This window comes from Schistocerca nitens, chromosome 10, assembly GCF_023898315.1.
Source record: "Schistocerca nitens isolate TAMUIC-IGC-003100 chromosome 10, iqSchNite1.1, whole genome shotgun sequence".
Lineage (NCBI taxonomy): Eukaryota > Metazoa > Arthropoda > Insecta > Orthoptera > Acrididae > Schistocerca > Schistocerca nitens.
Genome location: NC_064623.1, coordinates 125797070 through 126085427, shown reverse-complemented (window position 1 = coordinate 126085427; position 288358 = coordinate 125797070). Strand labels below are relative to the sequence as shown.

General features: G+C 41.7%; 2 protein-coding genes across 6 annotated transcripts; one reads left to right on the top strand and one right to left on the bottom strand.

The window, feature by feature from the left end:
* Window positions 1-107370: 107370 nt before the first annotated feature.
* On the top strand, window positions 107371-157954 carry LOC126210457 (sex-regulated protein janus-A-like). Of its 4 annotated transcripts, none has more exons than XM_049939690.1 (5): window positions 107371-107393; window positions 130758-130893; window positions 147406-147561; window positions 149402-149503; window positions 157772-157954. In XM_049939690.1, the coding sequence occupies exons 2-4, from the start codon at window positions 130765-130767 to the stop codon at window positions 149492-149494; spliced, it is 378 nt and encodes a 125-aa protein (XP_049795647.1). In that variant the 5' UTR covers window positions 107371-107393; window positions 130758-130764; the 3' UTR covers window positions 149495-149503; window positions 157772-157954. The 4 variants fall into 4 exon arrangements, with proteins under 4 accessions (XP_049795647.1, XP_049795646.1, XP_049795648.1 ...); XM_049939689.1 differs by lacking the exon at window positions 107371-107393 and adding an exon at window positions 107603-107713; XM_049939691.1 differs by lacking the exon at window positions 107371-107393 and adding an exon at window positions 107611-107631.
* Window positions 157955-167505: 9551 nt separating this feature from the next.
* LOC126210045 (molybdenum cofactor biosynthesis protein 1) lies at window positions 167506-287903 on the bottom strand. 2 transcript variants are annotated; one of them, XM_049939153.1, is made up of 9 exons: window positions 287378-287903; window positions 286925-287036; window positions 277096-277263; window positions 262422-262648; window positions 248994-249218; window positions 239647-239792; window positions 225242-225327; window positions 203697-203754; window positions 172268-172402 (listed from the first exon to the last, which is right to left on the bottom strand). In XM_049939153.1, exons 1-8 carry the CDS (start codon window positions 287462-287464, stop codon window positions 203699-203701), a joined length of 1107 nt encoding a protein of 368 aa, XP_049795110.1. In that variant the 5' UTR covers window positions 287465-287903; the 3' UTR covers window positions 172268-172402; window positions 203697-203698. The 2 variants fall into 2 exon arrangements, with proteins under 2 accessions (XP_049795109.1, XP_049795110.1); XM_049939152.1 differs by lacking the exon at window positions 203697-203754 and having other exon boundaries at window positions 167506-172402.
* Between the last annotated feature and the right edge of the window lie 455 nt (window positions 287904-288358).

Genomic DNA, 288358 nt, shown 5'->3' with positions numbered 1-288358 from the left:
ATTCTGGGTAAGAGATATGAGTAGAAGACGACAAGTTTCTGAGCTGCAGCCACAATTTCAAGCAATTATTCCTGCAATTATGCAATCTGTCATTCTGAAACACAGCGTTACCCCTGGTAACAAAATGGTAGTGTAGTTATGGAATGCCGGTTTCCAAAACAAATCCTTCATCTGCTACAGACCGGCCAATAAGTGTAGTTATGGAATGTCCGTTTTCAAAATAAATCCTTCATCAGCTACAGACTGGCCAATAAAATTTTCCTTGTAAAATAATGAACCAGCAACTGTAGGACTTTGTAGTCTCTGGGTGACAGTAAATGGGTAACGCAGTTGCCATCTCTGATAAAGTACTACCAAATTTATGTGAGCATTTCTTAACCCTGCAATGTGAGAAATATGTTTGGTAACTCAGGTTCGCTTTTTTGTGCATATGAAGTGGAGGTACAATGGACACAAGCTGACAAATGATTGATCTATCATCCAAATATGTTCCCCTGAAAAACGTAATTTATGGCAGAAGTTGCATTTTTAGAATTCCATGTCACCTCGACTTCCTTGAGCTGCATCTTTTGTATGAATATGTCTCATTGCGAATTAATGCTTATGCAACAAAGTCACAGTCTAAGTAACTGTAAGTTCAGTAACTTACCTCTCACTCCCAGTAAAACTACCCAATGATCCACAAGCGAATCCTATATGCAGATAAGCAATCGGCACTCATGACCTTGTCAGAGGGAAAGAAGAGTCCAAGGATATCACAAAATTGTGAGACCAACAACAGGAGCAGGCAGTAAGAAACCAAACTAAGTTGCACAAAGTTCAACAGCCAACCAGAACAGGACGTACAGTCTCTCCGACTGTCACTGTCACAATGCTTGTCTGAGACAACGGTAGGGCATTTCAGCGGAGCCTCTATCCCCTCCACTTCTCTGATTGGCCGCCACATCGCCATTTCGTAGCCTGGAGAGGGGAGAGTGGGGGGAAGAGCTCTGAGTGGGGGAAGGGGGAGGTGGAATCTAGGGTGGGAGAAGGGGAAGTGTGCTCGATTATTACCACCCTAGAATATTTCAAGACAAAAATTAAGAATGGTGTTTTTCAGTGCAATAAATACTTGTTGTACAATTTTATTGTGTCTTTGCCCAACTGACAGAATTCCTATCGCTAAACCTCTTCTATTGGTAAAATCTTGAGCTTGTTGTTTTGGTTCTATAGTAAGATGATTATTGACTTTGGAAAGATTCTGCTGTTTGGGCTACAAAATAGCCATTAAAAAGTAACATCCTATAACATGTGATATTTGTTTCAAGCTCCCAGTTACACAACCCATTAATTAACTGATTAGAATTTTCTTCATAAGCAACATTTTTAAATCAACTTATATAAATGGTTTTTGTTTTGGAAACAAAAGTTCCACAATTCGACTCTATTTTTATCTGCAAATAAGGAGAAGAACATAAAAAATTATGTAAGTGATACAGCAATAAATTTCAGTTCAGCAGATTGTCCTCTCTGAATTATGTCCAAGTGTGGTCTACTAATATAATGGCGCTGTAGTCTCAATATCCGTGATAAAGACAACCTTAGTTGTGCACTAGGGAGTCTGAAAGCACCTTTGTGGACTTTTTCATTAGACTTAAAACATGTTGAAGAAATCATGGAGGATCATCCTAATTCACAATCAACTTGTCACATATCCCACGTTGTGAGGTCTAGAATATCACAACATTCATATCTGCAAGTTAACACATACACTGACATTCTGCACAAAACTGGACACAGTCACTAAAATCTTTTAATAAGAATAAAATCAATTCTAATATTACACGATTTCCAAAATGCAAATCTACCACAATAAACTAAATTGTCAAGCCTACATAAAACTGTATCAAAAACAATTATTATGGTTGAATTTGGAAATTTATTGATTTTGAGCATTATTACATTTGTTAAGTATTTCAAGAATTGTAACGTAAGTTTAGTGTCAGCAACCTGCATTCTCGACCTGGTCCATGTTCTGTGGTGTGCTCTCATACAAAAATAGTAGCACCACAATATGTAAATAATGTTGAGATAAAGCTATTTATATATTTAAAAAAAAAACAACTAAATTATGTGGGCACTGACTGAAATTAGTTGGTCACACCCAAAGTTGCTGACACAAATAGCACTTACAATATTGAAATACTTCATGTAAGATAGTGAAACTTTAAACTTTTAGTGTCTTAGCAAAGCAAAATCCAAGGAAATGAATGATAGTAATACTTTACTTTCTATCTGTAAAAAAAAAAAAAAAAAAAAAAAAAAAACCAAGGAAATGGATGGTATTGTAAGTCTAAAGACTTTATCTGTCTCCTGTGGTGTGCTCTGAACAAGTAATGGTAGCACCACAGCAGTTACATATTTCTGACATAAAATATTTTTAATAAAATAATATAGCACAAATTATGAAGGTACTGAGTGAAATTATTTGGTTCACAGAATATTGCCACACACAATGTTATCAGCTGCCACACCCAATGTTGCACTGGGGTTACTCTCTATATTTTCTGTAAAATAGCAACGATACTTTCAAGTGTAAAGACAGTGTACTGCTTTTTCAGACACTTACCTCGCTCTGATGTATAATTTCTGAACGAATCGGCGCCAGTCTTTGGTCGTTGGCCTAAAACGTGCACTCACTCCAGTGCCAAGCTAAAAAGAGTGCATGTCGCTCATCATGAATGTCCCATATCCAGATAAACAATTAGCACTCATGACCTTGACAGATGGAAAGAAGAGCCCAAGGATATCACAAAACTGTGAGACTAACAACAGGAGCAGGCAGTAAGAAACCAAACTAAGTTGCACACATTCAACAGCCAACCAGAACAGGACGTACAGTCTCTCCGGCTGTCACTGTCACAATGCTTGTCTGGGACAAAGGTAGGGCATTTCTGTGGAGCCTCTATCCCCTCCACTTCTCTGATTGGCCGCCACATCGCCACTTCGTAGCCTGAATTCTGGAGAGGGGAGAGTGGGGGGAAGAGCTCTGAATGGGGAAATCGACGAAAAATACTACTGTCGGTGACAAATGTCACGAGGAATGGTAGAAAGTCCAATTTTTTCACTTTACTGCACTCCCAAGAACAGGAAAATGCTTTTGCAAAAGTTTGTAGTTAGAGCAAAGTAGAAAGCCGCCCAGAAGTGGTTTCAATCACTTTGCACGATCGCGATGGCTGTAAGGAACGATGGGAGCAGGTTTCTTTAAATCACCTTTCCCTCCATGTTAGCTGACTGTTCGCCACCTCGACCTGCTATTGACTGGTTTCTGGTGACTCAGTCCACCTGTGGAGGAGAGAGGTGGTAACCACCATTCACTGGAATATTTGAGTGACCTATAAGAAGCATTGCATTTACACTGGAACTAACATTCCTTCTAAAGATTATAAGTATCTATGTCTGACCTGTATTGCAAATGGAAAAAGTGTATTCAAGTAAAATTCGTGTTTTTGAATGTTGAAACTATTTAAAAATGTTTTTTGTACTATGAATTACTAGAAACCCATGGAAATATCGGGGTATTACTGAATACTTTTTTCAAAATATGGAGTCTGTGTGAAGTAAGTGGTTGCTAACCACTTACTTGACAACATGAAAAATGTATTACTTTTGCAGAAAAACAACTTGTCAATGTTTCAAGAACAAGTTATTACATAAATACGGAAATCACATGCCGTCACTGCCCCTTTCATTTTTTGAGCACACAGAAAGGTCACTTATTTTTATCTGTACCTGTCCTGTTTTGATTCTGTACATTTGCATTTATACCAATATCAATGTCGCTAAAGGCTGCACTTTTGTCAGAAAGTAAATGTCATCAACATCCAGATATTGTTCAGAGCTGTTTCCTCTCATGAAATTTGTTTTTCTGTTTCGTACCGATATATCTGTTTGTAATTAGGGTTAGTAAAAAGTAGTTGTAGGCATCCAGCACCTAGAGCATATGAAGTACAAAAAGACAGCTTTTTAACAAGCAGAAGAAGTGAGCCTAAAAGTGAAAATTTGGGTTATCGCTCTCTTTAGAAATTGATAGACAAATGGGAAAGAATAATAAAACATGCTATCGAGATTTAGCGCTCATTTTAGGATTTAATTGCTACGGTTGTGCAACCTAACTCACGAGTTTCACTTGGTTGAGGTCTACGTATGCAACCAAAAGCATGTGTTTGATTTGGTTGAGGTTTAGGTACTGATTCCTCCGTTTCTACGCCCTTTATAAATAGGCTCCTCCCAGGATTTCTGTGTCAGCCATTTTGGTTTTGAAAATGAAGGGAGCAGCTTATACATTACAAGATTTAACTAGAGGAAACGCAAGGGTGATCATTCGATGCAAGGTATAGAAAATATACCACAAAATTTTAGGCATCCCTCCCCCCCCCCCTTCCCAACGAAATCAAATAGGTTTACGACTGAAATGTTAACGTGAAAATAGTAAGAACGATTTTAGTCACTTTTAATCACTGCAAAAAAAAGAGTTGAGGAAAACACAAAAAGGTTGACCTAGTAAAAGTTGAGGCAACGACCAAAATTACTTTTCCTGAAGTGTTTTAACGAAACCTACAGGCAATAGGCTGGCCATAGGGCAAAGAAGGTGAATTACGGTTAGCAACTTATACAATGTAGCTGTTACACCTAAATAGCTTCAACTGCACTCATAATCACAAGAAACAACTTGAGTGATCTTCAAAGATGACAGTATAAGGATTACGATGAATCAATTAGATTTTTTGACCACATGCGAGATATACTTCGCCTGTTTTTCTTTTAGCATACATGTTTCAGCATTTTATATGGTATCTTCATCTTTTCTTATTATTCTGCCTCCTATTACGCTATTAATTACTTTGTGCCGACAGTCTCATGTAATATACATGTGATAGTTCTCTTGTCTACCCCCGTAGGCTATACATATATTAAGACACTTATTTTGCTTACTATCTATGTTTTAACCATTGCAACCGCATTTTATTTCAAGCCACGAATTTTCTGCCGTCATCTCATGTATTACTGCAGCTACAATAGCCGGCCGCGGTGGCCGAGCGGTTATAGGCGCTTCAGTCCGGAACCGCGCGACTGCTACTGTCGCAGGTTCGAATCCTGCCTTGGGCATGGATGTGTGTGATGTCCTTAGGTTAGTTAGGTTTAAGTAGTTCTGAGTTCTAGGGGACTGATGACCTCAGATGTTAAGTCCCATAGTGCTCGGAGCCATTTGAATTTGAGCTGCAATAATTCATGTGCTATGTAACATACGGGAAATTACGGCAGAAAGCGTGTTTTCATCGTAAAAGGATTGACGGATCGACTTAAACTGATGGGCGTTAAACAGCACGGCTCTTTCACAAAATCGTGGTACTGGTGAATCACTAGTGCTCTTGTTAAAACGGAATGCAAAAGCTATATAATGGTAGCCACAGGAACAGAAAATGTCACATACAATATGCAGCAGATCTTGTCATACCGTTGTCGCATGTGAAAATACACTGCTGGCCACCGTAAATGCAACACCCTGAAGGAAGCATCCGAATCAAGTGAAATTTACACCATGGGTTTGCAGCGATGAGATATGCAACTGATTAGAATTTCAGCGCAGACGCACATCACGCGCGCCTGTGGCGCCACCTCATGGTGCCATTTAAGGCTTGGCGATTTCGATGAGTGTACGTTCGGCACGTGTGTTTACCTTGTGGTTGTTTCACGTAGACAACAGCGAACATCTTTTGATCAAGTATCCGAGTTCGACAGAGGAAGGATAGTGGCTTACCGAGATTGTGGATTATCATACAGAGAAATCGCTAGTCGTGTTGGACGAAACCAAACAACTGTAATGCGAATATGTGACCGTCGGATGCAGGAGAGTACGACGGACCGACGTGGTCGATCGCATTCACCTCGGTGCACCACTGCACGTGCTGATAGGCTAATTGTGCGCATGGCAGTGACGGATCGCTCAGTGACATCCCGAACCATAGCACAGCACATTGCGTCTGTAACGCATCATCCAGTGTCTGCGCGTACCATTCGACGCCGTTTACAGCAGAGTGGTCTGTCCGCAAGACGTCCATTGCTTCGTCTACCATTGACGCAGAACCACAGACGCCTCCGTCGCCAATGGTGTGATGACAGACGGATGTGGACGGCAGAATGGAATGACGTTGTCTTTACTGACGAGGCACGCTTCTGTCTGCAGTACCACGATGGTCGGATTCGAGTGTGGAGACACCGTGGAGAGAGGATGCTGGACAGCTGCATTATGCACCGCCACACTGGTCTTGCACCGGGTATTATGGTATGGGGCGGTATTGGATATTACTCTCGCACGCCTCTAGTACGCATTGCCGGTACTTTAAATAGCCGGCGCTACATATCCGAGGTGCTGGAGCCAGTTGTCCTTCCTTACCTTCAGGGCTCGGCCACAGCCATATTTCAACAGGATAATGCGCGACCACACGTGGCACGCATTGTCCAAAGGTTCTTCGTCAATAACCAGATTGAATTGCTTCCCTGGCCGGCTCGCTCTCCGGATCTTTCGCCGATAGAAAACATGTGGTCCATGGTTGCTCAACGAGTGACCCAGATTACATCCCCAGCTGCCACACCAGATGATCTTTGGCAACGTGTGGAAGCTGCTTGGGCTGCTGTACCCCAGGAACACATCCAACGTCTCTTTCACTCAATGCCGAGACGTGTGGCAGCGGTGATCTCCAACAATGGCGGCTACTCTGGCTACTGATTCTGGCAGGAACCACATGTCACAGACGTCTGTAAACGTAATCATTTGATACTTGGTCAACATGTTATCTAGAAAATAAATTTTGTTGTGCTACCTCTTGTCTTTCTTGGTGTTGCATTTACGGTGGCCAGCAGTGTAATTGCCGAAACAGTGCAAATCTGTAAAAAGGTCGGTCGATCGCGGAACTAATAATGAGCCAGCTACTAAAAATCACGATGAAAACTACATTCAATTATATTGGGGAAGGGCTCTGACGCCACACGAAATGTGAGCGATTTTCGTGCTCATGTTTCGTCATCGCCTTTAGTGACCAGCATGTTCGTCGGTGGAGTTAAGGTTTCCCTTCTGTCAGGACACAAAATATAGGGCGTTAAAACTTGATGCACCGTGGCTGTGACGCCGCAAACACTGCATTCCGATACGTCTTCGTCGTAAAATAAATTTAATGTTCGAATAGTTAAAACGGCGTTTTGAGAAGACGACAGTATCGAAAACTATGTCAAGTACGAAGTAACTTAACAGCGTTACCTGAGATAGAATAACAAAGGAAGACAACTGAAGGTAGTTCGTAAAGTCCTAAAGCATCTCTTGGTAAAAGAAATAAAAGAAAATTAAAGTAATTATGCCTTGCATGAGGCAGAAAGTCCGAAAATTTAGAAGAGCTACCCTGTCCAAAAAATTATGTTTCAACCCTAAGAAAGAATTACGTTTACAGAACTTAATAATTGTGAGCTACGTCGACAGTACAACTGGGTTCCATTTACTGTCTTCTAAACCCACATCTAAGTCAGTGCGCAGTACTAACTTTTTCTCATTTTCTGTGACGTACTCAGAAAGAATGGTCACGCCACTCACACGTAGTTATAATGGACTCGTAAGAGAACTTCCGAATGAAAAAAAAAGAGAGCAAAAACTGCCGCTGTGCAGAATTATTTGTCTTCCTGAAAAGCGGCCATACTCATAACATCTTAAGCAGACTGGACTTAAAATACTTCAGTTACAGTAATAATGGTGAGCTCATTCAGTGCCGCAAATCACAAATTGTTTAATCACTTACCCGTCTCCTGCGGTAAATCTTCGGGGAAGTCAGTGCTGACTCGTTGGCGGCGACTTAGCAATGGTAGACGTCAGATGCTGAGGCGAAAGAATAAAACTCTCGTACCTTCGAATCATCCGCGCGGTAAAATAACGGAAATGACACCTGCCAGCGGCAGGTGTGGAAAGCTTAGGAACTCACCCCTGCAGCGCAGTAGTGAAGCAAACAACAGAGAAACGCAATCGCGAAAGGAATCCGGACGCGCGTTCGTCCAACAGTAAGCCGGAAGCGGTCGTTCGCTCTCGCAGTATAATCCTGCCAGCGCTCCGATTGGTTGTCGCGAAGTCTGCTGACTGGCCGCTTTCTGAAAACGCTCATCTTCCCTGCAGTTATGATCCTCACCGTTTTGGAGAGGAAGAACGGTTTATCAAGACTCGGTAATGGCTTCACATGGCACACAGAGAGAGTGTAAGACAAATATTTTATAAACGAAATTCCGTTCAACTAAAAACAAGTTATAAAGGCATTAGATATTTTTTGTTTTGTTTTGCGTTATACGGTACCCACGGCTTTCTCGGTCTTCCTTGATGTCTTTTCCCAACTAAGAAAGGGAGCTCACGACGTTCCGATCATGGATTTACTTCAAACTTTGTACACTTTCAATAGTCCATTAGGACAACGTAGTGTGCAAGCAGGAAGACGTACTACTTAGGCGACTGCGAGAAAATCGCAAGGAAATTTTCACGCGGCAGTGATGTACCGGTGCTTTATGACCCCGAGCACGGGACGGTGGCGGTTATGTGGGTTAGCTTTCAAGCTACGTAATTGGTGGATGGAATCCCATTCATGTTTTCTTTTAATTTGTATTTTTTTCAACACTAGGCATATTATGTCGTACATATTACATATGAATGGTGGTATGATGAAAAGACGTGTGTATTTGCATGAACTTTTATTGAACTTCCGACCTTATTTGGTTGTTCGTCAATTTCTAGTACCGCAACAGTTATTATATTTATAACTATCGACAAGTAAATGACAAAACACATAAAGTTTTCCTGAAATTGTATACCCGTCGTGATTTTTGAAATACCTTATCGGATAAAGTGCATTGGTTTGTGGTAGGTCTGAGGTGCCTCAAGGTTCAGTACTCAGACCTTTATTGTTTTTGTTAATGATTAATGACCTCCCTTTATTTATGAATTCTCGCACAATATTGTATGCCAACGACACAAGTTTTCAAAATAAAACTGAAAATACCATTTCTCATTCTTTATTATGGTTTAAAGTGAACGGTTTCCTATTAAATGAAAGTAAAACACAGGTACTCAACTTCAGCCTTAAAGAGATTCCTAGCCATTATGAATTAGAAACTGTTTAATTTTTAGGTGTTCTTATTGACAACAAATTGACCTGAGAACCACATATTAAACACACATCTGCTAGACTTTTAAGAATTATTTATTTAATTAGAAATTTTAAAATATATGCTCCAAATAACTATGTAAGATCAGTATATTCTGCTTTCTTCCAAAGTATCATATCATATGAAATTTTATTGTGGTAGTTGTCATGTAAATGACATTTTACCCTTGCAGTAGAAAGAGATAAGAATAATGACTGATTCCGATAAAACAAAACATTGTAAACCTCTGTTCATTAAACTGGAATGTCTGGCAGTAGTAAACTTATGCATATTTTTATTGTATGTAAGAAACAATGTTTCTAATTTCGAACTGAGAAGTGATGTACATAGTTGTATCACTAGAAATAGAACATTTGTAAACGTGTCATATCAGATTATCTAAATCACATGATTCCTACTTGGTCGTCGGACTAAGGATGTTTAATAGGCTAAGAGTAGTTTTTAAAGAATTGCCTGTAAATATCTTTAAAGCTAAATTGCGTAAGCTACTAGTAAACAATTCTTGTAAGACAGTTGATGGATTTTTCGAAGATGAAAGTACAGCTTTCTAGCATGTAGTTTCTAGTTCCATCAATTTCATGTAAACTAAATTACGTTGATACAGTAGTTAATGTAGAAATATATGCTTTTAGCTTTATCTACTGCTCTAAGATCTGAACGACAGTAAATTTTTATTACTATTATTATTATTATTATTATTATCGAGAACTGCTTTGCTCCTGGACTCTTCGATTTTCAGGCACGGGTTTCAAGGACGAGGGACAGGCTTGGAAATCCCAAGTCTAACATCGATAAATAAAGATTTAAGTAGTTTCAATCAACAACGCAATGAGTTACAGTATGCCAGAATATGAGGGTAATGTATGATTAATCGTCGGATGTGCTTTCGACATTACATGTTGCACGATGATATTCTTCACACAGGCGCGGAAAACATAACTTAAATCGACATCTGCTATATCAAACGAATGCAGTTTTGCCACGTTGAAAAGAAACTTTCAGAGTTTATGAGGAAAAACGAAACTCGCTGACATTTTGAAAAGTTTCTCTTTCTTCCGATAATTTGGATGCAAACCGTACGTAACGCAACAGTTTCGTAAATATCGGTGCCGAAAATTGGTGATTGACGATAGTTTTCACATGCATAGCATCTTCACGATAAGCAATTTCTCGTTCGTTGTCAATGAAATATGACCAAGTTTGAAGCCGCTTCATAAAGTTTTCAACTTGCCTATAGAAACAGGAGTGGTATAATATTTGTTGTAACAATAAAATTTAGTAAACTGCGAGGTAACATCGGAAATTTAATAAAAGTTCATGCAAATACACTTGTTTTTTCATCATATCATCCTTCAGATTTAATGTGTACGAAACCATGTGACTGATGTTGAAGAAAATACGAATTAAAAAAAGGAAAACGAGCGGGATTGAATCCACCGATTACGGAGCTTGATAACTAACCACATGAGCGCCGCTATCTCGTCTTCAGGGTCGCAAGGCACTGGTACATCTCTGACGCGGGAAAATTCTCGTGAGATATTCTCTAAATCGCCGAAGTAGTACGCCCTACTACTTGCATATTATGTTGTCCTAACAGACTACTAGAAGCGTACAAAGTCTGATGTAAATCTGCGAGCCCAAAGCTGTGGCCTCCCGTTGTAAGTTAAATCTCCATTATCTTGAGGGGCAATCTACATTTACGTTTACATGACTACTCTGCAATTCACACTTAAGTTTATCAAAACAAGACATGGTTGTCTCACTGGGAGGTCCGCGATCGTTCATTAAGTAAAATATGGCGTTTCAGTCTTCGATCGCTATTCTTTATTCTCAATAACCGGTTTCGGGCTAGCTGCCCATCTTCAGATCTGTTAGACAATGTTAAAAATGTAATTAATAAGAGAGATACAGTTAGCGATAAAAATATCTTAGTTTACAAAAAGAAATTATGGAACGTATTAAATGCCAACATACCATATGTTGTAGTTACAGAGTAACTTGTCCGTACAGAACACACAGTTCACTGTCATAAGTAAAGTAAATTTCAATCTGTTAAAACATTATATCGCAGTATTTAAGAGTAACCTGATTGGTAACAGTAAAAAGTGCCCTCTACCTATAACAATTGTGCATCTGTCATTATTTCGCCGTATATATTAATGGCGAATATTCTTTTTAATAAAACAATTTTTAAGGTAATAACATATGAATAATCATTCTGAGTGGACCATGAAACGAAAAATTTTTACATTAATTTAAAATTCTTTTTTATAGAGAAAAATAAAATATAATTAAAATGTAGATATTCTTCCGAAAATGTGCGTTTGCTCTTCTTTGTTTTTTCGGAAGAATATCTACATTTTAATTATATTTTATTTTTCTCTATAAAAAAAATTTTAAATTAATGTAAAAATTTTTCGTTTCATGGTCCACTCAGAATGATTATTCATATGTTATTACCTTAAAAATTGTTTTATTAAAAAGAATATTCGCCATTAATATATACGGCGAAATAATGACAGATGCACAATTGTTATAGGTAGAGGGCACTTTTTACTGTTACCAATCAGGTTACTCTTAAATACTGCGATATAATGTTTTAACAGATTGAAATTTACTTTACTTATGACAGTGAACTGTGTGTTCTGTACGGACAAGTTACTCTGTAACTACAACATATGGTATGTTGGCATTTAATACGTTCCATAATTTCTTTTTGTAAACTAAGATATTTTTATCGCTAACTGTATCTCTCTTATTAATTACATTTTTAACATTGTCTAACAGATCTGAAGATGGGCAGCTAGCCCGAAACCGGTTATTGAGAATAAAGAATAGCGATCGAAGACTGAAACGCCATATTTCACACTTAAGTGCATGGCAGAGGGTTCATCGAACCATCTTCGAACTATTTTCCTACCGTTCTACTCTCGAACAGCACTTTGGAAAAATGAACACTAAAATCTTACTGTCTTCACTCTGATTTCTCTTATTGTAATGATCATTTATTGCTCTGTAGGTGATGTTCAATAAAATATTTTCGTGTTCAGAGGAGAGAGCTGAAGAATGAAATTTCGTGCAAAGATCTCGCCGCAACGATAAACACCTTTGTTATAATGACTGCCACCTCAATTCGCTTATCATACTCGTGATACTCTTTCCCCTTTTTCGTTATATTACAAAACGAGCTCCCCTTCTTTGGACTTTTCGATGTACTCCGTCAGTCGTGTCTCCTAAGCATCTCATACCGCGCAGCAATACTCCAGTAGAGGACGGACAAGCGTACTGTAGACAGGCTCTTTACTAGATATGTTGCATCTTCTAAGTGTTCTGCCAATGAAATGCACTCATTGGTTTGCCTTACCCACAAAATTATCTATGTGATCGTATAAATTTAACTTGTTCGTAATTCTAATTCCTAGGTATTTAGTTGAATTGACACCCGTTAGATTTTTGTGATATATCGTGCTACCGAAATCTAACGGAGTCCTTTACGTACCCACGTGGATGACCTCACACTTTCATTAGAATTAATTGCCACTTTTCAAACGACACAGACATTGTGTCTATGTCAAGTCTCTACTCATTCTTTCTAGATGTTCGTTCCTGGCGCATCTATTACCTTGTATTTTATTGGGGATATTAAATAAATTGGATTCCATTCTTCCCTAACTTCTAAATTATGAAATTTTTCACCTTCTCTGATTTTAGAAATTTCATCGCTGTTCCCTGTATGCGACTCTTTCTGGCGTTTATTTATAATCCACGACTAATCTCCGTAAACAAGCATTGGGACTGTCATTGTTTTATAAAACTGCAGTCTGTGTACAGACTTGAAATATAAATACAAATACCTGTAATCCGTCCACTTATAAAATGTTCCGTAGTACAGTACATGTTAAGCGCCCGCCGAATTGAGGCTCAGTATTTACAAAACAATAGTATGTTTAAAAACTTTGCACTTACAAGAAGCTAGATGTTATCTTTGCACTCTGCAGTGTTTACAGAGTGATGTTACATGTGATGTAATGCAATAGAAAAACGTGTCTGTGATTACTGGAGGTATTTTTACTTTATATACACTACTGGTCATTAAAATTGCTACACCGAGAAGAAATGCAGATGATAAACGGGTATTCATTGGACAAATATATTATCCTAGAACTGACATGAGATTACATTTTCACGCAATTTGGGTGCATAGATCCTGAGACATCAGTACCCAGAACAACCACCTCTGGCAGTAATAACGGCCTTGATGCGCCTGGGCGTTGAGTCAAACATAGCTTGGATAGCGTGTACATGTACAGCTGTCCATGCAGCTTCAACACGATACCACAGTTCATCAAGAGTAGTGACTGGCTTATTGTGACGAGTCAGTTGCTCGGCCACCATTGACCAGACGTTTTCAGTTGGTGAGAGATCTGGAGAATGTGCTGGCCAGGGCAGCAGTCGAACATTTTCTGTATCCAGAAACACCCGTACAGGACCTGCAACATGCGGTCGTGCATTATCCTGCTGAAATGTAGGGTTTTGCAGGGACCGAATGAAGGGTAGAGCCACGGGTCGTAACATATCTGAAATGTAATGTCCACTGTTCAAACTACCGTCAATGTAAACAAGAGGTGACCGAGGCGTGTAACTAATGGCACCCCATGCCATCACGCCGGGTGATACGCCAGTATGGCGAAGACGAATACACGCTTCCAATGTGCGTTCACCGCGATGTCGCCAAACACGGATGCGACCATCATGATGCTGTAAACAGAACATGGATTGACGTTTTGCCATTTGTGCACCCAGGTTCGTCGTTGAGTACACCATCGCAGGCGCTCCTGTCTGTGATGCAGCGTCTAGGGTAACCGCAGCCATGGCCTCCGAGCTGATAGTCCATGCTGCTGCAAATATCGTCGAACTGTTCGTGCAGATGGTTTTTGACTTGCAAACGTCCCCATCTGTTGACTCAGGGATCGAGACGTGGCTGCACGATCCGTTACAGCCATGCGGATGCTGTCATCTCGACTGCTAGTGATATGAGGCCGTTGGGATCCAACATGGCGTTCCGTATTATCCTCCTGAACCTACCGATTCCATATTCTGCTAACAGTTATTGGATCTCGACCAACGCGAGCAGCAATGTCGGGATACGATAAACCGCAATCGCGGTAGGCTACAATCCGACCTTTATCAAAGTCGGAACCGTGATGGTACGCATTTCTCCTCCTTACACGAGGCATCACAACAACGTTTCACCAGGCAACGCCGGTCAACTGCTGTTTGTGTATAAGAAGTCGGTTGGAAACTTTCCTCATGTCAACACGTTGTAGGTGTGGCCACCGGCGAAACCCTTATATGAACGCTCTGAAAAGGTAATCATTTGCGTATCACAGCATCTTCTTCCTGTCGGTTGAACTTCGCGTCTGTATCACGTCATCTTCGTGGTGTAGCAATTTTAATGGCCAGTAGTGTATATAGTATTTTACATAAGGCAAAGTTTAAAAAACCCAAACTATATATATATATATATATATATATATATATATATATATATATATATATATATATATGTTAGCCGAGGGCGCTAACACGCTGCTTCCTGGACTCAGGTAGGCCCGCCGGTCCTGGATCGAATCCGCCCAGCGGATTAACGACGAGGACCGGTGTGCCATGACAGCCTGGATACGGTTTTTAGGCGGTTTTCCACATCCCACTAGATGAATATCGGGTGGGTTCCCGTCTCAGTTCCACGACTTGCATACATTTGAAGACGTTCGCACTATTTCGCGGTTTACACTCGACACAGACAACTGGGGTACACAATTCCGTCCCAGGGGGTATGGGATGGCGACATTAAGGGCATCGGGCCACCCTCTAACACTAACATCGCCACAGTCATAGTAACAAGGCCGACCTCACATTGATGTGCGACAGAAGCCACAGCAAATGAATGAATCAGTTTGGGTTTTTAAAGACTTTACCTTGTGTAAAATACTATTTATTTCTTCCTACAGTGCTTTTCATAAGGCTGAGTTCAAAAAGAACCAAATTTTAAATCGCAAAACACGGAAAAAGGTCAAGATCTTCTATCAATATCAGTAAGATAATATATATTTTCGTTCCTCTTTTCACCCACAGATCTCCACAGAACTATGAACCATATACTAAAACTGTTTTGTTTTTGACGTCTTCTGCTGGAGAGTGACGCAGGATACCTCAAAGGTCATAAACACAAAACATATACAGTCCAGTCACATTAACGTGACAGTCTGTCAGAAGCCTGAATATGGTCCCCAAGGATAGATGCATACGTTGTTGTTGTTGTTGTTGTTGTTGTTGTGGTCCTCAGTCCTGAGACTGGTTCGATGCAGCTCTCCATGCTACTCTATCCTGTGCAAGCTTCTTCATCTCCCAGTACCTACTGTAACCTACATCCTTCTGAATCTGCTTAGTGTATTCATCTCTCGGTCTCCCTCTACGATTTTTACCCTCCACGCTGCCCTCTAATACCAAATTGGTGATCCCTTGATGCCTCAACACATATCCTACCAACCGATCCCTTCTTCTAGTCAAGTTGTGCCACAAACTTCTCCCCAATCCTATTCAATACTTCCTCATTAGTTATGTGTTCTACCCATCTAATCTTCAGCATTCTTCGCATACGTATGTTGATCTATTGTGCCTTCCAGGATGAGGAGATTACCCAGGGACTGCCACGAAATTATTTCCCGAACCATAATGCTCCCACCCCTAGCCTGAACCCTTCCGATGATTGTTGCAGGGTGTTTCTATTCATAAGTTTCACACCGACCACACCAACAGTCATCTGTCCGACGGAGCATACAACGTGATTCACCTGAAAAAGGCCACTTGTTACCAGACGGTGGACTTCCGATTACGGTACTGGCGTGCGGACTACACACCTCATCGTCGACGAACAGCAGTCAGTACGGGTGCATGAACTAGGTGCTGAGGAGATCCTGTAGGTAGCCCCTTGGTTCATTTGAGCGATCACTTGCTCAACAGCCTACGCGCCGTACACATTTCTGCAGCCATCATTCACCCGTGTTATCTGTGGCCCGTGGTGCGCCACAGTTGCCTCGGCCCCGGTTTTGGATAGAGCCATGTTTCCATGCCGGTATACAAGGATAAGTCAATTATTATCCGCAATTTAGTTACAAAAATGGTTCAGATGGCTCTGAGCACTATGGGACTTAACATCTATGGTCATCAGTCCCCTAGAACTTAGAACTACTTAAACCTAACTAACCTAAGGACACCCAGTCATCACGAGGCAATCCCTGACCCCGCCGGGAATCGAACCCGGGAACCCGGGCGTGGGAAGCGAGATTTAGTTACATCATCATCATCTTGGACAGTTTCCAGCCACTGGCTGGGTCTGTCGGGAACACAAGCCTCTCCATCGTGTTCTGTCTTTCCACCATTCCCCCTCTTCCACCTTCGTCCAGTTCTCTCCTCTTCTCGTCACACATTCCTTCACTCCCTTCACCCATCTCTCTCTTGGTCTTCCTCTGGGCCTCTTCCCCTCCAGTTGCAGATCAAACATCCTCTTTGGAATTCTTCCATCATCCATTCTCTTCATGTGTCCATACCACTGCAGTCTTGATTTTTCTATCCTGTCCTGTACTGGTTCCTCCTTTAGTCTTTCCCTCACATACACATTTCGCAATCTGTCTCGTCTTGTTACACTCAACCTGCTCCTCTGGAACTTCATTTCACTAGCCTGTATTCTACTTTTGTCGCTTTTGTGCATTACACATGTCTCACTTCCGTATGCCAATATGGGGACAAAGTAGGTTCGGTATATAATTCCCTTGGATTTCTGTGGCACCTCCTTGCTCCAAATAAGCCCCCTAATGCATTTGTAGAACTGCTCTGCTTTTCTGCACCTTTCATTTATTTCCATTGCGTTTCCCCCCTTACTTTCAATCATGCTTCCCAGGTACTTGAAGTTCTCTCCCACTTGTAGTTTTTCCCCTCCACAAGTTATATCCACATTTGGCCTATTCTTCTTCCTTGTTGTGACAATTATTTCACTTTTCTTTGCAGAGAAATGCATTCCATATTGTGCTGCCGTTGCCTCCCATGCATCTAACTGCTCTTGCACCTCCTTCTCGCAATTTCCCCATAACATCAGGTCATCGGCAAAAAGCACTGCTTTCATTTTATGATCTCCAATTGCATCTGATACTTGCTGTAGGATTTCATCCATAACAATAATAAACAATAAAGGCGAAAGTGCACTTCCATGTCGCAGCCCATTTTCCAGCTTGAACCATGCAGTACGTTCCCTCCCCACTTTCACAAAACTCTCACTTCCCTCATACATTTTTCTGACTTTTCGTGTTATCTCTTCATCTATCCCTTTTGCGTTCAGCACATCCCAGAGCTTGACCCTACAGATACTGTCATACGCCTTCTCAATATCTAAAAAGGCCATGATTAAGTCCTTCCCTTTTGTTTATTTTGGTAGTACTTTGCCACCAATTGGATGAAAATCAGTGTGGGTTTAGGCCTCTTAGAGGTTGTCAGGACCAGATCTTTAGCTTACGGCAAATAATGGAGAAGTGTTACGAGTGGAACAGGGAATTGTATCTATGCTTTATAGATCTAGAAAAGGCATATGACCGGGTTCCTAGGAGGAAGTTATTGTCTGTTCTACGAGATTATGCAATAGGAGGCAAACTTTTGCAAGCAATTGAAGGTCTTTACATGGATAGTCAGGCAGCAGTTAGAGTTGACGGTAAATTGAGTTCATGGTTCAGAGTAGTTTCAGGGGTGAGACAAGGCTGCAACTTGTCTCCACTGTTGTTCATATTAATTATGGATCATATGTTGAAAACATTAAGATATGTGCACACAAAATAAGCAGTCTTGCATATGCGGTTGACTTAGTTGTGATTCGATTGAAAGTTTGCAAAGTAATATTTCAGAGCTAGATCAGGAATGTAAGGACTATCGTATGAAGATTAGCATCTCCAAAACGAAAGTAATATCAGTGGGAAAGAGAGATAAACGGATTGAGTCCCAAATAGGAGGAACAAAGTTAGAACAGGTGGACAGTTTCAAGTACTTAGGATGCATATTCTCACAGGATGGCAACATAGTGAAAGAACTGGAAGCGAGGTGTAGCAAAGCTAATGCAGTGAGTGCTCAGCTACGATCTACTCTCTTCTGCTAGAAGGAAGTCAGTACCAAGACTAAGTTATCTGTGCACCGTTCAATCTTTCGACCAACTTTGTTGTATCGGAGCGAAAGCTGGGTGGATTCAGGTTACCTTATCAATAAGGTTGAGGTTACGGATATGAAAGTAGCTAGGATGATTGCAGGTACTAGTAGATGGGAACAATGGCAGGAGGGTGTCCACAATGAGGAAATCAAAGAAAAACTGGGAATGAACTCTATAGATGTAGCAGTCAGGGCGAACAGGCTTAGATGGTGGGGTCATGTTACACGCATGGGAGAAGCAAGGTTACCCAAGAGACTCATGGGTTCAGCAGTAGAGGGTAGGAGGAGTCGGGGCAGACCAAGGAGAAGGTACCTGGATTCGGTTAAGAATGATTTTGAAGTAATAGGTTTAACATCAGAAGAGGCACCAATGTTAGCACTGAATAGGGGATCATGGAGGAATTTTATAAGGGGGACTATGCTCCAGACTGAACGCTGAAAGGCGATTTTTTCCCACCACGCTGCCCTCCAATGTTAAAATTGTGATCCCTTGATGCCTCAGAACATGTCCTACCAACCGGTCCCTTCTTCTAGTCAAGTTGTGCCACAAACTCCTCTTATCCCCAATTCAGTTCAATACCTCCTCATTACTTATGTGATCTACCCATCTAATCTTCAGCATTCTTCTGTACCACCACATTTCGAAAGCTTCTATTTTCTTCTTGTCCTAACTGTTTATCGTCCATGTTTCACTTCCATACGTGGCTACACTCCATACAAATACTTTCAGAAACGACTTCCTGACACTTAAATCTATACTCGATGTTAACAAATCCCTCTTCTTCAGAAACGCTTTCCTTGCCATTGCCAGTCTACATTTTATATCCTCTCTACTTCGACCATCATCAGTTATTTTGCTCCCCAAATAGCAAAACTCCTTTACTACTTTAAGTGTCTCATTTCCTAATCTAATTTGCTCAGCATCACCCGACTTAATTCGACTACATTCCATTATCCTCGTTTTGCTTTTGTTGGTGTTCATCTTATATCCTCCTTTCAAGACACTGTCCATTCCGTTCAACTGCTCTTCCAAGTCTTTTGCTGTCTCTGACAGAATTACAATGTCATCGGCGATCCTCAACATTTTTGTTTCTTCTCCATGGATTTTAATACCTACTCCGAATTTTTCTTTTGTTTCCTTTAGTGCTTGCTCAATATACAGATTGAATAACATCGGGGACAGGCTACAACCTTGTCTCACTCCCTTCCCAACCGCTGCTTCCCTTTCGTGCCCCTCAACTCTTATAACTGTCATCTGGTTTCTGTACAAATTGTAAATAGCCTTTCGCTCCCTGTATTTTACCCCTGCCATCTTTAGAATTTGAAAGAGAGTATTCCAGTCAACATTGTCAAAAGCTTTCTCTAAATCTACAAATGCTAGAAACGTAGGTTTGGCTTTTTCTTAATCTATTTTCTAAGATGTCGTAGGGTCAGTATTGCCTCACGTGTTCCAACATTTCTACGGAATCCAAACTGATCTTCCCCGATGTCGGCTTCTACCAGTTTTTCCATTCGTCTGTAAAGAATTCATGTTAATATTTTGCAGCAGTGACTTATTAAACTAATTGTTCGGTAATTTTCGCATCTGTCAACACCTGATTTCTTTGGGATTGGAATTATTATATTCTTCTTGAAGTCTGAGGGTATTTCGCCTGTCTCATAAGTCTTGCTCACCAGATGGTAGAGTTTTGTCAGGACTGGCTCTCCCAAGGCCGTCAGTAGTTCCAATGGAATGTTGTCTACTCCCGGGGCCTTGTTTCGACTCAGGTCTTACAGTGCTCTGTCAAATTCTTCACGCAGTATCGTATCTCCCATTTCATCTTCATCTTCATCCACATCCTCTTCCATTTCCATAATATTGTCCTCAAGTACATCGCCCTTGTATAGACCCTCTATATACTCCATTCCACACTATGATTCTCTTAAACAGACGATTAACTATTGACGAAGCGGCACATCGTCTGCAAATTAGTCGCCATTCTGCCTACGAAATCATTCACAACAGACTTGGGTTTCATAAAGTTTGTGCAAGATGAGTCCCAAAACAACTCACACGGTTGCATAAACAAACGCGCTTGGACATCTGCCAAAAACATTTGGATCGCTATGGTAACGAAGGGGACAACTTCTTAGACATGATCATTACTGATGACTAACTAAAACCCTCAGCTGCCGACAGGTGTTGTTGATATATCTCGATGTGGACAGCTGAAAATGTGTGCCCCGACCAGCACTCGAACCCGGGACCTCCTGCTTACATGGCAGACGCTCTATCCATCGTTTTTCTTTTTTAAATCTCATTTTGTTCGCTTTTGTTCGTTGCATCTGCTCGGGGCGGACGTCGTAAGACATCCGTTGTTTAGTTCGTTGTTGATCGATTAACTCAGCTTTTTTTATTACAGAGGGCAGCTAAGCCTCTGACCGAACACGCTGAGCTACCGTGCCGGCTGAGCCACCGAGGACACAGATGAATAGCGCGACTGCAGGGACTTATCCCTTGCACGCTTCCCGTGAGACTCACATTCCCAACGGTCAACAATTTTACGTATGTAATATACCTTATAGACATTTGCCCATCCACTCTTTAATCGCGCACGCTTTGGCGATTCGCGTAAGAGTTTGGTCAACCTGTGCGCATTCGCACAGACGAAGGTCAGTGGCTGGGTAGCCTTTTAACTATGAAAACAGTAACTGTTCTCAAAAGAACAGAATACTTTTGATGACCGTGCAGCTTTTCCATCAACAGTATTCTGTTCTTTCGAGAACAGTTACTGTCTTCCAGGGAAAATCTGCAAGGGATAAGTCCCTGCAGTCGCGCTATTCATCTGTGTCCTCGGTGGCTCAGATGGATAGAGCGTCTGCCATGTAAGCAGGAGATCCCGGGTTCGAGTCCCGGTCGGGGCACACATTTTCAGCTGTCCCATCGAGGTATATCAACAACACCTGTCGGCAGCTGACGGTTTCAGTTAGTCATCATTTATTCCAGGGAAAAGCTGCACGGTCATCAACAGTATTCTGTTCTTTCGAGAACAGTTACTGTCTTCATATATGATCATTACTGGTGACGAAACTTGGATCCATCATTACGAGCCGGAGAGTAAACGCCAGAGTACGGAATGGAAACTCCAAATTCGCCGTGCAAGAAAAAGTTCAAGGCCCAAGACCTGATGCTTACTGTTTTTTGGGACGCACAAGGTCCAGTACCGGAACATTATGGGGAAAGGGCACAACAATAAACAGTATATGATACAGTGAGATGGTTAATGCCTGGCTAAACACTGCAATTCGAAGCAAACGCCGAGGATTGCTGTCAAAATGTGTTGTGCTGTTGCACCACAATGCCCGTCCGCATACTGCTGCCCACATTGCTGAAACGCTCCAGAAACTCAGTACTGGATCATCCTCCATATAGTCCCGATCTTGCCCCTTCTGACTATCACTGGTTTGGTCCACTCAAACAGGCATTAAGGGGCTGTCGATATACCTCGGACGAAGCAGTGAAAGAAGCGGTGTATTCCTGGCTCGCAGCTCAACCGAGAACCTTCTTTTATGAGGGCGTCAGGAAGCTTGTACAATGATGGACCAAGTGCGTTGAAACGCAAGGAGACTATGTCGAAAAATGATATTCTTGTAAGTTTCCTATTTGATTACAATGAAATTTTAGAAATTTTATAAATACTTTGCGGATAATAATTGACTTACCCTCGAACATTAACCAAGGAGGCGCAGGAACAGTTTACAGACTTTGCCGCTTCTGAAATGCTTCCAGCCGTGCAGTGTTTTCCGTTTCCCCCTGATATGTTTTACATTCCTTCCTCTGCTAGTGCTACCACTTGCAGTATGTGAGTGGTTATTGCCGTTGATACCAAACATAGGCTGTGGTCAAATTAATGTGTCTGGAGTCTGTATATGTCGTACCAACTCGCATAGCTCCACTATAATTGAGTCTTTCGTCGCCTCTTTGTTGTTGTTATTGTGGTCTTCAGTTCTAGGAGTGGTTTGATGCAGCTCTCCAAGTCGCTCTGGGCTATGCGAGCCTCTTCATCTCTGAATGATGAATGACTACTGTGCCCCCCCCCCCCCCCCTTTAGCCAGTCCATGTGCCCGAGCGGTTCTAGGCGCTTCAGTCTGGAAACTCGCGGCTGCTATGGTCGCAGGTTCGAATTCTGCCTCGGACATGGATGTGTGTGATGTCCTTAGGTTAGTTAGGTTTAAGTAGTTCTAAGTTCTAGGGGACTGATCACCTCAGATGTTAAGTCCCATAGTGCTCAGAGCCATTTGAGCCATTTGTGGCCCCCCGCACTTCCCTCCAATACTAAATTCGTCATCCCTTGATGTTTCAGACTGTGTCCTATCAATCGATCCCTTCTTCTGATCAACTTGCGCCACAAATTTCTTGTCTCCCCAACTCTATCCAGTAATTTCTCATTAGCTTCTATTCTCATTTTGTCTAAACTGTTTGTCGTCCACGCTCAACTTCCATACATGACTACACTCATCTACATATACATCTACATATACATTTATACTCCGTAAGCCTCCCAACGGTGTGAGGCGGAGGGCACTTTACGTGCCACTGTCATGACCTCCCTTTCCTGTTCAAGTCGCGTATGGTTCGCGGGAAGAACGACTGCCGGGAAAGCCTCCGTGTGCGCTCGAATCTCTCTAATTTTACATTCGTGATCTCCTCGGGAGGTATAAGTAGGGGGAAGCAATATATTCGATACCTCATCCAGAGACGCACCCTCTCGAAACCTGGAGAGCAAGCTACACCTCGATGCACAGCGCCTCTTTTGCAGAGTCTGTCACTTGAGTTTGCTAAACATCTCCGTAACGCTATCACGGTTACCAAATAACCCTGTGACGAAACGCGCCGCTCTTCTTCGGATCTTCTCTATCTCCTCCGTCAACCCGACCTGGTACGGATCCCACACTGATGAGCAATACTCAAGTATAGGTCGAATGAGTGTTTTGTAAGTCACCTCCTTTGTTGATGGACTACATTTTCTAAGGACTCTCCCAATGAATATCAACCTGGCACCCGCCGTACCAACAATTAATTTTATATGATCATTCCACTTCAAATCGTTCCGCACGCACACTCCCAGATATTTTACAGAAGTAACTGCTACCAGTGTTTGTTCCGCTATCATATAATCATACAATAAAGGATCCCTCTTTCTATGTATTCGCAATACATAACGTTTGTCTATGTTAAGGGTCAGTTGCCACTCCCTGCACCAAGTGCCTATCCGCTGCAGATCCTCCTGCATTTCGCTGCAATTTTCTAATGCTGCAACTTCTCTGTGTAGTACAGCATCATCCGCGAAAAGCCGCATGGAACTTCCGACACTATCTACTAGGTGTGTGTGATGTCCTTAGATTGGTTAGGTTTAAGTAGTTCTATGTTCTAGGGGGCTGATGACCTCAGATGTTAAGTCCCATAGTGCTCAGAGCCACTCCAGGCAAATACCTTCAGAAAAGACATCCTAACACTTATATCTATATGCGATGCTAACAAATTTCTCTTCTTCAGAAACGCTTTTCTTTACACTGCCAGTCGACATTTTATATCCTCTCTAATTCGGCCATCATTAGTTATTTTGCTACTAAAGTAGCAAAACTCATCTACTACTTCAAGTGACTCTCTTCCTAATCTAATTCCCTTAGCATCACCTGGTTCATTTCGATTACATTCCGTTATCCTTGCTCACCTTATATCTTCCTTTGAAGACACTATCATTCCCTTCAACTGCTCTTCCAAGTCCTTTGCTGTCTCTGACAGAATTACAATGTCACTGGCAAATCTCAAACTTTTTATGTATTTTCCCTGAACTTTAATTCCGACTCCAAATTTTTCTTTGGTTTCCTTTACTGCCTGTTCAATGTACATATTGAATAACATCAGCAGTAGACTAGAACCCCATCTGTCTCCCTTCTCAACCATTGCTTTCCTTTCACGATCCTCGACTCTGTGAGGTAATGGGCGAGTTGTGGCGCCCTGAGAATATTCTAAGTTCGGACTTGGCGTGTCCGCACGGGCCGCTGGGAAAGACGCGGCCCGGCAGCCACCACGTGTTGCCGAAAATTAGCTGGGGTCCAGGGAGAGCGTGGCTGGGAATTCCTTGGTGACGCTGTGTCGATGAAAGAGACTTGTATGCCGAGAGTGCCAAAGATGGCGGACTTTGTGAAACCATCATGGCAGACATTTCACAGTTCTTATAGAAATTAATAGTAGCCAGTTGAATCATACCTCAAAAAGAAACATGCACATTACCATTACTTGCACAACAATTCTGATGGTGTAATCAGATTTTCAATATTTTTATTAGTTTTAAGTTTAGTATCTTACTACATTATTCAAGTAACACCCAGCAACGAAATCCCAAAATCTAAACGGTCCATCCGATTTCGCCAGCCGTTGTGACCGAGCGGTTCTAGGCGCTTCAGTCCGGAACCACGCGGCTATACATTCGCAGGTTCGAATCCTGCCTCGGGCATGGATATGTGCGATGTCCTTAGGTTAGTTAGGTTTACGTATTTCTAAAGCTAGGGGACTGATGACCTCAGATGTTAAGTCCCATAGTGCTTAGAACCATTTGAACCATTTCATCCGATTTCGTCAATCGACGTGTCTTTAGAAAGCTATTAGTGTAAACCTAAATTGGTATGAATTACAGGAATGTAACTTGAATAGTACATGAGTCATTGGAGGACAAAGTGACCAATTACCATAGATCGCGTCAGGCCGTAAGTACTCCACAGTGACGCGAAAAAACGGTAGCAGCATGCTTATAAATACGAGGGCCGTTCAGAAAGTAACCTCCGGTTGATTTAAAAAAATACACCAAGTTAAATAAAAATATTTTAATATATACATCTTAAAACTACATCTTTGCACTATTTTTCTACATAGTCTCCATAGCGATTGAGGCACTTATCGTATCTCTTCACAAGCTTTGAAATTCCTTCTGCATAAAAATCACCCGCTTGTGCCTGGAGCCAGCCTGTGACCGCATCTTTGAGCTCTTCGTCGTCATCAAACCGCTGTGACCCGAGCCATTTCTTCAAATGCATGGTGATAATCACTTGGCGCCAGGTCTGGGCTGTAAGGTGGATGGTTGATAACGTCCCACTTGAAGGACTCAAGAAGGGCCGTTGTTCTGCGAGCAGAGTGAGGACGGGCGTTATCGTGCAAAAAAACGATACCGGAAGTCAGCATACCACGGCGTTTGTTCTGTATAGCCCGTCGTAACTTTTTTATTGTTTCACAGTACACGTTGTAACCTCCCCACAACACATTCTAAAAATATAACTATATTTATTAGTATTGGAGCCACAGCTAAGTGTGAACTCCCACAGAAATTTTAAAAACAATATTTATTAGAAATGGTGCCATAGCTAAGTGTAAGCTTCCCACAAAATATTAATGACAATGACAATTAAATAAAAGCTCGCTATCTGACTCAAGTACAAGTTCCCATTAAATAATGAACGCTAATCCCATGATAATGAAACTGTAATGATAACCTAAACTCAATTCAACCGAAAAGTCGGTGTTTGCCCTGTGCGAAACGAGAATAAATTTCTTACCTTAGTGAAACTGCATGTCAAAATTCTGCTCTTATTGTTCTCTGGCGCTTGCATGAAAAGCATTGGAAGTACCTTTTAAAAATCTTTGTTAAAAGGAAATAGAAGGAAATTTGAATGATTGTCTCTAAAATTGCTTTTAAATCAAAATTATTATTGGGGGCGATTTTTGAAAGTTAAATTACAATGACTGTTCGTTACATTATCTGATGAGCGCAAAGCTGCATGATTATTTATTTAAATAAATTATACCTCGTCCTGAATCTCGACCATTGCGATGCCGACGCCCGCCGACTGCTCTCCGCTACTGCTAGCAACCGACTCCAAGCACTACTGAGGACTGACTACTGCAGACTGACTGCTCGCTACTGCGAGTCGAGCGCAACTGCTCTGGTCAGAGATTCTACAATGTCTCAGCATCGCTGCCGCACAACATACGTGTTTCATAACCCTCCACTGGGGGGGCAAAAATTTGGCAGCGATGGTGAGTCATTTGGACTTGCCATCGTAACAAATTTTTCCTTTAATTAACAAAATATTTAGATGTATCACATGAATTAAATGTTGTGCGCATGCACCGATTACAAAACATTACAGACAAGACAAAATATAAGTACAAAACAAATCAGGAAAGATGTATATACAAATTATTTGACAGATAACAAAGTGTACACACACTAAAAAATTCTTTAGCAGTTTCATAACAGGCAAAAAAAAAAAAATCATGTTGACAAGTGTCATGAGTGCACATGCACTGCAGTGGAGAACATATCAGTAAAAGACGAAATGTATATACAAGAGTAACAATTGACATAAATCATAAAAGGTATACAGAATGAACACAAATCATATCGAAAATTGAGAAGAGTGCACAGGCACTGTAGTTCAGTTGAAAACATATTCACATAAGTGCACATGCACTGAAAACTTTTGAACATTTTTATAACAAATAAACGCAAGAGTAGAAAAAATCATCAAATCGCAAAAAGTATATACAATATAGATGACAAGAGTGCACACATACTGCACTTCAAAACAAATCGAAAATGTCTTTAGTATTTTGACAACAAATGGCAAAATCATGTCGACAAGTGACACAAGTGTACTCGCACTAGAGTTCAACAAATCGAGAAAAAATGTATATGCCATGAACATAAATGGTGTTAGTAAAAAATGATTTTCACTATTAGGATAGGAAAGGAAGGATTGCATCATGGTTGTAGCACTTTAGTTTGCACATAGCTGCACTGAAAGTCCATATCTTTCCACAGAATCACAACTAAGTGATACAATCTGCAGTTCCGTTCCCAGAAGTATTTATCAGCTTATCAAGACAGTGAAACGTCGTAGTAGTATTCCATACTATCATTTGGCAGTATACCAGGTACACCAAACAGTGGGACCAGAATAACGTCTTCATCGGTTACGGTGGTGGACAGCATGTCGTGTCAACACCACGCTCTTAAGAGGCGGCACACAGTGCTCCATAACAAAGTCTTGATTAGTGATTACATAAGTAGTTTCTTCGCCTACAGTGGTGGACAGCATGTCGTGTCAACACCACGCTTTTAAGAGGCGGCACACCAACGTAGAATTAGTGCAAAAACCAAATATAGTGCTCCATGATAATGAGGATGGACAAGACAAATGGATGTTACAATAATTTCAGGTAGTTAGGTCAGAAGGTGAAGGACATTAACTAACACACAAGTCTTGATTAGTGATTACATAAGTAGTTTGCGGTATCCATACTCTAGTCATTGAACATTTCTGTACCATGTATTTTAATATTACAGAACATGTTCATAAAAAGTCTTAATTATAGGCACTCAGTGGCCAGCAAGTATTGAATAGTATAAAACATTAGTCATCATTCAGTATTATTCATATCATTAAGAAATCATCATTAGAAAAATGTTAATTACAATCATAGCATTAATAAGCATGGGCATTATACGTAATTACATTAATTATGGGCACTCAGTGGCCAGCAAGTATTGAATAGTATAAAACATTATTAGCATTAATAAGCATGGGCATTATAAGTTACATTAATTATGGGCACTCAGTGGCCAGCAAGTATTGAATAGTATAAAACATTATTCATCATTCAGTATTCTTCATATCATTAAGAAATCATTATTAAAAATCAGTTAATTACAGTCATAGCCTTAATAATCATGGGCATAATAAGTAATTACATTAATTATGGGCACTCAGTGGCCAGCAAGTATTGAATAGTATAAAACATTATTCATCATTCAGTATTATTCATATCATTAAGAAATCATTATTAAAAATCAGTTAATTACAGTCATAGCCTTAATAATCATGGGCATAATAAGTAATCACATTAATTATGGGCACTCAGTGGCCAGCAAGTATTGAATAGTACAAAACATTAGTAGCATTAATAAGCATGGGCATAATAAGTACTCTCATTACAATAGATAGTGGCAATTATGTTTAGGTATCATTAAGAAGTCATTATTCAAGTGACATACAATTCAGAGCTGATCAGTGTTATTCAGAATTATCATAAACTAGTGACATTATCTGGGACTGTTAATACATTTTGTTTTTTCTGCTAGCAATGCATTGCTTTGGGTAATTATAAGGGAAAGCAAGAAGAAATAAGAGAAAAAATTGCTTCTAGGTTGTTCCTATAAATGAAAAGATTGTGTAACGTCATTCGTCATGAGTCAGCTGTAGCAAGGTTATCACATTTATAAATGATAGACACAAGTGGGTAAGAAAAATGCAAGTACTAGAACAGGTATAATAAGTAACAAGTTTAGTAACTATCATAAAAAGCTTCTCCTGAAAAAAAAATACAAAATGGATTATTGAACTGAAAGAAGAAACGCAGACTATGCTGAAAAGTAGTGAACTTCGAATTAACAGGTAGTGAAATGTGTATAAAAAATGTGTTCCATAGCTGTCCTTTCCAAAACCTTCAGTCATCCTACTACGCAATATAACACCTGCTGTCAAAGTAAACTGCAACAAATACTTAAATAACTACATAGCATAAATACATAACTTCAACATTATCCTCATCTGTAAAGAAAAAACCTCATTATTCATATCATCATAACTCCATCATTATCATCACCTGTAAACAAAAACTTCATTATTCATAGTACCATATTCTTCATCATTGTTCATTATCAGCATTCATTATCATCTGCAAAAATCATTTCATTATTCATCACACAATTATTCCTAATCCCTAGCATATTTCATCACTTAAAACTAAAATGTGTAGTTCTGTCTGACAGCTTGCATCAATCGCTTTGTATTCTGAAAGAAAAAATTAGTTAAGACTGCTATTCTGCGATGTGTATAATATATTCTGGTTAATGCTTGTTAATTCTGATCCATTTACTCGTCCTCATTAGCTTATTGCATCTTCTTTCGTTTATTCCATAGGTGAAATTCCCACTTCTGTTTAATTCATTTCCTGTACGCATCATTTATTTCTGAAATTGATGAACAAAGATTAATGTCTTGCATTTAAATCATATACCCATTAAATAGTGACTGGTTAATGGTGACTCAATTAAGCATACAACATAACATGACAGAAAACGTAATATCTCAAAGCACAGACAGTGTTTAAAGGCAAAAAGTGTACAGAGAATATCGTAATGCAGCAGCAAAAAAGGAAAATGTAAAACAGTCACGATGTTGAGATATCACAAGGCAAAATGTCAAAGTCAAATGGTGTGTGTTATACCTTAACTAGTTCACAGTGCATACAAACAAAACATAAAAACAATCGTACATACATAAGAAAGACAAAATGTGACATTCGTTGTGTTCAGCTTATATGTAGTGTAGTTAATAGATGCGATAATTAAAGACTTCAATAGAGAGAGAATTTGATAAAATTAATGCGTCATTATAGAGAATTGCATAATTATTCATAAAATGCGTAAGTTCATCTGAAAAAATGCACGGTCTAGTGTGTAACGACAAGAAGAGCGACCTGCTAACCTTACCTTGCCGGGCACTTGCCAAGAAAAAATACGATAATCATCAATAGGTAGTCACATAAATGTAATTGCATAAGTGGTCACAAAATGTGTAAGTTCATCTGGAAAATATGCACGGTCTGATGTGTAACGACAAGAAAAGCGACCTGCTAACCTTACCTTGCCGGGCACTTGCCAAGAAAAAATACGATAATCATCAGTAATTAGTAATGTCAATATAATTGCATAAGTGGTCATAAAATGTGTAAACGGCCTCATAGCATGTTACATCGTAAAGTGGTTTCATTCGATGAAGGGTTTAATGTTTGACACATGATGGTTGCCTTTCGATTTTCTAGTTCTCAGAGTTTCGACGTGTACAACATTGGGGTGAGGAATGCTGCGAATCCGATATGGACCTGCGTATAGAAGTTCAAATTTACTGCACTTACCTTTTAATTTGCTGGATAAATAGTGTGTACGTACTAATATCTTCTGTCCAACGTGAAAGTCTCGGTGTCTACAAACCTGTTTTTGCTGTCTTCTCCGGCGCTCTGCGGCACGTTTGATGTTGTTCAGCGCAATGTCAATTATTTCGTGGTGTCGTAATCGACGAGATGTAGGAAATGTTACTAATTCTTTGATTTTGTTTGGTGGTTCAACGTTTTTCAGTATAACAGACGGAGATAGCATAGTGGATTCATTTGGAATGGAATTAATTACATCTTGAAATGAGTGTACGTGTGTGTCCCAATTAACATGTCTTTTGTGGCAGTATATTCTACACAGTTTACCAATTTCTTTCATTAGTCGTTCACAAGGGTTCGAAGAGGCGTGGTACTTGGATATATAAATCGGAGAAATGTTTCTAGCTCGTAACATGCGTGTCCATATGACAGAACGAAATTGTGATCCATTGTCAGAAATTACTTTCATCACATGCCCTACATGAAATAAGAAATGCTTTACAAATGCTTTCGAAACAGTTTTAGCAGTAGCTTTGCGTAACGGAGTGAAAGTAACAAATTTTGAAGTGAGTTCAACAGCGACAAAGATGTAGCAAAAACCTCTGTTAGTTCTCGGAATTGGACCAAAAATGTCTACTGCGGCCATATGTCTTAATTTAACAGGTACAATGGGATATAATGGAGGAATGTGTGAAGTGGTGTCAGACTTAGCTTTCTGGCAAATTTTGCATGACGCTAAAACTCGTCGTATACGTTTTTCCATGTTTGAAAAATAACAGTTCTGTCTCAGTATCAGAAAACATTTTCTTGCTCCATAATGTGCGTAGCTTAAATGAGTGTACCAGATTAATTTGTTAACCAGTTCGTCAGGAATGCATAATAACCAATTGTTACTGTCTGGATGAGAGCGGCGAAACAGAATGTCATTGCGTACAGTGTAGTGGTTTCTAATCGTAACATTATTCTTATCTTGCCAAAGGTGTTTAATTTCTTTCCACACATTGTCTTTACTTTGCTCTCGTGCTATGTCCTGTAATGACGATGAAATAAAATTTTCAAATGCGACTTGCTGAATGTACATGATGCTGAAATTTGCTTTGCAGAAGTTGGTTGCTACGTCTTGCTGATTGTTGCTGAGAGAACGAGAAAGTGCGTCTGCTATAACATTTTGTGTGCCGGGAATGTGAACAATCGTAAAATTAAATTCTTGTAAATACAGTTTCCATCTGCTTAATCTGTCGTGAGTAAATTTAGCTGAAAGTAAAAATTGTATAGCTCTGTGATCTGTGTAAACGGTGGTATGTCTGCCATAAAGAAAGTGCCGAAATCTCGTAAAAGCCCATACAACACATAATGTTTCTAGTTCAGTAACGGAATAATTTCGTTCAGTAGGTGACAAAATGCGGCTTGCAAATGCGATGTTTTTAATTACTATTGAGCCATCTTCTTCAATTTCCTGAAAAATGTGTACGCCTAAAGCTGTGTTGGAACTGTCGGTGGCAATGGAAAAATTTCTGGTAAGATCTGTGTGCGATAAAAGTGGTGTATTCAGCAAAGCATATTTCAAATAACATTCTCGTGAACAAAATTCTGCGTGTCAATAAGTATTGCTTACGTTACTGGAATAGGCTACCTGTACTGTGTCTGGTCGAATTCTGTCATACGTGCTGTTATTTACGGGACGATGCTGTGGTATTTTGACCATTTGAACTGTACTATTATTTCTTCCTGACATCTTACGCTATGGATGACACCTATTGTCTGTTTCATTCGTTATAATATGTTGTTGCTGATGTTCTTGCTGCTGAAAGGATCGACTGTTATTAAATGTACGCTGAAAATTGAACTCATTATTTTTACGTTTGTCATGATAGTCACTTCTATACGGTGCATTTGCGATAGGAATAGAAATAGTGTGTTTCTATACGTAGTTGTTTCTTTGCTGTCGTGCGTTACTATTTGTTGTATCAGGGATTACACGTGCACGCGGCGAAACATTAAAGCCTGGTTGACCTTGTAGACTGCATTGTTGGTTAGGTATGCTAAGCGACTGACTTTCATGCTGTTGTGGTGAAAAACGTCTATTGTTACAAAAAATGCGTTCGCTGTTGCTGCTAATTTTACACATACTGATGATTACAATTTTATCTGATATTAAAATTACGCTGGTAGTTCTGGAGTGCCTAATGAAAATTGTCACATTCGGTAAAATTGTCATATCCGGTGTTCAGTACATATTCTTAATTCTAGGTAGAGCAAAAGTTAAAGAGCTGTTTTGATAGATATAAAGGATAGTAGAAGAGAAGGCAGCAGTGCAGAAAACTAAAGATGAAACAGCACTACTACAGCTCGGGGCCCTATGCTCGCTACGGCACATATTCATTAAAGCGTAATGAATCCCCTGAGGTCTATTACGCACTGCAAATAAATTTTAGCTTTTGCGTTCCAGGCAATGTCGGTAAAATTCCAAACAAAAACTGCTGTATTCTTGCTAATTCCATTTTCTGCATTATAGGCAATACTGATGAAAGTACAATAGCAAATTGTCGTAACAGGTTCAAAGCTCGTTTCTGCATTACAGGTAATAATGGTGAAAGTACAAAAATAAATCGACGTAACCAGTTCAAATCGTGTACCTGTGCTCTGTCATTATTAAATTCCTTAGATTTTCTTACAAATGCAAATTGCTCATAATCTACGTTCTCGTCACTGATTTTAAGAATACGTTCAGGTTTGTGTGAGAATCTGTTTCTCTGTGTCATTTCTGAATCTAAGTCCCGTACTCTCTGTTGATTACACAAATTATACGCGTTACGCGAGTCTGGCAAATGTTCGAAAAGTGGTGTCTGCTGTGCTGTGTTATTAACTGAAGTGTTTTTCATCTCTGTTACTTCTTGCTGTAAACTTGACAGTTTTCGACGCAATGTGTTATTAGACGAATCAATCTCATTAATTGTCTGCTGTAAATTTTGAAATTCCGGTGTTTGATTAAATGCAACCGGTGAAGTATCGTCTGATTTATTGTCATTAGTAGTTTCGATGACGTCAATACGACTGGCCAATTCATCACATTTTTCAGTCAGTATTTTTACCTGATCATCGGTTTTAGTGTCATTGGCATTAATCTGGTTTTGCAATTTACGTGCAGTTTCGTTCAGTTTTTTAACATCAGCTTTCACGACATCGGAATCCTGTGTTAGTTCTAATTGTTCGAGTCTATCGGTCACTGTTTGAAAATCTGTTATGTATGTGTCTGTTTTCGATTTCAGATCAGAAATTTCGTCACGTAATTCTGTGTTTGACTGTTCGATGGTATTAATTTTGTCCGAAACTGTGGCAATATTATTGTCTACATACGTTTTTGCCTTCGCAAACATTTTACGTTTGTCTTCTTGTCTCTGTGCAGTGATTGTTTCCATTACCTGGCGTTTTACTTTATTTTGATCATCAATAAATTTACGAAAACGCGTATTACTGTTTTCTATGTGAAGACTAAGACGTTCGTTAATTTGTGTGTTCTGTTGTTCGAATTTTGCGTCAATCTTTTCATCCATTGTGCGCGAAAGTTCTACCGTCATTGCTTTAAACTCGTCGCGTAATTGTGTAGCTTTTTCAGAGCATTGTTTAGCGACTGTACTGATTTCCGCTCTAAGTGTTTCTGTTGCAGCTGTTTGCAATTCCCTTAATTCCTGAGCAACAGACTTAATTTCTTCGCTACTTTTTCGTGAACAAGCCTCAATTTCCTCGCGTAACTGTTCCTTAGTGTCATGACATTGTGCGGCAACGGCCCTAATTTGTTCACTTAACTGTCTGGAATTGTTATCCAATTTTTCATTAAACTGTTTATTATCTTCGCTCTGTTGTCTGACCTGTTCACTAAGTTGTTTGAGATTTTTGTCATTGTTGTCTAATTTTTCATTCTGTTGTTTAGCCTGTTCACTAAGTTGTTTGAGATTTACATCATTGTTGTCTTGTTTTTCAATAATTTGGTTAATTCGTTGCAGCAATAGTGCCATAATTTGATCTGAGCCAAAATTAACATTTCTATTCTCTGTGCTGATTAATGGTGGATCTGGAATTGTCTCATTTTGTGTGACCATTTGGTCATTCTGTAATTTATGAACAGGTTCATCAGTCGGATGTACATTGTCAGACACTATTTCGGAATTAAATAAATCCGGCGTACTTTCAGTACACTGATCATTTTCATTTGACAAATTTGTCTGTACGTTACTTGAATTTTCCAAACCGGTTGTGTTAGGCTGAGCAGCGCTCATTACAATAGAGCGTCCCGCGTCATTGATTGTCGTCAAATCAACAGAAGACATAACCGAGTTCGTTTGTTCATCATTAAGACAAAAGTCATCATTAGTGGTTGGAACGCATTGACTGTTAGTGAACGCAGCATTGTCATCACTACTCTGCGCGTCACAATTGCTATCGGTCATGTTGTTTAAGTCGGAAATCTCATTCAAAATACCTCGCGATGCACTATTCACAGTCTTTCGCGGCATTTTCACAATAGTCACAATTATTCAAAAAATAAAATAAGCACAATGCAAAATCAACACACAAATACAACAGAGCAACGAATTGCCGATGATCTGAGGAAAGAAAGTCACAAATTAGTAAAAGCGTTGCGCCAAATTACAACTATATTTAAGCAAATAAGAGCAGATATCTGACTGTTTTTCAAAAGATTCACAACGAAATACGATCCTGGACTGGGTGTCGCCAAGTGTAACCTCCCCACAACACATTCTAAAAATATAACTATATTTATTAGTATTGGAGCCACAGCTAAGTGTGAACTCCCACAGAAATTTTAAAAACAATATTTATTAGAAATGGTGCCATAGCTAAGTGTAAGCTTCCCACAAAATATTAATGACAATGACAATTAAATAAAAGCTCGCTATCTGACTCAAGTACAAGTTCCCATTAAATAATGAACGCTAATCCCATGATAATGAAACTGTAATGATAACCTAAACTCAATTCAACCGAAAAGTCGGTGTTTGCCCTGTGCGAAACGAGAATAAATTTCTTACCTTAGTGAAACTGCATGTCAAAATTCTGCTCTTATTGTTCTCTGGCGCTTGCATGAAAAGCATTGGAAGTACCTTTTAAAAATCTTTGTTAAAAGGAAATAGAAGGAAATTTGAATGATTGTCTCTAAAATTGCTTTTAAATCAAAATTATTATTGGGGGCGATTTTTGAAAGTTAAATTACAATGACTGTTCGTTACATTATCTGATGAGCGCAAAGCTGCATGATTATTTATTTAAATAAATTATACCTCGTCCTGAATCTCGACCATTGCGATGCCGACGCCCGCCGACTGCTCTCCGCTACTGCTAGCAACCGACTCCAAGCACTACTGAGGACTGACTACTGCAGACTGACTGCTCGCTACTGCGAGTCGAGCGCAACTGCTCTGGTCAGAGATTCTACAATGTCTCAGCATCGCTGCCGCACAACATACGTGTTTCAACGTCTTGATTAATGGTCGTACCACGCTCCATGAATTCAACCAACAACACCCCTTTGGCATCCCAAAACACCGTTGCCATCAGTTTTCTGGCAGAAAACTCTTGCGAGGCTTTTCTTGGTTTGGTAGGCGAATTTGAATGTGCCCACATCTTTGATTGTTCTTTTGTCTCAGGGTTCACGTACTTAATCCAGGTTTCGTCACCGGTCACGATTCTCTTTAACAATGGTTCTCCTTCGTCCTCATAACGTGACAGAAAGTCTAATGCAGAGGCCATTCTTTGAGTTTTGTGGTGGTCGGTAAGAATTTTGGGCACCCATCGTGCACAGAACTTACGGTAACCCAATCTTGCTGTCACTATCTCGTACAAGAGAGTCTTAGAAATCTGTGGAAAACCAGTAGACAACTCCGACATTGAGAAACGTCGATTTTCACGAACTTTTGCATCAACTGTCTGAACGAGTTCGTCAGTCACCAATGATGGTCTACCACTCCTCTCTTCATCATGAACGTTTTCTCGTCCACTTTTAAATAAACATACCCATTCACGGACAACTCCTTCACTCATAACTCTTGGTCCGTACACGGCACAAAGCTCACGATGAATAGCTGCTGCAGAATATCCTTTGGCTGTAAAAAACCTTATGACAGCACGCACTTCACATTTGGCGGGGTTTTCTATTGCAGCACACATTTCAAACTGCCACAAAAACTAAACTAGCGCAGGTACGACGTTCACTCGACCACGGCTTGATGCCGACTGACCTGTTGAGTGCGTGAACGCACAGATGGCGTCGCTACTCCCCCCACAACCCGCACTGTGACCAATCGGAGGTTAATTTCTGAACCGCCCTCGTATTTTTATTCGTCTATGTCTTTATTTATATCCGATATATACTACTCATGAATAAATTGGTTAAATATTTACTGTTTTAGAAAGTACAGAGACATTAGGCTACTGGTCTATCTTTTGCCCTATTCCTTTGATATGTTGTTGTGTTGTTGGTCTTCAGTCCTGAGACTGGTTTGATGCAGCTCTCCATGCTACTCTATCCTGTGCAAGCTTCTTCATCTCCCAGTACTTACTGCAGCCTACAACCTTCTGAATCTGCTTAGTGTATTCATCTCTCGGTCTCCCTCTACGATTTTTACCCTCCACGCTGCCTCCAATAGTAAATTGGTGATCCCTCGATGCCTCAGAACATGTCCTACCAACCAATCCCTTCTTCTAGTCAAGTTGTGCCAAAAGCTCCCCTTCTCCGCAGTTCTATTCAATACCTCCTCATTAGTTATGTGATCTACCCACCTTATCTTCAGCATTCTTCTGTAGCACCACATTTCGAAAGCTTCTATTCACTTCTTGTCTAAACTACACTCCTGGAAATGGAAAAAAGAACACATTGACACCGGTGTGTCAGACCCACCATACTTGCTCCGGACACTGCGAGAGGGCTGTACAAGCAATGATCACACGCACGGCACAGCGGACACACCAGGAACCGCGGTGTTGGCCGTCGAATGGCGCTAGCTGCGCAGCATTTGTGCACCGCCGCCGTCAGTGTCAGCCAGTTTGCCGTGGCATACGGAGCTCCATCGCTGTCTTTAACACTGGTAGCATGCCGCGACAGCGTGGACGTGAACCGTATGTGCAGTTGACGGACTTTGAGCGAGGGCGTATAGTGGGCATGCGGGAGGCCGGGTGGACGTACCAACGAATTGCTCAACACGTGGGGCGTGAGGTCTCCACAGGACATCGATGTTGTCGCCAGTGGTCGGCGGAAGGTGCACGTGCCCGTCGACCTGGGACCGGACCGCAGCGACGCACGGATGCACGCCAAGACCGTAGGATCCTACGCAGTGCCGTAGGGGACCGCACCGCCACTTCCCAGCAAATTAAGGACACTGTTGCTCCTGGGGTATCGGCGAGGACCATTCGCAACCGTCTCCATGAAGTTGGGCTACGGTCCCGCACACCGTTAGGCCGTCTTCCGCTCACGCCCCAACATCGTGCAGCCCGCCTCCAGTGGTGTCGCGACAGGCGTGAATGGAGGGACGAATGGAGACGTGTCGTCTTCAGCGATGAGAGTCGCTTCTGCCTTGGTGCCAATGGTGGTCGTATGCGTGTTTGGCGCCGTGCAGGTGAGCGCCACAATCAGGACTGCATACGACCGAGGCACACAGGGCCAACACCCGGCATCATGGTGTGGGGAGCGATCTCCTACACTGGCCGTACACCACTGGTGATCGTCGAGGGGACACTGAATAGTGCACGGTACATCCAAACCGTCATCGAACCCATCGTTCTACCATTCCTAGACCGGCAAGGGAACTTGCTGTTCCAAAAGGACAATGCACGTCCGCATGTATCCCGTGCCACCCAACGTGCTCTAGAAGGTGTAAGTCAACTACCCTGGCCAGCAAGATCTCCGGATCTGTCCCCCATAGAGCATGTTTGGGACTGGATGAAGCGTCGTCTCACGCGGTCTGCACGTCCAGCACGAACGCTGGTCCAACTGAGGCGCCAGGTGGGAATGGCATGGCAAGCCGTTCCACAGGACTACATCCAGCATCTCTACGATCGTCTCTATGGGAGAATAGCAGCCTGCATTGCTGCGAAAGGTGGATATACACTGTACTAGTGCCGACATTGTGCGTGCTCTGTTGCCTGTGTCTATGTGCCTGTGGTTCTGTCAGTGTGATCATGTGATGTATCTGACCCCAGGAATGTGTCAATAAAGTTTCCCCTTCCTGGGACAATGAATTCACGGTGTTCTTATTTCAATTTCCAGGAGTGTATTTATAGTCCACGTTTCACTTCCATACATGGCTACACTCCATACAAATACTTTCTGAAACGACTTCCTGACATTTAAATCTATACTCGATGTTAACAAATTTCTCTTCTTCAGAAACGTTTTCCTTGCCATTGCCAGTCTAAATTTTATATCCTCTCTACTTCGACCATCATCAGTTATTTTGCTCCCTGTGGTGCGCGTACTGTAAGACCTTCGGTACACACACCATCAGATAATTTGACTTGTTGCTCTAACGAAGTAGGCGAGTATCAGCAATATGTCTCGTGGTCTTATCGTGGCGTGTTTATCTTCTGCCGTTAGGTCAGACGATAGAAATGCCACTTGCGCGCTTAGAGTAGCAGATTGATGGTGACCAACTTTAAACAGAACTTGATTAATTTTCACACACATTTATTAAAATAATAAAAAGGATAGACATTACGTAACTTGATTCTGGATGCTGTTTATAATTGACAATCTGAAGTTCCTTTGGTCTTGGTACGTTAATCTTATTCTCACATATCTTTGATACTTCCCAAGTTTCTATTCATTTATCTTCATGGCTATGTACAGCAATATGGTAATCTTATTAGGCGCAGACTGAAACTTGGCTATAAACTAATGCAGACTAATGTAGACTGACTAATCGGAGATCTGTACACACGTTATAATACCTCGATTGTTCGTGTATCACTGCGCGAGTGTGATTCGCGTGGGGAAAAGGTTCTACGTTAGCAGCAATCTCATTGGCTGCGTTACATATTAATATGCGGATCGGCGGAAGCAGAATTTCGTCCGTCTTTATGACAGCGCCATCTCGTAGTGCGGAGACGGACGAGCGCTGCGCCTGCGCTGTTGTGCTTAGTGGGGCGCGCTCTATTGGGAAAGTTGTGTACGCACTGACTACGCAGAACTATGTACACAACACTCCCCAAATAGCAAAACTCCTTTACTACTTCAAGTGTCTCATTTCCTAATCTAATTCCCTTAGCATCACCCTGCTTAATTCGACTACATTCCATTATCCTCGTTTTGCTTTTGTTGTTCATCTTATACCCTCCTTTCAAGACACTGTTCATTCCGTTCAACTGCTCTACCAGGTCCTTTGCTGTGTCTGACAGAATTACAATGTCATCGGCGAACCTAAAAGTTTTTATTTCTTCTCCATGGATTTTGATTCCTACTCCAAATTTTTCTTTTGTTTCCTTTACTGCTTGCTCAATATACAGATTGAATAACATCGGGGACAGGCTATAACCCTGTCTCACTCCCTCCCCAACCACTGCTTCCCTTTCATACCCCTCGACTCTTATAACTGCCATCTGCTTTGATATATGTTCATTTAATTTGTTTGCCGGCCGGAGTGGCCGAGCGGTTCTAGGCGCTACAGTCCGGAACCGCGCGACCGCTACGGTCGGAGGTTCGAATCCTGCCTCGGGCATGGATGTGTGTGATGTCCTTAGGTTAGCTAGGTTTAAGTAGTTCTAAGTTCTAGGGGACTGATGACCTTAGAAGTTAAGTCCCATAGTGCTCAGAGCCATTTGAGCCATTTAATTTGTTTATGTATCCAACAATGTGTATTAGAGCGTGTTTATGGTCCAGCCGTATGAATATTTATCTAATTTCAAATTATTTAAATGTAAATGCAGTATTTCGAATGTGATTTGTTTGTGTGAGTGCGTTCGCTTGAAGACATGGCGCGAGCGCTCTAGCCGATCACAGCGCTCATGAATGGGGAAAGTGGATGGATGCGGGAGAAGAGTTCTGGACAGGACGGCGCAGAACACGGCGAGTACGGCACAGGGCACGGGAGGTGCCGAACGGAGAGTCTTGGACAGTACGACGCGACGGACGCACAGTCGCGGAAAGACTTGGACACTGGAGCAGTTTGCGCGTGGGCGTGGGAGATAGAAATATTTCGTAGTACCGACTTGTGAAGTGAGATCTCCGTGGTTTCCGCAGTGAAGACTTAGTATGCGTTTAGAAGTGAATATCTCGCGGGCTATGTTATCGTTCATAGCCTGCCGGGGTGGCCGAGCGGTTCTAGGCGCTACAGTCTGGACCGCTACGGTGGCAGGTTCGAATCCTACCTCGGGCATGGATGTGTGTGATGTCCTTAGGTTAGTTAGGTTTAAGTAGTTCTAAGTTCTAGGGGACTGATGACCTTAGAAGTTAAGTCCCATAGTGCTCAGAGCCATTTGTTGTTGTTGTTGTTGTTGTTGTTGTTGTTGTCGTTCATAACTAATTACGTGCAGTAGGAATATATTGTTTCCCTGTTATTCAACATATATTTTATTTAATTGCTGGACCATCGACACCAATAAGTGTTTGGCAGAAATATACCGCGTTCTCAAAAGTATTTCTGCTATTGTACTCATCATTTAAAGTCGTTAAGATAGAACCTGCAGATTTTATTTAATAGCAATCTTTCGTTTATAAATGTCAATATTACGTACAAAATTCGCAATTGACGACTGATTGGAACCTTCGACCATTAGAATCATGTGTCTATACATATTGTATATTGTAGACTCAGCAGTATTTGGCTTGCAATGCGGCAACTACAGGGTGTTTCAAAAATGACCAGTATATTTGAAACGGCAATAAAAACTAAACGAGCAGCGATAGAAATATACCGTTTGTTGCAATATGCTTGGGACAACAGTACATTTTCAGGCGGACAAACTTTCGAAATTACAGTAGTTACAATTTTCAACAACAGATGGTGCTGCAAGTGATGTGAAAGATAACGCCGTCTGTGGGTGCGCCATTCTGTACGTCGTCTTTCTGCTGTAAGCGTGTGCTGTTCACAACGTGCAAGTGTGCTGTAGACAACATGGTTTATTCCTTAGAACAGAGGATTTTTCTGGTATTGGAATTCCACCGCCTAGAACACAGTGTTGTTGCAACAAGACGAAGTTTTCAACGGAGGTTTAATGTAACCAAAGGACCGAAAAGCGATACAATAAAGGATCTGTTTGAAAAATTTCAACGGACTGGGAACGTGACGGATGAACGTGCTGGAAAGGTACGGCAACCACAGAGGGCAACGCGCAGCAAGTGCAGCAGGTGATCCAACAGCGGCCTCGGGTTTCCGTGCCCCGTGTTGCAGCTGCGGTGCAAATGACGCCAACGTCCACGTATCGTCTCATGCGCCAGAGTTTACACCTCTATCCATACAAAATTCAAACGCGGCAACCCCTCAGCGCCGCTACCATTGCTGCACGAGAGACATTCGCTAACGATATAGTGCACAGGATTGATGACGGCGATATGCATGTGGGCAGCATTTGGTTTACTGACGAAGCTTATTTTTACCTGGACGGCTTCGTCAATAAACAGAACTGGCGCATATGGGGAACCGAAAAGCCCCACGTTGCAGTCCCATCGTCCCTGCATCCTCAAAAAGTACTGGTCTGGGCCGCCATTTCTTCCAAAGGAATCATTGGCCCATTTTTCAGATCCGAAACGTTTACTGCATCACGCTATCTGGACATTCTTCGTGAATTTGTGGCGGTACAAACTGCCTTAGACGACACTGCGAACACCTCGTGGTTTATGCAAGATGGTGCCCGGCCACATCGCACGGTCGACGTCTTTAATTTCCTGAATGAATATTTCGATGATCGTGTGATTGCTTTGGGCTATCCGAAACATACAGGAGGCGGCGTGGATTGGCCTCCCTATTCGCCAGACATGAACCCCTGTGACTTCTTTCTGTGGGGACACTTGAAAGACCAGGTGTACCGCCAGAATCCAGAAACAATTGAACAGCTGAAGCAGTACATCTCATCTGCATGTGAAGCCATTCCGCCAGACACGTTGTCAAAGGTTTCGGGTAATTTCATTCAGAGACTACGCCATATTATTGCTACGCATGGTGGATATGTGGAAAATATCGTACTATAGAGTTCCCCAGACCGCAGCGCCATCTGTTGTTGAAAATTGTAACTACTGTAATTTCGAAAGTTTGTCTGCCTGAAAATGTACTGTTGTCCCAAGCACATTGCAACAAACGGTGTATTTCTATCGCTGCTCGTTTAGTTTTTATTGCCGTTTCAAATATACCGGTCATTTTTGAAACACCCTGTACGTATCCCAGCCCCTAGACAACGAAACCAGCCAAAATTTTTAATATTTCAACTCTGAGTCGGAGTGTACATAGTTGAGGGCCACACCACACCGTTTCACTATACAGGGTGTTACAAAAAGATACGGCCAAACTTTCAGGAAACATTCCTCACACACAAAGAAAGAAAATATGTTATGTGGACATGTGTCCGGAAACGCTTACATTCCATGTTAGAGCTCATTTTATTACTTCTCTTCAAATCACATTAATCATGGAATGGAAACACACAGCAACAGAACTTACCAGCTTGACTTCAAACACTTTGTTACAGGAAATGTTCAAAATGTCCTCCGTTAGCGAGGATACATGCATCCACCCTCCGTCGCATGGAATCCCTGATGCGCTGATGCATCCCTGGAGAATGGCGTATTGTATCACAGCCGTCCACAATACGAGCACGAAGAGTTTCTACATTTGGTACCGGGGTTGCGTAGACAAGAGCTTTCAAATGCCCCCATAAATGAAAGTCAAGAGGGTTGAGGTCAGGAGAGCGTGGAGGCCATGGAATTGGTCCGCCTCTACCAATCCGTCGGTCACCGAATTTGTTGTTGAGAAGCGTACGAACACTTCGACTGAAATGTGCAGGAGCTCCATCGTGCATGAACCACATGTTGTGTCGTACTTGTAAAGGCACATGTTCTAGCGGCACAGGTAGAGTATCCCGTATGAAATCATGAAACGTGCTCCATTGAGCGTAGGTGGAAGAACATGGGGCCCAATCATGACATCACCAACAATGCCTGCCCAAACGTTCACAGAAAATCTGTGTTGATGACGTGATTGCACAATTGCGTGCGGATTCTCGTCAGTCCACACATGTTGATTGTGAAAATTTACAATTTGATCACGTTGGAATGAAGCCTCATTCGTAAAGAGAACATTTGCACTGAAATGAGGATTGACACATTGTTGGATGAACCATTCGAAGAAGTGTACCCGTGGAGGCCAATCAGCTGCTGATAGTGCCGGCACACGCTGTACATGGTTGGGAAACAACTGGTTCTCTCGTAGCACTCTCCATACAGTGACGTGGTCAACGTTACCTTGTAAAGGCAACTTCTCTGACGCTGATATTAGGGTTATCGTCAACTGCACGAAGAATTGCCTCGTCCATTGCAGGTGTCCTCGTCGTTCTAGGTCTTCCCCAGTCGCGAGTCATAGGCTGGAATGTTCCGTGCTTCCTAAGACGCCGATCAATTGCTTCGAACGTCTTCCTGTAGGGACACCTTCGTTCTGGAAATCTGTCTCGATACAAACGTACCGCGCCACGGCTATTGCCCAGTGCTAATCCATACATCAAATGGGCATCTGCCAACTCCGCATTTGTAAACATTGCACTGACTGCAAAACCACGTTAGTGATGAACACTAACCTGTTGATGCTACGTACTGATGTGCTTGATGCTAGTACTGTAGAGCAATGAGTCGCATGTCAACACAAGCACCGAAGTCAACATTACCTTCCTTCAATTGGGCCAACTGGCGGTGAATCGAGGAAGTACAGTACATACTGACGAAACTAAAATGAGCTCTAACATGGAAATTAAGTGTTTCCGGACACATGTCCACATAACATCTTTTCTTTAGTTGTGTGTGAGGAATGTTTCCTGAAAGTTTGACCGTACCTTTTTGTAACACCCTGTATAATTTGAAAGCCCGCAACTCTTATAACTGCCGTCTGCTTTCTGTATAAGTTGTAAATAGCCTTTCCCTCCCTGTATTTTACCCCTGCTACCTTCAGAATTTCAAAGAGAGTATTCTAGTCAACATTGTCATAAACTTTCCTTAAGTCTACAAATGCTATAAAGTAGATCTGTCTTTCCTTAACCTATCTTCTAAGATAAGTCGTAGCGTCAGTATTGCCTCGCGTGTTCCTACGTTTCTCCGGAGTCTAAACTGATCTTCCCCGAGGTCGGCTTCCATCAGTTTTTCCATTCTTCTTTAAAGAATTCGTGTTACTGTTTTGCAGTCATTACTTATTAAACTGATATTACGGTAATTTTCACACCTGTCAGCAACTACTTTCTTTGGAGATGGAATTACTAAATTCTTCTTTAAGGATATTTTGCCTGTCTCATACGTCTTGCTCACCAGATGGAAGACTTTTGTCATGGCTGGTTTTCCCAATGCTACCAGGAATATCGCCTGCCCCCGCGGCATAGTTTCGGCTTAGATCTTTCAGAGTTCTGTCAGATTCTTCTCCCAGTATCAGATCTCTCATCTCCTTTGTATAGACTCTCTACACACTCCTTCCAACTCTCAGCTTTCCCTTCTTTCTTTAGGACTGGTTTTTCATCTGAGCTCTTGATACTCATATAGCTGCTTCTATTTTCCTCAAAGGCCTCTTTAATTTTCCTGTAGGTATATGTCTTTCCCCTAGCGAAATAGCCGGCCGGTGTGGCCAAGCGGTTAAAGGCGCTTCAGTCTGGAACCGCGCGACCGCTACGGTCGCAGGTTCGAATCCTGCCTCGGGCATGGATGTGTGTGATGTCCTTAGGTTAGTTAGGTTTAAGTAGTTCTAAGTTCTAGGGGACTGATGACCTCAGATGTTAAGTCCCATAGTGCTCAGAGCCATTTGAACCATTTGAACCTAGCGAAATATGCTTCTAATTCCTTACATTTGCCTTCTAGCCATTCCTGCTAGTCAATTTTGCGCTTCCTGTCAATCTCGTTTTTTAAACGTTTGTGTTCCCTTTCGCTTGGTTCATTTGCGACATTTTTTAATTTTTTACTTTAATCAAGTATATATTCAAGATCTCCTTTGCTATCCAAAGGTTTTTTCTAGGCCTTGTCTTTTTACCTATTTTATTCTCTGCCACCTTCACTATTTCATCTGTTAAAGCTACCCATTCATTGTCTACTGTACTCCTTTCCCCTATCCTAGTCAACTTTGACTAATGCTGCCTCTGAAACTCTCAGCAACCTCTGGTTCTTTCAGCGTATCCAAGTGCCAGCTCTTCAGTTTCCTACCTTTTCTCAATTAGATTTTCAATCTACAGTTCATAACCAAGAGACTGTTGTCAGAGTCCACATCTACACATGGAAATGCCTTACAATTTAAAATCTGGTTCCTAAATTTCTATCTTAACCCAATATAATTAATCTGCAACCTTCGAGTGTGTCCAGGCCTCTTCTACATCTACATCTACATCTATACTCCGCGAGCCACCTTACGGTGTGTGGCGGAGGGTACTTATTGTACCACTATCTGATCCCCCCTTCCCTGTTCCATTCACGAATTGTGCGTGGGAAGAACGACTGCTTGTAAGTCTCCGTATTTGCTCTAATTTCTCGGATCTTTTCGTTGTGATCATTACGCGAGATATATGTGGGCGGTAGTAATATGTTGCCCATCTCTTCCCGGAATGTGCTCTCTCGTAATTTCGATAATAAACCTCTCCGTATTGCGTAACGCCTTTCTTGAAGTGTCCGCCATTGGAGCTTGTTCAGCATCTCCGTAACGCTCTCGCGCTGACTAAATGTCCCCATGACGAATCGCGCTGCTTTTCGCTGGATCATGTCTATCTCTTCTATTAATCCAACCTGGTAAGGGTCCCATACTGATGAGCAATACTCAAGAATCGGACGAACAAGCGTTTTGTAAGCTACTTCTTTCGTCGATGAGTCACATTTTCTTAGAATTCTTCCTATGAATCTCAACCTGGCGCCTGCTTTTCCCACTATTTGTTTTATGTGATCATTCCACTTCAGATCGCTCCGGATAGTAACTCCTAAGTATTTTACGGTCGTTACCGCTTCCAATGATTTACCACCTATGGCATAATCGTACTGGAATGGATTTCTGCCCCTATGTATGCGCATTATATTACATTTATCTACGTTTAGGGAAAGCTGCCAGCTGTCGCACCATGCATTAATCCTCTGCAGGTCCTCCTGGAGTACGTATGAGTCTTCTGATGTTGCTACTTTCTTGTAGACAACCGTGTCATCTGCAAATAGCCTCACGGAGCTACCGATGTTGTCAACTAAGTCATTTATGTAAATTGTAAACAATAAAGGTCCTATCACGCTTCCCTGCGGTACTCCCGAAATTACCTCTACATCTGCAGATTTTGAACCGTTAAGAATGACATGTTGTGTTCTTTCTTCTAGGAAATCCTGAATCCAATCACAAACCTGGTCCGATATTCCGTAAGCTCGTATTTTTTTCACTAAACGTAAGTGCGGAACCGTATCAAATGCCTTCCTGAAGTCCAGGAATACGGCATCAATCTGCTCGCCAGTGTCTACGGCACTGTGAATTTCTTGGGCAAATAGGGCGAGCTGAGTTTCACATGATCTCTGTTTGCGGAATCCATGTTGGTTATGATGAAGGAGATTTGTATTATCTAAGAACGTCATAATACGAGAACACAAAACATGTTCCATTATTCTACAACAGATTGACGTAAGCGAAATAGGCCTATAATTATTCGCATCTGATTTATGACCCCTCTTGAAAATGGGAACGACCTGCGCTTTCTTCCAGTCGCTAGGTACTTTACGTTCTTCCAGCGATCTACGATAAATTGCTGATAGAAAGGGGGCAAGTTCTTTAGCATAATCACTGTAGAATCTTAAGGGTATCTCGTCTGGTCCGGATGCTTTTCCGCTACTAAGTGATAGCAGTTGTTTTTCAATTCCGATATCGTTTATTTCAATATTTTCCATTTTGGCGTCCGTGCGACGGCTGAAGTCAGGGACCGTGTTACGATTTTCCGCAGTGAAACAGTTTCGGAACACTGAATTCAGTATTTCTGCCTTTCTTCGGTCGTCCTCTGTTTCGGTGCCATCGTGGTCAACGAGTGACTGAATAGGGGATTTAGATCCGCTTACCGATTTTACATATGACCAAAACTTTTTAGGGTTCTTGTTTAGATTGTTTGCCAATGTTTTATGTTCGAATTCGTTGAATGCTTCTCTCATTGCTCTCTTTACGCTCTTTTTCGCTTCGTTCAGCTTTTCCTTATCAGCTATGATTCGACTACTCTTAAACCTATGATGAAGCTTTCTTTGTTTCCGTAGTACCTTTCGTACATGATTGTTATACCACGGTGGATCTTTCCCCTCGCTTAGGACCTTAGTCGGTACGAACTTATCTAAGGCGTACTGGACGATGTTTCTGAATTTTTTCCATTTTTGTTCCACATCCTCTTCCTCAGAAATGAACGTTTGATGGTGGTCACTCAGATATTCTGCGATTTGTGCCCTATCACTCTTGTTAAGCAAATATATTTTCCTTCCTTTCTTGGCATTTCTTATTACACTTGTAGTCATTGATGCAACCACTGACTTATGATCACTGATACCCTCTTCTACATTCACGGAGTCGAAAAGTTCCGGTCTATTTGTTGCTATGAGGTCTAAAACGTTAGCTTCACGAGTTGGTTCTCTAACTATCTGCTCGAAGTAATTCTCGGACAAGGCAGTCAGGATAATGTCACAAGAGTCTCTGTCCCTGGCTCCAGTTCTGATTGTGTGACTATCCCATTCTATACCTGGTAGATTGAAGTCTCCCCCTATTACAATAGTATGATCACGAAACTTCTTCACGACGTTCTGCAGGTTCTCTCTGAGGCGCTCAACTACTACGGTTGCTGATGCAGGTGGTCTATAGAAGCATCCGACTATCATATCTGACCCACCTTTGATACTTAACTTAACCCAGATTATTTCACATGCGCATTCACTAATAACTTCACTGGATATTATTGAATTCTTTACTGCTATAAATACTCCTCCACCATTGGCGTTTATCCTATCCTTGCGGTATATATTCCATTCTGTGTCTAGGATTTCGTTACTGTTCACTTCCGGTTTTAACCAACTTTCCGTTCCTAATACTATATGCGCACTATTTCCTTCAATAAGAGATACTAATTCAGGAACCTTGCCCTGGATACTCCTGCAGTTTACCAATATTACGTTGACTTTTCCTGTTTTTGGTCTCTGAGGACGGACGTTCTTTATCAACGATGATGATGTCCTCTCTGGTAAGCCGTCAGGTATTTTATCGTTTCGCCCAAGGGGGGGTCCCTCTAACCTAAAAAACCCCCGTGTGCACGCCACACGTACTCTGCTACCCTAGTAGCTGCTTCCGGTGTGTAGTGCACGCCTGACCTGTCTAGGGGGGCCCTACAGTTCTCCACCCAATAACGGAGGTCGATGAATTTGCAACCATTATAGTCGCAGAGTCGTCTGAGCCTCTGGTTTAGACCCTCCACACGGCTCCAAACCAGAGGACCGCGATCGACTCTGGGCACTATGCTGCAGATATTAAGCTCAGCTTGCACTCCGCGTGCGATGCTGGTTGTCTTCACCAAATCAGCCAGTCGCCGGAAGGAACCAAGGATGGCCTCAGAACCCAAGCGGCAGGCGTCATTCGTTCCGACATGTGCTACTATCTGCAGCCGGTCACACCCAGTGCGTTCAATAGCTGCCGGAAGGGCCTCCTCCACATTACGGACGAGACCCCCCGGCAAGCACACCGAGTGCACACTGGCATTCTTCCCCGACCTACCCGCTATTTTCCTAAGGGGCTCCATAACCCGCCTAACGTTGGAGCTCCCTATAACTAATAGGCCCGCCCTCTGTGACTGTCGGGACCTTGCCGGAGAATCGGCCACTGGCCCAACAGGCGAGGCATCCTGTGGTGGCTCGGAAACGATGTCATCACCACTAGGAAGTACCCCGTACCTGTTGGAAAGGGGTAAGGCAGCTGCCACGCGGCCAGATCCCACCTTCGCCTTTCGGCCAGGCACGCGCGAGCCCACCACTGTCCGCCATTCACCCTGGAGTGATGGCTGACCGGTAAGATGCTCACTGCCGGAAGACGCAGCGACATCAGGGGTTCCATGCGATTCCAAGGCCACCGAAGTAGGCATAGGTCTCACCACAGTTGCCCCAACGCCACTACGAGCCGACGCCTGCGCCTCGAGCTCGATGAGCCTAACAGACAAAGCCTCCACCTGCCCCCGAAGAGTGGCCAATTCTCCTTGCGTCCGCTCACAACAACCACAGTCCCTACACATGACTATGTTTACCCTACAAGCGAACGGTGTACTCGCCTTATTAGCAGCAGGAAATCGAAGTGCTCTCTCACTGACGGTCTAACCGACACTGAGCTGTTCTAACCAAACAAACAAAAGCCTGTACGATACGAGGGTCGATAGCAACGGCGATACTGTACACTACACTGTTATTAAAATAAAAGGTTGTGTCTAGTAGGCACTCAAACACGCAAGAAATTACAAAAATAAAATAGTAACTACCCAGATAACTGAAATAAGTTGTACCTGTTTGAAGCTCGTAAAAATGTGTAACAAGCGAACGGTGTACTCGCCTTATTAGCAGCAGGAAATCGAAGTGCTCTCTCACTGACGGTCTAACCGTATACAACTTTCTTTTATGATTCTTAAACCAAGTGTTAGCAATGATTAAATTATGCTCTGTGCAAAATTCTACCCGGCGGCTTCCTCTTTCATTCCTTTCCCCCAGTCTGCATTAATTTACTATTTTTCCTTCTTTTCCTTTTCCTGCTACCGGATTCCAGTCCCCCATCACAATTAAATTTTCGTCTCCTTTAACTATATGAGTAATTTCTTTTATCCCATTATATATTTCTTCAATCATCTGCGGAGCTGATTGGCATATAAACCTGTACTACTGTGGTAGGCATGGACTTTGTGTCTACCTTCGCTACCATAGTGCGTTCAATATGCTTCTTATAGTAGCTTACCCATGTTCCTATTTTCTTATTCATTATTAAATGCACTCCTGCATTACCCTGTTTGGCTTTGTATTTATAACCCCGTATTCATCTGACCAGGAGCCCCTTTCTCCTGCAATCTAACTTCGCCAATTCTTACTATATCTAACTTCAAACAATCCATTTCTCTTTTTTAAATTTTCTGACCTACCTGCCCGATCAAGGGATCTAACATTCCACGCTCCAATCTGTAGAACACCAGATTTGTTTCTCCTGATGACGACATCCTTCTGAGTAGTCCCTGCTCGGAGACCCAAATGGGGGATTATTTTACTTCTGTAATATTTTATCCAAGAGGACACCATAACCGTTTAACCATACAGTAGAGCCGCATGCCCTGTCGTTTCCCTTGCTTTCAGCCGTTCGCAGTACACACTTGGTAGAAGAACTTAATAGTTCTAAATGCAAAAGCACAGTAGTGTGTATTTTCTTCAGTAATAATAATTTCATTAGTCGGTTTTCGGTTTTCAAGGCCTTAATTATATTTTAACTGTTTTTGACGATGATAGTCATTACAAGCTGAAAACCGGTTAAGGAAATAAATTAATGCCGTTGAACATCTACAATGTAGTGCTTTTTGTTTACAATCACATAAAGAAAGCAGATGCGTAGGTTGAAACCTCTGAAACACATAGCGGAAGCAAAATAAATTGTGACTGGTAACAGCAAACTTGTTTCAATGAAAGTAATGGTAACCACCTACTACCATACTCTGAAACTGAGAGCATCATTTCACTGTGGCTACTTCCAGTTGCACCAGTTATTAGGATTCCTTCCTGTTCATTCACCTATGAATTACGGGAACAATAGCTGCTTAAACGCCTTAGTACACAGCCTAATCTTGTCCAGGCGATCCACACGGGACTGGTACGTAGGATGTTGTAGTATATTGCTACACTAGCGGCGAAACCCGACGCTGACCAGGTATTTATGGTCTCCTTCGAAATGCACTCCTCCACAACTCAACCGCTCCCAACGCTGTTACCACTTACGGAAGCAGTCTTGGTACGCCTCTTACTGGATCGCGCGAAGCGCTGCCAGCGAATTTTCTTTTATCTCGTCGATCGTTGCAAGTCTTCGTCTTTCAAAGGGATTTTCAGATTTGGAAATACAGAAAGTCCGCAGGGGCCAGGTCTGTAAAGTACGGAGGATGAAGCAGCATAGTTATTTGTTTTTTGTGCAATAGTCACGCACCAAGATGGATGAATGTGAGGATGCGCTATTCTAGACGCTACAGTTTGGAACCGCGCGACTGCTACGGTCGCAGGTTCGAATCCTGCCTCGGGCACGGATGTGTGTGATGCCCTTAGGTTAGTTAGGTTTACGTAGTTCAAAGTATAGGGGACTGATGACCTCAGATGTTAAGTCCCATAGTGCTCAGAGCCATTTGAACCATTTGCGTTATTCTGATGCAAGTCCATGAATTGTCTCGCCACATTTCAGGTCGCTACCTTCTCACATTTTCTAGCAGGCGCCGCAATACGTCCCGATAGTACCATCGATTAACAGTTTGTCCCTGTGGCACGAATTCAAGGTGAAAAAAAAATCAGCATTGCTTTGACATTTCACCTGAGCTGGCGTTCTTTTTTTGGTCTCGGAGAATCTTTCCCGACCCATTGTGAAGTCTGAACCTTGCTCTCAACTTCATAACCGTAGACCCATGTCCTAAGACCAGTTAGGATTCTCTTAAGGAATATCTCGATGTCATTTGCGCGATCCAAAAGCTGTTTACAGATTGCGAGGCGAAGGTCTTCCTGGTCTTGACTCATGAGCCGTGGGACGAACTTGGCGGCAATATGATTCACTCCAAGATGCTATGTCAAAATTGCGTGACATGATTCAACAGAAATGTTACATTCTCCTGCAATCTCTCGGACAGTCAGTCTTTCATTGGCACGCACAATTTGGTTGACGTTCCTGACATGAGTGTCGTAGGTAGACGCCAAAGGGCGTCCTAAACGAGAGTGACCTTTAACCTCCGTTCATCCATTTTTAAACGGTGTGAACTATTTGTAACCCTGAATACGGCTTAAGCAATCTGTGGTGTGCGTACTGTAAGACCTTCGGTACACACACCATCAGATTATTTGACTTGTCGCTCTAACGAAGTAGGCAAGTGTCAGCAATATGTCTCGTGGTCTTATCGTGGCGTGTTTATCTTCTGCCGTTAGGTCAGACGATAGAAATTCCACTTGCACGCTTAGAGTAGCAGATTGACGGTGACCAACTTTAAACAGAACTTGATTAATTTTCACACACATTTATTAAAATAGTAACAAGCATAAACCTTACGTAACTTGATTCTGGATGCAATTTACAATTGACAATCTGAAGTTCCTTTGGTCTTGGTACGTTAATCTTATTCTCACATATCTCTGATACTTGACAAAGTGTCTATACATTTATCTTCATGGCTATGTACAGGAATATGATAATCTTATTAGGCGCAGACTGAAACTTGACTATAGACTGGTACAGAATAATGTAGACTGGTACAGACAAATGCAGACTAACTAATCGAAGGTCTGTATACTCGTTGTAATACCTCGTGCATTCAGGTATCACTGCGCGAGTGTGACCCGTGAGGAGAAAAGGTTTTACATTAGCAGCAATCTCATTGGCTGCGTTACATATTAATATGCAGATCAGCGGAAGCAGAATTTGGTCCGTCTCTAAGGCAGCGCCATCTCTTAGTGCGGAGATGGACGAGCGCCGCGCCTGCGCTGTTGTGCTTCACGTGGCGCGCTCTAGTGGGAAAGTTGTGTACGTGCTGACTACGCATAACTATGTACACAACACAATCATCACCGTAGGCTTCCTGCATCATTTGGTGTGTCTCTGTAAAGGTTTTCTTGTGTATCACGCAAAATTTAATGGAGACGCGTTGCTCCCCTAACGCTGCCGTCTTAAAATTCGCAAACTGTGCGACACAACACTCTCCTCAATACAGCACTGAACAATAATTAACAGACATACAATGACGAAACTCCCGGCAGTCACACATTAAACACAGGCATGTGCAGGGATGCCAACAGCATTGCATTCCAACACACCACTGATGCGAAATTACGAATGTTGCAGATTTTTTGAATAGACCTTCTGTAGCTGTGCATCCACAGACGTATGATCCAGTGTCTTGCCTTGTGCTTAACTACGTGTCGTACAATAAACTGCATAGCGAATACTGTCTGCAAAGTGCGTTCCGAATGGATTTTGTAGCAATGAAGTAATGAATTTAAACGTCATGCACAATGCAGCAATTTTTCAAGCATCTCACAGTTTATTACGTCACACTTCCTAAACTATGTGTCGTTCAGTGATATAATGTTTTAGGTACATCAGCAGCATAAGTGGATACTGTCAGCGAAATTTATTGTGAGTAGAGTTAGTAGCAAAGTAATAAATTTAAATGTCACGCATGATGCAGCAGTTTTTCAGGCATATCATTTCTGATGACGTCATTATGTCCTGAAATACGTGTCGTAAGCCGATATGATTTTGTAGTTACATTCACTGGTATATGTGCATACTGGCTGTGAAATACGTTGCGAATACAGTTAGCAGCAAAGAAGTAATAAATAATAATGTTACGCCTCATGTGGTACTTTTACTGGATGAACAGTGGGAAAGTAGTACGCGATAAACATTTTTCCTTTCATGATTTTATAGTGGTTGTCAGCGAGAACAAGATTCTTCAAGCTTTGATATTACACGCATAAAAAACAGTTTTGCATCACCCCGATTCCCAGAACTCCTGAAGACAGACGTTGACTGTGGATATTGTATCACACACACAGGCCCTTTGACTGTTCAGAGATGTCACTAAACAGGTCCAAAGATGTAAACAACCACCATGAGCAGCGCCTATTAGTCGCAGGGGGACCGACAGCCGATCAGTTCCAGTCATTCCACCAGGATGAAGGTACACGGCTCGTGTTGTCTGTAGTTCAACCATGCCTAGACGGTCAATACCGCGGTTCGATCGCGTCCGCATTGTTACTTTGTGCCAGGAGGGGCTCTCAACAAGGGAAGTGTCCAGCCGTCTCGGAGTGAACCAAAGCAATGTTGTTCGGACATGGAGGAGATACAGAGAGACAGGAACTGTCGATGACATGCCTCACTCAGGCCGCCCAAGAGCTACTACTGCAATGAATGACGGCTACCTACGGATTATGGCTCGGAGGAACCCTGACAGCAACGCCACCATTTTGAATAATGCTTCTCGTGCAGCCACAGAACGTCGTGTTACGACTCAAACTGTGCGCAATAGGCTGCATGATGCGCAACTTCACTCCCGACGTCCATGGGGAGGTCCATCATTGCAACCGTGACACCATGCAGCACGGTGCAGGTGGGCCGAACAACATGCCAGGTGGGCCGCTCAGGATTGGCATCACGTTCTCTTCACCGATGGGTGTCCCATATGCCTTCAACCAGACAATCTTTAGAGACGTGTTTGGGGACAACCCGTTCAGGCTGAACGCCTTAGACATACTGTCCAGTGACTGCAGCAAGGCGGAGGTTCCCTGCTGTTTTGGGGTGGCATTATGTGGGGTCGACGTACATCGCTGGTGGTCATGGAAGGCGCCGTAACGGCTGTAAGATACGTGAATGCCATCCTGCGACCGTTAGTGCAACCATATCGGCCGTATATTGGCGAGGCATTCGTCTTCATGGACGACAATTCGCGCCGCCATCGTACACATCTTGTGAATGACTTCCTTCAGGTTAACGACATCGGTCGAATAGAGTGGCCAGCATGTTCTCCAGACATAAATCCTATCGAACATGCCTGGGATAGATTAAAAAGGGCTGTTTATGGACGATGTGACCCACTAACGACTTTGAGGGATCTACGCCGAATCGCTGTTGCGGAGTGGAACAATCTGGTGCCTTGATGGACTTGTGGATAGTACGCTACGACGAATACAGGCATGCATGAATGCAAGAGGACGTGCTACTGGGTAGTAGAGGTACCAGTGTGTACAGGAATCTAGACCACTACCTCTGCAGGTCTCACTGTATGGTGGTACAACATGCAATGTGTGGTTTTGATGAGCAATAAGGAGGGCGGAAATGATGTTTATGTTGATCTCTATTCCAATTATCTGTACAGGGCCGGAACTCTCGGAACCGAGGTGATGCAATTTTTTTTTATGTGTGAATGTGTAAAGTCTGTTGCAAGTCGCTAATGCTCTCATTCACAACTACAGGAGGGATAAAGGCTGGGAATTCACGAGTCGCAGGCTACACTTATTTTTCAGCCCCACCCTAACTCCTATCATAAGGAGGTAGTTTTTACTCCATAGAGATTGTCGCCTGTCAGTAGGTTATATCTGTACCGAGTTTGGATATGGAACACACACACACACACACACACATACATACACCTCGTACATACATACATATATACATTTTTACAATATCTATAGATTGCCCACTTAATGCTGGATCTTGAAACTTTATTAGAAGGCTTTCACTAGACATTTTGCATCTATCCTCAACCGTCCACGCGGGATACGGTGGCTGATGCGCAGTGGCCAATTTTCGTCCAAGGCACTGGGCGAGTTCATTCGTTTGTTTGGAAGGGGAGGCCATCAGTGTTTGCCACTGGTCGGCGATAGCAGAATCGAGACACACGCCCTGCAGTCTTTCTCAAACTACAGAAACTGTTCAGTAAAACAAATTCATTTCCGACTTGCTTAAGCTTTACACACTGAAACGCCAAAGAAACTATTACAGACATGCGTATTCAAAAACAGAGATATGTAAACTGGCAGTAAATGGCACTGCTGTCTGCAACGACTATAGAAGAGACCAAGTGCCTGGCGCAGTTGATAGATAGGTTACTGCTCCTATAATAGTATGTTATCAAGATGTAAGTGAGTTTGAACGTGGTGTTATAGTCGGTGCACAAGTGATAGGACACTGAACCTCCGAAGCACCGGTATGGATTTTCCCATATGACCATTTCACGAGTGAATCTCAGGAATCCGGTAAAACATCATCTTCGACTTCGTTGCGGCCAGACAGACATGCTCCAAGAACGGGACCAACGACGACTGAAGAGAATCGTTCAACGTGACAGAAGTGCACCCCTTCCGCAAACTGCTCCAGATTTCAAAGCTGGGCCGTCAACAAGTGTCAGCGTGCGAACCATTCAACGAAATGTCACCAATATGGGCTTTCGAAGCCGAAGGCCAACTCGTGTACCCTTGATGACTGCACGACACAAAGCTTTACGTCTTCCCTGGGCCCGTCAACACTGATATTGGGCTGTAGATGACTGGAAATACGTTGCCTGGTGGGACGACTCTCGTTTCAAATTGTATCAAGCAGATGGACGTGTACGGGTGTGGAAATAACCTCATGAATCCGTGGACCCTGCATATCAGCAAGGGAGTGTTCAAGCTGGTGGAAGCTCTGTAATTGTAAGTAGTGTGTACAGTTTTTAGTGATACGGGATCCCTGATACAGCTAGATACGACTGTGACAGGTGAAGTGTATGTAAGCATCCTGTCTGATCACCTGCATCCAGTCATGTCCATTGTGCATTCAACGGACTTGGGCAATTCCAGCAGGGCAATGGGACATCCCACACATCCAAAATTGCTGCAGAGTGGCTCCAGGAATACTCTTCTGAGTTTAAACACTTTTGTTGGCCACCAAACTCCCCAGTCATGAATATTATTGAGCATATTTGGGATGCCTTGCAACGTGCTGTTCTCAACAAATCCCCCCCCCCCCTCTCTTACTCTTACTGATTTATGAAGAGCCGTGCAGGATTCAAGTGACAATTCCCTCCAGTACTACTTCAGATATTAGTCATGCCACATTGTGTTGTGGCACCTCTGCGTGCTCATGGGGGCCCCATACGATATTGGGGAAGTGTACCAGTTTATTTGGCTCCAGTGCATATTGTCGGGTATGAAATTTAGGTAACATACTGAATTTTTCTTTGCCCTTGGTTGGAGGTCTCTATCTGTCACCAATCTCGAGAAAATTGGCCTGACGTGTAGAACACTGATTTGCCATTACACTGCGCCAGCGATAAAGCCAAACTGTAACATTCACAGCATTCCTAATATTTCGTAAACAGTTTGAGATATCGAAAGATTTTGAGAAATGAAAGCACGCAAAGAGGAGAATATTTTGCCATATTGTTATTATGTAAAACTGGATTATCTACCCCACGAACTACTGACTTTTTCGATGAAAGAATGTAATTTTTAACAGCCGCTGATAGCTGGCGAAACGAGAAATGCTATGGATTTTGGAACAACGTAAGTGATTAGTGAAGATCTACATGTTTATTTTGTGCTGAGGGTGTGATTTTACCTATGCTACTGACCTTACTTTTCCTCAGTTCCTCATTTAAAAATAAACTTAGTAAACCACTGGTTCTGCACAACATGTTAGTGAGGTGAGACTGTGTAAACTCCGCTGTGTTTTGGCAAAAGAAGCAAATTTTAACATGGCAACAAGAGAAGATTGTAGGTTCCACTCGAAATTCGCCACTCATGATGCTTTCTGCAAGTTACAAACGGTTAACAAGCCAGGCGAAAATAAATCGCTGCATTTTCAGCGGAATCCTTCTTGGATACTAACCAAAACAGAGCTGACAGAACTTTTTGAATGGTCACCATGCAAGTGTGGGCGTGGAGGGGCTCCACTTAACGTTCAGAAAAAATGTGTGTGCAGGTTTCAGTTTAAAACGACTCTTCCCCTCCAGCGCTCAGCGTTTCCCCTACAGTGCCTGCCGGTAACCCCCACCACTACCGCTCTCGCCACGTGTGCACCGACGACTGTGCATCTACGGGCCATGGTATTCTGCAAGGATTCTGCCTCAGTTTTTTCAGCATCTTCGTGACACTCTCCCATGACTCAGATAAACCTGTGACCATTCCTGTTGTCAGTTTTTAAGTATTGTCAGTGTCCCACATTACTCTTATTTGGCACGGGTAACGTTTGAGTAATATTCTGTGATGGGTCGCACGAGTGTTTTGTAAGCAGTCTCTGTTTATTGACGGATTGAAATGAAGTCTGCTATCAGCTTTACCTGCAGCTGCACTAAGTGATCGTTCAGTTTCATATCCCCTCACATTGTCACACTCATTTACAAAATATGAATTTTTAAACTTCTGGTTGCATCATTACTAGCTATGGCATAACCCCTATGGCAAGCTAACATACACCAACAAGCGACAAGCGTCGGCAAGCCTCTGCATATCGCCGATGTTGACTGGATATACCAGCTGCTATTAAAGCTGACCATCAGGCTACAGCAGAGAAACCGACGAGCTCGCCCACTGATGCACAAACAAATCGCCAACATCACCCTACACTGTGCATCTGATATATGACCTATCACACACAAAACAATGATGTACCAAACTGTTACAGGTATGCTGATGCTGACCGAGAGGTCAACACCGCCACCCAGTGGCAGCTGCCGCGTAACCGCACCGCACAACGTCAAAGGTATCAATATGTATCATACCCACTACTAACGAAGCCTACCCCTGCATGACCTATCGCAGGCAGCAAGACATCCACTACTGCTCTTACTACCGGACCTAACTATCGCAGAGGTTTTTTATCCCTTGGCTCTTGCCTTGGCACTTTTTTCCCCTGCCCTTCAAACCGCTACCCTTCGTTCGACTTTCGATCCAATCTATCTCCGAATGAGTGCGTATTAATAGTTAACCTTAACCAGACGTACACAAACATCGCAGTACCCACATCCTGTGACACCTCACTTTAGTGGAAACTAACCCTTATGCAGAGATGGCAGTAGACCTTTTGAGTTGACCATCATGCCGGTGTGGGCTCCACTTCTTTAAAAAAAATAATAATTCTGAAGATGAACCTGAAAAGGGTCATTTTAGGAGATAAATCAATATTTCATAAGCTCTTGGACACAATTACCAGTATTTACATTTCATTTTATATGCAGTCATATAGATCTACTCCACTCACAACGGAAAAGCTTAAAATACAACCAGTCGATGGACTTCTACACATAAAATACAATGAACCATTTGTTTGCAGCGGAGCAAATATTCGTTATCAGTATTATGAGGGGAGCTCAATTAGGAGGGCAACACTTTTATGAAAGCAGGCTAGCTTTATTCAGGATCCCAGTGTACCAGCCCCCACTCCTTTGGCTGCAAACCCCTATTTTCAATATTATCTCCGTGCAGTACGCCACCTTACTGGGATGACGTGTATGCTCTACTAGTCGATATCGCAGTCAACCTCTTGCTGCATCAATAACCTCCCCATCGTACACGTACTGCTTCACGGGGAGTGCATCCTACTTTGCACCATGCAGATGGAAGTCAGAAGATGAGATTTCTGTGTTGTAGGGTGGATGAGGAGGAACAATCCAATGAAGTTATGTGGTCCCTACTGGGATGTGCATACTTGTGTGAATCCTTCCATTATCATGGAGAAGAAAAAGTTCGTTTGCATTTTTGTTGGGACGAACATGCTGAAGTCGTTTCTTCAGTTTCCTGAGACTAGCACAACACACTTCGGAGTTGATCGTTGCGTCATCAGGGAGGATATCAAACAGAATAACCTCTTCAGAATCCGAGGAGACCGTCGCCATGACTCTGAAGGTGCGGATTTGAATTTTTTCTTCCGTGGTGGCGTGATGTGGAACTACTCCACGCACTGCTGTTTCGTTTCCGGTTCGAAGTGGCGAGCCCATGGTTCGTCGCCTGTGACCATGTTAGACAAAAAATGTTCACGATCAGCCTTCTAACGCGCAAGCAACTCCGCGCAAATTGTCCTTCGTCGGCCTTAATGGTTACTGGCGAGGAATGCAGTGGCACACACCTTTGAATACGAGGTGTGGCTAGAAAAAAACCGGACTAGTACTGGTGAAACAATAAAACGAATGCAATAAGGCTGAAAGTCGCGTGGCCTGTCACGTGACTCTCGCTCCGCCAACTGCTCGAGTTTCATCTGCCTCCTGCACTCAATCTGCCCGTGGCGTCTGTTTTAAGTAGTTGAAGTTTTGTCTGTGCGTCGGAAAATGTTGAGTGTACAGAAAGAACAGCGTGTTAACATCAAATTTTGTTTCAAACTAGGAAAATCTGCAAGTGAAACGTTTGTAATGTTACAACAAGTGAGCGGCGATGATTGTTTATCGCGAACACAAGTGTTTGAGTGGTTTAAACGATTTAAAGATGGCCGCGAAGACACCAGTGATGACACTCGCACTGGCAGACCACTGTCAGCAAAAACTGATGCAAACATTGAAAAAATCGGTAAACTTGTTCGACAAGATCGCCGTTTAACAATCAGAGCAGTGTCTGAGTTAACAGGAGTTGACAAGGAAAGTGTTAGGCAGATTCTTCATGAAAGTTTCAACATGAACAAAGTGGGTTCAAAAATGGTTCCAAAGTGTCTCACAATTGAACAGAAGGAACGCCGAAGAATGATTTGTTCTGACATCCTGGAAAACATTGAAAGTGATCCCACCTTCTTACAAAATGTTATTACTTGCGATGAATCGTGGTTTTTTACTTACGATCCCGAAACTAAACGCCAATCGATGCATTGGAAAACTCCTGGTTCTCCACGACAAAAAAAAGCACGAATGTCAAAATCGAAATTCAAGGCAATGATGATTGTTTTTTTTTTGACATCACAGGGATTGTGCACATTGATTGGGTACCAGAGGGACAAACAGTGAATCAGCATTACTACATTAGCGTCCTGGCTACCCTACGTGAGCGAGTACGGGGAAAACGGAACGATTTGTGGAGAAAAAAGTCACGGATCCTTCACCAAGACAATGCCCCAGCTCACAGTGCGTTGTCAGTGAAGACGTTTTTGGCAAAACACAACATTCCCATCTTAGATCATCCACCCTACTCACCTGATTTGGCCCCCTGTGACTTTTTTCTTTTCCCTAAAGTCAAGTCAGCTTTGAAAGGAACTAGATTTGAGACTGTTGAAGCAGTAAAATAAAAAGCGACGGAAGTAATGTATGGACTTACCGAAAATGATCTGCAGCATTGCTATGAACAGTGGAAAATTCGTATGGAGCGGTGTAGAGACCGAGGAGGAGAGTACATTGAAGGAGATAACATGAAATTGTAAATAATTGTAAATAAATGTTTTTTCCAGCATCAGTCCGGTTTTTTTCTAGCCGCACCTCGTAGTCCTACTCCAGCTCGTGGACAGGTGTGCCAGCTTTACCAACAGAGGCATCCAATTGGGCAGAGTGTCCGCACGTTCAAAAAATGCACGAATCACAGGTTTGCGTAATCTTGTCTCCCCCAATAGCTGAACGGTCAGCGCGTTGGAATGCCACGCACGGGGGCCCGGTTTCGATTCCCGGCTGAGGTAGGAGATTTTCTCCCCTCAGGAACTGGGTGTTTTGCTGACCTCATCATCACTTCATCCCCATTGTCGACGCGCAAGTCGCCCAATGTGGCGTCGCACTCAATACGCCCAATGTGGCGTCGCACTCAATACTCACCGTGTTTTTGGTCACTGCCGTTACAGACGTACCTCCGTAGACATTCTAGAAGCGTCTATGAATATCTGTGATGCTCTGTTTTCCACCGAAAGAAACTCAATGACAGCGCTCTGCTTGGAACGTATCTCAGTAACAGACGCCATAGCCGGCCGCAGTGGTCTCGCGGTTCTAGGCGCGCAGTCCGGAACCGCGCGACTGCTACGGTCGCAGGTTCGAATCCTGCCTCGGGCATGGATGTGTGTGATGTCCATAGGTTAGTTAGGTTTAACTAGTTCTAAGTTCTAGGGGACTGATGACCTAAGATGTTAAGTCCCATAGTGCTCACAAGGGAACCTCCCCATCGCACCCCCCCCCCCCTCTCAGATTTAGATATAGGTTGACACAGTGGATAGGCCTTGAAAAACCGAACACAGATCAATCGAGAAAACAGGAAGAAGTTGTGTGGAACTATAAAAAATTAAGCAAAATATACAAACTGAAGGCAACATCATGGACATTCCGAGATAAGGAGCGCCGTGGTCCCGTGGTTAGCGTGAGCAGCTGCGGAACGAGAGGACCTTGGTACAAGTCTCCCCTAAAGCAAAAAAATTTTATTTATTTTAGCAAAGTTATGATCTATCCATTCGTTCATTGACGTCTCTGTTCACTGTAATAAGTTTAGTGTCTGTGTTTTACGGCCGCACCGCAAAACCGTGCGATTAGTAGACGAAAGGACGTGCCTCTCCAATGGGAACCGAAAACTTTTGATCGCAAGGTCATAGGTTAACCGATTCCTCCACAGGAAAACACGTCTGATATATTCTATAAGACACTGGTGACGGCATGTGCGTCACATGACAGGAATATGTTGTCGACCCACCTAACTTGTACACTTGGCGAATGGGTAAAAAGATTCTTCTACGTTGCCCGATTTACGTTTTCTTGTGGATGTGATAATTACTCCCAAAAAAGTGATGAAAATATAAGAGTTTGTCACATAAACTGCAACAAATGAATCCAAAAGTCTCACACTCGCACACTTTTCCCTGTGCTCTGTCAAAACATATGTTTTTTACGTTTTCAAATTTTTCCGTGTGTAGACCGTCAAATCCTGCATATGTCCAAGCAAATCTGAACATGTCCTGGAATTTTGGAGAGCGAAGTTGATTATGTGTGAGTGCCTGAACTTTGATAATTGTCTGAAAATAAAAAATTAAACTTCTTGCTCGAAGGAAGATTTGAACTGTGGACCTCTCGTTCCGCAGCTGCTCACGTTAACCACGGGACCACGGCGCTGCTGTGTTCTGCCGGTCCTTGATGTTGCCAATCTTGCGCATGGACTACTCAGTTCGTGTATTTTGCTTATTTTTTCATAGTTCCACACAACTTCTTCCTGTTTTCTCGATTGATCTGTGTTCAGTTTTTCAAAGTCAATCCACTGTGGCAACTTATAACTAAATCTGAGGGGGGTGCGATGGGGAGGTTCCCTTGTCAGAGCCATTTGAACAGACGCCATTTTGAAGGCTACGTATACGTAGCGCTATAGCGCCACCATCTATCGGAACTTCTTGAAACTTTAGGGGCTGAAGCGAGAATATTCCACGATGTACCACAACAAATTCTGCATTTTTTCAACCGAAATTGATCCAGGAAAAAAAGTGTTGCTTTACTTATTGAACGCCCGTCGTGCAAAACCTCTACAAGTGGAGGGAAAAAAATATACAGCTTTTTTCATCTCCAGTTTAACCTGACTGATAAAACCGCTCAGAATAACTGGTTTCTAAAAGAACTGATATTCGGTTTTCTGTTGTTAGTGTTCATACTACGTCAATGAAATTATAAATGTGACAAATTAAACTGAGAAGCCGCGGAAGGGCCACTGGGAAGAACATTGCTTCCAAAGCGGCCTTCACACAACCCCACGTGTTAGCGACGCTGGCTGGCAAGCGGCGGGTAACACCACTTGTTGAACAGTTGCCTCTTGATGGAAATGGAAATGTCGTGTGGCTAGGGCCTCCCGTCGGGTAGACCGTTCGCCTGGTGCAGGTCTTTCGATTTGACGCCACTTCGGCGACCTGCGCGTCGATGGGGATGAAATGATGATGATTAGGACAACACAACACCCAGTCCCTGAGCGGAGAAAATCACCGACTCAGCCGGGAATCGAACCCGGGCCCTTAGGATTGACAGTCTGTCACGCTGACCACTCAGCTACCGGGCTGGACTGCCTCTTGATGTACGTACATGTATCGCTGCTCGCTGTTACGAGGGTAATCCTAAAAGTAAGGTCTCCATTTTTAATAAGTACATAGACCTGTTTATTTCTACAATGGTTTACATCGGTTTACATCTTGAACATGTAGCTATTTTTCGATACAATCACAATTTCTGTCGATGCATTTTTTGTAGACGTTGTGGCAGTTTTTGTATGCCCATGTCATACCAGCTCGCCGCCATGCTGTTCAGAAAGTTATGAACCTCTTCTTTCACCTCGTCGTCGGAGCTGAATCGTTTTCCGGCCAAATGTTCTTTTAACCTAGGGAACAGGGCGCCAAGTCAGGACTATAGGGTGGGTGGGTTCCACTGAAACTATTGCAGGACAGCAACGGTTTGCCGAACGATGTGTGGGCGAGCGTTGTCATGGAGAATGTGTACGCTCTTGCTCAATATTTCTCTTCTCCGGTTCTGAATTGCCAGTTTGAGTTTTTTCAGAGTCTCACAGTACCTGTCAGCGTTAATTGTGGTCCCAGCGAGTTGGCTCCGACGACGAGGTGAAAGAAGAGGTTCATAACTTCCTGAACAGCATGGCGACGAGCTGGTATGACATGGGCATACAAAAACTGCCATAGCGTCTACAAAAATGCATCGCCAGAAATGGTGATTATGTCGAAAAAAGCTAAATGTTCAAGCTGTAAACCGATGTAAACCATTGTAGACATAAACAGGCCTATGTACGTACAAAAAAATCGGAGACTTTACTTTTGGGATTACCCTCGTTTTTGGTACTGCTGTCGTGTAGGCCATACTGTTGGCTAAAGAGCAAAGTCAGATTCCATTTGTGACGCTGAAAAACATCCATCGATATGCAACACGGAGTGTGAGGAATATTCAGGTAAGCCGCAGGAAATTAAAGTTTTCACCTTGAGTTCTTCGGAGAAGACGACTATTGGTGAGCGTCACTCGCATTTCTTCCCGCTTGTGTTGGATATGCTGACGTGCCGTGTAAGACGTAAGTATTCAAAGTGTCTTCAAGCCTGTCTCGATAACGAGCTAAACTGTGCAATACACAGCAAGTTTTTATAACATTTTCAGCAAATTCTGGAGACAGCGTTTTTTACGAAGAGCATAGGGACTATATGACGCACATTAATTTTAAGCATTGTTTTTAAATAACATTTTCACCATTTTTTTAATTAGACTGCAAAGCCAAAATATTCTTAGTTTATAAACCCGAACTGACCCATAAAATCCCTGAAATTCGTCATCTTCTAGTTTTGGCCATATTGCATTCAGAACTGTTTGCATATTTAGTATTTCTCATGTTTTTTCTTTCTTCTTTATTAGCTCGCGAATCGTGAATGGCTTTTTCTGTTGGTGGAGGGCCGAAATGCCGCGTTCTTCTGTATATACTATTCAAATGGCTCTGGGCACTATGGGACTTAACTTCTGAGGTCATCAGTCCCCTAGAACTTAGAACTACTTAAACCTAACTAACCTAAGGACATCACACACATCCATGCCCGAGGCAGGATTCGAACCTGCGACCGTAGCAGTCTCGCGGTTCCAGACTGCAGCGCCCAGAACCGCACGGCCACTCCGCCCGGCTGAAATATTACACATCTGAGCGTTATAAGTGATGATTTTTCTGGTGCCAACAACATTGGTGTCTGGAAAACTCTGAAAACAGGTGTCGTTTACAACCCTGGCACGTGATAACTGCTGATTGAGTATTCTCTGTTAACTGGGGTTGGGTTGTTTGGGGAAGGAGACCAGACAGCGAGTTCATCGGTCTCATCGGATTAGGGAAGGATCGCGGAGGAAGTCGACAACGAGGTCATTAGAGACGGAGCGCAAGCTCGGGTTAGGGAAGGATTGGGAAGGAAATCGGCCGTGCCCTTTCAAAGGAACCATCCCGGCATTTGCCTGAAACGATTTAGGGAAATCACGGAAAACCTAAATCAGGATGGCCGGAGACGGGATTGAACCGTCGTCCTCCCGAATGCGAGTCCAGTGTGCTAACCACTGCGCCACCTCGCTCGGTTCTCTGTTAACTACCGCTGTGTGGTAATCCAGTATAAGACTTAATAATTCTGTCTGATAAAGCAGAGCCGGTATCTGCTACAAAAAGTGTAGGTAAATGGCAGATTGAACCAGGAAGAGAAGTTGGTTGGGGAAAAGTATTACTGTCTTGAAGTTTGTGGTAAAGCAAGCTATCATGAAAAATTCCACCATAGCTCATCCAGCCAGGCCTAGTAGTATTATACGGAAACTACTTTTATTATTAAAACAACTGCCCAATCTTACAAACTGTCCTCTATTGATAGGAGCCTGTATTTTGACATGTTTGCCATCCAAAGCCCCCAGACAGTGTGGGAACTGCCAAGTGTTCCCAAATCTTTGTGGTACAAGAAGTCCTTCTTCACTACTTGCAGGAAACTGAAACAGAAGTAAACAAAAACAAATTAGTACTTTCACTATATTATTAAGCCGGCCGAGGTGGCCGTGCGGTTCTAGGCGCTACAGTCTGCAACTGCGTGACCGCTACGGTCGCTGGTTCGAATCCTGCCTCGGGCATGGATGTGTGTGATGTCCTTAGGTTAGTTAGGTTTATATAGTTCTAAGTTCTAGGGGACTGATGACCTTCGAAGTTAAGTCCCATAGTGCTCAGAGCCATTTGAACTACTATATTATTAGGTCTACAACTTTGCTTCCGCCGTTTTGCAATAGACGGCAGTAGCGGCAAATGGGGTTCGGGTGGTTGATCAAAGGTGTAATACAATAACCTTAGGCATCTGTAAACATAAAGCCATAAAAATATTAGTCGATTTGTGATTGCATCATAAGGTTATTCTCGATTAAGTACGTCAGCTTACGTACCTATTTCTCGCCATTTGCGGGAAGTTTTAATTTTCTGCTTTAACATGAAGAACCCTGAGGCTGTGGCTCTTAAAATGCTGGGTAACACCAATGGTGAGGGAACTATTGGTGCAAGAACGTGCAGAGAATGTTTTCAACGCCTTTGATTTTGATGTCGAAGACCGGCATGGCTGTGGAAGAGAGAACGTTTTCGTAGCTACTGAAACAGACGCTGACAGTCACAGGACATCATCATCGAAAGCAATTGATGCGTTCGTGCCTAGCACTATAACACAGACGGCTGCAATACAGCGATAGACACGTAAAAGTAATTTTGCAGCAGGTCAGTGCTCGACCCCCTGTCGCAAAACCCGCCAAAATATATATGGAAACGTTGAAATGAGAAGTCCAATCTGTTGTTGTTGTGATCTTCAGTCCTGAGACTGGTTTGATGCAGCTCTCCATGCTACTCTTTTCAGTGCAAGCCTCTTCATCTCCCAGTACCTACTGCAGCCTACATCCTTCTGAATCTGCTTAGTGTATTCCTCTACGATTTTTACCCTCCACGCTGCCCTCCAATACGAAATTGGTGATCCCTCGATGCCTCAGAACATGTCAACACCTCCTCATTAGTTATGTGATCTACCCATCTAATCTTCAGCATTCTTCTGTAGCACCACATTTCGAAAGCTTCTATTCTCTTCTTGTCTAAACTATTTATCGTCCATGTTTCACTTCCATACATGGCTACACTCCATACAAATACTTTCAGAAACGACTTCCTGAATCTTAAATCAATACTGGATGTTACCAAATTTCTCTTCTTCAGAAACGCTTTTCTTGCCATTGCCAGTCTACATTTTATATCCTCTCTACTTCGACCATCATCAGTTATTTTTCTCCCCAAATAGCAAAACTCCTTTACTACTTTAAGTGTCTCATTTCCTAATCTAATTCCCGCAGCATCACCCGACTTAATTCGAATTCATTCCATTATCCTCGTTTTGCTTTTGTTGATGTTCATCTTATACCCTCCTTTCAAGACACTGTCCATTCCGTTCTACTGCTCTTCCAATTCCTTTGCTGTCTCTGACAGAATTACAATGTCATCGGCGAACCTCAAAGTTTTTACTTCTTCTCCATGAATTTTAATACCTACTCCGAACTTTTCTTTCGTTTCCTTTACTGCTTGCTCAATATACAGATTGAATAGCAATGGGGAGAGGCTGCAACCCTGTCTCACTCCCTTCCCAACCGCTGCTTCCCTTTCATGTCCCTCTACTCTTATAACTGCCATCTGGTTTCTGTACAAATTATAAATAGCCTTTCGCTCTCTGTATTTTACCCCTGCCACCTTTAGAATTTGAAAGAGAGTATTCCAGTCAACATTGTCAAGCTTCTTCTAAGATAAGTCGTAGGATCAGTATTGCCTCACGTGTTCCAACATTTCTACGGAATTCAATCTGATCTTCCCCGAGGTCGGCTTCTACCAGTTTTTCCATTCGTCTGTAAAGAATTCGTGTTAGTATTTTGCAGCTGTGACTTATGAAACTGATAGTTCGGTAATTTTCACATCTGTCAATTCCTGCTTTCTTTGGGATTGGAGTTATTATATTCTTCTCGAAGTCTGAGGGAATTTCGCCTGTCTCATACATCTTGCTCACCAAATGGTAGAGTTTTGTCATGACTGGCTCTCCCAAGGTTGTCAGTAGTTCTAATGGAATGTTGTCTACTCCCGGGGCCTTGTTTCGGCTTAGGTCTTTCAGTGCTCTGTCAAACTCTTCAGGCAGTATCATATCTCCCATTTCATCTTCATCTACCTCCTCTTCCATTTCCATAACATTATCCTCAAGGACATCGCCCCTGTACAGACCCTCTATATACTCCTTCCACCTTTCTGCTTTCTGCTTTCCTATCTCTCCCGTCGTATTCTCGACACGTTGTTCTCTCTGACTACCACCTTTTTCGATCAGTGGCATACAGTCTGGCTCACCAGCACTTCCGATCATATGAACAAGTGCAAAATTCAATCGATTCATGGATGCCCACAAAAGACGCCCAGTTCTTCCGCCACGGGAATCGTATGCTATCCGAAAGATGGGAGAATGTAGTGGCCAGCGACGGGCAATACTATGAATCATAATATTTTGTAAGTTTTCACAATAAAGCCCCGATCATCGAAAAAAAACGGCGGAATCAAAGTTGTAGACCTAGTAGTATAAAATAATTGTGCTTCACATTATTAATTATAGCATAAGTTTTCCAATAACCAACACTGTCTTTCGGACTTTTTCCAAAGAAACGGATTTTGAAAGAGAAGAGACAAATTCAGTGGCAAAAGAGTCAACAGAAAAATCCGTCACTACCAAATGCCGTAGAATCCAGAAATAGAACATGCCAAGAAGCAAATGGATCAGCTGTCTCAATTTAGAAAACATTATCGGAAAGAAAAGAACAAGATGTCGATGAGATAGATTTATATTGCCAACTGCTGGCAAAGAAATATCGACTATTAGACAATGTGTCTAATAGAGTATTTTAATATGACAGTATGCCGTCTTAGGCAATTTACAACGCATAAAACACTTGATAATGGCACTTTGAAGCCGAAATCATGATTGTGTGTAAATGTACCACTGTAAATAAACAACACTCTAATGGCGGTACTGACTTCAAAGAAATATGTAGCGGGACTTTGAATTTCGCCGCGCTACACTCGTTCCCTCAGATATAAATTATACCGTCACAGCTGTATGAGCGCTCGACGGCAGAGAAAATATATAAGAAAATGAAGGTACAAAAATTGTAACCCTTTTTGTTTTCTACCCGCTCTTGTCTCTGGAGAGCGGAAGCTTAATTCAGACGTAAAAACTTATTAGCTGGTCTAGGTCGGATTAAGACGAAAAAGCTTATTGATGTGCAGACGTATTGTGGAAGTTTATACGAAATTTGGAGGATGGAAGCAGCAACGTAAAATACATTGCATTTTAATATCAAGACGGTTTTAATTTGTATACATTATTAATTCCTGGACAATGAAATTTATTGCAATATTTCGGAGCAGCTACGACTTTCCACGCAGAAAGAAGCAGGAGATTTTTGGAGAACAAGACCTGGACGCCGCACGAGAGAAGACATGTTAACATGGTAAAGAATGAACTCTTATCTACGCCATTTCCCCCTGTTAATCACATTTTGTTATTCTCTGTTCTCTTTCAAATAATTTTTGTAGTGGAAATTGGTTTGACTTTTGCTCAGAAACGCCACAAGGACCACCCCAACCATAGCTTTTCCGAATCACGAAGTCCGATAACTTTTCTGTAAAACGAAGTCCGATTTGCATTTCATTCTTTCCCTTTTTCACGGTCATTAACGATTTTAAAACCCCCTTTTTATTCACCATTTCTTCCCACATTTTCAACCTTTTCTTTTCATCTTTTTTATCTTTTTTATTAACCACTACAAATATATTATGACTGCATTATGGAAAAAAGTTATCATGTTCTTTTACAGTACGGGCAACCGCAGCCAAACTTCCTCATTTTGAAAGAAAGAATCCGTACTGGCTGTAGACTACTTTTTATTATGGTCACTACCAGTTTCGCGCCACTAGAGGACGCGTCCTCAGGTGATAAAGATTTTTTTCTAATAGGTCATCGTCGAAAGGTAACGGCCTTAGATCCACTCCCCATCATTCGCGTCATGTCGCAAACAAATAGCGCTAAAAGCAGCAGTCCTTATTCAAAACGAACTAGTCGGGAGAACCGCGCCACAAGCGGGTAGGTGGTTGAAAATGCAGATTGTTTCAAAACGTTGACGTCGGCCCTGTACGAATTCAACTGCATGTTGGCTCCAGAGTGCGAACGCTGTCCCACAAATAGTTCCAAAGTTGGCGCCAGCGTTGGCTCCAGTGTGTGGAAGAGGGGCAGGAGAAGAGAAAGGAAGGCGTCCTGCTCATAAGACTCCACGACGGAACTGAAACATGGCCGACGGTTGCAGAGGCAGATCAAAGGAACCGCTTCTCTTTCCTGCAGCGCCGCGCCCTGTGAAGCTTCCTGTGCGCTGCAGAGAAGCACATCCTGGCGGTCCCTTGTGAAGCGGCCCTGCATGTATTTTTCGCGCTACTATCTGAATGAAAATGTGGTGATGAATCCTACTCTTATGTATTTACGTCACACTAAATTCACAGAAGTACACTGAAGCGCCAAATAAACTGGTATGTGCATGCGCATTCATATCCAGATATACCGGGCGATCAAAAAGTCAGTATAAATTTGAAAACTGAATAAATCACGGAATAATGTAGATAGAGAGGTACAAATTGACAAACATGCTTGGAATGATATGGGATTTTATTAGAACCAAAAAAATACAAAAGTTCAAAAAATGTCCGACAGATAGCGCTTCATCTGATCAGAATAGCAATAATTAGCACAACAAAGTAAGACAAAGGGAAGATGATATTCTTTACAGGAAATACTCAATATGTCCACCATCATTCCTCAACAATAGTTGTAGTCGAGGAATAATGTTGCGAACAGCACTGTAAAGCATGTCCGGAGTTATGGTGAGACATTGGTGTCGGATGTTGTCTTTCAGCATCCCTAGAGATGTCGGTCGGTCAAGATACACTTGCGACTTCAGGTAACCCCAAAGCCAAAGCCAATAATCGCACAGACTGAGGTCTGGGGACCTGGGAGGCCAAGCATGACGATCATCACCAAACGACGCGCGCAAGAGATATTTCACGCGTCTAGCAATATGGGGTGGTTCTAATAAAACCCCATGTCATTCCAAGCACGTGTGTCAATTTTTACCTCTCTATCTACATCAGGGGTCTCCAAACGTTTTAGTCCGTGGGCCACATTGACTCATCCACGAAGTCATAAGGGCCAAGATGTACCTTTTTTTTTTTTTTTGGTCATCAGTCTACTGACTGGTTTGATGCGGCCCACCACGAATTCCTTTCCTGTGCTAACCTCTTCATCTCAGAGTAGCACTTGCAATCTACGTCCTCAATTATTTGCTTGACGTATTCCAATCTCTGTCTTCTACAGTTTTTGCCCTCTACAACTCCCTCTAGTACCATGGATGTCATTCCCTCATGTCTTAGCAGATGTCCTATCATCCTGTCCCTTCCCCTTATCAGTGTTTTCCACATATTCCTTTCCTCTCCGATTCTGCATAGAACCTCCTCATTCCTTACCTTATCAGTCCACCTAATTTTCAACATTCGTCTATAGCACCACATCTCAAATGCTTCGATTCTCTTCTGTTCCGGTTTTCCCACAGTCCATGTTTCACTACCATACAATGTTGTACTCCAGACGTACATCCTCAGAAATTTCTTCCTCAAATTAAGGCCGGTATTTGATGTTAGTAGACTTCTCTTGACCAGAAATGCCTTTTTTGCCATAGCGAGTCTGCTTTTGATGTACTCCTTGCTCCGTCCGTCATTGGTTATTTTACTGCTTAGGTAGCAGAATTCCGTAACTTCATTGACTTCGTGACCATCAATCATGATGTTAAGTTTCTCGCTGTTCTCATTTCTACTACTTCTCATTACCTTCGTCTTTCTCCGATTTACTCTCAAACCATACTGTGTACTCATTTGACTGTTCATTCCGTTCAGCAGATCATTTAATTCTTCTTCACTTTCACTCAGGATAGCAATGTCATCAGCGAATCGTATCATTGATATCCTTTCACCTTGTATTTTAATTCCACTCCTGAACCTTTCTTTTATTTCCATCATTGCTTCCTCGATGTACAGATTGAAGAGTAGGGGCGAAAGGCTACAGCCTTGTCTTACACCCTTCTTAATACGAGCACTTCGTTCTTTATCGTCCACTCTTATAATTCCCTCTTGGTTGTTGTACATATTGTATATGACCCGTCTCCCCCTGTAGCTTACCCCTACTTTTTTCAGAATCTCGAACAGCTTGCACCATTTTATATTGTCGAACGCTTTTTTCAGGTCGACAAATCCTATGAAAGTGTCTTGATTTTTCTTTAGCCTTGCTTCCACTATTAGCCGTAACGTCAGAATTGCCTCTCTTGTCCCTTTACTTTTCCTAAAGCCAACCTGATCGTCACCTAGCGCATTCTCAATTTTCTTTTCCATTCTTTTGTATATTATTCTTGTAAGCAGCTTCGATGCATGAGCTGTTAAGCTGATTGTGCGATAATTCTCGCACTTGTCAGCTCTTGCCGTCTTCGGAATTGTGTGGATGATGCTTTCCCGAAAGTCAGATGGTATGTCGCCAGACTCATATATTCTACACACCAACGTGAATAGTCGTTTTGTTGCCACTTCCCCCAGTGATTTTAGAAATTCTGATGGAATGTTATCTATCCCTTCTGCCTTATTTGCTCTTTTAAATTCCGATTCTAATACTGGATCCCCTATCTCTTCTAAATCGACTCCTGTTTCTTCTTCTATCACATCAGACAAATCTTCACCCTCATAGAGGCTTTCAATGTATTCTTTCCACCTATCTGCTCTCTCCTCTGCATTTAACAGTGGAATTCCCGTTGCACTCTTAATGTTACCACCGTTGCTTTTAATGTCACCAAAGGTTGTTTTGACTTTCCTGTATGCTGAGTCTGTCCTTCCGACAATCATATCTTTTTCGATGTCTTCACATTTTTCCTGCAGCCATTTCGTCTTAGCTTCCCTGCACTTCCTATTTATTTCATTCCTCAGCGACTTGTATTTCTGTATTCCTGATTTTCCCGGAACACGTTTGTACTTCCTCCTTTCATCAATCAACTGAAGTATTTCTTCTGTTACCCATGGTTTCTTCGCAGCTATCTTCTTTGTACCTATGTTTTCCTTCTCAACTTCTGTGATGGCCCTTTTTAGAGATGTCCATTCCTCTTCAACTGTACTGCCTACTGCGCTATTCCTTATTGCTGTATCTATAGCGTTAGAGAACTTCAAACGTATCTCGTCATTCCTTAGTACTTCCGTATCCCACTTCTTCCTGATTAATGTCTTGAACTTCAGCCTACTCTTCATCACTACTATATTGTGATCTGAGTTTATATCTGCTCCTGGGTACGCCTTACAGTCCAGTATCTGATTTCGGAATCTCTGTCTGACCACGATGTAATCTAATTGAAATCTTCCCGTATCTCCTGGCCTTTTCCGAGTATACCTCCTGCTCTTGTGATTCTTGAACACGGTATTCGCTATTACTAGCTGAAACTTGTTACAGAACTCAATTAGTCTTTCTCCTCTTTCATTCCTTGTCCCAAGGCCATATTCTCCTGTAACCTTTTCTTCTACTCCTTCCCCTACAACTGCATTCCAGTCGCCCATGACTATTAGATTTTCGTCCCCCTTTACATACTGCATTACCCTTTCAATATCCTCATACACTTTCTCTATCTGTTCATCTTCAGCTTGCGACGTCGGCAAGTATACCTAGCGGGATTAAAGCAGCGTAGCAATCCATGATCACCGTAATGTAAGGCTAAAGGAAAGATGAAATCGCAAAAATCTAAGGTTGTGGGAATAGCTAGCACTGAAACGAACTACGATTTTTATTTAATTACATAATTTTTATTGGTGGACGTACCTGACCGAAATTCTGGCGTATTTTATTCTGGCGAATTTCACCGACAAAAAAGTATGTCACTGCACATTCTTCACGAAAGCGTCCTGCAAAGTTAACGAAATCTCAAAATCATTGTTAGCAACACTATTACTGCAAGACGTAACAGAGGTAGAGTATGTCAACGCATTGTTATTTCAAGCGGTGCAACAATAAGTTTAGCTATGTAGTCTTTTAGCGAGTAGCAGAGCCAATGTCGCGTGTATTGGTCGCGATAGGCCTCGAAACTCAATTGTTGGCAGTATAGGTACCACCTCAAATATTTGGCAGGCCGGATACCGGGAAGTCCGGCCAGCTAACGCGGGCCGGTTTGCCGGCCCTCGCGGGCCGGTTTCGGGCCGTAGGTTCGAGACCCCTGATCTAGATTATTCCGTGGTTTATTACGTTTTCAAATGTATACTGGCTTTTTGATCACCCGGTATGTAAACAGGCAGAATGTGGCGCTGTGGTCGTCAACGTCACGTGTCTGGCGTAGTTAGGTCTGCTACTGCTGCTACAATGGCAGGTTATCAACATTTAAGTAAGGTTAAACGTGGTGTCATAGTCGGTGCATGGGCGATGGGACACAGCGTCTCCGAAGTAGCGATGAAGTGGGGATTTTCCTATGTGACCATTTCACGAGTATACCGTGAATATCATGAATCGGGTAAAAAATCAAATCTCCGATTTCACTGCGACCGGAAAAAGATCTTGTAAGAACAGGACCAACGATGACTGAAGAGAATCGTGCGACGTGACAGAAGTGCACCCCTTCCGCAACTTGGTGCAGATTTCAATACTGGGCCATCAACAAGTGTCAGCGTGTGAACCATTCAACGAAACATCACCAATACGGGCTTTCGGAGCCGAAGGTCCACTCGTGTACCCTTGATGACCGCACGACACAAAGCTTTACGCCTCGCTAACCTGATGGGACCGATGACCTCGCTGTTTGGTTGCCTCCTCCAAATCAACCAGCCAGCCAACCAACCAAATGTCTTCGAGTGTGTCGATGAATGAAAACTGACTGAAGTTCAGGCTTTGTCAAACGTACTGAAACAGAAATTTCCTTCAGTACTTTTACTTAATTTTGTGCTACAGACGTTAATGTGCACATCTGTGCTATTCTCAATTGCCTTTTTTTTATTTTTTTTGAGCAAATAATGGAGATGCTGCGCTTTGAAATTAGTACGTAATCAAAAACCTGCGTTTTTAATCAGTTCAGTGTTTCGTTTTACATTGAAGAACGCAGAGGAAAGAGCAGACAGGGGGAAAGGAAAAGATTATGTTCAAAGCCTTACAAGGTGTAAGACCTGTCCGATGACGTGATAGAAGAAGAAACAGAAGTCGACATATACTGAAGAGCCAAAGAACTGGTATACCTGTCTAATATCGTGCAAGGCCCCCACGAGCACGCAACACGACGTGGCATGGACTCGACTAATGTATGAAGTAGTGCTGGAGGCAATTTTTAAAACTCTAATTCCTCTTTCTCAGACCTCTCCCTATAGGGGGAGGGGGTTAGTTTTAGTTTTAGCGAAACAAAATTTACGAAGTAAATAAGTATTTTCTCTTTATCCATAACCATTTTCCACGCAAAAATGAGAACATGGGTTTTCTTGAATTACAGCGCCAACTACCAAGAATCAAAACAAATATCTAAGACAAAATGTACGTAGTTTTTTTTATGTAGAATCTGATTCTGCAATAAAAAATGGGGGTTCCCATTTGAAATTTTAAAGTTTCCTCCCGCCTCACCCCCAGTGGGCTGGGGTGGCGGGCTAATTTTAGCACCAGCAGATGTCCCCCTCGAAAATAATCAATGTTTGATTATACACAATTTTTCGTGTGAAGCTTATTTTTCGAGTTATTCTGGTTCGTCAACTTAAAATTTACACCCTGTATGTGACACTCTCTCGTGGGTCAAACAAACCTGCAGCCACTCGTGCCGCCCTTCTCTGTACACGTTCAATACTCTCTGTTATAGTCTGGGAGACGAGTCTTTGGTATTGACAGCTCGGTAGCGTCTTTCCGTTGCCTAGCGACCGCAGGCAGGCAGCCAATGACGGCCTGACTTTGAGCGGGTAGCAAGGGCCACGTTGCCGCTCTGAAACCCGGTCGCGCGCGCTTATGAAACTTACCAGTGTCTCGCGTGCAGGCGGTGCGGTCGTTCGTCGTTTGTCTAAAGTTGAATTCGCAGTTTATTTCGTTATTGTTGTTTTTAGTGTTTCTTTATGTTTCGTTGTAAACAACGTCTAGTGCGGCGGGTAGTACCAGCCCAACACAAGAAGTGAAACGGAGGAAGAAAAGTGTGCTACACACCCAGGCCCGTGAATTCGTGTGCTCTGTGAGGCATTACTTTGAGAAAGCAAAGGACAAAGGTGGGCCCTTAATTCCTGTTGTTCAGGTTGTGAAGAGAACTGCAGCAGCATTGAAAATAAGTAAGAACACTGTTGTAAAGATAGGGAAAGAACAGTATAGTGTAGATTGTGACGAGAGTGGCGCAACAAAGCTGCACACACCAGGAAAGAAGCGACTGAGAAATAAGCAGGTGACAGCTTTGGACGATTTTCAGAAAGACGCTATTCGTCGTCATATATACAGCTATTATAAGGGAAGGGGAACGTCCCACTCTATCTAAATTACAGGTGTCGCTTCAGAAAGACGATCTTTTTAAAGGGAGCAAATTTTCATTGCGTACAGTGTTGAAAGACATAGGCTTCAGCTATTCACTGTTTAACGGACGCAAAATATTAATGGAAAGGACAGATGTAGTTGCATGGCGGTGCAGATTTCTGCGCAGGATCATGGGTGTGGAATTCGAAAGTATAGTGTGGTTTGATGAAACTTGGGTCAATGCCAGCCATTCTTTACGTAGAGGCTGGAATGACAAGTCCATCAGTGATTGTTGTGGACAATGCGCCTTATCATTCCGTTGTTCACGATAAGGCACCAACCTTGGCAACAAAAAAAGACGATATCATTCAGTGGTTGAAAAGGCGAAAAGTAGATTTCAGAGAAGATTTAAGGAAGGCGGAACTGCTCGAAATAGTGGCACAAAAGAAACCCCAATTTCCAACATATGTAATTGACGAGATTGCTAAAAGGCACGGGCATGAAATCGTTCGGCTTCCTCCATACCACTGTCACTTCAATGCAATTGAAGGAGTGTGGGCGCAGATAAAAAATTACATTGCTGCAAACAATAAAAAATTCACGATCTCTGAAGTGGAAACTCTCCTTCCAGCAGCTATCAATAAAGTGACAAGCGAGACGTGGGCTAAAATTGTAAACAGCACTGCAAGTGCCATCAAAGAGGCGGCCAAAACCGAAGGGGTTGTGGAAGAATGCATCGAAAATTTAATTATACATCTGGGAGAGAGCAGTGATAGTTCGAGTAGTGCTGAGGAAGACAATGTCAAATCAGATTCTGACAGTGATGTGAGTGGTGTTTTTCCATTACCGTAACTACAACGTATTCAGGAATGTAAGGAGGGAGTTTGCTATCGATCTACAACCAGATCATCATATTGTGAGTACTTTCTTCAGATTATAACTCTTAATACACTGACCAGTTATTTTGTAGCTTGTAGTAGAACAAATTAATAATGCTAATACTTAACAATGGAAACCAAAACTGCTAATGTTCAGCAACTTGCGAAAATAGTTTTCATTTCAGTTGTGAAGCTTAACAAATAACTTTATTATGTTTCAGCATCGTAGATACTTGTACTAAATAGCTCTTATCAGTTTTCGAGTTAATATATTTCAAGCATCAACTTTAAATAAATTCACGCGTACCAATACGACTTGTATTTTGTCTCGCTTTTATTTCTGCTGCTAGAGAATGCGTGTAGCAGACAGGGCGCCGCGTGCTGTGAGCCACGTTCGGCAACAGCGCCGTCTGCCCGCCGGAACTGTCAGTACCAATAGCTCGTCTCACGGACTATAGTCCTATATGGTATGAATCCCAAACACTTGAGCAGAGATTGTAAGCAATTGCATTTCCCCAGTGTTCTGCCAGTGAATCGAAGTCAGCCACCTGCTTTATCTACAACTGAGCCTATGTGATCATTCCATCACAAAGTGTTATCAGTTATCTGTAAGAGTTGGTCGATTCCAACTGTGACTCATTGACATTTGCAACATCCACACAATAACACTATCCTCAGGTGTGCTATCCATAGTAATAATTCTGTAAATAATAAAAATATAAAGTGTCTAAAATCATTGGCTTTGTAAAGAAAGCAGTCTGGTGGCGGCTTGTCACACTACAAACTTAACTAACCAAACAAAGAGACACTCACAATAACGACCATTCACTACTAAGGCTTTTAACAAACTGAGCGAAAGGGACTGGGAAGCAGAAGTACGGAGAATGGAAAGTTCTGTCGTTATGTGCGTTGGAACATTGGGTGATGTATTTTGATGCCTTACAACACCGACTGGGGATTGATATACTTTAATCTTGACATTATAGTTAGAATCATTTTTTAAAAGTATAAGAAAGCTAAAAATGAGTACAACGGGATACTTAAGTTTACACTTCCTTTTGGGCCAGGTCTGGCCCACGGTTGAGGAATGTGGTGCATGCGTAATGTAACACCAGCACAATTTGTTGCTGATGCAAGACGCCATCTAAAGCGAAAATATCGTCCAGGATGAATGGGTTAAGCAAAGTCCAAGAAGGAAAAATAAACTTTTTGAGGTTTTCAAATGACATTGTACTTCTGTCAGACACGGCAAATGGCTTGCAAAAGCAGTTGAACGGAATTGATAGCGTCTTGAAAAGGGGTTATAAGATTAACATCAATAAAAGTAAAACAGTGGTGATGGAATGTAGTTGTATCAAATCGGGTGGTGCCGAAGGAATTAGGTAGCAATCGACACACTAAATGTAGTAGACAAGTTTAGCTATTTGGGCAGAAAAATAATTGATGATGACCAAAATAGAGAGGATATAAAATGCTGACTGGCAATAGCGAAAAAACGTTTCTGAATAAGAAATTTTTAACATCTGATATGGATTTAAGAACAATGGAGTGCTTTTCTCTGGAATGTAGCATTTTCCAGAAGTGAAGCATAGACGATAATCAGTTGAGACAAGAAGAGAATAGAACCTTTTGATAAGTGGTGCTACAGAAAAATTCGGAAGATTAGATGGGCGATCGAGTAATTAATGTGGAGGTAGTGATTAGAATTGGGGAAAATAGAAATTTATGACCCCACTTAACTAAAAGAAGGGGTCGGTTGGTAGGACGCATACATAGCCATTAAGGAATTTGGAAAAAAAATTTGGAAATTTGTGTCAAGGTCTTATGGGACCAAACTGCTGAGGTCATCGGTCCCTAAGCTTCTTCTTCTTCAGTAGCGCTACAGCCCTTGGTGAGCCTTGGCTTCTTCAACAATCTTCCTCCACACTTCTCGGTTATTTGCTGCTCTTTTCAACCCCCGGACTCCCATACTGGTGATATCCATTATTACCTCGTCGATCCATCTTCTTCTGGGTCTCCCTCTTCGCCTAACTGAATGGATCATACCTTTCATCATTTTCTTTGGAATTCTATCCTCTGCCATTCTCTTCAAGTGTCCTAGCCATCATATTCGCTGTGATTTCACAAATTTTACTATGTCCCTGCCTTGTATTAACTCTTGTAATTCTTCAACCTTCTTCCTCCCTTATTGGGCCATAGATTTCGCATAGTATTTTCCGCTCTATGGTTCTTAGTACATTTTTATCGTGTTCTGTCAACGTCAGTACCTCTGAGCCGTATGTTAGTTGCTTAGTTTTTCTTGTAACAAGGCTATTTTTGAAAAGTTGCATATTTGCAAAGTAAGCTCTGTTTCCTGCTTGTATTCTTTCCCTTATAGCCTTTCCAATACTGTTATCATTTGTTACTAGGGCTCCCAAGTAGTTAAAAGAGGACACTCCATTGAAGCATTTCCCATTTATGTTTAGGTTTTAGGGGGTTCTTCTGGCCTCAGATTGTAACATTACCATATATTTTGTTTTGTTTTCATTTACTACGAGGCCAATTTTTAAGGCTTCTGTTTCCATTGCCCGGTATGTTTCTAGGAGTGTATTGGTATTTCTTCCTACTATAGCAATGTCATCAGCGTATGCACATATCTGGCTAGTTTTCATAAATATGGTGCCTCTTTTGTTGATTTTATTTTCTACACTATGCAGGGCTATATTGAATAGGACAGTGGAGAGACTATCCCCTTGCTTCACACCTTTATTAAAGTCTAAGCTTTCACTTGTTCTGTTAATGACCTTTACTTCAGCTCTTCCCTCTGTCATTGTCATTCTGATTAGTCTTATTAATTTAGCACATATAGCAGCATCTTTCAGTACTCTGTATAGCTCTTGCCGATTTATGCTGTCAAAGGCTTGTTTGAAGTCGATGAATAGGAAATGCAAATCTATATCATATTCATGGAAGTTTTCCATCATTTGTCTTATCACAAATATTTGATCAGTTGTTCCTCTGTCTGGTCGAAAGCCACACTGATATTCCCCTAGTATGCCTTCTGCACACTTCTGTATCCTTTCGTTTAATATACTTGTGAAGATCTTATAAGCTGTACTTAGGAGTGTTATACCTCTATAGTTTTCACATGCTGTTCCGTCCCCTTTCTTATAAATGGGGATTATTATTCCAATTTTCCAATTATCTGGCATAGTTTCTGTTTCCCGTATATCTGATATTAATGTGTGCAGTTCCTTTATTACAGCCTCACCACCAGTTTTTATTAATTCAGCAATTATGCTGTCTTCCCCAAGGGCTCGATTGTTTTTTGACTTGTGCACAGCCTGGGAGACCTCTTGCAGTGTTGTTCTTGCCTCACTGGTTTCACTGTCTTCCAGCTCCACTCTTCCCTCCTGTGCGGCTGTCTCTTCATCTTCTAGGCTGGTGCTTAGTGTATCTTTGAAATACTCTGTCCATCTTCCCACCATCTGTTCTTCCTCCCTTATCATCTTCCCATCTTTAATGGAACAGGCGATTGTTTTTGGTTGGAATCTATTCTTCATTTTGCCTATGGCATGATAGAACTTTTTTATTTCACTCTGTTCCTTTAGTTCTTCTAATTCTTGAAATTTCTTCTTATTCCACTCTCTTTTCTTTCTCTTGCACAGTCTGTTAGCTCTTCTCCTTAATTGTCTATATTGTTCCACATTATTTCTGGTTTCTCTCTGTAGCACTTTTGTTCTTGCCCTGTCCTTTTCCTCTATTGCTGACCTGCAATCTTCATCACACCATTCCTGGGTTCTTCTGTTCCTTCTTATGCCTATTATTTCCTCTGCAGCATCCTTAATGGCTTTTTCAAACCTGTACCACCTTTCATCTACTCGTACTGTGGTCTCTTCATTGCTCAACTTTCTGCTTAGTGTTACTTGGTACTTTTTTTACTTCATCAGGGATGTTCAGTTTGTCTGTATTCCATATCATCATCTTTCCTATTCTGTTACCATTTGTTAGTGACAGTTTCTCTCTCAAGACTGGTTTTATCACAAAGTGGTCTGAATAACAGTTTGGTCCTTTGCAGCTCCGTACATCCGTAACTGACGTGGAGTGGCGTGCAATCACTAAAATATGGTCAATCTGATTGACTATTCCATTGGCTGCAGACTTCCAAGTACCCAGATGGATCCTTTTGTGTGGAGAGCAGGTACTTTTAATAATCATATTATTCCTTGCTGCGAATCGGCATATTAAGTCTCCGTTCTCGTTGTTTTCTTCATGCAGTGAATATTTTCCAGAAACTCCATACGGATGTTCATTCCTCCCTGTTTTTGCATTAAAATCGCCTATTACTAGCATCAGGTCATATTTAGGTACTGCTCAGCATACTTTTTCCAATCCAATTCTTCGTAGAAATGTTCAATTATATCCTCTTTTCCCTATGTTGGTGCATATGCATTAACTATAGATATATTCTTAAATTTACCTCTTAGTCTGAGTCTGCACAGCCTTTCATTTATGGGTTCAAATTCTAGAAGGCTTTCCCTAACTTCCCTAGTTATTATAAACCCTGTTCCAAGTTAGCATGTTCTTTCTTCTGGTCCACTATATACCAATGAGTACACAAAAGGGAACCTCCCCATCGCACCCCCCTCAGATTTAATTATAAGTTGGCACAGTGGATAGGCCTTGAAAACTGAACACAGATCAATCGAGAAAACTGGAAGAAGTTGTGTGGAAGTATGAAAAAATAAGCAAAATATACAAAATGAGTAGTCCATGCGCAACATATGCAACATCAAGGAGAGGCTGAGCTCATGAGCGCTGTGGTCCCGTGGTTAGCGTGAGCAGATGCGGAACGAGAGGTCCTTGGTTCACGTATTCCCTTGGGTGAAAAGTTTAATTTTTTATTTACAGTTTATGTCTCAAACTCTTATGTTTTCATCACTTTGTTTGGGGATGATTATCACATCCACAAGAAAACCTAAATCGGGCAAGGTAGAAGAATCTTTTAGCCCATTCGCCAAGTGTACAAGTTAGGTGGGTCGACAACATATTCCTGTCATGTGACGCACATGCCGTCACCTGTGTCGTATAGAATATATCAGACGTGTTTTCCTGTGGAGGAATCGGTTGACCTATGACCTCGCGATCAAATGTCTTCGGTTCCCATCGAAGAGGCACGTCCTTTCGCCAACTAATCGCACGGTTTAGCGGTGCGATTGCAAAACACAGACACTAATCTTATTACAGTGAACAGAGACGTCAATGAACGAACGGACAGATCATAACTTTGCGAAAACAAAGAAAGCAAACTTTTCACTCGAGGGAAGACTTAAACCAAGGACCTCTCGTTCAGCAGCCGCTCACGCTAACCACGGGACCACGGCGCTCTTGAGCTCACGGGATCCTGCCGCTCATGCTAACCACTGGACCACGCGCTCTTGAGCTCACGGTATCCTGGATTTTGCCTATATTGCGCATGGACTACTCAGTTTGTATATTTTGCTTATTTTCTCATACTTCCACACAACTTCTTCCTGTTTCCTCGATTGATCTGTGTTCTGTTTTTCAAGGCCTATCCACTGTGCCAACTTATAACTAAATCTGAGGGGGGTGCGATGGGGAGGTTCCCTTGTCAGGTTTATCTATCTGCCCATTCCCCTGCCATCTTATTTCCTGTAGCCCTGCGATATCATATTTGAATTTTAAAATTTCTTTGGCTATTTCTTTGATTTTTCCAGGCTGAAGCATTGCCCTCACATTCCACGATGCTACTGTTAGATCCTTTATCCGTTTCCTTTGCCGGGGTCGTGATATGTGCTTTCCATCCAGTTTCCGAGGCTTCTGTTGAGCCGGCCGCGGTGGTCTAGCGGTTCTGGCGCTGCAGTCCGGAACCGCGGGACTGCTACGGTCGCAGGTTCGAATCCTGCCTCGGGCATGGGTGTGTGTGATGTCCTTAGGTTAGTTAGGTTTAAGTAGTTCTAAGTTCTAGGGGACTTATGACCTAAGATGTTGAGTCCCATAGTGCTCAGAGCCGTTTGAGCTTCTGTTGAATTTCCGTAATATGGGATTATTACCCCCATGCGCAACCCTCAACCTGGAGGACCAGGATTAGTATGAGGTTTACTCCTCTAGGGAAGCTGGCTTCACTACGCCTCTAGAGCCCTCCCTGCCCTATGTTGTGGGACACACTTTGGCTCCTCTGTCGAGACCAATCCGGCTTGGGAGACCCTGCCAGTAGCTATGCTACCGCCGGCATAGCTCTCGACTTCAACGAAGCACGCAAACCCTCCTGCCCGGCACTGAAGGTGCCTACTGTAGTGTTAGCAGTTAGCCAACACTACGCACACTACTTGGTTGAGGAGGCCGAATGCACGCGTTAACTCACGCAGGCTGGCGTGAGGTCTGAAACAGGATACGTAATGAATGCTATAAAGAAAAGTACGTAGCTGCTGGAATACTTAACTTTAATCCATCATTGTTGTACATCGCTCTTGACGATACAAGTGAGACTCTGTAGATACATGCAATGTAATGCTAATGGCGCCTTGCTAGGTCGTAGCCATTGACTTAGCTGAAGGCTATTCTAACTATCGGCTCTGCAAATGAGCGAGGCTTCGTCAGTGTGCATCGCTAGCTAAGTCGTCCGTACAACTGGGGCGAGTGCTAGTCCGTCTCTCGAGACCTGCCGTGTGGTGGCGCTCGGTCTGCGATCACTGACAGTGGCGACACGCGGGTCCGACATGTACTAATGGACCGCGGCCGATTTAAAGCTACCACCTAGCAAGTGTGGTGTCTGGCGGTGACACCACACCTACTATACGGCGGTGTCCCCTAGGAGGGTCCCTAAGCTTACGCACTACTTAATCTAACTAACTTCGCTAAGGACAACACACACACCCATGCCCGAGGGAGGACTCGAACCTCCGACGGGGGGAACCGCGCGAGCCGTGACAAGGCGCCTTGGACCTCGCGGCTACCCCACGCGGCCATGAAGGAATTGTCTCTGGTAATTGAGGAAAGTGCATGTGTGAATGGGGGAGGAGGTAGAGATTAAAAGTTATAAAGGGAAACCGTGGGATGACTACAGTAAGCCGGTTGAAATGGGTGTGGGTGAATACTTCAGAGATGAAGGAACTTGCACATGGTAGATTAGCACGGATAGGTGCATCAAATTAGTCTTTGTACAAAAGACCAGAGCTACAACGTGTCAAGCAGGGCCTTTAGCTTAGCCTCAGTCCTACAGATTTTTCTATCTGGGATCATCTCAGAAGTGATGTGTACAGCACTCTCGTTGATATATTTTTTTTTATTTGCTTATTTATTGATTTATTTAACCTGGCAAGATTAGGGCCATCAGGCCCTCTCTTACATCTAACCAGGCATTCTACTTATTTTACATTCATATGTTTTGGTAGTCATGTTAAACTACATCTAGTACAAAAAGTGAAATACACAATTACAAAGGCACACCTGGAAAAATACATACATATAGAGTTTATATTCGTAGATCATAAGTACTGTTATAATTAGACATTATTGAAGAGACAGATTTTAGATAGGAGTGCTAGCAGCAGGGAGTATGAGGGAGACTGATGGTGAAGGGAGGAGAAGAATAGAGACATGATGAAACATAGTTAAGGAAATACAAAGGAAAAGAAGATTGTGTGGCTAATAGAGATAGATGAAGAGGAAGGCATCTCAGGAGCAAGATAGGAGACGCTAGCTTTGCTATTTGACAGAGGATTGGCCGTGTACATTAATTTTGTGGAGAACGTTATGAGGATGATAGTAGGAAATGCTTCAACTTCTTCTTAAAAGCAGCAGGGGATTGAATTTTGCGCAAGGTAAGGGGCAGTTTGTTCCAGAGGCGGACAGCGGCAACTGAGAAGGAGTTTGCAAAAGTTTTTGTTTTCTGAGTAGGCACAGTTAGGATACCAAATATGGTGTGGGTGGCAGTAGTGAACTATACAGAGTTTTCAAGACTTGTGAGATAATCTGGTTGTGTTTGTGAAAGAACTTGCAACTCAGTGCAGAGACAAGTGCGGTAGTGCATCCAAATGCGGACAAGACACTTTAACAGGTACAAGTTTATAGGGTATTGTGACACGCAACAGAAATAAAGGTAGAGAAGAGCAAACTCTCAACTTTTACATGATTCCCGTTAGGTAGCAGCAGTATGCGCTAGGTAGCAGCAGTTCTTGGCAAGATGGGGGCTGACAGTTTTCTTCCACAGTTAGCGTTTAGCGATGAGGCAACATTCCATTTAAATGGAAAGATGAACCGTCATAATGTGAGAACATGGGGTACGGAACAACCACATGAAAGAGGGACTCTCCAAAATTTAATAGGTTGTGTACAGTTTCACAGTCCATTTTTCTTTGCCGAGAACACTGTTATAGGGAGCACATTTCTCGATATGGTTGAGAATTTTCTTTTCCTGCAGTTGGAGACTTCATTTACCAACAGGATGGGCACCGCCACACTGGCATCTGGAAGGGCAGGAATTTTTAAATCAAAGGATTACTGAACAATAGATTGGTTGCCCTGGACCAAATGATTCAGCCTCACATTAGTGGCCTCCAAGGTCACCGCACCTGACTGTGTGTGATTATTCCTTGTTGTAGTTTATAAACACTCTGTTTCTGTGTTTCCGTTACCAACAACAATGAATGAACTGAGACATCGCAAAACAGCAGGTGTGGAAGCTGTTACTCAAGACATGCTCGCTGCAGTGTGGGAACAATTTGAATACCGCATTGACGTAAGACGTGCATCTAAAGGAGGGTATATTGCACACGTACGAAAAGGTATGAAGAGAAAAAACTTTTTGAGATTCCCGTTCATCAAAAAAACAAAATTCATTGCATATGTTCATTAGTTTCAGAGATACAAACGTGTCAAATCGGGTGATTCTTTTTGATACACCGTGTAGGCTAAAAAAAATGGTTCAAATGGCTCTGAGCACTATGGGACTTCAATTTCTGAGTCATCAGTCCCCTAGAACTTAGAACTACTTAGACCTAACTAACCTAAGGACATCACACACATCCATGCCCGAGGCATGATTCGAACCTGCGACCGTAGCGGTCGCGCGGTTGCAGACTGTAGCGCCTAGAACCGCTCGGCCACTCCGGCCGGCATACACCGTGTAGAATCGAATTTCTTATTAAGATTGTAGTCCTCCTAGTAAAAGTAGGTGATATTCGTGATTTTTTTGCAAGTAAAATAAAACAGAATACTGAATCTGATGATGTAGTTTTATTTCTTACACTCTTGCATTTAAAATATCCCTCTAACCGCTGCACCGGTGGAAGAATTCCTCGAATCCGGAACATTAATCATCAGTAGGAATTCCTGAAGATCTACTGTTGGATGTGTAACAAAATAATGTTGTTGAAACGTGGCAGGCAATTTGGCGTGCGTTGTTTTATTTAATTTGAGATTGGTTGTGTAATTACAGGATGATTGCAGTAGGGAGTGCATTCAGAATGTTTTTATAGAAAATCTTGGACCACAGTGACAGGTAGTATGGTCCTCCATGTAGCTTCATTTCCCTTCCAGAATGAGATTTTCACTCTGCAGCGGAGTGTGGGCTGTTATGAAACTTCCTGGCAGTTTAAAACTGTGTGCCGGACCGAGACTCGAACTCGAGACCTTTGCCTTTCGTGGGCAAGTGCTCTACCAACTGAGCTACCCAATCACGACTCACGCCCCGTCCTCACAGCTTTACTTCTGCCAGTACCTCGTCTCCTACCTTCCAGACTTTACAGAAGCTCTCTCCTGCGAACTTTGCAGAAGTTTCACATCAGCACACACTCCGCCGCAGAGTGAAAATCTCATTCTGGAAACATCCCCCAGGCTGTGGCTAAGCCATGTCTCCGCGGTATCCTTTCTTTCAGGAGTGCTAGTTCTGCAATGTTCGCAGGAGTGCTTCTGTAAAATTTGGCAGGTAGGAGACGAGGTACTGTCAGAAATAAAGCTGTGAGGACGGCGCGTGAGTCGTGCTTGGGTGGTTCAGTTGGTAGAGCATTTGCCCGTGAAAGGCAAAGGTCCCGAGTTCGAGTCTCGGTGCGGCACACAGTTTTAATCTGCCAGGAAGTTTCATTTCCCCTCTTTAACATAGTGGCAGCCTCGCTGGTTTCTGATTGCTCTTTGCGTGCCTGAGAAGACACAGTGCACCGGAGTCGAGACTGGGTGAACAGAGCAGGCAAACGGTACTTTGCTGTGGGTGGAGACCAGAGACTCAGGTACTCTTCACGGAAGCGGTGCCCTCGAGGCGTCCCTGGGGTTACCAAACCATCGTCCAGCTCTGCTACCTGGCCCAGCCTAGTGCCCGGCTGGAGCCAAATACGCGGCACAGGCAGTACGCCGGGATCGCTTCCTCGTGTTTTGCGGACCGCCTTTGTACACAGAAGAGCCAAAGAAACTGGTACAGGCATGTGTATTCAGATACAGAGATATGTAAGCTGGTTAAAATACGGCTCTGCGGTCGCCAACGCCTATACAGGGTGTTACAAAAAGGTACGGCCAAACTTTCAGGAAACATTCCTCACACACAAATAAAGAAAAGATGTTATTTGTACATGTGTCCGGAAACGCTTAATTTCCATGTTAGAGCTCATTTTAGTTTCGTCAGTATGTACTGTACTTCTTCGATTCACCGCCAGTTGGCCCAATTGAAGGAAGGTAATGGTGACTTCGGTGCTTGTGTTGACATGCGACTCATTGCTCTACAGTACTAGCATCAAGCACATCAGTACGTAGCATCAACAGGTTAGTGTTCATCACGAACGTGGTTTTGCAGTCAGTGCAATGTTTACAAATGAGGAGTTGGCAGATGCTCATTTGATGTATGGATTAGCACGGGGCAATAGCCGTGGCGAGGTACGTTTGTATCGAGACAGATTTCCAGAACGAAGGTGTCCCGACAGGAAGACGTTCGAAGAAATTGATCGGCGTCTTAGGGAGCATGGAACATTCTAGCCTATGACTCGCGACTGGGGAAGACCTAGAACGACGAGGACACCTGCAATGGACGAGGCAATTCTTCGTGCAGTTGACGATAACCCTAATGTCAGCGTCAGAGAAGTTGCTGCTGTACAAGGTAATGTTGACCACGTCACTGTATGGAGAGTGCTACGGGAGAACCAGTTGTTTCCGTACCATGTACAGCGTGTGCAGACACTATCAGCAGCTGATTGGCCTTCTGCGAATGGTTCATCCAACTGTGTCAATCCTCATTTCAGTGTAAATGTTCTCTTTACGGATGAGGCTTCATTCCAACGTGATCAAATTGTAAATTTTCACAATCAACATGTGTGGGCTGACGAGAATCTGCACGCAATTGTGCAATCACGTCATCAACACAGATTTTCTGTGAATGTTTGGGCAGACATTGTTGGTGATGTCTTGATTGGGCCCCATGTTCTTCCACCTACACTCAATGGAGCACGTTATCATGATTTCATACGGGATACTCTACCTGTGCTGCTAGAACATGTGCCTTTACAAGTACGACACAACATGTGGTTCATGCACGATGGAGCTCCTGCACATTTCAGTCGAAGTGTTCGTACGCTTCTCAACAACAGATTCGGTGACCGATGGATTGGTAGAGGCGGACCAATTCCATGGCCTCCACGCTCTACTGACCTCAAACCTCTTGACTTTCATTTATGGGGGCATTTGAAAGCTCTTGTCTACGCAACCCCGGTACCAAATGTAGAGACTCTTCGTGCTCGTATTGTGGACGGCTGTGATACAATACGCCATTCTCCAGGGCTGCATCAGCGCATCAGGGATTCCACGCGACGGAGGGTGGATGCATGTATCCTCGCTAACGGAGGACATTTTGAACATTTCCTGTAACAAAGTGTTTGAAGTCACGCCTGTACGTTCTGTTGCTGTGTGTTTCCACTCCATGATTAATGTGATTTGAAGAGAAGTAATAAAATGAGCTCTAACATGGAAAGTAAGCGTTTCCGGACACATGTCCACATAACATATTTTCTTTCTTTGTGCATGAGGAATGTTTCCTGAAAGTTTGGCCGTACCTTTTTGTAACACCCTGTATAAGATCACAAGTGTGGCGCAGTTGTTAGATCGGGTACTGCTGCTACAATGGCAGGTTATGTAGACTTAAGTGAGTTTGAACGTAGTGGTATAGTCGGCGCACGGACGATGGGACACAACAACTCCGAGATAGCGATGAAGCGGTGATTTTCCCGTACGACCATTTCACGAGTGTACCGTGAATATCAGGTAATCCGGTAAAACACCAAATCTCCGACATCGCTGCGGCCAGATAAAGATCCTGCAAGAACAGGATCAACGGTGACGGAAGAGAATCGTTCAACGTGACAGAAGTGCAACCCTTCCGCAAATTGCTGCAGATTTCAATGCTGGGCCGTTAACAAGTGTCAGCGTGCGAACCATTCAACGAAACATCATCGATATGGGTTTCTCGAGCCGAAGGCCTACTCGTGTATCCTTGATGACTGCACGACACAAAGCATTACACCTCTTCTGGGCCTGTCAATACCGCCATTGGACTGTTGATGACTGGAAACAAGTTGCCTGGTCGGATGACTCTCGTTTCAAATTGTAAGAAGCGGATGAACCTGTACAGGCATGGAGACAACCTCGTGAATTCATGGATCCTGCATAAAATATATGTAGCAGTATGCGTAAGGAGCGATTTGAAATGGAACAACCCCCACAAAATTAATCGCGAGTAAGGAGGATGCCAGACTGAGTTTCAATGGAAGACTCCTCACGAAATTCTTCCAATCCGTATGTGGCATACAGAAAACCAGTGCTTAACAGTGTTGGTTAAAGACAGTCTTGGTTGCAATTGTAGTTTTTTATTTTTCAACTACGCGTTTCGCCTTATTCGGGCATCTTCAAGTTATCTCAATTTGGTATTTCTTAGAAGGATCCTTTAGTCAGTGTAGTCAAAGGGAATCGTCGAATATATCCGACCAACATCGCCTTCGTTAAACTCAGTAAATACTTTTCTAGATGAACGCGAGTGACACCAAGACCTGTATAACGCGTTCCCGTTCACAGGAGCGAGTAACAGAATAATGAATGAAACTTCCTGGCAGATTAAAACTGTGTGCCGGACCGAGACTCGAACTCGAGACCTTTACCTTTCGCGGGCAAGTGCTCTACCAACTGAGCTACCCAAGCACGACTCACGCCCCGTCCCCACAGCTTTACTTCTGCCAGTACCTCGTCTCCTACCCTCCAAACTTTACAGAAACTCTCCTGCGAACCTTGCAGAACTAGCACTCCTGAAAGAAAGGATATTGCGGAGACATGACTTAGCCACAGCCTGGGGGATGTTTCCAGAATGAATGTTACTCGCTCCTGTGAACGGGAACTCGTTATGCAGGCCTTGGTGTCACTCGCGTCCACCTAGAAAAGATTTCACTGAGTTTAACGAGGGCGATGTTGGCCTGATATATTCGACGATGCCCTTTGGTTACACTGACTAAAGGTTCCTTCTAAGAAATATCAAATTAAGATAACCTGAAGATGTCTAAATAAGGCGAAACACGTAGTTGGAAAATAAAAAACTAAAATTGCAACCAAGACTGTTTTTAACCTATACTCCTCACGAAATGTAGTTCATCAACAAAGGTAGTAGCTTACAAAACACTCATTCGACAAATACTTGAATATTGCCCGTCAGTATGGGATCCGTGCCAGATGGGATTGATGGAGGAGAGAAAACCTGAACTAGAGTGGCAGCTTTCTTTATGGGTTCATTTAGTACGTACGAATACGTCACAGGGATGACCAACCAACTTCAGCAGCAGGTGTTGTACGAGAGGCGGTCTGCATCACGCTGTGGTTTACTAAAATTCCAAGAGCGTACGTTCCTGGAAGAGTCAACCAATATGTTACACTACTTCCTCTCAAGTATGTCTTACGAAATGGCCACGAAGATAAAATCAAAGAGATTCAATCCACACGGAGGCTTACCGGCAATCGCTCTTCCAGCGAATCATGTTAGACTACATCTACATCTACATTTACACTCCGCAAGCCACCCGACGGTGTGTGGCGGAGGGCACTTTACGTGCCACTGCATTACCTCCCTATCCTGTTCCAGTCGCATATGGTTCGCGGGAAGAACGATTGCCGGAAATCCTCCGTGCGCGCTCGAATCTCTCTAATTTTACATTCGTGATCTCCCCGGGAGGTGTAAGTAGGGGGAAGCAATATATTCGATACCTCATCCAGAAACGCACCCTCTTGAAACCTGGACAGCAAGCTACACCGCGATGCAGAGCGCCTCTAAAAAATGGTTCAAATGGCTCTGAGCACTATGGGACTTAACTTATGAGGTCATCAGTCCCCTAGAACATAGAACTACTTAAACCTAACCAAACTAAGTACATCGTACACATCCATGCCCGAGGCAGGATTCGAACCTGCGACCGTAGAGAGCGCCTCTCTTGCAGAGTCTGCCACTTGAGTTTGCTAAACATCTAAGTAACGCTATCACGCTTTCCAAATAACCCTGTGACGAAACGCGCCGCTCTTTTTTGGATCTTCTCTATCACCCGACCTGGTACGGATCTCACACTGATGAGCAATACTCAAGTATAGGTCGAACGAGTGTTTTGTAAGCCACCTCCTTTGTTGATGGACTACATTTTCTAATGACTCTCCCAATGAATCTCAACCTGGCACCCGCCTTACCAACAGTTAATTTTATATGATCATTCCACCTCAAATCGTTCCGTACGCATACTCCCAGATATTTTACAGAAGTAACTGCTACCAGTATTTGTTCCGCTATCATATAATCATACTATAAAGGATCCTTCTTTCTATGTATTCGCAATACATTACATTTGTCGGGTTGTTAAGGGTCAGTTGCCACTCCCTGCACCAAGTGCCTATCCGCTGCAGATATTCCTGCAATTTTCTAATGCTGCAACTTCTCTGTATACTACAGCATAATCCGCGAAAAGCCGCATGGAACTTCCGACACTATCTACTGGGTCATTTATATATATTGTGAAAAGCAATGGTCCCATAACACTCCCCTATGGCACGCCAGAGGTTACTTTAACGTCTGTAGACGTCTTTCCATTGAGAACAACATGCTGTGTTCTGTTTGCTAAAAACTCTTCAATCCAGCCACACAGCTGGTCTGATATTCCGTAGGCTCTTACTTTGTTTATCAGGCGACAGTGCGGAACTGTATCGAACGCCTTCCGGAAGTCAAGGAAAATGGCATCTACCTGGGAACCTGTATCTAATATTTTCTGGGTCTCATGAACAATTAAAGCGAGTTAGGTCTCACACGATCACTATTTCTGGAATCCATGTTGATTCCTACAGAGTAGATTCTGGGTTTCCAGTAATGATATAATACCCGAGCATAAAACATGTTCTAAAATTCAACAACAGATCGATGTCAGAGATATAGGCTTATAGTTTTGCGCATCTGCTCGACAACCCTTCTTGAAAACTGAAACTACCTGTGCTCTTTTCCAATCATTTGGAACCTTCCGTTCCTCTAGAGACTTGCGGTACACGGCTGTTAGAAGGGGGGCAAGTTCTTTCGCGTACTCTGTGTAGAATTGAATTGGTATCCCGTCAGGTCCAGTGGACTTTCCTCTGTTGAGTGATTTCAGTTGCTTTTCTATTCCTTGGACACTTATTTCGATGTCAGCCATTTTTTCGTTCGTGCGAGGATTTAGAGAAGGAACTGCAGTGCGATGTTCCTCTGTGAAACAGCTTTGGAAAAAGGTGTTTAGTATTTCAGCTTTACGCGTGTCATCCTCTGTTTCAATGACATTATCATCCCAGAGTGTCTGGATATGCTGTTTCGATCCACTTACTGATTTAACGTAAGACCAGAACTTCCTAGGATTTTCTGTCCAGTCGGTACATAGAATTTTACTTTCGAATTCACTGAACGCTTCACTCACAGCCCTCCTTACGCTAACTTTTACATCGTTTAGCTTCTGTTTGTCTGAGGGGGGCAAGGGGGTTGGTGGGGGGAGGGGGGGGGTGACAGTTGCACGCAAAGTACCCTCCGTCACATACCGCGAGGTGGTCGGTCTGCGGGGCTTAAATGTACAGTACTGGCCATTAAAATTGCTAAACCAAGAAGAAATGCAGATGATAAACGGGTATTCATTGGACAAATATACTAGAACTGACATGTGATTACATTTTCACGCAATTTGGGTGCATAGATCCTGAGAAATCAGTACCCAGAACAACCACCTCTGGCCGTAATAACAGCCTTGATACGCCTGGGCATTGAGTCAAACAGAGCCTGGATGGCGTGTACAGGTACAGCTGCCCATGCAGCTTCAACACGATACCACAGTTCATCAAGAGTAGTGACTGGCGTATTTTGACGAGCCAGTTGCTCGGCCACCATTGACCAGACGTTTGTTTTCAATTGGTGAGAGATCTGGAGAATGTGCTGGCCAGGGCAGCAGTCGAACATTTTCTGTATCCAGGAAGGTCCGTACAGGACCTCAACATGCGGTCGTGCATTATCCTGCTGAAATGTAAGGTTTCGCAGGGATCGAATGAAGGGTAGAGCCATGGGTCGTAACACATCTGAAATGTAACGTCCACTGTTCAAAGTGCCGTCAATGCGAACAAGAAGTGACCAAGACGTGTAACCATTGGCACCCCATACACGCTTCCAATGTGCGTTCACCGCGATGTCGCCAAACACGGATGCGACCATCATGATGCTGGAAACAGAACCAGGATTCATCCGAAAAAATGACGTTTTGCCATTCGTTCACCCAGGTTCGTGGTTGAGTACGCCATCGCAGGCGCTCCTGTCTGTGATGCAGCGTCAAGGGTGACCGCAGCCATGGTCTCTGAGCTGATAGTCCATGCTGCTGCAAACGTCGTCGAACTGTTCGTGCAGATGGTTGTTGTCTTGCAAACGTCCCCATCTGTTGACTCAGGGATCGAGACGTGGCTGCACGATCCGTTACAGCCGTGCGGATAAGATGCCTGTCATCTCGACTGCTAGTGATACGAGGCCGTTGGGATCCAGCAGGGCGTTCCGTATTACCCTCCTGAACCCACCGATTCCATACTCTGCTAACAGTCATTGGTTCTCGACCAACGCGAGCAGCAATGTCGCGAAACGATAAACCGCAATCGTGATAGGGTACAATCCGACCTTTATCAAAGTCGGAAACGTGATGGTACGCATTTCTCCTCCTTACACGAGGCATCACAACAACGTTTCATCTGGCATCGCCGGTCAACTGCTGTTTGTGTATAAGAAAGCGGTTGGAAACTTTCGTCATGTCAGCACGTTGTAGGTGTCGCCACTGGCGCCAACTTTGTGTGAATGCTCTGAAAAGCTAATCATTTGCAGATCACAGCATCTTCTTCCTGTCGGTTAAATTTCGCGTCTGTAACACGTCATCTTCGTGGTGTAGCAATTTTAATGGTCAGTAGTGTTGATGTAGAACAAACACCACTGCGCTGGATGAGAGAGAGAGAAAAATGTAAACGAAAAATACTGAGTGCATAAGAATATCAAACTGTCGAAATTTAATAATCTTTGTGTTCTTCCTGTCAAATTTAGTTCTTAGTGCACGAAGCAATTGTATCAAAACCTCCAATTTTAGAATCTTGTCCCCTCTTGATAAATTTCTGTGGACGCCTGTGGTTGTATCAGATTGTATTTGCACTGTCGCTACTTTGATTTCTCTCGATCAGTCGATAATAGCTGACGTCGAGAGATTGTGAATAAGATGTTGGCCACGCCTTCTTTACCAGCCTCCTCCACTTTCGTCTCGCACGCCGCTGCTACGTAAGACCACCATGCAGCAGCGAATACTCGATCGCTGCCGCCCTTCGTTTTACAACTTATTGTTAAACGTAAATCGCACCACACTGACTTGTGACCGCTTTGAGTTTCCCATCGTTTCGCCTCAGACGAAACTCACACACAGGAGTGGGTATGATGACGGTTTTTCATACCGGAAATTATCAGATTTCTAAATTACCACGATTAGTCGTAATTTTTACTTCATACTTGGTGTTTCTTCACTCAAACCGTAACCACGGCTATAATGGTTCTGCAAACAAGTATGCTGTATGAGTGTGGGAAACCACAGGATGGTTGTTATTTGTCATGATTAATATTTTTTTAAAAACTTTCGAGAAATCGTTTTTTCACTAATAGAAGCAATAGATTTCTTTTATGTTGTCTCATTTGGTAAGAGGGTTTGAGTTGATTTGGGGTGAGGGGGCCAAATAGCGAGTTCATCGGTGGTCGCATCGGATTAGGGAAGGACGGGGGAGGGAGTCGGCCGTGCCCTTTCAAAGCTGTCACCCCGGCATTTGCCTGAAGCGATTTAGGGAAATCACAGAAACTTCTATCAGGATGGCCGAACGCGGGTTTACGTCGTCGTCCTCCCGAATGCGAGTACAGTGAGCTAACCAATGCGTCAGCTTGCCCAGTCGTATGGCAAGAGTGTTGCGCAAAAGAAACAGGAAGGACAAAGTCCCGTAGGCTGCCGTCATTCCGTCGGTCACGTGGCGACGTGCTGACACGGGATTGGCTGCCATGAAGTGGCGTGATACTCTCATAGCACCACAGAGCAGGGTGTGGCCGCATCCACATCCTGTCAGCACACAGATCGTTGGGAAGAGTAATATTGTATTTCTCTAAATACAATTTTAATAACATTCTCGGATTAACACATCAATTCAAAAATGCAAAATTAGCCTCTCAGACAGCGCAATCTTTATGGTTAAAGCCTAACACGACTGTGAAGCTAGTAGCGGTATCCATTCCCTTTGTTTCCAGCGTCTCAAGCATAGTAATAAGGAAAATATAATAATAATAATGCTACCAATAAAACGTGATGTAGTTGTTGATGTGGTCTTGAATCAAAGCCTGGTTTGTGCAGCTCTCCACCTTACTGTAACTTGTGCAAGCCTCCTCATATCGGCTAAATACAGCAACCTCTATTTGAATCTGCTTAACTGTATTCATCGCTTGGCCTCCCTCTACAATTTTTACTCAGCACATTTCCCTCTACTATCAAACTACCGCTACCTTCATGCCTTAGGACATGTAGTACCAAATGGTCCCTTCTTCTAGTCAAATTCTTCTATAAATTTCTTTTCTCCCCAATTAGATTCAGTACCACCTCATTAGATACTCGATCTACCTATCTAATATTCAGCATTATTCTGTAGTACCACATTTTGAAAACTTCTATTCTCTTCTTATTTGAACTGCTTGTAATGCACATTTCATTTCTGTAGAAGGCTATACTCCACACAAATAGCTTCAGAGAACACTTCCTGACACTGAAATTTGCATTAGATGTTAACAAATTCTGCTTTTTGAGAAATGTGTTTCTAGCTACAATCAGTCTGCATTTTATATCCTCTCTGCTTCCGCCATCCTCAGTTACTTTGCTTTCCAAACAGCAAAACTCATCTAAAACTTTTACATGCCTCATCAGTAAACCCATCAGCCAATTCTTTAAAGATTCAAATTCATGTGTATGAAACACCTTCAAACGTCTGATTAATATGCGAATGGGTAAGGTGTTAAATATTCGATGTTAACCATGTAAGGGAGAAAAAATTTAACAATTACAAAAATTACGTTTAAAGTTATGTTTCATGCTCTTCGATTCATAACTGCAATATGGTCTGTTTACTAGCTGTACATAACCTTCTGCTCTCTGCATTTTATCCCAGCTACCTTTAGAATTTAAAAGACTGTATTACAATCAACATTGTCGAAAGGTTCTAAGATAATTCGTAGTCTCAGTATTGCTTTGTGTGTACCTTCATACTCCTAAACCCAAACACATATTCCCCAATATCAGCTTTAACGGTTTTTTCCTTTCTTCTGTGAATATTAGTGTCCATATTTTGCAACCATGACTAAATAATTGATGGTTTGGTAATATTCGGACCTATCTGCAGTCGCCTCTTTTGGAACTGGAATTAATACATTCTTCTTGAATTCTCAAGGTATTTCACCTGTCTCTTACATCTTGCACATCAGGTAAAATAGTTTGTCATGGCTGGCTCTCTACGGCATCTAATAATTCACACTGAATATCGTCCACTACAAGGCCCCTGTTTCCACTGCCAAAATTCTTCTTCCAGTGTCATATTTTCAGCTCATCTTCATCTAATTCCTTTTCCCTTTCCATAACTTTACCTTCAACATAATTTACATTCCATTGCCCTTCTGTGTATATCTTCCACCTCTCAACTTTGCCTTCTTTCATTAGTACTGGCTTGCCATTGAAGTTCTTGCATTTATACAGCAGCTTCCCTTTCTCCAAAGGACTCTTTAATTTTTCCTGTGGGCGGAATTTATCTTTGCCTAGTTATATATGCTTCTTCATCCTTGCATTTCTCATATAGCAGGTTCTGCTTAGCTGCTTAGCCATTTTGCACTTGGTGTCAATCTCTCTTTTTGGACATCTGTATTCCCTTTTCACGGCTGCAGTTGCTGTATTTTTATATTTTCTTATTCGTCAATCATTTAAATATCTCATGCATTATCCAACTATTTCTACTGGTTCTTTTGTTTTTACTTGTTTGATACTCTACTATCGTCACCATTTTATCTCTCAATGTTACCCATTTGCCTTCTGTTGGGTTCCAGTCGATAGTTGCCTACTTCTTCCTTGAAATTCTCATCAACCACTGCTTATTTTGACTTATCTGTGTCCCATCACGTTAATTTCTTACCTTTCTGCAGTTTCCTCCGTTTTAATGTGCAATTCATAACCAATAAAAATATTTGCAGAATCCATATCTGCACCTGGAAATTTTTTGAGTTTAATATCTGGTTTCTAAATCTCTGTCCTACCATCAGGTAATGTATTTGAAGTCTTTCTTGTGTCTGCAGGTCTTTGCCATGTGTACAGCCTTATTTCATCATTTTTAAACCATGTATTAGTGATGATTAAATTATGATCCATGCAGAATCTACCAGAATCTTTCATTCTTTCCCCCAGCCCTTGTCCTACTACTCTTATTCCTTCTTTTCGCTTTCCTGCTACCTACTTCCAGTCCTCATCAAAGTTAAATTTTAGTCTCCCTTAACTATGAGAATAATTTATTTTATCTCATCACAAATTCTTTCAATCTGTACATCATGTGCAAAGCTAGTTGGGATATAAACATGTAATTTTGTAGTGGGTGTTGGCTTCATTTTTTTCTTTACTACGATAATGCATTCACTATGCTGTTCATAGAAACTTAACCGACACCCTTATTTCCTTCTTCATCAACACATATCCCAGCATTATTCCCAGTTGATTTCATATTTGTAATCCCATACTGACCTGACCAGAAGTCCTGTTCTTTCTACCACTGCACTTCACTAATTTCAAATAATCGATCTTCAAGCTATTCGTTTCCCTTTTTAAATTCTCCAAACTACCTGCTGGATGCACCCCACTTGCAAACAGCACTTGGCAGACACGGACAGTAACATATCCAAGTGCTAGCCAAGCTCTACAGCACTTAACCTGGGTCATCCAATAGGGATCGGTGTTACCACTGTGGCAAACCCATTGCCTACATGTAGTTATAGAGTTATGAACCCTGAAGTGCAGCAGGCATTTTGCACAATATTGTGACAACCTGGGGTTAGACTATCATCTTGTTTCTTCAGTTCTTGGCTGTTAAGTCAGTTCTACTGGTTAACTTAAGTTTTTTTGGGAGCTTAGAATGCTGACTGTGGGTTGCACTTTATCCAAATAAACCAAAAAAGAAACTTCGGTTTACTTTAATTATACAGGTCGGCCCGAAACACTGGATGGTGTGAAAATAATCTAATAAATACATTCACATCATCAGACTTTACATTTTGTAAGCCAGATGACTTCAAAGTTCCTATTTTAATCAATCACACTTTTTACGGTTAGTTTTGTCATATCCAACAAGGTTTACATAGCCAGTCTGACTTTTTCGTTCTATTGTAGTATTCAGTGACAAGCTAAATATTATCACTATATGAATGAAAATATTTTCTGCCATAATTTCCTGATTTGTTGAATCATATGCAGATGTCATTTTCGATCGTTTAACCGAAAAGAATGTATCCATATTCATTATTACTAGTACAAAAATATTTACTTTGCATTTATTTATGAAATATGCTTGCCTTTTGGGTTATGAAAGTAGCGTGTCCTTCAAAATATACTGAGTCAACTACCAATGCTTTGAGATACAATAAAACTGATAATAGCATGTTAAAATTTATTCTTTGGGTATAATCGTCTGCTGAGGGCCATAGAATAAGTCATATCAAATACGAAAATTTTAAAACCTTGACCACTCCTGAATAAATTTCTGCAAACATCCACATTTGCTGCATTTAAACATGGCTGCCATCAATGTTTGCACCATATCATAGCTCAGAAAAGAAAATACACACTGTCATCCGAAGCTGTCAAACCAAACAAATGTGTCCCTTATTAGTTGGTTAGTAGATAACTGCCTATAACAGCTCATTTTACAATGGTGATGTGTAATGTCATTCTTATGGCGTCAGGTTAGAATTACACAATGACTTTTCAATCTAATTATCGTTTAAACAATTTCAAATACAACCAAAATGATGTTCAGGTATCCTTACACTCTGTCTCTGTTGTTTGGAGGCAAATCGTGTTTGTAATATATTGACTAAATTACTACAAAATCAAAATTTTACATAATTTAATTGGTATATCAAAAGACTGTATCTGATTAGCACATTACGTATTAGGCGTCGGATTTTGTAAGGTTATGTTATCTCGAAATTTGCTGCTACATCCTTATTTCTGTTTTAGTTAATTAATAATGACTAAAACATCTTCTTTTAGATTAATCAGATCACCTCCATCACGGCATTTTGACCTCATAGTTTGTTTAATATATCTCAGATGCTTAAAAACTATATTTAACGAAAGTACCAAAAAGCAAAGTGAAACACACTTTCGTATCAGAGTTAGTGGAATTAGTCCATAGAAGCCATCCTCCACATACATAATGTTACTGTGGGTGGTTTTGATTTCCACTAAATGTTAGTAATGCTGATGATATTTTCTAAATAAGTAAACTTAAATTACAAAGTGAAAGCTGATAAAGTAGATATAAGTGAAAAGATTTATATGAAAAGACACAATAAATTGATAGCATTTTTATGTTGTATTAGGGATTGTTTCTTATGCTTTGAGTGACTGAAATCAGAAAGTACCACAATGTGTGGCTGGCATTTGGATGAAATCAGACTGTGACATGATGTCTTTCTCTCACAGTGTAATGTGCTCTTTGTCTTAACTACCACATTTATGAAAGCGCTGCTAAAGAGTCGATCATAACTAAATATTTATGACAAGCAAGACTATAAATATGATTGCTGCTCATTTCATTTGCACCAGTATCAGCTGTGCTCTTAGGTTTCTGTATAACCACACTCTCAAAAATCGTGGCTTATTTCAAAGAAACCACAAAGTACTGGTAACAAGCAAGACTCTAAATATGATTGCTGCTCGTTTCATTCGCAGTAATTTAAGCTTTACTTGTAGGTTCCTACCTAACCACACCCTCAGGAATCGCGACATATTAAAAAAAAGTCAATTATTTGTGATAAGAAAAAATATAAATTTCATATGATATAAATGTCTTTACTGGTTGTTTCACTAGAAGCAGTTTCATCGTTCATTTTTTAATCAGATTGAAGCCATGAAAAAGAAGAAACTCATTCCATGCAAATAACATCGAATATTGTGGGACACGCTTCACTTACATAAATAAGAAGACCCAGAATGTGTTACTAAAGCAAAGCTGGAGAGAAAAGGTGTTAGTGCGTTCCAGGATACTATCCTACTTCTTTCAGTTCTGTAACAACACATCTCTAACCGTATATAGAGTGATGTATTTGTGATATATCTTCTATTTGTCGTTGCCTTCAAATTGCAGACTGTCAAAAAATCCAAGTTATAACATGGAAACAACGAAATATGATGAATACAATACTGTGTCTCAAAATTAGTGAGTGAGGGATGCCACATGACCGATTTCTGATTTCAACCAAACACCAGCCACTAATTTCTGATTTCAGCCAACTGCCAGCCACATAACATAAACTTCCTAATTTTAGTCACTCATGATACGTTATGTCATAACCAGTGATTACTATGTGAAAATTTAGGTTATGATGGTACCACTTTTGTTCCAGCTGGTAAAAATTGAGGAGCATTAATGCTGTAAAGTAGGGATCATTTCAGAGCATCCAGTAAGTGGTTCCATCTCAATGAATTTTGTATTAATTGTGACAAACTGTAAATATTCTCTTTAGCTTATCAATTAAAGAGGATGGCAATGACTGCTTCAGCTAAACTTCTTGACTTCTGTCTTCACACGAAATTAACATGGAAGAATTATACCAAATATATCTCTACTAACTTAGTATGTGTTACATATTTGTTAGGTAAACTAAGGTCATGTATTAATGATAAGCTATTGCTAAATGCATACTATACCTTTTTCCAAGCACAATTGACATGCCATTGTGTTATTGAGGAATTTCCCTGGAGCAACAAAAGATCACATTTGGTAAAAATAAGGAGTTCAGATGCATCTGTGGGGCTATAAATAATGAGTCTTGAAAAACCTATTTAAAAAAAATGAAAATATCAACAGCTACATCCCTCTTCATATTATGTTGTCTAATACATACAAAAGAAAACTAACACTATTACAAACTAAAACACTCTATCCATCGATGTAATTTTGGAAATTTGTGGTACGTTCCTATGTGGACGAACTGCTGAGGTCATTGGTTTTCACACTACTTAATCTAACTTAAACTATCCCACGCTAAGGATAACACACCCATCCATGCCCGAGGGAGGACATGAACCTCTGATGGGGGGGGGGGGGGAGCTGCAGGAACTGTGGGCAAGGTGCCTCGGACCCCGCAGTGTAGCCATGTGGCCCGTCAATATAATACACACCTACAGCAGAAGACGGACATCACAGTCGCTAGACTTAAGGAAACTCTAGACAGTTACAAATACATGAGGGTAAAACAGTTTAATACGTTGTCACTACAGGCACACAATGTGTCACCAATATGTTTAAAAATGTCGCACAGAAGTGGCTTGAGAGAAAAAACATTTTATACAATAGAAGAGTTCGAAATAGGCTTTAAAAATTATCTAAGACACTAATATGGTTTCATTACATTAAACTTATGTGTGTGATTCTACAGAATACATCATGTGCAGTATGATGGACAATTTAATGTCCGACAGTAATTATTGAAAATATTTTTTAGAATGTGTTTGTTATTTATATAATTGTATTGCTATGTCTGTGTACACAAATGATGATGTTGGTTGCATTTTTAATGCATAAAGGTGTATAATAAATAAATAAATGAAAAATTCTTCATCTGAAGCACTTGATTAGATAGAAAGCGAATATTTCTAATTGACCTTGATCTTTTTTCCTTTCAGATGATTTTGCAGAGTTACAGTCATCTCGAATACAAGCTGCTGTGGCAGACTTAGTCCACTTATGGAATTTACCAAAATATCGTATTCGTTCTGTTCGACTGATGTAGAGACACATAAATATTCCTGTCTATTCCAGAAATTGGGAATCTAGCACTTTCTGCAGTGTTTGCTTATTTTTACATGACATCCATCTTCTCACTGTCATTTCTTGGGGTGGTAGGTTCCATGTTTCCACAATATTATTTTCCAACTAATGAGAATTAATCAAGCAGATATATGTGCAAAATAGAACTAAGAGCCCTTGGTTTCTGGAGCTCTTACTTCCATAACAAAAGGTGTGCAAAGTTAATGTATTTATAGAAATACCAGTAACTTGATGTTTTTAATTTCTGGATCTGCATCTTTTACCAGTCATGACTGGACAGACTCCGTAAAGATTACATATGCAGGAGTTATTTATCATTTTTCATATATATATAAGTAAATATATATGACACACACTGAAGAGCCAAAGAAACTGGTACACCTGCCTAATATCGGGTAGGGCCCCCGCGAGCATGCAGAAGTTTCGCAGCACGATGTGGCATGGACTCAACTAATGTCTAAAGTAGTCCTGGAAGGAATAAAACCATGAATCCTGCAGGACTGCCCATAAATCTGTTAGAGTATGATGGGGTGGAAGCTGTTCTGAAGAGCCTGTTGCAACGCATCCCAGATATGCCCAAACATGTTCATGCCTGGAGAGTTTGGAGGCCAGCGGAAGTGCTGGATGTGTGGGGTGTCTGATTGACCTGCTGGATTTTTCCAAGGCACAATGGACATGAATGGATGCAGGTAGCCATGATGTTTACATATGTGTCACCTGTCAGAATCCTATCTAGAAGTATAAGGGGTCCCATTTCATTCCAACCGCACACGTCCCACACCATTACAGAGCCTCCACCAGGTTGAACAGTCCTCTGCTGACATGCAGGGTCCATGAATTCATGAGGTTGTCTCCATACTCATACATGTCCATCCGTTCGATACAATTTGAAAAGAGGCAACATGGTCTCAGTCATTGTTGACGGGCCCTGGCGAGGTGTAAATACTTGTGTTGTGCAGTCGTCAACGATACACAAGTGGGCCTTTGGCTCCGAAAGCCCCTCCTGATGCTGTTTCATTGAATGGTTTGCACGCTGATGGCCCAGCATTGAAATCTGCAGCAATTTGCAGAAGGGTTCCACTTCTGTCACGCTGAACGCTTCTCTTCAGTCGTCGTTTGTCCCATTCTTGTAAGATTTTTTCCAGCTACAGTGATGTCGCAAATTTGATGTTTTACCAGATTTCTGATATTCACCATATGCTCATGAAACGGTCATATGGGGAAATCACCACTTCGTCGCTACCTCAGAGCTGCTGTATTCCATTGCTCTTGCACCGACTATAACACCATGTTCAAACTCACTTAAATCTTGATAACCTGCCATTGTAGCAGTAGGTTCCGATCTGACAACTTCCCCAGACACTTCTTGTCTTACATAGGCATTGCCATATTCTGTCTGTTTATATATCTCTGTATTTGAAATCACATGCCTATACCAGTTTCCTTGGCGCTTCAGTGTTTGTGTGTGTGTGTGTGTGTGTGTGTGTGTTAGTGTGTGTGGAGAGAGAGAGAGAGAGAGAGAGAGAGAGAGAGAGAGAGAGAGATTACTCTTTCATATCTTGTGCAGTTTTCCTTTTGAATGGTCCTGGTGACAGGAACTGCACTTCTGGGGCAATGAGTTGAATATTTTTAAAGCAACCATTGAAAAACTATCTTGTGTTCTAGACAGTCGACAACATAGTGTATCAATGTTCCTTTCATGATTATGTATGTCTTGCCTCATGCAGATAACACCTTGGTTTTCTTTTACACTGATGTGGCATAAAAACACATACTGGATGTAGATTGTCATTATTTCTAATTGGGTGAACATAGGCTTGCAGTGCTACAGTCTTTAGCTTGATGCAATGATTCTGACTGCTTTTTTAATGTAGCACTGCCACATTCTTGCAGCCTTCAGAGTATCTCCCTAACAAAAGGCCATAATTGATGTGGCTATGAAATAGTGCATAATGCACTGGTGTAAGGTGTGGGTCAGCTAATACACCTTCTGTTCTCCTCAGAAGGTATATTACTGTACGCTCAAACTAAGTTGACACTCGGCGCGGTGGCTGAAGCAAGCGACAGTGGAGGCATTTCCCATTTACAGTCGTTCCAATAAGCCACGTCGGCGAATGTCAACTTACTTTCTGCAGACAGCACATCGGAGAGCTGGGAGCACACATACACTACTTGCTCATTCATTATTAATTTGCTGTCAATCAGGAATCCCAGCAGTTTGATAGTCTCCATATTATCGTGGTATGCAACATTTGTAAGGCTGCATGTTAGATTTTGTTGTGTTATTTCTTCATTCGTTTTCGTTTTATTGTCGAAGAACAATTTTTTGATGTTTTGTAAGAGCACATTTGTTGTCTGCAGAGCTTGTGCAGCAGTTTTTGTTCTCGCAAATACTAACAGTGCACTGCCAAAAAAATAAGTTAAAAGCTATGTGTATCATTGGTGCTGTACAAACAAAAATGGACATGGAAATATGCATGTATGGTTGGACATTTAAAAAAGTAAAATTCGTAATGTCCTGTCGGTGCCGAATTCACTGAAGACATGATACATTCACGGATTGGAGAAGGATAGAACTGTCTCTGTTATTTTCCTTGAGTTATTTAGTGAGATTACAGAATGCATAAATCTGGCAAATCAGTCGAGGATTATACACTTCAGAAAAGTTGCAGTAGCATTTTGAGGGAACAGGCCACTTTCTCATATCGTTAGAACATTTTTTTTTGTTAATAAACAGTAAAAGTTGGGTTCGATGGAAATTACATATTTTTTTCTCTCACGTGATGTGAACTGGGATGCTGGTTGGACAAGGGAGTTAGGACTTAGTCCTTAATTTCCTCTTTTGGCCTCAGCTAAAAGCAAGACGTTTACGCCGGAAGACTACACGGTTTATATATCTTGACAGCTGAAAGAAGGTCCGGTTCTTGTGGCCGAGCGGTTCTAGGCGCCACAGTCTGAAACCGCGCGACCGCTACGTTCGCAGGTTCGAATCCTGCCTCGGGCATGGATGTGTGTGATGTCCTTAAGTTAGTTATGTTTAAGTAGTTCTAAGTTCCAGGGGACTGATGACCTCAGAAGTTAAGTCCCATAGTGCTCAGAGCCTTTTGAACCATTTTTTGAAACTAGGTAAGAATCTAGGACGGTGTTTTGTACTGAGTGACTAAAACAGCCAAACAACACTACGAAAATGTGCCTCTGTTTAAATTTAAGTAAGAAACTCTCGTATTACAATGAGCCAATAATAGCAACCGAAGTATTAAGCTGTAAAAATGATATTTAAAATTTACGATAGAGTGACATTGACAATAAGTATCCTTTACTTCCAAAGCAATTCGTATTTTCTCCTTGAGTTTCATTCTTCTACACATATTTCTAGTGCACACTGTGCACATTTTTATAAGCGGATTCTAATAAGCAGAGGTAAGTTACTGGAAATTTTTTTTTTAGTTATTAGTGTAATGCAATAATGATTTTTAATTCTGTCATCAAATGCCCCCAGTTAGTATGTTAATCTAAAAAGCCATGGATTCATGTCAGCAAATAACAACTCTTTTTTTCCTTCACATTTTAAATTAAATAAATAAACTGGCTTGTTCTAGTGCGTAGTTCTGTTGCTTTGTTGTCTTTGATGTGGGTATTATTAAAATCCACTGCTCCGGTATGTCTTCATTTATTAAAATACAATCTCTGAAAAGCAGTTTATTTGGAGGCGTACGAAATCCGGTGCTGTGTTTATCTAGGTTTGTTATTTTGTGTATGCGTATGGTGTCTGTTGTCATGTAATCGTATCGCGTTAAGAAGTTATTTGTGTGTTCGAAGTTTGGTTCCGCGATTACTTGCTAGTTGCAAGCATTTATTATTGCCGTTGTACTGCTACAAATTATTCGATTCTTGTAAAAGACGTGTCCAGGACTATTACGATTCATAACGTCAAAAAATTGATGAAAATGCGTCCTAAAATAAGCTCCGTTCGTTGTCTTATACCATTGTCATTATGTATACTGTTTGACGGTTTGGATTCCGGGGGAGAAAAACCGGTAAATTAACTTTGTAATCATTTATTTGATGGTTTCAGGAGAATTAGTAACATCCAGTACCGGTATGTAATTTCACTGATGAAATAAAACCATTACCTTCGCACCCCTCCAGTTCTGTAGGACTATGGTTTTGTTGAATACACATTTTTAATATTGAACTGTATTAATCATTCCTTTTATGTGTAATCATGCTTATTTCTAGACCTCGGTATATTTATTTTATCACGCATTTTATCGCAGTCTTGTTTTACGTGAGTTTTCATTGCTCACATCGAAATAATTGTGACACATTGCCATTATGTCATCTGAACCAAATATGTAAAAGGTTTGTATTTACGAATACCGCTACATGAAATGTGTAGCTATTGTAATTGGAATTGTGAATAAGTTTTATTTTTATTGTAGCGTGAATCATTGGTAAGGTCTTGGCAGCATAACTTGACTGTGCAGCTAATATGTAAACCCCAGAAAGCACTAAGCTGATATTCTGAAGTGGGTTTGGAATCTGAGAAACAACCAGTATTCAAGAATATCGCTATGAAAAGGATGTCTTTGGAAGTTAATTTGACAAAGTTAACCATGATAACCTCGTGAAACTTCTTCAAGAAACTGGACTAAGTAATAAATGTGTAAAATAATAATACTAAACCTGTTTGGAGTCCAGTGAACAACATGAGCCATAGGTAGCCTATATGAAGTGTGATGTCATATGGCATCTAGGATATTTTGTTTGTTTCAGTGAAATATTTTGAGTGTGTTTTGATCATAATATGTTTATTTTTTGTGGTAGGTAGCTTGGACCGTTTTGTTTGCTAGGTGTACCTTAAGTCTAGGCTTACTGGAGATGGTGTTCGACTGGGGGAATGCTTGTGGTATACAAGATGTATATATGTGTTCATTTACATTGACAGGCTGATCTGTAGACTAGTGTAAACATATATCTAGGATAGGTTGGGTTGGTAGGTCATTCCATAGGTACATTTAAGTACCTATGTGAGGCTCCATTTTCAAATTATGGTCTGGTATTTTCAAGTTTTTAATATGTTCCAAGGATTAATAGAAAGAACACCCCGGGCCCCAAACTACCTTTATCCACAGAGATCCTGTTAGTCTCTAGCATTTTATGTCGCTAATGTTTTCGTGTTATTAGTTACGTGAGCAGTTGGTCGGTTCTGTAAGTCTTATATCTCCACCTCTTTAAGGGTGTTGTCGTTCATAAGCTTGTTATCACATTTTTAACTAATGCTGCTGTTGGCATTTCAAAGATTGATTTGGACACAACAGTTCATAACCAGTTCTTTGTCTTGCCTTTCCCCAACCAGTCAGTTATAGAGAGGTCTGTGGTTTAACATGAACTCTAAAAACAGTGCAGTTTTTATATTAACAGATTGTTGCCAGAGGTTAAAGATCTGATAAATGACAGAAGAAAGGGGTTGTGACATTTTGAAACCTTAAAGTAAGTGTAATTCTAGGCTATGCCTTCTTAGTCACTGTCCATGTTCTCAGACTAACATGTAAAAATCTTTTTATGTACCGTGATGTTATGTCTTAGAGTTGAAGTTTGTTGTCTAGATAACAATAGGCGGAACAATCTTACACGTGAGGTGACATCAGTGCAAGAATCCACATATTAAACAATGAAGTTATTAAGGAATTGTTTTATGAAGAAACAGTATGGCTGGTCACTACTGACAGTGAAGGAAGCAAAATCCCAGGAGGCCCTACTGCTGATTAACACTTTTAAAAGTGAAACACTAATCTTATTTTTCAGAACTATTCATCCTTGTCGTCACAACCTGTCTATCTACGTGAGGTAGGAACTAAGTTAAGGGGCCATTGGAAGTGTTCGATTCCACCTGTCTTCTTTGACCCATGACATAATGATATTGTGTGTGTTTTTGAATTGTTTTGTGTTTGTAGATGTCAGGTTGTTGTATTTGATGGCGCTCTCTGGTAGTGGATCTTCACATGTTGAGTTTAACATGAGATATTGGGTTCATTTGAGTCTTGGTTATCACTGTGGTAACATGGGTTTATTGGAGTATGGGTAGCCAGTGCTGCATTGTGGATGTGGATTTGGAAATATTTGCATTTTTCAGTTATGGTTTTTTATGTGTGTGGCATTTTATTAGGTTCGATTAGTTGTGTGTGTGTGTGTGTGTGTGTGTGTGTGTGTGTGTGTGTGTGTGTGTGTGTGTGTGTAGTGGTAGCGGTAGCGGCGGTCAACCTAGGTGATTTTGTTGGTAATAAACTTTTATTTTTGTTTTATTCTGTAGTAATTCTGATGTTCTGTCCGGTTTACATTTATCGTACTTCGGTTGCTTTTAATTGATCTGGTGTGTATAGGAGTTTTTGGGTTTTCGAGTTGTTGAAAGTTTTGGTTTTTGTGGTGTTTTTTGAGTTATGTTGGTGTGTGAAGTTTACATTGTTTTCTTTATTATTATTATTATTATTATTATAGTTGGTAGGTATTAAGAGCTGCATTTGAGCTACATAGGTCAAGGGAAATGTCTGATTCCACTTTTCGGAGTTGTAGCTATTGTTTCCTTGGTATCTGGGCTTCATTTCAGCTGTATAGGTCGGGGGAAACGTCCGATTCTGCTTTTTGTGGCACGGAGTACATGTGCTGATCATGAGAAAAGTAACTATTTTTGAAGGAAACGCGTATTTCTGAAGATAGAAGCACATACATGCACGGAATACCAAAAAAAAAAATTTATTTCAAATCTTTTGTGTTACAGTCATATCTGATGCACTCTTCACCATAAAAGTACTTATTTTCATTTGGATGCAAAAAAAAAGACCAATTAACTTTCTTAAAAAAATTTTTTATAAAAAATGATGTATTGCATATGTATGCATGGAATTTCAAAAACTTTTTTTTTTTTTCGAAAAAGATGGAATTAATGACAAAATTTTCTCAAAAAATATTTGTTTATTTTGCACAGATATACATTAAAGCTCGAATCTCAGCTTAGATAAAAACAGCTACCTCGAGTTAATTTGCAGCATTAGGATAGATTTTTCGAACTTGCTCAATGAAATTGTGGAATGGATTTTTCCCAAAACGTTGACGCCAGAGAAATTCCGCCAGGTAGTTATTCAGCATAGCACGGTGAGTTCCGAAACGCCTTATAGGATTTTTTTCTTTAGCTTTTTGCCAGACTAACTCCATGTGATTTGTGGTTGCGTTTGTAAAGGGATCAACAAAATAAAGCAAATGATTAACAGCTAGATGATTGTGGCCCAAGTTACCTATGGTGTTGTAAGCTTGCCACAAATCAGAAACTACTGGGATTCCAGTCAAAACATACTGTTGCAAAATTGGTAGCAAATGGGTAGCATCACGTCGTGGCATAGCAATCATAAAGCTTTGCTTTGTCTCAATGTCATAACCACCAAAGACCCATTGCTCCCGCACAGTATGACCTTGATGGTACTCTCTCCTGATGAAGCAGCTCTCGTCTATGTCAACAGTATGGCCAGGGCCGCCCAAAACTATTGGCTCAATTAAGAAATATTTATGGCAGATATCCCTACAAAATTGGCACCAATCGACCACAGTGTGCTCACTGTCAATTTTGAGCTCCCTCATTAAAAACTTTTGCTTATTGAGTTCGAAAGCCCACATGTAAGACAGTCGCAAAATTTTAGAAGTGTCTAAATGACTGCCAGCAAAAAATGACATTTTCCTGATAGAACATTTCTTTCTACAGTCCCTGCCAATGGAGCAGCACCAAATTTCGCTATCTTTCCCTGTAGTTTTATCCAGCTTCATCTCGTTGTATCCAACACAATACCCACTTTCACACACCGTATCGTTCTTCAAAAGACCTTGTTGCCTAGCCCATTGTCTAGAGCTTTGGGTGTTCTCCATAACATGATATAAATCTTCTGTTACAAAGTCGCTCAAATCTGGAAAATTTCTTGACGTTTTGGCACACACAGTAATATACGATACTTCAAAACAGACAGCCTCAACAGAAAGATATAGGTTGTTGGGCGCACTGATCAAGATACATAACTGTGAGCGACAGGGACATATTCCATATGCAACAATATGCAAAGCCAACAATAGCTATCATGGTTAGGATGTATGAAACTGTAAGCATTACGAATGGGTAAAGAACTCTGTGAAGAAATATATTAAAGTGTCTGCAGCATATAGGCATGTTGTTGTTGTTGTTGTTGTTGGTGGTGGTGGTGGTGGTGGTGGTGGTGGTGGTGGTGGTGGTCTTCAGTCCTGAGACTGGTTTGATGCAGCTCTCCATGCTACTCTATCCTGTGCAAGCTTCTTCATCTCCCGGTACCTACTGCAACCTACATCCTTCTGAATCTGCTTGGTCTATTCATCTCTTGGTCTCCCTCTACATTGCCCCCTGCGGGTTCGGGGGTTAGAATAGGCCCGCGGTATTCCTGCCTGTCGTAAGAGGCGACTAACAGGAGTCTCAAATGTTTCGGCCTTATGTGATGGTCCCCTCTCGGGTTTGACCTCCATCTTTCTAAATTATTCCGAAGAGCGAGCCAATTGGGGAAGGGCGCCTTACATGGTGCACTGTATCCGTCGTGCAATTAGACCTTTAGCCGGCTTTCTCGTCGTTGCAATGGTGTCCCGCTCGTTTTCGATCTCTTGAGCGATTACCACGCTGCACTCTGCAGTGTTTCTTTTAACTGCGACGACGACCTTGGACAGTTTTTGCACCTAAGATCCAGCACGGTAGCCAGTCCGTTGTGGTGGGGCCGCCATGTACCCTCTTGGTTGTAGCCCCCTGACAACACAGGGATTGCTCTACTGATGCCTGCGCCGTTAACTCCCCACGTATGCCAAGGAGTAGATGCCCATCTCCTTGGGGCATCAGGACTCCCGGCAATGGCCGTCCTGCCAGGTGGCTATTGCTGCGGCTGGGTGGCGCCCGTGGGGAGGGCCCTTGGTCGGAGTAGGTGGCATCAGGGCGGATGACCCGCAATGAAGCGTGGTACATCATCTCTCGCTGGTGGGCCTCCACCAGCAGTCTCTAAGCGATCGAGGTCTAACCTCACCGGGAAGAAATTTGATCAGAGATCGTTTCCCTCCCTCGCTACTCCATGGGAGGAACGTCTTGCTAAAGAAGGCAGTGGAGAATATTCACCCCGGTACCTCGTATGTACGCGGGTTGATGGCGAATCGTTCATGTCAACCAAGCCCCAGTTTTTTGTGGAGCATTTAGAGGACAAGTTCGGGGAGGTGGAGGGCTTGTCCAAAATGCGCTCTGGGTCGGTTCTCATCAAAACAGCATCCTCTGCCCAGTCACGGAGGTTGCTCACTTGTGACAAGTTGGGTGATGTTTCCGTCACCATCACTCCCCATAAAAGTTTAAACATGGTCCAGGGTATTATATTCCACAGGGATCTTCTCCTGCAGTCCGACGATGAACTACGCGCCAACCTAGAACGACGAGGTGTTCACTTCGTCCGGCGCGTCCATCGGGGTCCGAGGGATAACCAGGTAGCCACCGGTGCCTTCATCTTGGCCTTTGAGGGTGATGTCTTACCCGAAAAGGTTAAGGTGATGGTTTACCGTTGTGATGTGAAGCCGTATATCCCTCCTCCGATGCGGTGTTTTAAATGCTGGAAGTTCGGGCACATGTCATCTCGGTGTACTTCCAGCATCACGTGTCGGGATTGTGGACGTCCTTCGCATCCTGATACTCCATGTGCCCCGCCTCCTATCTGTGTTAACTGCGGAGAACACCATTCCCCCTGCTCGCCGGACTGTAGGATCTTCCAGAAAGAACGGAAGATAATGGAATATAAAACCCTGGACCGCCTGACATACTCTGAGGCTCGGCGGAAATATGAGAGGCTCCATCCTGTGCCAATGACGTCAACGTACGCCGCTGCTGCTACGACGGTTCTTCCATCTCCTGTGTCGTCCCATACGGTTGGTTCTATGATCGGTCAGCATCCAAAACCCTCCTTGCTTGTGGGGGGCACCTCACGCCCTGTTGCTCCTGCTCCATCTTCTCCAGGAGCAACACCCTCCAAACCATCGGGGACATCAGCTCCCCCTTCCCAGCCGGAGAAGCGTAAGACTTCTTCGGCTACTCTCGCCAGGAAGGGATCCCTTGGGGACCTCCCTTCGCAAGTCCCGACCAGTGGAAAAGCGGACGCCCGCAAGGGCTTGAAACAACCGCCGGTCCCTGGTCGTCGGGCCTCGCGGTCGTCGTCTGTCCCTGAGACTGACCCAGTGAAGCCCATGAAGCCTGAACCACCGAAGGCACAGCGCGACAAGCTGAAAAAGAAGAAAGTCCCCAAGACCAACGATATTGCAGTGGCACCCATCCCACCGCTTCCTACAAGCTCTGCCTCTGAAGACGAGGTGGAGATTCTGGCGTCCGCTGAGGACCTCGCTCTTGCCGGTCCCTCGGACGCAATGGATGGCATTTGCACGGGTGCTCCATCGGAGGCAGCAGGTGACCCGGCGGCGTAATCTGCCTTCCCAGTCCCGTCACGCCTTTCCCAGCCATGGACAACACCATCCTCCAGTGGAACTGCAGCGGTTTCTTCCACCATCTAGCTGAGCTCCGCCAACTTATCAGTCTTCACCCTTTCTTCTGCATTGCTCTCCAGGAAACTTGGTTTCCAGCAATGCGAACCCCCGCCCTCCATGGCTATCGGGGTTATTATAAGACCCGAGCAGCTTATGAAAGGGTGTCTGGTGGCGTCTGCATATATGTCCTTCACACTCTGCACAGCGAGTCTGTCCCTCTCCAGACGCCTTTAGAGGCTGTCGCTGTACGCGTGTGGACGCCACAGGCTGTTACCGTCTGCAGTCTTTACCTTCCACCGGATGGTGATGTCTCGCAGCATGTCCTGGCTGCACTGGTCGCCCAATTGCCGCCACCTTTCTTGCTATTGGGCGACTTCAACGCCCATAACCCTCTGTGGGGTGGGTCAGTGGCAACAGGTCGAGGCGCCATCATTGAGAATTTATTGTCGCAGCTCGATCTCTCACTGTTAAATGATGGTGCCTTCACACACTTCAGTGTGGCGCATGGCACCTACTCCGCCATTGACCTTTCAATCTGTAGCCATAGCCTCTTACCGTCTGTCCAATGGAGTGTACATGACGACCTGTGTGGTAGTGACCACTTTCCGCTCTTTTTGTCACTACCACAGCGTCACTCTTCTGGGCGCCCTAGCAGATGGGCTATGAATAAGGCTGACTGGGACTTGTTGTCCTCCACTGCCGCTTTTGAGCCTCTCCCTACTGATGACATTGATGCGGTGGTTCAATCGGTCACCACCGGCATCGTTACTGCCGCCGAATCTGCCATTCCCCGTTCTTCTGGGTCCCCTCGGCGGAAGGCTGTCCCTTGGTGGTCACCTGAGATCGCTGAAGCGATTAAAGATCGCCGGCGGGCGCTCCAGCGTCACAAGCGACATCCCTCCATAGACCACCTTATCGCCTTCAAACGGCTGCGTGCGCGGGCCTGCCTCCTTATCCGCCAAAGCAAGAAGGAGTGCTGGGAGCGGTATGTGTCCACCATTGGCCTCCATGTCACTCCATCGCAGGTCTGGGCCAAGATTCGGCGCGTCTACGGCTATCGGCCACCTGTCAGCGTCCCTGCGCTCTCACTGAATGGAGCAGTTTGTACTGACTCCGACGTCATTGCGAATCGATTAGCAGAGCATTTTGCTATGAGTTCCGCTTCTGCGAATTACCCCCAGGCCTTCCGCTCCATTAAAGAACGGATGGAACGTCGGAGCCTTTCGTTTCGCACCAACCACCTAGAATCTTACAATGCTCCATTTAGTGAGTGGGAATTTCGCAGTGCCCTAGCTGCTTGCCCTGATACCGCTCCTGGGCCAGATGGCATCCACTGTCAGATGCTGAAACATCTATCAGTGGACTGCCAGCGGCGCCTTCTCGATCTTTACAACCGTCTTTGGGTCGAGGGGGAGTTTCCGTCGCAATGGCGGGAAGGCATTGTCCTCCCCGTTTTGAAGCCTGGAAAGAACCCTCTGGAGGTGGACAGCTACCGTCCCATTAGCCTCACCAACGTTCTTTGCAAGTTGCTTGAACGGATGGTGAGCCGGCGCTTGAATTGGGTACTGGAGTCTCGGGGTCTTCTGGCTCCGTCTCAGGGTGGGTTCCGTAAAGGCCGCTCCGCCACCGACAATCTGGTGAGCCTGGAGTCGGCCATCCGTACTGCCTTTGCCCGCCGTCAGCACCTGGTTGCTGTCTTTTTCGACATGCGGAAGGCGTACGATACGACATGGCGTCATCACATCCTTTCTACGCTTCATGGATGGGGTCTTCGTGGTCCTCTGCCGATTTTTATCCTCAATTTTCTGTCGTGTCGTACCTTCCGCGTGCAAGTCGCGGCCTCGTATAGTTCCTCCCACGTCCAGGAGAACGGTGTGCCACAGGGTTCTGTTTTAAGTGTCTTGTCTGTTTTTAATAGCCATTAACGGGCTTGCTGCGGCTGTGGGAACTTCTGTCTCCGCTTCCCTGTATGCTGACGACTTCTGCCTTTACTACAGCTCTACTGGCATTGCAGCTGTTGAACGTCAGCTACAGGGCGCTATCCGTAAGGCGCAGTCTTGGGCTGTAGCGCATGGGTTTCAGTTTTCGGCAGCCAAGACCTGCGTTATGCATTTCTGCCGGCGACGTACTGTCCACCCGGAGCCGCAGCTTTCTCTTAACGGCGAACTTCTTTCGGTGGTGGAATCACACAGGTTTTTGGGGGTGGTTTTCGATGCCCGGTTGACTTGGCTGCCTCATATTCGGCAGCTCAAACAGGCGTGTTGGCGGCATCTCAATGCACTGCGATGTTTGAGCCACACCCGCTGGGGCGCCGACCGCTCTACCCTGTTACGGCTCTACCAGGCGTTAATCCAGTCCCGTCTGGATTATGGGTGCCTGGCTTATGACTCAGCATCCCCGTCTGCGTTGCGGGTGCTGGACCCAATTCTCCACGTCGGGATACGCCTTGCCACTGGTGCTTTCCGCACCAGCCCTGTGGACAGCTTACTAGTGGAGGCAGGTGTCCCTCCACTGCGGTTCCGACGCCAACAATTACTGGCTGCTTATGCTGCCCATGTTTTTAGCTCGCCCGGGCATCCAAATTACCGTGTGCTGTTCCCACAGTCGGTCGTCCATCTGCCAGAGCGTCGGCCCCGGTCGGGTTGTCCGATCGCCGTACGCGTTAAGGAGCTTCTCTCCGGGCTTGGATTTTTCCCTGTTCCACCTCCTTTCCGGGCCACTTTGCGTACACCCCCATGGTGTTGTCCTGCCCTTGCCTTCGGCTCGACTTGGCACAGGGTTCGAAGGACTCGGTCCCTCCAGAGGCCTACCGCCGCCGCTTTTCTTCCATCCTGGCCACGTATGAGGGCTCTGGAATTGTTTACACCGACGGTTCGATGGTTGCTGGTCGTGTCGGATATGCGCTAACTCTAGGGGACCATTCCGAACAACGTTCCTTGCCGGATGGCTGCAGCGTTTACACTGCTGAGCTGGTCGCCATCTTTCGTGCCCTAGAGTATATCCGCTCCTGCTCAGGTGAGTCCTTCGTTATCTGTAGCGATTCCCTGAGCAGTTTACGAGCTCTCGACCAGTGTTTTCCTCGTTCCCGTCTGGTGGTGGCTATCCAGGAGTCCCTGTCTACTCTTGACCGTTGCGGCCGCTCTGTGGTCTTTGTTTGGACCCCAGGCCATGTTGGGATCCCTGGGAATGAGAATGTTGACCGTCTGGCGAAAGAGGCCACAAATACATCATCTCTTGATGTTGGCCTCCCAGAGGCTGATTTGCGGGCAGTCTTCCGCCGCAAAATTTTGGCGCTATGGGCCGATGAATGGCGCGACCTGACGACGCGCAACAAACTTCGGGCCGTCAAAGGGACTACCGGTGTGTGGCGCTCCTCCTTGCGGGTCTCTCGCAAGGAGTCTGTTGTCCTCTGCCGGCTGCGCATTGGGCACACGTGGCTGACGCACGGCCACTTATTGCGCCGTGAGGACGCACCTCTCTGTCGCTGCGGCTCCGTTTTGTCTGTGGTCCATATTTTATTGGAGTGTCCGCTTTTAGCTGTGCTCAGGCAGTCGTTCGCACTGCCTGACACGCTCCCTGCCCTTTTATCTGATGACTCTGTTATGGCTGGCTTAGTTTTACGTTTTATTCGGGCAGGGGGTTTTTATCATTTAATCTAAGTCTTTCTGTTTTATCTTGTTGTTTTGTGTTGATTCTGGCCTTTGGCCTCCGGTTTTAGACTGATTTTTTTTAATGTGTTTTAAGTGGTTGGCTTTTCCTTTTGTATTTCTATGGTCGGCCAACCACCGTCACACTCTGTGTGTTTTACTTTGTTTTGTCTGATCTCTGTCGGAGTCTTTCTCGTCCTGTGTCGTCTGACGTCTTTCCTGCTGTTCGTTTTTTATTCTCTTTGGGCGGTTTTAATTTTTTGGAAAAAGGGACCGATGACCATCGCAGTCTGGTCCCTTTAAATCCCACAAACCAACCAATCCCTCTACATTTTTACCCTCCACGCTGCCCTCCAATACTAAATTAATGATCCCTTGATGCCTCAGAACATGTCCTACCAACCGATCCCTTCTTCTAGTCAAGTTGTGCCACAAACTTCTCTTCTCCCCAATCCTATTCAACACCTCCTCATTAGTTATGTGATCTACCCATCTAATCTTCAGCATTCTTCTGTACCACCACATTTCGAAAGCTTCTATTCTCTTCTTGTCTGAACTATTTATCGTCCATGTTTCACTTCCATACAGGGCTACACTCCATACAAATACTTTCAGAAACGACTTCCTAACACTTAAATCAATACTCGATGTTAACAAATTTCTCTTCTTCAGAAACGCTTTCCTTGCCATTGCCAGTCTACATTTTATATCCTCTCTACTTCGACCATCATCAGTTATTTTGCTCCCCAAATAGCGAAAGTCCTTTACTACTTTAAGTGTCTCATTTCCTAATCTAATTCCCTCGGCATCACCTGATTTAATTCGACAACATTCCATTATCCTCGTTTTGCTTTTGTTGATGTTCATCTTATATCCTCCCTTCAAGACACCATCCATTCCGTTCAACTGCTCTTCCAAGTTCTTTGCTGTCTCTGACAGAATTACAATGTCATCGGCGAACCTCAAAGTTTTTATTTCTTCTCCATGGATTTTAATACCTACTCCGAATTTTTCTTTTGTTTCCTTTACTGCTTGCTCAATATTTTCTTCTTTTTTTTTTGTCATCAGTCTACTGACTGGTTTGATGCGGCCTGCCACGAATTCTTTTCCTGTGCTAACCTCTTAATCTCAGAGTAGCACTTGCAACCTACGTCCTCAATTATTTGCTTGACGTATTCCAATCTCTGTCTTCCTCTACAGTTTTTGCCCTGTACAGCTCCCTCTAGTACCATGGATGTCATTCCCTCATGTCTTAGCAGATGTCCTATCATCCTGTCCCTTCTCCTTATCAGTGTTTTCCACATATTCCTTTCCTCTCCGATTCTGCATAGCACCTCCTCATTCCTTACCTTATCAGTCCACCTAATTTTCAACATTCGTCTATAACACCACATCTCAAATGCTTCGATTCTCTTCTGTTCCGGTTTTCCCACAGTCCATGTTTGACTGCCATACAATGCTGTACTCCAGACGTACATCCTCAGAAATTTCTTCCTCAAATTAAGGCCGGTATTTGATATTAGTAGACTTCTCTTGGCCAGAAACGCCTTTTTTGCCATAGCGAGTCTGCTTTCGATGTCCTCCTTGCTCCGTCCGTCATTGGTTATTTTACTTCCTAGGTAGCAGAATTCCTTAACTTCATTGACTTCATGACCATCAATCCTGATGTTAAGTTTCTCGCTGTTCTCATTTCTACTACTTCTCATTACCTTCGTCTTTCTCCGATTTACTCTCAAACCATACTGTGTACTCATTAGCCTGTTCATTCCATTCAGCAGATCATTTAATTCTTCTTCACTTTCACTCAGGATAGCAATGTCATCAGCGAATCGTATCATTGATATCCTTTCACCTTGGAATTTAATTCCATTCCTGAACCTTTCTTTTATTTCCATCATTGCTTCCTCGATGTACAGATTGAAGATTAGGGGCGAAAGGCTATAGCCTTGTCTTACACCCTTCTTAATACGAGCACTTCGTTCTTGATCGTCCACTCTTATTATTCCCTCTTGGTTGTTGAACATATTGTATGTGACGCGTCTCTCCCTATAGCTTACCCCTACTTTTTTCAGAATCTCGAACAGCTTGCACCATTTTATATTGTCGAACGCTTTTGCCAGGTCGACAAATCCTATGAAAGTGTCTTGATCTTTCTTTAGCCTTGCTTCCATTATTAGCCGTAATGTCAGAATTGCCTCTCTAGTCCCTTTACTTTTCCTGAAGCCAAACTGATCGTCACCTAGCGCATTCTCAATTTTCTTTTCCATTCTTCTACCGAGCGAGGTGGCGCAGTGGTTAGCACACTGGACTCGCATTCGGGAGGACGACGGTTCAATCCCGTCTCTGGCCATCCTGATTTAGGTTTTCCGTGATTTCCCTAAATCGCTACAGGCAAATGCCGGGATGGTTCCTTTAAAAGGGCACGGCCTATTTCCTTCCCCATCCTTTCCTCACCCGAGCTTGTGCTCCGTCTTTAATGACCTCGTTGTTGATGGGACGTTAAACACTAATCTCCTCCTCCTTTTTCCATTCTTCTGTATATTATTCTTGTAAGCAGCTTCCATGCATGAGCTGCTATGCTGATTGTGCGATAATTCTCGCACTTGTCAGCTCTTGCCGTCTTCGGAATTGTGTGGATGATGCTTTTCCGAAAGTCAGATGGTATGTCGCCAGACTCATATATTCTACACACCAACGTGAATAGTCGTTTTTTTGCCACTTCCCCCAATGATTTTAGAAATTCTGATGGAATGTTATCTATCCCTTCTGCCTTATTTGACCGTAAGTCCTCCAAAGCTCTTTTAAATTCCGATTCTAATACTGGATCCCCTATCTCTTCTAAATCAACTCCTGTTTCTTCTTCTATCACATCTGCCAAATCGTCACCCTCATAGAGGCTTTCAATGTATTCTTTCCACCTATCTGCTCTCTCCTCTGCATTTAACAGTGGAATTCCCGTTGCACTCTTAATGTTACCACCGTTGCTTTTAATGTCACCAAAGGTTGTTTTGACTTTCCTGTATGCTGAGTCTGTCCTTCCGACAATCATATCTTTTTCGATGTCTTCACATTTTTCCTACAGCCATTTCGTCTTAGCTTCCCTGCACTTCCTTCTAATTTCATTCCTCAGCGACTTGTATTTCTGTATTCCTGATTTTCCCGGAACATGTTTGTACTTCCTCCTTTCATCAATCAACTGAAGTATTTCTTCTGTTACCCATGGTTTCTTCGCAGCTACCTTCTTTGTACCTATGTTTTCCTTCCCAACTTCTGTGATGGCCCTTTTGAGAGATGTCGATTCCTCTTCAACTGTACTACCTACTGCGCTATTCCTTATTGCTGTTATAGCGTTAGAGAACTTCAAACGTATCTCGTCATTCCTTAGTACTTCCGTATCCCACTTCTTTGCGTATTGATTCTTCCTGACTAATGTCTTGAACTTCAGCCTACTCTTCATCACTACTATTTTGTGATCTGAGTCTATATCTGCCCCTGGGTACGCCGTACAATCCAGTATCTGATTTCGGAATCTCTGTCTGACCATGATGTAATCTAATTGAAATCTTCCCATATCTCCCGGCCTTTTCCAAGTATACCTCCTCCTCTTGTGATTCTTGAACACGGTATTCGCTATTACTAGCTGAAACTTGTTACAGAACTCAATTAGTCTTTCTCCTCTTTTCATTCCTTGTCCCAAGCCCATATTCTCCTGGAACCTTTTCTTCTACTCCTTCCCCTACAACTGCATTCCAGTTGCCCATGACTATTAGATTTTCGTCGCCCTTTACATACTGCATTACCCTTTCAATATCCTCATACACTTTCTCTATCTGTTCATCTTCAGCTTGCGACGTCGGCATGTATACCTGAACTATCGTTGTCGGTGTTGGTCTGCTGTCGATTCTGGTTAGAACAACCCAGTCACTGAACTGTTCACAGTAACACACCCTCTGTCCTACCTTCCTATTCATAACGAATCCTACACCTGTTATACCATTTTCTGCTGCTGTTGTTATTACCCGATACTCATCTGACCAGAAATCCTTGTCTTCCTTCCACTTCACTTCACTGACCCCTACTATATCTAGATTGAGCCTTTGCATTTCCCTTTTCAGACTTTCTAGTTTCCCTACCACGTTCAAGCTTCTGACATTCCACGCCCCAACTCGTAGAATGTTATCCTTTCGTAGATCATTCAATCTTTTTCTCATGGTAACCTCCCCCTTGGCAGTCCCCTCCCGGAGATCCGAATGGGGGACTATTCCGGAATCTTTTGCCAATGGAGAGATCATCATGACACTTGTTCAATTACAGGCCACATGTCCTGTGGATACACGTTACGTGTCTTTAATGCAGTGGTTTCCATTGCCTTCTGCATCCTCTTGTCGTTGATCATTGCTGATTCTTCCGCCTTTAGGGGCAGTTTCCCACCCATAGGACAAGAGAGTGCCCTGAACCTCTATCCGCTCCTCCGCCCTCTTTGACAAGGCCGTTGGCAGAATGAGGCTGACTTCTTATACCGGGAGTCTTCGGCAGCCAATGCTGATTATTTATCAAAATTTAGGCAGTGGCGGGGATCGAACCCGGGACCGAAGACGCTTTGGTTATGAATCAAAGACTCTACCCCTAGACCACGGGTACTCGATATACAGATTGAATAACATCGGGGAGAGGCTACAACCCTGTCTCGCTCCCTTCCCAACCACTGCTTCCCTTTCATGCCCCTCAATTCGGTTTTTATACAAATTGTAAATAGCTTTTCGCTCCCTATATTTTACCCCTGCCACCTTCAGAATTTGAAAGAGAGTATTCCAGTCAACGTTGTCAAAAGCTTTCTCTAAGTCTACAAATGCTAGAAACGTAGGTTTGCCTTTCCTTAATCTAGCTTCTAAGATAAGCCGTAGGGTCAGTATTGCCTCACGTGTTCCAACATTTCTACGGAATCCAAACTGATCTTCCCCAAGGTCGGCTTCTACTAGTTTTTCCATTCGTCTGTAAAGAATTCGCATTAGTATTTTGCAGCCGCAGCTTATTAAACTGATAGTTCGGTAATTTTCACATCTGTCAACACCTGCTTTCTTTGGGATTGGGATTATTATATTCTTTTTGAAGTCTGAGGGTATTTCGCCTGTCTCATACGTCTTGCTCACCAGATGGTAGAGTTTTGTCAGGACTGGCTCTCCCAAGGCCGTCAGTAGTTCCAATGGAATGTTGTCTACTCCGGGGGCCTTGTTTCGACTCAGGTCTTTCAGTGCTCTGTCAAACTCTTCACGCAGTATCGTATCTCCCATTTCATCTTCATCTACATCCTCTTCCATTTCCATAATATTCTCCTCAAGTACATCGCCCTTGTATAGACCTTCTATATACTCCTTCCACCTTTCTGCTTTCCCTTCTTTGCTTAGAACTGGGTTCCCATCTGAGCTCTTGATATTCATATAAGTGGTTCTCTTTTCTCCAAAGGTCTCTTTAATTTTCCTGTAGGTAGTATCTATCTTACCCCATAGTGTGATAAGCCTCTACATCCTTACATTTATCCTCTAGCCATCCCTGCTTAGCCATTTTGCACTACCTGTCGGTCTCATTTTTGAGACGTTTGTATTCCTTTTTGCCTGCTTCACTTATTGCATTTTTATATTTTCTCCTTTCATCAATTAAATTCAATATTTCTTCTGTTACCCAAGGATTTCTACTAGCCCTCGTCTTTTTACCTACTTGATCCTCTGCTGCCTTCACTACTTCATCCCTCAAAGCTACCCATTCTTCTTCTACTGTATTTCTTTCCTCCATTCCTGCCTTTTGTTCCCTTACGCTCTCCCTGAAACTCTGTACAACCTCTGGTTTAGTCAGTTTATCCAGGTCCCATCTCCTTAAATTCCCGCCTTTTTGCAGTTTCTTCAGTTTTAATCTACAGTTCATAACCAATAGATTATGGTCAGAGTCCACATCTGCCCCTGGAAATGTCTTACAATTTAAAACCTGGTTCCTAAATCTCTGTCTTACCGTTATATAATCTATCTGGTTCTTCCATGTATACAACCTTCTTTCATGATTCTTGAACCAAGTGTTAGCTATGATTAAGTTATGCTCTGTGCAAAATTCTACCAGGCGGCTTCGTCTTTCATTTCTTACCCCCCAATCCATATTCACCTACTACGTTTCCTTCTCTCCATTTTCCTACTACTGAATTCCAGTCTCCCATGACTATTAAATTTTTGTCTCCCTTCACTATCTGAATAATTTCTTTTTATTTTATCATACATTTCTCCAATTTCTTCGTCATCTGCAGAGCTAGTTGTCATATAAACTTGTACTTCTGTGGTAGGCGTGGGCTTCGTATCTATCTTGGCCACAATAATGCGATCAATATGCTATTTGTAGTAGCTTACCCGCATTCCTATTTTTTTATTCATTATTAAACCTCCTATCCATTTACCTTTTTAAATTTTCTAACCTACCTGCCTGATTAAGGGATCTGACATTCCACGCTCCGATCCGTAGAACGCCAGTTTTCTTTCTCCTGATAACGACGTCCTCTTGAGTAGTCCCCGCCCGGAGATCGGAATGGGGTACTATTTTACCTCCGGAATATTTTACCCAAGAGGACGCCATCATCATTAACCATACAGTAAAGCTGCATGCCCTCAGGAAAAATTACGGCTGTAGTTTCCCCTTGCTTTCAACCGTTCGCAGTACCAGCACAGCAAGGCCGTTTTGGTTAGTGTTACAAGGCCAGATCAGTCAATCATCCCGACTGTTGCCCCTGCAACTACTGAAAAGGCTGCTGCCCCTCTTCAGGAACCACGCGTTTGTCTGGCCTCTCAATAGATACCCCTCCGTTGTGGTTGCACCTATGGTACGGCTATCTGTATCACTGAGTCACGCAAGCCTCCCCACCAGTGGCAATGTCCATGGGTCATGGGGAGGGGGGGGGGGGCATATAGGCATAGCAACATGAATAAGTTGGTGAAAGCAGACAGTTAATTGATCTTTTTTATTTTTTTCCCCCCTCCATATGAAAATAAGTACTTTTTTGGTATTCTGTGCATATGTATGCTTATATCTTCAGAAATACGTGTTTCCTTCAAAAATAGGTACTTTTCTCGTGATCAGCGCATGTACCCCCTAAACTGCATAAGCGCCCTTTTCGTTATTGCAGATGTTGGTTTTTTGGTATTGTGGGCTTGGTTTGAGCTATATATGTCGAGTGAACTGTACGATTCCTGCTGGCTTTGTGGCTGTAGCATTATGTCGTAAGTTGAGACTTTTGTTGGGGGTGATGTGATGTTTTGTATTGTTAAAATTAGGTTGTCCTTGCCCTAGACACCCTATTTCACACGGTTGTTCTGTAGTTTCATTTTATCGTTGAAGTGAGATTACTTTCACTGTTTCTATTTTTCTGCAGGTTTGTTGGCATGTGTACATAGTGACAATATTGTCGACATTTTGTATACTCTGGACATAGGCGTTTCTGTCATATTGATGACGTCGTGGGTCAAAGCAGATGGATTAAATCAGATACTTCCCCAATGCCAAGTTCTGAAGGTTTTTGATTCTACTGACACTGCCTTTGACTGGTAGCATTCTACTGATGTGGTGTGTGTGATATCCATGCACAAAACTTCCATACAAACACATGCGTCGTTTCACAATGCCGTAATTAGTGTCAACCAGTCAGTGGTCGTCTTCAGACTAAAGGCATGTGCTGAAGCCAACGGTAGACAGAGATCTGTTTCTGCTGTTGTTTTCAATGTTGTTGAGAACAGAATGGAAACCAGTATGGGTGCCTTTACCCTAAAGGCGACATCTGGCTTGTCAAAATTGGATACAGCATTGTGAAATGCTTGTGAGATTATATGTCAAGAAATATATAAAAGAATGTTAGATCCCTTATCTCTAAAACAGTATGTCATTCTTTTCCAGATTTATATTGCTTCTGTATTATTTTTAAATGCAAGTTGGGGAAGCCTATGGTTGTTTCGTTATGAGAATAGATAAAATTGTCGTTGCAGTGTGTGGTTGATTTCGATGAGTGACTTACATCCAGCATTTTGATGATGTGATAGGTGAAAGCAGACAGTTGGTATTGATAAAAATCAAGATTTCTGTTATGAAAGCTAGGACTAGTGGGTCAGGGAAAAAACTAACTAGTCTCTCGGTCATTTCAGAAAAAAATTGATATTTGCTGCATGAATTCCCGAATGTGTAATGGGTTTAAAAAACATTTTTTAAAAAATGTTATTGTTAACATTTAGAAACAGTGGCTATTTTTTGCTTTTACAGACATCTGTGGTTTTTTAAAAAATTCAGTACTGAGTTGCCCCAGACATTTCAAATAAGAATCATTAACTGGACTATAAATTAAAACCATGATAACCATGCTGAATGTATTCCTTAATATAGGCCCTACTTTTAATGGTTCAAACTTGTTGATTGCAAGCTAAATGAGCTCATTCTTTAAACTATTTAATTGGATAGATAAAAATTCTACTCATCAAGCGGCGGCAGAACACATACATAAAAGACGGTTGTAATTGGCAAGCTTTTGGAGCCAGTGGCTCCTTCTTCAGGCAGAAGGGTGGAAGGGGAAGTAATCGGGTGAAGGAGAAAGACTGGAGAGTTCTAGGAAAAGGGGAAAGTCACCCAGAACCGCAGGTCAGAGGAGACTTACCGTACGAGATGAGAAGGAAAGACATTGGTTACGGTAAGTCTCCTCTGACCCGCTGTTCTGGGTGACTTTCCCGATATCTACCCCTTTTAGTAGACCTCTCCAGTCCTTTTCCTTCACCCCTCTTCCGTCTTTTATGTGCAAGTTCTGCTGCCACTTGGTGAGTAGATTTTTTATCTATCCTAATTGTATTTTTTCAAAGTAAGAATAATTTCTCAGCCTTAATATTTATTGTGCTATTACACTACACAGTATAACTACTTCTTATAGTGAGAAGCTTACACAAAGTGTACACTATTTTTAAAAAATTGATTTTTTGAATTTTTTCATTCTTTGACCTGCAATATCTTTGTAAGGAGAGCAGATAAAAATCTGAAAATTGCACACTTAATGTATCTTCATGATATAAAACTTAAATTGGAAGTAACACACAGAAAATATTGTGGGGAAGGCTAACCAAAGACTGCGTTTTATTGGCACTACTAAGGAGATTGCGTACACTACGCTTGTCCGTCCTCTTTTAGAATACTGGTGCGCGGTGTGGGATCCTTGCCAGATAGGACTGACGGAGTACATTGAAAAATTCAAAGAAGGGCAGCACATTTTGTATTATCGCGAAATATGGGAGAGTATGTCATAGAAATGATGATGGATTTGGGCTGGACATCATTAAAAGAAAGGCATTTTTTGTTGCGACGGAATCTTCTCATAAAATTCCAATCATCAACTTTCTCCTCCGAATGTGAAAATATTTTGTTGACACTGACCTACATAGGGAGAAACGATCACCACGGTAGAATAAGGGAAATCAGAGCTCGTACGGAAAGATATAGGTGTTCCTTCTTTCTGGGCACTATACGAGATTGGAATAATAGGGAATTGCGAAAGTGGTTCTGCTAGGCACTTAAATGTGATTTGCAGAGTATCCATGTAGATGTAGACAAGCCTGTACAAATTTGTGTGTTGTCTTCCCCCCTTCCACCAACATTTGTTCACTCACACTTAGTTAATAATGAGCCCTTGAAGTGTGAAGTGTGCAGTTGAATAATGGAGTCTCAAAATCACGAGAAGAGTTTTTTTAAGTGTTGGTTACTAACCTTGAAAACTCGATAGTGCACCATTTAATTGCCAAAGTCAGTATAAATTTCTGAAGGACAAAAGCAAACCATGGCAGTTGATGAATGTATAGTTCTTGCTGACTTTCCTGAAAACTATTCCTTTGTTGTTAAAGTGAAATACAAGGCCGCCACTGGGTAAGCAAACAGGCCACAGTTTGTCCATTTGTGTTCTGCTATAAAGATCAAGATAAACTAGAGTCATAGTTTTTGTGTTGTAAATGATTACCTTGAACACAAAGCTACTGCAGTGCATGCTTTTCACCTGCAGTTAACAAACTACATAAAAGAGCACGACAATTCCATATAAACAAACTGATGTACTTCTCTGATGGTGCTGCAAGCCAATATAAAAGCAAACAAATATTAACATCTCCTTTCTCAAAGAAAAAAAGACTGTTGGCTTGGTGCAGAATAACACTTTTTTTCATCATGCCGTGGGAAGAATGAGTGTGATGGCATCAAGGGTACAACAAAGCGAGCTGTCACAAAAGCTAGTCTACAACGGACCTATGAGAACCAAATCTGGACACCTCAAGAAATGTTCAAATTCTGTAAAGAACAGGTAAAAGGGATTACGTATGTTTCATTAAATGTGAGGAAATACGAGAACTCTATGCCATTGTCTCGGAGGAAAGATTCAAAACTTGTCATAAGATTAAAGGCACCCGATCTTTTCATTGTTTTATACCTCAGTCATACAACTTGCTCAACTGTAAGTTCACATCAACATCCTCTGATAGTGAATGTCACCACTGTGGAAAACTTGTACCACTGACACTTCAAAATAGGACATAGTGGCTTGTGTCTATGGCGAACAGTGGTGGATTGCCAAAGTTGGTAACATTGCTAGTCAGAACCAAGATGTGGATGTTACATTTTACCAGCACCAAGAACCCCATTTAAAAAATTTGAAAAGGATCAATTTGAGAGGCCCGTTAAAAATGCATTAACCCTTAACTACTATGGTCATTCACAGGAACACAATTACTATGGAGGGGTCTCACAGACCTCATTTTTCTATTTTATATAGCAAACCAGAATTTTGCTGAATGTATGTAGTTTCTTGACTTCCAGGCATTCATTACACTTCTTAGAGGTGGCTTTTGTAGAAATTTGATTTTTTTTTTAAACACTGCAGTATTTTAAACACTTCGACCATTAAAACAAAGTGAAATCTGGAGTATATTTTTATTTTATGAGTTACGAAAATAACAGCAAATAATTTGCTCTCTACTCACACACAGATTTTGATCAGAGGGATTATATTATAAATTGGCAATATAACTAGGTGGAAGAATCAGACATGACTTACAATAAATTGTGTGCGAAGTCAGCTTTCAGTTTACGACTCACTGTGCAATGTAGAGCGAATATTTCCGTCAATAAGTCTATGAATGGAGAAACTTTGCCACCATTTTACTTCTAAAATTACAAGTAAAAACTAAATACGTGTCCTCATGTGCCACTGAATCATACTTAAGTCAATTTCCACCTGCAAACACTTCACACAGACCTTCCTGGAACACTCCAAACAAATCGGAACACCACACTGTTCACATGGATACCTTGTTTTCCTCTTCAGAGGAGGAGGGCAAAAGGTGCACATTTTTCGATTTTCGAATTCTTCTTTCGGTGTCTGAGGCTCATCTTGCAAGTGAAGACCTCTGTCTCACGTAACACACGTTGCACAGAAGGCCCAGCTTTCCCCTCCATGGAGAAACAGTAGCATGCAATAAAAACGCGGCACGCAAACACTATGGTACGTCTGTGAGACCACTCAAGGCAAATAATTACGAAACAAAGAGCAGCAACAATGCAAGAATGCTGGCACGTGTAGCTTGACAGCCAATAGGAAGGTACATGGAAGAGTCCATTTGGCTTTGCAGGGGTGTGAGAAATATCTCGACACAAAAATTAGTAGCGGTCTGAGAGACGGTCGATAGTAGTTAAGGGTTAAAGAAGTTGTCTTCTCCCCTGGAATTTATGACTGTGACTAGGCGAACATTTAACCCAGTGCCCGAAGTGAATGAAGAAATATCTCTGTTGTTCAATAAACAATGTAGTAAAAACACATAAGTTGAGAACGGGATAATGTAATGAATTGTCTCATTGTTTAAAAGAGTTAGCCTAGATATTTTTAAATTATGTAATTTATACACTTTTTCCATCAGCCCAGATATTGCAAACATTAAGACACATATTTTTGACATTAAACGTGTATTAAGGAATACATTCAACAGGGTGATCATGGTGTTAATTTATAGTCCAGTGTCTGCTGAAATAAATACCTCTTATATGAAAGGTCTGGGGCAATCCATTACTGAATAATTTAAAAAACCACAGACACTTATAAAAGTGAAAGAATGCTTGCAGCCTGAACCAAAAATGGCTGCTCTTTCTAAACGATAACCAAAAAAATTTTATTAAAAATATTTTTGAGTCCACCAAACATGAAGGAATTCACCCAGTGAATTCTTTCTACGAGGATGCAATTGTCTCTCTTTGTAATTTTATAGCTTTCTCAAGTATGTTTCGCTTTGGATACAATTAATTGATAGTTTTATGGTTTGGATGGTGCATGATCTTCCACGGCATGCCTGTATTTATTTAATAGGCACACATTTCAAAATCCAAATATTAGATCATTATTTCTCTGAAGGAAACATTTTTCCAGTATAAATCCTAGATGCAGAATTGTATTGTTTACATTGTGACTGCAGCACTATTCTTCTCTCACCTGTTGTATATAAATATTTCTGGAATAATTTTAACATCTGTTTAACAGGACACTAATGACAGCAGCAGAGAAGCTTGCCGCTGTTCCTGATGTGGATATCGACCCAGAAGGAACATTTAAGTATGTTCTAATACGTGTCTTTGGTCCAGAGGGTCCTGATGGCAAAGAACCAAGCAAATTAGTGGTCAGTAACTGGTAAACTAATATTTGGTCAACTTTGTGATACATTATTATTTGAGAGACACTCCTTAGCATCATTTTTCAATTTTCTCAGTTGAATTTTTCTTTTGATGTTGGTGACTTGCAATGGGGAATTGTAGCCTAAGGTTGGTTGGTTATCTGCATAAAATAGTGTTTCAGTGTTTACTGTTAAATTGGAAGTGAGATGGTGGATGGTGATACAACTGAAAACATACAAAAGATTTTCAGTGAAACACTGTTGAACTACACAGTTATGACCCTGTGTGCTATGGTATCCTTGCCAGATAACGTTGACAGGACGTGAGAAAGCGTTCAAAGAAAGGCAACTTTTGTTTTATTGCTAAGAAGGGGGAGTGCGCCATGGACATGCAGTGTGTATACAACCCGGGAGATCCAGGAAAAACCCGGGAATTTTTTAGAATTCCGGAAATTTTTCATTGTTTTTGTTTTCAGTTAAATTTTTGTAATTTTGATCGGTAAGAACCGATTCTCTAACAAAGGATATTACTGTGTCGCGATACTGCAGCAATAAAACATGAACGAGAGAAAAAAAACGAAAATAAAACTTAAATTGCAAGGGAAATGCGCCATATACAGCAACAAAACACTGCTCATACAAGTGTCTGCCAACAGCAAAATGCGTCAAAGGCTTTAGGAAGACTGTGCAATGCTTCATAACAACAAATTGCCTCCACTGAGCGTGACATCACAACTGTTTGCATTAGATACGTTTTAGCAGTTACGAGCGGGATCATGCGCATGCACAGTTGAGTAGTACCTTCTCCCGCTTCTGGCTACAGAAACGTGGCTGTCGGCTGTGTAAGCAGTCGCAGCTAGATGCTACCGGGAAAAATTTTACTGGAGCGCCCAAGCTGCCAGATTTATGCATGCGCAGGAGGTCCAAATCATCTGGGGGGGGGGCAATTTCATATTCTTGAGGGGGGGGGAAAAAAACCTTGTTTCACAAAGCGACTAGCATCCAGCACACGTTAGTTTGTTAGTTTATCGATTATTCATATTACTTTGAAACGCATCCCTGTTTGTTTTTGAACATTTTTAGCACATTCTAAGTTGATTTTGAATGAGTCGTAAGTTGATTTGTGAATGCGTGCATAGTGTACATGTTTCCTCTGTCAGTGGAATCTGACAGAGCTGAGCGGAGTAAGGCTGAACGGATAATGCCAACCGCTGTCCGATTGTGTTGTTGATTGGGTTTGCGAATGATGAGCGTTGTTATAATTACTGGCGAAACCCATAGACTCAGACTACAGGAGTGGAAATAAACGAATAACAGGTAAGAAAGATTACGTATTACCTTCTCAGTGTATCCAAGAAAATGAAATTTTGACAAAAAATTTTTGGGACAGATCGCCTTACTAGTAAGGGCCAGTTGTACAGTCCCCGGCTAGCAGCTGCTTTAAGTTCTGTTCTGGAAGAAGCACGGAAAATGCGTTGTATGGACATGTAACAATGCCTAACTGGAGAATAATCGCGGGATAGCTAAACCGGTGATTCTGGTCGAGTTAATGAAGTTAACCAGCAAATAAGCTTTTTTTTTTTTTTTTTTTTTTTTTTTTTTTTTTTTTTTTTTTTTTTTTTTTTTTTTAAAAAAAAAGAGAGGGACAGAATGTCAAACTGGCCAACTGTAAACAGGAGAGGCACCACAGGACATTTTAATTTCCATTGTCCTGAATATGGTTTGATGGCATCCATTATAAAATATACACATTTCAATTCCACAGAGTGAAGTACAGTGACGTGCGATAGAAGAATGCTGTGGGAGGAGCTGAGGCACTGCACTTTGGCACACTTATGACATGTCTTACATTTCCTCGAACACATATGTTGTATGCATCAGACCCTTCAGAAAGATGTGCGCTACAAAATGAACATATTTTTTAAAATTCTAATTTTTTTTTTACACATCCTATCTCAAACGCTTGATGGAATGGCGGGGTATTGCCCCAGTTCGGAAATATTAGAGATCCAGGACTGATGTGCAGAGCAGTCTGAATTACAGTTGGGAAATGGGTAGTCTCCATGTGACCCTTGTTTACATTTAGTGATTTTGCTGTTTCCTCTTCATTTACTGCTCCCACGTCAAATGAAAACAGAACAGATTTCTGTGGCCGGGAGCTATCAAGTGAATTAAAATACATTCACATAATTACAGAAGGCTAAAATGTGTTATTAGTTGCAGATTTTATTTTATTTCCACCTCTCTGACAGTCAAGCATTAATTGCCTTGCAGAAACAATGAAGTTATTTTTGTTGGTTTGCCAAAGAAATTTTCTTTCATTAGTCTTTTCCACTAAGGCAGACAATATATTTGAGACAAAGTGTTTAATTCCACACACTGTGTTCGCTGCATTTCAAGTGCACATTTTCAGCTTCTAGAACGTTCGGCATTATGCCATAATAAAGAACCAAACATGAGATAGCACAGTACTGGTACTCCAAGAAAATTTACATCCCGAAAACCACATTGAAAAGCTTAATATCAGGTCGTAGCCTACTTCACTGGGAGTCTGGACATACGAATGTGCACTTTAAAATTGCACATTTTAGTATGGGTCACGAAATTCCGATTCTCTTGGAGTATCCTCTGATGTCTTGTTTCTTTTATGACATAATGTAAGATATTTTAATGTTTTACACGTACGAACATACGGGCTCCCTACGACATCATAGCTGCGCGAGTGCGGTGATGCCTGTCATCTGGCGTTCTCTGGCAAATGCAGAAACGAACCTATTTCTAACAGATTGTGGGAAAATATTTCGAATGGTGGTTTGAAAAGCGTTACCATCAAAGTACCATTCTAGCAGTTACAACAGAACTATGTGAGGTAATGTACGATGAATTTCTTAAATCACAGAGTGTTGTGACTCTCATTTAAAAATCAACTCTTTGATGATAAGCCATTGAGATGAATTTTGAGCCTGGAAGATCAGACATTTATGTCGTTATTAAAAATTTTACTGGCATGTTTGTGTGATACATCTTAAATTGTAATATGCGCATAAAAGACCAACATTGTATGTGAAAGCTTAGCTTCTCTTGCAGCATATTAATCTTATAGACCAATATTATATGTGAAAGCTTTGCGTTTCGTGTAGCAACACTATTTATATTAATTTAAACTGTTAACTTTTTCTGTTTGTGTGTTCACGCTACTTAACAGTGATGTTGCTATTGGTTGACTACATCACGTGTCCTAAGCTCTGAATACCTGCTATGATCGGCTGGCTAGATCGCGTGACATGAGCTATGACTGGCTTACAAAAGCACATCCCACTCTCAATTTCAATGCTTCGGAAAGTAACATGCGGTGTTTGGTGGAATTCGAATTTATACTTTCGTAATACGAAAATATGCAGCTTACATGTTGCTGCACATCAAAGATCTTTCCAAAACACATTTTTTTTTTTTTTCGTAAAGCGCCAAGAAATACTACGCCCGTGTATAAAACCATAATCATTCAAAGGACTTATAAGTTATACAGTTCCGAGAGAAAATATACTGTCAGTTAACGGGGAAAAAGTATGTTTTCACCTGGGAGAAAGTGTATTTTTGACCGAGAAATCCGGGAATTTTTTTCCTTGTCCGCATATACCCTGGCATGATATACGAGTTGGGCTGGCAGTCATAAAACAAAGGTGTTTTTTGCTACGATGAGATGTTTTCAGGAAATTTCCTCTGAATGGCAAAATATTTTGTTGACACCCACCTACATAGGGAGAAATTATTATCGTGATAAAGTAAGAGAAATCAGAGCTCCCACAGAAAGATTTAAGTGATGTTTTTCCCCAGTGCTGTTGAAGAGTGGAATGTTACAGAAATAGTCTGAAGGCTTTTCAATGAATCCTCTGCCGAACACTTAAGGATGCAGGGTACTTATAAATGGTGGAAAAATCAAAATTTTTTTAATGACTTTATTAAATTCTATAGTCTTTCCTGATTACATTGATATGTACACTGTAGGGTTTGAAATGAAAAATGACCTATACATACCAAATTTTAAAGTTATGGTCATGTACGAGGTGCGACAATAAAGTAATGAGACTGATCTTCTTTGCAAGATGTGGCAACCCTGCAGGCTTGCGTAGGCACAATATGTGTGACGTTGGTCTATAAGCTGCTTCTAGTCCAAGCAGCACATTGATGCAACTGCTCAGTCATGAGTTGTGCTGTAATAAGTTAACAAGTGTTTGTGTCTCTCATCACGGAAGTGGAACTGCATAATATTGCGCAACAGTATGCCATTTCTTTTTGCATTAAATTGGGTGAAAACGCGAAGACAACTTACAGTGATCTTAAGAAGGCTTTTGGAGAGGAGGTTATGTCAAGAGCTCAAGTTTTTCATTGGCATAAAATGTTTAGTGAAGGCAGAACAAATGTTGAAGATGAAGACCGCAGTGGACGACCGTCAACCTCACGGACGGATGTCAACTTGGCCAGGGTGTGTGAACTCATACGATCTGATTAAAGATTATCGATGAAAATGATTGCAGAAGAACTGAACATCAATCGATGTCAGTACAGCAATTTTTTACCTCAAAACTAGTTTCAGTACTACCAGAGCCACCTTATTCACCAGATATTGCTCCGTGCAACTTTTTTCTCTTTCCAAGAGTCAAAATGGGGATCAAGGGACACCATTTTCAAACAACACAAGCTGTCCAAAAAGCTCTGACGAAGGTCTTGGAGGATATTACAGAAGATGAGTTTCAGAAATGTTACCATCAATGGCAGAAGTGCTAAAAAAAAGTGTGTGCAATCAGAAGGGAACTACTTTGAAGGAGACAACACTAAAATTGACTAAAACGGTAAGCAACATTTTTTTTTCACATCAGTGTCATTACTTTATATTCGCACCTCGTATACTGCCATGCCCCCTTTATTTCTGTTACAGAAACCAGTATTATTTTGAAAAGAACTGTGCACTTTCTTTCTGTTTCCAGCGATTACATGTATATGTATGATACATTGTATATGTTGGTAACAGTGCAGGTTTCTAGCGTCTGTAAATGATTATCTTTGCAAGTATTTACTTTTGTGTTCTGAAGCAGTTTGTTCACGTGTTAATAAATGTTTGTTTCCCAAGTGCTACATATGTTTGTGAAAATACATATTTTTTAGTGTGCAATAAATACGATTTATGCCACCCATCAAGAAATTCAATAAAAGGAAATTCTGTGGTAACCAGTTCACAAACAAAACAAGCCACACTGTTGAAAGTAACCTACGTGTCAGTTCTTCAGTGAAGAAATTCGCACATGGCACGCCTCCTGGTGATTCAAATTTTTGTGTTAACAATGATGCTGTTTGTAGTGGATTTGTTGTTGTTGATGTGGGTATCTTATCTTCTTCGATAAAGGAAGTGGAAAAATGTAAACAATGTGATGGTGTAGGCAGCCTGGAAATAACTGAACAACAAAGTAGCAGGGAGGATTTAGCGTCAAAATTATTTGGTCTGTGTAGATCCTGCAATAAATTTACCTCAAAAATGACTTAGAACATTGTGCATAATTCATATGATGTGGATTTGAGGTTAGTGTACACAATGCCTGCAATAGGAAAAGGAAAAAAAGGCTGCACAAACGTTTTGTCGTTTGATTGACCCTCCTCCTCCTCCTCCTCCTCCTCCTCCTCCTCCCAGTAGGTTCAGAAAGTACATAAGAATACTTTTAGGTTCCCCTTGAACCATGGACCTTGCCGTTGGTGGGGAGGCTTGCGGGCCTCAGCGATACAGATAGCCGTACCGTAGGTACAACCACAACGGAGGGGTATCTGTTGAGAGGCCAGACAAACGTGTGGTTCCTGAAGAGGGGCAGCAGCCTTTTCAGTAGTTGCAAGGGCAACAGTCTGGATGATTGACTGATCTGGCCTTGTAACAATAACGAAAACGGCCTTGCTGTGCTGGTACTGCGAACGGCTGAAAGCAAGGGGAAACTACGGTTGTAATTTTTCCCGAGGGCATGCAGCTTTACTGTATGATTAAATGATGATGGCATCCTCTTGGGTAAAATATTCCGGAGGTAAAATAGTCCCCCATTCGGATCTCCGGGCGGGGACTACTCAAGAGGATGTCGTTATCAGGAGAAAGAAAACTGGCGTTCTACAGATCGGAGCGTGGAATGTCAGGTCCCTTAATCGGGCAGGTAGGTTAGAAAATTTGAAAAGGGAAATGGATAGGTTAAAGTTAGATATAGTGGGAATTAGTGAAGTTCGGTGGCAGGAGGAACAAGACTTCTGGTCAGGTGACTACAGGGTTATAAACGCAAAGTCAAATAGGGGTAATGCAGGAGTAGGTTTAATAATGAATAGGAAAATAGGAATGCGGGTAAGCTACTACAAACAGCATAGTGAACGCATTATTGTGGCCAAGATAGATACGAAGCCCACACCTACTACAGTAGTACAAGTTTATATGCCAACTAGCTCTGCAGATGACGAACAAATTGAAGAAATGTATGAGGAAATAAAAGAAATTATTCAGATAGTGAAGGGAGACGAAAATTTAATAGTCATGGGTGACTGGAATTCGAGTGTAGGAAAAGGGATAGAAGGAAACGTAGTAGGTGAATATGGATTGGGGCTAAGAAATGAAAGAGGAAGCCGCCTGGTAGAATTTTGCACAGAGCATAACTTAATCATAGCTAACACTTGGTTTAAGAATCATGATAGAAGATTGTATACATGGAAGAACCCTGGAGATACTAAAAGGTATCAGATAGATTATATAATGGTAAGACAGAGATTTAGGAACCAGGTTTTAAATTGTAAGACATTTCCAGGGGCAGATGTGGACTCTGACCACAATCTATTGGTTATCACCTGTAGATTAAAACTGAAGAAACTGCAAAAAGGTGGGAATTTAAGGAGATGGGACCTGGGTAAACTGAAAGAACCAGAGGTTATACAGAGTTTCAGGGAGAGCATAAGGGAACAATTGACAGGAATGGGGGAAAGAAACACAGTAGAAGAAGAATGGGTAGCTTTGAGGGATGAAGTAGTGAAGGCAGCAGAGGATCAAGTAGATAAAAAGACGAGGGCTAGTAGAAATCCTTGGGTAACAGAAGAAATATTGAATTTAATTGATGAAAGGAGAAAATATAAAAATGCAGTAAATGAAGCAGGCAAAAAGGAATACAAATGTCTCAAAAATGAGATCGACAGGAAGTGCAAAATGGCTAAGCAGGGATGGCTAGAGGACAAATGTAAGGATGTAGAGGCTTATCTCACTATGGGGTAAGATAGATACTGCCTACAGGAAAATTAGAGAGACCTTTGGAGATAAGAGAACCACTTGTATGAACATCAAGAGTTCAGATGGAAACCCAGTTCTAAGCAAAGAAGGGAAAGCAGAAAGGTGGAAGGAGTATATAGAGGGTCTATACAAGGGCGATGTACTTGAGGAGAATATTATGGAAATGGAAGAGGATGTAGATGAAGATGAAATGGGAGATACGATACTGCGTGAAGAGTTTGACAGAGCAGTGAAAGACCTGAGTCGAAACAAGGCCCCCGGAGTAGACAACATTCCATTGGAACTACTGACGGCCTTGGGAGAGCCAGTCCTGACAAAACTCTACCATCTGGTGAGCAAGATGTATGAAACAGGCGAAATACCCTCAGACTTCAAGAAGAATATAATAATTCCAATCCCAAAGAAAGCAGGTGTTGACAGATGTGAGAATTACCGAACAATTAGTTTAATAAGCCACAGCTGCAAAATACTAACATGAATTCTTTACAGACGAATGGAAAAACTAGTAGAAGCCGACCTCGGGGAAGATCAGTTTGGATTCCGTAGAAATACTGGAACACGTGACGCAATACTGACCTTACGACTTATCTTAGAAGAAAGATTAAGAAAAGGCAAACCTACGTTTCTAGCATTTGTAGACTTAGAGAAAGCTTTTGACCATGTTGACTGGAATACTCTCTTTCAAATTCTAAAGGTGGCAGGGGTAAAATACAGGGAGCGAAAGGCTATTTACAATTTGTACAGAAACCAGATGGCAGTTATAAGAGTCGAGGGACATGAAAGGGAAGCAGTGGTTGGGAAGGGAGTAAGACAGGGTTGTAGCCTCTCCCCCATGTTATTCAATCTGTATATTGAGCAAGTAGTAAAGGAAACAAAAGAAAAATTCGGAGTAGGTATTAAAATCCATGGAGAAGAAATAAAAACTTTGAGGTTCGCCGATGACATTGTAATTCTGTCAGAGACAGCAAAGGACTTGGAAGAGCAGTTGAACGGAATGGATGGTGTCTTGAAGGGAGGATATAAGATGAACATAAACAAAATCAAAATGAGGATAATGGAATGTAGTTGAATTAAGTCGGGTGATGTTGAGGGTATTAGATTAGGAAATGAGACACTTAAAGTAGTAAAGGAGTTTTGCTATTTGGGAGCAAAATAACTGATGATGGTCGAAGTAGAGAGGATATAAAATGTAGACTGGCAATGGCAAGGAAAGCGTTTCTGAAGAAGAGAAATTTGTTAACATCGAGTATAGATTTAAGTGTCAGGAAGTCATTTCTGAAAGTACACTCCTGGAAATTGAAATAAGAACACTGTGAATTCATTGTCCCAGGAAGGGGAAACTTTATTGACACATTCCTGGGGTCAGATACATCACATGATCACACTGACAGAACCACAGGCACATAGACACAGGCAACAGAGCATGCACAATGTCGGCACTAGTACAGTGTATATCCACCTTTCGCAGCAATGCAGGCTGCTATTCTCCCATGGAGACGATCGTAGAGATGCTGGATGTAGTCCTGTGGAACGGCTTGCCATGCCATTTCCACCTGGCGCCTCAGTTGGACCAGCGTTCGTGCTGGACGTGCAGACCGCGTGAGACGACGCTTCAGCCAGTCCCAAACCTGCTCAATGGGGGACAGATCCGGACATCTTGCTGGCCAGGGTAGTTGACTTACACCTTCTAGAGCACGTTGGGTGGCACGGGATACATGCGGACGTGCATTGTCCTGTTGGAACAGCAAGTTCCCTTGCCGGTCTAGGAATGGTAGAACGATGGGTTCGATGACGGTTTGGATGTACCATGCACTATTCAGTGTCCCCTCGACGATCACCAGTGGTGTACGGCCAGTGTAGGAGATCGCTCCCCACACCATGATGCCGGGTGTTGGCCCTGTGTGCCTCGGTCGTATGCAGTCCTGATTGTGGCGCTCACCTGCACGGCGCCAAACACGCATACGACCATCATTGGCACCAAGGCAGAAGCGACTCTCATCGCTGAAGACGACACGTCTCCATTCGTCCCTCCATTCACGCCTGTCGCGACACCACTGGAGGCGGGCTGCACGATGTTGGGGCGTGAGCGGAAGACGGCCTAACGGTGTGCGGGACCGTAGCCCAGCTTCATGGAGACGGTTGCGAATGGTCCTCGCCGATACCCCAGGAGCAACAGTGTCCCTAATTTGCTGGGAAGTGGCGGTGCGGTCCCCTACGGCTCTGCGTAGGATCCTACGGTCTTGGTGTGCATCCGTGCGTCGCTGCGGTCCGGTCCCAGGTCGACGGGCACGTGCACCTTCCGCCGACCACTGGCGACAACAGCGATGTACTGTGGAGACCTCACGCCCCACGTGTTGAGCAATTCGGCGGTACGTCCACCCGGCCTCCCGCATGCCCACTATACGCCCTCGCTCAAAGTCCGTCAACTGCACATACGGTTCACGTCCACGCTGTCGCGGCATGCTACCAGTGTTAAAGACTGCGATGGAGCTCCGTATGCCACGGCAAACTGGCTGACACTGACGGCGGCGGTGCACAAATGCTGCGCAGCTAGCGCCATTCGACGGCCAACACCGCGGTTCCTGGTGTGTCCGCTGTGCCGTGCGTGTGATCATTGCTTGTACAGCCCTCTCGCAGTGTCCGGAGCAAGTATGGTGGGTCTGACACACCGGTGTCAATGTGTTCTTTTTTCCATTTCCAGGAGTGTATTTGTATGGAGTGTAGCCATGTATGGATGTGAAACATGGACGGTAAATAGTTTGGACAAGAATAGAATAGAAGCTTTCGAAATGTGGTGCTACAGAAGAATGCTGAAGATTAGATGGGTAGATCACATAACTAATGAGGAGGTACTGAATAGGATTGGAGAGAAGAGGAGTTTGTGGCACAACTTTACCAGAAGAAGGGATCGGTTGGTAGGACATGTTCTGAGGCATCAAGGGATCACCAATTTAATATTGGAGGGCAGCGTGGAGGGTAAAAATCGTAGGGGGAGACCAAGAGATGAATACACTAAGCAGATTCAGAAGGATGTAGGTTGCAGTAGGTACTGGGAGATGATGAAGCTTGCACAGGATAGAGTAGCATGGAGAGCTGCATCAAACCAGTCTCAGGACTGAAGACCACAACAACAACGACGGTTGTGTCTAAAGCATCTATGAAATGTGCCGTAGAAAAAACTGTTTATATTAGTGAAACCAGGGACATTGCTGTTGCACTTGAAGGGACATGGCAACATAGAGGACATCGTTCCTTCAATGGTGTTTAAGTGCTACTTCTGTGGAGAAAGGAAAAGTTGATGTTGAGTGCTTATCTAAGTACTGCCACACCTACCATAGTAACACTGAAGAACATATTGAACATCAGTGTTCTAATAATTATGATGGTTACAGTGAAGGTATGGAGTGTGATGGAGCTCTAAAATTATTTCAGAGGTCGGTGCCCATTTATAACGTTAGATTTACAAAGTACCTAGGCGATGGGGACTCTAAAGCTTTCAATAAAATTAATGAGTTCAATGTTTATGGTGATACCCTCGTAACAATACTGGAGTGTTGTGGACATGTCCAAAAGAGGATGGGTGCTAGATTGAGGAAACTAAGAAGAGAAATGAAAGGAAAGTTGCCGTCTGATGGAAAATCTCTGTCTGGCTGAGGCAGATTGACAGAAACTGAAATAGACTTTCTTCAGAGCTATTAAGGACTGGCCATTAGACAAACTGCACCTCTGAATGATGTTACAGCAATGAGAAAAGCTGTATGGGCCACCTACTTTCATAAGTTGTCCACAGATGACCACCCTGGTCATGGACTGCCCTAAAGGAGCAGATTCTTGGTGTGGTTACCAAAAAGCAAAAGAAAGTGGTCAAATATACTATCAAAAGATCGAAAGCATTATCTTCTTGAGCCTGTTATGAATGAAATAAAACCAATTTTTAGAGACCTGAGTGGACCCTGTTTTGCTTAGTAAATGTCTTCATGGGGGCACTCAGAATACAAATGAAAGTTTCAACCATTCCATATGGGAAAGATTACCCAAGAATGTTTTTGTAGGACTAAATACATTAAAAGTTTGTGTACTAGATGCTGTGCTATGTTTCAATGATGGAGTGATAGGATGGTTGGAAGTCCTGAGAAATTTAGGCATAAAATGTGGCTCTAATATGGAAGATCAATTTCTTGCATGTGACGGACAACGGGTGCATGAAGCTTAAAGATTCACTCTTCAAGTTACCAAAGAAGCAAGAAGTGCTAAAAGGAATGCCAAGAGGAAGCTTGAAGATGAAGAAATGCTGCAGGATGAAGACTATGCTTCAGGAATGTTCCGAGGCACAGTTTAATTGGACTCATATGTTCATTCGCAATTTCCCACAAGTTGTATTCTTCAGAATTCAGGTACAAATATTTCCTAAAGTTTATGAAGCATTGCTCTAATTTTTTCTGTAACTTGCAGTAGTCCATACTTATGTAGTAGACCTAAGCTTTATTGCGGAATCAGCTAAATCATAGAAAAAATAACATTTTTATTAGGAAAAAAATTATAAATGTTAAAATGTATGATGTGGTACTTTTTTATCGTTGTAATATACATAATAGGTGGAATTAAATAGGTCTAGCACCTTAGCCATCATGTCATGCATGTCTGGTAAAAATTTGGTCTCCTTCAGATGTATAACATTGGATTAAATGGTACCGCAGTTCGAGGAAGCATTTTGGAAAAAAAAAGCTTCAATTTCCTTGTTATTTTTTTTTTAAATAACCCTAAGTAGGTTCAAAAATATTCAAAATACTTCTAATTTGTTTAGAAAGTGTGCTCTTTTACCTGATATCAACAAAAAAATCTGTGAAACATATACATTGTAAACAGTGCCTGAAAGAAATAGGTGTTGATTGTTACATAATATTGAGCTGGAAAAAATGCCCTGTATCCTTAAGTGTGAACTGCCAGATAGTCATGTAGATTTACACGAGAAATATCGTCTGGTTTGGAAGCAATGCATTCAACTTCCAGAAATAAATTCTCTCACCTCACAAAACAGGCCTTTGACTAAGCTTCATAAAGTTCCGTATTGTGCTGGTTTATGGCATAGAGAAGATGTTACCAACAAGTATCTCCATGAAACTTCCTGGCAGATTAAAACTGTGTGCCCGACAGAGACTCGAACTCGGTACCTTTGCCTTTCGCGGGCAAGTGCTCTACCATCTGAGCTACCGAAGCACGACTCACGCCCGGTCCTCACAGCTTTACTTCTGCCAGTATCTCGTCTCCTACATTCCAAACTTTACAGAAGTAAAGGTCCCGAGTTCGAGTCTCGGTCGGGCACACAGTTTTAATCTGCCAGGAAGTTTCATATCAGCGCACACTCCGCTGCAGAGTGAAAATCTCATTCTGGAAACATCCCCCAGGCTGTGGCTAAGCCATGTCTCCGCAGTATCCTTTCTTTCAGGAGTGCTAGTTCTGCAAGGTTCGCAGGACAGCTTCTGTAAAGTTTGGAAGGTATGAGACGAGATACTGGCAGAAGTAAAGCTGTGAGTACCGGGCGTGAGTCGTGCTTCGGTAGCTCAGATGGTAGAGCACTTGCCCGCGAAAGGCAAAGGTCCTGAGTTCGAGTCCCGGTCGGGCACACAGTTTTAATCTGCCAGGAAGTTTCATATCAGCGCACACTCCGCTGCAGAGTGAAAATCTCATTCTGGAAGTATCTCCGTGGTTCTCCATCATTTGAAAAAACGCCGTTATCACTAAAACACACAGCTACATTTACAACTCCATTTTTCCTGTACAGTGTTCTATAATACATACAATTGTGACTTTAAATGACAGCTTCGAATTATCAAGGGCATCAGTTTTTTTTTTTTTTTTCCATTTACAAATTTAATGTGCCATTATCAACAGAATGATTGCTTGCAGACCATTATATTGGCGTGTGAGGTTTTGGGATTGAAATTTTTTTTTTTAATCAGGTATCTTGAGACTTTGAGCCAAAGCTTGTGGGATGAGGTGGAACCTAGTTTACAGAAAGCTGAATATAAAATTTATAAACAAAAAATTACAGAATTAGTAAAATATAAAATTAAGAGAAATTAGGATAAATTACATGTTGCATAGAGAAGTTCTCGAGTATCGTGAGGGTCTCCTGTGCGGAATAGTAGCATACCACAAGGTAACCTTTGTGTGTGGATTTGAATACTTAGGTTTTTCACTCTTTTTTTCTGCCCTGCTGGGAAATTTGGAAAAAAAAAAAAAACTGGAGAAATTTGTGTGTGTGTGTGTGTGTGTGTGTGTGTGTGTGTGTGTGTGTGTGTCTGTCTGTCTGTCTGTCTGTCTCTCTCTCTCTCAGTAGATGAAACGGTTTGTTTACTGGTATTTCAAGCATTGTCGCTGGCTGGGTGCAGCTTAATACATGCATCGCTTCCCTACTCCCTCATTCTTACTGCTTCTCCCCTTCCTTCCAATCCCCCAGCTTGCAGTCAGTGCTGCCGTGGTGGCACTAGCCTAGTAGCTGCCAATGGGAGGCGTGAGGAGTGGTTTGTTTTGATATGTTTCTCAGAGATTGTTGACCCAGTGGCTGGAGACGACAGTCATGTGTGCATGAGTTGTGTCTGAGAGTGATTGTGTGAATGTGTGTGTGTGTGTGTGTGTGTGTGTGTGTGTGTGTGTTGTCATTTTCTAAGAAAGGCTATGGCCAAAAATTTAGTTGTGAGAGTGTGATTGTCTTTTCTACGTGTCTGTCCATGGTTCAGCGATCATCTTTACGGTGAGTTGCCACCTATCTTTAATAGCATTAATTCTCAGAGTATTTGCACAAATGTCAGTGATTTGTGAATAGCTGGCCACATGAATGGACTTCCATGATGGGCCAAAACCACAGGCCATTTCTGTGGGGTCTCTCTAACGGATTGGGGCTGCCGATTTGAAGCCCATCGTTTCCCAATAATGTGCAAGCCCTGCCCGTCGGATCTAGTCTCACCGATCTGCTCCCAGGCCGGCTCTGTTTGTGTGTGGCATAATGCAGAGGATTTTCGTGATTTATCCAAGGACTCAGGACTGTGGTGCTCCTCGGCAGGCCAGAGGCCATGGGCGATGGAGTTAAGGAATTGCGACTTTCTCACAGCAAGTAAATTGTGCGGTACATTGTTTTATAAACATTTTATTTATTCTAGTACATTTTGGGGCTTAGAAAATAATTTATACAGGATGTACATAAAGTCCGGGAACACTTTCAATAATTTATTGCACAAGAACTAAACAATGTACAGATGTCATACATATGGCATTTTGAAGAGAAACTCTGAAAGTGTTGTTGTTGTTTTTGTCGACTGTGACATTCGCTTCTCGTATTCTCTCCCGGAGCTCTGCTACATCACGTGGTAGAGACCATACACACACCAGATCTTTAATGTGTCCCCACAGAAAAAAAGTCACACGGAGTGAGATCTGGTAATCAGGGAGACCATTTCATGAAACAGCTGTTCCCTTCTGTAGCACGGCCAGTCCATCGATGCGGCAGCTCCGTGTTTAGGTACCCACGAACTTCACGATGAAAATGGGGTGGAGCCCCATCCTGCTGAAAGATGAACAGAGAATCCGATTGCATCTGAGGCATCAGCCATTGCTGCAACATGTCCGAGTAGGAATATCCAGTGACAGTGCTCTTGGCGAAGAAGAATGACCCGTACAGTTTTCGACATGACAAAGCACAAAAAAACATTTACATTTAGCGAATCACACTCAAATTCAATGCATTCATGTGGATGCTTTGTACCCCAGATTCGACAATTATGCCTGTTCACTTTCCCATTAGTGTGAAAAGTGGCTTCATTGCTAAAACTTAAGCGATCAAAAATGCCATCCCCATCCTTATTCAGTTGTTGCAACTGTGAACAAAACTCAAAACACTTGTCTTTGTCGTCGTTATTGACCTTGTTGTAAACATCCATTGAACAGCTGTAGCACACACTTTTTTTGTCGAACTCCAACACACAGAAAACTCACTCCGCACCTGAACTTGCCATGTTTATGACTGGTGCTATCGGCAAATCACCAAACTATGCTGTGGTGGTATACATGAAAAAGAACTTTCAGGGTTTCTCTTCAAAATGACACGTGTGTGATATCTGTGCAATGTTTGGTTCTTGTGCAATAAATAATTGAAAGTGTTCCCAGACGTAACGTACATCCTGTATATTAGAAAGTATGAGCGATAGGAAGAAGAACTTGCGGCAGTCTCTGGCGGTTTGTATGCTATGTACTCGTATATTTTGGCCTGCCTTATACACTTATTTCAGGAGGCCTACTTTTTTCTGAGGTTATTTCTGAAATCAGTGAAGGTATTTTAAACCTGTCTTGCGACTCCAAATGCGTGTCACCAAATACGTTTCGTTTTATTGAAATAAAATAACAACAGTGGTCTTAAATGAAATATATATACCATTGTCTTTCTTTCTCCAACTAAAAACTGTTCATTACAAAAGGTGCTGACATTAGTACTTAAGATTTTTGCTCACGAGGGGAAGAAATACAGAAGTCCGTACTTTTTTTTTTTTTTTTTTTTTTTTTTTTTTTTTTTTTTAACTTGTGTCTTTACTTGCCTTTGAGACCTCGAAATTTGTCAGGGAAAAATGCTAAAACTTGTCTGGAAATCAGGGAATGCCACTTGGGGAAACTTGCGACAACCCTGAATGTTCACAAGCTGGCACTGCAGAGCTTGCTGACTGCATTTTTCTGGGATGAGAATATTCTTGCCAAGTGCACAGAATTGCCCCAAATTATAACACCATATGAGATAACAGAGCAAAAGTAAACAAGCTTTTGTGTTTGTGTCCAAGACATTGTGTATAGTGTCTGTTCGACCAGCTCAGGACAAGACTTTTTCGCTTTTACAAGAGTTCAGTTGTTGGCAGTGAAGTGTTAATCCATTCTCCAAAAGCCACGTGCTGATGTTGCCAACTACCTTGTTAGCTTGATGATTTACATTATGTTCCATGTTTTCCGAGAGAACACTTGTCCGAATATACAAAAGCTTTCATTTGCATTTGCAGTAGATACTAGAAAAAACAGAAGCTCCTGTTTGTGTTTCCTATAGATAGTGGATATAACAACAGCTCCTTTAAGTTTTGTTTTCAGATTATTTTTGAGGCAACAATTTCCATGCATGTTGCTACTTTTGTGTTTTCTTCTCGCTTAGTACTTTTTGTTCAAAGTTTGACTATGGTTCCTGCTACTAGGTGCGAGGATACAAGCGAGCTGGCTTCCATTCGGACGTCTACGATGAGACGATGGACAGGGTGAAAGGCCTTGGCGTTGATACCGAGTGCACTGGTGGTGGCAGAATACAGCACGACCCCAGTGCCAAGGTCATCAAAGTGTACGGCTACTCACAGGTAATACCAAAAGCAGTGAGTTGTAGAAATGACAGTATGTGTCATCTTGAGCTGTTATTCAACTTAATTTTTTACTGTGTGACTGGTTTCAGTTGAAGACCATTTTCAGGACCTGTTGTATATACATCGTGGATACAGGAAAATTTTGGGTGAAAAGAATGTTTGAAAATTATAGTAACAATACAAGCAACACTTAACAGAATTTGGTTACCATCAAAAACTATATATAAATCAAAAGAATACAGTGTCTGAAATATTCTTTTGCCTGAATTTTTCCTGTTTCCGTGCTGTGGGTACAACAGGTGCTCGAAAATGGTCCTTGACCAAAACTGATTGCATCATAAAAAAAATTTATCGACAGCTTAAAGTGTTACGTGATGTCATTTCTACAATTCGTATAAGCTGCAGACCACAGTTAAAACAAAAAAATATTTTAAAAACAGTGAAGTTTCTTTTCATACGTTGTGTGCCCTATAATTCAAGTATTTTTAAAGATTTTAAGAGTATTACTGTTTATGTATAATTTGTCCAGTCACATTAATAGCGCTCTCTGATACATGCACCGTCCATATTTTTCTGTACATATTCCTCCCTAAGACTGAATTGTCAGAAACTAAAATATTTTAGGTGATTACTTTATTTACCACCTTGTCCAATCCAACCTCACTTTAGGACATTGTGCAATCATATATACTGTTCTATTATTTATTTTTTTATCTGTGTTTTGCCAGTATTCTGTGTAAAACAGGTCATAAAACAATTTTGTTCAATTCCATATGCCAAGCTGCTCCATTGGAAAGCAGTTTCTGCTTCGGTTACATGGCACAAATTATAGAATACCCTGTTAGATGGTCAGAAGTAAATGTCACCAGATGTTAATACCTGTAAATCATCATCATGCTTCTTACAACCGTGTACAATAATTTGGGTGTGGTGTTGTGGACAAGTGTTTTGGTAGAAATTGCTACTTTTGTTCTGGGTAGCAGCCAAGATTATGAAACTTCCTGACAAATTAAAACTATGTGCCGGACCAGGACTACATCCTGAAACCTTGCCTTCTGTGGACAATGCTGATACCAACTGAGCTGTCCAATCTGATTCATGATTTTTTTTCTCACACCTTTCAGATTATTTTTGAGGCCACAATCCTTGCTTCCACCTGTATATTCAGAGAGAGAGAATGTTCTGTCCCATATTTTTATGACATTATTATTATTGCCAGCTCCTATATCTTTTGATTGAGTATAGTTACGGCAGCACATGAATTGTGGTGAGCCTGGTGTTTTTACAAGACCTTTTCCAGTTGCCAGGACAGTTGTTGTCGTAATTACTCAAATCAACCATTCCTTGCACTTGGAGCAGACCAAATGATTCCTCCGTACCCCTCGCACCTATTTTATATTTTTCAGACTGTGTTTCACATATTTTGTGATCTACCTGTTTCATTTATCACAGTTAATACAGTTGCAGATCGTGGGTACGTGTTTAATTTTTTGCATGATTACTGCCGCTTGTGTTTCAGTGTTGTGTACAATGCCAGACCCATCAATACAAAAATTAATTCAGATGCTACATCTTGCACATCTATTCTGAAGGTCTTTACAAACTTCCTTTTTCTGTTGCTTTTGTGTTGTGATGTGTGGTTTAGAAAATTTCAGATTGCTTTACAGTTTCATGTGCTCTGTATTAGTTGCTTTTTTAGTGTATGTACAACCGCATTATTTACTTATGATGTAGTTGTAGTTAAGAGTTGTTTTAGTGTTTAATTATTATTGTGATATGTAGCACACTGTTTAATTGTGCTTTAGTTTTAAAATATCCAAGGACTGCTTCATTTCAGGGGTTTGGGAAGGCAGACCACAGCAAGACTGTAGAAATTCTTAAGACTGCATATCCTGATTACAACATTACTTGGAGTGATGAAGGATACTGATCTGCTCAGGTGATTAAATTTACATATGTGTGATGCATTTAAAATGTCTTTGACATTACGACGATCTTCGTAATGAATGAAGGTGATATTTTTCCATTTAAGCTGTTGTATTTTAATAAGACCTCTCCTGAATTATGCAGTTACTTCTGGCCCAAAAAGCCATTTTAAATGTTTTTAAAGTACAACAAACAGTAGCATTTCTACTGTAGTTTGTAAGCCATGATGAACAGCAGCACATAGTGTGAGTTTGCAGCCATTTTTATTTCTGTGGGACCTCGCTATGTGTGTAAACCAAAAAATAGCTTTTCAAGCTGAAACTAGTTGCTTAGCTAAAATTATTTTTAATAACTATATTAGCTTAAGTTGAAAAATATCATTTTCATCCAATGACATTAATAATTTTTGTGTCCTCTTTTTCACTTTTGCCATATGGGATTGTTCTGAGGAGATCTATCACATGACTACTGCTTTGTTTCTCAGATTGGTACAGTTGTTTTCTGTCATTAGTTATTGTATGCTGCTTTTGACCACTGAGAATCAAATTTTTCAACTGTTTAATATCAGGATTTAGCAGCAAGTTTTTTACTTAAGTGTTAATAGGTGTTGTATCTAACAACTATTTTTCTGATCTGAAGATTGCCATGCAGGAATTCAGCAAACTAGTTCTGATCTGATTCAAAGATTGCATTCATTTTGTTGGTAGAGACAGTGGGGAGCTGCCCTCTTCAGTCATCATTATCCAGAGGTGAAGCTAGTTTTCTTCAGTACTGGCTGTCATTATTGACTTCAGTCTTCAAGAGTGTGTCTCAGAAATCATTAAATCAGCAGCAGGCTGTTGGTTTATTGCATGAAGAGATTCCAAATACTGCTTTAAATTCACTTCTATCTTAAATTCAGTGCCACGTATGAATGTCTTCTTTTAAACTCCATAGCTACCTCAATCTAACTGATGTGTGTACAAAAGGAGTGAACAAGTGGCCCATGTAATATGCCAAGTGTGGTGAATTTGCCTAGTGTGTTAACAGTGGACACCATTACACACTGTCTATTTTAGAAAATGAATCACTCTACAGCAACCCAGGATGTCTCAGAATTCCCACACTATGCAGTACAGTATCCAAAGATTGTTATTCTGTGAAAAGAAATCCATTGGTGTTAATTAGATGTGAACTGTACTCTCCATTTAATGTACAAAAGCAGTTGTTCAGTAGCAATTCATTGCAAGAGGAGGGACAATTTCCAGTTTTTTGTTATTTATTTTATTTACCCATTTAAATAAAGCTGTCTTAGGAATTTTCCCTTATGCGGGGACTGCTTGTACTAGATAATGTGTCTATTTAAAGTTCTACATTTGTGTATTTTGCTGTTCACATCACTTCTTCTGCATAATTTTTCATTGATTGTGTCGATACTTGTTTGTATTCTGATATGTTGTGAAATTTCGAACATTTGGGAATGCCGCGATAAACTAGTACTATTATTTTCAATTGTAGGCTTACACTAAACTGTGCTCTTTCAAAAATTTTAAGGACAGTAGGCCTATCATCCTCATTCAAAATAGTCTGTCTCTAATTTTGTTGTCCAATTATGTGAGAAATAGTTTAGTTTCAGAGTTTTCAGATGCCTACAAAACTATATTTTGTAAGTTAGTGCTACCAGTGTTTTGTATACGTAATTTACTTCGTAGCAAATCAATCCTTTGTGGTTCACAGTTCACCCAAAGTATACATCACCCCTGAATTTCATTGTATATCAATGCAAATAAACGTGTGTTTTTGAGAATTTTCGGACGTTACCATTGTCCTTTGCATAATCTGCGAGCAGTAGGGGTTTGTGATTTAGTTACTGTAGCAGATTTTCTGACAGACATTTTGTGTTACATTTGGTTTTCCCTTAAAGAGGTGTAGCCCTATATATTATCTGCATTCATTATAAATTAACGCGTTTTTCGAGTTTGCTAACAACTATAATTAAAATCAAAATGTTTTAGGAACCTAGTAATTTCTACCACAGTGTTTTGCATTTTCTTAATAAAATCTCGTTTTGTGTATCTGCTTTAATTCTTACAGTGAATTAGCAACTTTTAGCTCAACAGATTAAAAGATAATCAACAGGTTTAATTCAGAGTCCTTTGTTCACTGCCTTGTAATACATTGCACCAGCCAAAATGCAGCCCCACTTGAGTGCTGTTCTCAGACATGGGATGTTCGTAAGCAACTGGAAATAGTTCTGACTACTGGCAAACGATTGACAGCTGCTGCGAATCAGTGTGTTAGAAGAGCTCTCGAGAGTCGTGTACCTGCAATACCTGTGCAGAGGTACCTCAAGTACTATCTTCTCTTGTGGATCCGGTCTCCTCTGCCGAAAGTACAGGGTCTGTCATTACATATTCACTCGACTGCCAGTGGCGTGTCAATATTAGATGTAGGCATCGTGTACAGGGTAGATGGGGACCAAGGAGGACTCAGGGTGTTGTACTGATCTCCCTAAACAACAAGGTTGAGGTGCTGTCTTTCACTGAAACTGAGCCAGTGGGATTCACTTTACCTGTTTTGTCAAGTTTCAGGTGGAGGCAAACGCAAAGGGATAGGGGGCCATTAATCGTCGGCATTTCAAACGTACAGCAAATGATGGCACCCCTGAGGGAAATGGCAGCAAGGGGCAGAAAAGGACACCAGGGACACCCAGTGTGTATGCCTGGGGGAGGCTACTCCAGCAGCCATTACGGGAACAGGGTGCAACTAACTGCAAATTGTGGCCCTCATTGGGACAAATAATAACTGCCATCTGGGCTCCAAAGTCATTCTAGGGTCATTCCAACGACCAGCAGAGCAGGTTGAGAAGACCAGCCTTGCATGCAAAGTTTCAGCAAACCTCACAATTTACAGCATTGTCCACTGAACTGATCGTGGCCTTTTTGTTCTGAGTCGAGTGGGAGGACTGAACCAGATACTTTGAAAGTTCTGGGAAAAGCTAGGCTGCGACTTCCTGGACTTGTGCCGTAGGGTTGAGAACTGTAGGGTCTCCCTAAATAGGTCAGATGTGCAGTGCAAATCAGATGCTACTTCTCAGGTAGCTGACTGTGTGTGGATACCACACAAGGATTATTTAGATTATGTGACTGTCCATCCAGTCCAGATAACGATGGCTGTAGGATACCCAGACGTATGAGTGTAAGATTGAAAGAAATGCCTCCAACATGTGAGAGTATTAAAATCTTAATGGTAAACTGCCGAAGCATTCATAACAAAATGCCAGAGTTTCAAGCACTCATGAAATGCAGTGAAGCTCACACAATACTAGGTACAGAAAGCTGGTTGAAACCTGAAATTGATAGCAGTGAGATTTTTGGGAAAATTTAAGTGTATATCGAAAGGAAAGGGAGGTGATGTATTTGTTGCAGTAGACCAAAAACTCAAAATCCACCGAGGTAGATGAAGCTGCATGTGAGTGTGTTTGGGTAAGACTCAGTGTCAGGGTTGGGCATAAAACGATGATTGGATCCTTCTTTCTGCCACCAGACTCTTCTCATGATGTAACTGAAAACTTCAGAGAAAATCTTAGTTCACTTGTACATAAGTTACCCAATCATACTGTAATCATTGATGGAGACTTTAATCTTCCAACAATTAATTGGGAAAATGTCCACATCAAAATTGTCATCAGTGACCATGATGCGGTTATGGCAACAATGATTACCAAAGTACAAAGGACAACTAAAACAAGTGGATATATATATATATATATATATATGTATGTGTGTGTGTGTGTGTGTGTGTGTGTGTGTGTGTGTGTGTGTGTGTGTGTGTGTGTGTGTGTTCAGTAAACTAGGTAGACATCAGTAATATCTTATCTCAATGAGGAACTTGAATATTTCAGCACAGGTCAGGAGCATGTAGAGGCACTCTGGCTCAAGTTTAAAAGAACAGTTGACCATGCACTGGATAGATAGGTATCTAGTATAACAGTTCATGATGGGATTTAACCTCCTTGGCATACAGTCACTGTAAAGAAACAGAGATTACTGCTCAATAGCTGTAAAACAAAGTGTAGGGTTATAGATAGAGAGAGACGCTGGATGAAACATGTTTGGCTGTCAAGAGAGCAATGCATGAAGCCTTCAGTGACTACTGTAGCAGAATATTGTCGAATGACATTTTACAAAATCCAAATAAATTCTGGTCGTATGTAAGGGCTGTTAGTGACACAAAAGTTAGTGTCCAGTCCCTAGCAAGTGAGACAGGAACTGAAATTTGAGGGTAGCAAAGTAAAAGCTGAAATTCTGAACTCCATTTTCAAATGTTCCTTTGCAAAGAAAAACCCAGGAGAACTGCCCCAATTCAATCCTCGTACACTGAAAAAATGAATGAAATAGGTATTATTGTCAGTTGTGTTGAGAAACAGTTGAAATCATTAAACAAAGCTCCGGCCCCCGATGGAATCCCAGTCAGATTCTATATTGAATTTGTGGCTGAGTTATCCTCGCTTCTCACTGTAATCTATCCAAAAAACCTTACCCAGCTTTTGGAAAAAGTTACATATCACACCCGTCTACAAGAAGGGTTGTAGGAGTGACAAAACTACCATCCAGTAGCCTTGACATCGATTTGTTGTAGAATCTTAGAAAATATTCTGAGCTCAAACATAATGAGGTATCTCGAACGGAACTACCTTCTCAATATCAAACAGCATGGTTTTCAAAAACATAGATGATATGAAATCCAACTCGCACTTTTCTCACATAACTTGCTGAAAGCGTTGGATCAAGGCAACAGGTAGATACAGTGTTTCTTGATTTCCTAACAGTATTTGATTCTGTTCCACACTTACACTTACTGTGAAAAGTACAATCATATGGGGTATCAAGTGAAATTCGTGACTGGATTGAGGACTTTTTGATAGGAAGGACACAGCATGTTGCCTTGGATGGAGAGTCATCATCAGATGTAGAAGTAACTTCAGGTGTGCCCCAGGGAAGTGTGTTGGGGCCCTTGCAGTTCTTGTCCATTAATGACCTTGCTGTAAATCAGGATTTTTGCAGATGATGCAGCTATCTGTAATGAAGTACTATTTCAGAGAAGCTGCATAAATATTCAGTCAGATCTTGATGAGATTTCAACATGGTGCAGTGATTGGCAACTTGCTCTGAATGTTTAGAAATGTAAACTTAGTATCCTATGACTATAATATTGGTGAGTCACTGTCGGAATCTGCCAACTCGTACAAATACCTGTGTGTAACACATTGTAGGAATATGAAATGGCATGATCACATAGGTTCAGTTGTGGGTAAAGCAGGTTGTAGACTTTGGTTTATTGGTATAATAATGGGGAAGTGCAATCAGTCTACTAAAGAGATGCTTACAAGTCATTCGTGTGACCCCTCCCTAGACTATTGCTAAAGTGTGTGGGACTTGTACCAGATAAGACTAGCAGGAGACATTGAATGTATACAGAGAAAGGCAGCATGGTCACAGGTTTGCTTAATCCATGGGAGAGTGTCACAGAGATACTGAAGGAACTGAAATGGCAGACTGTTGAAGACAGGTGTAAACTATTCCAAGAAAGTGTATTAGCAGAGTTTCAAGAACTGTCTTTAAATGATTACTCTAGGGATATACAGGGTGATTCACAAAGAATACCACAACTTTAAAAATGTGTATTTAATGAAAGAAACATAATATAACCTTCTGTTATACATCATTACAAAGAGTATTTAAAAAGGTTTTTTTTTTCACTCAAAAACAAGTTCAGAGATGTTCAATATGGTCCCCTCCAGACACACGAGCAATATCAACCCGATACTCCAACTTGTTCCACACTCTCTGTAGCATATCGGGCGTAACAGTTTGGATAGCTGCTGTTATTTCTCGTTTCAAATCATCAATGGTGGCTGGGAGAGGTGGCTGAAGCACCATATCCTTAACATACCCCCATAAGAAAAAATCGCAGGGGGTAAGATCAGGGCTTCTTGGAGGCCAGTGATGAAGTGCTCTGTCACGGGCTGCCTGGCGGCCGATCCATCGCCTCGGGTAGTTGATGTTCAGGTTTCATAACTAACCTTTTTCGTAGGACTCTCCATACAGTTGATCGTGGAATTTGCAGCTCTCTGCGAGTCGATTTTCCTGGGCTGCGAACAAATGCTTGCTGGATGCGTGCTACATTTTCATCACTCGTTCTCGGCCGTCCAGAACTTTTCCCTTTGCACAAACACCCATTCTCTGTAAACTGTTTATACCAACGTTTAATACACCACCTATCAGGAGGTTTAACACCTTACTTCGTTCAAAATGCACGCTGAACAACTGTCGTCGATTCACTTCTGCCGTACTCAATAACACAAAAAGCTTTCTGTTGAGCGGTCGCCATCTTAGCATCAACTGACACTGACGCCTAGTCAACAACGCCTCAAGCGATCAAATGTACAACTAAATGAAACTTTATAGCTCCCTTAATTCGCCGACAGATAGTGCTTAGCTCTGCCTTTTGTCGTTGCAGTTTTAAATTCCTAAAGTTGTGGTATTCTTTTTGAATCACCCTGTACGACAACCCCCCACACATTGCTATCACAGGGGTCGTGAAGATAAGATTAGAATGATTACTGCTCACACAGAGGCATTCAGACAAATTCAGACAATCATTCTTCCACGCTCCATACATGAATGAAACAGCAAGAAACCCTGATAACTGGTACAATGGGACTTACCCTGTACCATGCACCTCCTGGTGGATTGCAGATTATAAATGTAGATGTGAACTGACAGTCTCTTACATGTGCATGAGGGAAACATACAATCACCTTTATTTTACCAAGACAAAAATTATGATTTACTTAAGTTTCAAACCTTGACAGGAAATAATGGATTAGGCTGTCCATAAATTATAAACTAACATTATTGTGATGATGGAAAATCTCATATAAAGACGTGAAACAAATACTAACAAAGAGGTAGAGAGGCTGGCCAGTACTTAGCTCAGTACAGCCAATAGATACACAAAACATAACAGAAAATTTACGTATCCTAGCTTTCGCAACTTTGTTCCTTCGTCAGGGAGGAGAGAGGGGAAAGAAGGGGAAGAAGAGAAAGTGGATTCAGTTACTCACAACCCAGGTTATGAAGCAACAGGGGAGAGGTAAACAGGGAGGGTAGCAAAGATGGAGGCATGGGTGTATACTCTACAGTATGTCAACATGTTGCCTTGACCTGTTTGATCACCAGGTCTGGCTCCAATTCAGTGCACATGGGACATCATCGAACAACTCCAGTGTTTCCCAAAAACAGCATTAACCATCCCTGTTTTGGTGTCAATGTGAAACAGGCATGGAACTTCATCCCACAAACTCATATCCAGCACAATGCATGCACGTTTGCATGCTTACATTCAGCATTCGGGCAGTTACACTGGATTTCAATGTATTAGTGTATCATATTTGCAGTGGTGTATCTCGCACTTATATTAACCTGTGATCTTGCAACGTTAATCACTTAAATAAGTTACTTAGGCATATATGTTCCTGAAATTTCATTACTCTACGTTAATTACTTTTTGGTGTTGCAAATTTTTTTTGTCAGTGTGCATGATGACTACAATAATACATTATAATGTTTCTCCAGTGGTTTCAACATTAACTTTTTAACAGAAAAGATTTTGCTTACAGTTCATTTTTAAGTTAACATTTCTAAACTTTTTAACAATCCATATTAAAGCTAGCAATAGTAAGTATATTAATAATTGCTACTGTAAACAGTTACACATATGGACATTAGTTTTGAATAATGAGTTTTGAGTGTAAATAATGTTTTATGTAAGTGTTTGTATTGATACTTAAAATTAAATGTCGTGTAATGAATGTCCAGATACTCATATAAAAAGTTTTGTTGGATCAAGTTATTTACGAACGCGATGTGCTGTGTTCTTCCATTAGAGAATGAGACTGTATTGTTTATCGGTTTCATTACAAAATGCTAATAAGCTTTTAGTTAGAAAACCTTCTATAACTAGAATTATTAATATGAGAAAAATAGGAACAATGAAAGAACGGAAGATCAGTTGCAGAAACAAGAGTAGCTCTGAGTTGCAAGAGTGGTTGCTTTTCCCACGCATGTAGTTAACTGGCATTATCGCCACTATTAACTTACTGTGGTTTCACATCTCATCTGTTCATTGTTCCCCATGTCCTGCCCTTCTGTTCCCTCTTCCTATTAGACCATATATGCCTCTGTTACTGTAATCGATATGTAAACAATAATTATCACATGACCTTTTTTTGTTACAGTTTGTAATATTTGACATTGCAGCTTTTGAAAATGGAGCAGGATGTTGTGCCCTGTTTCCTATTGGAGTGTTTCTCTGTGATCAGAATTGGAGGCAGACAATTCACTTGAACTTCCATTGCTGTTGTTGATGTCTTTGAATCATGTTGTTTCTTTGTGATTAATAAAAAGATTATACAATCCAATGGTTTCTTCACCTTGTCTTTAAAAATTCCAGACCTATTGTTCAAACTCATATTTTGAGAGTTATGCATCTGAGCATTTTTGTGGAAAGTGCGTTTCACACATACTTTCAAGATAAATTGAATAATGACCCCCATTTTGTGTGTCAGGGAAGATAATTTGATACAGCTAAACGCATATACAGTACACACATTTGCTTGCGCCTGAGACAAAGTGAGAGTGATTCAAAGGAAGAATTCACTACTTTTTACCTACTTTCTGAATAACTCGTACTTTCGTCAGAAATGTCACAATGCGAAGTTGATTAGATAAAGGGACAAAAATGAGAGCAAAATATAATTTGAATATCAGAAAAAATAACCACTTAGTGTTTGTGTAATACTTTACGGCAAGCCTAAAATTAATTTTTAAACATTGGGAAATCTGGGATGGAATAACAATAATATGAAATAGGATAGCTTTCTGCTCCCCACCTAGAGGAGACACTGAGTGGCAGACTGGCACATTGAAGGAAGACTTTTAGATATTAGAAAGTATGGGACAGAGTCCTCAGAAGCAGGTTTGGTGGTGTGAGGCTGGGGTGGGAGCAGGTAAAGGCCTAGATATGTGAGACAGAGAGACTAGCAAAGGTTTAGGCAATGGGGTTTACAGGAGTGAAGAACATGTCGCAGCTAGAGTTTCTAGGCATCGTTCCTGTGGCTCCACACCTCAATGCCCTCCCCTGCTCCCATTCCAATCTCACACACTGTTACTGTCCCCCTAGTACACCTCTCTCTGTCTGTCCACCTCCACACTCCCAACCAGCAGAGACTACCTATGCTGAGGTGGGCTCTGTCCATTAGATTACACTCGTAAGATAAAAAGAAACATTATGCAGCATGAAAGAATTATCCGTGTGGGATGGAAATATGTAGATGTGATGTACGTGCACAGACAAAAAAAAATTACAATGTCAGAAAAATTGAATGATTTATTCAAGAGCTTCACAAATTGAGCAAGTTCGTCCACCTCTGACTCTTGAGCAAGCTTGGCATTTATAGATTTGTTGGATGTCCTACTGAGGGACATCAAGCCAAATTCTATCCAAGTGGCGCATTGTATTGTCTAAATCATGAGCTGCTTGGGTGGCCCTGCCCATAATGCCCCAGACATACTCAATTGGGGAGAGATCCCGTGACCTTGCTGGCAAAGGTACGGTGTGGCAAGTATGAAGACGAATTGTGTGTGGGCAGGCATTATCTTGCTGAAATGATGGCTTGTCATGAAGAGAAACAAAATGGGGTTTATAATATCGTCAACAGATGTCTGTGTTGTAATGGTGACACAGATGACAACCAAAGGGGTCCTGTTATGAAAAGAAATGGCACAGTAGACAACCAGTCCTCGTTTGGCTGTATGGCAGCCAGCAGCCGGGTTGGTATCGCACTGCTATCTGGTGTGTCCCCAGGCACGTCCCTGGTCTGGAATTGCATTGACTGGAATATAATTGGCTTCAGTGATGAATCCCACTATGAACTGAGCCCCAATGATCAGCACAGGTGTGTCTGAAGACGCCCCAGACGGTGGGATACCACCCCGAATGTCGCATCCCATACGGTCCAACTACCAGGACTGATGATCTGGGGTGCGATTTCTTTTCGTAACAGATCCCTTTTGGTTGTCATCCATGTCACTCCTACAGCATAGTCATCTGTTGACAATACTGTACATCCTATTTTGTTTCCCTTCTTGGCAAGCCATACGTTGCTTACATTTCAGCAAGATAATGCCTGTCCGCACACAGCTTGTCCTCGTGCTTGCCAAACCCTACCTTGGCCAGCAAAGTTGCTGGATCTCTCGCCAATTGAGAATGTAAGGAGCATTATGGGCAGGGCCGTTAGACCACCTCGGGATTTTGACTATCTACCGTGACATTTAAATAGAATTTGGCATGATGTCCCTCTGTTGGGCATCAGCAACTATATCAGCCAGAGTCAAGCTTGTATAAGGGCCAGAGGTGGACCATCTCATCCAATTTGTGATGCTCTTTCTCTTGAATAAATCATCCAGTTTTTTCTGAAACTGTAATTATTTTTCTGTCTTCACATGTATGTCACATTTACTGATTTCAGCCCTATTTGGTATTTGGATAATTCCTTTAGTACCTAAGTGTTTTTTTGAGTATATAGTATCTGACAGTTTCTGTTTTCAGTATGCTTGTCTGCTGCCCATTGCCTGCTCTAACTGGTGAGTAGCAATCTGTCCTATTTCATATTGTTAGAATTAACTTTTGACACTCAATATTTATGATGCAAGCAAACTGTTATTGCCACTTGACATAATCGTGAATGGTACTCTGTTAGCCATTGGCACAAATGGATTGACATGATAAAACAAGGGTCCACAGCTTTTACAAACTTTTTGAATGTGATAAATACAGCTTACTGCTGTCAATACTTTTGTTAATTACAATTTTGATCGTTTGTTATTTTCAAGCATACATGTCAGGTGCCACGACACCTTTGAATTACTGCAAATGGACAAAGATGACCAGACTAATTTCTCTTCAGAAGAAACTTGATGTCATTCAAATCTACTTTTTCATTGGTAGAGATCTTTCACTCATGGGATTAGCAGCAGAGATTAAAAAGAAGCAGCAGCAAACAGATCCAAGGCATCCATTGTTTGGAACTCATGTTCTTCCATCACAACTCCTTATAATAGTATCAGCTCTGGAGAACTAAGTCCCGTGGTGGATTGGGTTATATTGGTAGTGATGAACTTTTATTAATGTGTAATGTAATTGTTTGAATGTGGGACAAGAGGGTGAGGGTCTGTGAACATTTGTTGACCCAGTATATTATTGTCTTCCTCTGATCTGGGAACCACTTACCCTTACCAGTCTTAGAGTTTAGCATAGGATCCAACCTATTTTGCAACTTGATGTATACACAAAGCATTTCCAAAAGTGAATATCACATAAACTCTCATAAAAAAGTGCCCTGCAGTCGAACAGGGATCAATTGCAGACCTTACATTTGCATTTCAATCATTTTTAATTTCAACAACATTTTTGTTGTACAAGTCATATAAGACTGATTAGATTTTTATGAGCTACCTAAGGGCCAACAATAGTAATTTTAATCATGTGATTCGTGGTGTTCCAGTTAAGATGTTTCCATTTTATGCACAATATTTCGATGACCAACCCACCCATTTTCTTCAGATTAAGGGGATACGGAATCGGATTTTGGGTTAAAAAATCGAATTTTTTTTTATTGGCGTATTATATTCTGCCATGTTTCCTCTTTAAAATGACGTATCATACATAGCTCTACTACAATTATAACTATTTTATTTTTATATATTTGTGAGATCGGGTATTGCGCTTTAGTTATACACGTCTCTCGTGGCTGACCATGAACTTTTTGGCAGTACCTTTAAAGTGACATGAATTCAAATATCCCGGTTTCCAGCGACTATTTATACACTAGTTGCCCGAAAATGTTTCTCTCTGGTTTCCTCAAGTTACTCTTTGACTTTGTGGCGGGACTGTTTTGTAAACAGTGTGATATAAGAAAGTAGTTGTTGTTGAGTTATTTCGTATTTAGTGCTTCATTTTTCGCAGTGAAAATGCCTAGAGCTAAAGCAAAAGTATTTAAAAAGCGTGTGAACTGGCAAAAGAAAAGAAATAATGATTCATTAGCAAAGCAAAGCAGTTCATCATCATCACTGTTGGAAAATGTGAATCCACTTATTACTGATTTGCCGAACGAACTTACACCAAATGAAAACAGTGCTTCTCATAAAAAACTAAGAGATTTGGAAGAGAAATATAATTTACTTGATAGAGGGAATGAAGTTTTTGAACTCATTGATACGAATATATTGTGTGAAGCTCTTGAAAACAGTTTGTGCTGCAAAAAATGTCATGGAAACGTTTCTCTGAAAGTAGAATCCCATGTTGGCCTGGCTGCCCAGTTTAATTTAATATGCAGTGTTTGTAAATACAGCTGTAAGTTTCCAAGTTCGGTTTCAGTAACTGTAAATAATGGATACAAGAAAACTGAACTTTATAGTGTAAATATTAGGTTAGTTTATGGATTGCGAGCAATTGGTAAGGGCAAAGCAGCTGGTGATATGCTATGTGGTGTTCTAAATCTTCCAAGTGCACCTTCAAAGTTTGAAGCTTACAATTATGTACTAGGATCTGCAGTTGAAGATGTAGCACAGAAGTCAATGCAGGTTGCTGTGGAAGAAGCAGTGGTAGAAAATGACGGCAGTCGTGACCTCACAGTGGCGTTTGATGGCACGTGGCAGAAAAGGGGCCACACCTCCAACAATGGTGTTGTAACAGCAACTAGTGTTGATACTGGCAAGGTTATTGATGTTGCAATAATGTCTAAATACTGTAGGTGCACAGGCAGGCTGAAAAATGAACACAGTGATGACTGTATTGCTAATTATTATGGTAGTAGTGGTGGCATGGAGGTTGCTGGGGTGAAGAAAATTTTTCATCGCTCTTCACAGTGGTATAATGTTCGCTATGTCAAATATCTGGGAGATGGTGACTCTAAAGCATTCAAAGAAGTTTTGGAAAGCAAACCATATGGGAACAGTGTAAATATAAGCAAACTTGAATGTATAGGACATGTGCAGAAGAGAATGGGTGCCAGGCTGAGAAGGTTAAAATCAGTTATGAAAGGGAAAAAACTAGATGATGGGAAAACCTTGGATGGCAGAGGAAGATTGACTGATTCCATAATAGACCACATTCAGAAATGCTATGGCCTTGCAATCAGGCAAAATACAGGCAATCTTGAAGAAATGAGGAGAGCTATATGGGCTTTATATTTCCACACTGCATCCACGGATGAGCATCCACAACATGGTTTGTGCCCCAAAGGTGAAAACAGCTGGTGTAAATACAATAGGCGACTAACAACAGGAGAGAAATACATTCACCACCACAGTCTACCATCAGCCATCATGGCAGAAATAAAGCCCATTTTCAGAGATCTGGCTGACAGAAGTCTTCTGATGAAATGTCTTCACGGAAAAACGCAGAACCCCAACGAGTGCTTGAATAGTGTGATATGGCATCGTCTCCCAAAAACAGTGTTTGTCGGAATTAATACACTACATTTTGGTGTGTATGATGCTGTGGCAACCTTCAATCTTGGAAATATAACTAAATGCCAGGTCCTTCAAAAGTTGGGTATGTGTGTTGGTTCCCGTACGGTACGTGCTATGTTCTTTTTAGATCAGCACAGACTAAGGCATGCTGATAATATAATCAAGACATTAGTGAAAAAAGCAAGACAGGTGCAGAGGGGTGCCAAAAGAAGACTTGAAGATGATTATGAAGACTGTGAAGGGGGTATTAGCTACGGATCAGGAATGTTTTAATCTTCTTTCTCCGTTTCCCGTAAGTTTACTTTTTACTTCATCTAGGAACATTATCTCAGGTACTGGTCAACCTAGAAGTCTGAAATTTTTATGACGTAGTGACATAGGTCCCTATTACATACTGAAACAACGATTTTTTAATTACTTGATTTACAAAAGACTTAGGGGTGATAGTCTAGTAAAAAGCGATGGAAAAAATTTACTTAAAAATAAATGTACAATATCTCTGTAAGAAAATACTTTGACAATAAACTGTTGTTTCAGTATTGTTGTAACATATGAATGCACATACAGTAAAATTTTTACCTCTCTGTCTCCAGTAGTTTGTGAGAAAATGTTCCCTATAGTAGGCATATATTAACATTGCGGGGATAGGTGATTCCGTATCCCCTTAAACAGCTTGGTATAACACCTGGAAGCACACTGCTAATCAGATATGCCAAGAAAACCTGAGAAATGACATTCATTTTCTTGTAACAAAATAGACTGGCATTACCTTGCAGTTAAAAATGGGAAGCTTTACATGAATGTCCTACATGCAGTTTTTTTATACTTGTGCTCTTTGAGTTCCTGTCCTAGAATACATTAAAATATTAAAAAATGTGTAAATTAATCTTTGAAACAATCCAAACCTTTCAATGGAAACCAGGAAAAACTTAGAAACATTATCATTTAAAAGAAGAAGAAAAAAAAAAAGAAAAAAAAGGGAAAGGTAATGAAAGGAACAATCAGGGAAAGTCTGCTGTACCCTTCCTGTTGTGTACTGTGTTATTGTTATTCCTAATTTTTTAAAATTTGATAATGGCCATTAAAGACCATGCAGAATAGCAATTGCAAATTACTAGAAGCTGCCTTTGCATTCTTCCTCCAACAGCCCGTTGTATTTGCTCTGTTCATGCACTGTTCACAGTTTATGCTCAGCGTAGAAGCTTTTAAAGTTGTAACTCTGGTCGGTCTGAGATTCCGCCTAGATTTAATCCAGCCTGTCGAAGATCCCTTTGTCATTCCCCTGAACTACGTCAGAAACCTTAGGGTTGTTTCCAAGAGTATTAAAAATCTGTTTTGTCAACCTGACCTTAAAACTTTCGTCTTCCTGACTCGACAGGTGCAGGCAGTATTTCTCGATTTCTGAACAGCTTTTGACTTAGTGCCAGATCAATGCTTATTATCAAAATTGCTACCGTGAGGGGTATCGAGTGAAATTTGTCACTGGATTGAGGATATTTTGGTAGGAATGACTTTACATGTTATCTTGGCTGGGGAGTCATCATCTGATGTAGAAGTAACCTCAGATGTGTCATAGAGAGGTATGTTGTGACCATTGCTGTTCGTGTTCGTGTACATTAATGACTTTGCAGACAATATTAATAGTAAAGCACTCTTTTCACAGATAGTGCATTTATCTAGAATAAAGTACAGTCTGAAAGGAATTGTACAAACATTCGTCAGATCTTGATAATTTCAAACTTTCTTTTAAATGTTCAGACATGTAAAATCGTGCATGTTGCAAAATGAAGAAAACGCAGTGTGGTATGACTACAGTATCAGGGTGTCTTGCTTGGATTAAGTCTATTCATACAATTACCTGGGTGAAGCACTTTGTGGGGATATGAAATGGAACAGTCATATAGGCCCACTCAGGGGTAAGGCAGGTGAAAGAGTTCGATTTTTTTTGGTAGAATACCATAGAAATGCAGTCATTCTACAAATCGTTTGTATGATCCATCCTAGAATATTGCTCAAATGTGTGGGACCTGTATCAAAATGGATTAATGGGGGATTTGAACGCATGCAGAGAAGGGCAGATCAAATGGTCACAGGTTTGTTTGACCCATGGGAGAGTGTCACAGAGATGCTGAAATAACTGAATTGGCAGACGCTTCAAGATAAGATGTACACCATCCTAAGAAAGTATGCTTACTAAGTTTCAAGGACAGGCTTTAAAAGACGACTCTAGGAATATGCTACAACCTTGTAACTATTGCTCCCATAGGGACCGTGAGGACAATATTAGATTAATTACAGCATGCAGAGAAAGATTTAAATGGTCTTGAAACACGAACAAGCTTTAATATCTGGTACAGTGAGATGTACCCTCTGCCATACTCTTCATAGTGGTTTGCAGAGTGTGGATGAACATGTAGATAGCATCATCAAGAACGCAATCAACGTGTATCTGAAACTTCTCCTAGTGTGTAGTGTCACAAACGTTTTGACATTAATATACATACTTCTGCCACTGGGGCAATCATAGGTAATGACTAATTTGGCAGTAATATGCAGTGCTAGATTTGTTAAAAGAAAAAGAAAAAAAAAATAGACTTCTTAACATGTATTTACGGTAAGTAGCACTCTATCATTTCCTATATTTCTAAGTTCCTACCGAGAGTTTCCATAGTTTGTTATAACTTTTTCAGAAGTCTAAATCACTTTTCTGAGCTTTTTAAAAGTGTGAATACAACATTTGTATCTTACTGCTTCAACTAGAGCAAAAGTTCTATTGTACAACATCTCAAAATCTTTGGGTCTAATTTTTTTCGTCATCAGCGGTATACTGTCACAAATCAAGCCTTGGTTATGTGTATTGTTAGATTTTGTTTATTATTATTTATGTGGGGTGCATGAGCAATGCAGCTGACTGGGATTCACCTGCTGCACGTCATAGACTGACTGCTGCTGTGTTCACTGCCTGGGCCAAAGGTGCTGAAAGGATGTGCTCATTGATGCTATGGAGACACTGTTCTGTGTTTTATTTTAATGACAATTATTGTCAGTTTTTTCTTGTTTTGTTTATAAGAAAGGAATGAGGACATCATTAGATCCTTTGAAGAGTACATAAATCACAACATGTTATTTCTGTATTAGCAAAAAATTGGACTACATTGTATGATAGAGATGAAAAAGAAACTGTGATTAAATTCTTTCTGTGTTAGATCCCTGAACCTGCCGATCTTTGAGAGAGAGGGGGGGGATTTAATTGTATCTCCCCATGCAGCCGTAGCATTTCGGCATGTCGTACATTGGTCAGATCATCAGTAGCTTGGAGGACTCATATGTAGGGCATAAGCAACACACACACTTAATAATAGTCAAGAAAATTTGCAACCGCAAAATATTGCCTCGGTACAGGTCATAGAATCTAATATACAACACAGATATTTCAATACGCATGTCCAGTTACTGAAATAGTGTTATTAAGGAAGCTGTTGAGAGAAGTTTTTGCTTAAATTCTTTTCGGAATTGTATTGTCGGGGTCAAACAACAGAGTGACAGTGTTGGTGCTATTTGATCACCTGTTCTCGGTTAATATTTCACTATCAATAACATCTGAAGTCAGTCATATTTGACTGTGTCACAGTATTAATTATTATTGGCGCTGTGTGTTACCTTCCTGCATATACTGTCTGTTTCCACACTGATGCAGCTTCACTCACTGAGGATGTAAAGTGCTTTGCACTGTAATGTCTTATTTAAGTTTTGGCAGAAAATGATGGAACGTTCACCTATGAAAATCCTGACACGTTAAAGACATTACCCATTTGCATAGCTGTAAGTTATCTGAACATCAAACATTGGAACATCCAGGATGGAATAATGACAATACTATGAAAAGGATAGGTTGTTACTCGCCACATAGAGATTTTGAGCCACAGACTGGCATAAGGAAAAGACTGCTATAGATCTGAGATTTGGCCAAAAGGATTTCTTTTAAAGTAGAAAACACACACATTCGCACAAGCACAACTCACACAGCAGCCTTTTCCTTGTGCCACACTGTGACTTAACGTCTCCTTTATGTAATGAATAGCACACCATCTTTTTCATTATTTGGTCATCAAGCTCTCAGTAACAGGCCACAGCCTCCCAAATCAGCAAACACTTGGAATTCTATTGAATTCGCTGCAGGAAAGATGGCGCGTAATGTGTACAAAAGGAGCAGCAGCTACCTTGACAGCTTTGTGCATCAAGAGATGTCTGGTGATAATAACAAGGGACATTGTCAAGATGTTCTGCCACGTACAAGCGGAAGTAGCACATGTGAGAAGACATCACACAATTTTGTTTTGTGACCTCTTCCACTGTGTGAAGTGTATGATCCCTTTCTGGAATTTTTCAAATAATTTATGGAAGAAAACACTAGAAGAACAGCATTATTATTTTCACCTTTATTAAATTCCTTATAATTTACACCAGATGATGTACAAAATAAACTCCAAATTACTGTAACAACATAGAAAATGAATGTGTGCTTTGTGCACTAAGTACAACAATCATACCCCAAACTATAACAATTAAAATATTGAAGACCAGCATTTAATTTTAGCTGCTACAAAATTATGTCACAGATAACAATTATTTAATTCACTTCTTAAACATAACAATTTAATTTAAAAAAGACAACAAATAACATTTTTAAGTACAATATTCAAGTTTAGCTGCTGCAAAGATGCATAACAATCATCTATATTTCAACATTCTTATAAAAAATAAAAAGGAAGACTTGATTGTAGATCATGGGTGGGCTACGTAAAATGAATGACAAAAATCAGCAGCTGTAAAAGGCAGATTTTTTTTCCAACTACAACCAATTCCTCCATTTTACAACAGCAGAAATGAATGCAGCTTTTTCCCCAAATTTGCTGCTTCAGAGTATTAGTGTCATAATGAATTCTTTTAAGAGTTAGAGGCACAAACAGATTAATAAATACAAACAAAAGTAGAAATATTCAATTGCTTGAGGCTACCAAATGAAAGAAGAAAGGGGGATAGGAAGGAGAAAAGAGATCACGAAAGAAATAAATAAACTGCTGATTGTTTCAACATTCCTAGACTCAAAACCGTAAGCAAAAGAAACAATGATGATAGCATTGATTTAAAATCATGTCAGAAAAGAGGGCAGCTAATTCTAGGTGATCCTCCATAAAGCCATGGTCTCATGTTGTCAAACCCCTGCAGGATTGTTTGAGGGACAATGATCTGACATTCATTATTAAGTCAAAAAAGCAATGCATCTTTGACTGAAGAAACAATCAAAAATATATTCTTTTAATGGAATATTTACATTGCAGTGTACTGATCTGAGAAACATGACTATGTTGAGAAATATTCATTTTGTATTTTCTTATCTTTGTAACCGCAGTACATGAAAAAAGTGACACTCGACATTTGAGTTAACTGAAAGATGAAAGATTAGGGTTTCATGCCCTACCGATCCTTGTCCCCAAACGGGGACAGCCCGCAAACAGAATTCTACCAGCCAGCTTGGACTGTAAACATAACACACGAGGATCGTGCCCGTGAGTGTAGATGGCACTCGAATATCACGCAACACGGATACCCGAGGATGGTGTCGGTCAGAGCAGATTGCAGATGAAGCAGTAAGGCAGAGGGAACAAATTACAGACCTGCTCCATCTGACGGTCAGTCTCAAGTAGCACTTTATAAACGCAACAACTAATGTCATCGAAATATGCAAGGAAGACAATGATGTCTGACTGTGCAAAGGACAACTTGGGAATTTCAGCAAACTTCTGGAAAAACCTGAAGAATTAAATTGGCAGAACCTGTTCTGGATTGGTAGCTTACAAAAAAATACATTTTCAATCTCTGGACAAGTCACACACAAGAAAGATAATAGGCCTTTAAAAAAGAGGATACCATACAGTGTAATGCTGAAACATTTAAATGAGTCTGGCCGATATGCCCTACACCTGAGCAAAAGTGTCAATGAAGTGGTGCACCTTTTAGGAACTGTTAAAAAAAGTGTCATTTTTACATCAATGAACACAGCAATGACAACCTGATCCTAGGAGAAAAGAGCTGATATACACTATTTATTTAAGAATGAACACTTCACCTTAACTTATCACAGCACAGGACCATCAAAAATTGAAACAACAGAGCAACACAGAGGACATTACCACACAGCTGGGGGAGGGCACAGAAAGAAAGAGAGAGAGAGAGAGAGAGAGAGAGAGAGAGAGAGAGAGAGAGAGAGTGTCTAATGATGTACTTACTCACTCTTTACTGGCAACAAGAGAAGAGTGGAGGTGGTGTCATATCAAAATTGTAGAGAACATACACGAGAAAAAGTTTTGACAGTAGCAAATTAACGTACTTGATAGGGCTTATTTTTTGTTTTAAATATCTCTCTCAAATTGATCAGGTATTGGAAAAAGAAAGATAAATATTTTGAATTAAGACTTAAAGCAGGATGGAAACAGGTACCATACTGGCCTGAATATAAGCTACACCATTTCTAAAAAAAAAAAATGTCCAAAAAAATTAGAGTATACTGCACACCTCATAAAAACTGGGACTTTTGTGAATCATAGAAACCTCAACTGTAGTGCTTCTTCTTAAGTTTGAAATGAAACAAAAATATCACTACAGTTTGTAAATCAACTGTTGTGTATGAGGTAGCAATGCAAACATTCTCTTTGTTAATATCCCATTTAGGTAGTGACTACAGACGGATCCAGAAAAATGTAGACATTCTCTGATAGTTATTACCTTTGGAACAAAGTGTTATATGGCTGCAATTTTGAGTGGTAGCATAATCCACTGTTTTCCTGACAGATCTTGTCACGTGGGTTTCCAGCAGATGACAATGCAGCACTGAATGAAGTACAACTATTGTTTGGGCAATGCAAGGCTGTACTGAAGTGGTACTGTAAGTACGAAAACACGATGGAGGTACAATGGCATAATGTGTATGGATCTCAGCCACCAACATATACAACAATTTATTGTATTTGGGATAAATTTTAAGCCGAACGAGAACATCAACCTCCAGGTTCCAGCACTGCTGTATTGCAACATTTTTCTAGATCATCTCAAAAATCTGTGAAGCAGGGTGTATGGGGAAGTGGGGTAAGCCGATCAAGTGCGTGATAAATTCTGAAGGCTGCAAAGTGGAAAGTGTACATTCCAAGATTGTTTCACACTATGAATGAGGACAACCCGAATCGAAGGATGGAGCACTACGAGTGGTTTGAAGGCATGCTTCACGAAGATGAATGGTTTGCAGGGAAGGTTATCTGGCCTCATGAGGCGCAATTCAACCTGAACGGTATTGTAAACTGCCATAGCTGTGTGTACTGGGCTGCTGAAAATCCTCATGTTCACGTGGACAAACGTGTTACTTCACTTGGTGTTAATGTGTGGTGTGGTCCGTCATAGCATTGTTTCTCTGACCCATTCTTCTTTGAAGGTACATAACTGGTGAGGTGTATCATATGCTGCAAACATTGATTTTATTAGCCATCCAAGAGGTGTTTGGAAATAAAAGATTTTTACCTACAAGACTGCACTCCGCCTCACCACCACAGAGATGTCAGATCCTACTTAGATGAAAATCTACACGGACGATGGATAAGTCGAAGAGGAGCTGTCAAGTGCCCAACAAGGTCTCCAGACCTTACAATTCTCGACTTCTCCAATGGGGGATCTCGACAAACGAAGTTTACCAACAGAACCCAGCTACACTGAATGAGATATGAGAAACCATCAAGGCATCCTGTGCAGCTACCACACCGGCAACACTGACAGCTGTACTTCAGTCAACAATTCATCAGCATCGATGTTGCTTGGCTACTAACGGGTGTCACTTCGAAAAATTTTGACACTATGCCATTTTGTTCCATCAATATTGACTATCAAAGAGAGTCTACATTTTCTGTATTACCATTCTCACAGTTTCACTATTTTAGACAATGGGCCAGGCACAGTTTTTCGCTAACTAAAGAATAAAATTTATTCTTCACCAATGAAGCACAACATTGAGAGAAAATTTTCGAATTCGGTACAGTTACGATGCAAATTTCAAACCCACAGTTATTCATCTAACAGATGTGCTTTTTAAAGGTACGGTTCAAGAAATGCTGCACATGCAATGCCCGGGATTGTAGCGACGGCACTGTACTTCGGGAGGAGAGTGACAAAAATACTGACAATGACGAAACAATGACTGGTAGTGAAGTCAACAGTGTCTTACATGAAAACTGCAATTGAAAGCTTTGTTTTTATGTGTAATTTATCCACAGTGTAATACAAAAAAAGTGGTTAAGGGTAATCACATTTTGAAAAGCTTTTGTAAATGGGTAACATGACAGATTATTTTTCATTAATTTTGGTCTCTTTATCGAAATTAAAGGTGCAACTTATATTCAGGCCAATTCGATGTGTATATAATTTATGATAACTACGAACAGACTTTGAAATTTGCCTACATCACACCAGGTATAATTAATTTATTTCACTGACCCACACAGATGCTTATGTCCGGTGGAAGTCTCCTCTAGTTCCCCCACTTTTGGCCAGAAGCATTATTTCAGATATCACAATGTCATGACTCACAGCTTTGCACATATCGTACACTGTTAAGGCGGACACCGATACAGCAGTGAGAGCTTCCATCTCCACGCCCGTCTGCCCTCTACACTTTGCCGTGCCAGTTATAATCACACAGTTGAGAGCAGAGTCCAGTTCAATGTCCACAGCCACAGAGGATAAAGATATGTTATGACACAGAGGGATAAGGCTGGACGTCTGTTTGGCCCCCACAATTCCTGCCAGGCGAGCAACGCTAAGTACGTCACCTTTCTTCAGGCCATTTTCTCGTACGAGTTTCATCAGTTCGGGTCCCACAAAAACCTTTGCTCGTGCCGTAGCAGTCCGTTCTGTCACCGGCTTCGAACCCACGTCGACCATTTTCGCCCTGCCAGTCTGGTCAACATGAGTCAGACTTCCGAACTGTGCTCCCGAACTGCAGAAACAGCGAGAGAAGACAGAGGGCTGTGCTCTGTGAATTTGTCTTGTTAGAAGTCCTGCACTGCACATAATGCTTGAGGTACAGGGAAGCAAAAGAAACTGTTTTCTAGATTCAGTCACTACACTCAAATTATGTGATAACAACTGAGACATCTGTGTATCCGACACAAACAGGGGCAGAATATTGGTATCTGAGAAGAAGTACTTTTGAAAATCTTGTTTCTGAAGGTTTAACAACTTCCGACTTTGTGCCTTCACGACGTCACTGCAGCCATCAAGTTCAGTGCCACCTGGAACAAAAATACATACTGTAACAAAGAACTCTTCATAATCTGAAAATAGGTTAACTAGAAAAGAATTTTTAAGCATTCGTGTTCAAGACAAGTTCTTTGAACATTAATGATCTGTGACAATTCTTTTCTTTCCTAAGCTAAGGTCGAAAATCTGTTTTGTCTGCAGAAGTGTGCAATATGAATATTACACAAAGTTGATAGGAACATCTCACATAAATCTCCTCAGTGGCTTTAGATTTCTCAATCTTGCAGGAGTGGATACAAGGGAAAGTCGTGGCAATGGTGATAACTACCACCCACTTCCCAAACAACATATTATACTGGGGTGCACTTAAGAAGGCAGCAGTGTGGTGCGTTCTGTGCAGAAAGAGATGGGGAATGCTGTATGGTGCTGTCTGTGTGTTCTCTCTCTCTTTCTTTCTGTCCCACGACTCACATTCCAGCCACTTCCAACCCTCGTATCTGGCACAGGCCACTGTGTCTGCTTCTGACTCTGCCTAGCAGAATTTATGCGGTCGGAAAACTATTGCTGTTGCTTTCTAATTTAATACTTACTTGTCATGTTTCCTTTATGCCAGCCATTGTGAACACTAATGGCTAAGTAACCTCACCATACCTAAATGCCTTGTATCGTACATGCACCCCAAAATGCACGACAGGCAGATGTGGCAGAATGAGATGATGTCTTTATATTTTTTACTTCACCAATTTCCAAACTTCACACATAACTTTTGGAGAAGGAGGTAGCGTGGAAACTGAAGTGTCTCAAAAATGGCAAGTACTTCCAGAAATGACAAGCTACATTTAATAAAGGACACTTTTCGGTTGCTCGTGCTAGGGTCTGCCCACGAGGACGTGCTTTTGGTCTGATTGACAATATTCCAGCCGGGTAAAGCTGCAAACCACTGGGCTGACCATACCAGCTGTCAACAACAGATTCGATACAACAACAGAAAGAATGACTTCCCGAACACAGTTGGAAATCACTGATAGAAACAGTATTCCCCTCATTCACATGTGTCTGCAGACCTCTGTTCAGTCATAATGTTTACTGAAATAATGATGGTGAATACACACTTTGACAGAGTTCAACTTGGTTGTTACGTGATTGTTCAATTTTTTCCTTCTTTCCTCCTCCCTTTCCTCTTCCCAAAATCTTTTCATTCTTTGACTGTGTTCTTGTTTCCTTTGATATGTACATATTTTCTCTGTTTTCTTCCTTCCCTTTACTTCAAGTTTTATGTTCATAATTTTGTTTCTGAATTTGTCTCTTTCATTTATCATTTCCATTCTGATTCCTGCTTGTTTTAGCCTTCTTCTATTTCTTGAAACCAACTGGTTTTTTTGATTAAGGCATTTACTACATCCGAAATCCCTTTGTGAATCTGTCGCTGTTCATTGTGTGTATGTGTCCACAGAATGTTAGTCGGTGTTTTCTGATCGTGACTGTGAGTCTGCCTCTGTGTTCTTATTATTCTCTGGTTGATCTCTTCGTCCATATACAGTCTCTGTGCACTGCTCCAAAAAATTTTCTGAGGATTTTGCATTGTATTCTTTCTGCTTTGTGGTGCCTGGTCCTCAGATTGTGGTCATTTCTGATGCAAAGAGTGCTTCTGATACTATAACTGATGTAAAGAGTGCTTCTGATACTATAACTGTATTGTAGCGCATGTGTTTGCCTTGTACTGAAATGTTTCTTTTATTATAGTGTGTCCATGTCAGTTTGTACACTTTCTGAAGTTCTTTTGTTTGTTCTATGTTTTCTTCCTTCTTTGATCCACCTATTTGTATTATTACTATTATATTGAATAATTTAATATATATTTTTGTGTTTATTATTGTTATTAAAATTGTAGATGTCTGTCGTATGCTAACAGCGAGTTGCATTTTTGAGGGAAGCTGGGCGAGGGGGGGTGGAAACAATAACAAACCGTCACTCCCCCCCCCCCCCCCCCCCCCCAAATAACCAAACCCTGGATGCCAATACATTTGCTCTGTACAGGTGTTTGTGTCCAGAAGTAAGAGTCAATTTAGCAAAAAAAGCAAAGCAAAGCTTCATGTTCTGGCCCACATCAGAACCAGATGACCAACCACAGTGTCATCCTCTGCAATGGCATCACTGAAAGCAGTATTGGGGGGGGGGGAGTCAGCACACCCTGTTCTGGTCACTGCCAGCTTTCTTGACCTCAGAGTCACTACGTCTCACTCCAACAGCTCCTCAATGGGCATCACAAGGCTTGGTGCACCTCGTTCCAGTCCTCCCACCAAGGAAAACCACAGGCAGTACCACGGGTGAGTCGCGGCTGAGCAGCTGCCTGCCCCCTGCCCCCTTGCACCCACAGCAGCTGTGAGAGGACATTTGTGTTACACATATGCTAAAACTGGTGTAGCTGCCATAGGACACTCTTTGGAGTGTCACTAACAAGCACACACTGCTGCACACTTCACAGTGCTAGGTGGCCAAGAGTTTTGGCTCAAAGTTCCTGCAACTGTGGCTGCAACTTCCCCAGCATGACTCTCCCATTCTTTCAGTGTCAGGGGCATGTTCACATTGGACAACACTGTCCAGTACAGGCTGCTGTCTTCCAACTGTGCTCTCTAGCACTGGGCATTGCATCTTGCACAAGTGGGTCATAACGACTCCCCTCCTCTGTATGTCAACTAAAAAAGCAAAATTGTCTTTTTAGACGAAAAGGTAAAATTTTCGCATATCCACATTCTACCCTCAAAAAAAGTATCCTTATGCCTGGGAGACGGCAGATCCACCAAGCAGATCCCACTCGACGACCCGTAGCAAGACTGCAACTATCAGTAAGTGATGAACCAGCTACATCTGGACTTCGCTGCCACCAATCGAGAGGCAGTGGCTCAGAGACAGCACGAGCTCACTGTCCAACTGACGGGTGGAAGCAACACAACAGCAACACCAACACCAGTCACACCACCAGTGAATATACTAGAGGCCCTAAATTTCACCGCTGTAGTCCTCAAGCTGGAAGTGACAGCTCCGTGGAACAAAGATGGACCTCGGAAGCTGGTGGGTCCAAAATGCAATCAGCAGCAATATACACAAACAACTGAGCCTACTGACTCACACGGCAAATGCAGCTTTTACCGACACCAGTTCCAAGCATCGGTAATATGAGAGACCGTACAAACAATTCTGCAGCACCTCAACTACACAACACTAACCCAGCAGCTATGCAGAACAGTACACCGACTGGCTTCCCACTGGTCAAAATACGCAATAACACTTGCCTTGGCAAGCTAAACAAGGCATTTGTAGAATGTCACTCCCCACCATATACCAAACACAAAACTCACATGGGACTATGTATCACTGTATGTATGCAACAAAACAGATTGCACCAATCTCCTGAACTTCCTCAAAGCTGGGGGAATTGAGTATCATAAATATAGCACCCACGGGGGAAAAACTCGGATGTACATCGTGAAAGGAGTTGACATCACAATCCTCAATTACATTCTTCATGATATAATCACAGCTCTCAGCTGGGATTGTGAGAGCATGAGATGAATTCTGGGATTCGTGACACACAGACTGCAGCCAAACTATTTAGTGGAGTTGGCCGACACAGCTTACTCCTGCAACTTTCTGAAGCAGATGCTCCTGCTTCACATGGTCGTAGTAGAAATATATACACCTCCGCGTGTCCCCCAACAGTGCCACCACTGCCAGCAGTTTGGCCGTGCGGCACCCGATGTGATCTGGCACACGGTGCCACAAATGCACTGGTAACCGTGTAGCACGACACAGCTATCAGATGTACCAAATGTGGAGGGGTCCGTGTGCAAACTATAGATGGTGTGCAGCATACAAAGAAGCTCTAAAGTGCAAAAGTGCCAAAGACAGACAAGTGGTAACCAGAACAGCTCCAAGACACTCCCCACCCCCCAACCAATAAACCAGTAAGGTGTGGAATCTCTTTTACTGGCATTGACAGTGGAAGTGGATGGATTGAGGAAGCACAGAGCTCCACAAACTCATGGCACACTCCCCCAACAACAGAACCACAACCCACACCTGCAATGCTAGAAATTGCCCGTGTACCGATGACAACACTGCCGGCCCCAGACAACACCAAGTCAACTCTGTCTGTGCCAGATTGTGACACTCGTGATATCACAGAAGACACACCCAAACTAGGGCAACCACAAACACACGAAATGAAACGGAGGTACCCAAGAAACAAAAGAGGGGACACTATCACACCACAACAAATACACCAACAACAGACCAGACAAACACAGGAACACATTCAAAGAAACAATGTAACCGTAACTCACACTCTTGCCCCCCTCACCACAGCAATAACACAGGTGACCCCAGATGAAATACGAACCATGAATAAAACACAAGCCAGCCCATCCAGTACAACAACACAAGGACCAGCAGCCACCAACACCACCGCCAACACTTTGGCTGACATAAGAAACATTCTCACCACAATCGGAGGCATAGTGGCGAAACTATTCCCCACTTACGTGGCTTAAGATCCACTTGAGGGTCTTCATCGTAACACACGGCACAAACTCATGACGGCTGGACCCAGCCAGTGCATGGCTGCTATACAAACTGCTGTCACCACACTGCCCACACTCTTCCATGGATAATACACCACAAAACACAAACAACAGTACTTTGACCCAGATGCTATTCTGGAATGCAGATGGGATTGGCAACAAAAGGGCAAGGCTAGCCGCTTTTATGGAGGAGAAGAGAATCCGGATTGCTCTCATGAACAAAGCTGAGCTCCAGTCATGCAAACGACTACGATTCCCAAGATATTACATCTACTGTACTGACCACCTGAAGGCACACCTGTGGGTGGAACAGCAATCATCATATATTGAGACATAGAACACACAAACATCAAGATCCCTGAATCTGAAAGACTAGAAGCCACGGCTGTTAGGGTCAAGTTCAACCAAGTGAACACTACACTGATATCGATATACAATTGATCTGGTAACATCATAACAAGCGATATCAGCACAATACTCAACATAGCTTAGTGACTAATAGCCACTGGTGATCTTAATGCTAAACACTCTGCTTGGAACTCACAAAGACCAAACACCAATGGGAAAAAACTATACGAACATGCACTACGCCAAAACTACATTACACTAGTGCCAGCTGAGGTGACACTTAAAACAGGGAACAGAGACTAGATGTGATAGGCATTACAGTCACAATCAACATTGAAATTATACACGATTTGGCCTCACCAAACACCTGTAATACTTCACATGGAAGAAACACTGCAGTATGATGAATCTCACAGTATACTGAGCTACAAGCACGTGAATTGGGCATTGTTCAAGGAAATGCTTGAAAGTCGTATCCCACAAATTCCCAAAATTACACGAAGCAAGAAACTTGATGAAGCTGTCAAAGCCCTTACCACCGCAGTTCAGGATGCAATTACGGTACTTATACCACAAGAATGCTCAATGGCCCTGCTCCCAGAAATCCAGGGGCCGATGTCAATGAGAGATGATCTCAGGAGATACTGGCTGTACAAACAGCATATTAACAGGCTCCAGGGGATCATACAGGGTAAATTAAAACTTTTAAAACCACAAACTGGGACAATACACTCGCAGGGCTGCGCACCACATGACCTGGAGTGTGGCAAATAGCTGTCCACTCCACCAAGAAGAAGTACTACATACCAAGTTTACAAATACCGTACAGATCAGCATACTCCATGGAGGAGAAGCATGGGCTGATGACCAGAACACTAGCAACATCATTCACACTGAATCTGGCTCCTTACAATCCAGCACTGCTACTTGAAATCAACCAGGATGTTACATGGCTTGTAACCCAGCCTAAGTGCAATGTAACAATACATACTGCTACACACGAAGTAACACAGGTTATTAAGCACAAAACAGCTAGAAAAGCTCCTGGTCCCAATCACTTTCAAAACCGTGTCCTCCAGGAGTTCATGAATAAAGCTATAGAGTGCCTCACACATATCACGAATACCATTCTACAAAATCAACACTTCCCTGTCCTGATGTTCAGGAAGCCAGTGAAATACCACTCCCTACCACAAAATTACCGAGCCATCAGCCTGCTGAGCTTCCTGAATAAGATTGTTGAGAAAATGACTCTCAAACATCTGACTATGCACTGCAACATCAATGACTCCCTGAGACTGGAGCAATTTGGATTCAGCAATCACCACTCCACAACACAACAACTCCTCCGTGTAGTAGAACATATTACACACACCTGCAACACCAACAAAGCTACAGGAGCGCTGTTCCTGGCCTTCAGTCATCTATGGCACAATCGTCTCATTTGCAAACTCTGCAATGCTAGTCTCCCCGACAAGCTCATACATCTTACACACTCACATCTCACCGACAGAAGCTTCAACACTGACGTTCAGGGCAAACAGTCAACACGACACAGTAAACAAGTGGGAGTACCCCGAGGCAGCGTCCTAGGGCACCTCTTGTTTAATCTCCAAGTCGATGACTTTCCAACTGAACAAAACACGATGGCAGCCATCTACGCAGATGACACTGCCATCCTAGTGCAAGACTGGAACCCATCAGGCATAATTCACGACTGCAAACAAAACTGCTGAGCTTTAGCTGGAACGACAGTGTGTTAAAGCAAACGTTGACAAGTGTGAAGCAGTTCTCTTCACTGACAAACCGTAACAACTGCGCAAACATTAAGTGTTCTGCTGACATAACCACAAGCTCCAGAACAAAGATTAAGATGGGAAGAGCAGAGGAGGCAGGCAGACGACCGTCAGCCAAAAGCCCACTGGCAAGGACAGCACCACAACAGGAGTGCCCCCTAGACGAAGAGAATATAAGTGCCGCTCCTGCCAGCCTCGGCCGCTCAGCATTCGGACAGGATTAGGACAGTATATGGACAGGCCTAGCAGAGAATGCTACAATAGCAGTTATTAGTGATCCACAAATTGTGTGTCAAACTTGCACGAACATTGTATATAGCAAAGGACTCGGATTTATATTGCACGTTGCCCATCGCTTGCGACACCATTGTAAATTCCACGTTAAGCATTTCCAATCTTCTAATTTGTAATAAAAACTATTAATGTGATTTGATTAAATTGTTGAATAGCACTCCGAGAATGCAGCATCCTTTAGGCACCCTATACAAGATGAGTGGACAGGACCCCACATTAAGATTGCAGACAAATAACACTACACACACGCCCAATACGTTTTAGTGTGAAAGTCAAATACTTCAGTGACAGGCCAACTGAGCAAATGCAAGGCTCAAACAGTGTTACTCTAAGCTCAACAGGTAAAGCACACTGAATAGGAGGGTATCGAGGTTCGTGTACATGAAACTGATTAGACCCATGATGATACGTGCAGCTGCAGTCTGGGGTTACGTGGCTCTGACACGTCTGTGCCACCTACAGGTGATACAGAACGAAGTGCACCACGGTCCACACACACTGTGGACCTTCACAGAGAATACTGACTTGAGACTCTCACACGGATATTCAAAAAACTCACCACATGACTGTACAGGAACTTGAGACACTCGGACAATCCCTTCATTCTTAACCTGGGAAACTACGACCACAACCAAGGGTGGAAACACAACTGCCAAAAAATTTTTCTATCTAGGGACAATTAATCACCTGTGGACAGCACAAGCTCACAGGCAAAATAAACACTGGTGAATCCCTGCATTACAGTAAAACTAAATGGCATTGCCAGGTGCAAATATCTAGCTGACCAACTGGCAATACAGGAAAGCAGTATTGCACACTAAACGTACACATGTCCAACCAAAGCTCTTACATCGTGGATAGATTTATGGCCAATTGACCACTCATATAACGACCTTGGCATGTTACAAGTACAGATGCTGCAGGTGGCCCAGGAGACACTCAGGTGCCCAGCCCAGCAGTACCCCTCCTCAATAGGACTGACACTCTTTACGATGATCTAAGCTACAACAATGGTATCGATCATCGCACGATATCCAAAACTAACGACAACCTCACCCTTGCAGACATAAAGGAACTGCTACTGCTCTTACCATCTGTCCAGATTTGCAGAAGTTCTTTTCCTTTGGCCCTTGCCTCGGCACTTTTCTCCCTCTGCCCTTAAAACTGCTACCTTCTGCTCACTTTGCGACCACTTCTATCTCCTCAAAGTGCCTGTATTAGTGGGTAATCCTATGGACAACAACGTGACTCCACATCCCGTGTGCTTCTCAATTGTAACTAACCAAATGGAGGTGATGGTAGAACTTTCGTGATGGTGACCATGTCAGTGTGGGTGTGGAGTAGCTTCACCCCCTTTTTTAAAAAAAAAAAAAAAAAAAAAAAAAAGGACATTACCAGGAATTGAACCTGGGTCCTCTCATAGCAGCAAAATATGCTGACCACTGGGCTGCTCAGATGAACAAGAGAGAATTTAGCATTAATTGCAAAGTCTGCAACCGTAACAATTACAATATAAATAATTTACATAGAGAATATGCATTGAAGAACATCTGCCAGCTGACATTAGGAGCAATCTGGAAATCCCCAAATATTCAAAATTAAAGTAAAAAAAAAAAAAAAAAATGCTTTATTAGCCAGTCCACCAATAATTTATCTGGATATGTGAATTTACCTACTTGTCCCACCTCAGATACACAACACACAAACACTTTCTAACAGAAACCCACATTTGGCCATGCAACATATTCTCTACGAGGAGACAGGAATGGTACATGGTTTACTCCATAGAGAGAAGCTGCCAGCAGCTTCGGAATGCCTTTTGAAGTGGTGATCCCATCGTAATAATAGCCTATGTGCAGGTACGGTTGGTTCTCCACGGAACAAACTACTATACCGGTCCCAACGTGGCATTGACAGCATAAAGGGCATTGCAAAGGAAGGAAGTATACGAATTTACCACAATGAGTTTAGATGACAGTGTAATGTGTAAAATAAAATGCCCATTTAGCATGAAGTATTAAAACAAAATAGTGGCAGAGCAGTTTAAGTAGCAGAGCATTGGCTTTTTTTCAAGTAGTTGCTTCTCTGTATATTTATAAAAATAAAATGATGTAGAATTGATCCCCTTGAATAATAATTAATGTGAGCAGATAAGTAGTAGATGAAAATGGTTGTTCAGTGGCCACTTCTCACTTACTCATTTTACATCCCTGAAGGCTCTCATCAGTGATGGAGCTGATGGAATATTACATGTGAATGAATGGCTGAACTCAATAATTCTCAAGGTATTCAATATTCTTGTACAGTGCATTCAAAACAAAGTTATATAAAAATTAGAGGGATGTGTACTTCATAATCTGGTATTTGCAAGAGTTGACAACAAGCCCATAACAAAGCAGTGTGATGTAGCTTACTCAAGCACCTCAGTTTCGCAGGAGACCCAACAAGGACACACATCATTTTTGCTCACTGTTTTTTACTGCCTGTGCTCGAGCACAGTATGAAATGTATTAATTTTTATGGAGTCAGCTATGTACTGAATAGGACTTTCAGCAATTATTTCCCTAAATTGCTTTGAAATGGACACATCCAATTTTCTTCTCCAATACGGGGCTGAATACCATCTCTAAATAATTTGTCATCAACACGACATTAACTGTAATACTGTAATATTCCCTTTAACGAACTCATTCTCAGCAAATTTCTAAGCCGGTAATCTTCCTTTCTGTATTGAATAATAATAGTTGTTGTTGTTGTTGTGGTGGTCTACAGTCCTGAGACTCGTTCTTCATCTCCCAGTACCTACTGCAACCTACATCCTTCTGAAACTGCTTAGTGTATTCATCTCTTGGTCTCCCTCTACGATTTTTACCCTCCAATACTAAATTTGTTATCCCTTGATGCCTCAGTACCCGTGGTCTAGGGGTAGCATCTTTGATTCATAATCAAAACGCCTTCGGTCCCGGGTTCGATCCCCGCCACTGCCTAAATTTTGATAAATAATCAGCACTGGCGGCCGAAGACTTCCGGCATAAGAAGTCAGCCTCATTCTGCCAACAGCCTTGTCAAAGAGGGCAGAGGAGCGGATAGAGGTTCAGGGCACTCTCTTGTCCTAGGGGTGGGAAATTGCCCCTAAAGGCGGAAGAATCAGCAATGATCAACGACATGAGGATGCAGAAGGCAATGGAAACCACTGCATTAAAGACACGTAACGTGTATCCACAGGACATGTGGCCTGTAATTGAAGAAGTGTCATGATGATCTCTCCATTGGCAAAAGATTCCGGAATAGTCCCCCATTCAGATCTCCGGGAGGGGACTGCCAAGGGGGAGGTTACCATGAGAAAAAGATTGAATAATCTATGAAAGGATAACGTTCTACAAGTCGGGGCGTGGAATGTCAGAAGCTTGAACGTGGCAGGGAAACTAGAAATTCTGAAAAGGCTCAATCTAGATATAGTAGGGGTCAGTGAAGTGAAGTGGAAGGAAGACAAGGATTTCAGGTCAGATGGGTATCGGGTAATATCAACAGCTGCAGAAAATGGTATAACAGGTGTAGGATTCGTTATGAATAGGAAGGTAGGGCAGAGGGTGTGTTACTGTGAACAGTTCAGTGACCGGGTTGTTCTAATCAGAATTGACAGCAGATCAACACCGACAACGATAGTGCAGGTATACATGCCGATATCGCAAGCTGAAGATGAACAGATAGAGAAAGTGTATGAGGATATTGAAAGGGTAATGCAGTATGTAAAGGGGGACGAAAATCTAATAGTCATGGGCGACTGGAATGCAGTTGTCGGGGAAGGAGTAGAAGAAAAGGTTACAGGAGAATATGGGCTTGGAACAAGGAATGAAAGAGGAGAAAGACTAATTGAGTTCTGTAACAAGTTTCAGTTCGTAATAGCGAACACCCTGTTCAAGAATCACAAGAGGAGGAGGTATACTTGGAAAAGGCCGGGAGATAAGGGAAGATTTCAATTAGATTACATCATGGTCAGACAGAGATTCCGAAATGTAAGGCGTACCCAGGAGCAGATATAGACTCAGATCACAATATAGTAGTGATGAAGAGTACGCTGAAGTTCAAGACATTAGTCAGGAAGAATCATTACGCAAAGAAGTGGGATACGGAAGTACTAAGGAATGACAAGATACGTTTGAAGTTCTCTAACGCTATAGATACAGCAATAAGGAATAGCGCAGTAGGCAGTACAGTTGAAGAGGAATGGACATCTCTAAAAAGGGCCATCACAGAAGTTGGGAAGGAAAACATAGGTACAAAGAAGGTAGCTGCGAAGAAACCATGGGTAACAGAAGAAATACTTCAGTTGATTGATGAAAGGAGGAGGTACAAACATGTTCCGGGAAAATCAGGATTACAGAAATACAAGTCGCTGAGGAATGAAATAAATAGGAATTGCAGGGAAGCTAAGACGAAATGGCTGCAGGAAAAATGTGAAGACATCGAAAAAGATATGATTGTCGGAAGGACAGACTCAGCATACAGGAAAGTCAAAACAACCTTTGGTGACATTAAAAGCAACGGTGGTAACATTAAGAGTGCAACGGAAATTCCACTGTTAAATGCAGAGGAGAGAGCAGATAGGTGGAAAGAATACATTAAAAGCCTCTATGAGGGTGAAGATTTGGCAGATGTGATAGAAGAAGAAACAGGAGTTGATTTAGAAGAGATAGGGGATCCAGTATTAGAATCGGAATTTAAAAGAGCTTTGGAGGACTTACGGTCAAATAAGGCAGAAGGGATAGATAACATTCCATCAGAATTTCTAAAATCATTGGGGGAAGTGGCAAAAAAACGACTATTCACGTTGGTGTGTAGAATATGTGAGTGGACGATCAAGAATGAAGTGCTCGTATTAAGAAGGGTGTAAGACAAGGCTGTAGCCTTTTGCCCCTACTCTTCAATCTGTACATCGAGGAAGCAATGATGGAAATAAAAGAAAGGTTCAGGAGTGGAATTAAAATACAAGGTGAAAGGATATCAATGATATGATTTGCTGATGACATTGCTATCCTGAGTGAAAGTGAAGAAGAATTAAATGATCTGCTAAACGGAATGAGCAGTATAATGAGTACACAGTATGATTTGAGAGTAAATCGGAGAAAGACGAAGGTAATGAGAAGTAGTAGAAATGAGAACAGCGAGAAACTTAACATCAGGATTGATGGTCACGAAGTCAATGAAGTTAAGGAATTCTGCTACCTAGGCAGTAAAATAACCAATGACGGACGGAGGAAGGAGGACATCAAAAGCAGACTCTCTATGGCAAAAAAGGCATTTCTGGCCAAGAGAAGTCTACTAATATCAAATACCGGCCTTAATTTGAGGAAGAAATTTCTGAGGATGTACGTCTGGAGTACAGCATTGTATGGTAGTGAAACATGGACTGTGGGAAAACCGTAACAGAAGAGAATCGAAGCATTTGAGATGTGGTGCTATAGACGAATGTTGAAAATTAGGTGGACTGATAAGGTAAGGAATGAGGAGGTTCTATGCAGAATCGGAGAGGAAAGGAATATGTGGAAAACACTGATAAGGAGAAGGGACAGGATGATAGGACATCTGCTAAGACATGAGGGAATGACTCCCATGGTACTAGAGGGAGCTGTAGAGAAAAAAAGCCTCAGAACATGTCCTACCAACCGGTCCCTTCTTCTTGTCAAGTTGTGCCACAAACTCCTCTTCTCCCCAATTCTATTCAATACCTCCTCATTAGTGATGTGATCTACCCATCTAATCTTCAGCATTCTTCGGTAGCACCACATTTCGAAAGCTTCTATTCTCTTCTTGTCCAAACTATTTATTGTCCATGTTTCACTTCCATACACAGCTACACTCCATACAAATGCTTTTAGAAACGACATCCTGACACTTAAATCTATACTCAATGTTAACAAATTTATCTTCTTTAGAAACGCTTTCCTTCCCATTGCCAGTCTGCATTTTATATTCTCTTTACTTCGACCATCATCAGTTATTTTGCTCCCCAAATAGCAAAACTCCTTTACTACTTTAACTACTTTCCTAATCTAATTCACTCAGCATCACCCGACTTAATTCGACTACATTCCATTATCCTCATTTTGCTTTTGTTTATGTTCACCTTATATCCTCCTTTCAAGACACTATCCATTCCGTTCAACTGCTCTTCCAAGTTCTTTGCTGTCTCTGACAGAATTATGATGTCATCGGCGAACCTCAAAGTTTTTATTTTTTCTCCAAGGATTTTAATACCTGCTCCAAATTTTTCTGTGGTTTCCTCCACTGCTTGCTCAATATACAGATTGAATAACATCAGGGAGAGGCTACAACCCTGTCTCACTCCCTTCCCAACCACTGCTTCCCTTTCATGTCCCTCGACTGCCATCAGGTTGCTGTACAAATTGTAAATAGCCTTTCGCTCCCTGCCACCTTCAGAATTTGAAAGACAGTATTTCAGTCAACAGTGTCAAAAGCTTTCTCTAAGTCTACAAATGCTAGAAACGTAGGTTTGCCTTTCCTTAATCTAGCTTCTAAAATAAGTCGTAGGGTCAGTATTGCCTCATGTGTTCCGATATTTCTACAGAATCGAAACTGATCTTCCACAAGGTCGGCTTCTACTAGTTTTTCCATTCATCTGTAAAGAATTGGTGTTAGTATTTTGCAGCCCTGACTTATTAAACTGATAGTTCGGTAATTTTCACATCTGTCAACACCTGCTTTCTTTGGGATTGGAATTATTATATTCTTCTTGAAGTCTGAGGGTATTTCGCTGTGTCTCGTACAATTTGCTCACCAGATGGTAGAGTTTTGTCAGGACTGGCTCTCCCAAGGCCGTCAGTAGTTCAAATGGAATATTGTCTACTCCCGGGGCCTTGTTTCGGCTTAGGTCTTTCAGTGCTCTGTCACACACTTCACACAGTATCATATCACCCATTTCATCTTCATCTACACCCCTTCCCATTTCCATAATATTGTCCTCAAGAACATCGCCCTTGTATAGACCCTCTATATGCTCCTTCCACCTTTCTGCTTTCCCTTCTTTGCTTAGAACTGGGTTTCCATCTGAGCTCTTGATATTCTTGCAAGTGCTTCTCTTTTCTTCAAAGGTCTCTTTAATTTTCCTGTAGGCAGTATCTATCTTACCCCTAGTAAGATAAGACTCTACATCCTTATATTTGTCCTCTAGCCATCCCTGCTTAGCCATTTTGCACTTCCTGTCGATCTCATTTTTGAGACGTTTGTATTCCTTTTTGCCTGCTTCATTTACTGCATTTTTATATTTTCTCCTTTCATCAATTAAATTCAATATTTCTTCTGTTATCCAAGGATTTCTACTAGCCCTCGTCTTTTTACCTACTTGATCCTCTGCTGCTATTTCTTTCCTCAAAGGTACCCACTCTTCTTCTATTGTATTTCTTTCCCCCATTCCTGTCAATTGTTCCCTTATGCTCTCCCTGAAACTCTGTACAACCTCTGGTTTAGTCAGTTTATCCAGGTCCCACCTCCTTAAATTCCCACCTTTTTGTAGTTTCTTCAGTTTTAATCTACTGTTCATAACCAATAGATTGTGGTCAGAGTCCACATTTGCCCCTGGAAATGTCTTGCGATTTAAAACCTGGTTCCTAAATCTCTGTCTTACCATTATATAATCTATCTGAAACCTGTCAGAATCTCCAGGCTTCTCCCATGTATACAACATTCTTTTATGATTCTTGAACGAAGTGTTAGCTATGATTAAGTTGTGCTCTGTGCAAAATTCTACCAGGCGGCTTCCTCTTTCATTTCTTAGCCCCAATCCATATTCACCTACTACGTTTCCTTCTCTCCCTTTTCCTACACTCGAATTCCAGCCACCCATGACTATTAAATTTTCGTCTCCCTTCACTATCTGAATAATTTCTTTTATTTCATCATACATTTCTTCAATTTCTTCGTCATCTGCAGAGCTAGTTGGCATATAAACTTGTACTACTGTGGCAGGCGTGGGCTTCGTATCTATCTTGGCCACAATAATGCGTTCACTATGCTGTTTGTAGTAGCTTATCATTATTAAACCTACTCCTGCATTACCCCTATTTGATTTTGTGTTTATAACCCTGTAGTCGCCTGACCAGAAGTCATGTTCCTCCTGCCACTGAACTTCGTTAATTCCCACTATATCTAACTTTAACCTATCCATTTCCCTTTTTAAATTTTTTAACCTACCTGCTCAATTAAGGGATCTGACGTTCCACACTTCGACCCATAGAACGCCAGTTTTCTTTCTCCTGATAATGACATCATCTTGAGTAGTCCCCGCCCGGAGATCGGAATGGGGGACTATTTTACCTCCAAAAGACGCCATCATCATTTAACCATACAGTAAAGCTGCATGCCCTCGAGAAAAATTACGGCTGTAGTTTCCCCTAGCTTTCAGCCGTTCGCAGTACCAGCACAGCAAGGCCGTTTTGGTTAGCGTTACAAGGCCAGATCAGTCAATCATGCAGACTGTTGCCCCTGCAACTACTGGAAAGGCTGCTGCCTCTCTTCAGGAACCACACGTTTGTCTCGTCTCTCAACAGATACCCCTCCATTGTGGTCGCACCTACAGTACGGCTATGTGTATCGCTGAGGCACGCAAGCCTCCCCACCAACGGCAAGGTCCATGGTTCATGGGGGGGATAATAATAGTAACCCTGACATTTACATAAAGAGGCATACCTGCAGCAGTTTACTGTCTTTTAAACTTCATTTGAGGCATCCAGAACATTGGAGATATACTGCAATGTCAGTAGGACATGTTTACTGAGAAAAATCATACACAATACACTCGCCTCCACTGAACAAATCCACGCCCATTAATGTACAGGCAAAAATCCACAAAACCTAGCATTCTAGAAGTGGAACAAAATGAATAATATTTTTCAAACACAGTGCTTAAAAAAAGTTTCACACTGCCCTCACAGCTTGCATACTTTGTTTTTAACCCATTTGTGGGCACTTTTTTTGTAGGAACCCTGTAAAGTTAATTGTTTTGGTATCATTTTAGAAGTGTAATCAATCGATTACATTTAATTTTCGATTATTTTATTTTTGTGGTTTAGGAACAAAAAACTACAGTGGTAAGTATACTTCCCAATGTCTTTAGTAAGCTGTTATGAGTTACTATTACATGTGAAAAAAATGAATTATCTGTTTTTGTATGACTATTTGCTACTATTTTAGAATCCTAAAAACTTCATGTAACACTACTTAAAGAAACGAGCTGAGACAAGTCACAATAGCATATATTGCAGAATGAAGCAATGTGTTCTGTTGTAACAAGTGACAACAGTACTGATGTCATGACAAACAGAAACTAATTGTTTAGCATAGTACCACAAAAGGTAAACCACATCTAGAGGAGGTACAACATATTCCCAAGAGCATAGCAAAACAACTAAATTAGTGGTAAGTATGGTCAGTTGGTGGCAAGTATTCTTTCTGCATTCCAAAAAAGAAATTAATTTTGTGGTAAGTATATTCCCCATGTATCATGGAAAAATTACTTTGGTAGTAAGCATACTTCCCAGTGGCCTTCAAAACAACATTATTTGGTGCCATATATAGTTGCAACTGCTTATGAAAGGAACAAGTGACATTTCATGACAATTAAAAGCTACATTTCATAACAGACAGAAAGTTCAGCTGGTGCAGCAAACTAACATCAGGTACCAGGTGCATACAGAGCTCGTATGATGTATTCTCAGGAATACAGTAAAGAAATACAGTTGATGGTAAGTACACTTCCCACATCCCGTGAAATGGTTAAATCAGGAACTTCTCTCACAATATATCGAGCGAGGTGGCACAGTGGCGAGCTCACTGGACTCACATTCAGGACAACTAACAGTTTAAGTCCATGCATTACTCTCCTGTGGCAACCTTTTCATCTCAGAGTAGCCTTTTCAACCTACACCCTCAATTATCTGCTGGATGTATTCTCTCTCTGTTTTCCTCTACAGTTTTTGCTCTCTACAGCTCCATCTAGTCCATCCAGACTTGGGTTTCCTGTGCTTTCTCTAAATCATTACAGGCAAATGCCAAGATGGTTCCTCTAAAAGGGCACAATAAGTAGCCTTCCCATCCTTGAAACAATCAGAGTTTGTGCTCAAACACTAAAGACCTCAATGCTGATGGGACATTAAACACTTATCTTCCTTCATTTCTCCTTTCTCAATATTCTTTTGTCTACCAGAAATCACTAAGTACAACTGACTGTGTAATGTAGGTGAAAGAGAACCTGCATTCTCATTTACTTTAGCAGAGTGCACTGTATCTCCATTCGTTAATGGGACAGTGTGACTCGACCTGCTGCAAAGAGTCACTTAAGGCTTATACTGGTCATGAGAGATATACTTAGCAGTAGCTGTGTTTCTTTACTGCATTTATGGGAATAAATTGAACCACTTCTGCATGCTCCTGGCATCCAGTATAGTCTGCTGCACCAGTTTACTTTCTTTTTGTTATGAAATATAGCTTCTAGGGCTGTGAGAAGTATACAGCTCACCAAATAACAGTGTTTTAATGGCTCTTGGAAAATATGTTTTCCATCAAAATAGTTTCTCAAAATGGCTTGGGAAGTACACTTATTACACAATTAATATGTCTTTCGTAAATCTCGGGAAGCATACTTACCAACCACTTAGTGGTTTTACAAAGCTTTTGGGAATATATATTACCATCTGTAGATGTACCTGGTATCTTGTGATAGTACACTGTACCAGATGCATAAAAATTGCTACAACAAACAGTTTTTGTTTGTTGTCAGATCACTACTACCGTCACTTGTGTAGTCGGGAAAAAAAAATTGCCTCATTTTCACAGTGGAAAATACACTTGCCACCAAAATAGCAGCTCACAAAAGGGCTGTAGGAGAAATACACTACCACCACAGTTATTGTCCTAAACCACAAAAATAAAATTATAAAAATAAATAAATAAACAAACTGATCACAGTTCCAATATAACATCAAAAAATTTAACTTTGCAAAGGGATTAAAGCGTTAATGCTTAAAGACTGCCCAAGCATTGTCACTTTATAATAAGAATGTTTGTCAGCCTGTAAAGTTACCCGCACAATTTGCACACGCTACAGCGACGTCATATGAACATTCCACAGCCTTTGCAGTAATAAAATGTTAAAAATCTGCACTGTAGAGATTGCTCAGAGCCAACAACAACTAACGACTGCTAACTTCAAATTATAGCTGACAGGTAGTATCTCAGGGGAACTTACTGTAACTGCACTGTGACTTTTTTTGCAGATAATGGGGAGAGCTGTGTTGACTCACACAGTACACAACCATCTCGACACATTCAGTGGGGTCTCTAGGTGTCCATTATGTACTACAGTACAAACCCCCAGGGCATGTGGTGCACAAAGAATCATGGTGTACATGGAAACCGGTGGATGTAAAGCGACATTCTTTTCGAGGAGCACTAATGAGAAAATTTAGAGAAATGGCTTTTGAAGCTGACTGCAGAACAATCTACTGCCACTAATGTACATTCCATGTAAGGGCTATGAAGACAAGTTTAGAGAGATTAGGACTCATACAGAGGCATATAGACAAGTCATTTTGCCCTCATTCTGTTTGCGGTGCAACAGGAAAGGAAATTACTAGTGGTGATACAGGGTGTCCTGTAACATACACCACACAGTGGCTTGCTGATTATGTACATAGAAGTAGATGTATATGTAGAAAGAAGGCGAGTGAGGGGACACCTGAAAAGGAACGTGGATCAGTGGTATTGTATTCCTTTCACAATAAGTGAAGCATTTCTTTGATACCTGATGATCCTTGTAGAAGGGTGTGGAAATGGCCAGGTACCAATGCATGTCTTGAGTGTGAAGACCCACAGATCCAGCAGGTAGTTGGGTCTCTCTGGTTTTGGTCTGGTGTCACCTATGGATATTAAATGCCTCTAATAACTAGTAAGTATAATTTGAGAGCTGTGCAGTATCAGAACTGAATCTTCCAGCCTACTGTCTAGCCGACATAATGTCAAAATTTCAGCAGTCGGTCTCTCGACAAATAGTGTTCTACGGCATTGGTCCTGTACTTAGCATGCATTTATTGTAATTTCCTGCTTAATGCAATGTCCTAAGCAATTGGAAAAAAGCACGGTAATTCCTGTATATAAGAAGAGTAAAAGAATGGACCCACAACATTACAAACCAATATCCTTAACATCGGTTTGCTGCAGAATTCTTGAATGTATTTTCACTTTGATTTCCACGAGACAGAAAAGCTTCTGTTCACAAATCAGCACAGATTTAGAAATCATCGCTCGTGTGAAACTCGGCTTGCCCTTTTCTCATAAGATATCCTGCAAATCACGGATGAAGGGCAACAGGTAGATTCCACATTGATATTTCCAGAAAGGGTTTACCACAGTCCGCCACTGCAGACTGTTGATGAAGGTCTGAAATTACAGATTAGGTTTCAAGATATGTGAATGGCTCGAGATTACTTCTTGTGTAGTAGAAGCCAGAATATCGTCCACGATGGTGAGTGTTCATCAGAGACAGGGGTATCGGGGTTATTCTCAGGAGTGCCCCGGGGAAGTACGATAGGACCACGCTCATTCTCTATATAGACTGATGGTCAAAACATTATGACCTGCTTAATAGCTTGTTTGTCCGTCTTTGGGACAAAATACATCACTGATTCTGCGTACCGGGGATCAGACAGTTTGTTGTTATGTTTGTAGAGGTATGAAGCATTAGATGTCTACACAAAGGTTTTGTAATTCATGTAAATAACATATCACTGATTTGCATGCACGGTAATGATGCTCGATAGTGACCCAGATGGGTTCCTTTAGTTTTACATCAGGCAAATTTGGCCACCATGACATCACTGTAATGCTTCTCAAACCACTATAACATGATTCTGGCTCTAAGACACAGACAATTATACTGCTGAAAGATGACATTGCTGTCAGGGAAGACATCAAGCATGAAGGGACTCAGGTGGTTCACAGCTGTCGGCAGTCTTCGATTACTAACATAGGTCCCATCAAGTGCAGGAGAATGTCTCCCAAGCATAATACTGCTCCCACCATCTGGCATCCGTGGTGTGCTGCACATTTCGAGCTGCCATTCACCTCGATGATGGTTTTTGTGGAGACACCTATCAACCTAGTGTAGCAAAAAATGGGATTCACCCGAAGAGCTTGCTACAAATCACCGTCTATCCTACATTGCAGCCAGACATGCCTCCAAACCCCGTGTTCTGTGAAGAGTCGTGGATGTTTAACCATTTAGCACCTAGTGATAGATAGCACATGAACATTTGACCAGCTTTGCCGCTTTTGAGATGTGTGTCACAGGCTCAGCATAATAATAATCTGCCATTTGTCAAAATCACTTATCTCAACTGATTTCCCCATTTTCAGCCCATATCTTCCCTAAGATGAGCTCCCGTCTGTGTCTGCTCTATTTACATATTTTTGTTACCACATCACATGCCCACAATGCCACCAGGCAGCATCCAACTCGCAGTGGGCAGTGGTCATAATGTTTTGGCTAATCAGTGTACATTAAGGATCTGACAGCCATCATAGACCTTACTTTAACTTTTATGTTGTATGCGTCTGAACAATTACTTTAGCACAGAACAAATACGTAAATGAACAAGACCAGAATAATTAACATATTCTGTTGGATTTTCTGTTGCAGCAATATCATAAATTAATCAACAACAGAAAGACATCTTCAATCAATTTTCTAAAATTCATGACCTAAAAGTATTGTATAAATCATTAAAACTGTACTGTACTCTATCAAAATTGTAATACCCCTGGATAGATTCCAAAGTTGGCATGCAGCTAGGGCCAGTGTGGACATGGTTTTTAGGTTGGGGGGGGGGGGGGGGGGGAGGAGGGGAGGGAGGAGGAGGAGGAGGTGGCATGGAAAGGGCATCTGGCCACAATCTACCACTAATACTGCCAAATCCACATTAACATGCTGAAACTGTGATAACAGGGGATAAAGACTAAGAAAAAGAAAAAGTGAAATGTATCAAAGTTGTGAGGTAAAAGTCTCTGCCCACTGCCAGAAGAAAAAAAATTAGTACAGCCTTTTAGACATTTCCTATTCACTCCAGATTTAATGTTGGAACAGTGTATATGGAGTACATGAAATGATCACATTTACAGATCAATACTGCAAATGCTTCTCAGCTACCATGTATCGACCCATGGCAAAACACACACATTAGTACGTGGTGTAGCCCTCACAGTTGAAAATGCAGGCACTGACTATGGCATTCAGTCGATAGTACAGATGGCAAAAACTGTCCCGAGATAAATTATGTCACACATGCTCAATCTGTTCACATAGTTATGTAAGAGTTGTCGGTTGACAAGTTGCACGAGTCACTTCTCATCCCATTGTGTTCCACATGTGCTCAGTTGGAGACAAACTCGTACAACATGCTGGCCAGAGAAGTCACTGCTCATCTTTGGGAGAACATCGAGTTTCATGGGCAGCGTGTGGGTCAGCACTATACTGCTGGAACAGTACATTACCTTCCAGTTGCAAGAATGCAAAAATAACCGGTGTAACATCATTCTGCATGTACCAAGTGCAGAAACACCACAGACGAACGAGAGTTGTTGTTTATCGCACCCCAGGCCGTAAGGGCCACTGTATCTCGGACGAATGCACTCTACAAGAGAGTGATCACCAGGTTTATGTCATTTGCTGATACGACCATCACTCGTGTGCGAGCAGAATCTGCTTCCATCACTTACGACCGCGGCATGCCGTGCCATCCTCAAAGAGATCGTCTGATGGCACCACTCGAGCCGTGCATGTCAGTGCTGTGGCACAATTGCAAGACGGGCTAGATGCGTGCACGTCCGTAGCGCAACTGTCAATAACCGATTCGCAACAGTTCATGTTGACACATCTGGGGCTCACAAGATCTTTTATCTGTGCTGTGGTAGCTGTACGATCTGCAACTGCTGCCCTTACAGTACAACAATCCTAGTGAGCATCTGTGCTGTGTGGATGTCCAGAACCTCGACTACGTGTGTGAGAATGTTCACGTGACCACTGATACTAGCAATGTTGCATAACTGACGTAGCACGTCCAATTAGTGTGGCAATTCCCTTGAAAGGACCATCCTGCCACTCGGAAGCCCACAATTTGACCCCTTTTTAAACTCACTCATTGGCTATAAGAATCACGAGTGTGCCTTCCTGACATGGTTGCCTGCTTGCTTCACATGTCTGCATCACACTGGCTGTGAGCATTTCCTATTAAAGGGTAGACTCTGGAAGCTATGCCATTACACTATCTGTTGGCGGATGACACTGAAACCATTGCCAGTACATCTACTATCCCCAGGTGACGTGTTGTCATCGGAACAAAACTGACATTTATTTCCAGGTGTACTAATATAAGCTGTATCAGCAAAAACATATGACTAAAAAGATGCTAGCCTTACATTATTCTTGCAGATTATCATTAGCTTTAATGTTAATATGACAAGAAACATTAAAAGTGCAATATCAAAAGTGAAGTTCATAGGGAGATCTATGAACCGTTCAAAGTAAAGACAGGAGTGAGGCATGAAGATGGCCAGCACCTACTCTATTTAACTCAGTTTTGGAGAAAATAATCAGGACATGGGCCAAAAGAGTCAGATGGGTAAAGATTGAGAGACACAAGGATAAAACTATCAACATATTCTGGGCAATGGGCTGCAATCCTCGCTCTCCAAGTGCCGTGACAAACAAAGCCTGCACTCTACGTGCAGTCAGACCGTGTCATACATGCCATGGTGTGTGGAATATATATGCACATGTAGATCAAATGTCTGGCCTTTGCTGATGATATAGTCATCATAAGAAATAACAGAAAAGAAGACAAAAAAGCTCTACAAACTCTCTATCAAATCTATGTCAAAACGGGACTACAAATCTCACATGAAAAAAACTTGTACATTGACACAATGTAAAGAGACGGACACCCACTGGTAACAAAGTATGGAAAGATAACACATGAAGAAAGTTTCCAGTGCCTGGAAGAGATCACATAGAAAATGGAACTGAACTTAACATCCAATGGAAAAAGAATCACAAAACTACATAAGGTATTCAGACTTTATAACAAAATAAGTTTTTCCATCAATGCCAAATTAAGGCACTATATTACAGTAGTTATCATAGGCCTTGTACACCGCAGAACAACAGTAATGAAGGGAAGAACAAAAATCAAGGAGATGGAAAAACAGAAGGAAAGATCTACAGGCCAGTTCAGAGAGAAGGGATCTGGATAAACATATTGACAAAAGAATTGTACAAACACAGAGGATTAAAAACAACACCAGGTAAAGAAGGACAAAGTTCTAGAGACACATACAAATGATGCACAAAATCAGACTCACCAAGAATATTTTTAATATAGTGATGACTAATAAAGCAAAAACCAACTGGGTATAGGAAACCATGGAGGACCTCAAGAAACTAAACATCTCCACAGAAGACATCACAGACAGGAAAAAATACAGAGAAAAAACTGGAAAACAGAAATTTCAGCAGATATTGAAACAGAAGAAAACGGGGAAGAACTATACAGAATACAGGAAGAAGAATCACAATGAATATATGAGAAGTTTTTGGAAAGACAAACAAAAAAGACAGAAAAAAGCCTTGAAAATTGATGGTGCTTTACTGCTCTCCTTAAGGGGGTATTAATTAAAAACAATTCAATATAATAATAATAACAACAACAACAACAACAACAATAATAATAATAATAATAATAATAATAATGGCACTGTCTCTGTCTCAAGAAACTGATCTTCGAAGATCATCTGAAGCTATCTCTCATGTCTTACTCTGTTATGTTTGAAGTTTTCTATGAATTTTTGTAACATGATACTCTGTCCATGTGAATAACAGTAAAATTTAGGCTTATTTGGAAAAACAGCATCAAAGAAATTGTTTATTACAAATGGAACAACAGTATTATAGATTCCCCATGACAAAGATTTATTGTCACAAATTGATGTTATCACCACTCTTAATAAATCTTGTTAATACAGTACAATAAAAAATATCAACAACACCCGATAAATCTCTGTACACATGCCACATTACAACAGGTGAAAACTACATGGAGTGGAAACAGAGGGAGATACTACAACGCAAAATTGTTTCCATCTTATGACCTTTTTGTTGTTGCTGTGGTACTCAGTCTGAAGATTGGTTTGCTGCAGCTCTCAACACTATTCTATCCTGTGCAAGCCTCATCACCTCCACCTCTGCATATCTATTACAACACCCACTCATTTAAACCTGCTTATTGTCGTGAAGTCTTGGTCTATTTCTTCAGTTTTTATACCCCTTCCCTCCCATTAACACACACACACACACACACACACACACACACACACACACACACACTAGCCACCAAGGAAGAGCCTACAGCTTTGATTCAAACACCCCCCCCCCCCCCCCCCCGGTCATCCCCTCATACCTCCCTGCTTTTTTCATTACTCCATCTTCCACAATTGCAATGAATTCCTCCACCCTCCATGAAATATACACATCCTAAACACCAATCCTGTAAAACTGTTGTCAACCTTTCTGCCACAACTCTTACCCCTGCTTTAGCCAAAACCTAAATTCAAGCATGCTTGACTTGTAAAGGACCTTCTTTCCTTACCTAATCTCTGCAATGGAAATTTCTTCAATGTGCACCCCACTAATAACAGCCAACAAAAACCTCACATAGAACCTTGTTTAAAACAGTTCCAGCCTCCCTCCCACCCTGAACATCTCCTTCCAGCCAGTCATCTCTTGGTTATCTTTCAGGAATTCCTCACTTCTAACCTGGCCTTACTTTCCTTTCCTAAATCCTCTCTAATGAGACCAACATCACTCCTATGTAACACACAGCTACCCATAACCTGAAAATCAATCCGTACCTTATCATCTTTCCCACAGATAAAAGCTTCATCACAGTGTTCATGAGTCATAGTGACTATGTGGCTGAGTCTCTTCACCAACACCTCTGCATACAAACCTTACAATCATGATCACATCCCAGAATTCCAACAAGACTCCAGCAGCTATCCGAGACCTTAATTCCGTCCCATCTGGATCAATCTCTCCCTCCTCACACCACTCCTTCCTTTTACCTATTCTCCAAACTACACAAACCCGACTACAGAGGTCTCTCCACTTGTCCCATTGTGGTTGGGTACAATCCTCCCATTGAACACCGCCTGCAAACCATTATCTGTAACCTACAATGCAGAGAATGCAGACTTCCTTCACCACCTTTCCACAGTTCCTGTTCTGTTACCACAAGACTTCTCGCTGGTTACTATGGATGCAACATCATTTTACAACAACATCCCCCATGCCCATGGCCTCACTTTCCCAACATCCGCCATGCCCATGGCCTCACTTTCCCAACATCCGCCATGCCCATGGCCTCACTTCCCCAACATACTCCTGATACCAAACCCCCACCTCTTTCCTAATCCCCTTACCCAATCACATCCTGACCCACAATTATTTCACTTTTGAAGACCAAGTCACAGGGTGAAATGCCTAAAGCTCGCACCACAAGTATGAAGTGCTATTGATTTGCATCTTTGACAAAATGGATTGGTAGTCAGGGACTCATTATTGTTACCCAATCAACAGATTGTAATAATACTTTCTTGTGCAGATGTACACTTTTTAAATGAAACTGTGCTTACTGACATTAACAAACTAAAAATAGGGTAAATCAGAATGTCATTGGGGTTTGTTGCAGGATTCTAGTACAAGTTGTCTATTAGATACAGTATTTTTGACAGTTTTCACACCAATACTAGTTTGTGCCACTCAATCTGGGTAGTTACTAGGTATTATGTTGTTTGCTTACAGTGTGTTTGTGTGTGTGTTCCTAGAGTGCCTTATGACTTGCAAGTCAGTTAGTGTGTGACAGTCCAAGCAGTAGGTCGTGAGTGGATGATGGAATTTACCAACACAGAAAAAGGTGACATGCTCATGGTGTATGGAGAGTGTACGAAGAATGCAGTTCACTCTTGTACAGTATATGCGGCAATAAATCTCAATAAATGTCAACCATCTTGGCAATCATTTATCAACCTCTTCAACCAATTATGTGGAAGTCGTAGCCTAACTCTTAGCAACATAACAGAAGGAAATAAGTAGTTGATCCACATGTTACCTCCTGCACAATCGCATAAGGAAATGGCATTAATCGGGCAAGTGTCCTATGCATTCTCCATTGACATAGGTTTTATCCCTTTCTATAAAGAGCTGCATGGAATTGATCAAGAGAATCATGTTAACTTCCATACATGGGCATTAAGACAGGATACTCCAGATGTATCATGTATCTTGTTTAGTGGTGAAGGAAATTTTAACCATCATGGCCTGGTAAAGTGCTGAAATAAGCACTATTGGTCTGCTAACAATTCTCTTTGGCTGTGGGAGGTGGAATGTCAGCATCCTTGGAATGTAAACATGTGGTGTGGGGCAGTGAACCATCAGCTCATAGGCCCGTTTTTCTTAGAAATAACACTGAATGCACCCAAGTATCACAGCCTCCTAACAAACCATCTTCCACGGATGCTAGAAGAGATTCCTCTGCACATGAAGTGCACGAAGTACAACATGGCTTCACAAACTGTTTACGAATCATTAGATTGGATGCAGAGGACCTGCATCTTGGTTGACCCATTCGCCAAATTTCATGCCTGCAGACTTTTTTCTACGGGGAAAGCTGAAAGATGCTGTCTACAAGGGCATACCCACTACATCTGATGATATGCAATGATGTATTACTGCAGCCTATTGGATTGTCCCTGCTGAAATACTGGTATGTGTGCAGCAGTCTTTCCATACCAGACTGGAAGCATATACTGGTGCTGCCAGTGGTCATTTTGAACACAGCCTGTGATGGTCAATTGTCTCATTACTGGTCACAATCCACATAACTAGTGTATGGACTTGGACTGTTCTTTAGTGTGTGCTACCGCAGCTAATGTACAAGTGTTGGCGTGGGAACTTTACAGGCAATGTACAAGTGTTGGCGTGGGAACTTTTCAAAATATGATATCTCGTGAATAGCTAACACTAGACTCCTGCAACAAACACCGCTGATAGACTAATTTACCCTACTTTTAGTTAATACCAATAGGCATAGTTTCATTTAAAAAAGTGTATGTTTGCACAAAAAAATGCACTTTCTAATATCACTACAATTTGTTGGTTGGTTACTAGCATAAGCCCCCAACTACCAATCCATCCTGTGAAAACCACACATCAATAGCACTTTCCATTTCTGCAATGTTTGTGGCGCAGGTTTTAAGTGATTATCCTTGTATAAACAAATCTGTAGTACTGCCATGGGTACTCGCACGGTGCCATCCTAAGCCAACTTTTTTATCGGCCATCAGGAGAAGTCCTTCCTATCCAGTCAACACCTAAAACCCCTTGTCTGATTCAGAGTAATTGAGACATTTTCATGATCTGGACTCACGGTATAGACTGCTTCTTCCATAACCTAAAAACCTACTCCCAAATCATCTTAACCTGATCATTCTCAACTCAATGCGCCATGTTACTAGACATCGATATCCATAAATACATGTCAAGTGGACCAACCACCAACAGTACCTCCCTCCACTTTGACAGCTGCCACTCATTCCATGTCAAAAAGTGCAAGGTGCAAGACCTGTCCCACAAATCCACCCACCACCTCCTACAGCAGTCCAGTCACAGGCATCTCCCACCATATAAAAGGCACAATCATGTGCAAAAGCAACCTGTGAAAAATCAGCTATGCTGCAATTACCATACGATTTTCCATGTAGGGATGACAAGTAACCAACTGTTCACTCGCAGGAATGTCTAGCACCAAACTGTGGCAAACCATAGACTTGACATTCCAGTTGCCAAGAGGCTGTACACCGCTTCAACAACTGCTTGACTAAACATACCATTTGGATATTCCCTTCCAGTGCAAGTTTCTCTGAACTACACAGGTGGAAATTGTCTCTCCAGCACATCTAGTGCCATCCACCTGACCTAAACCTCTGCTAACTTGTTTCCCACTGTATCACTTTACCTTTTCCCTTATCTCTTCTGTACCCACCAATCTTTTCCCATTCAGACCATGTACTGTCTTCTCCAATCACTCTGCTCCCCCCCCCCCCCCCCCCCTCCTGCAGCTACTGCGGGTGTGTACATTTGGGTGTTTGTGTGGTTTCCAAACTAAACCATGTGCATTTTAGATATGTTAGATCCATATAATTTACCTGAAACTAATTCTCTGAGGTACTGAGACTGCTGCTTACTGGCTCAGGGTTTCTATTTTCAGCTAACACAGAAGTATTGTCTACAAACAAAAGTGTATGGGACAGGATATTTACCAGTGAATCATTCGCACTGGACACCAAAAAGACTGTTGTGTGGCATGTAGACAACCCCCGAGATGGTGCACCCAGGCAGTGTGACTGCAGGAGCAGACAGCAAAAACTCTACACAAAAGATGGTCCAGCACTTCTCAGAGCTTACAGTCAAAAATTATCAGGCAAGGTGTCCATATTACCCAAATTAATGTAGGATTAACAAGTGCAAATGCGGTTACCAAAGCAAATTAGATGATGAGCATGCCATCAGTATTATAGCTCTATAGGAAATGCATTTAGGTGATAATTCAGCAGCTACATGCAAGATTACGCAATATAAAGCAATATCAATACTCCTCTCAATTGTTATGTGCATCCACAATAAATGAAAAAAGAAACAGCTCTTGGATTATGCTGGCTTAAGCTGTCAGAAAATTAGTGATGTAGAAGTAATTAGGATAAAACTCAAAGGCCTGGTTATTACATCATCAGTCCACAAATCACCTAAAGAAAAGTGTCTGACACTAGTCTTACACACAGCAACTAGACAGCACGTATATGTTTAAGATTTTAATTCCAAAACACAACCCGGACTTACATAAATAGAGACAAAAATAGAGAACCATTGTTCAAATGGATCAATACACAAGAAATTATCTAAGTTTGATGCCAAGGAATTTAAAACATTTTGGGCAGGCAGACGGAAACTGATACAAAACCTGACCCATCCATCTTTTCCACTGATGAGAACAAATTACCACTGAATCACTCAATAGTAGTACTGAAACATTTTTAAAGGAGTGTACATTGGCTCACAAAAGTCATCATTGGTGCTGAAATATCAGTTACAAAATACATTGATAAACCCACATGGAAATTTGAAAAAGCTAACTCGATACAATACACCCAGGAAGTGGAGAGCAACCTGCACTGGACACCTCAAAAGGCAGAAAATTACTCAATATCTGTGGGAATTATTGTAGATGTAGCTAAATGGAATATCTGAAGGAAAGTAACAAAATAATGTGTACTAGGATGGGACAAACCTGCCCAAGTCCTCTACAAAGGATACCAAGGGACTAAATAATTTTTTGATGACATTTTGTATTTAAAAATATTTGTGTGTATAAATTGTTCATGTTGATGTAAATTTGACAATTTAAGAAATGGTCATGCTTAGGAACAATGTAAGAAATAGGTGTTATGTAAAAGCCAGTGTGCTTTTGTTTGAAACGAAAATGGCTGTGGGGAGTGGAAAAGGCGGCAAGGGCGAATTGGCGTGCTACCTTGAGCAAGCGCGGGAAGTAAGTCACACAGTCTGTAGGCAGCAGTGATTGAGGTAACTCCTTTGTGAAGCAGGAGAAGCTTTGTCTGCAAATTTTCATAAAAATGCCTCGGTTGAAGACTGCAAACAGCTTACAGCATAGCTGCGAATTGTTGAGCTACTGTGTGTAAAACTGAATGAAGCCAAGAAGAGAAATTGTGCCCATACAGCAAGAAACTTGCAGGGTAGTGTAGCAATCATAACTGTTCGCCACACCCAAGCCTACAGCAACCAGATAAGATTTTTTTTATATTTTTACTTTTGTACAGCATGAATCATTAATTTAAACTGTGTTTTAATAATCATTCTTGAACTTTACGGAAACTAGCTCAACCTGTTATTTCATCCTAATCATACATCTGTATAGGGTTCCTTCCTGGTGTTTGATTAATCAGAGTGTCCTGTTTTACAGACTTATGAAGTGCCAAGTTAATATAAAGAGGCTCCATTTAAATTGCTTTAGTGTAAATAATAAAAATGTTTTCTTAACTATTGCAAAGTGTTATAGTTTGCTTACATAAAATTCAATCAGAGTGAAGCCAAGTTACTAGAATCTGTTAGATGACTATACAGAATTAGTTCAAAGAATAATAGCTTTTGAAAGTAAATTCCTTTAAGAAAGAGGTTTTCTTTAAGTGAAATGTTCAGTATAAAAAGTGTGTGCTTTAGTGTCTAAGTATTTAAGTTTCTTGATTATGGAAAGTGCTTTCCTAAAGGTTGTCCCCCCCCCCCCCCCACCACCACCACCACCACCACCACCACCACGGCTAATTTTTTTTAGCTTCCTTGAAGTTATCTACTGGGCTTTTTCTTTTTTAAAAACATAATGTATAAAGGTGTAGCCCAACATTGTTTAAGTGGGGTAATTTATTTGAAGAACCAACTAAACAGTAGCAAGAAAGTAGGCAAAATTCACATTTCTGCTTCTCCAATACTTCACTATTTCATTGCCAGGATAAGTTGGTGACCATTAAGTACATATTTTAAACCACTAAATGAACTTGGAACTGAGTTGTCCTAGCTTCAGTATATTATTATTCATACTGTGTTTCTATCTAACCACTGGGTAAGATCTTAGGAAAAGAAGTGAAGAGTCTAATTTACTTATCCATTAGACGCAACACACAGTAAATCCTGTAAGAAGGATAACTCTATTGATTATCTTTTCCTATAAACAGGACTATCCTTCCATAGTGTATTTTATTTGGAAACTAAACTAAATTTTAGTAAGAGGGTTATACGTGGAAACATAGAGAGAGGGTTTCTGTTATTTACATAAAAGCAAACTAATATCATAATGGTAGTGTTATAAGGTCCTATTAATGTGTGGCCATGACATTTGTTAAATGTCTCACCACATTCATATTGAAAATATTTACTCTTCTTGTAAATAACTCCTATGACAGTTTTATACAAATGTCCACTAAGACTTTGTTCGTCAACTTTCATTTATGTAACAGCGATCTTTTAGATGTATTTAAATCAGTACTGTTAAGAAATCAGTACTATAAAGAAATACTGACTAGCTTTATTTTCAAGAATCTCAAGTTTAAGTTATACATACTGTTATCCTCCAATAAGAATCATTGGCCGATTCTTCATCTTTGACAGGTTCATCATGCCTGCAATGCAAAACATTATCTTTTGCATTAACAGATGAAATCCAACTTTTTTAATTTAATGAATGCTTATACAAACATAAAGTTTCTTCAAAAAAATGTATTTCTGACAACTGCCTGTCACAGATAATTTTCACTGAATGTTGCAACCCAGTTATATTGCTGATGAGAAGCAAATGTTGATCTTTTCCCTCTCTTCCTTCACCATCTCCTGTTTTGTTCACCTTGACATATTTCTACCAAAAAGACTACCCCAATGGATCCACTGCTTATATTTAACACACAGTAAATTCAGTGCAAATATTTCCTTAACACAGGATGTGCATTGACAAGCTTGAATTAATCAGAAAAATATAAACAGATACTAACCATTCCACAACTCTTACAAAATACATGCATTAAGTAATCATCAAAGCTACTTTTTGTACAGCAAGAGGACTAACAGTCAAAATGATGCTACATGCTACAGGCAGTGCAATACAAATTTATTTTACTCATTGCTACAGCAATAAATGTACTTATAAAAATATTCAGACTTAGACTATAATCAAATACAGACAGAGAAAATATTCTAACTAAAGAGATATAGGCAGAAACAAATAAAAAAACTGATACGAATCTTAGCTTTGAGAACCAAAAGTTTCTTCATCTGGAAAAAGTAAAGAGAGAAATGAGACTGTTCAAGAATTAAGGATGAAAATTCAGGCTCTTTAGTCAAGGCAGATGGATGGTTAAATGAATGAAAAAACTAGACTGGACATGATGAAATTCAGTTGCGAAAGAACAGCAGATAACGTGATTTTAAATGCTGAGAACTGAGACGTCTTCAAGAGGACCCCACCAAAAGGTCACATAAGTGAAGAACAAACTGAAAATACTCGTAAATGGGCTAAAATGGCGGCAAGTAGATAAAGGAAACAGAAAGAAAGTGCTGAAGAACAGGCAACCAAACAACAATAACAACAACAATAATAATAGCACATTGTAGCAATATATAATAGCAGTCCCACAACATCTGGAGGAAGATTTCCCACTAACAGAGCAATAAATTCATGAAGCCATCAACTCATTCGAAAACATCAAAGCAACAAGTGAAGACTCCACTACAGCAAAATTATTCAAATAGTCAGAATACATAAATGATCTACAACTGCTTTTTGAGAACATTTGGAAAGCTGAATAGATTATGTAAAGCATTAATCCACAGCTATGAAAAAAAGGGGACACATAAAATGTCAACAATTGCAGAGGTGCCTCACTTCTGCCAGTGGTGTACAAAATATTATCAAAAATTCTCTGGACAGAGTTGTAGAAACTTTAGACAAATAACTGGGATAATCTCAAGGAGCTCTAGAAAGGGAAGACCCTGCACAGAACAGGTTTTTAATAGAAAAACAATAATTCTCCACAGACTGTTAATCACCAAACCTATAATAGTATCATGTATTGGTTTCAAGAAAACATTTAATTTGGTAGGCAGAGAAATTATAGATAAAATCATCAAAGAATTTTGTGTTAAAGCAAACATAATCCTCAAAACTCTAGCAAATAGGATGACTGAAGCTAAATTTATGGGAGAAGTATCTCAACTATTTGAAATAAAAACTGGTGTTAGACAAGGGGACAGTTTATCACCTTTACTGTAACACTGCATTCTAGAAAAAATAGAAAGTATCTGGAATTTGGAGAAAAAAAATAATAAAATTGAACCAATTATTCTAGGACGAAAAACAAATGGAATTAAGGTAAACTGCCTGGCTTCTGCAGATGATTCTGATATACTTTCAAAAAATCTGACAGACATAGTTATTGAAATAAAGCTTCTGGAAGAAATAGCAAATAGAGCTGGTCCCAAAATTTCCACAAAAAAACCAACATTGATGACAATTTCAAACAATGCATCAACATTCTTAGAAAAACAAAAATGTAAAATAGCGTTAGTAAGTAAATTTAAATATATTGGACAAACTGTACAACAGAATGGACTAGAAGAATTTACAGTAGATGCAAGAGTCAGCAAACTGGAGAGAGCAAATTGTTTGACAAAGGATATTTACAACAAGAAATGTACAACTAAAAAAAAAAAAAAACTAAAACACTATCCCACAGTGGTATGACCAGGATGTTTATATGGATGAGGATGCCTAATGATGAACTATAAGCTGGACAGAACAGAGGTTCCTCAAAGGAGCATTATTAGAAAATAATGGTTGCAATACAAGCTACAGATGGCTGGAAAATGAGAAGTAATGAGGAGATCTACAAAAATTTTGAGAAAATATCAGAAGTAATGGCTAAAAGAAGATTAACCTCTTTTTAGAGACCTCTACTGAACGAGTAGTTCTGGATAAAGGAATCAACAATAGCATGGATTGCAGAAATAAGAAAAAAACAACATCAAAAAATCAGAAATAATAGAAAGAAACCTTTTTACAGATAAAATACTAAATTTAAAGGATCATTACCTCTCCAAGATAAAAATTAATTTCATCCCTCTCAATAAGACTGTGAAAATCAGAAATAAAATTCAGAAATATGATGTTGCGAAGCTCAAAATCAATCAAAACATATTGGAATAATGCCACCAGTAACTGACAATTGAATCCCATAAATGGGCACACATTGCCTCCACGATCCAACAAGCAGCTAATACTACAATCCTGACAGCTAAAAAGAGGAAGCATAGATGGTGGAATGAGGTTTGTGATGAGGTGGTGGCCCAAACAGCAAGTGCATGGAAAAAATTGGAACTCCACTAGGAGACCTGAAGATTCTGATGTATTCCATGAAGTTCGAAAATATGCAGCCAGAACTCTACGAAGGGCTAAGCAATTGTATGAGAAACAGCAGTTAGAACAGATCGATCAGTATTTCCAGATAAACAATGCCAGAGACTTCTATCAGACGTTCAAATCGAATCTGAAAGGATACCAAGCCCCTAGTTTTTGTTTTAGAGACGAAAATGGAAAGCTCGGTGTTGTGTACATAGTTCCGCGTATTCAGCGCGTACACAACTTTCCCACTAGAGCGCGCCCCTCTAAGCACAACAGCGCAGGCGCAGCGCTCGTCCGTCTCCGCACTACGAGATGGCGCTGCCATAGAGACGGACCAAATTCTGCTTCCGCCGATCCGCTTATTAATATGTAACGACGCCAATGAGATTGCTGCTAACGTAGAACCTTTTCTCCTCGTGGATCACACTCGCGCAGTGATACATAAACGCACGAGATATTATAACGAGTGTAAAGACCTCCGATCAGTCAGTCTGCATTTGTCTGCACCAGTCTGTACCAGTCCGCATTAGTCTGCACCAGTCTGTACGAGTTCTACATTTGTCTGTACCAGTCCATAGTCAAGATTCAGTCTGCGCCTAATAAGATTACCATATTCCTGTACATAGCCATGAAGATAAATGTATAGACACTTTCGTCAAGTTTCCGAGATATATGTGAGAATAAGATTAACGTACCAATACCAAAGGAACTTCAGATTGTCAATTGTAAATAGCATCCAGAACCAAGTTAAGTAATTTTTATGCTTGTTATTATTTTAATAAATGTGCGTGAAAATTAATCAAGTTCTGTTTAAAGTTGGTCATCGTCAATCTGCTACTCTAAGCGTGCAAGAGGCATTTCTATCGTCTGACCTAATGGCAGAAGATAAACACGCCACAATAAGACCACGAGACATATTGCTGACACTCGCTTACTTTGTTAGAGCAACAAGTCAAATAATCTGATGGTGTGTGTACTGAAGGTCTTACAGTACGCACACCACACTCTGCCTGACCAACAAAGAAAACTGCAAGATCATGTCTCGTTGTTTTGAAAACCTACTTAATTGTGATGAACTGAAAGAAAGATTCCCTGTATGTGCCCCAATCCACAAACTACCCAACTCATCTCCATCTAGTAAAGAGGAGACCAAAGAGATCATCAACAACTTTAAGAATAATAAGGCAGCTGGAGAGGATTCAATAGTGGCGGAACTACTGAAGCTGGCAAACAATGAAACTCTAGATGTACTATTCCAACTTTTTGAGGAGATCTGGAGAGCTGGGATGATACCAACTGAATGGCAGTCAGCTTTAATCCATCGTCTACACAAAAAAGGTGATAAAAAGAATGTCAATAACTATAGGAGAACCTCATTAGCATCTGTTCCATATAAGATTCTCTCCAAAGTGATACAGAATAGAATAGAAGATCACTGTAACCAACTGATTGGGGACTATCAAGCTGGTTTCCAAAAGGGCCATTCTTGCGCAGGACAGATCTTTAACCTGAAGAACATCATCAGGTACAATAAAAATGGAAGAAATAACTATGTGGTCATGTTTGTTGATTTTCAGAAAGCATATGACTCCATCGAACGACAGGCATTAATGAATATTTTCGAAAAGTTTGGGGTGGATAATACATCAAGAAAGCAGATCAAACAAACTCTCACTAACACAGTTTCAAAAATTAAATTTATGGGTGAGGTATCTGAACCCTTTACAATCAGAACGGACATAAGACAAGGAGATGGACTATCCCCACTCCTTTTCAATTGTGTCTTGGAAAAGGTCATTCGAGAGTGGAGAAAGTTACTAGCCCAAGAATAAACAAATGAAGAGTGGTTCAGACTTGGTCCTAAGAACAAAGGGGTGTGCATTGACTGCTTGGATTTTGCGGCTGACCTGGCCATTTTTGCTAACAACATAGAGTCAGCAGTCAACAAGATAAATAGGCTGTCAGAAATAGCTGAAAAAGTTGGACTCCAGATCTCTATTCAAAAGACAAAATATATGACGAACATCTGTGATGGACCTGAATGGATGATCACCAACCTGGGAAAAATTGGACGAGTTAAGAATTTCAGGTATCTCGGTGAAGTCATCCACCAGGAGAATGGATTGAAAGAAGAAGCAATTGTCAGGATGAGCAAGTTAGACCAAGCATACCATCTGACAAAGAATACTTATAACAAAAAGTCTATGAGTATATGGGCCAAGTTCCAACATTATAATACAGTTGTAAAACCTGAGGGCTTATAAGCATCCAAAACTTTGACCATGAATAGACAAGGTCAAGCTCAGCGGCTGGAAAAGTGAGAGCGTAGGATATTAAGGAAAATCCTAAGGTAATAGATGGGTTGATGGACAATGGCGAATGAGAGCAAATGAGGACTTGTGCAGCAAGACAGAACCTATCACAGCATCCATTACGAAGAAACAATTGTTATTTTATGGTCATCTCATGAAGATGGACGGTGATCGACTAACAAAAAGAATTTGGAGTTTCATCCGATCTAAGAAAACAAGGCCAAGATGGTTCAAAGAATGTGAAAAATATCTTAAGCAGATTGGTATCTCAGAGAGAGAAATTCCTGAAAGGAACAAATTTAGAAGATTGGTGACCAACTACCAACGTTTTAAAATGGCATCAACATCCAAAAGACAGAGAGGACCATTATCTGAAGAGCATAAAAAGGCACTTCTTGGTGGGGCTCAGAAGATACTGGCAGGAAGTCAAAGCTGGAACAGGAACAAGACCTGGACACTAGAGTGGCTGAGTACTGGAAAAACAGGAGACAACAAGGGAAGCAGAGAAAGTGAAGTTATTACATGACGAGAGATGATGATTGGATTTGATTTGATTCAGTTTTCGTTCCATAGACCGAAAAAATGAGATGATTCTCGAGGGTGTGGAACATGTCAGAATGTATAACATAAAACATTTTAATATAATACATACTACCCTGATCATTTGTCACAAGATTGTCAAAATAGGTGAATACAATACAGTTAACTGGAAAAGCTAATATTTACAGAATTAATATGCTGTCAGAATGAAACACTGTTATGCACTATTAATAAATTTATCATACACAAAATACCTAATCTTGAATGTTGCAACCAAGTGCTGTCAAAACTGAAATCTAACACATTTTTTACTTAAGCTGGCCTAACAGTCTCTGTTAGGATATTCATCTATAGAGTAGAAGGAGTTGTCTATCAAAATGTCATTCAAACTCTGTTTAAACTGTGCTTTATCTGAAACCAAGTTTTTAATGGTTGCTGGTAATTTATTGAAAATGTGTGTTCCTGAATATTGGACTCCCTTTTGGACCAACATAAGTGATTTTAGGTCTTTATGTAGATTGTTCTTATTCCTAGTATTGATAATATGTATTGAGCTATTTGTTGGAAATAAAGATATATAACTTGCAAAAAATTTCATTAAGGAGTAAGTATACTGAGAAGCAATGGTTGGAATACAAAGTTCCTTGAACAGGTTCTACATGATGTTCTTCAAAGACTGGTCCCAGATACTCCATTGCACCGTTCGTCGAACCTGATAACCCCAAGTTGTCAGTAACAAAAATGAAGTCTTGTTTAAGAGGTTTACAACACTACATGCACTTGTTACCAAAGTCTCATTTACTTTTAGAGCTATCTGTTCCTCTTCCTTTTTGGCCCCACTTCTCTCTGTCTTCACTATATCTCATACAGTTCTTATTTTGTTGCCCGATACAATTATCTTTTTCTCTTAATAAAGCTGCTTCGATTTCTGGATTACTTGATTCAATATTTTGTAATATTTTCTGTAATGCATTACAATGCTAATATCAGAGCTGTTCCTAGATAGTAGATACAGTCTCCTTTTTGCCCCACATGATATCTTTATTCCTTGTGTAATCCATGGTTTATTTTTCGACTTCTGTGTGATTTGAGTTACCTGTAGGGGAAAACAGTTTTCAAATGTGGAGGTAACTTTATTAATGAATGCTTTGCATTTTCCATTTGAGTCAGGTAAACATCTATCCAGTTCATGCTTTTGAGCAATTTCCTGAATTCCTCAATTTCTGGCTTATTTATTACCGTCCTGTACTCAGATTTAATATATTTTTTATCCTGAGAAGTTTCAACATTTAACACAAGATGCTGCATGTCGTGATCAGATAGTCCATTTACTATTGGTTTTGTGATATGACTTTTTTCCCCTGGATTTGTTCATAAAGATATTATCAATAGCAGTCTCAAAGCATTTACATATCCTAGCTGCAAAGTTCACAGTAGGAACTAAATTGAACGATAGTGTTAAAAATGCCAGCAACCACTATTTCCATTTTGTTTTTGTTATGTGTGTACATTCTGTATGATAGTAAATGTAATCAGCACTATAGTTGTTTTCTGAGTAGTTATGCTGTGTGTGTTTCATTCAAGCAGATGAAATGGAATAAAATCATCAAATTATTTATTTTGGCTCTTTATCACCAAGATACATTCAATGTTGGTTGAGGTTTATCTTTTGAATTCACTCCAGTGTAGATTGTCAAAATTTTATCAGTTGTCAAATCAAAGTACTTGTAACACAGTTTCCGAATTTACTGCCATCCAGGAAAGTCTCGCACTCAAATTATTCTCAGAAACTGAGAGCTGGGTGAAACCCAGAGTAGAAAGCTCTGAGATATTTAGTGATTAATGGAATATATATCAGAAAGACAGGTTAGACACTGTAGGAGAGGGAGTGTCCATTGTCTCTATTGAGGTCAAAGCTGATTGTGACAGTGAAGTTATCTGGTTGCGTATAACAAGTCTACGTGAAATAAGGTTAATTAATGGATGTTTTAATCAGCCACCCAGTTCTGCTGTGACAGTTTTGGAGCCATTCAAAGAAAGTCTACAGACAGTAGCACGTAAATACCTAGATCAGGCAATACTAGTTGGAGGTGAATTTAGCCTACTGAGTATAGATGGTACACCTATGGCTTCATTGCAGGGGGTGCAGTCAGTCTTGTGAAGCACTTTTGAATGTGGTTTTCGAAAATTGTCTTGAGCATATAGTTTGGCACCCCACATGCAATGGTAATATCTTAGACCTTGTAGTTACAAACAGGCCAGATATCATCAATGACTTCAGCATAGAGATGGGGATTAATAATCATGATAACATCATAACAACTAAGATTACAAAAATTAATAAATCAGTCAAGAAGGCTAGGAAAATGTTCATACCAGAAAGAGCAGATAGGCAGATGTTAGCATCTCACTTAGACAGAATTGACATCACTTAGTTCCATTAAAATGGACGTAGAGAGATTATGGTCAAAGCTTAAACAGATTGTGTAAACAGTCTGTACCTAGTAAACGGATTAAGGATGCAAAAGAGCCACTGTGGTTTAACAATGAAATTTGGGAAATACTGAGGAAGGAAAAGCTACTGCACTCTTTGTTCAAAAGAGAATGCCAAATGGCAACAAGGAAAGGTTACTACCACTGTCATACCTTAGCAAAAGATCTGGCTGAGAAGCAAGGGAAATTATTGTCCTATGTAAAATCACTAAGTGAGTCAAAGGTTTCCATCAAGTCACTTGACCAGTCTGGTGTGGCGCTAAGAGATAAATGTTTTAAATTTTGCATTTAAGAAATCATTCATGCAAGAAAATCATATAAACATACCGTCATTTGACAATAGCACAAAGACACCTAAGAGCAATCACCACAAGAGGCCAGCACTAGCACAACAAGATATTCACATGATATTCGTTAGACTGTTGCCTGTAAACACGTGCCATGTCAGTGCTCTTGGAAGAGAGCTGTGGCAGCGACACAGCTCTGTTGTTCCTCCTGTGTAGTGATTTGCACAGACGGGGAGGGGGGATCGAGATTCAAGCAGTGATTAAGTACTTTGTAAAGAAAGGTATGAAAGCGAAGGACATTCGTGCCGATTTCCAGAATACACCGGGGGACTCTGCTCCTTTGTCTTCAACTGTTGCCAAGTGGATAAATGAGTTTCAATTGGGTCGGGAGAGCTTAGATGATGATCATCCAAGAAATGGTCGGCCAAGATGTGTCACTACTCTAGAAATCACTGCAAAAGTGCACAAAATGATCAAGGAGGATCACCAATTTAGAGTGCATGAAATTGCTCACGCTTGCCAGATGTCATCTGAAAGGTATCCGTAAGATGGGTGCCGCGACTCTTGATGCTGGATCAAAAACACATGAGAACGGACATGTCACAACGTTTGGCCTGTTTTAGGAGAAATGAACAAGATCTTTTGCACTGGTTTGTGACTGCGATGAAACTTGGGTTTACTACTATACCCCAGAGACAAAACAACAATCAAAGCAGTGGAAACATGCTGAATCTCCGCCGCCAAACTCCTTCAGCGGGGAAGGACATGGCATCAGTGTTCTGGGATGCGCCACAAAATTCCTTCAGCGGGGAAGATCATGGCATCAGTGTTCTGGGATGAGAAGGGGATTCTGTTTGTACATTATCTCCCCACTGGGCAAACAATTACTGGAGAATACCATGCTAACCTTCTGCAGAATTTGCAACAAAAGATATGCGAAAAAGGCCAGGTTTAATAAGGAAGAAAGTCATCTAACATCAAGCCAATGCACGCCCGCACACATGTGCCATCGCCATGGTAAAATTACACAAACTAAGGTATGAATTGTTGCCACACCTGCCTCTTCCCTAAACTGAAAATTTTTCTTGGTGGATGAAGATTCACTTAAATGAAGAATTGATAGCCAGAGTTGACAACTATTTTGTAGGCTTGGAGGAAAATCATTGTCAAGATGGGATCAAGGCACTGGAACACTGTTGGACCGAGTGAATTAATCTACAAGCAGGGTACATTGTAAAACAAAAAAAGTTTCAGTGACATAAGTACTTTTTTTCTATTCTGTTTCAAGAACTTTTCAAACCACCCTCGTAAGCATCCCTGACACCTGAAATAATTAAAAACAAATAAGTCGCCAGTTGCAGGTGGAATCTCAATTTGGTTTTACAAAGAGTGCTATATGGCACTGGACCCTTACTTAGCTTGTATTTATTGTGAATCTCTCACCCAGCAGAAAGACCTAAGCAAATGAGGAAAAAAAACAGAGGCCTCTCCTGTATATACGAAGAGCGAAAGAACAGACCCGCGAAATTACAGACCAATACCCATAACATCAGTTTGCTGCACAATTCTTGAATATATTCTGTGTTTGAATCTAATCAGTTTCATAGAGACCAAGAAGTTTATGTCCACAAATCAGTACAAAGCATCGCTCATGGGCAACTCAGCATGCCCTTTTCTCATACGAAGTCTGTTCAAAAAATTCCAGAACTTTGTCCACAAAATTTTCTATGCTTATCTTTTAGTTACTATGGATTGTCTCCTTCGAAATACTCGCCTCCACAATTTATACACTACTCCCAATATCATTTCCACTTCCAGGAGCAGTCTTGACACACCTCTTGCTGGGTCGCATAAAGTGCCGTCTGCAAATTTTCTTTTATCTCATCTACCATTGCAAAACTTCATCCTTTTCAACTTTGGAAATAAAAAGAAGCCTGCAGGGGCCATACTATTCTTGTAAGGAACATCTCGTTCTCATTTGTGAGATCCAAAAACTTTTTTTGGTCTTGACTCATGAGCCGTGGAATGAACTTGGCGGCAACACAGTGCATTCCAAGATGCTGTGTCATTTCATAACATGATCCAATTGAAATGTTACATTCTTCTACAATCTCTCAGACAGTGAATCTTCGACTGGCACACACAATTTCGTTGACATTCCTGACACGAGCGTCATCAGGGGACATCTAAGAGCGTCCTGAACGAGGGTCATTTTTGACTTTTGTAAAGCCATTTTTAAAACGTGAACAATATGTAACACCGAGTATGGTTTAAGCACTCATCGCTATAGGCTCCCTGCATCATTTGGTGTGTCTCTGTAAAGGTTTTCTTGAGTTTCACGCAAAATTTAAAGCAGATGCATTGCTCCTCTAACTTTGCCATCACAAAATTCACAAACCCAGATTCCATATTTCTTGATTTCTGAGAAGCATTTGACATAGTGCCTCACTGCAGACTTTTAACAAAGGTACAAGCACATGGAATAGGTTCCCAGACATGTGAGTGGCTCAAAGACTTCTGAAGTAATAGAACCCACTACATTATCCTGACGGTGAGTGTCCATCAGTGACTAGGGTATCATTAGGATCGTTCCAGGGATGTGTGATAGGAGCGCTATTACTCATATTTTCTATGTGCATAACTGATCTGATGGACAAAGTGGACAGTAATCTGTGGTTGTTTGCTGATGATGTTGTGGTGTATGGAAGGTGTCATCGTTGAGTGATTTAGGAGGATAAAAGATGACTTGGACAAAGTTCCCAGTTGGTGTGATAAATGACAGATAACCCTAAATGTAGAAAAATATAAGTTACTGCAGATGAGTTGGAAAAAAAATCCATAATGCCAGAATCCAGCATTAGTAGTGTCATGAATGAAGAAGTCACATTGTTTCAATATCTGGACATAACGTTGCAATGTGATATGAAATGGAACAAACTTGTGAGTGTCATGGTAGGGAAGGCGAATAATCATCTTTCGTTTGTTGGGTGGATTTTACTACAGTGTGGCTCAGCTGTAATGGACATCACATATAGGATGTTAGTGTGATCTCTTCTTGAGTACAGTTCGAGTGTCTGGGATCCGCAAGGGATCGAATTAAAGCAGACATTGAGGTAATTCAGAGGCAGGATACTAGATTTGTTAACAGTAGGTTGAAACAACAACATACAAGTATTATGGAGATGTTTCTGGAACTCAAATGGGAATCCCTGGAGGGATTTTGAGGAACACTGTGCTGACTGCAGAACAACTCTGCTTGCACCAACATACATTACGCATAAGGACCACGAAGATAAGAGACGACAAATTAGGACTCATAGAGAGGCATATAGACATTCACTTTTTCCTCACTCGATTGGCAGATGGAACGGGAAAGGAACTGACTACAGTCGTATTAAAATTACTTGATAGTTGGCACTTCAAACGCCAATAAGAGTAGTCAGCGTCACACTTGAACTGTCTGCTGTTGCCAAACTCCACCAAAATTGGCCAGTCACTTCCAATTCCTGGTTCAGCATTCTTTTTTGATGTTTTTGTATCCCAAATTACGAGCCCGACACTTTTATTATGTATTTCATGACACGCGATAACTACACCAAAAACAACACACATTAACAATGCTAATGAAAGACACACATTTCATTCATAGCACTAACCAAACACTACCGAATAACTCAGCACAAGGTGTAATTCAGTATCATACATATAGTTATCATATTCACAGAGATCATCTTACATTAGATAAGCTTTTCACTACACTGCGTGAAACTGAAATTTTTAAGGTTGCAATTCATAGTTGCAACTGGGTCACTACATTCACATATATAAATACTTCATGCAGTGCTGTGGCATAGCACAATGGTTGGCAGATTAATCTAATGTGTAGCATGTCGTAGGTTTGAATCTCATCAATGTAGCAAAATTTTTATTTCTAAATCTAACCAAAGGAGTGCGATTATTATTTTCATTCAATTAATTGGTTTAAATGTATTTTTTCTATTTTTAATACTTTGCTGCATCATTTTTCATCATTGTTTTGACTGTTCTATTTGGTCTTATTTTTCTTCCTGTCATTATTTCTTCATTTGGAATCTGCCTCAGTCATCTATAATCCACGACCAAGTGCCCACACGCACTGTTCACTGGTTTCTAACATGGCAGCATGTGCAGCTAGTGTAAGGATAGTTACAGGTAACAAATGACAGGGAGAAATTTCAATTTGCTTTCAGCCCTGAAACTGAGTTTTTGTTGTCTTCAGTTTACCCTTAAGGGTTAGCTTTAATCGTCATGAACAAAGCGATCATGATATTAGTACTGCTGCAGACTGCTGACCACAATTTTCTCGGCTGGGTTAGGACACAAGTTTACAGTCAGGGATACAAAACGGGTCGTCTGCCCCAGTTCAGTCACTAGTCACTTTAAATCAATAGTCGACAGAGTATCCAACATTTCTGACATACCTTGCACCAGCCACTAGAAAAATTGCTCCGTGTTAAACATTTAACATAATTTGTGAAGTGAGCCGCTTGTTTGTTGTCATCTGTAACCAAACGGTAGCTGGTAGCCAATGTGGCAACATTGTTGCAGCAAGTGATTGATGTCAACTATCAAGTAATTTTATTCAGACTATTGTAGTGAGACAGGGTACCTTCTGCCATGCACCATATGGTGGCTAGTGGAGTATGTATGTAGATGTGGAATCAGTCTTTCCTTCTCATCCCATCTGGAAAGTCTCCCCTGATCTGCAGTTCTGGGTAACTTTCTCAAAATCTACCCTTTTTCCTAGACCTATCCTTCACCCCTCTTCCTTCCACTTCAACCCTTCTGCCTGAAGAATGAGCTACTGGCTCTGAAAGCTCGCCTAATTATAATCTTCTTTTATGTGTGTGTTCTGCCGCCACTTAGCGAGTAGATTGTTTATCTATCCAATTCAATTATCATGTAATCAAAAGCAGCATTTAACACACCAAGTCTCTTTTACCAATCATTTTTAATATGTCCTACAGAATGTACTGTCTATCCTGTCCTTTTTTTGAGATTACTGTTTTGTTGTACTTTTCTACAGGCATCATCTTACTTATTAGGAGTCAGTTCCTTCATAGTCAACAGTTAAGGAATGGGTGGCTGAATTCATATGTGGCATATGTCTCTGTAAGATGACTCATGAACAACTTCCTAGAATTACAATCAAATATGAAAATGCTGAGAAAGAACACAGTGTGATATTGCAAGATCAGTAATTAAAAAGATGTGCAAAACAGTTGATGCCGTGGCCGTACCAGAAAGTGAGTGGCATGTCTGTTGAAGGCTGACTACAACCTAATGTGAAAAACAATTTGGGACAATCTGACACAAAACTGATTCTATGCACCAATCTGTTCCCGCGGATGAGAGATGACCAAAATGAAACAGCAGTTGCACAAAAATAGCCAAGGTGACTTCATCGGAGAGAAAGAGTGGTCATTGTTTTCTAGGATGCAAAAGGGATTTGTATTTTAGATTAGCTTGCAAGACTGAAACAATACCTCACAAATACTACGCAAGTATTCGGACTCAACTGGATGAAAAAATATGGAGCCAAGACCCAGGGGGGAAAAAAAGTTTATCGTCAGTGAAATGCATATGGTCACAAAGGCACTTTCACTATAGGAAAAAAATCAAATGGCTCTGAGCACTATGGGACTCAACTGCTGTGGTCATAAGTCCCCTAGAACTTAGAACTACTTAAACCTAACTAACCTAAGGACAGCACACAACACCCAGCCATCACGAGGCAGAGAAAATCCCTGACCCCGCCGGGAATCGAACCCGGGAACCCGGGCGTGGGAAGCGAGAACGCTACCGCACGACCACGAGATGCGGGCGCACTTTCACTATAGGAAAACTGGGAGTTTCAAGTGTGAAGTCTTCAAATATCTATTCCATTCTCCAATTTTTTCACATTCTGACTTTAGCTTCTTCTTCTTTTCTTTTTGTGCGAATGATTCACTTAAGACTACATGCGTCACAGCTCAAAACCGTTTTGCGAGTCAACAACTGGATACGTTTTCACCGCTCTGTCTCTTGTAACTCCGTTGGACATGGAGGTAGCAAATGAGGATGTAGGATGTCCATGACATACTGCTGTGCTGTCAGAGTGACCTGAAGTCATATCCGATGCTGCCCCACACGCCCTCTCCCTATGTCGTCGTCATACTCACTGACAACTGTCATCGCGCGTCCTGCAGAATGTGACTCATTGCTGATCACATGACAGGTGCAGGTGTGAAAGGGTTACAATGTGCTCGGCGTACATTACAGCAATTCTCCCACGGGCTCGTCAGACACGGTCAACCGGAAGCTTGCTGACAAGCACGCCGCCCTTACGTTCCCAAGCAGTCCAACATGGGGCCACTACCACATCTGAATGTCTCACAAATCTTCATATTGCAATTAGCCCCTTCAAATGTTGTTAGGTGCTGATAATGCTGACTCACAGAAGTACAGGGCATCTGTGTCCTTCACAGGGATCACTCAACATCTTACACTCTTCACATCTCTTATAGCTCCTACCATTCATGGTAACAATCCGAGACACAAACAAAGCTAATGCAATCTGGTACCCTTTGTATCCATTTCAGAGAGTTGCAACTCTCATAATTTACCACTGGTATGCACACTCATGAAACTACATTGCTTCAGGGAGCTTCCCTAATTTTTTCTTCAAGCAGTTTAGTTCTTTGAATCCTTTATTTTTCTTGTAGCTCAGAATAATTATTTTATTGTGTAGCAAACTTACAGACTAGCATTCTGGTCTGAGCTGTCGGAGTTGGCGGTCATGTGTGTGTGAGGTGTGTTTGCTTGTGTGAATGGAATGGTGTGTATTTCTATTTCTTCTTCTGATGAAGGTTGTGGCCAAAAGCTTAGGTGTAAGTGTCTTAACTGTGCCTGTCTGCATTTTAACGTGCCATCTTTACGGTAATTAGCACTCTATCTTTTCCTACACTGCTGATATTCCAACCCGGAGTTTCCACTGTTTGAACTTACGGACTACTGTTTTATATTGCAGTGCACTTCTACATGTGTAATACACAAATGTTGCCTTAGGAAAGAGTCACAATAACATCCACGTCGACCGTTTGCTATTTTTTACAAAATAGCACGTCACACTCGAAATTTAACTTAGCCGACGAAATAAGTTTGAAGATTTATTGTGTGTAAAAGACACGAGGGCCCACTGTGTGGGAAATGTGGGAAGTTCTGTGCAGAGACGGAGTTATCCACAGACGCGGTAAGTCCGGGGAGCGGTACGGGTGTTAAAACATGGCCACCTGCCGGGACGAGGGGCCACTTACTCTGTGGTGGCACTGTGCCGGCAACGAGCTCGACCCATCGATTAGCACCACAGATGACAATGAGCGACCAGCTGCTTCTCTGTGCAGAGATATAAAATTTATCGATTTTGGACGTTGGGTGACAATCTGCCATGTGGAGAACAATGTTTACTCTGGCAATTTTAACACTAATCTAGTGTTCTGCAACATATTAATGTGAAATGTTGTCTATGATGTTGAAGAGTGTAAGTTAAACTGATATCTGAGAATTTGTTGTTTTTGTGGCATTACCTGGAAAATGATCTCTCTTGCAGCTCCAAGCATAAATGTCAAGTGAAGAAGAAAAATTAGCACAGCACACTGGAACCAAGCAGGGATCCGGTTTACTCCTCGGCCACTAAATCAGCGTATCGTGAGCACACCAGAAGAGACGCTGTACACACTCGCATATACTACGTACACAAGTACGAGCGTCGATCGAGCTACTGTGAAACTGCACTCTGTGAGACTCATCACTACATCAGAATACTGTAAATGTGGTGATTCCAATTTCTTAAGGTCTCTTCCTGTTTGTTTTCATCAGTTGGATCTTATTTTTCAAGTATGTGGGAATCCAATGAGCTGCCTGTTTGGATACATTCTTTCTGTATGTCCCACAAGTTGGATTCTTTGGAGACACATTGTAACAAGAGTTTTTTTTTGCCTGGAGATTTCACACTGGGTTCTGTGTGATGTATTCCATCTTTTATTCTTGGACCTAAGATTTTTACAACAATTTTACATTCTTCTAATTCAGTTTGCTGTTTTCATGTCTTGTGTTGGACAAAGAGTCTCTCTCGTGCATAAAGAGATTCTAATTTGATCACTGTTGTACAATGTTAGATTTTAGAGTTCCAGGAAAAATACTTTTTGTTAACTGAGAGACAGTTTGTATTTTCTGAAGTCTGGATTATATGGCCTTCTTTTCATTATGACGTTCAGTGATCTTTTTCACCTAATTATTTAAACTCTTTAGCACCGAATACTATGTCGTTGCCTATATAAGTTCACCCAGTGCCATTTTGGTATCAGCCAAGAATTTTTTCTCCAGGTGAAATTAGTAGTCCAATTTTCCTAGCTTGCTCCCGTAATATTTCAAATTGCTTTAGCACATCAGTGATGTTTTTGTCAATTAGTATTATGTCATCGGTATAGATTACACAATATAATTCTATCTTTAAGTTTACATTCTAGTCAGTGTAATAGTGCACCTGCTCTTCTCCATTATCTTACAATTTTCTTAGGGGCATAGTTGAATAGCAATGTGATATGCCATCCCATTTTCATATTCTTATGTCTCTCTTAAACTACACTGCTTGAAAAAAAGTGAGACACTCAGAAGGTGGGGAGAAAACGAATTTAAACATAGCGAATTTAGAGGGTATGTGATGTTATTTCAGTGATTACAAAACAGAGTCAAATTTACACAGAATTTATCAGTTTGAGCCCACTTATCAAAACAGCATTGCACCCTGTCTGCCCTGGAAAGTGCGGGAGGATGTCGTAAAGCTGCTGCATACCCTCCTGAGGAAGATCCACAACTGTTGTAACTGGACATTGAAATCATGGATACAGGCAGTGGGATGGAGTTGACGTCCATGTTGGTCCCATAATGTTCTATCGGGGACAGATATGGGGATTTTGCTGGCCACAGGAGTATATCAACATCACGCAAACAATTTAAAGAGACACATACTACATCTGGACAAGCACTGGCCTGTTGAGAAATAGCACCACAATACTATTACATACTGCTGTACCATCAGAGTTCCCTCGGCCATTACAAGCCGTGACCTGAAGTCATACCCAATGGCTCCCCACACCATGGGACTCCTTTGTGACCCCCGCCCCCCCCCCCCCCCCAAAATGTGGAAGAATGGGACCTCTCCCCATCTCCCCGGGTCATTGTCAAACTTCTCCACGATAGTCATTTGGAGCAGTGCAGGACTGGGACTCATTAGTGAACATAATGTGACGCCATTCATTAGCAGTCCGTACTTCTCGATCATGGCACCACTTCACATGCAGTCATTTGCTTGGGTGTTAATGGCAGCCTATGCGCAGGACAGCAATTCCCTAGTCTGGCTGCTCCTAGCTGTATGACACAGCATGTTGCAAGGAGTCTATTACAGTGAACTGCTGTTTATCCGAAATGATCGGGACGGTGGCCGGTTCTGATAACGAAAATTTCAGATAAATCAAAGTCCCCCTGTTTTCACATGTGAACACTCCAAATTGCGTTAATATTGCGAAATACGATCGTAGAACGTGCGTAGGGTATGTAAAATGTTACTGATACGGTTGCAAATAACCCTGCACTTTTTTACTGAAAAAATTGTGTTGACATGTTAAAAAGGCACCAAACTATGATTGAAAACTCAAAGTTTTTAAATGCTGTATAACAAAGCTGTTTATTTTGCATTCTTACAGAAAAAAATCTCCCTTATTTGGCAGCAGGCAAAAACAGGAGTTTTAATTTTATTACCTACTCTTTTGAATAAAAAATAAACTATTGAACAAAATTATGAAACAAATCTAGAGATTACTCAAAGGAACGAAAAGTCTGTCTAGAGGAACTTTCAAGAAAAGTAAAGAAAAAAAAAACTTTTTTAAGTTATGCTTCATTAGAGTATTTTTTGGTAACGAAGTCACGAATATTTCTTTTTTCTTTTTTCTTTTTTTTTTTTTTTTTTTTTTTTTTTTTTTTTTTTTTTTTTTTTTTTTTTTTTTTTTTGCTTGAGAAACTATTGCTGCAACAATACATCTCCAACGTTGAAAACAAACTATTTCAGGATAAATCGTCTCCTCCTGTTGGCTGATGTACTCCAGGGCAGTTTGGATCACTTCGTAACAGAATGTGTGAGGAATATTTTTCTCTGATTCATCATCAGAAACATAGTCTTCTGGCGCTTTATGATCGGTCACAATTTGGACGATTTCATCCTCAGTCACATGAAAAAATGCCATTTTCCATCCACTCTTCAACGTCTTCGAAGTGTGTGTCTTTACAACCAGATCTTACGATCTAAGAGTTTTTTCCAAGACCTAACAAGAGGAATTGGAGGAATTAGATTCCAAGCTTCAGCAATCAATGAATGACACTTAAAACATCGATTTTTTTAAGAGCTTCCACAAAATCATCTGCAGCATCAATCACACCTATTAAGTATTCCAGCATCTTGCGTCTGTAATGTTTTTCCATCGCCTCAAGAATACCTTGGTCCATCGGTTGACATAGAGATGTGACATTTTGTGGGAGAAATACAACTTTGATATCCCCATCTTGCAGATCACCTGGGTGAGAAGGAGCATTGTCCACAAGAAGTAGCGCTTTTCAAGGAAGTCCATTTCCTTCCATGTAATTTACTACAGCTGGAACAAACTCTGCCTGGAACCACTCTCTGAAGATGGCACTGTTCATACATGCCTTAAGACTGATTCGTGTACCTCAGTGGCAAAGCTGGTTGGTTGGTGTCTAAATGCTCTTGGTGTTTTGGATTTGCCAATTAAAGTAAGACACAGTTTATGATTGCCAGTGGCATTACTGCAAGCGAGGACAGTAAATCTTTCTTTGATTTTTTTGTATCCGGAAGCCATTTTTTCTTCTTTAGAGGAAAGGGTTTTCGTTGGCAACATTTTGTAATTCAACCCAGTTTCATCACATTTGTAAAGCTGACTGCCAGTATAACCTCCTTTGTCAATGATAGTGTGCAGTTTCTTCTTAAAACCAGCATAGCAGTTTCATCCCCAGATAATGATTTGGCACTGATGGCAATTTCATGAATGCCATGCCGCTTCTTGAAACGATCCTGCCGGCCATTACTTCTGAGGAATTCTTGCTTCTTTCCTTCAATCAGCTCATCAGCTCATTTTGACAAAGTAGAGGACCTGAAACTGGCACACCCTTGGCTCTTATTTATTCGTGCCACAAAAATAATGCCTCTTCTAACTGAGGATGTGCACCTTTTCTCATTGTTTTTCAAGATTCCACTGCGCTGCCCAATTCTTGGATGGAACAAAATGTTTCAATTCCTGATCGATTTGTCTTCCGATCAGCAATTGTACTCCTACTCTGCAGCAACTTTTGTCGGTGGCTCACCAGCATCAATTCTCTGCAAAGTGTGAAGCTCTTTTTCCAACAAGATCACATTCGTTTTATGTTTCGTGCCCGTAGTCACGTTCAGTGTTCTTTTTACAGACACTCGACTGAGTCCTTTATGGTTTTTGGCCCCTTTTATCTCTGGACACTTTAAGGCACATAGTGGGAGCACAAAACCTCAAATCAGAAACACACAGATGCACAACTTGACAACACTCGAGATGCACTAGACAAACTTTTGACTTTTGAAACCAGGCTGTGGCAGCCATCAAATGAAAGCATTCGATACATCTATGCCATTTCCTCTGTTCTACCCAAGCCCACGTGGCAACACAACAGGGTGTTGTACGTTCACTGTTAAACACTCAGCTTTGATGTACCGACAACAAGTGGAAAGTGTTAGGCGGTGCACTCTAATTGTCGGTTTCGACAGGGCTACGTTGCGCTGCATAGAACAATACTGTATGTACTGTACTTCCAAGGAGTTCCAATAGATGGCAGTGGCATGAAACCATGCAATACGAATAAGAAACACACTAGAGCTTCAACCAACACACGCACGAATTGACGATACTTGGACTTTTGACATGCACCAGTGCATTGATTAGCAGTAGATTGCCAAAAAACACCAGCAAATGCTTGGCTCCAGGTGCACGCAAATTGAAACTTGTCAAGTGTCAATCTAGCTAGCCAAAAGTGTAGCTGCACGAGAGTTTACTGTACTTGTTCTCAGATGGCAGTCACAGACGTGAACAGGTTACAATGTACTCAGTACACTACACAGTGATGCTCCCTTGTAGTGGTCTGATGTAGTCAACTGGAACACTGATGATGAGTATGCCCTTACTTTCCAACATCAGGCCACTGTCAGATCCAAATACTCCAAAAATACAGATGTTGCAAGGTTTAACCAGGCGACCAAATGCACATCCACAATGAGGTTTCTTTCAAACTCTCATCAGATAATGCTGTCTCACACAAATATGCAGCACCTTCATATCCTCCAGAGTGATGATTCAACATCTGACGCTATTCGCATCCCTTATATACCACACGGTGCTTGCTAAACAGCAATAAAAACAAAGAACACTAATGAATAATGAAGGAAAAGACAGACTGTTACTTACCATAAAGAAGATACCTTAGGCTGCAGATGGGCAGAATTAAAAGACACTTACATAAAGCTTTCAGTTACAGCCTTCATCAGTAAGTAGTAATCTGTCTTTTCCAACATTGTTGATATTCCTACTGGAGTTTCCATTGTTTCAAGGACACTGATGCTTTTCTGTGAGTGTTTCCTTTATGATGTTTTCTGCATTTTAGCTTTTTTTTAAAAAAAAAAAAAAGATTTGTTGCTGGAAAACTTCTGAAGTCCAATAAAGGAGTTACAACAGCCATATATGGTTATCTGGTGGACCTTGCAGAACCAAATTCTAGGGCTGAAATGTACTGTTGACCAATGGGCATTAATCAGAATGAATACTAAATAAAAAATTAAATCCAATTTTACACAAAAAACACAGGTTCTATCACTGTTGTTTTTCGTTCTATTTTGCTCTTATGTTTGCTATGACTTGTTAAGCAGAAATTTTCTTTCTATCTATAGAGTTACATTTGCTGTAATGTATCTTACCTGCATGTTGTTTCTTCTTTCTTCTCACTGCTGCCCCAATCATGGCAAGCAAGTCATCCTCACTGCATTTGCTTCGTATTGCATCTCTGAAACAACAGTTAAAACACCCGTTAAACAGTACCAGGCAATTAGCACACAGTGAAATGTTGGTACACTAAAAAGGAAGAAAAACTTTGCAGAAATCTTCAACAGTAATCTTGTAGTCTGCAGCAGGCAACAGCAGGATAACAAACCCACTGGACAAGAATTGGAAAGTCATGATAGAAGTTACTTTTATTTTTATAAATAAACAGGTATCTTACACAAATGCTCAAGAGTATACATAGGATCTCGGGCTGAAGAGGTGGAGCAGAAACTGACATTAGTTTTGTTGAAGAGGGAGTCGTGGAACACAGCACAATTTCTTGCAAAATGAAGCCAAATTTATTGATAAACTGTTAATTAATTGCCAAGCTCACTAATGTGACCATTTTACAACAGGTACTTACTGCTTGGAGTATATGTGAATTTTCAGGCTTGCCTGATAGATCTGTTGCAAAAACACTTTGGGTTCCCCACCAGATAACATTATGCAAGTCCCTCCCTCGATATTTCAGTGACAACTTTTTGGCATCTTCAGATGGTGGTGATTTCCACCATCACTGCTGCAAGATGCAACTGGCAATTTCCACGTGACAGCTTTGAAATTTATCATGTGGATGACTATGACCATCATATTTAGAATTCAGAGGATTTCATAGAATACCTGAAGATGCTTAAACTAGAACTTTCAGATCTTTTAGTTAGCTCAAATGTTATATCATTACTTACAAAAGTGCCCCTGCAGCCCTCATTAGAGGTTATTAGCAGCAAGTTTGAGAAAGAAATTGTGGTGCTGTTTAAACATGTGCATACCTCATCCTATTTCTTATGTAACACCAACTACTTTGATCAAGTGGACAGTGTTCCCATGGGAGATCCTCTATTTCCATTAGTAAATATCCAACATTCCTCCTCCTGGCAGAATGCTGAAGAGACATTTGTGGTGTGGCCCACATAATACAGACACTACCTATGTTCCTGCAGCATTTGCACTCGCTCCATCTGAATATTCAGTTCACTGTGGAAGTGCAAAAAGATAGCAGCTTACCATTCCTGGATGTCACAGTTAGAAGAAAAGCTGACAGAACACTGGGGCATAGTCTCTACTGCAAACTGATACACGCAGAGTTATATTTGCGGTCCAAAAGTTGCCATCACCCTGCACAATGTGGTAGTGTCTTACACTCCCTGGAACATAGAGCACACGTGATCTCAGATACCGACAGTCTGCCTGGTGAACTGTAACACCTAAGAACAGTGTTCCAGCAGAATGTCTATTCTTGTAAACAGATTTTCAATGTGTTCTGAGCAAAGCAAGTTCGGTGTAGGGATGTAAATGAAGATGCTTAGACAAGCACTGCAAATGGCTTTCTTGCCATATTTCAGTGACATGTTTTCAGAAATAGAAAGAATCGCTAAGAGAAACAGAATCAAGTGTGTTTTTCGTCTACCAGCAAAACTAAGGAATTGTTTGTGTTCAGTTAAAGACAATCTTGACCTTAGAAAACACAGATCATATATAAGATCTGATGCCATTATGGGAAATCTTATATAGGGCAGACACCTCACATTGTGCAAGAACACTGTGTTCAACAGCGCTGACAAAAATGCCACCCAGTAAATTAGTGGTGGCAGAGCACTGCCTGAATACAGGGCACCACACGTTTCCCAAGAGGACTGAAATTTTATCCTCAGTATCATCACTCTAGGATTGTGTTTTTAAGAATGAGGCATGTATCAATACGGTGGGCAATCTTACCAACAGGAATATGGAATTCTGACTAAGCACTGCCCAGAATCCAGCACTGACTGCCATGAAATTAAAACAGTAGAAACCAGATCCTCCGATGTATGACCTGATGCAGTACCTTGCAGAGAGTTAATTCAGCCAGCGTTTAACCACACGAGTGTCCAGAAGTGCAGTCATTGCCCACAACACATAAGCAGAAGGCTACTATGAATGGCATTTCCATCCAACTGGGAGTGCCTGTCCACACATTCGTACTCCTGCTTCTAGCCCGACAAATTTCAATTCTGCTGTGCGAATATCACCAGTCACATCTTGCAGCAGTGATGACAGGACCCACCACTACCTGAAGATGACGAACAGTTGTGTTGGTGAAATATTGCGAAGCTTGCACAAAGTTATTCAGTGGCAAACCTGAGAAGATTTGTATACATTATTTTTCTGTGACGCAGGTAATGTGCAGCAAAATGTGATAACTTTCTGCATTTGCCTTTTTGTACATTTCAAAATACCCCAAAAATTGGTGAGAAACACTGAACATATGACGTAACCAGATGACGTACCCCACAGCATGTGCAGCAGTCGGGGTTGAGTGTAAAGGAATGATTGAGCAGTGCAATACTTTCATTTGAGCAAACAGGGCAAATTTCGAAAACATTTTGTAAATACGATCTGTTGTAAATGTAGATGTTACAAAATTATTGTCCCTGCTGTAATCAAGCAAAAGTAGTACTGATTTTGTGTTTTTTGCTTCTGTCCCTTCTCTTTTTGTTTACAGACATTAGTTAGTAAAGAAAACATAGGTCATTTAATGGCAATGATGCTATTCTGAAGATTATACTCATCTACTTGTTATGCAATATGGTAGGTTTTCATTGTACTGTACTTTGCAATAAATCAAGGAAACTGCAAGACCGGTAAATAAAATAATAAACCTCAATATAAACACATAATTGTTTAACACAATGAAAAAATACCGCCTGCCAGATGCAAGACTCAAATCCTGAACGCCATCACTAAAGTCGCACACGTGTGTCCGTAGCCACAATGACATGAATACTTGACTTGGGTTGGGATGATCAAGTGTGACAGACCGAGAGGCTCAACCACTGCAAGCATGGCAAGGTACATCATCTGGTGACATTTGTCATTCGCTTTTGACACATTTCCCAACATTTGTATTGTATCCAACATTTGCGATCCCATGTGTCTTGTATTAAATTACTTGTCTCAGGGTCATCTACAGTGCTTTGGAGGTTTTTAATTGATGTATCCTAGCTTTCGGAACTGTGGTGTCACTGCCAGACACCACACTTGCTAGGTGGTAGCTTAAATCGGCCGCGGTCCATTAGTACATGTCGGACCCGCGTGTCGCCACTGTGTGATCGCAGACCAAGCGCCACCACACGGCAGGTCTCGAGAGACGTACGAGAACTCGCCCCAGTTGTACGACGACGTTGCTAGCGACTACTGACGAAGCCTTTGCTCTCATTTGCCGAGAGACAGTTAGAATAGCCTACAGCTAAGTTAATGGCTACGACTTAGCAAGGCGCCATTAGCCTTAAATAGCTTGTATATAAAGAGTCACTTGTATCGCCACAATCTCCAGATGTCTTATCAAGAACGATGTATACAAAGATGTATTAAAAGTTAAGTATATTCCAAAGATACGTATTTTCTTTATCACATTCATTAAGTCTCCTGTTTCAGACCTCACTCCATCCTTCGTGAGTTAGCGCGTGCATCTTGGCCGCCTCTTTCAATTAGTGTGCGTAGTGTTGGCAAGTCTGCCGACACTACAATTTTGGCGACGAGCGTAAAAACGGTCTTCGTTCTTCTTGCTTTGCTTACATTACTTGTGTCATGGCTTCGCCAGATGTACTGTCCGAATTTTATCGCTTGCAGAATCAGCAGACGCAGGCGTTATTGGATGCCCTGGGACAGCTCGTCCAGGGTCAACGTGCACTGCACCCCGATGCGGCCGCCGCCGTTTCATCGCTACCGCAGCCACACCACGCCATTGCACCATCCTTCCGTAGTTTTGATTCCACTCAAGAAACGTGGCCAGAATGGTCCCGACAGCTTGGCTTCCATCTAGCCGCCTACAGGATTCAAGGTAATGAGCGGCAGCCATTTTTGCTTTCTTGTGTCGGTGTGTCCACCTACCGTGTGACAGTGAAATTGTTTCCCCGACGCGACGTAGCAACTCTGTCATACGAAGAAATTTTGTCTGCTTTAGATGCCTATTTCAAAGAAACAGTTAATGTAGTTGCAAAAAGGTATACGTTCTTTCGTACCAAACGTACGGCCGGTCAGACTAATAGGGAATGGGTTGCAACATTGCAAGGACTTACTAGGGATTGTGATTTTGCATGTGAATGTGGACTTCCGTATTCAGATACTATGGTGCGTGATGCAATTGCACAGAACGTTTCTGATGTTCGCATAAGGGAACATATTTTGAAACTAGTTAATCCCTCCCTTCAACAAGTGCTAGACATATTAGATAGGCAAGACACACTTGACTTTGCTCAGGAATCATTTGAAACTTCGCCAGCAGTGTGTCGCATTGACCGGCCCGCCGGGCGCGCAGCACGGGACGTTAAACGGCCCTCGCGCACGTCCGAGCAGCTGCAGCCTAGCTCGCAAACACGTGTGCCGCGTAAGCATGCCAATGCAGTTCTAAATTCATGCCCGCGGTGTGCAACTAGACATTCACGTGACAATTGCCCGTCACGCCAAGCTATTTGCTTTTACTGTCATAAGAAAGGACATGTTCAAAGTGTTTGCCAGAAAAAGCTAAGATCAGACAATCGAAACCATTCCAGGCCCTTTGCTTCGCGCCGGAATCGAACCAGGGACAATCAGGCTCGTGGACCTTCGCCCATGGACATTCATGTCGTTAATTCCACCCCGTCCAGTGCCACTTTATCTAACAGTGCCTGTGTTCGTCCCTCAAAAAGTGTGCGTCGATGTCGCCGGAACTCACGTAAAGTCGCAAGTGCTTCTGTACCTGTATCAGTTCAAATTGCACGTGAAAGTCGCTCTTGTCGTCAGCAGGACAATAAACTTTTTGTAGACTTAGACTTTGGAGGCAAAGTGATACCATTCCAGCTCGATACCGGAGCTGCAGTTTCATTGCTCAATCAAGAAACGTACAAACAACTGGGCAAACCTCCGTTGCGTGCCGCAAATGTTCAGCTCAATAGTTACTTAGGACAGCAGATACCTGTGTTAGGACAGTGCAGCCTTCTTGCCACATACAAGGAACAAACAAAACTTGTGTCATTTTACGTTCTTCGTTCTTCTACTGCAGTGAACTTGTTTGGTTTAGATTTATTTCAGTTGTTTCACTTGTCAATCGTAAATCAGGTCCTATCAGTGAATCAGACTGTGCCTTCCGCCAGTGTTTCTCGTCTTTGTGAAGAATTTGCAGACATTTTTGCACCGGGCCTTGGTTGCGCTAAGAACTATGAAGCACATTTGGAACTCAAAGTGGACGCGCCACCGAAATTTTTCAGAGTGCGCAATGTTCCCCACGCATTGCGTGATGAGGTCGCAAGAACATTAAACGATTTAGAATCTCAAGGTGTAATTGAACGTGTGCAGGCTTCTCTCTGGGCCTCACCCTTAGTAATTTTGCCAAAACCTTCCGGAAAATTGAGACTTTGCGTGGACTTCAAGGCAACTGTGAATCCACAACTTGTGACTGCTACTTTTCCTTTGCCACGCCCGGAAGATCTTTTTGACAAACTGTCCCCGGGAAAGTATTTTTCGAAATTGGACCTAGCAGATGCGTACTTGCAAATACCGGTGGACGCAGAATCCCAGCGCGTCTTGGTGGTTAACACGCATCTTGGATTGTACCGATTCAAAAGACTGCCATTCGGGTGTGCATCCGCCCCTGCATTGTTTCAGCAATATTTACAAACTGTTTGTGCATCGGTCCCTACTGCTGCGAACTATCTGGACGATATTGTGATCTCCGGAAAGACAGAAGCCGAACATTTAGCCAACCTACGAACCTTATTTCAGGTCCTGCGACAAAATGGTCTTCGCTTGAGGAAGGACAAATGTGTGTTTTTTGCTCGTGACTTAACATATCTGGGACATGTCATAAATGCCCAAGGAATACATCCGAGTCCAGAGCATCTCCGTGCCATACAGGAGTTGCCTTCGCCACAGAACTTGAAACAGCTACAGAGTGTGTTGGGAAAACTTAACTACTATGCCAGGTTTGTGCCGCGCGCTTCTTCCATTTCAGCTCCGCTTCATCGCTTACGCCGTAAAGGTGTTCCGTTCGTCTGGACGACGGAATGCGAACGCGCCTTTCGCCAGTTGAAATCGGCGTTTCTTTCAAATACTTGCCTTATACCATTCAATCCCCAGAAACCCCTTTTGTTGATGGTCGATGCATCGGATTTCGGGATCAGTGCTGTGCTTGCGCACAAAGATGGATCGCATGATCGCCCTATTGCCTTTGCTTCAAAATTGCTCTCGTCTGCGCATCGCAATTATTCCCAGATGGAGAAAGAAGCTTTAGCTCTCGTGTTTGGTGTTACTAAGTTCCATGATTTCTTGTATGGTCGTCACTTTACCATCATCACGGACCACAAACCTTTGACATCGCTTTTTCATCCGAACAAGCCTGTACCTCCACGTACAGCGCAGAAATTCATTCGCTGGTCTCTTTTTCTCTCGCAGTACCGCTACGATATCTTGTATCGGTCCACTGCTCAGCAGGGAAACGCTGATGCGTTGTCCCGTTTGCCTGTTGCTGAGGATAAAGCATTCGATTCTTCCGAACTTGCTTGCATGTTCCTTGATTCGGAAACCGATGACGTGGTCGAATCGTTTCCGATTGATTTTCGTCGTGTCGCTACAGCCACAGCAGCTGACCCTGTCCTTGCTACTGTTTTGCGTTTTGTTGCTACGCAATGGCCCTTGTCAAAGTCACGGATCGAGGATCCGTTGGTTCGCCGATTATTTGCTCACAAGGGGAGACTTTTTGTACGACGTGGTGTTTTGTTGTTGCGTTCTGATAATGATCAATCCAGAGTCGTGGTCCCACGTTCGTTACAGTCCTCTGTCTTACGGCTTCTTCACCAAGGACATTGGGGTATAGTGCGTACGAAACAACTTGCTCGTCAGCACTGTACTTGGTTCGGAATCGATGCTGCGACTGCGAATATGTGCTCTTCTTGCGTGGCGTGTGCCGAACAACAATCCGCCCCGCCGCGGAAATTCTTTGCATGGCCGACAGCCACTTCCCCTTGGCAACGTTTGCACATAGATTTTGCTGGTCCATTCTGGAATGCTCGATGGTTGGTTGTGGTCGATTCTTTCAGTAATTTTCCTTTTGTTGTCCGGATGTCTTCCACGACGTCATCTGCCACCATCCAAGCGTTGTCCGCTATTTTTTGCATTGAAGGTCTTCCCCAGACTATTGTTTCTGACAATGGCCCACAATTCATGTCCGCAGAATTTCAGTCATTCTGCAAGGCCAATGGTATTCAACATCTGACATCCGCGCCGTTTTCACCTCAGTCAAACGGTGCCGCTGAACGGTTGGTCCGGACTTTCAAGTCACAGATGTTGAAGTTGAAAGAGTCGCATTCTCGGGAGGACGCATTGTTGCTCTTTTTGTCTTCGTATCGCTCTCAGCCCCGCGATGGTCGCTCGCCGGCTGAGTTGCTCCATGGTCGTCCTCATCGAACCTTGATGTCTTTGCTGCATCCGCCGCATCAGGTTCCAGTGCAGCGGCAGACTACTGCTTTTGCTCCTGGCGACGTTGTTTTCTATCGCACCTATCGCGGTTCACGGCGTTGGCTCGCAGGGCGCATTCTTCGCTGCCTCGGCCGCGCGATGTATTTGGTTTTGGGGGCCTCTGGTGAGGTGCGTCGGCATCTCAGTCAGCTGCGCCTCTGTCGTCGCCTGGGTTCTGCCGCTCCCCGTCTGCTTTCAGCGACGGTGCCGTCCGGTCAGCGCCCTGGGGACCCATCTACTGGCTCGCCTCATCCCCAGGTGTTACCGACGCTGCCTTCCATTTTGCCTCATGGCGACGCGCCGCCGCCGCCGCCTGTTCTCCCGCCGGCGCCGCCCGCAGTGGACGCGTCGCTGCAGCCGCCTGGCGCCTCCCTGGGTCACGCACCTCCGATCGCTTCCCGTGACCAGATGTCCTCCACCATGGAACTCTTGCCCGCTCCGGACCAGATGTCGTCTTCGCCCGTCGGGTGCCCCGACCACATGGAGGTCGACCCTTCGGCCCCTCCTGTCTCTCTACGGGCGCATACACCGCATGTTGACGTGCACCCTGGACTAGGTTTTCAGGCGTTTCCTAGCTCCCCTCGGACCGAATGGCCGGGTGCGGGTGGCACAGCCTCGCCTGTTGTTAGGCTCCCCACCTCATCGCATACGTCAACATGGGGTCCTCCCCACGGCGGGCGGAAGCCTTATAACATGACCGTTCGCCGATTTGCGGGGGAGGAATGTGGTGTCACTGCCAGACACCACACTTGCTAGGTGGTAGCTTAAATCGGCCGCGGTCCACTAGTACATGTCGGACCCGCGTGTCGCCACTGTGTGATCACAGACCGAGCGCCACCACACGGCAGGTCTCGAGAGACGTACGAGAACTCGCCCCAGTTGTACGACGACGTTGCTAGCGACTACTGACGAAGCCTTTGCTCTCATTTGCCGAGAGACAGTTAGAATAGCCTTCAGCTAAGTTAATGGCTACGACTTAGCAAGGCGCCATTAGCCTTAAATAGCTTGTATATAAAGAGTCACTTGTATCGCCACAATCTCCAGATGTCTTATCAAGAACGATGTATACAAGGATGTATTAAAAGTTAAGTATATTCCAAAGATACGTATTTTCTTTATCACATTCATTAAGTCTCCTGTTTCAGACCTCACTCCATCCTTCGTGAGTTAGCGCGTGCATCTTGGCCGCCTCTTTCAATTAGTGTGCGTAGTGTTGGCAAGTCTGCCGACACTACAGGAACTTCGTTCCTTCGTCAGGGAGGAGAGAGGGGAAAAAAGGGGAAGAAGGGAAAGAGGATTCAGTTATTCACAACCCAGGTTATGAAGCAACAGGGGAAAGGTAAACAGGGAGGGTAGCAAAGATGGAGGCATGGATGTCAGAGGGAAGCCAAAGATATTCTACTGTAAGCACTGTGCCAGCTTCAAACCAAGGAGGATGAATACAGAAGTAAAGAGGTACATAGTATAAAAATAAACGCAACTATGTAGGATGAAAAGATGCGTGAATGGCTAAAGAGGAAAGGGAAAGAGGAGAAGACTAAAGAGTAAATGGGAGTGAGGTTGGTTAACGTAGGTTCAGTCCAGGGGGATGGCGGGATGAAAGGATGTGTTGGAGTGCAAGTTCCCATCTCCGCAGTTCCGAGGGACTGGTGTTGGGTGGGAGAAGCCAAATGGCACATATGGTGTAGCAGGTTCCTAGGTCCCTAGAATTATGCTGGAGGGCATGCTCCGCTACTGGGTATTGGACATCTCCTAGGCGGACAGTTCGTCTGTGCCCACTCATGCGCTCAGCCAGTTTAGTTGTCGTCATACCAATGTAAAAGGCTGTGCAGTGCAGGCGTGTCAGCTGATAAATGACGTGTTGTCTCACATGTGGCCCTGCCTTGAGTTGTGTATGTTTTACCAGTAGCGGGGCTGGAGTAGTTGGTTGTGGGGGGATGCACGGGGCAGGTTTTGCATCGGGGTCGGTTACAGGGGTAGGAACAGCTGGGTAGAGAAGGTGGTCTGGGAATATTGTAGGGTTTGAGAAGGATGTTACGGAGGTTAGGGGGGCGACAAAAGGCAACTCTGGGTGGTGTGGGGAGAATATTGTCAAGGGATGATCTCATTTCAGGGCTTGACTTGAGAAAGTCATATCCCTGGCGGAGTAATTAGTTGATGTATTCGAGGCCAGGATAATATTGGGTGACAAGGGGGATGCTTCTGTGTGGTCTGGGGGTAGTAACATTGTTGTTGGGTGGGGAGGAATGTATTGCTTGGGAGATATGTTTGTGGACAAGGTCTGCAGGATAGTTGTGGGAGAGGAAAGCACTGATATATAATATAATACAGGGAAACATTCCAAATGGGAAAAATATATCTAAAAACAAAGATGATGTAACTTACCAAACAAAAGCGTTGGTATGTTGATAGACACACAAACACAAACACACACACAAAATTCAAGCTTTCGCGCAACCCACGGTTGCTTCATCAGGAAAGAGGGAAGGAGAGGGAAAGACGAAAGGATGTGGGTTTTAAGGGAGAGGGTAAGGAGTCATTCCAATCCTGGGAGCGGAAAGACTTACCTTAGGGGGGGAAAAAGGACAGGTATACACTCGCACACATATCTCCATCCGCACATATACAGACACAAGCAGGGTATATGTGTGGATGGATATATGTGTGTGTGTGTGTGTGTGTGTGTGTGTGTGTGTGTGTGTGTGTGTGTGTGTGGCATACTGATCTGTACTATGCAGCCTTCAAATGGAAGTTTTTTGATCACTCCTTATTTTGCACCCTGCCACCTTGGCAATATGTACCGCAAATCATCAGACAGACGACCTTCCTGCATGCTTCGAGCATCCACTGGTGCTGTTCCGAACCAATGCTAATCTTTGTAACTGTGACGAGCAGTGTGCAGAGTGCATCTTTGTATCCCAAAAAGAGGTAACAGTTCCCAGTGACATGAATGGTTACTGTTTATTGACTGTCACTGAGTTGGTGAGTCATTTGCTACATTGTGGCCCACCTGTTCGCTGCTAAAGCCATGCTAGTCAGTGGTAACCCCTGTCAATGATTTCCTGTTTCCCAGAGCAGTTCACTCTGCTGATTGTGGTAGTATTTTCCTTGAATAAATCTGCTCACAGTACACCTTTGACACTGTGGTACAAGAAAGCCCAATGACTACACACCCTTATAGAATAAGTGTCTCGAGCCATGGGTACCCACGATATGGCAGTGATAAAATCACCCTGTGATCAACTGTCACACTGCAGCTGTAAGCTGCACCTCCTTTTTCAAAATACTCAGGTTTATTAATTTGAAGTAAATCAGATGTTTTGAAGGAAGATTTAACAAAAAGAGCACATCCAGGAAAGGATGAAACCATGTCTAATTAACTGGCACACAAAATTAATAATTAGTGGTGACAAAGATCCTCTGCAATAAAAAAATAATGTCCACTGACTTCATGTATTAGTCTTCAAGTGACAGAATATATGTAACTGTGTCCTTCTTATTTACACTGATTAAACAATGGAAATTCCAGGTAGGAATATCAACAGTGCAGGGAAAGATAGATCACTATTTACCGTAAAGAAAACAAAGTTACACACACACACACACACACACACACACACACACACACACACACATAGAAAAAAAAACTGCCAAGTCCAGCAGCTAGGGGCAGTCATGTGTGTGTGTGACATGTGCTTGCCTGTGTGTATGAATGTGTGTGTTTCTCTGTATCTCTTTTGCTGATGAAGGCTGTAGCCGAAAGCTTTGTGTAAGTGCCTTTTTAATTGTGCCTGTCTACAATGTAACATGTCTCCTTTACAGTAAGCAGCAATCTATCTTTTCCTATATTTTTCATTTACACAGATGTAATTAACAAATCAGAGTCTATTTATTCCAGAGAAGTGACAGTTTGTTCATGACAGTTCAGCACAAATCTGATTTTTTATATATAGCAAGGCTACCTATAAATTATTGTGTGTGCCAGTGTTCATGCTGACTATAGGGATTCACACTGATCATGTGTAATTTGACACCTGGTCCTGTAAACTTACTTCTGCTCAACGTGAAAAATTCTCCGATACATATTTTGTAATTAACCTTAATATATCAAATAATGCACCCTTCGATATAACAGCTTATTGTCCACTTCCAATCACTCTATTCCCAATGTCAACCCAGCTGACCTCTACTTCTAATCCAAAAACCATGGTTGACTCAATGTTTGCTATTGCAAGCTATTGCTATTGCAACACAAAAGTGCCAGAGGCACCAGTAATGATATATAATTAAAAATACTAGAAAGTAAGGCTCACCGGTTAGTACATGCTAAGACAAACACGACAAGTGTCTAAGACACTGCGCTCTCACACAACAAGTACGAAGTCTGAATATATTCCAGTTACGATACACTAAACTGTTTCATTCACAGTGGCAATATACATACTCTCTCCCCAATAAACAGAATAGTTATAACTCAATTGTTCACAAGTGTATATTATGACTCTTGCCACAGCTATGCAGTCAGTATGCCACAGGCATGCCATAGGAAGGGATCAGGTTCAATTCCTTGTAGAGCCGGGAAATTCTGCTCGGTGGACAGACTGGAATAGGGTACACTCTGCTTGTAGTTCCAGCTGAGGAGCTACTCAAGTGAGAAGTAGTGTCTTCAACTTCTGGAAGTTGATAACAGCCTGGAGAGTTGTATACTGACGCCCTAACTCTCCATGGATATATAGTAGAGGACATCTCTCGAAGAGCATTGCGTGGTCTTCTGGGCCCAATGCAGAGTTCCTTTATCAATGTATATTGTATATCACCACTTGTACACACTCATCAGCACAGTACCATATTCTCTCTTCACGTGGCAAATTTTTATTTCCTTGTTTCCAGATCAACATTTTTCCTCCTCTTCTTCTTCTTCTTCCTCTTCTTCATCTTTTTTTTCCTTGTACCACACATATTCCACACGGTTTATGCTCACTCCTTCAATGATACTGCCCATCCTTCTCTAGTGTGCGAGTTGTCCCTGCTTTCCTGTGTGTTTGTTGGTTTAAACACCCTTGTTTCAAAAGAGAGTGACAGCTTAGATACAGTCTTGTCAACATTTTGTATTTTTATTTAGCAATTATTGTTTGAGCCTTATAGGCGAATGTCACAAGATATTGTCAACCACTGCATTCACTAGATTGGAATGGGGTTCATGGTAACTTATTAATTCATTTTTTAAGTTGCTGTTATCTTTTTCATCCTATCTTGGACTAGCTTTTCCATACTCCCACTCTATTTTACGTAGTCAAACAGTTATCTGCCCTTGCAAACTTGCTCCTTTACTACCAAGTTAACTAATACTAGGCAGCCTAACAGAAGTTCCAATATCCAGTCTTTCACCACAATTCACCTACACACACTTTTCACTTACTGATTTTCTTTTTTCAATGTCATAAATATTTTGCTTTCACAGACTGCTGTGCTTTGAACATAAAATTGTAGGAACATCTGCCTCACATGTCAGTAAACCTATACATCAAAACTACAGTTTTATTATTATTATTATTATTATTATTATTATTATTATTATTATTAAAGAATATGTTCCTTGCTTATTCCTATCTGCTTCTGATACATTTCCATTCTCACTTTTATTTTGTTTTGATCCATTTCTTTTTTCTTTGATAGACAAGTCAAACAACAATGGCAATATGTTGCAGCCCTGTGTTTCACCCTACTTACTACGAACTTACTTTTCTTAGCTTCCAATTTTATTAGTCATTTGGTTTTTAAGATACTTAAATTAATTGTTTGACCCTTTATTTTTATATCTTATTTTACCTTGGGTTGATATAGGATTTCTGGTATGCTCACAAAGAGAGAGCTGATTCTTCCCACCCCCCACCCCCCTTACCTTGTCCTGAAACAAACTTATCGCCAAGAATCTTGCAGTTTTTTTCCTATTACTAATCTCTTAGTCTAGTCATCAATTTAAAAGTGTCAGTTGTTGGTCCCATTGTCTAATAATTTGTACATTTATACACATGAAGTTTCAATTTTTATTTGGAACATATAGACTCTGATAATCATGAATCACAGTTCAAATGGCTCTGGGCACTATGGGACTTAACATCTGAGCCAAGGCAGGATTCAAACCTGCGACCGTAGCAGTCGCACAGTTCTGGACTGAAGCGCCTAGAACCGCTCGGCAACTGTGACTGGCGAATCATAGTTACCATCACATGGACAGAAATACTGTGTTAACTTTATTACAACCTAGGGACATAGCTAAAAATGTCTTTACATAATTTCCAGTCCTGATTACTTTCCTTTAATTTAATCTCACAAATAGGTTAGTGTAACATGATGTTGACAGAGGCAAATTATATATACTCACAAATTATTTAGCTAGAGGTATCTGGTTTGTATGTCTGGGAGGGAGGAGGGTGCAAGCTGAAAACTTCAAGAAAAGATTACTCATTTCATACCTGCTGGATTCAACTGCAGTTTATCTCTTCCATATACCAACCACATACCTAATGTGCATGGCAAACAGTTTGAAAGTATTATTCTATACTCAGCATTTGGAACTATCAGTTCCTTCATGAGAGAGGAAAGAGGGATAAGTTTCTGAAGGTCTGAAAGGTCACTCGGACTCCACGACTAATGTGAGGACAAGAGGAACGAATGTGTCTATAAGAAGTTTTGGAATTTCACCTCCTGAAGGTAAAATACTGATCAGTCTGTCAGTCTTCTAGTAATTTTATGGTTTTCTCGCATGAATTTTCACTTTGACACGATTATTCTATGTTTCATCACTCACCTGAGAGATATCTCTGAATTCCCAAAGAGACACACCTTCAAATTGCCATCAGCTGTTATCCGTAAACGGTTGCACGTGCCACAGAAGTGTTCACTCATTGAGGTAATAAATCCCACACGTCCCTTGAAGCCCGGGACATGGTATGCCTGCAAAAAGAAATTGTAAGAAAATAGCTACTGCTGTTGTGAAAATACTATAAATGTGTTGCTCATCAAGTGGAGGAAGAAGAAAATGTGCATTAAGGGGAGTTTGAACGCCCTATCCTGACAATGTTAAATTTAGTGACTTAACTTTACCGTATTTCAGGAACAACTGTAGCCATTGACAAGAAACTTTTACAGGACATTAAACTATATGTTCTGAGTCTTACAATAATTGCATTTCAGCCACTGCTTTTGGAAATACAATTTTTTAATTACACAGTTAAAATTTTGTGTACTTTTTTGTATGTTATTCTAAATAATTTTATTTATACATAACATTAAGTTCTTCTTTTAGTTCAGAAGACTCAGGATACGTATGCTATTACTCCCTGAAAATTTGAATTCGCTACTCGAAGTAGTTACTGAGATTTAGGGAAAAATGCAAGAGAAAATGTAAATTTTCAGGAAGAGTTTTTAAAGTTTTAATAGACTGTAACTCAATATATGCTTAACATTTTATTTTTAGTCACTCAGAAGCACCCTGCACCATACTGTATATCATCCTCTTGATCTTTTTTAAGTTTTTTCTTCTTTTCTTCTTTCTGGACTCCGTAGTGGCCAACTGTGCTGCATACTCTGCTTTACCAGTGCAAACCTTGTCCATCCATTCAAATTCTCTGATGCAGTTTGCTCCAGGATTAATTCCCATATGTTGTAGCACTTTCACGCTACCAATGTTGCCATCATTAAAAGCAATAACAGCATGACTGACCCCCACTTTAGTGTCTTCATTACAAGAAAAACATTTTTTGGTCTACATCTACATCCATACTCCTCAAGCCACCTGATGGTGACGGTGTGTGGCAGAGGGTACCTTGAGTACCTCTATTGGTTCTCCCTTCTATTCCAGTCTCGTATCGTTCGTGGAAAGAAGGATTGTCGGTATGCCTCTGTGCGGGCTCTAACCTCTCTCATTTTACCCTCATGGTCTCTTCGCGAGATATACGTAGGAGGGAGCAATATACTGTTTGACTCCTCGGTGGAGGTATGTTCTCGAAACTTCAACAAAAGCCCATACCAAGCTACTGAGCGTCTCTCCTGCAGAGTCTTCCACTGGAGTTTATCTAACATCTCCGTAACGCTTTCGCGATTACTTAATGATCCTATAACGAAGCATGCTGCTCTCTGTTGGATCTTTTCTACCTCTTCTATCAACCCTATCTGGTATGGATCCCACACTGCTGAGCAGTATTCAGACAGTGGGCGAACAAGTGTACTGTAACCTAATTCCTTTGTTTTCGGATTGCATTTCCTTAGGATTCTTCCAATGAATCTCAGTCTGGCATCTGATTTACCGACGATCAACTTTATATGATCATTCCATTTTAATTCACTCCTAATGCATACTCCCAGATAATTTATGGTATTAACTGCTTCCAATTGCTGACCTCCTATATTGTAGCTAAATGATATGGGATCTTTCTTTCTATGTATTCGCAGCACATTACACTTTGTCTACATTGAGATTCAATTGCCATTCCCTGCACCATGCATCAATTCGCTGCAGATCATCCTGCATTTCAGTACAATTTTCCAGTGTTGCAACCTCTCGATATACCACAGCATCATCCGCAAAAAACCTCAGTGAACTTCTGATGTCATTCACAAGGTCATTTATGTATATTGTGAATAGCAACAGTCCTACGACACTCCCCTGCAGTAAACCTGAAATCACTCTTACTTCGGAAGACTTCTCTCCATTGAGCTTGACATGCTGCGTTCTGTTATCTAGCAACTCTTCAATCCAATCACATAATTAGTCTGATAGTCCATATGCTCTTACTTTGTTCATTAAACGATTGCGGGGAACTCTATCGAACGCCTTGTGGAAGTCAAGAAACACAGCATCTACCTGGGAACCCGTGTCTATGGCCCTCTGAGTCTCGTGGACGAATAGCGCGAGCTGGGTTTCACACGATCGTCTTTTTCGAAACCCATGCTGATTCCTACAGAGTAGATTTCTAGTTTCCAGAAAAGTCATAATACTCAAACATAATACATGTTCTAAAATTCTACAACTGATCGACATTAGAGATATAGGTCTATAGTTCTGCACATCTGTTCGACGTCCCTTCTTGAAAACGGGGATGACCTGTGCCCTTTTCCAATCCTTTGGAATGCTACGCTCTTGTAGAGACCTACGGTACACTGCTGCAAGAAGGGGGGCAAGTTCCTTCGCATACTCTGTGTAAAATTGAGCTGGTATCCCATCAGGTCCAGCGGCCTTTCCTCTTTTGAGCGATTTTAATTGTTTCTCTATCCCTCTGTCGTCTATTTCGATATCTACCATTTTGTCATCTGTGCGACAATCTAGAGAAGGAACTACAGTGCAGTCTTCCTCTGTGAAACAGCTTTGGAAAAAGACATTTAGTATTTCAGCCTTTAGTCCGTCATCCTCTGTTTCAGTACCTTTTTGGTCACAGAGTGTCTGGACATTTTGTTTTGATCCACCTACCCCTTTGACATAAGAGCAAAATTTCTTAGGGTTTTCTGCCAAGTCAGTACATAGAACTTTACTTTCGAATTCATTTAACGCCTCTCGCATGGCCCTCCTCACATTACATTTCGCTTCGCGTAATTTTTGTTTGTCTGCAAGGTGTTGGCTATGTTTATGTTTGCTGTGAAGTTCCCTTTGCTTCCGCAGCAGTTTTCTAACTCGGTTGTTGTACCACGCTGGCTCTTTTCCATCTCTTACGATCTTGCTTGGCACATACTCGTCTAACGCATATTGTACGATGGTTTTGAACTTTGTCCACTGATCCTCAACACTATCTGTACTTAAAACAAAACTTTTGTGTTGAGCCGTCAGGTACTCTGAAATCTGATTTTTGTCACTTTTGCTAACCAGAAAAATCTTTGTACCTTTTTTAATATTTCTATTTACGGCTGAAATCATCGATGCAGTAACTGCTTTATGATCGCTGATTCCCTGTTCTGCGTTAACTGTTTCAAATAGTTCGGGTCTGTTTGTCACTAGAAGGTCTAATATGTTATTGCCACGAGTCGGTTCTCTGTTTAATTGCTCAAGGTAGTTTTCAGATAAAGCTCTTAAAAAATTTCACTGGATTCTTTGTTCCTGCCACCCGTTACAAACATTTGAGTCTTCCAGTCTATATCCGGCAAATTAAATCTCCACCCAGAACTATAACATGGTGGGCAAATCTACTCGAAATATTTTCCAAATTATCCTTCAGGTGCTCAGCCACAACAGCTGCTGAGCCAGGGGGCCTATAGAGACATCCAATTACCATGTCTGAGCCTGCTTTAACCGTGACCTTCACCCAAATTATTTCACATTTCGGATCTCCGTCAATTTCCTTCGATACTATTGCACTTCTTATCGCTATAAACATGCCTCCCCCTTCACTGTCCAGCCTGTCTCTGCGGTATACATTCCAATCTGAGTTTAGAATTTCATTACTGTTTACATCTGGTTTCAGCCAACTTTCTGTCCCTAGTACTATGTGGGCATTGTGACTGTTTATTAATAAGAGCAGTTCTGGGACCTTTCTATAGACGCTCCTGCAGTTTACTATTAGCACATTAATATTGTTATTCCCTGTTGCATTTTGTCTACTCCTACCTTGCCGCATCTCAGGAGGTGTCTTGTCGGGCCTAGGGAGGGAATTCTCTAACCTAAAAAACCCACATGTGCACTCCACACATACTCCGCTACCCTTGTAGCCGCTTCCTGCATGTAGTGCACGCCTGACCTATTCAGGGGGACCCTACATTTCTCCACCCGATAGCGGAGGTCGAGAAATTTGCACCCCAGATCTCCGCAGAATCGTCTGAGCCCCTGGTTTAAGCCTTCCACTCAGCCCCAAACCAGAGGACCACTATCGGTTCTGGGAACGATACTACAAATAGTTAGCTCAGATTCCACCCCGCGAGGCTTTCCGCCTTCACCAACTCCGCTAACCGCCTGTACGAACTGAGGATGACCTCTGAACCCAGACGGCAGGAGTCATTGGTGCCGACATGAGCAACAATTTGCAGTCGGGTGCACCCAGTGCTCTCTATCGCCGCCGGCACGGCCTCCTCCACATCTCGGATGAGACCCCCGGCAAGCAAACAGAGTGAACACTGACCTTCTTCCCCGACCTTTCCGCTATTTCCCTAAGGGGCTGCATCACCCGCCTAACGTTGGAGCTCCCAATAACTAATACTTGGCTACATATCCACTCACAGGCAGAACGGGCGATGCCACACGGTCAGCCTCCACATTGACCCTCCGCCTCGTGCGCCGCGAACGCCGCTGAACCCGCCACTCCCCTTGGGAAGAGGGTGGCCCAACCGCGCCCGGTACCCGCAAAGATGTCTCGACAGCAGGGTCAGTGGGTGAAGCATGTAACACCTGGGGTGTACCATGCAACGAACCAGACTCCCCACTGCCGCTACACTCCGAGGCAGCAGCCTGAAGACAGCTAACCGCGGCCATCAACACGTTCAGCTGTTCGCGAACAGTGGCCAGCTCCTCCTGTGTCCGTACACAGCAGTCACACATCCTATCCATCCTAAGAAATCAATTTACTGTAGAGAGTTAATCAATTTATAACTAGACTGCTAATTTACTAAAGGCGGCTGATAGTTGACTAAACTGTGGTTACTAGACACTTCCTGTAGAAAACAATGAAAATAGCACTACCTGTCTCTGAACTGTATTGAAAACAAACACTAGCACTACTGGCACTATGGCTGACTAAACGGACTCTCTCTGACTGCATTCAAAACAAACACGAAATCTATGGAACACTATTACTAGCACTCGACAATTAAAGCTTCCTAAAAGTAAAAACACACGGAAGAAGAAGTGACAAGTAAGAAAAATAGAGTTAATACTTAAATTAGCGTAGCTCGCTGCACAGCAGACATGACGCAGACGGCAGTTACGACGACACTGACACTATAAGATTATTGAACGACTCATTGGAATTTTGAGTCTGACAATGCAGACACTTCTTCAATAATTCAGGATTGCCTGGTCTCTGTAAACAGGTTTTATGATATCCACAACTGCTGCTGGGATGGAATGTTTATGGCTGTATGACCTGTTTGAGTACTGGGCATTGCTGTAATTGCACCATGAACCAGATCCAGGAGGGCAAAGATGGTGTACTGGTTTATCATCAGCTGACAGTCTCTGGAAGAAGGTAGTCCATACTGCCTGCTTCATTTTCAACAAATCCTCAGTATTATTTCTAATGGCAATCTCATAATATTGTTGTAGTTCATCAATCATTTTGTCTGTCAGCCTGCTTCTTATGGTCTTACCACCTGAAAGTTTCTTGTCTCTCAAACTTTGTTTCAACTTCCTCAATCTGGTACCCATCCTCTTCTGGACATGACCAACACATTTCAGTTTTGTGATAAGCTTTTCACCATAAGGCTGAGTGGCTACTACACTGTTATATGCATTTGAGTCTGCATAACCTAAGAACTTAGTGTAACACACTCCCCTTTAGTTTACAGATCGATTATAAATTTCAACAGCTGCACAGGCCTCCGTACGACTAGTTGTCCTCCATAATTTCTGTCACAGATATGCCCTTCTTCATTCCCTGATTTATACTTATAACAATGTTTGGTTAAAATCTGGAAATCTATTAGCTTTCCAGTATCCACACTGGTCACTGTAGCAACAGAATTCTTAGAACTGTAGCTGCGCTTCTACCAAGTGCCCCAAAAGCTACTGATATGTCAATCATACCATCGTTTATTTCAGCAGCTTCGTTTGCAGCACCCTTAAAAGACTCACATGCAGCAGATTTCACAGCAGCTCCAATAAATCCTGCATACTTGTCGATTTTACAAAGTGGGCGTGGCATATACATCACGACACACATTGTTTCTGCTGCAGTGTGTCCTTTGCCAATAGCTCTCAATCCATAAAACCACCTAACATTTATTTCAAAATAATTATCTTTACACTTATCAGAATTCCAAAATGAATGAGTATATTTACAACTGGCAGAATTAATGATAAGTTTTCTGACTAGTCCATTTGATACCTCAATGTCTTCATGTAAACTAACTGGCCCTCCACATACATACAGCACACACATTCACATAACACCCCTGTTAGGATGTGTAAATGTATCAGAATATAACCTAACCTACCGTTTACATGACTTTTGTTTTGAGAAAACTGTGTTATCACTATGTTTCATTTTAATCTTCGAAGCACTAATGGGTGTTTCTCTAGATACTGATGAGTTTGCCAGTATTTCATTGTCTGTAACTTCACACACCACATGCTGAACACAATGTTTCTCTTTATTCAAAAATTTATTACCATGAAACCCACATTTCTTAAAAACACTTCATTTTGGAGTCATATTTTTTGAGAGATTTACCAGTCTATTTGTCACTTTTCCTCGGAAAAACGTTAGCACTTCGATATACAAAGCATGTTTATACTATGAAAAGATACGATACTATTTTTGACAGTGCTACCAAAACAAACACATAATTTAACCTTTATAACACAGCAATCCACAGTTTTCTACAGGGTGGTCCATTGATAGTGACCGGGCCAAATATCTCACGAAATAAGCATCAAATGAAAAAACTACAAAGAACGAAATTCGTCTAGCTTGAAGGGAGAAACCAGATGGCGCTATGGTTGGCCAGCTAGATGGCGCTGCCATAGGTCAAACTCATATCAACTGCATTTTTTTAAAATAGGAACCCCCATTTTTTATTACATGTTCATGTAGTACGTAAAGAAATATGAATGTTTTAGCTGGACCACTTTTTCGCTTTGTGATAGATGGGGCTGTAATAGTCAAAAATGGTTCAAATGGCTCTGAGCACTATGGGACTTAACTTCTGAGGTCATCAGTCCCCTACAACTTAGAACTACTTAAACCTAACTAACCTAAGGACATCACACACACATCCAAGCCCGAGGCAGGATTCGAACCTGCGACCGTAGCGGTCGCGCGTTTCCAGACTGTAGCGCCTAGCACCGCTCGGCCACTCCGGCCGGCTGCTGTAATAGTCACAAACATGTAAGTATGTGGTATCACATAACATTCCGCCAGTGCGGACGGTATTTGCTTCGTGATACATTACCCGTGTTAAAATGGACCGTTTACCAATTGCGGAAAAGGTCGATATCGTGTTGATGTATGGCTATTGTGATCAAAATGCCCAAGGGGCGTGTGCTATGTATGCTGCTCGGTATCCTGCACGACATCATCGAAGTGTCCGGACCATTCGCCGGATAGTTACATTATTTAAGGAAACAGTAAGTGTCCAGCCACATGTGAAACATCAACCACGACCTGCAACAAATGATGATGCCCTAGTAGGTGTTTTAGCTGCTGGGGCAGCTAATCCACACATCAGTAGCAGACAAATTGCGCGAGAATCGGGAATCTCAAAAACGTCGGTGTTGAGAATGCTACATCAACATCGATGGAACCCGTACCATATTTCTATGCACCAGGAATTGCATGGTGATGACTTTGAACGTCATGTACAGTTCTGCCACTGGGCACAAGAGAAATTACGGGACGATGACAGATTTTTTGCATGTGTTCTATTTAGCGATGAAGCATCATTCACCAACAGCGGTAACGTAAACCGCCATAATATGCACTATTGGGCAACGGAAAATCTACGATGGCAGCGACAAGTGGAACAGCAGCGACCTTGGCGGGTTAATGTATGGTGTGGCATTAAGGGAGGAAGGATAATTGGCCCCCATTTTATCGATGGCAATCTAAATGGTGCAATGTATGCTGATTTCCTGCGTAATGTTCTACCAATGTTACTACAAGATGTTTGACTGCATGACAGAATGGCGATGTACTTCCAACATGATGGATGTCAGGCACATAGTTTGCGTGCGGTTGAAGCAGTATTGAATAGCATATTTCATGACAGGTGGATTGGTCGTCAAAGCACCATACCATGGCCCGCACGTTCACCGGATCTGACGTCCCCGGATTTCTTTCTGTGGGGAAAGTTGAAGGATATTTGCTATCGTGATCCACCAACAATGCCTGACAACATGCGTCAGTGCATTGTCAATGCATGTGCGAACATTACAGAAGGCGAACTACTCACTGTTGAGAGGAATGTCATTACATGTATTGCCAAAGGCATTGAGGTTGACAGACATCATTTTGAGCATTTATTGCACTAATGTGGTATTCACAGGTAATCACGCTGTAACAGCATGCATTCTCAGAAATGATAAGTTCACAAAGGTACATGTATCACATTGGAACAACCGAAATAAAATGTTCAAATGTACCTACGTTCTGTATTTTAATTTAAAAAACCTACCTGTTACCAACTGTTCGTCTAAAATTATGAGACATATGTTTGTGACTATTACAGCGCCATCTATAAAAAAGCGAAAAAAGTGGTCCAACTAAAACATTCATATTTCTTTACGTATTACACGAATATGTAATAAAAAATGGGGGTTCCTATTTAAAAAACCACAGTTGATATCAGTTTGAGCTATGGCAGCGCCTTATAGCAGGCCAACCATAGCGCCAGCTGGTTTCCCCCTTCGAGCTAGACAAATTTCGTTCTTTGTAGTTTTTTCGTTTGACACTTATTTCGTGAGATATTTGGCCTGGTCACGATCAAAGGACTACCCTGTATATAAAAAATTACCGATTTTATTAGGTCTTGAAGTAATGCATGTAAAAATTTTAACATTTTCAACTGGTGTAGATTATATTTTAGAAAATAAAATAAAATACTTCCCACGCAAGTTTATAAGTAACATACATATCATTTTATTCGGAAAATTGCAAATTTTATAATCAGATAAAAACCCGAAAAAGTGAAAAATAATTTTTTCCCCTTCTAACTCCCCTTAAAGTTAGGGAAATGTGCAAGCTTTTGGAGCCAGTGGCTTCTTCTTCTGGCAGAAACAATGAAGGGGAAGGAAAAGGAAAGAAAGAAAAGGATTGTCAAGGTTTAGGAAATGGGGAGAGTTGCAGAAAAGCTGCACAGAAACCTAGGCCAGGACAGACTTACTGAATGGGATGAGAAATATATAACTAAACCAGTCCATCTCTCATACCACCAGCAGATGTGAAGTATTCTTGTGATTGGTAGTAAGTCACAAACATTAAATTATTTTCAATGTATGTTTGTATGTAATACTGCACGTACCTTTGAGGTATCATTGGGCCCATTGGGAAGAGGTTCAAAATCAGGCCACTGCTTTCTAATTATTTGGAGCATTTCACTAAATGAGACCATCTTCCCATCATTCCATTTGTTGCCGCTAAAAGGCATGTACTCAATAAATCTTACATCAACATTTTTCTCTTTTGTTAACTCCACAAAACTGCACACTTCATCTTCATTAAAACCTCGCATTACAACACAATTTATCTGTGGAAGAAAGACACCATTAAAAACTTGGTATCAGATAAAGCATGGTTTAAACAGAGTTTGAAAGACTTTTTGATAGGCAACTCATCCTACTCTATAGATGAATATCTTAACAGTGGCTGTTAGGCCAGCTTAAATAAGAATGTCTGTTAGATTTCAGTTCTGAGAGCACTTTGTCACAACAGTCAAGATTATGTACTTTTTGTTTGATAAATTTATTAATAGTGCATAACACTGTTTCAGTCTGACAGCGTATCAATTCTGAAAATATTAGCTGTTCCAGTTTGTATTGTATTCACCTAGTTTGACAATCTCCTGACAAATGATCAGGGTATTCAAATGTTTTGTATTTTTTATGTTATAATTTCTGGCATGTTACTCACCCATGAGAATCATCTCATGTTTTGGGTCTTGGAACAAAAGCTGAATCTAATCTAATCTACAAAATAATGGTTCTACAAGTCTGTTGTTATATTTGTATACCTCACTGATTCTGTTAAATTAATCTTTTTCTCTCTTTTTAGAGAATGTGGGAATTTATCTTAGCATGCCAAGCTGTTAACATTCTTAACAATTTACAAAAATTAAACTACATACATCTCCAATCTTTTTCCCCACTCCAACGCACACATCTTTTGCTGAAGGTATTATTTTAACTATTACATTAAATTAAGAAGCTTTCTTGAAACTGTGCTGCCATTTGTGAAACAAAGTTAAAAGTGTTCTCAAGATAAAAGGTCTTCACAAAAGGAGCATTTAGTATCTGTGCAGGTGGTAATACTGACAGCCTTCATATAAACAAGCCTGCTTTACACATACACGCAATGGCAGAAGAAAGGAAAAAGAGCACACCCTTCATTCAAGCATTGAATATATAAACTGATGAGACAAAACACTATGACCTCCTGTTTGATAATGTGTTTGTCCACTGTTGGAACACAATACAGCAGTGATTTTGTGTGGGACAAGTTCAACAAATTTCAGGTATGTTCCCAGCATTATGTGAGGTATGTTCCCAGCATTATGCAGCACCGCATGTCTAAGCACAGGTCATGTAATTCCCATAAATTGGAGATCAGTGGTTTCTGGGTGCAGAACTGGTATCTGATAGCATCGCAGATGTATTCCATCAGATTCTGAAGGGGTGAATTTGATTCTGGCCTCGTGACACTGAAAGTCATATTGTTGAAACATGTCACCTTCATTAGGGACAGGGTGCGGACAGTGCACAATAATGTTCACACAGAACAAAGCTGTTATGGAGCCTTCAGTTACTACCACAGGACCCACAGAAGACCAGGTGAATGTCCTCCATAGCATAATATTGCTCCCACTGGCCTAAGTCTGTAGCAAAGTGCACCTTTCAAGCACCAATTCACTATGTTGACAGTGTATGTGCACAAAACCGTCAAGCAGGTGTAATGCGAAACACGAATGATTCAACCAGATGACACATTTCTATTGATTCACTGTCCAATCTCAATGCTCCTGAGCCACAGAAATTGTAATTCAACAGTGTTGTCAACATGGGAACATACAGGGGTTGTCTGCAGCAGAGCCCTATGTTTAACAATGTGCAATGAATGGTGTGCTCTGAAATACTCGTGCTTCCACCAGCACTGTGTCATCAGACCTGTCACAGAAATTAGCTTCCTCAGCCGAATGTCATCTTTTTCAAAGGAACCATCCCAGCATTTGTCTTAAATCATTTAGGGAAATCAAGGAAAACCCAAATTTTGGCGGCCCGATGGGACTCGGGTCCGCTGTCCTCTCGAAGGCAAGTCCACTGTCTGACCACTGTGGTGGCATGACCTAGTCTTAATTAAGCCAGAAAATCCTGGGAAATGCTGACATACTTATTGATTTAAGATATAACAATTTAAAACAATCCTTTCATGAATTTCACTACAATTTTCTGCTCTTTTGAAAAAAAATTTCTTTTGACTGTATTGATGTTGCTTGGTATGTTTAAATAATGATGGCAGTCTCTATAAAAGGGCAGTTTGACTTTTAAGTTTAGTTATACTGTTTTAAACTACATCCTTCATCTATTTGTCCACCCAGAAGTGCTATAGGATAAAACTTGAAGACTATGGTGAGGTGGTGGGGGACAGTCATGTGTTGAGAAGGAGGTGCTGCCAGAAATGAAGTGTGTGAGGTGACGTTATTGACACTGCATACAGGGAGAATAAAAATACTCTATTCCATATTCATTTACAATCTACGTCTGGCCCCCATATGGTTTTACTTTTCTCCAATAAGAAAAAAGAAATTGTCAGTAACTGTCTTTATAAGGTCTTAAAAGGAAACAAACAATAGAAAATCTAGGCTGGAATAATGACCATATTATAAAAAAGATACATTGCTATTCACTGTATACAGGAGATGTTAGATCACAGACAAGCACAACAAAAAGACTACTAAACACGAAAGCTTTCGATCAGAAAGTCTTCTTCCAAAGTGGACAAAACACACACACACACACACACACACACACACACACACACACGACCGTTGTTTCTCCCATGATGCGCAGTTGCTCCCAGTCTGGCCCTGGCAGCCAGAGACAGTGGTCATGTATGTGTGATCTGCATTTGCGCACGTGTGTGTGTGTGTGGGGGGGGGGGGGGGGTTGCACCAAAAGCTTACGTGTTTAATAGGTGTTGTTGTTGTTGTTTTAATACTGTCGTTATCACCTTGCCAACAGGCATATTGTGGAGTAATCCGAAGGGCTCTACTAATCTGTACAAGAGGAAGGAGAGCACAATCTCAATGTAAGTTTTTAGAAAACTGGTGTGTGCATTACTTCTGCAAACCTTTCAGAAAGGACACGGTATGCACTTCATTCAGCAAGATGAGTAATAAACAATATTAGCAATACTGCATCAAATTTGTTCACTTTCATCTTTGGATTAAACATTCGATTTCAGAGTGCACAGAATTTGGCAGAATCAAATTTTGGGGATATGTGGAACTGGGACAATGGCATATTTTTTACCCATTCAACAAACTAAGCACTGCTGATTGCTACTTTTATTGTGTCTGCTGCTGCAATGCATATATGAAACTGTAAGTGCAGCATCTATGATGGAATAAAATGTTATACAAATGAAACAAACAGGCACAGTGAAATAGAGTAGTATGGCTCCTCATTTCGGTCTCACAGATTAGCAGGTGTTGACTTGAAAGATAATACTGAAGAAGTTGAATCCAAAGGAGAGGATGTACCGCATTTACTCAAAACGAAGCCACAATTTTTTTCCGGTTTTTGTAATCCAAAAAACCGCCTGCGGCTTAGAATCGAGTGCAAAGCAAGCGGAAGTTCTGAAAAATGTCGGTAGGTGCTGCCACAACTAACTTCTGCCGTCGAATATATGTAGCGCTACACAGGCATGCTTTGTAGACACAAAGATAAATACTGGCGCCAAAACCTCTGCGTCAGTAAATAAATTAAAAAAAAAAAAAAGGTGGAAGACAATTTTCATACATTATCCAACGAAGTAAATACAAATTCCGTATTGTTCATCTTTGAATGTAGCAGAACTTCAATGTATTACGAAAATCCGACTGGCAAGACTGTTTGGGATGTTTGTCAATATGGCCAACTCTACGTTCTGAATTTTTTCCTACCTGTGAGAAGAGATGGTTGCTAATAGGAACCTGATGAAATGTGAATCACATGCAGTATTCTCTTCACCATAAGAGTAATATGAATATAAACATTTTGCCACATATTCTTTTGTGTTTGCTGCTATCTTATTTAAATCCTGTCTGCCTAATAAACTACGAAACTAGAGTGAGACAACAGCAAACGCGGAAGAATATAAGTATCGTGTCATGTTTGTATTCGTATTATTCTTATGCCTAACAGTGATAGTCAGAAATGAAGCACGGCAACTGACTAGATTTTTAAATCTAAGATGACTAATTTCTGTGCAGAATTTGATGTACTAAAGAAGCGGCCGCAAAGATTTTCAAATGGAGAAAAATTTTCGCCTAACTCTCGTTCAGAACATGTTCTATCATACGCAGTCTATTATTTGGTTCTTGTTTATCATTATCAAAGAAAGCAGCAGTGTAAGTAACAACAAATAGCAGTCTCTTGCCATTGTTTCGCTAATGAGACGATTTCTCTCTCTTTTTTTTTTTTTTTAATTGTAAGCGGCGGTAGTGTGCACAAAAGCAAGCCATGCCGCGAGCGACAACAGGCCGCAAACACGCACTATCAGAATGCGACAAACAATGCATGACACAGTACAGTAATGCATTTTCAGCTTAGAGTGACGTAAACACCTATAACAAAGAAAACGGCACTTATCAGATCAAAGCAAAATAAGCAATCAATTCAAACCAGACGAAGCACATGAAAAAGGAAGGGTACCCGTATAAATACGGACGGAGCGCCTGACGCATAGCAATGGCTACCTGGTAAAGCTTAACTGCTAAGCTTACGACTCGAACCAAACTACTGTAGCTGTATCGTCATTCATTCAACCTAAATTGTGTCTCATATTACAATGGACCAAATTTGTTTCGATTTGGAGGTGCGGCCTAAAACTTTTCTCTCCCCTCGAATTTCGAGTCTCAAATTTCAGGTTCGGCTTAGATTCGGGAATTTTTTTTTCCTTCCTTTATTTCGAGTCTCATTTTTCAGGTTTGAGTGCAGCTTAGATTTGAGTAAATACGGTAGGTGGTATTTCAACTAATTCTGACTATGAAATAAAACAAAGTACAGCAGGGAGCCCTGACGATCAAAGAGCAGCGATGAAGATTCTGATGAATAGTAAAGTATGAGTTAAGAAATAAGATGCTACTGAGATCGTAAATTTTTGTTGTGTTGATGAATCTGTTAACAAACATATTCAAAAATGCACTGAAACATTGGCACATGTAGTGTTGGGAGGTGATAAACTGTCATTACTGTTAGAGGAGCTACGTATTTCTTGCTGTTCTACTCCTACATGACACTGTATCTGAAGGTATAGAATGAATCTTCACTGGCTAGAGAAATGGGTAACACAATTTTACAAGTCTCTGCTGTCATGTAATCTCTTCAGGGAAATCACGACTGTACTAAGATTCGGTTTGTGGTCGACAAGGTCAGAGTCATTAAGAAATGCAAGGCAGCTACCGTGTCAGTCCTACAAGAGAGAGACGTAGCAAACTGTCAAAGCACGTACATTCCCGGTCCATATATTTGTGGTGATGTACTAACCAAGTAATACCGAAGTGTGATCCAAGTCGCACAAATACGGCTTTAATAATAACCTCCGAACAATATGCCTCTGAGGACTCGACAAGACACGGAACACTGATGTGCACATTACAAACTAGAATCACACAGAGTGTCAGTCAGCACTGTTCCACACTTATATATGTGCGAGTCGCCAGCAGATGGCACGGCAGGGACCGCACCGCACGCTCGGCTCCCAGAGACGGCCTCCGGCAGCCAGCCTGCACTGATCAGTCGGTGACCAATTTAAAGACGCATGTACGGCGACACCACTCTCGGTGCACTCACACTGACACGTACTAGTAGCACGGCACAGCAGTGATGAGCAGTAGTACCCCTCCTGTCTTGCGCGCCTTTTATCTGGCTCTACAATTTACTTTCCTAGACCCACACAAATGCCTGATCCTCCTAATTCAATTTGCTCTGCAGACTATTTAAAATTCATAAAGAAAAAGGAGCCACAATTGCACTTTGTGTGCCGGTTACTTTCCAATGCATTGGCACCAGCTGATCTTATTTAAGAATACTCAACTTTCGTAGCCATACTTACAGCACATCCTTCTCCCTCCTCCCCCCCCCCCCCCAATCAGCTAGTTGTGTGCTGTTATCTCACGTCACACCCTAGTCTATGAGTGCCCAGCTGTCTGGCGCCTGACCCCTCTACCTGCACCCCTAGCTAGCCCACAGATGGCTCCCCACTCTCCCACGAGCCACTAAATGCTTCCCTCCAAACCCCTCCCCGCCTCCCATCTCTCTCCATCCCTCACATTGCCTCAACCCACCCCATCCTACCCCACTCTACAGCCCCACCTCACTCCAGAACACTCACCGTGGGCCGGTAAAGAGCTGGCAGTTGAGCGACCACAACATAAGGAGACATGCATGCGCGTGTGTGTGTGTGTGTGTGTGTGTGTGTGTGTGTGTGTGTGTGTGTGCACGCGCACGTGTTTTCCCTACAGCTAGAAAAAGAAAGTGCATTCTGGAAGCTCGCCAATCAACGTACCTTTTAGTTTGGAAGGTAGAAGACTAGGTACTGGTGGAAGTAAAGTTGTGAGGACGGGTCGTGAGTCGTGCATGGATAGCTCAGATGGTAGAGCACTTGCCCACGAAAGGCAAAGGTCCCAAGTTTGACTCTTGGTCCGGCACACAGTTTTAATCTGCCAGGAAGTTTCATATCAGTGCACACTCCACTGCACAGCGAAAATCTCATTCTACATGCCTTTTCTTCGTGTGCCTATCGATGAGACAGTGCTTCTGCCTTTTGGTGAGTCATCTCCTTTATTCCTAAATAATTCGTAATTTTCAACCGAAACTTTCCGTATGTTATTATTGCATCCTACATTACAATATGCAATTTCCACAATATGTGGTAATCTGTGAATATAATGGGGGTAACAACTGTAGGAGACCAAAAACTGACTGCAGTAAGCAAGTTCATGTTATACGCTGCAGTAGTTATGCAGAGGTGAAGAGGGTCACACAGGATAGGCAAGCATGGGCAACTCCATGAAACCAATCTTCAGATGGAAGATCACAACAATAAAAACATTTGATTCAGCATACACCAGACTCCAAACAGCGTACACAACCTGTATGCTCAGAAACACAGAAAATCCTATTGGTTCCATCAGCAGGAAACTTCAGCCCGTAATTGTTATGGAACACTGCGGCGATTTTGTTCATTAATAAAACCCAAAACTGGGGAGTAATAAGAGAGTATTGTTGTAACTTCTTATCAACCTGGTTACCAAAATACATATTAAGAAGACTGGTAAAGTGTTATTTTAAAGGGGTCACTCCAAAGCGCCACGAAAGTATTTGAGCAATGTATAAAATTAGAGAATCAGTGCACAATATTGAAAGCCTATCTACATTATCTATATCTGCATGACTAGTCTGTAATTCACAATTAAATGCTGGCAGAGGGTTCAGAGAACCACCCTCAACCTATTTATCTACCATCCCACTCCCCTACAGCATTTGAGGAAAAACGAACACTTAAATATTTCCGTACAAGCTCTGATTTCTCTTATTTTATTACAATGATCATTTCTCCCTATGTAAGAGGGCTCTAACAAAATATTTTCACATTCGGAGGAGAAAGTTGATGTTTGAAATTTTAAGAACCTGCTCCAGCAAAATGCTTTTGCTTTAATGACTGCCACCCCAATTCACATGCAATATCTGTGGCATGCACTTTCCTGTTTCCCAATAATACAAAATGAGCTGCCCTTCTTTGAACTTTTAAATGATGTCCTCTGTCAGTCCTATCTGGTAAGGATCCCACACCATGCAGAATACTCCAAAAGAGGACAGACAAGTATAGTTGTAGATAGTCTCTTTAGTAATCCTAATCTTCTAAATGTTTTACTATTAAATCACAGTCTTTTGTTTGCTTTCCCACCACATTATCTATAAGAGCATTCCAATTTAAGTTATTTGTAAATGTAATTCCTAAGTATTCAGTAGACTTCACAGCCTTTAGATCTGCGTGAATTATCATGTAACCAAAATTTAGTAGATGCCTTTTACTACTCATGCGGATGACATAACAATTTTTATTATTTAAGGTCAGTTACCACTTTTTGCATCATATGGATAGGTAGCCTAAATCATTTTGCAGTTCATTTTGATCATCTGATCACTTTACAAGACAGTAAATGATTTGCAAGACTGTAAATGATAGCATCATCTGCAAACAATCTAAGACGACTGCTCAGATTCTCTCTTAAATTGTTAATGTAGGTCGGCAACAGCAGGTGGTCTATAACACTTCCTTGAGGAATGTCAGATATCACTTCTGTTTTACTTGACGATTTTCCATCAATTACTATGAACTGTGACCTTTCTGACAGGAAACCACACATCCAGTTGCACAACTGAGACAATACTCCATAGGCACACAATATGATTAGAAAATGCTTGTGAGGAACTGTTTCAGAAAGTCTTCTGGAAATCTACAAATATGGAATCAATTTGAGATCCCCAGTCGACAGCACTTATTGCTTTGTGTGACTAAAGAGCTAGCTGTGTTTTAAAAGGTCGATATTTCTGAATCTATCTTGGCTATTTATCAATTAATCATTATCTTTGAGATAATTCATAATATTCAAACACAATATATGTTCCAAAATCCTAACGCAAATCAACATTAGTGATATGAGTCTGTTATTTAGCAGATTACTCCTCTTTTCTTTCTTGAGCATTGGTGTGACCTGAGCAACTTTTCAGTCTCTAGGTATGGATCTTTATCAAATGAGCGGCTATATATGATTTCTAATGGAGCTATTGTATCAGCATTCTCTGAAAGAAACATAACTGCTTTATTACACTGAGGAGAGCTACTACTAAGTTACTCACAGTTGCAGTTGTTATTGATTTGAATACTGCAATATTTACTTTGTTGTCTTTGGCGAAGAAATTTCAGAAATCCGTGTTTAGTAACCCTGCTTTAGTAGCACTGTCATCAGTAACATTACCACAGCTATTGCGCAGTGAAGGTATTGGTTTTGTCTTGCTATTGGTGTACTACACATGCAACCAGAACCTCTTTGGATTTTCTTCCAGATTTCAAAACGAAGTTTCACTATGGGAACTATTAAACACATCTTGCACTGAAACCCACCCTAAGTTTCGAGCTTCAGTAAAACATTGCTAATCTTGGAGATTTTGCATTCTTTTAAATTTTGACATGCTTTTTTTCATTGCTTCTGCAGCTGAGTTTTGACATATTTTGTGCACCACCCTTTTAATTTATTTGGTATCCTTTCAATTTATTTGGTATACATCTCTTAATTGATGTCGATACTATTTCTATGAATTTAAACCATGTCTGGTCTACACTTACATAGTCAGACTTGAAGGAGTAGAGACTTAGTAGAGACCGTCTCCTTGGAAGGCATCGAGTTAATTTTTATCTGCTTTCTCATTAAATGCCCTGTTGTGTAGGGCTGAAAATTAAGAGAGATAAGGCAAACAGAATGTGCAAAGTAACTGGAAATTACGCGTCTCTTCCCCGATTACAGTGCAATAGAAGATACTACAAGATGTTGACAGATTTCAGTATCTCGGTAGCTTTATATGTAATAATGAGGTCACAGATGCAGAAATCACCAGCAGAACTGGAAAATCAGTCCATATGGCAATTAGGTCTGTAATATGCCAACAAAGCTTTGACTGTACTCCTTTATCGTTTATATGTGTGAGACTTGGAAAATGTCAGTAAAATCAGCACACAGTCTCCATATTTTTCACCAACAATGCTCGAGATGAATTCTGAAGATGTTAACCCAACCAAGTTACAAACGATGAAGTGCTGAGAATACGAGGTCTACCTTTTCCTTGATGTGTATTCTTCAAATTGTGAGTGTTATGAGAAAGCTGATAGGTACTTACCAATCAACCTTCCCTCACACGAACTGACATTGTCTCTTTATAAATTCTACTGTGCTAACAATTATCTACTGAGAATCCTCGACTAGGTCTCCGCAGCTCAAATGAGCCAGTTTCTTTTAAATTTCTGTCTTTGGCTATAATTGTCTTCCAAGTATGGTGCCACAACATCCTGTCGTGAAACTTTTGCCTTTACACTTGTTTACTTTTCTGGACACTGCCTTTTTCTGCACTGTACACTAAATACACTATGTGAGTAACGCCCAATCTCCAACAACCAATCGTGAACTGTAAACAGTTGTAAACTCTACCAGGGCACATAACAAACAATTAACATTTGTGTTTTAGTGTTCTAAGCTGTGAGGTCATCAGCGGACAAATAATTTAGTACCTATTCCTGGACAGCCGGAGTGGCCGTGCGGTTCTAGGCGCTACAGTCTGGAACCGAGTGACCGCTACGTTCACAGGTTCGAATCCTGCCTCAGGCATGGATGTGTGTGATGTCCTTAGGTTAGTTAGGTTTAATTAGTTCTAAGTTCTAGGCGACTGATGACCTCAGAAGTTAAGTCGCATAGTGCTCAGAGCCATTTGAACCTATTCCTGACGTGCTGTTGTTTGGAACAACAACTGACATGATCCAAAATATTACTTTCTTTTATTATAGCTTCACTTTTATTTTGTCTAATGATTACTAATTTCAGTATCAAACTCCATCATCAAGCCACTATATGATCAGAAAGCATAGTATATCGTTAAAATATTGTTTAATAAACAGATTACCATTATATCATCATTCCTTAAAGTAATGTCCAAAGTGGAAGGACAGATGATTAATTTTGAGTATATACAAAAGTCAGAGTACTGAACCGGATATGAAAGAAGGAAAACCAGAAGGGCAGTGAGAGACGGGTGCCTTCTATCACCTTACTTCCTTAATATGTTCATCAAGGAAGTAATAACAACAACAAAGAAAAGATGACAAGAATCAAAAGGTAATTTCTGGAATACTCCAAGGAAATGTGATAGGACCATTACATTTACAATGTATATAAATGATCCAGTAGAAAGTGTCAGAGGCTCCTTAATATTGTTCACAGGTACTACACTTGTCCATCAGAAAGTAGCAACAACAGAAGACAGTATCAATTTGCACAATGACCTGCAGAGGATTGGTGAATGATGCAGGCTCTGGCAGTTGACCCTGCACATAAATAAATGTAACATATATCTCTCTCTCTCTCTCTCTCTCTCTCACACACACACACACACACAGGAAAAGAAATCCAATACTGTACAACTACACTATTAATGACAAATTGCTGGAAACAGAATCTACCATAAAATATCTAGAAGTAACTATCCAGAGCAACCTTAAAGTGGAATGACCACATAAAACAGCAATAGAAAAGCAGATGGCAGACTAAGATTCACAGGAAGAATCTTAAGTGAATGTAAATTACCCCTGTGTCCTTACCCAGTAGGACTGACAGAAGAGAGAGAGAAGATCCAACGAAGTGCGGAGTGTTTTGTCACAGGATCATTTAGTCACCGTGAGATCATTATAGAGATGCTCAGCAACTCCAGTGGTAGATGCCATAAGAGAGCAGTTGTGCATCACGGAAAGATTTACTACCCAAATTTCGAGAGAGTAGTTTCCGAGAAGAGTCTGACAACATAATAGTTTCTCTCATATACAATTCACGAAATGATCACGAGAAGAAAATGTGAGAAGTTAGAGATAATACAGAAGTGTACTGACAGTCATTCTTCCCAAGCACTGTTCACAAGTGGAACAAGGCAGAGGGGATCAGTTGGTGGCATGAGACGTACCCCCTGCCACACACAGTTAGGTGGTTTTTGGAGCATGATGTCGATATGGAAACTTAATTGCATGCATATACACTGCAGATTGACGACATTGCAATAGTAAATCAGAGTAGGAACTAAATAAAATGTTTCAGGCCTTAAATCAAGAAATGGTAAAACTAAAGCTAAAAATGAATACAAAGAAGACAAAAGTTATGGCTACAGACAAGAAAGGAGGTGGAGGTAGGACTGACACAAGAACAGGCAATGAGCAACTCAAGAAAGGAACTGAAATTCACTATCTCAGTAGCATTTTGCAAGAAAACAATCAATATTTCAAGGCATTCAAGAAAAGAATAGCACAGGTGAAGAGTTCCTTCCAAAATAAGAAGAAGCTGCAACTGAATAAACGTATCAGCTTCCACATTAAGAAAATATTTGTAAAGACCTTTGTGTGGAGTGTTCTGACACACAGATGCAAAATCTGTACATTAGAAAAGCCAAAGGAAGCTCGCCTCAATCCTGCTGAAATGTGGTTCTGGAGGAGAAGTACAAGAACTAGCTGCATTGACAGAAAAATTAAAGGAAATAGGAGAGAAGAAAGAACCACTGAACATTATAGGCCAGGGCAAAGCAAAATACACTGGACACTTAACTGGAGACGATAATCTTAAAAAACATTTCTGAAGCCAAGATCGTAGGTAAGAAAACAAGGGGATGACTGAGAACATCCTACTTAAACAATATGATCAATGAATGGGATTTTCTTCACACATGGAGATGAAGACAACTGCTGAAGAGAGGAAGCTGTGGCTGCAGAGACAAGGTTTAACCTTTTGGAAGAGTAAGGACAAACTAATACAAAATATGATTCTGCATGGTAGCTACATATGGAATAAATGACAACTTCTTGTGTGCAGTCATCAAGTCACTTACCCCAGTAGGTGTCTTATCTACTAAAAGTAAAGGTCACTGTTGTGCTTTCAATAGATGTGAACTGCACCCTGAAAATGGTATGTCTAGTTTGCAGTTGTACAGAAGCTTTTTATTTTGCAAAATGGTTCAAATGGCTCTAAGCGCTATGGGACTTAACATCTGAGGTCATCAGTCCCCCAGACTTAGAACTACATAAACCTAACTAACCTGAGGACATCCCTGCCCGAGGCAAGATTCGAACCCGCGACCGTAGCAGCAGCACGGTTCCGGACTGAAGTTCCTAGAACCGCTCGGCCACAGCGGTCAGATTTTATTTTTCAAAGAAATTTTTGATAATAAGATGAACTGATGCTGGTACTTGCTACTGAAACCATAGTACTTAGATACAACAAAAGTGTGACTACAGAATTAAGAATAATTTTTCCAAACAATCGAGTATTTTTTTCAAAACAACACCACAATAGAGGAAACTTATTTTAAACTAAGGACACAAAAGAAAAAAAAGAGAAACTGTAAAGATCTTGAGTCTCATAAGACTCTCTTGGGAGGAAAATATAAGATATTTAATTGGTAAACTTGCAAAGCATACTTTTTTATGTTGTATAAACTACGAAACTGTTAGCATCGTCAGCTAAAATTTACTTCTTCTGTCTTAATATACCTTCTTCACTTACAGCTGCAGTGTGGAGACAGGGGTGAGGGTGGGAGCGGGGATGGGGGCGAGGGTGAGGGCGTACGGCTTTAAAATGGTGAGTCTTGTATTGATATTCTTAACAATAGATTTATATATTTTGCTTATGAAAGTCTGCATGCGATGACAGCTGCACTAGTAATACCTTCACAGGGTCGTATTCAAGTTGCAACGCTAGATCTATGCCAGCCATGACACGCTCCCAGCCTTTCCTCCTCGTGATCTGGTTGTAGCGTTGGGACTGCAGGGTGTCTAAGCTGATGTTCAGACCGTCAAGCCCTGCCCTCTGCAAGGCAACCAGCTGTCTTGTCAACATGAGGCCATTGGTTGTCATTAAGACACTTTCGAGATCTTTTATTTTCTTCAAGGCACCTGTGAAACAGCAAATTATTCTAAAGAAACTGAAACAAATAATTTGTAACATTGCTGCTGCATATGAAACAAAACTCCAGTTGATAAATTGAAAATACAAATTCCTTAAAAGTTAACTGTACATTTGCCCTAATACAAAGAGATAAGAAGGGTTAATAAACTGAATTGAAGAATGCAAGTTAAGATAGCAATGAAAAAATAATTAGAGGCATAAGATCACCTACTGCAACAGGGAAATGGGAATCAATATGAACCATTACCCAACTACTGTCAACTGATTCCATGTCTCCATGCACACTGTATAAACCACTGTGGGTTGTACGACAAAGTACATTGTTGTACCACACATTATGGTTTTTCCCCATTCAATACTCATTTGGAGTGTGGGAAGAATGAGTCTTTAAATGGTTCTGTGCATGCTGTAATTAAGCTTGCCTTCATGGTCCCTATAGGAGTGATACATATGTGGTTATTGTATAATCCCTAAATACCTCGCTTAATACAGGTTCCTGAAATTTCATAAGTTGGGTTTTGTCATATATTTGGCGTCTATCTTCACTTTTCTGGCATTTCCAATTTTTAGTAGCTTCTTGACGCTCTCCCATGCATCAAATAAATCTATGATCAATCATGCTACACTATTTTGTATACGTTCAATGTCTGCCATTAGCCTTATTTGTTATGGGTCATACTTAAGCAATATTCTAGAATGGGCCACACAAGTATTTTGTAAGCAATGTCCTCTATAGACTGATTGCATTTTCCAGTATCTTACCAACGAATTGAAGTCTGCATTCTGCTTTGCCTAGAAGTGAGTCTATGTCGTCATTTCATTTCACCCAGATATTTGTATGAGTTGACCAATTAAAACTGTGATTATTTGATAATGTAGTCATACAATACTGTCTTTTATTTGTTTTGTGATGTGCTCCAATTTACATTTCTGAAAACTTAAACTCAGTTGCCTATCTTTGGACCAATTTGAAATGTTATGATCTGACTCAATATTTGTGCAGATTTTTTTCAGGCAATAATTCATTATAGACAACTCTATCATCCAGGAAAAGTATGAGGTTCCTTATAATATCGTCTTCCAGAACATTAAGGTACAACATTAATGTAATGGTATAAATTACTATAACTGTATAAATAAGTTTATAAGTGTGTAAAATACATTGAACTATTTGTTACAACAAAACATTGTACTGGTATACTCAGCAAGATGTTAAATCAGCAGATAGCTACATTTTATGTTCAACATTTTGTGTACAGCATATATGCTGGAAAGGATTTATACCCATATTAAATAAATCTGAAGAAATGGTAGTGTGTCTCTGGAAAAAAAATCCATAAAAACTCATACAGTCCAATTTGCTATTATGTCACTGTTACTGAAATATAATACAAAGTAACTGAATTCGATGAACATTCTCAGAGTGCAATATGCCTCAGAGTGAAATGCACAATAATGTCAACATTATTTTTCAAGGCTATGTTTGTGAAAATGGATGAAAGCAAACCACACATTTTGTTCTCAATCTGCGGAAGCATTATGCACTGTGAAACACTGTACTGCTGTTCTACATAAAAGCTGTCTCATTGCCAACATCTTTCCCCTGCTGGCTGTTCTACACTTCTCATCACTGATTCAACACGTTGTAAGATATTTTATGCTGTATGACACCACAGTCCAATATGGTTAGGCTAGCATAAAAATAATATATGAATTTCAGTATTGAAACTGGAACAGCAGAAAAGGTAGGAAACAGCAGAAATTTATTTGTAAGGGTGCATACATGATTAAATTTTGGGAGTATTGGGTGCAGACTTAAGTACACAGAGCTGCTGCCGACTGACAGGAACAACAGCTCTCATCACACTGGATATCAAATCGAGCTTGGATTACAGCCATGGGTACATCATTTCATGCTACTCAACTGTATGTCATATGTCAGATTCATCAACTGTAGTGGCTGGCGACTGGTGGCATACCCATCTCTTGGCATCCTGTGAACAGACGTTCTCCACAGGTGACAGATTTGAAGAAAATGCTGGATACGGCAACAGTGGAACACTCTCTGTATCGAGGTAGCTCAGTACAGCTCGGGTGATGTGTAGTCTTGCATTATCTTGTTAAAAGATAACATCACGGAGCCCTTGAAAATAGGGCACAGCGATAGGCCTTAACAAAACACAAATGCAATGGCTGCTGTCCAAATTACTGGCTATGTGAACCAGAGGTTGTTACATGTATCCAGTTGCACCCCATACCATCACATCACATGCTGGACCCGCATGAGAATGACAGGTACAATCTGGCCAGGTCTGTTGGCATCAGAGCCTCCACACACAAGTACATCAATTGTGACGATGTTGCAGAACCGAGACTCATCTGATACGATGACACAGTGCCATTCCTGTGTCTGGCATTGTTGTCAGTTGCACCGCTGTCAGCTCACCTCTCTCCAGAGCTGCATTAAGGGCTTGACAGTCTGTGCTGCTCCAGATGCCATCACATTGTCTGTGTGGATACTTGTCTCACTGTATACAAGCCCACTTCCTGACTAAATGTACACAACTTCACTGCAGGATCACGAACGCATGAGCGAACACTTGTCTGCCCTCTCAGGTGCTAGTTGGGTGGCACTAGTGAGGCCCTGCAAGGCATTTAGCATGTCCCTCCTGAACCTACCAATTCTACGTTCGCACAAAATGAGATTCTGAGCAATGCAAGCAGCGCTTAACACGGTTTCGTGTAAACAACCAACCCTAAAATAGAATTTCTGAATGAGAAACCTGCTCCATAAGCTTTTCTTACATACAGAATATGCATGGGAGTGCTGAAAAGTAATGCCTCTGAATTTTTTATTCTGTTCTCAATATCGGTCGAGGTATGACACGTCACGCATATTACTTGGTCGACTTTCCCACTTCACTGACTCGTGGCACACCCCTCTCCCGCAAACAGATGGAGTCGCAATAGGCAGCCCACTCCGACCAGAGATTGTGAATATGTTTACGGTGCACTTCGAGGAAGAGGCCCTGATGTCATCCAAATGGAAATCCATCATCTTCTTCTTCTTCTTCTTCTTCTGTTATGTGGATAACACACTTGTCATCTGGCCTCATGGAAGAGACAAACTTCTTGACTTCTTTGTACATCTGAACTCCACACGCCACAAAATCAAATTCACTATGGAGACCAAAGAAGAAGGAAGACTACCATTCCTGGACATCATAGTCAGGAGAATAACGGACAGCACCCTGTGCCACAGCGTGTATCAGAAGAGAAAGCACACTTATCTGTATTTGCATGCAGATAACTGCCACCACTGGGTCACGAATAGTGGGGTACTAAAAACACTAGTACACAGGACGCACACCACCTCAGATGCAGAGTTTCTGCTCCAGGAACTCAAACATCTCAGACTGTATTCCAAAAGAACAGATACTCAGAATGGCAGATTAAGCATGCTCTTTGCACCGCCACTACAGTATAACCTGTGGAGATGGAAGAAAGCACGAAGGAAGAGTTATTCACAACCTTTATACCGTGCACTGGCGTGCTATCAGGGAAAGTCGGGCGCATACTGAAAAAGCACTTCGTAATAACTGTCTTTTACCTGTCCAATAAAACACGGACATTTTTAGGGAGTGTAAAAGACGGTTGCGGTCTGCAGCAGGTCAGGGTGTACTAGAATCTGTGCCAGTGTGGTAAGGCACATATTGTACAAATAGAGTACAGCATCAGAGATCGCTGCCAAGAACACCAGCAGCCCACTCGATTAATGTACTCCAGCGAGGAGGAGGAGGAAATTAGTGTTAAAGTCCCATCGACGACAAGGCCATTAGAGATGGAGCACAGGCTTGTATTAGGGAAGGATGGAGAAGGAAATCAGCTGTGCCCTTTCAAAAGAACCATCCCAGCATTTGCCTTAAGCAATTAAAAGAAATCACGGAAAATCTAAATCAGTGTGGCTGGACACATGTTTGAACCATTGTAGTCCTCCTGATCGTGAGTCCAGTGTGCTAACCACTGCACTACCTCACTAAGTTGTAGCCCACCAAGTCAGGAGTCTTAGAGCACTGTTCATCAGACAATCACGATACGGAATATGAACGTAGCAGGATTTGAGTGCCGACCTTCAAATACTGGGACAATGTTGTTAGAGAAGCCACTGAAATTCGCACCAGGGGTAATCTTATCAATCGGGACTGCAGCTAGGCTCTCAGCGAGGCTTGGGAACTCACACTGGTTCTAATTAAGAAGAAGCTCAGCAAACGCAAAAAATCTTGTGACCAGGGCAGATAGAGCTGCTATACTGACACTACCACAGATGCCAACGCAAGCATCTCCACGGCTTCTGATGTGCATCCTCGGGCACGGACCACAGGAATAACGGCTTGCAGTGGGAGGGGGATATACACTGAAGTGTCAAAGAAAATGGTATAGGTATGTGTACTCAAATACAGAGATATGTAAATATTCAGAGTACAGCGCTGCAGTCGGCAATGTCTGTATAAGACAACAAGTGTCAGGTGCAGTTGTTAAGCTGGTTACTGCTGCTACAATGGCAGCTTATCAAGATTTAAACGAGTTTGAACATGATGTTACAGTCCGCACACAAACTATGGTACTCAGCATCTCCAAGGTAGTGATGAAGTGCGGATTTTCCCGTACAACCTTTTCAAAAGTGTACCATGAACATCAGAAATCCAGTAAAACATCAACTCCCTGATATCGCTGCAGCTGGAAAAAGATCCTGCAAGAACAGGACTAATGATGACTGAAGAGAATCGTTCAATGTGACAGAAGTGCAATCCTTTTCAGTGTTGGGCCATCAACAAGGTAGTTGGTTGGTTTAAGGGGGGGGATCAAACTGCTTGGTCATCGGTCCCTCATTCCTATTAAAATAATTCCACAAGGGTGGGAGCAAAATAACTGAGACATACAAAACACAGGTGGAAGAACGGAGAAAACCACAAGAATGACAGAAGGGCAACAAACATTAAATTGGCAAAATCAGACAAGAAAACCACAGAGAGATGCAAGAAATGTGTAGAAGAGAACAGATTACCATGGCTGGCTGACCATGAGAATAAAAAGGAGAAGCCAGCCAACACATTAAAACCTCCACCCTAAAAGCACTAGGGTGGAGGACACAGTGGGATAAAGGAGATGCACTAAAAATTAGATCAAATGACAAAACCCACCCTCCTAAATAAAACGTAAAATTAAAGCGGCTGTTGAGGCATTGTCATCCAACACTGAAGGTAGGGTGCTGTGAGAGTTAAAAGTCCACCACAGAGCGGCAAAAGTGGGCAGTCCAGCAAGAGGCGGACAACCGTCATTTGTGAGGCACAGTGACACTGAGGTGGGTCCTCGCAACGGAGGAGGTAACCATCCGTTAGCCACATATAGCTGTATGGCCAATGCAGAGCCGGCAGAACATAACTGATTTCCTGCGAGAGGACGGCATGGAAGACTTCCACACATTTGTAGTCTCCTTAATGACATGCAGTTTGTTGTGTGTACTGTGATGCCATTCCGTCTCCCAAAACCGAAAAACCCTGTGGCGTAAGGAAGAACACAAGTCAGTTTCGGAGATGCCCATTTCCAAAAGCGGTTTCCGCGTAGCCTGTTTGGCAAGTTCATTGCCTGGGATTCCGACGTGTCCCGGGGTCCACACAAACGCCACTGAACAATGGGGCCATTCCAGGGCATAGATGGACTCCTGAATAGACACTACCAAAGGAAGGCGAGGGTAGCACTGGTCGATAGCTTGTAGGCTGCTGAAGGAGTCAGTACACAGGAGAAATGACTCACCAGGGCATGAGTGGATGTGCTCAAGAGCACAAGAAATGGCCGCCAGCTCTGCAGTGAAAACACTGCAGCCATCTGGCAAGGAGTGCTGTTCAATATGTCCTCCATGAACATACGCAAAGCCTACGTGACCATCAGCCATTAAGACGTCAGTGTAAACCACTTCACGGCCCCGGTACGTGTCGAGAATTGAGAGGAAGTGATAGCGAAGAGCCGCAGGGTTAATGGAGTCCTTAGGGCCATGCAAAAGGTCTGTAAGAATCTGCAGCCTATGTGTACACCATGGAGGTGTATGTGAATGGACCTCGAGGAGAGGTGGTAATGGGAAGGACTCCAGTTCAGACAGAAGAGACTGGACACGAAACGCAATCATAAGCCCTGACCTGGGCCGCCAATGTGGGAGATGAACCGCTGTGGCTGGGAAAAGGAGATGGTGATTCGGGTGCGCAGGAGAACTACGAATGTGTGCAACGTAAGTGGCAAGCAGTTGTGCATGCCTAACTTTCAATAGAGGGTCTCAGGCCTCCACCAGGACAATGGTCACCAACCCCATTCTAAAAGCTCCCGCCGCTAGGTGAACACCACAGTGGTGCACTGGGTCCAGTAGTAAACGCAACGTTGAGGGCGCCACGAAATCTTAAACCAGACTCCCATAGTCAAGGCGAGATTGAACAAGGGGTCTGTAGAGCTGCAGCAGCATAGAGCAATCTGCACCCCAGTTGGTGTTTCTCAGGCAGTGGAGGTGCTGCCAGCACTTTTGCTTAAGTTGACGAAGGTCAGGCAGCCAAGTCAATCGGGCATCGAAAACCAGTCCTAAGAATTGATATGTCTTCACTACAGTGAGTGGTTCGTCATTAATACAGAGCAATACAGAGCACTGCGGAATGCCATTCTCCTGAATACGGGGAGGGGGGACTATAGAGGCACTGACACGGAAAGTACGGAGCGACAGGAAGTTTTGGATAAGAATCGGGAGCGGGCCCTGGAGACCCCACTCATACAATGTGGCAAGGATATAATGTCGCCAGGTCATGTTGTATGCTTTACGTAAGTCAGAAAAGAAAGCAACCAGGTGTTGGCATCTGGAACAGGCTGTTTGGATCACAGGCATGGGGGACACAAGATTATCGGTTGTAGAGCAACCTTGGCAGAAGCCACCCTGACATGGAGCCAGTAGGTCACACGACTCCAGGACCCAACCCAACCGCCGACACACCATACGTTCCAGCATCTTACAAAGAAAGTTGGTGAGGCTGATTGGCCGGTAACTATCCAAATCAAGCAGGTTTTGACCAGGTTTGAGCACCGGAATGATGGTGCTCTCCCGCCTTTGCGATGGAAAGATGCCATCGCACCAGATCTGGTTGAAGATAACGAGATGTCGTTTGTGATCAGATTAGAGATGTTGGTAATCATCTGACTGTGGACCCGACCAGGCTCTGGAGCCGTGTTGGGGCAATGTGCAAGGCCGATGAGGAGCTCCCACTCTGTAAATGGGGCGTTATAGGGTTCACTGTGGCATGTAGTGAATGAGAGGACTTTCCTCTCCATCCCCCATTTGAGGGTGCGAAAGGCTGGGGGTTAGTTCTCCGACGCAGAAGCTCGAGCATAGTGCTCAGCAATCGCATTTGTGTTGGTAAATAACACGCCATTGATGTTAATGACAGGGACACCTGTTGGGGTCTGGTACCCAAAAAGACGTCTAATATTCGTCCAGACTTGAGAAGGTGACGTGTGGCACCCAACGGTCAACATGTATCTCTCCCAACACTCCTGTTTCCATCTTTTTATAAGCTTGCGAATGCGGGCACGGAGCCACTTAAAGGCTATTAGGTGCTCTAGGGAAGGGTGCCACTTATGTCGCTGTAGAGCTCATTGACACTCTAATTGCCTCAGCGACTTCCGGCAACCGGGACACCCTAAATAACAAGGGAACGCATTTTCCGCCACAGAAACAATCGTTGTAGTGACCTGCTCAATGACAACAGCAATGGCACCATGTGGGGATATTCAGCGGTGACAGCAGAGGTGAGGCTTCCCAGTTTGCCTTGTTTAAAGCCCATCTGGGTAGGCGTCCATGGGCATGATGCCGGGGAAGTGACAGAAAGATGGGGAAGTGGTCACTACCACACAGGTTGTCATGTGCTCTCCAGTGGATAGACGGGAGAAGGCCAGGACTGCAAACCGAGAGGTTTGGTGGTGGAAAAAACCACTGCATTTTCACTGGAGGATTACGTGATCGTGAGACTGGGAAGGCACGAAACACTCAATGAGGCAGTCTACGCCTCAGGGTCACCTGCTGCCACCAGATGAGTACCTGTGCAATCGACATCCATTGTGTCTGAGGGCCCAGCAAGATCTAGGTCCTCAGCGGACAGCAGAATCTCCACTTCATCCTCAGTCACAGCGCTTGTAGGTAGTGGTGGTGTGGGTGCCACCACAGTGCCCAGGTTCTTGGGGGTCTTTTTCTTTTAGGGTTCCTCCTGCTGCTCTTTAGGTTTGTCTGGCTGGGAGGGCTTCACCGATTCAGTCTCAGGGACTGAGGAGGACTGTGAAGCCCTACGACAAGCTACGTGTCGTTGCTTCAGCCACTGGCGGGTGTCAGCTTTGCCACTGGTGGAACCTGAGAACCAAAGAATACTTATGCTTCTCCGGCTGAGAAGTGGGGACTGATGTCCCTGATGGTTGGGGGGATGTTGCTCCTGAAGTAGGTTGTGCAGGAGCAACAGGGAGCAAAGCGCCCCCCACCATCAAGGGGCAGGTGGAGTCTGACGGCTCTGAGAGCCAACTGTACGTGGGGGAACGGAAGATGATAGAACCGTTGTCGTAGTGGTGGCGTACGTTGGTGTCATATGTACAGGATGTTGTTGTTGTTGTTGTTGTTGTTGTTGTTGTTGTCTTCAGTCCTGAGACTGGTTTGATGCAGCTCTCCATGCTACTCTATCCTGTGCAAGCTTCTTCATCTCCCAGTACTTACTGCAACCTACATCCTTCTGAATCTGCTTAGTGTATTCATCTCTTGGTCTCCCCCTATGATTTTTACCCTCCATGCTGCCCTCCAATACTAAATTTGTGATCCCTTGATGCCTCAGAACATGTCCTACCAACCGGTCCCTTCTTCTTGTCAAGTTGTGCCACAAACTCCTCTTCTCCCCAATTCTATTCAATACCTCCTCATTAGTTATGTGATCTATCCATCTAATCTTCAGCATTCTTCTGTAGCACCACATTTCGAAAGCTTCTATTCTCTTCTTGTCCAAACTATTTATTGTCCATGTTTCACTTCCATACATGGCTACACACCATACAAATACTTTCAGAAACGACTTCCTGACACTTAAATCTATACTCAATGTTAACAAATTTCTCTTCTTCAGAAACGCTTTCCTTGCCATTGCCAGTCTACATTTTATATCCTCTCTACTTCGACCATCATCAGTTATTTTGCTCCCCAAATAGCAAAACTCCTTTACTTCTTTAAGTGTCTCATTTCCTAATCAAATTCCCTCAGCATCACCCGACTTAATTCGACTACATTCCATTATCCTCGTTTTGCTTTTGTTGATGTTCATCTTATATCCTCCTTTCAAGACACTGTCCATTCCGTTCAACAACTCTTCCAAGTCCTTTGCTGTCTCTGACAGAATTACAATGTCATCGGCGAACCTCAACATTTTTATTTCTTCTCCATGGATTTTAATACCTACTCCGAATTTTTCTTTTGTTTCCTTTACTGCTTGCTCAATATACAGATTGAATAACATCGGGGACAGGCTACAACCCTGTCTCACTCCCTTCCCATCCGCTGCTTCTCTTTCATGCCCCTCAACTCTTATAACTGCCATCTGGTTTCTGTACAAATTGTAAATAGCCTTTCGCTCCCTGTATTTTACCCCTGCCACCTTCAGAATTTGAAAGAAGTATTCCAGTCAACATTGTCAAAAGTTTTCTCTAAGTCTACAAATGCTAGAAATGTACGTTTGCCTTTCCTTAATCTATTTTCTAAGATAAGTCGTAGGGTTAGTATTGCCTCACGTGTTCCAACATTTCTGCGGAATCCAAACTGATCTTCGCCGAGGTCGGCTTCTACCAGTTTTTACATTTGTCTGTAAAGAATTCACGTTAGTATTTTGCAACTGTGACTGATTAAACTGATAGTTCGGTATTTTCACATCTGTCAACACCTGCTTTCTTTGGGATTGGAATTATTATATTCTTCTTGAAGTCTGTGGGTATTTCGCCTGTCTCATACATCTTGCTCACCAGATGGTAGAGTTTTGTCAGGACTGGCTCTCCCAAGGCCGTCAGTAGTTCTAATGGAATATTGTCTACTCCCGGTGCCTTGTTTCGACTTAGATCTTTCAGTGCTCTGTCAAACTCTTCACGCTGTATCGTATCTCCCATTTGATCTTCATCTACATCGTCTTCCATTTCCATAATATTGTCCTGAAGTACATCGCCCTTGTATAGACTCTCTATATACTCCTTCCACCTTTCTGCTTTCCCTTCTTTGCTTAGAACTGGGTTTCCGTCTGAGCTCTTGATATTCATACAAGTGGCTCTCTTTTCTCCAAAGGTCTCTTTAATTTTCCTGTAGGCAGTATCTATCTTACCCCTAGTGAGATAAGCCTCTACATCCTTACATCTGTCCTCCAGCCATCCCTGCTTAGCCATTTTGCACTTCCTGTCGATATCATTTTTGAGACGTTTGTATTCCTTTTTGCCTGCTTCATTAACTGCATTTTTATATTTTCTCCTTTCATCAATTAAATTCAATATTTCTTCTGTTACCCAAGGATTTCTACTATCCCTCGTCTTCTTACCTACTTGATCCTCTGCTGCCTTCACTACTTCATCCCTCAAAGCTACCCATTCTTCTTCTACTGTATTTCTTTCCCCCATTCCTGTCAATTGTTCCCTTATGCTCTCCCTGAAACTCTGTACAACCCCTGGTTTAGTCAGTTTATCCAGGTCCCATCTCCTTAAATTCCCACCTTTTTGCAGTTTCTTCAGTTTTAATCTACAGTTCATAACCAATAGATTGTGGTCAGAGTCCACATCTGCCCCTGGAAATGTCTTACAATTTAAAACCTGGTTCCTAAATCTCTGTCTTACCATTATATAATCTATCTGATACCTTCTAGTATCTCCAGGATTCTTCCAGGTATACAACTTTCTTTTATGATTCTTGAACCAAGTGTTAGCTATGATTAAGTTATGCTCTGTGCAAAATTCTACCAGACGGCTTCCTCTTTCATTTCTCTCCCCCAATCCGTATTCACCTACTATGTTTCCTTCTCTCCGTTTTCCTACTCTCAAATTCCAGTCACCAATGACTATTAAATTTTCCTCTCCCTTCACTACCTGAATAATTTCTTTTATCTCATCATACATTTCAACAATTTCTTCATCATCTGCAGAGCTAGTTGGCATATACACTTTTACTTCTGTAGTAGGCATGGGCTTCGTGTCTATCTTGGCCACAATAATGCGTTCACTATGCTGTTGGTAGTAGCTTACCTGCACTCCTATTTTTTTATTCACTATTAAACCTAATCCTGCATTACCCCTATTTGATTTTGTATTTATAATCCTGTATTCACCTGACCAAAAGTCTTGTTCCTCCTGCCACCGAACTTCACTAATTCCCACTATATATAACTTCAACCTATCCATTTCCCTTTTTAAATTTTCTAACCAACCTGCCCGATTAAGGGATCTGACATTCCACGCTCCGATCCGTAGAACGCCAGTTTTATTTCTCCTGATAACAACGTCCTCTTGAGTAGTCCCCACCCGGAGATCCGAATGTGGGACTATTTTATCTCCGAAATATTTTACCCAAGAGGACGCCATCATCATTTAACCATACAGTAAAGCTGCATGCCCTCGGGAAATAGCCTCTCATATTTTCTCTTAGCCTCAGTGTAGGTCAGTCGGTCCAGGGTCTTGTATTCCATTACTTTTCTTTCTTTCTGGAGAACCCTGCAGTCTGGCGAGCAAGACGAATGGTGGTCTCCACAGCTGACACAGCGGGAGGCAGGGCACAGGGAGTATTGTGACGTGAAGGACGTCCACAATCCCGACAGGTGACACTGGAAATACAGCGGGAAGATATATGGCCGAACTTCCAGCACTTGAAGCACTGCATCGAGGGAGGGATATATGGCTTTACGTCACAGCCGTAGACCATCACCTTGACCTTATCGGGTAATGTGCCACCTTCGAATGCCAACATGCAAGCACCGGTGGCAACCTGATTCACCCTCAGACCCCAGTGGACGCGCCGGACAAAACGGACACTTTGCTGCTCTAAATTGGCATGCAGCTCATTGTCAGACTGCAAAAGAAGGTCCCTGTGAAATATGATACCCTGGACCATATTTAAGCTCTTATGGGGGGTGATGGAAACAGAAACATCCCCCAGCTTGTCACAGGCGAGTAGTGCCCGTGACTGGGCAGAGGATGCCGTTTTGATAAAGACTGAACCTGACCGCATTTTGGACAAGCCCTCCACCTCCCCAAACTTACTCTCTAAATGCTCCACAAAAAACTGAGGTTTCATTGACAAGAAAGATTCTCCATCAACTCTCGTACATACGAGGTTCCAGGGTGAATAAGCTCTGCTACCATCCTTAGCCTGGCATTCCTCCAATGGTGTGGGAACGATTTGGGGTTGTATTTCTTAGCATTGAAGTTAGACCTTGACCGCTTAGAGACTGCTGGTGTTTGACCACCAGCAAGAGATGACGTACTACGCACCACGGCGTGTCATCCGCACTGATGCCACCCACTCCGACCAGTGGCCCTCTCCACGGGTGCCACCCAGTCGCAGCAAAGGCCATCTGGCAACATGGCCATTGCCGGGAGTCCTGATGCCCCAGGGCGACGGATGTCTACTCCTTGGTATACGTGGGGAGTTAACAGTGCAGCCATCAGCAGAGTGATCCCTGTGCGGTCAGGGGGCTACAAGCAACAGGGTACATGGCGGCCCCACCAGAATGGACTGGCTACCGTGCTGGATATCAGGTGCAAACAAGCTAAGAAGTCCAGTACAGAAAGCAATACTGCACAGAGGTTGGAGGAAAACACACCCAGGAGGGCAATCTCGTCAAACAGCTAGAGAATGAGTGGAAGTGCAGATCCACATCGACGAAGGATGCGAGAGGTCTCAGAGGATGATGGACACTATGCACCATGAAAGGCACCCTTCCGCAATTGGCTTGCTCTTCAGGAAAATTTTGAAAAATGGGGGTCAAACCCTACAGGGGACCATCACATAAAGGCTGAAACATGTGAGACTCCTTTTAGTCACCTCTTACGACACGCAGGAATACCTCAGGCCTATTTTAACCCCCAGACCCACAGGGAGCATCAACAAGTGTCAGTGAGTAAACCATTCAACGAAATATCATCTATATGGACTTTCGGAGTCGAAGGCCCACTCGTGTATCCTTGATGACTGCATGACACAAAGCTTTAACCTCACCTGGGCCCGTCAACATCAACATTGAGCTGTTGATGACTGGAAACACGTTGCCTGGTCAGACAAGACTCGTTTCAAATTGTATCGAGTGGATAGACGGGTATGGAGACAACCACATGAATCCATGGACCCCACATTTCAGCAGGAGACTTTTCAAGCTGGTGGAGGCTCTGTAATGGTGTGGGGCATTTGTGGTTGGAGTGATATGGGACCACTAAGATGTCTGACAGGTGTCAAGTATGTAAGCATCCTGTCTGATCACCTGCATCCATGAATTCCATTGTGCATTCCAACAGACTTCGGCAATTCCAGTGGGACAATGCGACACCCCACACATCCAGAATTGCTACACAGTGGCTCCAGGAACACTATTCTGAGTTTAAACACTTCTGCTGGACACCAAACGCCCCAGACATGAACATTATTGAGCATATCTGGGATGCCTTGCAACTTGCTGTTCAGAAGAGACCTCCACCCCCTCATTCTCTTACGGACTTATGGACAGCCCTGCAGGAAACATGGTGTCAGTTCCCTCCAGCACTACTTCAGCCATTAGACAAGTCCGTGCCGTGTCATGTTGAGGCACTTCTGCATGCTCGTGGGGGCTCTATACAATATTAAGCAGGTCTACCAGTTTCTTTGGCTTTTCAGTGTAAGTCAGCCACCTACCTTCAGAATCTCAGTTCCGTTCATCAGCACACTTGATGATGACGACATGTCTGATCATTGAAATATTGTGCCTGTCAGACACTACGGACCAGCATTACACCCGTTGACTGTTGATCAACAAATACACCAGGAGAAACTGTACAATCTCATGTAGAATGTTAATAAAGTTTGTTTTATTTAAAAAGCTTTAATAGTCTTCATATAAAAATAGAGGCATTACTTTGAAGCACACCTTTGTACATAGCATCACTCCTTGTGCTGTTACACTGAAATCCTAAGCACTTGCGTATCCAAGCATGTGGTTCATTTCAAGCCAATTTGATGTGTAATGCCAACTCCATGGTGTTACAATTTTAATGTCCATCAGTGTATTTAGCAACAGCAACCAAGAGATCAGCATATCACACATAGCAAAAGGAATGTCGAACGTGTACGAAGACATTACAATATTTGTTGACAAATACTTACCGACAATGTCTACAATGTCCCTCCGGACAGTAGGTTCACCACCAGTCAGTCTTATTTTCCTAACTCCTTGTTTAACGAAGAGTTCAGCCAGGTAGACGATCTCATCCGTAGTCAGCAACTTTTCTTTCTTTGTTAAAGTGACACCTTCCTCCGGCATGCAATACTGACCTGAAAATGATGTAATAACTGAATAATTATATGACATCTAATGAACATACTGTCCGTTTCAAGAAATCAAAAACCACACACATTGCTGGGGAAATACAGCTAAAATATATCAAGCTTTGAAGCAGCAGCAGCAGCAGTGAACAGTAATAATATAGGATAAAGCAGGTAACCACACACCTTGCATCAAGATCAAGACATAGCACATAATCTTTGCACTTTAGTGTGGTAGTCCGCAGCAAGATGGTGTCTCGCCGAGGGAACAGCGAAAGTTGTTTGAGTGAAATAAAAAGTGCATTGTGGAATCGACATGGAAGCCAGTTACTTTAGAGTGAATCTTCGTGCACAGATAAGTTCATAGATGTGTATTATCAGCCAAATCGGTGTGATACAGCACCATCATCAGAGATAAGCAACAAGAAAATGTAGCTGTGTGGCATGCCGTATTATAGCATGTGACTATGTGGTTTATTGTGACAGTGTCGTGCATGTAGTACACTTAAATAACAACACTAATAATGATATTATGAAAAGGATAGATTGGTACTCACCATATAGAGTGGATACTGAGTCACAGAGAGGCACAACAAAGAGACTGCTATGCATTCAGGCTTTTGACCAAAAGGCCTTCTTCTAAAGTAGAAAAAATGCAAGAACAATTCACACACAAATGACCACTGTCTCTGGTTGCTGACTCCGGCCTCAGAGGTCAGAAGTGTGTGAGTTGTGCTTGCTTGAATATGTGTGTGTGTGTGTGTGTGTGTGTGTGTGTGTGTGTGTGTTTTATCTAATTTACAAGAAGGCATTTGGGCAAAGCTTAAACATACAGCAGTCTTTTTGTTGTGCTTGTCATTTTCTCTATATGGTGAGTAGCAATCTATCTTTTTTACAATAGTATTGTTGTTCCAACCTGGCTTTTCCATTGTTTACACTTAAATAATACTAATATTTGATGAAATCATGAACTATGGGATGATATTTAAGATAGTTACCTGGAGTCCATTAAACATAAACGATTGTTGCATTTGTGATGGGCATTACCATGTGCCTACTATAGGGTTTATATGTCTGTTAAATTGCCATTTCTTCAGTGTAGTTCCACAGGTTCATGCTATTAGTCATCCCTATCCCCCCCCCCCCTTCTGTAAGGAGAAAGACTTAATTCCTAATATGTTGTTGTTGTTGTGGTCTCCAGTCCTGAGACTGGTTTGATGCAGCTCTCCATGCTACTCTATCCTGTGCAAGCTTCTTCATCTCCCAGTACCTACTGCAACCTACATCCTTCTGTATCTGTTAGTGTATTCATCTCTTGGTCTCCCTCTACGATTTTTACCCTCCATGCTGCCCTCCAATACTAAATTGGTGATCCCTTGATGCCTCAGAACATGTCCTACCAACTGATCCCTTCTCCTAGTCAAGTTGTTCCACAAACTTCTCTTCTCCCCAATCCTCTTCAATACCTCCTCCTTAGTTATATGATATACCCATCTAATCTTCAGCATTCTTCTGTAGCACCACATTTCGAAATCTTCTATTCGCATCTTGACAAAACTAATTATCGTCCATGTTTCACTTCCATACATGGCTACACTCCATACAAATTCCTAATATAATAAAAGGAAATACAGCAAAGGGTGGACTCCATTAGCTTCTCAGAAGCTACAGTGTTCAAATTTTTGGCTTCAAATTCTGATTCAAATTTCCTGAAACACATTGTTCACATAGACTTCTGTGAAATTAATGTCAAGAAGCATGGCCATCCTACAGAGACAATGACCTTAACACCAAAATACCGTAAGTGTATATCTGTACAGAATAATAAACTTCCTAATGTCATATGTCTGCTTGTCTTTACAGGGTGAGTCAGCTGCCCCTGCCTATGGCTTTTATGCATCCTGCCATGCAAAATATTAGCCCTACAGAAAAAAAATGAACAGGACTTTTTACAGGAAATTTAATGTACTTAAATGTTGTGCTAGGATATGTTTTCGGAAGAGGCCGTAACATATTTCTCTTGAATAATTCAGAAACTACAGCCTCCAGCGAAAATGTATTCCAGTACAAAATTTAGCTACATTAAATTTCCTACAAAAATATCCTGTTCAGATTTCACTTAAGACTAAAAGTTTGCACATATCAAGTGAAGGAATATCAAAATCTTGCATATGGTTGGTTGGTTTGTTTGGGGGAAGAGACCAGACAGCGAGGTCATCGGTCTCATCGGATTAGGGATGGACGGGGAAGGAAGTCGGCCGTGGACTTTCAAAGGAACCATCCCGGGCATTTGCCTGGAGCGATTTAGGGAAATCACGGAAAACCTAAATCAGGATGGCCGGACGCGGGATTGAACCGCTGTCCTCCCAAATGCGAGACCAGTGTGCTAACCACTGCGCCACCTCGCTTGGTTTTGCATATGGTATTTGAAGGAGTTGCAGGCTGAATAAAACCCATCAGTAGGGCAGTTACCTCGTCCTGTATATACACCTGAGGTGTGTCATGGGTATTATTTGTCTCCAACTCAGTATGAAGCTGGAGAGCAGGTTGATGAACCTGAATCAATTGATGGTAGTGTCTTTAGATTACACTGAGAGCAATGCGAACTGCGATCAGCAAAGAAACTTTGGTGATATATAATGACAAGCCATAAGATTATATGTATTCCTTGTAATTACTAATGAATTCACTATGTGCAGGACTTTAAAATGTCCTATTTAATATGAAAAGAATAGCTTAATCTATGGAGTACCTCATTGTACAATATATATATTACGTTCATCACCTGATTTATGAAACTTTTTGAACATTCATCTGTCTCTCCTGTATAATTTGCTTAATGAGACTTAATATTATTTAGCCCCAAGCACCTCAGTTCTTACACTCAGTTTCCAACACCTCCTAACACCATCACCAACAAGATTCAACTTCAAATGTACTGCAACTTACAGTCACCACCAATATTTTTCTTTGTTCTCCCCCCATTCTAGAATACTGTTCAAGTGTGTGGGACCACACCAAATAGTACCAGAAGGTGATATTGAATATATATAGAGAAGGGCAGCACAAATGGTCACCATTCTGTTGGACACATGGGAGAGTGTTACAGATATGCTGAAGACACTGAACTGGTAGACTCTTGAAAGTAAGTGTAAACTATCCTGAGAAAACCTACTTACAAATTTTCAAGAATAAGTTTTAAGTGATGACTCTATGTATCATTCCCATAGGAATCTGGAGAACAATCAGATTAATAACAGCACATGGAGCAACATTTAAACATCACTCTTGCTGTACTTCATATGTGAATGGAACAGGGGAAACATGCTAATAACTGTTATGATGAGACATACCCTCTGCCATGAATTTCACAGTGGTTTGCAGAGTACAGATGTAGGTGTAGAGCTACGCTGCAAACCAGTCTGTCACCACAGCCAGTTTACCCCCAGTCACATTCATTGGCTTTGCAAACCCACAACCGAACCGTTACATTTCAACCTAGACCTTGAACTACACTACAAATCAGTCCGTCACCACATCCAGCTTTCCCCCCACTCATAACCATATTATAACATTGGTATATGAAAAGATATCCCAAGATTCCTGTCATATCCTGAAAAACAAACAATACAATAAATAAATACAAACATCAGTAACCAAACAGCGAGGTAATTGATACCACGATCTAAGCTGACAGAAACTAAGGGAGGAACAACACAAACACCACAGTCCAGAAAATGGGCAAACAGAGAGGCTGGGATGCAGGAAGAATAAATGAGGGGGAGGGGGGGAAGGGCGAGAGCAGGGGTGCACCAAAGGTGCTGCACACGATGGGGCACCAACACTGCAACTGGCCCATCCCGACGTCACATCACACCGTGAGCATGACAACTGGAACAGCACCAGGGGACGAAGACACAAGAAAAGGCAAAACAAAATGACACAAAATAGCAGACAAAATGTAGGGAAAAGTGGGGGTATGGGTGATCTAGCCGGCATGGAGGCAAGACCAGAGGCCTCCCAAACTAATGCCAATCCTAACCAAAGGACTCCAATACCAGAATGAAGGGCCAAAAAACAGGGCAGTCAACCACAATATGGGTCACCATGAAGGAGGCCCCGGAACTACAAAGGAGTAAAAAATCATGGGTTAACCTGATACAGCCAATACAAAGACAGCAGAGAGTGGTAGATTCCCACTGGGAGAGGAGGAGGAGGAAGGAAGAATGCCACATGGTGGGAGTTCCTTATTCACATGAAGTTTATTAGACAGAGGAAGAAATGCAGGGGTGAGGGGCACAGAGCGTGTGGTCTCCCATGAGTGGGACCATGACGGAGCAAAAAGGGAGAATAGGAGGTACCTGTAGTTGGTGGCCCCACTAGTCAGCTCATTACCCAAGATACCCATGTAGCCAGGAACCCAAAGGAAATCAACTGAACGAGCAGCACAGTCAAGATTGCGGAGAAGTTCACGGATAGCAGAGACCAAGAGATGGTGGAAAAATGAGTGGTAGCCTAAGGGCAACTATCTAGTCCATACATAACAAAATACATGTGAGGGAGGACCGTTTAACGAAGCAGAGGACCCGATAGATGGCCACCCCACACATGGCAGGCAAGAGATGGTATTCCATGCCAACGGAAGACATGAAGGCAAATTACACGTGATCAGAAAATTTAGAGCCAATGGTGTAGAAAACAACGGCACATCCCAGAGCTGCCATAGGAGCAGGTGGAACAAACAACAGAAACAAGAGATCCGCTGGAATACAGAAAAGAGGAACATTGGGGGTTGGGGGGGAGTGTTCTAGAGAGAACATGAGGAACAGGGCAGAGAGGGAAGATGGAAATCATGGTGGAGAGGCCAACAGATAAACCAACACAAAGGAGGGCAATGGGCAGGTCACTTCCCTAAGCTGCAAAAAGAGCAGTGAAAGAGCAGATAGTGATGGCATTGCAAACCAGAAGCTGGGACCGCTCAACCGAAAGAGGTGAGGGTCCAAGTGCCAACCAGAAATCTATCAAAAGGGCTAGTGGGGAAGGTATTGGTGGCCAATGGATATCATGATGCTGAACTGGGTCCAAGAGCAGTGTGGAAGGGGCAGCTGACTCGCGAGTCATAAACTTGACAACCATAGTCCAGATAGTACAGAATTAAGGCCTGATAATGGCAGAGAAGAGTCGAACAATACACACACCAAGAGGTGTGGACAAGGAAGCAAAGGACTGAGTTTACAGAAGCCACGGCCACCAGGAGATGGATATGGGGCAACCAACTAAGCTTGTTGTCCAAAAGAAGACCCAAGGAATAGAACTGGGGAACAACGGTCAGGCATTGGGCATTGAAGTAAAGCTCTGGATTGGGATGGACTGTAGTATGGCAACAGAAATGCACCACACATGTTGGAAGTGGGGAGAAGTGAAACTGTGAGAGAATGTCCATGCGGAAGTGCATTGGATGGCACTCTGGAGCTGTTGCTCTGCAGAGGCCACTGAATGGGAACTAGTCCAGATATAGAAATCATAGCCCAATGGAGGACACGAGTCCATCAGTAGTGATTAAAAAAATTGAGGAAACTAATTACAGAGCCCTGTGGAATGTCGTTCTCCTGAGTCTGCAGAGAGCTGAGAACAGTGCCAACCTGAACCCTGGATGACCAGTGAGGCAGAAACTCGTGAATAAATATGGGAAGAAGGCCCTGAAGACCCCACTCATGGAGTGTTAGGGAGACGTGATGGCACAAAGATGTGTGAAGAAAACTGCAACAAGATGGCAGTGTTGAGAAAAGGCCTGCTGATCTGTGGTTTCCAATTGACACAGGTGTACAGGCGGAGATTGTCTCTGCCGAAAGCTGTACCGGTTCGGAGATTCAAGGACCCAACTGAGCCAAAAAGCCACCATCAATTCAAATAACTTCCAGACGATGCTGGTCCGACTGATCGGCTGGTAACTATCAACAGATGACATATTCTCACCAGGCTTAAGGACAGGAACCACAATACTGTCCCTCCACAGAGAGGGGAAATCCCCTTTGAGCCAAATGTGGTTAAGCAATCGGAGGTGACACTGTTTTCGTGGAGGACAGAGGTGTTGAAGCAGTTGGTTATGGATGGAATTGCGGCCAGGGACTGAATCATGGGAAGAAGAGAGGGCCACAATAAGTTTTCATTCAGTAACAGGTTTATTGTAGGATTTCACCTGACATTTGGTAAAACATGTGGGAACCTTCAGCCAACTATTTCCAGAGGAGGAAGGTGACCGGATAGGAGGCTGATGACGAAGCCGTTGCAGAATGGGTCACAAAACGTTCCGTGAGGACCAATGGATTCATACAAAGGCCACCCGGAAGGACAAGATGCAGGATGGACGATTACCATTGGTAACCTCAGTAGGTGCAGAGCGTAGCCCACATCTGTGACGAAGGGACAGAAGAACCTAAGGAGGAGGCAAAGCATTTCCAACACACCCATTTGGTCTGTTTCATTAGTAATGGGCTTTGGTGCAAAGAATTTTAAAGGTAATAAGACCAGCAGAGGACAAGTGCTGCTTAAGGCACTGCAAAGCCCGACGTTGATCACAGATGGTTATGGCAATGACCATGCCCCACCACAGCCTGTTGAGTTGGGGATGACAATATCGGCGGCGCAAATAATTGTATCAGACTTGTCACTGCTGACTCATTGACACGAAGAGGGGGTAAACATGACCTGGAGCAAGGTTGCAAACCAGCCACATCAATGGCTGTCTGGCACCCCAGATGGTTTACACAGAAAATTTAGAAGGGGAGGTCAGACCCCAAAGGGGGACCAAAAATGCCAAAAAGGAAAGGTGAAAACGAAAAAGCAAGGCGTGAGAGAATGAATCCCTGGAAGGAAGAAAGGCCCACAATAGCTCAGGTCTTCAAGTGCGCCAAGCACGAACTCACGAAAGAGCCATGAGCCCTCAGAGGGGAGGGTAAAATTGTGCTCCCCAAGTTGAAAACAAAAGTAATAAGCTTGTATCTTCTGCTGAAACAACTCATTAGATTCAACGATTCTCTTTGGCTACTGTACACTATCATCTGATGGGCTATGGCTTATGGAAATGAAGGGTCAACAGCAACACGCAGCAGAAAAGCCACTGACGCCAAAAGTGCACTTTAGCCACCCTCCACCACTAACATAGCTAAATCCAGGTTAACATTCTGACCCCATGAAGATGAGGGATAAGGTCAAAAAACATAAAAAAATGAATGTCAGGAGAAAAACAGCTAACAGGTACTTCGGAGAAATCCACTGCTCTTGCTCCGGCTATGCTACTCAGCTGCTGTTTTCATATTGTTGTGCTTTAGCTTTGTATAATATGTAAACATCTACAGATACTTTGATGACAATCGCACTCTTAGATGTGCAACTGAAGACAAAAACTATATTTGTTCTGTTAGCGTGGATAAAATGTAGCCACATTTACAAATTAATTTGCAATATGAATGTAAAAATACTTATTCCATGTCATTACAATTTATCGTGCATAACGATCCACAGAACATGAAACTGGCTAACTGATTAATTAACAATATTGTGTATAGTTTTCATGACAGTTATGTTTGCATCCTTGAATTCAATGTTTGCGTAAAACTTATTACTGATACCCAAGAATCACTGCAAGGATAATGATCTAAAACTTTAAAAACTAAATTTAAGTATTACAGTGTTATATTTTACACATTCAAACATAATTAATTCCATAAATCAGATCAGGGAGGAAAGCCTTTACGAATGCGGAATGAGTCACACCATACTAAAGCTACACTAAAAGGCTGGAGCCACAATTGCCAGCTATTTATGTGAAGTATACTGATGACAAATTATTATTAGTGCCAATTTACTGAAAACAATATTTTTGTAATTACTTCTGGATTACATTATATGGAAACTTAACTGCAGAAAGGGGACAAGTCCCCTTCTTCAAAGTTTACAGGCGAGTCAAAAAACTTTTATACAGAAACTCTAACGTAAAATTATTCTACACTTTTTCTATAAATATGTGGTTGTAAGGTATTTAAATTTCGTAATTTTTATCCCCTTTGTGTTCCCAGTAGCTCAATTTCTTTTCTTCTTTTTCTTTTCAACTTGACATACTCCCTTCTTGTAGCAAAAGATGTGGAATATACATTAAAAGACTTATATTTTGAGGAAGAAAATTTATTTTACATATTTTCCTCAAACTAAATACATTGTAATCAATATTATATCAAATTAAGTCAATGGGCTTATCATACTCTTCCTTTTCATCACTCTCTTTGTGGTCAGATAAGTCATAATTTCATTCAAAAAATGCAGCCTTTCTTCCAGAACATAAATTAAACTTTATTTCATATGATCCATCTTAAGATGTTTATATGTAGTTTGGCTTCGTAGGCTGGTTCCTTGGGAAGTTCTAGATTCACCTGAATATTTCTTAGCCTACATAAAATCTATCAGTTCACATAGTTTTGATGTTTATCTTACATTGAGCTATTGGTGGTGTATCTTTATTGAAACTAAATTCGTGATTGACAGGACAAAATAAATCTTTTGCCTCTTTGGAAAACATTTTCCATAATAACTGTTACTAGGGGAAGCTTTTATTTACAGTCTTGACCACCAAGTATTGTAGTCTGTGGAGTTCGCCGTTTTTATGAGAACAACCTAAATTTGTCTTTCTTCTGTGATGATCCAAATATGAGTTTTATCACCTTACTAACAGTGTAATATCATTCCAGGTTTCCCAAGTTTCCCCTGATGATACCAAACTCTCCACACGATTCACAGCAGAAAGGGAACATGTCTAGGACATGATCTCTTTCTGCAGTAAGCAGTTAATTGTACCAAGTCACTAGAAGCACTTTATGACTTCTGCAATAAAAGAAATTTTGAAAATTTTTGGCCTGTTGTTTTTCTGCAGTTAGCTATTCTTGTGGATGTTAGGAGAAAAACAGCTATTTTGAAAATGTGTAGCTTTACACATACTACTCTCCGCTTATGTGTTGGAAAAGCATGGGCCTGTCTACTACCAATATTAGAGTTACCATACATAGTGTTTACACTGACTGTAAATATCAAATTGTAAGAATGGCTAACGAGTCATTCTTGTACTTTTTTTTTATACATTTGGGAAAGTTCAGTTTCCTGTCTGATATTCACTGGTAACCTTTTATAGACTTTTGCACCAGAATATAAAGCTCCATTCAGAACCCTCAAGAGGAATGGATAGTCTATGGAAATTACTGCTACTATTGTGATTGTGAAAAGTTGAGTTCATCCTAAATTCACTCTGGTTGTTCAATCACAAATATCATTAGGGAGCATATATATTGGCATGTACTTCTAAGAATCTGTAATCCCTGAAGAGGCTTCTACAAGATATTTGGCTACCAATTATAAATGATATTCTCATTGCACACTTCTATAGAACACCTTTTTTAACCTTAGCTGCAATGCTCCAGAAGATTACGCCATATTACATAATTTAATGAAGGTATGCAACATTTCATATACAAAAGTATTTGTTTCAATGACACACAAAATGATTTGCATATTCTGTGAGTACTGAAACAATCGGAAATATTAAAAAAATATAGTATGTTAACAAAGCCTACTGCTACCATGGTAAACATCGGTTTATAAACTAGAGTTACAAGATACTTACATCTCAAATTGCATCTTTCTGTCAGTGATATCCGTAAATATGTGTGATATCGCCCAAAAGTATCTGTCAGTATGTTTTGTTCCTCAACGCTCGCTTTCTCTTTCACTAAGGCCTAAAATGAAAAAAAAAAAAAGTTAAATATCAAACACTATTCCCTTAAACACAAATTTGATTTCTTACAGGGCTTGCCCACTATAGTAACTTTCACTTTGTATTATTGTGGCGAATATTTATCATACAAAACAAAAAATGGTAGCGAAGTCCGAACGGTTAGACAGCTGTTATGAATGTGCGCAACAGAGCACTGAGTGCATTAATATCAATGATAACCGGCACAGTTTTTCACTCTTGAAGAACTATATATGACACTCAAAAGATACGAGAACGTTCTTATATTATGCAACAGATATCTCGTCCACTGTTAACAAACAATGTTATTTTTGAAATGCTTACACCGACAGCAGAAATTTGCGAGTTGTTGGCATCTGTAAACAGACTCCTGGACACGCATGTTGTGCGCTTCAGCATACGCAGTAACATCACAGGAAATTCTATGCGTTTGTTTCGTAACAGGCAGCGAGACTTCTGAACAGAAGTCGGGAGATCACTTGCATGAATACACTCATACAAAGGAGTACATTTATCTTGGACTGCAGACGAAGAAAAACACCAATTTAATCTCGACGATTAGAAAGGATTAAACTTTGAGAGCGTCAGTAGGTAGTCGTACACGAGACACACGATAGACGACACGTAAAGAAATGTTTTCTCACGGCGCGTGGGAAGTCGGTGGGTCTGTTATTCGAGTTGTGCAGTAATAGCAGACGTGTTGTGCATATGCAACAGCGTCGCTCTCCCAATTAGTCTCTATTCTTCCCAGGCTTTTCATGGTCGCACGCAGACTCTCTCTGCAGCGCTTGTCGTTCCCCCTTTTCGTTCTCTGCCTTATCATCTCCTCTCCCTCTTTACGTAAACTTGGCCTTTGAAAGCACCAAGTCAGCTGATATACAAGTAAACAACAAAGCAGAGGAAGGGGGAAAAAAAACACACCCTCTTCTGCGCAGGCGCTACGCTGCACCTCACAGAGAAAGAGTAAACAGCCAGTGTAATTAGAGCTCGCTGACGTCACAAAGATACAAACGCAAAGGCGGTAACGTGACATTGCATGTCACTCTGACGTAGCAGTTCAACAAGCCATGGCACCATACCTTCTTTTTGACATGACTTGAATTCTCACACTGCAGAAATTTTGCGACTGTGAAATAAATGGTTCGATTATTAGTTTAATAAGAGCTCTTAGCAGTGACGAATCTCATTTATATATTTGGCCTACAACGAACTTACATTGTGCGTCGGGGAGTACGAAGTGTACCGTTTTGCTACCACCACTAAAATGAAAATCCACCGAAATTTATTATTAATGGCATTTCTCCT

Bases quoted from the DNA above. Each gene is read 5' to 3' on its own strand.
- LOC126210457 (XM_049939688.1), top strand. From the start codon at position 108,199: ATGCTTATTTCTAGACCTCGGTATATTTATTTTATCACGCATTTTATC. The intron at 108,336-130,757 runs GTTTGTATTTAC...TCTGTTTAACAG, and splicing joins CTGAACCAAATATGTAAAAG to GACACTAATGACAGCAGCAG. The intron at 147,562-149,401 runs GTAATACCAAAA...GCTTCATTTCAG, and splicing joins AAGTGTACGGCTACTCACAG to GGGTTTGGGAAGGCAGACCA.
- LOC126210045 (XM_049939152.1), bottom strand. From the start codon at position 287,464: ATGTTACTGCGTATGCTGAAGCGCACAACATGCGTGTCCAGGAGTCTG. The intron at 287,037-287,377 runs GTAAGCATTTCA...TTTTCATTTTAG, and splicing joins CGCAAATTTCTGCTGTCGGT to GCCTTAGTGAAAGAGAAAGC. The intron at 249,219-262,421 runs GTATTACTAGTG...TTTCTTCCACAG, and splicing joins TTGAATACGACCCTGTGAAG to ATAAATTGTGTTGTAATGCG.